The sequence below is a fragment of the Lutra lutra genome, chromosome 14, assembly GCF_902655055.1.
Source record: "Lutra lutra chromosome 14, mLutLut1.2, whole genome shotgun sequence".
Taxonomy (NCBI): Eukaryota; Metazoa; Chordata; class Mammalia; order Carnivora; family Mustelidae; genus Lutra; species Lutra lutra.
Window position 1 is genome coordinate 32,669,956 of NC_062291.1, and position 245,457 is coordinate 32,915,412.

General features: G+C 52.7%; 3 protein-coding genes and 1 long non-coding RNA gene across 16 annotated transcripts; 2 read left to right on the plus strand and 2 right to left on the minus strand.

Annotated features, from left to right (window-relative positions):
* The first annotated feature begins 4,250 nt into the window (after positions 1–4,250).
* PALD1 (phosphatase domain containing paladin 1) lies at positions 4,251–91,784 on the plus strand. 5 transcript variants are annotated; one of them, XM_047702637.1, is made up of 20 exons: positions 4,251–4,412; positions 57,854–58,067; positions 60,629–60,731; positions 61,917–62,096; positions 63,183–63,347; positions 64,196–64,356; positions 64,585–64,660; positions 65,377–65,528; positions 65,881–65,980; positions 66,173–66,277; positions 68,379–68,474; positions 68,919–69,047; positions 69,544–69,660; positions 69,755–69,910; positions 70,236–70,418; positions 71,569–71,709; positions 71,952–72,023; positions 74,205–74,345; positions 87,974–88,129; positions 90,091–91,784. In XM_047702637.1, the coding sequence occupies exons 2-20, from the start codon at positions 57,883–57,885 to the stop codon at positions 90,241–90,243; spliced, it is 2,571 nt and encodes an 856-aa protein (XP_047558593.1). In that variant the 5' UTR covers positions 4,251–4,412; positions 57,854–57,882; the 3' UTR covers positions 90,244–91,784. The 5 variants fall into 5 exon arrangements, with proteins under 5 accessions (XP_047558593.1, XP_047558594.1, XP_047558592.1 ...); XM_047702638.1 differs by lacking the exon at positions 4,251–4,412 and adding an exon at positions 5,063–5,166; XM_047702636.1 differs by lacking the exon at positions 4,251–4,412 and adding an exon at positions 22,193–22,595.
* On the minus strand, positions 17,947–23,437 carry LOC125084811 (uncharacterized). The gene is made up of 3 exons (XR_007122706.1): positions 23,224–23,437; positions 18,364–18,433; positions 17,947–18,156 (listed from the first exon to the last, which is right to left on the minus strand). It is a non-coding gene; the product is annotated as an uncharacterized LOC125084811 (long non-coding RNA).
* Positions 91,785–109,583: 17,799 nt separating the features above from the next.
* On the minus strand, positions 109,584–114,181 carry PRF1 (perforin 1). Of its 3 annotated transcripts, none has more exons than XM_047702213.1 (3): positions 114,056–114,181; positions 112,049–112,625; positions 109,584–110,903 (listed from the first exon to the last, which is right to left on the minus strand). In XM_047702213.1, exons 1-3 carry the CDS (start codon positions 114,156–114,158, stop codon positions 109,775–109,777), a joined length of 1,809 nt encoding a protein of 602 aa, XP_047558169.1. In that variant the 5' UTR covers positions 114,159–114,181; the 3' UTR covers positions 109,584–109,774. The 3 variants fall into 3 exon arrangements, with proteins under 3 accessions (XP_047558169.1, XP_047558170.1, XP_047558167.1); XM_047702214.1 differs by having other exon boundaries at positions 112,049–112,654; positions 114,056–114,161; XM_047702211.1 differs by having other exon boundaries at positions 112,049–112,661; positions 114,056–114,158.
* Positions 114,118–230,940, plus strand: ADAMTS14 (ADAM metallopeptidase with thrombospondin type 1 motif 14). 7 transcript variants are annotated; one of them, XM_047702204.1, is made up of 23 exons: positions 114,118–114,371; positions 149,124–149,299; positions 153,588–154,030; positions 173,553–173,709; positions 185,995–186,185; positions 199,919–200,002; positions 200,728–200,875; positions 201,461–201,566; positions 203,336–203,479; positions 203,925–204,057; positions 205,383–205,496; positions 207,739–207,887; positions 209,848–210,023; positions 211,442–211,575; positions 211,944–212,067; positions 213,033–213,113; positions 218,640–218,803; positions 220,178–220,346; positions 220,817–220,949; positions 222,679–222,886; positions 225,656–225,785; positions 225,906–226,016; positions 228,278–230,940. In XM_047702204.1, the coding sequence occupies exons 1-23, from the start codon at positions 114,118–114,120 to the stop codon at positions 228,769–228,771; spliced, it is 4,023 nt and encodes a 1,340-aa protein (XP_047558160.1). In that variant the 3' UTR covers positions 228,772–230,940. The 7 variants fall into 7 exon arrangements, with proteins under 7 accessions (XP_047558160.1, XP_047558161.1, XP_047558163.1 ...); XM_047702205.1 differs by having other exon boundaries at positions 228,281–230,940; XM_047702207.1 differs by lacking the exon at positions 228,278–230,940 and adding an exon at positions 227,931–228,271.
* Positions 230,941–245,457: the final 14,517 nt, after the last annotated feature.

A 245,457-nucleotide genomic window follows, 5' to 3' on the forward strand; every position in this document is an offset into this window, starting at 1 on the left:
AAGTGTTCAGTACCTATTTATTGAGTGAATTGCTTTGACCCAGTCCCTGGACTGGGGGACACAGAGGTGAGAAGACAAGGAGTGGGAGATCCAGGGGCCGCCAAAAGGATGTAAGCACCACAGGTCACCAGTTTCCTCTGGTTTCAAGTTCTTCTACTTCCCTCTCCTGAGCACATGGCTGGCAGGTACACAGTAGATGCTCAGTAAATGGTTAGTACACCTGTCTTAGCATGCTGATGTCTTAACACCAGCAAGAGAATGCCTCCTGAGTGCTCCTGGCTCCGTCTGACCGTGATTCATGTAAGGGAGCCATCTCTGCCACATTCTAGGAGCTCTGTGCCCTGAGCAGGGCTGCCGTCAGCCTTGGAGAGGGGGATTAACCTCAGATGGTAGAGCCGGTAGGGGCCAGGCCTGTCTGACTTGGAGTCCGGTGCTCCCTCCGGTCAGGACTCTCCTTCGCAACCCCTCCTGGTTAGAGCCCAGGCTCCACTTGTGCTTCCCACAGGGTCAGGAGGTGAAGGCTCAGCCTGCCCTGGGAAACAAACAAAGAGACCACCGGGAGAATCCCTCTCCTCCCACTGGGAAGCTTCTCAGAGATTCTCACAGCCCCGCCAGCCACCTCCTGCTTCCCACCTCCCCATCTCCTTCCAGGGAGACTCTCTGGTGCTGAAGGTGGGCTGGGGCTTGATGATACAAGAGAGCCGGGGGTCGGAGAGCCTCCATGTATGCGTGTGCGTGCGCGTGAGCGTGCATGTGTGTGCATGTGTGCGTGAGTGGGGGGCAGGGAAAAGAATGAGAACTATGGGCAAACATTCGAAGGACAATAAGGAGAGCTTAGGGAGTGTCACCCCTGTGCCAGGTCCTGGCTATGCCAAAAGATTTACATGCACCGTGACTTGGTGACTCCCAAAACTGTGTGACCACAGTAATCCCCAGGAGGCACTTCTTAAAGATAAAGGGAGCCCCCAAAGTCTGGGTGCACTTTTAGCGCCCTTTGAAATGTTAATAATTTGGCAAGTACCAAGGATAGAAACTTACAAAAACCACCCTTTGACAGTACAATTATAGAAATTCCTTTTGTACTAGTTTGTGAATTTTTAATGCCATTTTTAATTAAAATTTTTTTGTTCCAGTCGACCTTTGCTGTCTTCCAGAAATTACTAAATGAAAATTTCATTGTTTGAAATTCGAAACAACCCGAGCACCCACTAGTGGGTGACTGGACACACAGACTGTAGTGTACCTGTATGTGGGAACGCTGGTTGGCAATTAACTGTTGATAACACACAGCGAGGATGGACCTCAAAAAATGATGCTGAATTCAGGAAACCAGACAAAAGATAGGATATACCATATGATTCTATTCCTATCAAATTTTAGAAAATGCAAACTAATGATTGTGGATACACAGGGCAGGATGTGGCTCAGTGGTTGTCATGGAGGAGAGGGAAATGTTACAGTGGGGCACAAGGTGAGTTATAGTATAGTATGTATAGTATGTCATACTGTATAGTATGTCAAAGCTTACCGAAACACACGCTTCAGGTATTCTGAATTATTATACCTAACTAAAGCTGTAACAATTGGGGCACCTGGCTGGCTCAGTTGGTAGAGTGTGGGACCCTTGATCTCAGGGTTGTAAATTCAAGTCCCACGTTAGGTAGAGCGACTACTTAAAAAAAAAAAGATCTAAAAAAAAAAAAAGAAAATAAATTTGTCACAATGAATATAACCATAATAGACCTTCAAAAATATAAAAATCATCATTCGAAATCCACAAAACTAAATAGGCATAAAAGAAAATTAGAGGGGCGCCTGGGTGGCTCAGCTGGTTAAGTGTCCGAGTCTTGATTTCAGCTCAGGTCATGATCTTTGGGTTGTGGAATCGAGCCCTACATCGGGCTCCGAGCTCAGGGGTGAGTCTGCTTGAGATTCTCTCCATCTCCCTCTGCCCCTCCCAGCTCTCTCTAAAATAAATAAGTCATTCTTAAAAAAAAAAAAAAGATATTTAGATAATTAAGCTTCAATGTTCTTTGTAAATTTGTAGCATTCTAGAAGAAGTATTTAAAAGCATTTAGCAAATAGAAGCCCATTTAATGGACTATACTCCAGCTAAAGCTTCAAAATGCACTAAAACTTGGAATACCAAAGCCTTCTAGGTCTGTTGGACTCACTGGAGGAGTCTTATTAAGTATGATGAAAAAGGGCATCATCTCTTTTTTTCCCTCTCTTCTGTCTTTCCACAACCCACGACGTAGCTGCTTTTCTCAGCTTTGTTCTACAGCTGAGGGGTTCGAGGCTCAGAGGGGCTGGGTGAATTGTCCCAGCTCACGCAGGCAGTTAAAAGCAGTGCTGGAGGGGTGCCTGGGTGGCTCATTCCTTAAGCGTCTGCCTTCGGCTCAGCTCATGATCCCAGGGTTCTGGGATCGAGCTTGGCATCAGGGTCCGTGCTCCACGGGAAGCCCACTTTCCCTCTCCCGCTCCCCCTGCTTGGGTTCCTGCTCTCTCTGTCTCTCTCTCTGTGTCAACTAAATCAATAAAATCTTAAAAAAAAAAAAAAAAAAGCAGTGCTGGAATCGGGGCCCCAGGCAGTCTGACTCCAAAGCCTGCACTTGGGGTAACTCAGGCAGGGTGAGGGGACCTGAATTTCCAAACTCTACCAAGCTCTGTGCTCTGTTAGCTCCTGACCACAAGGCTGGCAGGATCCCAGGCTGGTGCATTCCCCACCCACATCAAAGGGCCCCAGGCTTCAAAGGCAGGTTAAAGGGAGATGCACATAGCTGGCTGGGTATGCAGGAAAGGCCCAGGAGAGCTAATACGATTAACCAGAGACCTGATGGGGCAGGAAGAGTCTTCATGGAGCGGATAATTCAGTGGAAGGACCTTGAATACGTTCTTGCCCACCCCCCACCCCCAGCATCTTTCATTCTGTGGCTGTGAACAGACACCGTAGACCCCTGGGAGTTGGCGGGGGAGGTGAGAGCTGTTTGAAAAACATGTTGAAAACCAGTTGTTACCAGTTTTGTGCCAGGCATAGTGCTGACTGCTTTGGACACAGGCCTCACGCCCAACTCCCTTCACAGTGTAGTCTATAGATAAACTTATTCCCATTTTACTGATGAGAAAGCTGAGGCTTGGATTGCTTAAATACTCGCGCAAGGTCACACTGGTACTAAGCAGTTGAGTCGGAATTGGGGCCAAGGTCTGTTTCGACTCTAACCCTCTATCCTATCATTTGGAAAGGGACAAACAGTTAAGACCCCCGGGTGTTCTTTTGGTCTTTTCTTCACTCTGGTGGGAGGGTGGCAGGCACAGGGGGTGGAGGCCCTGTGCCTCATTGCCTGCTTTCTACGTTCGCATCTTTGGGGGACAGGGACTGGGTAATCCAGTGCTGAGATCATGTCCCATGGATTTGAGATGTTATAGATCTACAAAACCACCCCACGCTCCCACTTTATCCTGCAGCTTCCATATCCATCCCCCACACCCCAGTCACTCCCCTGACAAGCTGAGACTCAGAGCCAGGGGACCAGGGTTAGGAGGTATGAGAAAGGCTACACTGGCTTCCCTGCAGGGAGACCCTGACCCAGCTCCTACTCCTGGCACGCAGCACCCTTTCCCTCCCTTCTACCACCTCATCCCTTAGCTCCCCTTTTCCGTCCTTCCCATGGGCTGTACCCTCAGAACGAAACTAACAGGGCCCTGCCCTGCTGGGGCATCCATCTTGCTCAGGTCAGGGGAGCCAGGAGCGGGGGACAGTATTGGTTTAAATTAGTACCAATTAGACTTGCAGTATGTTGGGGGGAGGTGAAGGAAGTTGGGACACCTAGGATCTCCTTTCAGCTCAATCCAGACCAGCATGTGACCTTGGCTAGGGCACATGGCCTTAGGGAGCCTGTTTCTGCATTTGGCATGGTTCCAGGGCCTTTACGTCATGCCCCCTATGACCTACCTCCTCTTGGACTATGAGTTTCCAGAGGGACAGAAGTCGCCTTTTGACCCCTGCACTCAGTACCCTGTGTACAGTAGCTGCTAATAAATGAGGCCCCAAAGGGTACTTTTCTTATCAGACAGCTTGCTTTCCCCCCGCAGGTTGGTTGCTGTCACAGGGGGTGGCCAAGGCCAAGGAAGGGAGCACCGGCTGGCCCAGTAGTCGAACCCGTGCCCTTCAGCATGTGTGCCTGCCTCTGGTTCGCTTCCTTGTTTGTGGAGGAGGGTCTTAAAGGGATGTGAGGGGGCGGTGCCCAGCCAGGCTGGTGCGCCAGGCCCTGCCCTTGGCACAGCCCAGGCGTCTGGAGCCTGCAGACCCCGTGGGACCGAGCTGAGTGGGTACAGCGCCTCGCAGGCCCTGTCTCCGTTGGAAAGCAGGCAGAGCGGCTGCGGTGCGCCGGGACAGGAAGCCCGAGGCAGCGGTGAGTGTCCCCAGGGCCGCCCCCTCCCTGGGCCGCCCCCACCCCGAGCCCTGGCCTGAGGGCGCTGTGGAGTCGCCCCAGTTCTGTCTGTGGCTCCTGTGTCCTGGCACCGTCCTGCAGGCATCTCTCCAACCCTATGGGTCGCGCCACTACCGCGGGGTCCTAGACTTGAGCCCTGCCAAAGGGGGAACTCCCAGGTGAGCCCTGGATGGGGCAGCAGGGTATTCAGGGCTCCCTGGGGGCGGCTGGATGTGTCCCCCTTCCCCCTGCCCCATCCCCAATGTGGGTCTCTGTCCAGTAGCCTAACTGTTGCTGGCTCGCCTCAAGGGGTGGCAGGTGCCTGCTCTGTAAACCAGGGGACCTGAGGATAAAGTCATAGTTCAGGGCCATCTGCAGAGCCCCCAGGAGGTACCAGGGTAGCTCTGGGAAAGGGATATGACAGGAGACGTGGGTCATACACACACTGCCACCCCCCTTTGTCCTCCTCAGTGTTTCCTGCCCCCAGGAGTTGCTGCCGTCCCTGGGCGCACTGAGAGCAGGGGTCCCCACACCCCCCAGCCTCAGGGGTCCCGGGCTACACTAGCTGCCACCGCAGTCTGCCACAGTGCACCCGGACCCGAGCCAGACCCGCGGGAGCGCTGTGCACACTTGTCTCATTTGGTGCTCACAGCTCACAGAGTGGGCGCTGAGAGGTCCCATCACTTGCTTGAGGTCATGGCAACCACAGGTGGAGTTTCCCTGAAGCTAATGACGTGTAAGCTTCAGACCCTTCCAAGGCCCCCCACCCTATTGTGTATTAGTATATTTGTATTTTCTTTTAACAGCTCCTTTGCTCAACAATATGAGGCTCAAGTCCCACAACAAGTCATTTCTCTGGGGTACTTTCTCTGTCTGCTGTCCTCTGCCACACTGCCCAGGGGTGTGTGTGTGTGCGTGTGTGTGTGTGTAGGCCTGGCAGGGAGAGAAGGGCACTCAGACCTGGTCAGTGGGCTCCCATGACCACATTCTTGTCTTCCCAGGACTCCCAACAGCCTGGCAAACCTCCCCGCCGTCCCCATCACCCACCCCCTTTGTCTGCTATGGAAGGAGCCAGCTTGGGCAGAGCCCTGGAGTGACCTGGAGCCCCTCTATGGGCTCAATTTCCCTCATTAGAGGAAGGGGTTGTCATTACAGGAGGGACTGCTGAATCCAGGGGGAAGGGGATGGAGCAGAAGGGGCTCTGGAAAGCTGCTGGGTCCTGCAGCCTGGCCAGTGTCCTCTATTTGCCTCCATGTCCCTAATCCCATCAGCACACCACCACGGTGCCCTGACACCCCAACTTTACAGCTGCTCACCCCAGTTCCCTTCCAGCTGCGGCATCTTCTCCTCCCAACCAAGTTGTTGATGAGTTCTGCTCCCCACAATCCTTGCTCCCCGCCACCCAGGGTCACTCTTCACCCCTAAGAGTGCCTCCCGCTGTCCCCAACCACCTGGGTTGTGGGACCCTGCTGCCAAGTTGGTTCTAGGCCGACTTGACCTCACACCAGCCTTTGACACAGTTGAAACCCTTCCCTACCCCTTGGATTTCATCCCACTCAGCTTCCCTTCCACCTCCCTGAATGTTCCTGCTCAGTCCCTGTCCTCAGCCTCTTTCCTCTTTGCTTCCCCCCACCCCACCCCTACTCAGCTCTGATGGCTCTCCTGTCCTCCCACGACTCACTTCTCCTGGAGACTTTAAACTCCACCTGATTCCCGTGATGCCCTGCCTTTCTCTAGCCCAGACCACTCCTTGGAGCTCAGGACTCTGATCCACTGTCCATCCCTGGGCTCCCTTGGGAGGATCTTGACCCCCCCCCACCCCATTCAAGATCGAACTCTGTGTTCCTTACCTGCTGTTCCCACTTCACTCGAGCCCCTCTGTCGACCCAGTTACTCGACCCTGGTTCCCTCAACACCCCAACATCCAATCCAAAACCAGCTCCGTTGATTTTGCTTTCAAAATCATTCTCTAGAACCTGTCTGCTCCTCTCCATCTTCCCTGTCACCACCCTGGTCCCAGCCACTGCCATCTCTTGCCTGGGCAGTTGCAGTGGCTTCTTGCTGGTCTTCCCCCTCCTCCCCCTATAATCCAGTTCTCTGGGGAGCTGCTGTCAGATAGGACAGCAGCCCTTCCCTCAGGAAGACCCTTCAGAGCCTTCCACTGCCTTTAGGATCAAATACGAGCTCCTGAAGCCCACCCCGCTCACCCCCCCAACCCCGTCCCCTGTGGGCCCCACTGCTCTCTGGCTACACCAGCCTTCTCTCAGTTCCTGGGCTTTGACGAGCCTCTTCCCACCTCAGGGCCTTTGACCCTGCTGTCCCTCTGCCCAGAATGCCCTTTTCCCCATGCTGCCTGGCAGACACCTCTTCGACCTTCAAGTCTTTGCTTAAATATGATCTCCTTAACGAGGCTTCCCCCTGCCATCCTGTCCAAAGAGGACCCCCAGCCCCACACTCCCTCCAAACACCCTGTATTTTCCCTTCAGAGCACTTGTCAGCTCTAGTTTCGGCTTTGCTCGTGGGGCTCTTGGTTTATGCCGGCCTCTGTTACCTGACTGTAAGCGCCCCCCCAGAGCTATTGATGTTACCCTCTGTGTTGTTCTGCATTTCCACACTTAGTACGGTGCTGAGCCCCCATGAGCTCCCTGGCCTGAGGGAGGGGAGGGGAGGCTGGCTGCCCAGGCTGTCCTGTTGCCATCTGGCCAGCAGATGTCCTCCCAGGGCAGAACTTCATCAGGCCTCCCATTCCTGGACTGCTCACCGTGTCCCAGGGCACCCCCCAGCTGGAGATCTAAAAGGCCGGTGTGGGAGGCAGTCTTCCCCTACACTTCTTTGAAACTTGCGTCTCCGCATTGTGGCTATATATATATATTTTTAAAAGATTATTTATTTGAGAGAGAGAGAGAGAGAGAGAGAGTTGGGGGAGAGGGGCAGAGGGAGAGAGAGAGAATGTCAAGCAGACTCCGTGCTGAGCCAGGAGCCCCACATCAGCCCATCTCATGACCCTGAGATCATGACCCAAGCCGAGATCAAGACAGGGGCGCCCAACCTACTGAAACATCCAGGCACGCCCTCCCCCCGTTTTTAAGTATTGCATCGTGGTTATTTTGGCCCACATCTCCTGCAGAGGTCTAGACTGGCTCTAACCCATTTCCCCCCTTGGTGACAGTGCAGAGCTCCAGAACTAATGACTAGCGGAAATAAGGTCCTGTGGTGAGGCCGTCCTCCTGGTGGTCAGTGCAAAGGCTTTGGAGCCCAGTTGCCTGGGTTCTCATCCTGGCCCTATTGCTGACTCCTTGTGAGATCTGGGGCCAGTCACTTAACCAATCTGTGGCTGCTTTTCTGTAAAAGTGAGACTAGCACTTGCCTCCTCGGGTCACTATGACACCAGACTGAGGAAATCCGTGGAAAGTATTCAGAACGGGGCTTGGTGTGGAAGGAAGCCTCAGTGAAGGACAGCAAAATGGAACCATTCTTGACCCCCCCGCCAGAACCCCCAATCGCAGGTGTGAGAGAGACTGCCCCAGTGCAGCCTCCCATATGCGTGTGCACGGCGCACACATGCACACCAGGGAAAGTACGGGAACAGCACGCAGCACTCCTAGCCACAGCTCCGGCGGGCTGAGGTGCCCTCCATGCCAGGACGGGGGAGCCCAGCAGATGCCCTGTCACCCTCCTGGCAATGTGCCCCCTGAGCTCGGGACCACTTGACAGGTTGCCACGGTAGTGAGGCCTGGACAGTGGCTGGCCTTGGCCGAGCTCTCTGGCTTTTTAGAAGGAGCAGGCTTCCTGCCGAAGCACAGGCCTTCCTGCTGCCCAGACGTTCAGCTGGCTCGGGCAGCCATGGCCATACTCAGAGCCCCCTCCAGTTTCCCTGCTCTGGAGACTGGGAGGCTGAGCCAGCCCCAGGCACATGCTCCTTTGGCCCATTCCTCACCTTCTCCTAGAAAGGTCTGGTATAGGCCTTTCTCCTCTGCCCCATGGTGAACCCCCCTGGAGTTTGGGTCGCACCCAGCACACAGTGGCTGGTCTGGCATGTGTGTACGGTGGCTGAACACACAAAAAAATGAATTCCTTCTCCCCACCTTGAAGAGAGTGACATTGTGAGGCATAATCTGACCTGCCCTAGAGATGGCCTGCTCATCCCATGAAGACTTATTAAGTGGCTGCTACTGTACAGCCAGGCTTTGCTCTGCATGGAGTCCAGATGCGAGCCCAGAGGGATGTGTCTCTGCTCTCATGGAGCTGACATCCTTGGGGGATGGGGGTGGGGGGAGACATAAACATCTGATGGTGATGGGGGCCATGCCGGGAGTTATGCAGGGCTTGGCAACAGTGAGGGAATGAGCGGGGGCTTCAGGTAGGGCGGCAGGGAAGGCCACTCCAAGGAGGCCGCATTTGAGCAAAGGTCTAAGCAGAAGGAAGGAAGAAGGCCTGGAGGAAGAGCATTCTAGGAAGAGGGACCAGCCAGTGCAAAGGCCCTGAGGAGGTCCTGTGGTTGGCCCATTGGGGGAACTCAAACAAGTTAGGCTGGAACTCCGTGGGTGAAGGGGCTGAGGGAGAGGACACAGTCCCAAGCTGATGGGCCTTTCTTTTTTTTCCTTTTTAACATATAATGTGTTATTTGTTTCAAGCTGATGGGCTTTCACAGATGTGTGCCTCCCTGTAGCCCCTACCTGGAGCAACACGTGGAATGTGCCCAGTGCCCCAGAAGGTTCCCTCAGGAACCCCCTCCCCAGTCAGTGTCACCCCTCCCCCAGGGGTCACCACTCTCTGACCTCAGTGGTCACAGCCTAGTGTGGCCTGTCCTAGGACCTCGGTTCAGTGGAGGACATCTTCTGCCACCTTCTCATCTCTACCTGGCTTCTCTCGCTCATGGAGTCTGTGGGACTCACCCAGGATACTGTACGGGGAGTTTGTTCATTTTAGTTGCTGGGGGTATTCCATTATGAGAGGACACCATGATTTGTCTACTCTCCCCTTGGTGGATATTTGAGTTGTTCCCCAACTTGCTCAGTTGGGGTTGGGACTGGGGGGCTGCTGGCCTTCATTGGCCTGACAGGTGTTCCGCGCTCCAGGGCTGCTACCAGGGAAAACAGAGGGGAAAGGGGTCCCCCCTCCCTTTAGGTTCTGTGTGGGGCTGTGCGGGTTCTTTGCTTCCCACACCCTAGTCTTGCCTCCTCAGAGCTGGACCTTGAGACCTTGGGGAGGCATTTGGTGTGGGTGTGGATGTGGTGACTGTTTTCTCCATTCTGTGGGTTGTCCTTCCTAAAAAGCTGTGGTAAAATACACATAATAAAACATGGATCATAATATAACATGGATCAACAGCGGCAGCAAGGACACCCACATTGTGCAATCGTCACCGCCGTCCATCTCCAGAACTTTCTCATTATCCCCCAGTGGAGCTCTCTACCCATTACACCCTGACTCTCGGAGGCTTTTGGAATAGTGGTTTTTGGGGAGGAGGCAGGAGGTAGCTCTCCCTAGGAATCTGGGGGAAGCCGAGGGGAAGTGGAGGAAGGTGGAACAAAGGGAACTGTGGGCAACCAGGGCTCGTGAGTGGAACATTCCCCATGCTCACCTCCAAGACTTGCTGGGGTTTTCCAGACTCCCGGCACTGGGCTCTTTATTTCCTTCCTGCCCCCATCCTGGCGGCTCCCACTCTCCCCCCACTGGCATGGAGGATGTTTTAACCCCTTTACTGCCTTGGGCCAGCGGCAGCTCAGCACTGCACCCTCCACAGGCTGGGAGGTGGCCGATGGCCCCACCAGGAGATTTGTCTAGAGGTTTCTAAATGTCGAATGTCAGCTAGGTGTGAGGTCAGAGCTGGGAGACCAGCTTCTTGGGGGGTAGGAGGCATGCTGAGTGGTGAGAGAAAGAGAGGTTTCATTCTCCTCTCAACCCCCTTGCGAAGGAACCTCTTGGGGGAGTCCGAAGGTGCAATAATTGTTAAGGTTACTTCTGGTTCTGGAGGTTCCCACCAGCTTTGAAGGCCCTGGGGTGTTAACAGCTGGAGACATCTGGGGCTGGGGGATGGGATGGGTGTTTCTCAAATATTGAAAGAAAGATGTGCTCAGTGCAACGTGATCTGGTCCTGCCACAGGGTGGGGGGGAAAGGACTTGTTGAGGACTGAGGGGAGTGTCTGGGAAGTGGGTGTCAGTTTTGTGTTAGGAAAAAGAAGAAAGACCTCCTCATGCCAGTCACAGCTCAGCAGGGAAGGCTCCCTAGGGAGTGAGTTGGCTGTCCCTGGGAGGATTACAGCTGGGCGGCCATTTACTGGCTGGATGCAGGGCACTGGAGTCAGAGAGGTCTGGGGGCCACTGGGTGAGTTCTTCAACCTCTCTGTGCCTCTGTTTCTTCATAAAATAGGGATAATCATGGGATAGACGTTCTAAAGTGAGGAATGAGGTTGTGGATGTGAAGCCTAACACGGTGTGGATCTAAGTACCCCGCGAAGGAGAGGGCGCTTGTGGGAGCGTTCTTGGGTGAGGTGTGGGGTTCCATTAAGTCCTCGTCAAGGATCCTTCAACTCTGATGTTCATGGAAGGGGAAACGCGGGGCTCATTCTGACAGAGTTCAGAGAAGTCTGAGTTTGTCGCCCACTGCCAGATGGGCAGCCTGTCTACTACCCGCCACAGATGGGGTGTGAGGAGGGTACCTTGTGTTTCTGTGTAAGATAAGAATTGTTGAGTCCATTTGACAGATGAGGCCACAGAGGTCCCTTGAGTTGCCCAGTGTGGACATGGTGAGGCAGGCGCTGGGTTAGGGGCTTGGGTCTCCAGAAGCCTGGTCAGGGCCCTGAACACCCGACCTGTCTGGGCAGGGCCCCTTGATTTTCCGCTGAGCTAGAGGGGTCGCCTGACTGTCTCGCTGGGAATAAGGCTGGGTGAGGGGCACCAGGCAAGGTTTTGAAGGAAGCTTCTTTCAGGAAGTTCTTGTCTTTGTCCCAGGAGGAGCCCCTGCCCAGGGCCTCCTGCCGTCATGGACAGAGCATGGCAGGGTTTGGACTCAGGAGAGCCCTCCTCAGATGAGTGACATCACCATCTGAGCCTCCTTGCTTTGGGATGTGGGAGTGGCAGCTACGTCCCAGTTTGGTATGTACCAGTTTGGTATGTACCCAGTTTGGTACGTCCCAGCATGGTGCATTTGAGAAAGCGCTTTGTATGAGACTTGAAAAGCATTTTCTTCCTTCCTTCCTTCCTTCTTTCCTTTTTCTTTCTTTCTTTCTTTCTTTCTTTCTTTCTTTCTTTCTTTCTTTCTTTCTATTTTTTAAAGGGTTTTATTCATTTATTTGACACACACACACAGAGTAGGCAGAGAGGCAGGCAGACAGAGAGGAGGAAGCAGGCTCCCTGCTGAGCAGAGAGCCCGATGTGGGGCTCGATCCCAGGACCCTGAGATCATGACCTGAGCCGAAGGCAGAGGCTTAACCCACTGAGCCACCCAGGTGCCCCCCGAAAAGCATTTTCTAGGCCTTGGGCCCAAGCTTGCTGCTCTGAGCTCCCTTCCAGAGAACTGGCTGCTCCCAGTGGCCACACCTTCGGGGTCCACTGCTGCATTCACATGCAGGCCACAATCTGCCAGGGTTGCTCCCAGACAGTGGCTGAGCCCAGGTGAGACACTGGCTGGGCCACTCTTTCCAGAAGCAGGACAGATTTACTGGGCAGGCTTTGCTCTGGTTGCCCCTTGGCCTGGCCACGATGCATTCAGGCCTGTGCCAGGTCTCGGGCTCTTCCTTGTAACCTCCCCTTCCCCACCGCTTTCACAGTGTCAGGCTTGGAGGGCGCTCTGAATGCTCTCCCTCCTACTACTGTCTCTCCACGCAGTCTTTCACATGCATTCCCCCAGTAAGCCTCTGGCATGGCTAACTTTGCCTCGCCGTCTGCTTTCCAGTGTGTCATTTCTAATATCCGATAAAATGTGGTACCTTCACTTTGGGTGACAGGCCAGAGGGGACCTCAGATGTCTTACTCGGATTGCTGGAACGTGGGGGCTGCCAAGTGTTGTGGGTAGAGAAAGGTGAGCTCTGAAAATGCCTGGTGAGGATCCCCGCTCTGCCTCTTACCAGCTGTGTCCCCTAGGAAGGTTAGTTCACCTCCCCGAGCCTCAGTTTCTTCTTTTGCTAAAGGAGATGACTCCTGCCTTGTGGGATAGAAGCAAGACTTCAGTGAGTGAATGCACATGAACTGTGACACAGAGGGAACGCTCAGTCTGTCCTTCCCCGTAGGAGGGAAGATGGTGAAAGGAGGGAGCAAGATGCCATCTCTGAATCTGCCGTGTCTGGCTCCAGGAAGCGCCCTGGATTTGGTGTAGGGTGGGGGCTGCAGGTGCCCCTCTGAGCCTTGGCCTGCATGCTTTTTTTTTTCTTTTAAGATTTTATTTATTTATTTGAGAGAGAGCAAGAGAGAAAGAGAGAGCACATGAGTAGAGGCAAAGGGAGAAGCAAACTCCCAGCAGAGCAGGGAGCCCGATGTGGGGCTCGAACCCAGAACCCTGAGATCATGACCTGAGCTGAAGGCAGACGCTTTACCAACTGAGCCCCCCAGGCGCCCCTGGCCAGCGCACTCTTAAGAGGAGTTGGCAGCCCCCTCCCCCCTGCACCCTATAAGCTGCAGGTGGGGGTGTTTCATCCATGCTGATGGGTGGGGGAGGCTGGAGTCTTAGCGTAAGGGCAGGCGGCCAGGAGCTGGAATGGCTGATTGCAGCTGGAAGAGCGCCTTAGGGTTATTGGCCCTGTGGTTCCCCAAATACCAGCACAAGTACAGCCTTCAAACCAGCCAGGGGTCTTTCCCAGTCTCCTGCCCTGGAGATCTGAGCTTATGAGGCCTGGAGTGGAGCCTAGGGGTCTGAGGCTGGAACTTTCTTGCTGGAGATTCAAATGCGCACACAGGCAGGCTGGGGAACAGCTATCCAGTCCTGGCCCGAGGTCTACCCCTGACTGCCAGGACAGTGAATGCCTGTCTCAGATCTCGCCACAATGCAGGGGCCTCTGGTTTCTGTGAACATGCGTGGTGTGCCTTTATGCTTCTAAGTTTGCTTTGGAGAGGAACAGCCCTTGATGAGCGGGCCTGTTTCGCTGTGGCTTTGAGCTGACCGGGTCCACCGCTGGGCGCCTCCAAGACAGTAAAGAGTGAGTGGGGTGGTGTCTGTCCTTTCTGAGAAGCTTACTTCTAGGCCATTAAGGACAAAGAAGGAGACTGGGTCAGGCAGTGAGTTCCTGTTCTCTGGGAACAGTCAAGTGGAGGCAGGGACCACTACCTTTGGGGATTTCATACAGGGAATCCTTCCATGTCCGGCAAGGTACACTGATTCCTTCCTCAGCCTTTGTTCCTTTCAGCTGCTTTTACGACGTCCTTGCGATCCTGATGCAGGGTGGGTGTCGAGGGGTGGCCTTAAAATCCTCCAGCAAGAAAACCGAAAGAGAAAAAAAGACAATAGGAGATGAAGCAGGGACGGCCAAATTGTGATGGTTGTTTTAATCAAATGATGGGGACATAGAATCAAGCATACTCGTCTGTTTTGGTACGTATACAAAATGTTCAAAATAAAAACTAAAAATGACTTAGTTATCCGAATGTGTCCTAGATGCACGGGGTAAAAAAGGACAGTGAGTAGAAGGCACGTCGGTTGACCTTCCTCGGGTCCCATTTCCCCTGCGAGGGCTGAGTCCCCTTTCTAGCATCTTCTGCAGCCAGCAGACACTGTGCATGGGTACACAATTCTATGAGCTCACTTTAAAAAAAAATGTTTAAAAATAGATAGCATATCCATGTGGAACAAAATTCAAATGCACGAGAAGGTATGCAGCAAAACCTTCCCTTCCGTTGGAGGCTCTAGCCACCCAATTTTCTGGAGGCAACTAAAGTTACTGGTTTCTCAGGTGTCCTTCAGAGACATTCAATGTGTGTGTGTGTGTGTGTGTGTGTGTGTGTGTGTGTGTGTGAGAGAGAGAGAGAGAGAAATATATATTTATATATATTCAGATATATATTCAGATATGTATGTTCATATATATCCTATATATAGAGAGAACATATATAGAATATCTATATTGATATCTATATCGCTATCTATAGATATATATAGGTATATATAGATATATGTTATATGTTATCTTTTATCTATATATAGAAAAAATAGATATGTATTATTATATATTATTTATATTTATTTATATTTATGTATGTTCATACCCTTTTTGCAGCCCCTCAAGCGTTAAACATTGGAGAGTCTGTCCTGTACTTTCTTCCCCTTGCCTCCCCTCGCTCCTGTCTTCACTCAGCTGCAGAGTTGAATGGATGATTTCCCTGAACCCACAGCACCTTCTCATCATTGAGACATGTGAAGCTTTTCTCTGGTGTTGTTCTCTTTGGTTTCTTTTCCCTTCATCTCATTCCTTTTTCTCATAAGCACCCAGGGTAGTGTGTTTGACAAATGTTTTCACATAATGTACACATCCTCACTCTTGTGTTTTTCTGGGTATAAGTCTTGTTACTTTCCATCTATGGTATTATGTGGCCCGTTGTGCTCTGTTACTTTCTTTTTTCTTTTTAAAGATTTTAAAAAAAATTATTTATTTATTTGACAGAGATCACAAATAGGCAGAGAGGCAGGCAGAGAGAGAGAGAGGAGGAAGCAGGCTCCCTGCTGAGCAGAGAGCCTGATGCAGGGCTCGATCCCAGGACCCTGAGATCATGAGCTAAGCCAAAGGCAGAGGCTTTAACCCACTGAGCCACCCAGGTGCCCCTGAGCTCTGTTTCTTAGTTTATCCCAGAATATTGCATTTTCACACTCGCTCTGCACTTCCTTGTGTACCCCTGGATTGTTGGGTGTAACTTGCACAGGATTCCGTGGTTGAAATCCATGTGACTTACCCATTCCTCTGAGGCTGACTCCAGCCCCGCACTGTCACGGACAGCCCTGCCTTGACCGTCGTGTCCACGTCCACGTGTGGACCTTACTCCGGGCTCTAGGCATCCTTTCCCATCAGCCCACATACACCCACCTCATATTTTAAGACATCGGCATGGTAGTTCCTGTTTCTGGAAGCTGCAGTCTAGCTAGCCGTCAGCTCTCTGTCCACGGATGTTTTGTTTGTTCCCATTCTTTCACCATGGCGAAGCATGCGCACCCCTGTCCATGTGTCCGTTTGTGCGTGTGTGCAAGTATAGGTGGAACTCCCGGAGGTGCAGCCACCAAAGCAGTCTGTACGGTTGTCATTTGGATAGATGTCATTGGAAGGTGTGAACAGTGCCCCTTCTCTACCCCACCCCCCACTGCCAGAAGCTGTCTTCTAGCACTAAGGTTCTTTGAGGCTCTGAGAGGGTAAGTGACTGGGCTGGGACGACACAGCTAGTGAGTACTGATGCTGAGACTAGAGCCCAGGAGGCTGAACCTGAGCTAGCGAACTTGCCAAGGCGTTCAGCTGGCTCCTGTGTGTCCTGAGCTGCTCGGAGCCTGAGACCTTCCCTGTAAGTCTGGGGGCCTCCGTCTCTTCCGGAAAGGGTCTGGTAAGCCAGCCTTGCCCACTGGCGTGCTGAAGGGGCAGCCCAGGAGCTTGCGGCTGGGAGGTCCTGGGAAGACGTTGTGTCCTGTGTCGGGCCTCTGTAGCTCCCTTCACCCCCGCCCTGCCCCCCACCTCCCCTACGCATCTTCTTAAAGGACTCTGTCAGAGAGAGGCATCCTTGGGAGCCCAAGTGACGTTGCTTGGAGACAACTGGGCAACAGATCTGGGTTATTTAAAGGAAAGAGAGGGAGGGAGGGAAGGGGTGACAGCCTGTTTATTCAGGAGTAGATGATCTCCTTGCCGCAGGGTTTGGCAGACCCCCTCTCACGCTCCCTCCACCTCCTGCCTCATTATTCCCAGTGTCCAGGGCCTGGGATTGTGCTGTGAGACCCAGCACAAGGCCACTGGGAGCTCCCTCCTGATAGCAGTGGGGGCAGGGGTTTCCCTGAATGTTCTAGGGAGGCACCAAGCAAGCGTTGGCTAGGGAAGGCCTTGGAACAAGGCCTCGGAGGAATCTTCTGATGGTGACAGTAGCCACAACTGCTGGTAGGTACTGAGCTTCTTCTCCAACTACTCATTTTTAAGAGCTTTAAAAACTCTGTCAAGGTAGATGTGACTATTCCCATTTTATAGATGTGGAAACAGAGGCTCAGAGGGGTTTAGAGACTTCCCTGAGGTCACACAGCTAACAAGGGGCAGAAAGTGAATTAAAAGTCAGGTCTGTCTGATGCCAAATTGCACACAGGAACGAATTGCTGTACGTGGCTGGAGTTGGCAGGGCCCTGGCAGGGCACTCATTGCACCCCGAGCTGACCTGGAAAGTCATGCTGAGTGCCCCCGTCCCTGCTCCCCCAGCACCCGGATCCCACGGCCTCCCGCAGGAAATACGGCACTGATGATCAATTTCCTTGTCTGTCTCTGCCACAGGTTGGTGAGCACCTAGGGTGGGTGGGATCCTGCTTATCTCTGTGCCCCGAGCCCAGGGTCAGGTGTCTTGTAGGTACTTAAAGAACATTGTCACACAGAGCTCGGATGTATGAGACAGGGTCCTCCCTGTCACCTGCAGATCCCAAAGGACAGTGTCCTCCCCCAGAGCCGTCTCTGCCCTAGCTGGACAGACCTGGGCCCTGCAGCATTCCCTGGGGCTGGTTTCCCATCTGCACCCTCTTGCTGTCTTGTGGGATCCAGCACCCGGGTTCGTGGGCAGACGAGGTCTGATCAGCTGGGAGCACTTCAAAGCACAGGGTCTGGTGGTGAAAGCCGCTAGGTGTGGGGGCACAGGGTACCACGCCCTGGGTGGTCTGGGACACCCCACCAGAAGACAGTTAGCTCTCCAGTGTTTAGCATTTAGAGAGAGGATAGCTCAGACTGAGCCAGACTGAGTTCTGGTAGGCAGGGTGGGAGTGGAGAGGCGGGGGTAGAATGGGGAAAGGCAGGTCCATATATGAGTGTGGGTCCCTGGCTTGTGCTGTAGTTGTCATTGTCCCCTCATCCTCCTCTGGACCCCACGGCAATGCTGCATGCAGCTGATCACGACCTGCCTTCAAACCAGGCCTTGCTATTTCCTCTGATAATGGGGGTTGCACAGGCCACTCTGTGCAGGGCGGCGAATTCATCTCCCCACGTGAGGCCCACAGCCACCGGCTCAGGTAATTGTCACTGTTGTCCTTTTATAGATGGCCACCAGAGGCTCGGAGGCCTCCGTCATTTATAAGGCAGCCCTGCAGTACCCTCCTCTAGACCGATCTCTTGTGCTATTTTCTTCATAGTGTGAGTCCCTCCAAAATGATATTTCTTCTTTTTTTGTTTACTTGTTCACTGTATCCCTCACCCTCATCTTACAGAAACGTCAACCCCATGAAGGCAGAACCTTGTCTGCCTCTTTCCCTGCTCAGGGCCGACCACAGGGGTTGGCACAGAGAAGGTATATGGTAAATGTTTGTTGACTGACTGACCGACCAATCAACTGAATGAATAAATGAATGAAATATTTGTTTAATGAAAGAGCCAGGATTTCTTCTCCCCTTTCTTTCTTCTTCTGATGGAGCACTCTTTCTGTCATTCTTGAGGAATGTTCTGGAGACAGAATGAGCTTCCTCTCATATGTCCTGGGCAGTTTTCAGTCAGGCACTGAAGTCAGGGAGGGAGGAGAGGTCTCCCTGCCCTTGGGGACAGCATTTTCACACATAGGTCACAGGTGAAATCAGTTTTGTGTACTGCAGTGGGAAAAACCAAAAACCAAGTAAACAGGATAGACTAGACATCACACACAGAAGGTTAAGCATTTTGTTGTGACCCACACACGTTTTCATGGCTCTTTTGTAGGTGGTAGTCCCTACGTAAAATGCATTTCTTTTTTCTTTTTTCTTCCAAGATTTTATTTAAATTCAAGTTAGTTAACATATGTAAAATGTATTTCTTACTTCAAGTGTCGGTCACAAAAGTTGGAGCCCAGTGTGTGAATTTCAGTCATGGGAGATGTCATCCTTGAACCTAAAAGAGTACAAGCAACGAAATTAATGATCCCGCTGGTAACTATGATGCCAATTACTGAACACGGGTTCAGTGTCAAGTGGGGGTGCTTAGGTCCAGGGCCCTGCACAGAGGCAAGGGGGAAAGAGTCCAGAGCAGAGAGTGATCCTGTCAGCAGGGAAGACTGCCTGGAGGAGGTAGAATGCGAACTCAGCCTTGAAGAACCCCTCTACCCTGGCAGGTTCAGGGCTGGGTCAGAGCGCAAACCTCGGTGGCACTAATCACAATGCTATCAAGAGGTGCTTTCGGTGAGCTCTGGCTGCGTACCAGGCACCCCCTCATTCCTCCAGACACTCCTGGGAGGCAGGAACCACTCACATCATTTTGCAAATGAAGACAATGAGACTTGAAAAATGTGGGGACTTTTAGGGTAGAGAACATTACCGAGGCTGGATCCAGGGCACGTCTGCCCTGCTTGAAGACCAGGTCTGTAAGGCCTGGGCCGTATATGGAACAGGATTGAACAGAAGAGGGCTGCCACATCCTGGAGATGGGGCGGTGGGCCTAGAAGGCCAGGGCAGGTGGAAACTGGTCTATGCTGGGACTCAGACAGTAGATGTCTGATTACCTGAGCCTCAGAGGCCTCCTGGCTCAGGGGGAAGACTGCAGGCTCTATGACACCCCCAGCCTCGCGGGCCCATGTAGGTCCCAGGTTGAGACCAAAGCAGTGCCCTGGGGAGCGAGGCTAGGTTTGCTCCCCGCCCTGACTCTGTCCTTGCCTCGGCCCCAGCCTCCTGCGGCCTGTGGTGGGCTTGGTAGGGAGCGAAGAGCAGAGCAGAGAGAGGCCTGTGTCTCATCTTTCGTCTAGTCTCATCTTTGCTGGTTTGAACTCAGCTCCTCTGCCTCCCGGCAAGTCATTTGAGCTTGTCAGGGAATAACTCTTGGCTTGAGAGTTCCCATGAGGGAACTGGGGTTCCCACAGCCTATGTTTCTGTGCAGGGACTGGATGTGGGAGCTCTCCTCCGACAGCACCAGCACCGGCTGGCTTGGGCAGAGGGACTTTGGAGACTACAGACAGTTTTGGAAGTGTGAATAGTGGGGTTCCTGGCTATTCTTTGTAGCTTTGGGCTGCGGTAGGTTGGTTTGTGTGTGTGCTACACATACTTACCTACACAGACATGCTTACTTGCATGTCCACACTCATGCCCATTGGACACTTGTGCACACATATACCCTTATTCACATCTCTGCAGACGTGAGCTTACACATGAACAACACAAGCACATACGTATGCACACACAAGTACACACACTTGTACAGGGCCGTCGGTGGGGCCCTGGCATTCTTTAAGTCATGGGGTGATGTCTTAGGTGCTGGTGCGTGGGGAATGTGGGGTAGTCATAGCGCTGGGGGCGGGGTGTGCCAGCAGAGTGGGTGTAGGTCCTGAGCCCTTTAGTTTTTGAGGTCCTTTTCTAGGACCATCGATCCTTTCCCAGGGACTTTTGGGCTTCTGCTCTGAGCGTCTGGATCTCTCAGGAAGCTTCTGGGGCCTTTTGGGCTGAAAGACTTTGCACAAAGGATTCTTCCCTCCTGCTTTGGGCTGGGAGAGAATAGAGTGTCTTCTCTAGTTCATACTTAGGGCTGCTCTATGTCCCTTCCTTCTTCTCTCCTTCAGTATTCAGCCCTCTCTTCCTCCCAGGCCCAGGGTGGGGCCTATCTGGTCCTGAGCCTTTCTTGTGGGTGGGGGGACCCCCAGCCTCATGACCAGCAGGGACTTGGCGGAACCTCAGGGGTTGGGGGTGGGCTAGTGAGACGGGGCACTGTGGCCCGGTGGACTCCCTGGTGTGACCCTGAAACACCTTCAGGCCTCCAGCCCTTTCCTTCTGGGATCTACCAGCTGAGCCTCTGGGCTGTCTGTTGGACCTAGAAGGGCTGCGATGGCTGGCTATCCTGGGGACACCTCTGCCCTGGGGTTTTCTGCTTGATTCAACAAGAACACCTACTGTGTGCATGGTGGATACAAATGGAGAAGTTCGGCACTGTGCTGGGGACCAGTCAGAATTTTGTCTTCCGGGAGCTCAGTCTAGAGGAATAAACACAGACACAGCCCCCGGCCTCTGCTGGACAGTGAGGGAGGGCGAGCAGCATGTATGCACGCTTGTGTATTTATGTGCACATGCATGCAGGCGCATGCGTGTGTGTGTTTCTGTGTGCGTTCATGCTAGTGCGGGGGTAAGCACCCTTACTTTAGCCCCAGCCTCTAGGGACAAGTATCCAGGAACGCGGCACCCTCGGGATGGCAGGTAGGGGTATCAGGCATCAGTGGGGGATTGGGCAGCGGGTGGGGTATTATGGGGTTGTGGCAAGAGGAGGAAGGAAAGGAATGGTGCCCAAGAATGGAGCGTACCATGTGCAACTTGCTAGCCATAGACACCTCCTTGAAGGCAGACAGGCCTGCTTAGGGGGGAGGAACGTGGGGAAAAAGAGCTTAAGTCACGTTTCCCACACCACATAGCCAGTAGACTGTGAGCCCATCTGAGCCTAGCTTGGACTCTCAAGGTGGTTAAGAGGCTTCTCTGGCCCTCCTGGACTTCCTCTTCCCTTCTTTTGGCATATCTTGGGTGCAGCAGAGGCAGGCCTGCAGTAGAAGGCAAGTCTTCTCTGGGCCTCAGTTTCCCCATCCACTACAATAGGGGTGATATTAAGTCACAGTACTTATTTCATAAAATCATCTAGGTGAATGTAGCATTTGAAACCTGGGTGCTGGAGGCCGGATAAGAGAACCACAAACCACAACCATTCCTTTTGTTCTCATTCATTCCCAGGGCTGACCTGGGGGGCTGCGTGCCTCTCTTCCAGCCCAGCGCCCTCTGGCCTGACTCTGGAAAGAGGTGAGGGCAGCGCTGCGTTTGTCCTGGGTAGATCCGGCTCCCCCACCTCCTGCTCCTGCCCTGAGTGGGGGCCAGACAGGTAGTGACAGGTGAGGAAGAAGGATTTCCTGAGTGTGGAGAGAGGGAGGAAGTGACTCACTAACCACAACAAAGCCAATCTCCGGGAGGGAAGCCGCGGGGAGAGAGTGAACGCACGTGGGTGCCGGCGGAGGCGTGCCATCCACGGGCCTGCGTGGGCGTCTGGGGCGTGGGGAGTGAGAATCCGGCACCTAAGGGGCGGGAATAGTGGGAGTCACCGCCCCCCACTCATGGGGATGGGGGCGGAGGGTCCCCTCCCCTTCCGAAGTTTCTGCCCCCCTCATCCCTTTAAGCCTCGGGTCTGAGGGGCGTCCAGGGCTTGGGAGAAGCCCACGGCTGAGCGGACAGTCTGCTCTACGGCCGCTGACCCTGGAGTGGCTGAGGCCCGGACACGGCGATCGTCTCGCTCAGGTTCTCAGCACAGTGAGGCATTTATTCAGGCTCCCGGATGCTCATCGGAGTACCGCCGAGGCATGGCCGGCCGGGCTTTAAACAGCAGAGAAGGGCGAGGGAAGCTCCAGCCCGCCGATCGCCGGGGAGAGCTGGAGTCTGGGAGGGGGTGTGGCGCCGAGAGCATTCGCTTCTCTCTCCAGCCGGGGAGGCTGCATGGAGGGTTTGGGCATCTTCCAGCAGGAGCCGAACTAATGACAAGGGAAGAGGAACTGGCTTCTCAGGCAGTCTCCCCCGCCCCAAACTTTTCCTCCCAGCGCGGGGTGGGCGGGCAGAGAGAGGAAGCGGGGCGGGAGAAGGTGGGGCCAGCCGTTCCCTCTCCGCCCCCGAGCCGCGGCTCTGGGATGCCAATCCCGACGCGGCTTGGGTGAGTGTGTCTTTAAATCCGAGCCCCCCGCCTCCGCGGCGGCTGGGGCGGGGGCTCGGGCTGGCCGGGGGCCGGAGCGGTGATTGGCGGCCGGGCCGGGTCCGCCTCTCGGCCGGGGGGCGCGGGGCGCGGGAAGCCGAGCTGCGCGCTGGGGTTGGGACGCGCATCTTCCAGCACCAGCGAGCGCGGGCTGAGGTTCTCCTGGCCTCTCCTCGTTGCGCCCGGCCTGCCCGCCTCCGGAGCCGCCTCTGCCCACGGATGGGCTGGGGAAGTTGGGAGGAGCGAGCCGGAGCCCGCGCGGGGCGCGCCCAGCCGCTGCCTGTCTTGGCGCCTGCAGTCTGGGCGCTGCGCACCAGCCACAGGAGCGCGGATGCTCCCCGGAGCCGCGGGCTGGCAGGTATCCACGCGTCCGGACCCGGGGCTGGCGATGGGAGGGCAGATCCGGAGTCCCCCGGGGACCCCCTTTCCTGGGGCGGCTCAGCCCACCCACTCGCCATCCCCCGGCTGTGCACGCCTCCTTGGCTCCCGGAGAGGAGAGGCTCTGGGCTCCCATCCAAACCCGCACGGTATTGGTGCCTGGGAGAGAAGTGGGGACCTCAATAAAGAGTGGGCGGTTATTAGGTTGTTTGCCGGGCGCTGGGTTATCTCTCTCCTCCGCCAAGGTTTCCACCCCTCTTGGGGGCAAGGCCTGGGGCACGGTCCCCGAGCAACCTCACTGCGCAGTTGGGAGGAGGGAAGCAGGGAAGCCGACTCTCAATCCATGCATAGGGTCCCTGGACACATCTTTAAGGGGCTTGAGGCCCACGGAAATGGTTAAAGTTATGAGGTCCCAGTGGGCTCAAGCTTTGATTCTGAGCCCCTCCCGCCCTGTCCCTCTGCAGGCCTGGGTCTCCCGGGAGAATCCCTTTTCATCTTCAGAGTTTTTTTCCTGAAGAGTCAGTGACTTGTCAGAAAGCAGAGTGGAGTGTGGGAGAGCTGTTGCACCTGACTCAAAAGTGGCCAGGATGGTTGGAACCTGTTCTTACCTCTTGGGGAATCGGAGATGGAAGAAAGTGTCCTGGCCTCAGGAAGCTTCTGGCACTCTTTACTCTCCCAACCAAAGGTCTAGGCACCAAGTCCTTGGCTTCCGCGTCCAGCGGCTGGACTCAGTGACTGAGCACCTCTTACATGCCAGGCCCCTGGCTCTGCTGGGGAGAATGGGAGTGTGGGAGGACTCAGGGTGCTGTCCTCAGGTGGCTAGGCCCTATGGGGAATGCAAGACAAATAGAAAGTTTGCTGATACAGACTTTCCATACCAGTCCCGGACTAATAATAGCGGAAATGCCAAGAGGCTCTGCATGATTAATTGCTAAATAAGTGATGTAGGCTGCCAGTGCTGGGGTGGGGGATGGGGTGGGTGCTGGGATCCCATTCTCAGGCAATCATATGCATATGTTTAAATCTGTTTAAAATGTTCTAGCACCATAGCCCTCTCCTCCCTGTTATCATGCTCCTTGTGAGGACGTCTCCACCCCTGTGCACAGGGAGCAGAAAGGGGTTCCAGAGATTTCCTTGCCTGTATGTGTCCCCAGCCCCACTCTCAGGTTTTTTCCCGCTGGTAGATTTCTGAAGAAACCCTTTTGGTTTTTGGAGTTAGGCCAAGCATGGGACTCCCCCAGCTTCCCTGGGGCCTCTGAGGTTTGAGGTCTAGGTCTAGCCTTATGGGAGGGAGGCTCAGAGGCCGGGAGGGAGGAAGTCCGCACTTCATTTCTGAAGAGCTTCTATTGCGGGGGGCTGCGGATGAGGTTGGAAGGCCGGAGGCCCTGAGCCAGGGTTTCCTATGAGCACAGACAGGCTGTCTGTCTTTGCTGGCCATCAGGTATTGAAGTTGGGGTGATGGAGGTGTGTGGGGGGTGGGTAGGACAGGGCTGGCTTGATGTGGGTGGTCCCAGGGCAGTGCTGACCTCACTCTGAGGTTCTGCTCTGTCTGGGGGCTCTGCCCCCTCCCCCATCGTCCCTGGCAGGTTTCTGCTTTTCTGGAACGGTTTGCGGAGGTGGCATTGTGCTCATGGCCTTGAGCACTGTTCCGGGAGAGGGTGTTGCTCACCCCACGGCCCGTGGCTGGGATTGTGAGCACTTGTGTGAATACACCCACCCACCTCCAAGCCGTCGGCACACACAGGTCACCCAGGCCCGGGTGGGGGACACTGGTGTGCCCAGAGATGTGAGTGTGCTTGGGTCTACAGCGATGTGGGCAGAGACTGAGGGGAAGCGGATGCAGATGTGAATGAAGATGGACACAGGAAGGTGACAGAGGTGGGCAAGCAACCTAGGGATACAGATGTGGGCCGGGGACACATAAACGTGGACCGCACATGGGCCACAGACACTGTGTAAGCAGATTAGGTCTCCCAGGGCAGGGGGCCCTGGAACCTTCTCACATGAGCGGCACATGTGTGATGGGTGGGCATATGGATGATGGGCACGGACGTGAGCTGACATTCAGACACTAGACATGGAGTCCCAAGGATGTGGCTTGAGTACCTGGCAGACTGGGAGTTGGCTAAGGGCTCCTGGGGAAATGGACACATATACCTGCTGAGTCACCCGACAAGAAGGCCTAGACAAGGACAGAGGTGGGTTCCGGGATGTAGCCTGAGGAGTGCACTGCTCGGTTATCCCTTTGATTCTGTGTGGCAGCAGGAAATTGTCCCGTTTCAGGTGGTGGTGGTGTAGGTGATCTGCGGTGTGGCTGTGTTTCTAGGTCCCCACTGGGGTTTGAAGCCCTCAAAGGGCTTGGTGTTTTCTCTTGTACTCTGGGAGTCATTTGACCTCCCCACTCCCTAGGTTACAGGGCTAGGTGCATGCCGTAAGCACCAGTAAGGGCTCCTTGAACCTTTAAATCTCATCTTCCTTGGGTTTCCAGAAGTTTCCTGAAATGAGGTTATGTGGTTTGTGTAGGGAAGGAACCTGGCTGGGGGCTCTTCTTTTGAGCCCATACCCGAGTGAGGGTCTCTGGCAGGGAAGGGACCATTCTTTTTTTTTTTTTTTTTTTTTTTTTTTAACTAATCTCTACACCCAAAGTGGGACTCGAACTAATGACACTCAGATTGAAAGTCATGGGCTGTACTGACTGAGCCAGCGAGGTGCCCAGGAAGGGACCGTTCTTATGGAAAAGAAAAGGCAGACAGTGTGGGGGAGTTGAGATGAGACTGTTGCCCTCAGGTGTTCCCTTCCCTAAACCCTGGGCTTGGCCAGGGAAGGGGGCCCCCACTTTCTGGCTGTCATCACTTCTGTTCTGCCCAACCTGGAGACTGGGAGCCAGCATGACGTCTAGACCCAGTTTGAAACTAACTCACTGCACAGCCCTGGGCAAGTTACTTAATTTGTCTGAATTAATTTACCTTTAGCCCCAAACTCCTCATCTTTAAAATGGGGCCAGTGACCCCCTAGCCCTTGAGGGTGTTTTGAGGGTTAAATGGGAGAAAATCAGTAGAAGGCCTGTGGCCCAGGATATGGCACAGAGGGAGTACTGTCAGTGGAGCTTTGATACGAGCCTTCCCCCATGGCCAGGACCCCGCAGAGCTGCGTTGGAAGCCAGGTGGCGGGCCGTGGGAAGCTAGGCAGGCAGGCGCCCTTCACTGGAAAGCTGGGGGCTTTGTCCTCAACTCTTGCCCACCAGCCACTCCTCAGTCCTATGGACCGTCCACACGCAGGGTCAGGAAATGGCAGGCAGGGCGTATGGAGGCTTGGGCCTGCTGCCTGCCAGGCCTCTGGGAGGGCAGCCAGTGGTTTGCTAAGAATAGGCCCAGATCATGGGTCTGCCTCCCAGTGGGGAGCCGTGTGCCTCCCCAGTATGGGCCAAGGTGCTTGCCGGCCCTTTTATGTTTCTTGCAGCTGGCTCTCCCCACAGGAGCGGGCCTGGGAGCAGCAGCAGCCTCTTCTTGGGTTTTTGGCTGGGACATGGGGAAAGAGAAGGCCTGGGAAGCACTAACCATTCAAATCTCCAAGTTCCTCTTCCACTCAGAGATTGTCACCAGCTCCCTGATCGTCTTCCTACCTGCCAGTGGATCTGCAGTGGCTAAGAACACAGGTTCTGGAACCATACCACTAGGGTGTGAATTTCGGGTCCCACACACATTAGCTGTGCGCCCCTGGCAGCTCACTTACCTTCTCTGTGCCTGATTTCCTTGTGTAGCAGGGTTAATGCTAGTAACTCGCTTAGAGGGATGTCGCAAGGATGAAAGGAGGTGGTACCTGGAGAGTCTGTGGGGTCACGTGCAGCTCCTAGTAAGTGCTCCGTGAACATCGGGGGGCTACTGTGATTACCGTGATTACTGCTTTCTCCGCAGAGGGGGAGATGGGTGAGGCCAGGCTGGCTTGCACGGTGCCTCCTGGTCAGAAGGCACCAGTATGCAAGCTTCTCGATGGGGGTTCCTGGCCCTGGGTTCAGTATGAGGTACAGGGGACCACAGGTGAGAGAGACCGAGTCCCTGCTGGGTGATGGAGGCACATGCATACATTATACCATACCTGACGGGCACCTTCCCAGGGCCTGTACTAGCTGTGATGGGAGCTGGAGGGAGGGAATGACCTGCCTGGGGGTGGGGTGATGCATTAGGCGGGCTTCGAAGGATGGATAAGAGTTTGCAAAGGTGAGGGAAGGCTTCCCAAGCAGAAAAAGCAGCCTGTGCAGAGGGGTGACAGCTTGGTGTGTTTAGGAACGTGAGCAGATCCATGCGCCTAGGGAGGGGACCCACACTTAGCCTCTCGCCCTGTCACGAAAGCCCTTGTATGCTGGGACCTTCTGTCCCTCCCACTCTGGGCTCAGAGGCAGCCCTGGTTTCCCTGTTCGGACACAAGCTGGAGGCCCACCAGAATTCTGTGCCTCTCACTTCCCTTTTAGGAGTCACATTTGCTGTCCCCTCATTCTCCAGAGACCCTCCTGCCGCTTAGAAATGCCTGCCAGCCCTCCCTGGGGGCCCTTGTTTTTGAGCTGGGGCTCCAGACTGCTCCTGCCCCAGGAACATGCCTATTTTTGCTCTTAGTTAAGATACCCAGGGGTTAATAGGTCCCCCAACTTGGGAATGAACTGAAGCCGTTGAAAACTCCTTAGCTTTTCCTACGGATTGAATGTCTAATGGTGGAATTCTGGGACCTTGTTAACGTGTTCTGTATGTTTCCTCTAACTGGCGTATGGACTGGCTTTATCTCCGAGGGGTGCCCCTTCTTGGCTGGGGTCCTCCGACGAGTGAGACACAGGGCATCTGGGGTTACCTACATGCCCAAGGCAGGCAGCAGGGAACATCTGGGAACTGGGTGTGTCATGCTGACCCTGTGGGCTCCCAGGGAGGTAGGGCTTTTAGAAATTCCAGAAGGGAGGGTGTGGTGCTGGGAGCACTGTGGGTCCACCGTTCAGCCTCCCGCCCTCGCCCATGAGGAACAGCCCCATTGCCAAGAGTCTGGGTTGGCCCCATGCAGGAGGAGAGAGGTAGGTGCCCTTGGGTGACCTTGGCCTTGCCAGCCTCGGCTCCCTGCTGAACCTCAGGGCCTGTCTGCCTGCAGGCTGTGTGGCCTCTGTCCAGTCCTTCCTCAGAGTGGAGGACAGGGACGCTTGGATGTTTTGAAGATTGTTGATGTTTAGAAAGCACAGAAGGGAGTTTCCCTCCTCTTTTCCTTTCCTTTTCCGGGAACTGTAGACCCCATGGCAACGTTAACCCTCTCCTGCTGGTCACAGAGTGATGGCTGGATGTGTCCCCTTTAACTGCTACCCTGTAGTTACCGAGTCCTTCCTCCTGGGGTCCCTGAAGTGGGTGCTGACCTGTTCAAGTCTCCAGGGCAGCCCTCCATTAGAGCCCCAGGGCCCTGGTTGGCAGGGCCTACGAGACCTCATCCAGGCTGGGTCTGATGCTGGCCCCTCCCCGCCCATATCCTGGCCCAGCAGCTCTTCAGCCTCAGTTTGACCCCTGCTCCGTGGGTGTGTGCCTGCTACCTTGCCTTTGGATGGAGCCTCATGGGCTATAGAGGTCTCTGGCAGGGGCTGTGCCACTGGCTCACTCCAAGGCCTACTGGGAAGCTCTGGTTTCCAGATGTCTCAGAGAGAAGGGCCTTCCCTGGAGATTGGGCCCCTGAGGTGCAGAGCCCTTGAGGGAGCTGCGGTGCAACTCTCTACTGGGCCCTGAGCTGGGCCTGGGGCGGATAAGCCCTGGACTAGATTTCACAGCTGCCTTGGAGCCCAATTTCCCATCTGCAAAATGGGCATAATAATTTTTTCCCTCCCTCCCTACCTAAAAAAAAAAAAATTTTTTTTTAATTGAGGTGATCTTCACTTGACATAAAGTTAATTATTTTCAAGTGTACATTTCAGTGAACTGTCCATTCACAGTGTCGTTTGATCACCGGCTCTGTCAAGTTCCAACATGTATTCCTTACCCCAAAGGAAAACCTGGCCCCACGGAGCAGCTAATTCCCATTCTCGCATTCTCACCTCTGCCTTACTTTAAAAAATTAAAAAAAAAAAAGATTTTATTTATTTATTTGAGAGAGAGAGAGTGTGTGTGTGTGGGGGTGGGTAGGGCAGAGGGAGAGGAAGAAAGAACCAGGCTCCCCACAGAGCAAGGAGCCCAATGCGGGGCTCGATTCCAGGACCCTGAGATCATAACCTGAGCCAAAGTCCGACGCTCAGACGACTGAGCCACCCAGGCGTCCCGAAAAAGCCTTACGGAGGTGTATGTGCCACAAAGGTCATGGATTCTAAGTGCACAGCCGCATGAGTGCTGGCAACTGCTGGGAATGTGCAGCCAACACCTCAGTCAAGTCTGAGAGCCCTTCACCACTGGAAGGTTCCTCGAGCCCTGATGCAGCCAGTCACCACTCCCACCCCTGGCCTGGGCCCACTTAGGTCCTTTCTGTCCCTCTGGTTTTGCTTTTCTTAGATTGTCGCATAAATGGACTCAGAGCATGGCTCGTCTCCTGTCCGGCTTCCCTGCTCCACGTGCCCTTGAGATGTGCCCACATTGCTGGACACTTCGGCCATGCCTTCCTTTTTGACTGCTGAGTAGTATTCCAGGCTGTGTGTGGGTGGGGTGGGGGGGACTGCTTATCGCTTATCAGGTTCCCAGGAGATGCCTGCCCACTCTGCTTTTGAAAATGTCAATGAAAAAAGAATATAAAGTAGTTATGTTCATGAAAGATTCAAGTAGTAGCTTCGCACAGAGAGTACGATGGGAATCTCCCCCGCCCCTCGCCCCTGTCTTGTCTTCACTGGAGAGAACACCGCCCACAGTTTGCTGAGTATCCCTCAGCATTTCTTCTGTGCCTCTGGTGAATTTGTGTAGTTTTGATTTGGGGCTGTCAATTACACCAGGGCCATGGCCCTGGGGCTGCTTTTTCCCTTATTAGCCATTGGTCTTAGGGAGGGTCCCAGCACTGCCGCTGGAGCCATATCCTTGGGAGCCGCTGGGCCAGAGATGGGGTTCTGGGTCCGACAGGCAGGTGTCTGTCTCCCCCTGGCTCTGAGCTGGGGCTCTGCCAGGCTTTGGGGAGATAGAATGAAGGCTTCCTAGAGGTGGGCCATTTGGATCAGGTTTCTGGAGGAGGGAGGCACTGGAACACAAGAGATCAGACCGTCCTCGGGGTGGGCGAGGGGATAGCAGGGCATCTGGGTGGATGTGCATTCCTGCTTCCATCACTTCTGCCTCCCATTGGCAGCTGGCTGCAGGGGCTTCCTCTTCTGGGCTCCATAACATGTCGCTGGAAGGAATAGGCCCAGGAGCGGGGATTTGTTGGATGACTAAAGGCCGACCCTGGAGGCCTCTCTTCTCGTTGCAGTGAAATTGCACCTTGTCGAGGTGATAGGACCCCTGTCTTGGGTGTGCAGGTGGGGATGTCCGTGGCCCTCCCGAGGAAGAGGGCCCTCCTGGCTCAGGTTTGCACATGCCTGGCTCTACCTGACCCCAGCTGATGGGGTTACGGAGGCTCTGCATCTGTATTGTCATGCTTCTTTCCCTGACCATGGCCATGCACGTGTAAAGGATTCACATTCTGGGCATACTTACTAACATCGGTTGTTTTCATTGTTTTCAAGTGTTTCCTAGTGTAGTAATCAGAATAGTGTCTTACTGTTGTATGATGTGAGTTTTGTGAGATGGTAATCCTGAGTTGTGTTTCGGGATGAGCTTGTTTGTGGCTTTGGGTTTCCTGTGAGCCTCTTTCTTTGAGCCCTTGGGGACGGTTTAAGGGGAGGGAGAGGGGAGTGAGCCTAGGAAGGAAGCTAGCAACAGGTGGGTTTGCTGATTTCCCAGTGATTTCTCTAGCTTAGTGCTGCTCAAACCTGGGTAACATGTGGACCCTTCCCCTTTTAAAAATAGCGTAAGTGTCTGCCTTCAGCTCAGGTCATGATCTCAGGGTCCTGGGACTGAGTCCTGCGTCAGGCTCCCCGCTCAGTGGGGAGTTTGTTTCTCCCTCTCCCTCTCCCCCCAGTTTGTGCTGTCTTGCTCTCTCTCTCAAATGAATAAATAAAATCTTAAAAAGAATACAAAATAAAAATAGTGTTTTGAGATGGAATTCATATGCCATACAGTTCACCAATTTAAAGCACACAATTCAGGGTGCCTCGATGGCTCAGTCGTTAAGCATCTGCCTCTGGCTCAGGTCATGATCCCAGGGTCCTGGGATCAAGTCCCACATTGGGATCCCTGCTCAGCAAGGAGTCTGCTCCTCCCTCTAACCCTCCTGCCTGCTTGTGCTTTCTCTCACGTTCTTTCAAATAAAATCTTTAAAAAAATAAAAAAAAATCCAGCCAAATAAAACTGCCCTAAAACCTCATACCTCCTTCAAGCTTTTGCTCCTCCTTCAGCCAAACATTACAAAAGATTTGGTCTGTGCTCTGTCTTTATGTCTTTCGTTCTTATTTCCCTTTCTTTTTAAAGATCCTTCTTGGGGCGCCTGGGTGGCTCAGTCTTTAAGCATCTGCCTTCGGCTCAGGTCATGATCCCAGGGTCCTGGGATCAAGTCCCTTATTGGCTTTCTGCTCAGTGGGGAGTCTGCTTCTCCCTCTCCCTCTCTGTTTGCTCTCTCTCTCTGTCTCTATCTCTCGCTCGCTCTCAAATAAATAAAACCTTTAAAAACGTAAGAGAATAAAAACCTTACTTGTTGATTTGTTTCCTTACTAGAATAATAACTTAAATGTGTACAAATACAAAACTAGACGCAAAGGCCTCACATTTACATAGTTTCTCCATAACCGTGAAATACCAATAAAACTAGAAAGCCAACCCGTTGCAAAGGAACAACGTTAATGTATTGGAAGGATGTAAGCTGCGCCTAAATTGCCAGTGTTGGGTTCATAGTAGAAGGCTGAGTCTCCTCTGTTTCCCCTGCCCCTGTCACCTGAACTTGCTGTACAGAGTGGCATTAATGATGTTGGCTAGTTGGCTGGTTTGAGGGCAATCCTGATCACTCCCATTAGAAAGCCCAGACTGCCAATGAGTAATCCCCAAATGTTTGTCTCAGTAGTGCACCACTTGGGATCTGGGAAGCTGGCTTGTTTGATTGAAGATAAAGGCGAAATAGTGGTGTTTTTGAAATCTGCATATATTGGCTTGTAACCCCACTTCCTGTGGGAATCGGGCATTTGACATAAACAGAGGTGGACTTTGCTCAGTTCACACAGATGCCGTTGACATGAATATTGTCCCTGCTCCCAAGAGGCAGGCCTTTGAACAGGCTGCCATGGGCTCTGTATGGGGTGGCTCAGTTCTCTACCCCACCCCCCTGCCTGAACCACCCCCTTTGTTTGTACCATGTGCAATGATGAGATTTGGCCTTTAAAAAAAAAGGAAAATTGATTATAAACATGGGCCGACTTCAGCACCAAATTGCACAGTGGTGCTTGCTAATGAGGTCATTGAGATGACCCAAGGGGTGCGCTCATTACTTTTTTTTTTTTTAACAAATTGAGGTGAAATTCACATGACACATAATTAACTGTTTCAAAGTGCCTGGTTAATTTAGCGGTATTAAGTACATTCACAGCCTTGTGCAAGTAACCATCACCTCCATGTCATTCCAAAACATTTCTTAAAATTTTATTTTATTGTGGTGAGAATACTTAATATGTGATCCACCTTCTTAATAAAATTTTAAGCGTACAATACACGATGACTATAGACATGTTGTTCAGCAGATCTCTAGAATGCTTTCATATTGCTACACTGAAACTTCATGCCACAAGATTACTAGCCCCCATTTCCCCTCCCTCTGGCCCCTGGCAGCCACCATTCCACTCTGTGAGTGTATGAATTAGACCACTTTAGTTACCTCATGTAGATGGAATCTACAGTATTTGTCTTCCTGCGACTGGCTTATTTTACTTAGCATAACGTCCTCAAGGCTCATCTACGCTGTGGCAATATTGCAGAATTCCCTTCTTTCTTACGACTGAACACTATTCTGTTGTACGTCTAGACCGCATCTTCTTCTTTTTTTTTTTTTTTTTAAGATGTTATTTATTTATTTGACAGAGAGATCACAGGTAGGCAGAGAGAGGGGGGAAGCAGGCTCCCCACCAAGCAGACAGTCTGATGTGGGGCTCGATCCCACGACCCTGAGACCATGACCTGAGCCGAAGGCAGAGGCTTAACCCACTGAGCCACCCAGGTGACTCTAGACCGCATCTTCTTTATCCATTCATCTGGCAGTGGGCATTCGGGCTGCTTTCTCCTCTTGGCCACAGCGAACACGAGTGTGCTAATATTAACATCTCTTTGGGATCCTGATTTTAAGTCTTTAGGGTAAATATCCCTAGAAGGGCGACTGCGGGATCCTATGGTAATACTATTTTAAACTTTTTGAGGAACTTTGGTACTATTTCCCAGAGCGTTTGCACCATTTTATGTTCCTGCCAGTGGCATGCAAGGATTCCTTTTTCTCGACAGCCTTGCTAACACATTTTTTTTTTTTTTAATAGCTGAATAAGAAAACCATTGCACGGAGAGACCTCATTTTGTTTATCTGTATGTCAGCTCAGGAACACTTGGAGTGTTTCCACCCTTAGGCTCTTGTGAATGGTGCTGCTGTGAACACGGGTGTCCAAGCATTTGTTCGAATACCTACTTCTCTTGGGTATCTATCTAGGAATGGCATTTCTGGGTCACATGGTAACCTTGCATTCAACTTTTTTGGGTTTGATATTTTGCAGTTAGATAGTGGTGATGGTTGCACAGCATTGGGAATCTCTGAATTGCTGCTGAATTATATTTTAAAAGGGTGAATATTATGGTACGCGGATTAAATCCCAATTAAAAAAAAAAAGAGGGGCGCCTGGGTGGCTCAGTGGGTTAAGCCTCTGCCTTCGGCTCAGGTCATGATCTCAGGGTCCTGGGATCAATCCCCGAATCGGGCTCTCTGCTCAGTGGGGAGCCTCCTTCCCCCTCTCTCTGTCTGCCTCTCTGCCTTGTGATCTCTCTCTCTGTCAAATAAATAAATAAATAATCTTAAAAAAAAAAAAAAGAGAGAGAGAGAGGGCTCTTGGACCCCAGAGCAGACATCCGTGGAGTGTGGATTGAGCCGTATTGTCAGCACTGGAAAAGCCACTGTCCCGCATTGCCTCGTGGAGTCCTGTGGATTTCCTGAGTGGTGGGGACGCTGGGCCTCCGCCCTGTGGTCCTTGTTTGGTGTGGTAGGTAGGAGCTATAGGAACCAAATGGGCCAGCTTCCTGCCCACCCACCTCCTGGGCTCATTCAGTGGCTTTCTGGCTTCTAAATGGCAGGTGTTCATTGTAGAACCCAGTTTCCTCTGTTTCCCCACCTGCGAGCAGCCAGCCTTGGCTGTGGCCTGGACTTGGTGGGCAGAGACGCCTGTAGACGTGGCCCACTGACTTCTCTGGATCCGCTTTGTCCCTCTCTACCTTTCATACAGCTCATCGCAGGGGGCTTGTGACACATTTGTCCTTCTTTGCAGGCCTCCAAGGCCTGCTGCTTGCTTCTGAGGTTGTAGCGGGGTGAGGGAGGACCACACCGGGGCTCTCCTGTTCAGGCCTCACTGCACACTTGCCTCCCCAGTCTGTCTCATCTCACTTGGTTCGGCCAGAGTCGTCCATGGTTCCTCTCGTTCTCTCCTGCTTCTGGAACCACATGTGAGCAGACCCCGTGGGCCTCACCCTCACAGCAGATCTGGGGTGAATCTTTTCCCCTGACCTTCCCCACACCACTGCCCTGGCCCCCAGTGGCACTGGGACTCCCACGGGAGACTCCACACAGGTCTGTGGGCTTCGTTTCCCCCTCATTCCCCATTGCAGCAGCCAGGGTGACTGTGTTAGAATGTGAATGTCAGATCAAGGCATTTCTGTGTCCCAGGGCCCCAATGGTGCCCCAGTGACTCATAGTGAGGGCCAGTATCCTTACCATAGCCTCTAGGATACCCCCATTTAATACCCACCACCTTGCTCACACTGACCTATCCACACTGCCTCAGGGCTCCTTCAGCACACTGGGAATACCTCACCTCAGGGCCTTTGCACTGGCTGTCACCTAGATCTGGGATGCTTTTCCTCCAGAGAGCCATATAGCTTGCCCTGTTATTTCCTTCAGATCTTTACTCAAATGTGAAGCCTCTCTTAGATACCCTGTCTAAAATTTTGTGCCTCAGCTCCATATCACTATCTCCTCCCCATACATTTTACTAATTTATGGAGCGTATTTCTGTGGCTCCAGCTAGCATGTATAAGGTGGGATTTTTGTCCTATGCTGTCAGCTCCTAGAACAAGTCCTCCCACCTAGTAGGTGCCCCGGGAACATTCATAGAATGCATGCATGAAGAGGGAATGAATCGGCCCACTTTATAGACGAGGAAGCTGAGTTACAGGTTGGCCTGAACCTAGTCTCTTGACTCCCACCCAGTTCACTGCTCTTGTGCTGAGCCGTGATTTCTATCTCCTTCTCTCTCTGTCCCTGCTTCCAGGGAACTCCGTGCTCTACTGTGTGGGTTTGAATCTTCAGACCTCCCCTTAGGGAGTTCACCTGGTCAGTATGGTAATAACAAGAGACAGGTGTATCTCCTTGCATTTGTGCAGAAATGATGGTAACAGGCTGTCCCCGTTTGTTGAGTGCCCACTCTGTACAAGGTGCTGGGTGGGGTAGCAGATTAGATGAATTTATTTCTCAGTTAAATCTCACAGCATCCTGAGGGGAGGAACTGTCATTGACCCCGCTCTACAGACAAGGAAGTGGAGAGATTCCATATGGGGCAGAGAGGACAAAGATCAGTAATTTCTTGAACCAGTGAAGATGCGAGGAAACTGGCCCTCTTAAGCAACGCTGGTTGCTGGGCAAAATGCTACTGCCTTTTGGCAAAATAAGATGGCAGAACCTACCATAGTTTTAAATGCACATGCCTTTGTATCTCAGCAGTGTGAGTTTTGGTATCCTGCTCTGAAGATGGAAACTGTCAGGATGGAAGGCTGTGTGCAATGGGATTTTGCGGCAGGGTGCTGGAGACCACGCTGTCTCCTTTCAGTTCTGTGTTCTTCCCCACCCCAGGGCATTTGCATGTGCCATTCCCTCTGCCTGCATGCTTTCTCACATGGCTGAAACCTTCTGTCTTCAGATATCAGCATAGACCTTCTGTGACCATGGTCCTTTCCCTACCTCCCTCATTTTCTCTCTGAGTTTCTCAGTCCCTTGGAGCCCATATTCCAATGTGTACAATGTGTCATTATTATATTTCTTTGTTGACTCCCTTGTCCCTCCGTCTCTCTCTCTCTCTCTCATTCTCTTTTCTCTCTCTTGTTGGAATGCCTGTTCCACAGAGGGGCAAGACTGTTCCCCTCTGGTTGACATGGTCAGTCCTTAATAGCTGTTAGTTGGATGAGTAGTACCTCAATGAAATGGCCTGCCATCAGTAAACAGACGGGGTGGGGGGTCTGTGTCTGAACAGGAGGGGTGTTTGTGTTGTCTAGTTAAGGGAAAAAAACTCTTGCTGGAGAAGGAGTTTCTTTTTTTTTTTTTTTTAAAGATTTTATTTACTTGACAGTGAGAGATGCAGAGAGAGAGGGAACACAAGCAGGGGTAGTGGGAGAGTGAGAGGCAGACTCCCTACTGAGCAGGGAGCTCGATGCAGGGCTTGATCCCAGGATCCAGGGATCATGACCTGAGCTGAAGGCAGATGCTTAACGAATGAGCCACCCAGGCGCCTCAAGAGGGAAGTTTTTAAGAGGTGGGCTTTGAGTATGGTGGGAAGGACATAAACCTTTTCTTTATACACCTTCATCTCATTTGGACTGTAGGTACAAATACTTATGTAATAAAAAAATCTGGCCAACAATGACAAGAAATCAACAAAGGGAAAAAAATGGACCCAGTCAGAGGGAGCATCAGGATTTGAACCCTGGTCCTTCTGGCTCGCAGCCTACGTTCTCACCACACCCAGCCCTTTCCAATGCAGACTCCCAGCAGAGCCTCACGGCGGTCCTCAGAGGAAGACAGAGCAGGAGCTCTTGGCTCTTTGTCTTTTATTCTGTGAACTGAGGTCTCATTTACAGACAGTAAAGCAGGGGACAGTCTGAGGGATTGCTGCACACGTCTCACCCAGACCAAGCAGAGAACATTTTCAGGGCCCTGGAAGGTTCCCTGGGGCCTCTTCCGGGCCATTAACCTGGCCCCTGCTCTCAGGAGCCCGTGCTTTGGAGTGCCTTCCCCAGGGGTTAGTCCCTGCTCTTGAACTTTTTGTAAATTCGGTGTGAGTGGAATTATAGCACAGGAGCTGTTTCTCTCTGGATTCTTCTGGCTTCTTTGAGCATCAATGGTTCGGTTCATCTGTGAGGCCAGAGGCCTCAGCAGGCTCTTCCTTTTCATTGCTCTATAGTATTCCATTATAGCAGGGTGCCACCACGCGTCGGTTTCTCCCTATGGATGGACTTGGGGCTCGTGTCCAGCTTTTGGTGATGGTGAGAAGAGCTGCTCAGCACTCCTGCTTGTCTTCTGGTGGACACACGCACTTACGACTGTAGGATGCCCCCCCGCTGGGTGGTGGGGTAGAAGGCTCATTTTACCAAGAAAGAAGCTAAGGAGTCTTCAGAAGACCCAGAAGGGAAAATGACTTGCCCAGGGTCACACAGCGACTCATGGGGGAGCTCAGCCAATCTAGCCCACCTCTGGCCCTCTCCCCCACTTCCTACCCACCTCCCCCTCCCACAATGTGGCCTGCTTCTCACCCTAGCCCTGTGGGTAGGGTGGTCAGGCAGAGGTCAGGGGGCATAAGGAGGGCCGTATTTCCAGGTCTCCTTACACTGGGCAGTGCCACTGAGTGGTTCTTGCTTGCACACCTCCTTCTCCGTCCCTGGCCCTGGGCACGGTGGGCAGGCCGCAGTTTGCCTTCCTTGGCGGTAGGTGCTGGGACTCATGGGGAGCCGTTGTTATTTATTGGCTGTTGGGGCCTGGGCTGGCCAGGCACAGACTAGGGCTGGCGTGTGAGGGCTGCCCTGGGGCCTTTAGCTTGGGAGTATGTGTATGTGTGCGTGCGTGCGTGGGCACGAGGTGTGAGTGTCCTGCATCTCTCACGCTCGCTGTGCTCCCGGTGGGTGCAGGAGGGTGGGGCTGCCTGGCTCAGACCCCTTGTTGTGCTGGAAGGAGCCTGGCAGAGTGGCTTGTTCTGAGTTGGTGTCCCCCTACTCCCCACCCCGGCTCTGGGGCTGCCTCCTCCCAGCCCGGCTGGGCCCAGTCTGCCTCTTTCCTTGGCACCCACCACCCAGGTCTCCAACGGGGGAGGCCGTGCCTTCAGCAATTTCCATGCCCGTCCCGCCTTTTGGCCCGGAACTATCCAAAGGCAGGTACAAAAATTAATATGGGCATCCAAAACCACTTTTTTTGAATGAACCTTTTTTAAAAAAATTGAGATAAATTATACATACCATAAAATGTACCTGTTTAACCATTTTTAGTTGTACAGATCACTAGCGTGACGTACATTCACACTGTTGTGTAACCATCGCCAACATGTCCAGAGCTTTCTCCTCTTCTGAAACCGAAGATTATGCCCATTGAACACTAACCCCACATCACCCTCCCTCCCCCGGCCCCTGGCAGCCATCCTTCTCCTTCCTGTCTCTGTGACTTTGACTACTCTAGGTCCCTCGTGTCAGTGGAATCATACAGTGTTTGTCCTTTCATGTCTGGCTCATTTAAACATTTAGCCTAATACCTTCAAGGTTCATCTATGCTGTAGCTTTTGTCAGAATTTCATTCCTTTTTTGAAGTTGTAATTGTTCTTTTGAGCTTATTTTATTTTTATTTATTTTATTTTATTTGTTAAAAAATAATTTTATTTGAGTGAGAGAGATCATGAGCTTCAGGGAGGGGATGTGGGACTCGATCCCAGAACCCTGGGATCATGACCTGAGCTGAAGGCAGACAGTTAACGTACTGAGTCACCCAGGCGCCCCTGAGATTATTTTAAATGTACCTCAGATCTTCAGGATTGAGTGAGGGTGTTAACTTGATGGTGGGAGTGGGAAATAGAGAATGTTTATTCACATTTACTAGGAGAACAGTCCTTTCCCTGTGTTGTCTCATGTAATCCTCACCACATCCTTATGAAGTAGGTTCCAATATTATCCTCATTTTACAGATAAAGGGATTCTGCTCAGAGAAGTTCAGTGACTAGACCAAGGTCACACAGCAAGTCATCGGTCCGCCAGAATTGGCCGTCAGTCTGTGCTGCACAGTCCGTGCTCCTCAGTCCCACCCCTATTTGCAGTGTCCAGGCCAGGCTCAGAATTTTTCCTTGAATCCTTGTCTGTCACCTCTTCCCAGCTGAGTGTGGAGATGATTGGTGCTGGCTGGTGCCGAGGAGACAGTGGCAGGCGGCCCCTCCTCCCTGGCTGGGTCCCCGTTCCTGTGCCCCAGCTTCTGTTGAAAGCCCCTTTATGAAGCAGCCTCCCTGGGCTTGGCAGTGATCTTCAGGGATGGGGTCCTCAGTGCCTCCGGCCCATGGCTGGCAGAGGCCTCTGGGTCCAGGGTGGCTGACGGCAGGATGTCACTCTTGGCAGAACTTTCCCTGAACAAACAGCTACCAGGAGCTTCTGGATCAAGAGGATAGATAAACAGGAAGAGGGAGAAACTTCAAAATATTTTTCTTCCCCTGCTGTGCCCTGGTGTTTTCTCCCTGCCCTTCCCTTGGTCACCCGAGGTTTGAGGTGGTGGATCTTTTCCCTGGCCAGAAGCTGCCCAGAGGCCTGGAGAGTCACAGCAGGCATGTTTTAGGTTTTCAAGTTTAGTTTTGCCTGATGGGCTGGGATCAGCCTGGGCGTCCAATGTGTACCTTGGCACTCTTGGTACTACGGATTTCTTTCCTTCTCTGTTACAGAGAAACCCAAAGTAGTTGGAGATGCTGGGTGGCGGTGGTGGTGGGGGTGAGGTCTCCTGAGCTTTGGGCCCCAGAGTAATAGTCTTTGATCAAGTGGTCCCTCCATGTGTTGCCTCTTCCATGCAGCCCTCTTTGGTTAACACAGGGCATCATCATACAGCTCTGCTATTGCTGCAGTCTATGCAATAGTCACCCCACAAAGCAACATCCTGACTCTTTGGCACAGTTCCCGAGACAGCTGGGGTTCAGCCCAACCCCACCCTGTCCTGTATTCTGGCCTCACAAGTACCTTACTACTTCTAGAAGCCTCTGTACAGTGCCATGCATTTCTTTTTCCATGCTGTATCCTCCATGCGGGATGCCTTTCTTGTCTCTCAAATGTTCCTCCTCTTTTAAGGCCCAGTTCAGTGGTCTCCTCTTCCAGGAAGCCTTCCCTGAGTTCCTGACCCTGAATTACCATTTGTGCAGCTCAGTGTAGAGGAAAAGGTCCTGGAGTCCTTGCCTTGTGGTCAGCCCTCTGAGCCTTGGTTTACTTATCTGTGGATTGGGGATAATAGGAGTGGGGAGAGGAGAAAGCCTGATTCTCTTGCCCTGGCTTTTGTGGAGTTGGCTAGAGCCCAGGGGAGAATGGCCCTCTCAGGGTTAACTCCCAGCCATGCTAGGGACGGAAGCAAGGGCGACAGAGTGTGAAATGAAGTCACTTCCCTGCTGGGGGGTCTGCCATGTGCCTGGCCTTCTGCAATAAATCCTGTTTCCTCCTTTGGCCTCCCTGTGCCCACCCACTCCTGGCTCCCATGACCCTGAAGGTCCCCAGCAGGTGGGGCTCCCTGTGGAATGTTGGCATGTCCTTCATCCGGTGAGGTCACTTCCTGTCTGGATCAGCCACCCACCTTTCCTGCCTTGGCCTTCCACGTGGAGGTTTCATGGGGATGATGGGTGTGGGTTTCAAGGGAGGCTACCTGAGGTCAAGTCCAGTGTCCAGCCTGCGCTGTACGCTGGGAGCACGGATGGCCAGAAGGGCTCTGTGTGTGTCCCCGGGGCTGTCACTCGGCCTCCTGGGCCCCCATTTCTTCCTCTGTGGAACCTGGGGGAGCCTGTATATTTCATACGCTCTGGGCACTGACTAGGTCAGACTAGGGCATCCATGACCTCATTTAACCCTTTCTCCGCCACAGGGAAACTGAAGCCCAGGAGCTAACCCAGGCCTCTCTGTTTGTGGGGGGCAGGACTGGGGTCTACCCAAGTCTTGCTGTTTCTGAGATCCTAATGATTTCCACGGGAAGGTGTTTAGCTTTCCATCACTGGCAACTCAGGAACACCCCGTCCTCCGAGCTTTCCCTGTGGGGTCAGGCGCTCTTTGGGCCATAAGGTGGTTAAAGAGCCAGCGTTGTTGCTGGGAGCGGCCGGACTGGTTCTGTGGTTTTTACCCTCTGTTTTCTATCAATCGCTATGTTCGTCACAGCAATGTCAGAGAGCGCCTCTGGGGTGGCGCATTGGGTTAAGCGTCCAACTCTTGGTCTCGGCTCAAGTCATGATCTCAGGGTCTTGGGATCGGGCCCCGTGTCCGGCTCCCTGCTCAATAGGGAGTCTGACTCTCTCTCTCTCTCTCTGTCCCTCCCCATCAGGGTGTGCGCCTGCTCGCTCTCTCTCTCTCTCTCTCTCTCTCTCTCTCAAATAAATAAATCTTAAAAAAAGGGAAATATCAGAGAACACAAAGATACACAGGAAGATTAGAAGAGCCATCTGTGACCCCACTTTCCAGTGATAACCACACTTCACATGCATGTTTTGAGATTTATTCTTCCAGAAGCTTTTCCTATGTGTATGTATGTGTGCGCCCACGTGTATATATACTGTGTCTTTTTTTGGTAACTAAACACACAATAGATATTTTCCTATATGAGTCAATAAACTGTTACTTCTTGCTTTTGAAACTTTTAAGTTGGAGTTTCACGGGGTTGGGGAGGGCAGAAAAGCCAGCACATCACAGGTACACACCCTGATGATTAATTATTCAAAATGAGCACAGCCTTCATGGCCTCCCCCAGGCCAAGGAACGGAAGGGCTCCAGCACCCCAGATCCCTGCACTTGTCACTGTCCCCTCCTTCCTGCTCCAAATGGGACGTCTTGTCCGACTTCTACCACCACGGATTAGTTTGGCCTGTGTTTGAGTTTTAGAGGAACGGAGTCAGACAGACTGTGTTTCTGTTGGCTTCTTTCCCTCCATGTTCTGTTAAGTGACAGTCATCTGACACTCTGACCATTTTAATGACCACACAATGACGTCCGCCACACAGCGGACTTTGACCACGTTTGATGTGAAAGATGTTTTCAGGCTTTGGCTAAACTAAGCTAAGCTATGTTGAACATTTTTGCGGCCATATCTCTGATGATTTCCTTTGAATCAACTGATAGGAAAACTGTAGGATCAAAGGGTTGCGTGTTGTTAAGGTATTTAAGAATTATTGCCAGATTGGCCTCTAGGGAGTTGTGCAAGGTGCATCCTGCCAGGTGTTTTGGGGGGAGCCTGTCCCTGGCACCCACGTGGACGCTGGGTGTTTTCATGCTCTTGTATCTGTGATGCCATGAGAGGCAAGGTGGGGCATTTCATACTTTCCAGTTTTTATTTTTATTTTTTTAGATTTTTAAAAAATTCATTGGACAGAGAGAGACACAGCGAGAGAGGAAACACAAGCAGGGGGTGTGGGAGAGCAAAGAGCTCGATGTGGGGCTTGGTCCCAGGGTCCTGGGATCATGACATGAGCCAAAGGCAGACACTGAATGACTGAGCCACCCAGGTACCCTGCTTTCCAGTTTTTAAAATACAAGTTAGGTTGAGTGTCTTTTTCTCACATTTATTGTCCATTTGTATTTCTTGGTTGGGTTTTTTGGGTTTTTTTGGGTGTGTTATACTCTCAAGGTATACTTGTTTTTCTGCTTGAGAAGAGCTGTATTGAATATGATTAATAATAACAAAAATATCTTCATCCAGTTTACCATTTGCCTTTTAGGGGTGTGTGTGTGTGTGTGTGTGTGTTGGTTAAAAGCTGACCATTTTTTTTAATGTAGTCTGATCTACTGATGTTGAACTGTATGTCTTCCTAGCATTTTGTATAGGAAGTTCTTTTCTGTCCCGAATTCTCTTCTGTCACTAATGTGGTATCCTTTCTAGTATGTCATTGTTCATCCTTTGGCACTCCCTTCAGGAGCATGATGTTAGAGGAGGATGATATGCCCTTGGAAGCTTTCTGCCACCTGCGTGCCCTTGGGCGGTTACCCAGACTCTCTGTGCCTCAGGATCTGTACCTGCAAGGTGGGACAGATGCTAGTACATGTTAACCAAGGGTTTGTGGTGTTAAATCACAGCTATTTGCAAACTTTTTAGCTTCAGACCTCCTTCTTTTATAGTCTTAAAAATTAAAGACTCCAAAGAACTTCTGTTTATGTGGGTTGTATACAGAAATTGATATTTACTATATGAGAAATTAAAACTGAATATATTTAAAAACATACATGTATAAGTTTATTTAAAAATAATAACAAACCCATTATATGTTAACATAGATAAGGTGTTTTTAATTTTTTTCCCCTGAAACCTGAACTGTGTTTTCCAAAACAAAATACAATGCGAAGAGTGACATTGCACTCTTTTGCAGTTTGTAAATCACTTTAAAGATTAAAAATTTTTTTTTAAGTAATCTGTACACTCAACGTGGGGCTCAAACTCATGACCCGAGATCAAGGGTCGCATGCTCTACTGACTGAGCCAGCCAGACCCCCTCTGCAGATCACTTTCTTGTCTGGTTTAGTAACAGACATGGATTCTCATATCTGCTCCTGTATTCAGCTCTTGTGATATGTTGTTTTGATTGATGCGTATGAAGAAAATCCAGCCTCACACAGATAAGTGGTTGGAAAAGGGAAAGATATTTTATTAGCCTCTGGATATTTTCTTCTGAGACCCCATTAAAATTCAACATGTGATAGTTTCTTAAAGGTCATTTGAAATGTAGAATCTGCAACCCTGTTAATGAATTTTTCATATTTTGTTATGCTAAGATCCATTGGATTGTCTTGAGAATGGATTTTTGACACAGGTATGATTGTGTCACATCACATATTGGTCATTGGGAAAATACTGGCTCACGGAGTTATACAGATCTTCTCAATGTGGACACATTTCATTTCAGTGACGTCCGCAAATTATGTATGTTAGTATCATCCCCTGTAGCATTGCGAAGTCTTTGTGTTTTGGGATGCTGTCAGACTCATGATGGCTGATGCAAGTTTTCCAAAATTCAGTTGTTTCCCTTAAAGCTCCAACTTGATCCTTGGCAACAATGATCCTTGAAAGGGCAGGCTCACTTTGTTCAGTTTTGAGACAATCTTTGCCAGATACCCAATTGTGAGTGGCCGGCGTTTGTCTGTCTGTTGGCCGTTCTTTCTGTGAACGCAGAGGCTGGTTAGGCTGACCGCTCGGACAGGCTCACAGGTACCTCTCCCCCAGACACCCGTTGTGTCCCCACAGCAGCCCAGGTACACATTCTGTCATCACACAGAATAGTAAACAGTTGTATATGTACTTAAGCCCTGGGCTTCAGTGAAATTAGTTTTACTGCTTCATTAGACTTTTAAAAAAAAAAATATTTTATTTTTGAGTAAACTCTACACCCAGCGTGGGGCTCGAACCCATAATCCCAAGATCAAGAGTTGCATGCTCCATTCATTCATTGAGCCAGCCAGGTGCCCCTCATCAATGACCTTCTTAGGTGACACGGGCATATTTTGTCACTGTGACTGACGGGTGGCCTGGTTGGGGGCCAGCACTATCCCTCCTGCTGAGTCTCACCCTTGGCTTCTGCACCATCAGCGTCCTCACTCATGGTGAGAAGGCGATGGTACTTGGTACTGTCCTGAGACTAGTCTTGACCTTGCGGGCACCCGGAAGGCATTGGGGACTCGGGCTCTCCAGAGCATGCGGTGGGAGCTGTGGGTAAGGTGGCAAGGGAATGGCCTCCGCGCAGGGCCTGGGATTCTCTTGGGCTTCAGGCCGTCTTGCCCGCTGCCACAGTTATCCTCCCCCCCCGCCCCCGCTAACAATCCGCAGAGCGCACCTTGGGGTGGGGGGTGGGGATGTAAGCCACTGGGCGTAGTTCATCACTTGTGATTTCACATCCTGCTGAAGCTGCTGATGTGTTCAGTCCTTGGGAGTGGGTGAGGAGTCCAGGGGACGCTTAGGTGCCCCCTTCTTCTTGTTCCTCTGGGAGGCAAGGAGAGCGTGAGTCAACAGGAGAGACGCAGGGGTCTCAGCCCGGCAGTTCTCCTGCAGGGGTGGGGTCTGTTTCTCAGATGGGCTCTCAGAGTCAACCTCCCCCGTTCCTGGCCTGAAGGGGCCTCCACAGCCTCTGACCTTCATGTTCCTTCCTTATTAACCTTCTCTGCCATGTGGGACGCAGGAGTCCTCGTCCTTCCCCAGGCTCCATTTTCTTATGCTGGTTCAAACAGGCATGCATTTACAGAGCGCCTGCTGTGTGCTGGGCCCTGGGCTAAAACCCACCTGTGCTGTCTCATTTGTGCTCAAAATATGCCTCCTACGGAGCTGATCTTTCTTTGTTGTTCTTTAGAAATCTGTCCAGTTTTGTTCATTTAAGTGGCTGCTTTGTGCCAGGCACTGGGGTACTGTCGAAGGCCAGCCCCGACCCGGCCTGGTGGGCTCCTGGAGGCCACGGCCATGTGGGACATGGCTTGGGGGACATGAAGGAGGGTCCCTGGATCAGGGGCTGGGGGTCAGCTAGGCAGGGGGAGCAGGTGGGGCAGGAAGCTACGGTGTGAATGAGCATGAGGCAGGTGCGTAGCTTTCAACCTCGTTTGCCCCTCAGCCCAACCCGCTGGTGTGTGTGCCATCGCTCAGAGGATAAGTGGGTGGCATTGGCGTCTTGGAGAGCTGGCCTCGCCATGGGTTATAGTACGAATTTCCAGGGGCATAGTTTCTACCTTACGTAGATTCTAGAACACCCCGGCCCAACCCCCACTCCAATAAGATGCACCTCGGCTTTCTTATTAGTTTTGATTATGTTAATTATTTGCAAAGCCCCGTTGACATGTCTGTGCCAGGGACTGTAAGAATATCACTTTGGCTAGAGTTTGGAGAACAAGGCTGGGAGCTGGGGGCACGAGGCTGGAAGGGGAGGCTGGGTCTGCCTGGTGGAAGTTGTGGATTGCTGTGTAGTTCCTCCTCGAGTCTGAACTGAAGTCTTGTAGGCTGCTGATCTGTCTCCTCCGCTTGGCATGCTTCCTACTGTGGGGCAGGAGAGCTCCTCCTGGTCAAGGTCTTTCCCAGCCCTGGATGGACGTGCTTGGGGAGGCAGGTGGGCAGGTGAGGGGTCAGAGATGCCCCGGGGCCTCACCCTGCTGTCCACTGTCTCTGTGACTGTGGCCGGTTGTCTGGCCCACTCTGGACCTCAGTGTCCTCTTCTATAAAATGAGAGGAACAGAATGGGGACTTGAAGGTGCGTCTGACTCTGACTCTGAGATCCGTGTTGGTGTACAAGGTGGATTTACACTCTGTGTGTTTGTATGTGTCTGTTAGGAGCAACAAGGCCCCTGCCCTCAGTGCAGACCTGAGGGTTTTGCCCTCCCCTCCCCCGCCCCCAGCTGTCCCCAGCCCCATGCTAGGGGACCCTGCAGCATGGTGACTTCCGTCACGTTTGTTCTGCCGCCCAGGCAGATGTTTCCGGCAGCTGGCCACTCACCCTCCTGCCCTATTTTTAGCTCCATTGTTACCCGCCCCAGGCATCTGGCTGCCTGGGGTGCACATGACAGGCCCTGGCCCTGGAAGGGGTCCTCTTCTCTGGGTCCAGCTTGTTCCCTGCCTTCCAAGGGGTCCCTGGTTTAAGTTTCCCATTGTCTCCTGGGAAAGTGAGGGTGGCATCAGGGGAAATGGGAGAGGGTGGGAGGATGATGCGGTGAAAAGAGCCCCAGCTGTGGAATCAGAGGCCTGGTTCTGTTGTTTTGTCGTGTAGTGAATCTGAGGCCTCAGTATTCCCATCTGCTGAATGGCACAGTGGCCGGCGCATCTGCCTTTCTCAGAGGATTGTTCTGAAGTGGAAATGAGGTTGTGAATGTGAAATTTATTTAGGAAAATCATCTTTGGAACCAACAGCTGTGGTGGGTTCGGCTTTGTAGGGGCCCTGGAGGAGCACTGGATCCAGAGCGGGGAGATGGGGCATGTGTTTACTAGACACCAGGGTGGGGAGCTCAGCCTGGGTCGCATGGTACTCAGGCTGCACTCTGGAAGGAAGAGGGGGCATTGCCACCGGGCGTTGGTGGAAGGCGTGAGGGGATGTGGGTGCAGATGTCTGAGGACAGGCGCGTGGGGGCAGGGAAGGGCTGGATGTGTCCTGGGAGGCCCAAGAGGGAGGGGGCTTGGAGCATCTCTGGCCCTGTAGGTCTGGACCTCTTCCTCCCTAGAGAAGCTGTGTGGTGGGGTTGGGGACGGGAGGTTCTGTATTGCCCTTCCTGAGCTGGCCACTAGCTTAGTGGTGTATTGCACAGTGAGCTGTGTTGCACACTGGACTTTCATCAAGGACTGAAAGGGCTCAGCTGCTAAAAGCTGGAAAGCCTTCCATCCCGCCCAGCCCCCTCACTTTGCAGATGGCAATGAAATGTGGCCCAGAGAGGGCTGTGCTTAACTTGAGACCTCTTGGAAAGTCCGGGCTGGAGAGGAACGTCTCCTGGGGCTTTTGCTGCCCTATACCATAGAGACCGGGGTTTGCCAGGAAGGTTGGGGATGTGGAGGGTAATAGGGGGTGCTGAGGGTGGGAAGGGAGGGGTCTTGAATGCTGGGCAAGAGAGTCTAGACTGAAAGCCACAGAAGTAGAAGGATGGGGACAGACCCCAGAATTGGGTCATGGATTTTCACAGTTCCTTAAAAGCAGGCCTCAGGCCCCCATGATGTTACTGGAGGTCAGAAGTGGGGGTCCATCCTGAGGTCTCACTGGCCGCTTGGGCCCAGTCCCTGGAAGTGGCCAGGCAAGTATCAGCAGGCCCAGAGACCTGGGTGGGGTCCTAGGAAACTCTAGATTTCTACTGACCCTGAGATGCCCAGATGGCCAGCTGCTCGGAGCTCAGCCGGTGAGCATGTCCTCCTTAACCCTGTTCTCCCCAGGGTCTTTCCCACTGGGGTTTTGCCTCTCCTTTCCCCCAATCCCCGGTGCATGGAACCTGGACACGGTCGGTGCCTCAGTCTCTTCCAGGAGCAGGATGACTGCCCTCCCAGAGCCTACTGGGTCCCCCCATAGGGAGTATGACGTCCCCCTCCTCTCACTCCTTCCTGAAAAATCCAACAGGCAGGGACCCTCCCATCCAGATAACACCTTCCTTTTTTCCAGAACAGCCCAGGAGGGCCACAGAGAGACTGCAGATGGAGAGACACCTGTAGTCTCTCTCTGCCTTTTCGGAGTAATGGTGGCCAAGCCTCCATCTATAGCATGGAACAAACATTTAGCTGCTTGGAACTTTCCAGATCTCTGTGGCTGACTTGGGGAGAGCTGCTGCCCCGCACTGTCTGGCAGTCATTGGTGCTCTGATGGTCTTTCGTGTGTGTTTCCTCAGTGACCCTGGGGGCCCTGGTGGCCAGAGACAATGTCTTCTGTATCCTGTAAACCCCCATGCCCCAGCACTGGCTGGGTTCACAGGATCTTGGTGTTGCTCTACCTGACTGTCACAAGCCAGGAAACTTGACATTCTCCTGTGAGAGGGGAAAGAAGTACGTTCTGTCTTGTTGCATGTGGCGTGTGGTCACTGAGGGTCAAACCTAAAAATACTGGAGCGAATTAGTCAGGATTAGGTTTGGCTGCGAGTAACAGGACAAGCCACATAACAGTGGTTTACACAAGATGGAAGTTTATTTCTATGTCCTGTCCAAACCCAGAGCTTTGCAGCCCACCCCTGGGGTGGCAGTTCCAGGCCGTGGATTCCTTGGGAAACTTGACCGCTCCCATTCCGAGGGTGTGGCTTCACGTGCTCGTGGTTCAGGATGGCTGGGAAATGTCAGGCATCGCATCTGTGTTCCAGACAGCAGGATGGAGGAAGAGAGGAAAAGGGGCCCTAGGGAAGATTCTGGAACTTGCCGCATGACACGGCCTCTAGTGTTCCATTAACTGGGACTGGTCATGGGTACCTGCAGGGGACATGGGGAGTGGGCTCCTGCCCGTCATCTGGCTTGTTTAATGGGTGGAGGCATTGTGGGTATTTTGGTCAAGCCTGAGGATGCCACCAGGCTGAGAAGTGGGATCAGGACTTCCGGGGCTGTGGAGTCTCCCCCAGGGACATTCCCCACAGGGAGGTCAGTCTTGGGACCAGAAAGCCCCATGCCCCAGGGCCAGCAAGAGGGAGCAGAGATGCTCTCTGGGGGTCAGAGGCAGCCCAGTAGGAACGGTCAGAACAAAGGATGTGGGCCAGCCTCTCCTGAGGGGGTCAGAGTCTGCCCGGGAAGTGTGGCCTGTGTCTGGGCTGCTGGGACCCGAGGCAGAGGACAAGCTCCCTCACAGGTTGGTGGCCAGGAGGCCAGGGGACTCACAGACTTGGACTCATGGAGGGGCTGCAGGAGCTGTGACAGAGGTGGACGGGATGCCACAAACGCAGGGCTCCCCCAGGGAGCAGGCTGGGAGGTCAGGGAGGGCTCCAGGGCCCTGTACCTGCACCCCACTTCAAGAGAAACCAGAGATCTACACTTCTGTTCAAAACCCCTTGATTTCCAAGTACTGGCAGCTAATTAGAGTGGAAAATTGCAAACCCGCAGGGATCAAGCCAGTGGCACACAGGACTGCTTTCTGCCTGCGGACGACGACCTCTACCCTCTAGACCAGATGCTTCCTGAGTCTTCAAGGGGGAGGACTTGGGGGGATGTGTGGAAGACTCGCTTCTTGTGAGACAGCTTGACTTTTTAAAAATTTCATTTAAAAAATGTTTTCATCCCCAGTTTTGTATTTGGAAAACTTTTAAGCCTACAAAAGGGAGGGGAGTACTGTTAGTGAGTTAGTGTCTGTCCTCGCTGTGGCTGATGTTTGCTCTGTTTGCTTGTGCTCTCTGTCTCTGTCTCTGTCTCTCTATCTCTGTCTCTCAGCCACCTAAAAGTGACAGACACCAAGGTGCTTCATCTCTGGACCCTTCAGCCTGGGTCTCCCGGGAGCACAATATCCACAATATCATCACACCTAAGGAATTAACTTATTTATTCCAACATGCCATCCATATTCAAAATTTCCCATTTGTCCGCAGAATGTTCCTTATAATCTTTCCCCCTTCTAATCCAGGTTCCTGTAGAGACAGAGCTTTATGTCAGGCAGAGTTGACCTACAGGGGAGGTTCAGAGGTGGGAGGGCTCCCCAGGCTAAGAGGCAGGAGGCTAGGGGTGCCAAAAAGGACCCTTTTCCTTTCCGAGGGTCCCAGATTCCTCAGAGCTGACGGGAGACCGTTCTCCGTCCGCTGGCTGTTAGGGGAGCCAGGAGGGAGGCTAGCCCTCCCCCTGCAGTGTCTCCCAGCTTGGGCGCTCTCTTGGCAGTGGGACCTGCTGTCATTTGCGGGTCTCCCACTGGCCACAGCTCCTCAGCTACTCAGTCACTCTGCCCAGTCTGCCCACTCCTGGCTCCAAGCCCACCCCATACTGTCATCTCAGGGGGTGACAAGGTTGATTCCTCCCTGCCGGAACTGGGACCCTTGAAGGCTAGCCTGGAACTCCAGGCCCATCCCGCAGCGGCTGTCCACTTGCTGCATACTGGGGAATGTTTCCAAACATTCTTCCACCTCTGGTTTTAACTTGTAGATCTTTTTTTTTTTCCAGTTTAGAAAAAAGTGGAAACATTTCAGAAACATACAGTGTAGCAGATGAGGGAGGTCTCCTGCCATCCCAGACCCCTGGTAGCTTTGCTTTATATGCTGATCTGCTGGTTTTCAAAAGAAGGAGGCTGAGGGCTGGAGGTGGTGGAGGGTTAGGTCTGGGTGACGCTCAGAGACGTGAGGCCATGTCCCACACAGCCGAAGCCACGTGACTCTGCCTCCCCTGAGCTGCGGAGCCTGGGGAAATTCCTGTTGTTGGCCTGCTTCCCTGTGGCCTCTTCTGTAAAGTGGGGGAGTCACAAACTCTCTGTCTCACCTGGTTTTGAGGTGGTTGACATTAGCAAAGCCAAAAAACTCACAAAGATATGAAAAATCCCACCAGGCTGTATGAGTGCTGTGATTATTATGGGAACGTGGATGGCAAGGGGCAGTGGCCACTGGAGGTGGCGGGGGGACAAAGACACAGAGCTGGGGGAGCACAGTGGGTGGTGCAGGGGCACCCATGTGAGGAGCCGTGACCTTTGTCCCACTCTGAACCATTACAAATAATTATACTTTAATTCCACGTTCCCAAAGTAATCCTGTTCGTCCTCGGAAATTGAGAAGGGATGGATAAGCCAAAGGAAAGTAGATAACGTCACGTGGTGCCCCACTCAGGAGTAAGTAAACATCCTTCCTATCTTTTGTGCCTCCTTGTTGTGGGGTGCCGCCCTTGTTCCCATCAGCTCGAGCCAGGCAGGGTGGGGAGATAACGAGATGGAGCCGATTTGTTCCGTCATTATGTGTGCAGCCCCTCCCCTGAGCCAGGCAGCAGACGGAGCCAGGAAGGACGCAGGATGGCCCCTGCCAGGAAGAGCGTGCTGTGGAAGGGAATGGAGTGTTCCATCTTGCAATGATCACAATGGGCTGCGGGTGTTGAGAGGTGGGGTGGAGGGGTGGGTGGTGGGTGTGTCATCAGGGAGGGCTTCCTGGAGGCACTGGGCTTTAACCTCAAGGGGTGGGTGGAATGTGGGAGGGTGGGGGGAGGAGGGCAGTCCAGGTAAGAGCAGGATGGTGTGGGAGCGGCTTCTTCCTCACGCTCTTGAGAAGGACTGAGACCTGCTCCTTGGTGCCAGCTGCCCGCTCCTCTGAAGCCTAGAAGCTTCAGGTGCCTGATGCTGGTCATATGCTCATCTCATAAATATTTCCTGAGCATCTGCCGGGTGCTGTCCTGGTGCTAGGGCTGCGATGTGGACCAGTCAGGCACTGTCCCGGCTTGGAGAGGGACGGGAGGAGGCTGAGGGGTTCCCATAACCCTATCAGTGAGGCAACTGGGAAATAAAAGGGCTTGTGGATGGACAGAGACTGGTGTGGGGTGCTGTGGGCAGACAGCGTCCCCAGAGGCTCAGAGAGGCCTCCCTGAGGAGGGACATTTGAGCCACAAGCACAGGAATGGGTGGCCATGTGAACAAGCTGAAGAACGTTCCAGGCAGAGGGTGCTAGGTGTGCACCCTCATGAGGAGGAGTGGGCTGGGGGTGCTGGAAGAAGGAGGGGCCTGTGGCCAGGACCAGCGGTGAGTGAGGTCAGAGGGGCGGGGCTGGATGTCCCAGTGTGACCAGATTCAGGGTTTTACAGGATCCTCTGGCTGCTGCACGGAGGATGGATTGTTGGGGGACAGGAGCAGAGGACAGGAGCTGGTGGTCTGGACTGGGTGGTGGCAGAGGTGGAAGGGAGCGGGAGGGGGCAAACCTGTTCTTCTGTGGGGAGAGTCCCAGAGTGGGCAGAGGACTTGCCCAAGGTCATGCAGAGCAGGGCTCTCTGGGTTCGTGGTGATGGCCAGGAGCAGATGGGAACCTCCCTAAGTGAGCTGCTGGATCGAATGGAAGGGGAAGTTAGACCTGTGTGTTATACCCGCTCTGCCCTGTCACTGGCTTGGGATGGGAGCCAGCGGACTGCTGAGCCCACCGATTCCTTCCAACCATTCCTTTCATAGGCCTTGTCTGTGTGAGGCCCCTGGCCCCATGAGGGAGGTTCCGATCCAGCAGTGGCCAGGAGGGGATGGGGGAAGGGGTGGTGGAGAGAGAAGTGCATGAGGTTGGGGCCCTCGGGAGGGGAAAGGGACTGTAGACTCCCCCCGCCCCCCAAATGCAGGGTGACCACACACCCTGATTTGGCTAGTTACACACTCATGCGTTATCTGCTCAACACCATCTCCTGTGCTCCTGACACAGTCTTCCCCTTTGCTCAGGCTGGAGGGAGCCATGGCTCAGCCAGGGAGCCTGGGCATGGGAGGCAGGAGCTCTGGCTTTCAGTTCTGTCCTTATGACTTGGAGCACCCCGAGTTCCCTCACTGGGCCTCTGTTTCTTCATCTGTGGAGAGAGAGGGTTGGATTAGCTGACCTCTGGGGGCATAGCCTGCTCTGAAGCTGCTTTTGGGAGCCTTTGGTGACAGCTGGTTGTGTGGTTCTGGTAGTCACATCTTTCCTTGAGGTGGGATTAGGGATTTTGTAAGAGGGTCTGGGTCCATCCCAGTAGGCAGGGAGGGAGGACAAAGGAACGGGCTGGGGTCAGTAGCTGACGTGCAGCTTTCCACTTCAGTGCCAAACTCTGCTTTGGAAAAGCCTGCAGGGTTTGCCAAACCTGGAGGTCATGGCTGCTGCATTGGGACAGGGACAAAGAAGGTGAGGACTTGTGAGCTTTGGGTTGCAGACGGGGAAACTGAGACCAGAGTGGGGACGATTCAGTTCTACCGAGAACCAAATGAAAAGAAACAGACTTAAACTCATGTTGGTGTTTTGGGCTGAGGCCTGAAAAGTCTGCACTTGAACCTCTTGCCTGGCCTCCCTGCTTCAGCACTTCCTTGGCTTGAATGCTGCCATTGACGAGAATCTCATCACTCTGCAGCCTGGGCATTTGTACTGTAACATCAGGCAGTTAGTTGATGAGCTGGAGCTCATGTTCCAGCTCCTAACATTGAGTTGTTCCTGGGAAAACAAGGTCACCTCTCTGCCACGGATTCCAGAGGGCGGTTTCTTTTCTCTCCGGAATGACTGCGTGTGGAGGCAGGCGGATGCATGTCCTCGTGGGGGAATTCCTCAGACACCGTGAGAGCTGTGGTCCAGATGATTCTGTGGCTTCTTAGTCGCTGAGGGCTTCTGTGGGTGAAAGGGGGCCTGGAGTCCTCAATCCCACTGTGGGGAATTGTGTACCTCTCTCCCTCTCTGGGAGGCTGTGTCTGGGGTGCTGTGGCAGAGAATGGAGTGGATGAGTGGGGGTCCAAGAGGGAGGGAGGGAGGGTGTGGGGCATGCTCCAGCTCTCAGGGTCAGCTGTGAGGAGGCAGGAAGGCAAACTGGGAGGAGTGGCTGACAACTGCTGCTGTCCGCCATCCTCCTCTGAAAATGGACACAGTAAGGCCAGGACCTTTGGGCTTGTTGGATGCCACCCGCTCTGTCGGTGCTTTGAAGTGTTAACAAGTAGATGCAAAGGAGAAGGTGAAAGGGGACCTATGTTTGATGGAGAATATCCTTTTTTTTTTTTTTAAAGATTTATTTTATTTGGGGCGCCTGGGTGGCTCAGTGGGTTAAGCGTCTGCCTTTGGCTCAGGTCATGATCTCAGGGTCTTGGGATCGAGTTCTGCATCGGGCTCTCTGCTCAGCAGGAAGTCTGCTTCCCCTCTCTCTCTGCCTGCCTCTCTGCCTGCCTACTTGTGATCTCTCTCTGTCAAATAAATAAATAAATAATCTTTAAAAGAAAGATTTATTTTATTTATTTGAGAGCGAGAGAGAGAGCATGAGCAGGAGGAGGGGCAGAGGGAGAGGGAGAAGCAGGCTCGCCGCTGAGCAGGGAGCCCGGCGCAGGACTCAGTCCCAGGACCCTAAGACCATGACCTGAGCCGAAGGCAGACGCTTAACCCACTAAGCCACCCAGGCGCCCCTGGCAGAGAATATTCTTCCTTCAAATGAGGGTTTTCTTTCTTTCTTTCTTTCTTTCTTTTTTTTTTTTTTTTTTGGCCAAGAGCCCCTCTAGCAAGCTGGCAGAAACTCATGGACCCCCTTTCCAGAATGTTTTCAAGTGCACAGACTGTACGGGCTTACAGAGGAAGTAAGTTGTAGTCAGAGAGCTATGGAAACACTAGAAAACAAATCAGCGATGTAGTAATACACGCCATCCGTTATTGTTTTGTGAACTAGATCACCGATGAAGTAAAGTAAGGGAAACTTTTATTTTGTGAAGACACATCCGTGACCAGGCTGTTGTCGCTTAGCTCGGGTGGGGATGTTAAGTTAGAGTGTGCCTTGATGGGCACACATCTGCGTGGCAGACACCCAAGTCAGTGTGATTGTCCTTTCGGTCTCAGGCATTGAGAACCTGTTTGCAGATGGCACGGCTGCATCTTTTGGGCTTGCTGGGCATGGTGAGGATAGGTTTCATGCTGGGGTCCTCGGGAATCACCTGCTCGTAAGGTCACTTGTGAGAACCAGGGGGCTTAAGACTACCAGGCACACATTTGCCCAGAGTTGGCAAGTCAGGGCACTCCAGCACCTGTGGGCGGGGCCCAGGGTCCCTGTGGCTTTAAAGGAGGGATGATCGCGCGCTGAGTTTCCAGACACCTGCACTGTGCGGTGGGGTATAAACTGCCCGTGAGTTCCATGGCAACCACGTCCCAGGCTCTGTCACACAGTGGGGACAGCAGCCTTCACTCCTGATGGGATGAAGTTCTGGACTAGCATAATTGTTTATAAACCATCCAGGCTCCATGGAGCGGGTCTTTCAGTCCGCCCACACCCTGTCCTGCCCTCTGTTCTCCCCCCAGGCAAAAGTTTGAGCACTAGGGACCTCACTAACACACCCCCTGCCTTGCTGACCCCCTTCTCTGGTAGTGGGCAGTCGTGGCATGACCACTAGGACCACCAGTCATAGAAGCTAAATCCGTTTGGATCTGGAAAAGGCTTTTGGACCATGCCATCCCTGCTGTCGTTTTAGGGCTGGGGACATGAGGAAGTTACTTGGGGCCCTGCAGCCTAAGACCAGCAGGAGGAGGCCCCTGGGCTGGTGAGGTTCACTCCAGGCAGGGTGGAAAGAGGTTTCAGGAGGAGTTTTGCAGAGTGGGAGGCCTGGAGATCTGGGGCTTCACCCTCCTCTAGACGGTTTGGAAGCCAGTCAACTTTCAAAGGGTATTGTCCGTCCCCCAGCCCTGGAGCCTACAGCTGTGCACATGGATATTGTCTCCCCACGGCTCTGACGGGTCTCCAGCTGGGGCCTGTTGTCGCCTGTGGAGCCCATGAGAAAGGGGGGTGGTGGCTGGAGCTGGAGCTGTGGGGGTGTCAGCCACAGCTCGGCCCAGAGCGGGTAGCTGTGGGCACCTGCTGCCTCCTATAGGTCCTTCCCATGTACTGTCCCTCATGCCCTTGTCTGCGACAGCTACCTGTGCTCCTGTTCCTGGGGGAGACTCTTCCCAGCCATGCCTTCTCGGCCCAGGCTGCTGAGAAGGTCTGGAGAACTTCGGTGAGTGGCGTTGCCAAAGCAAGTGAAGTGGAAAGAACTTTCTGGCTCTCCTTTCGGCGGGCTGGGGCGCACTGCGGAGCCCCTCTTGCTCTCTGAGCAGCCTGTGCTTCTGTTTAGGAACAGAGAGGCTCATTCCGTCCACCTTTGGCAGAGATGGAGAGAGAGGGAAAGTGGGAGGGGGAAATCGGGCGGGGTGTGGTGGGGCTCTGACAAACACAAGGTGTGTGTGTTGACAGCCATGTCACACGGCTGCTGGGAGTTTTCAAGGATGACAGGGCAGGGCCGGAGGGAGAGAGGGAGCCCTTCCCAGACTGGAGAGGGACAGGACAGGTGGTGGTTTGGGAAGGTTTGAGGACGGGTGGATGAGTCTAGTCACTGTCTAGGCAGCTCTGGGGAGGGGGAGCCTGAGTGTTCAGGGCCTGGGGATGCTCAGCCTTCCCACTGACCTGCTGAGCCCCTGCCTCCGCCAACCACTTCCCCGAGGTGCTGCTGCTGGTTTCCAGAGGCCGGGGTGGGGGGAAACGTGGCTGGCTCCAGCAGACTGTCTGTACCATGTGGAGCAGCTCATCCGGGCTGAGGGGCTGACTGTGGGTGAGGGAGTCTGGCGTCTAGGGACCGCTTCCCGCGCCCTCCAGCAGCTCCTCGCCCATCTCTGGCCATTTCCCCAGACATTCTCTGATTTGTTCTCAGTATGCTTTAACTTTATTACCTAGTGTTCAGAGGAGAAAAAGCAAAAGGAGATTATACAAACGAACTCTCATCCCACTTGGTGATAACTTACATGAGCATCTTGACGTGTACCTGCCGGGGTTTTCTACTGATACATTTTCGTGAAGTAAACGGGATAGCAGCCTGTCCTCGCCTTACAACCCGCTCCTTCTGTGCCTGTGTCCTCGATGCCTTTCCAGTCCATCAGTGTGATATTTTCAATGGCTGTTGAACCTTTCACCTTTGAGATGCCTCTACTTTATTCAGCAGAGCTGCTGTTGTTGGCTGGAGGGGGTTCCCGGGGTTTGGCCATTGTAAGTGACACTTCCAGGAGCAACACATCCCGGAAGCCTGGTTTTTGTGGACATCCTTAAGTATTTCTCTGAGAGGAACCCCCCCTCCCCCTGGGAATCACCGCATCTAGCAGGGCGCCCAGCCTGCCTCGTGCACGTGCAGGGTGGAAGCTTTGGCTGTGATGGTGATACTGACGATGGCGTCAAGTTCAGGGGCCTGGCACTTTCACTGAACCCTGGGGTGTCCCCAGCCTCATTTTGTGATATTCATGATTAAACTGTCCTCCTGCATCCTGTTTGCATCCACATTCTCTCCCCCTCTTTTTTAAAGATCTATTTATTTTAGAGAGCGCACACGAGTGAGCGAGCGAGAGCATGAGCAGGGGCAGAGGCAGAGGGAGAGGAGAGAGAATCTCAAGCAGACTCCTGGTTGAGCACATAGCCCGACGCTGGGTTCAATCTCATGATCCTGAGATCATGACCTGAGCCGAAATCAAGGTGGACTCTTAATGGACTGAGTGCCCCCCCCCCGCCTATCTGCATTCTTCAGAGCCAAGCCTGACTTCCCTCTGCACCTGCCCCTGGTCTTCCCACTTCTCCCCACTCTGGGAGCCTGGCCTCCATGTGGCCTGACCCAGTCACTTAGAGCCCTAAGTCGTGACCTGGTGTGGAAGGTTAATTAACCCCTTCCTGATAGCCATCTTTTCGCCAGAGGAGTATAACCATAAGGGGTCAGGGACTGTGTCTTTATGTCCCTTTATGTCCATTACCCTCCCAGACCAGTAGTCAAGGGACAGGTACACAGTAGGCACTCAGTGAACAGGTGGGAGATAGCACACCTACCTTCTGTTTCCAGCTACAGGTTGAGTTGGCTCTTTCTGGGCCTCAGACTTGGGATCTGGGCAGTGGGGGTAGAGGAGGGCTAGGTCCCGGCCTGCCGTGAATTTTCTCACCCCTTCTGCTGCCACATGCCTTCTCATCCTGCAGGTCTGGGCTCCTGAGGCTGCCAGCAGACTATGGGCACCACAGCCAGCACAGCCCAGCAGACAGTTTCGGCGGGCGCCCCCTTTGAGGGTCTCCAGGGCGGCGGCACAATGGACGGTCAGCACTCGCTCAGTGTCCACTCCTTCCAGACCACGGGCATGCACAACAGTAAGGCCAAGTCCATCATCCCCAACAAAGTGGCCCCCGTCGTGATCACGTGAGTGGCGGCGGGATGGGGGTATGTGTGACTGTATCCCTGGAAGACATGGTTGGGGCAGATGCCCAGAGGAGTGGTGGCATAAAGCACTTAGTCTACAAACTGCTTTCACAGATGAAGATACTGAGACCCAGAGAGGTTAAGCAGTTTGTCTGGAGTAACACAGCAATCAAGTGGCTGAATGGGTCTCTGTTGTGGGTCTCTTAGCTCATGGCCACAGGGCAAGGAAGCATGGAGAAGGAGGAGTGGCTGGCGGGGGGACACCTTTTTGAAAATCATTTTTGGCCGAATATTTTCAAAGGGAGCTTACAGACTGAGATGAATAAAATTTAGATTTTTATTTTTCACACCTAGTAATTATGGTTCGAAACTGGGCTTAATACCAGGTTGTGAAAGAGCTGTGGGCTCGAAAAGCTGGAAGCTCTTGGTCACTTCTCTTAATTAGGTCCTTGAGGGGTTTTCCTGGAGGAGGCCTTGAGTGGGTTCTGGTACCATGTTTTGAGACACAAGGATACACCACTTGCATCCAGAGGAAGAGGATCCAGAAGGGGGCTCTGTGACCCTGTCTGCCCAGTGGCGTCAGTGAAGGAGTGGGTGCTGGGAGCCAGAGGACAGGAGGACAAGAGAGGCATGGGCTCTGTCTCCTGGTGAATTGGGAAGCCTCGGCTTCTGTTGAATCTGCCTCTGGGCCCCTCCAGCATGCGAGATATAGGACATAGTGAGCTAAGAATGAACTATGTTCCACACATAGAAGTTTGGCAGAGACCTAGCAGGTGGGACTTTCTGTGTAAGGAGATCTAAGGGGTGGGAATGGTAAATTGGCCTGCTGGCTTTGGGTCCTGACAGGAAAATTAGGATCCTAATCCACTACTGTGCTTGCGATAAGGGGAAGAGAAGAGACATTACAGACGAGAGACTTGATACGTAGTCTCTCTGCCGGAGGTGACACATGGAGGTTTGGCCCTTGAGGGCCGTGTTGGAGACACATGTCCTGGGCCTTGCTCTGTGACCTCGGGAAAATCCTTTTCCCTCTCTGGGTCTTGTTTTTCTTATCCGATCACATGGGGATGACGAGCAAAATACTTAACGAAGTGGTGTGGCTCAGAACAGTCTTGGGCCTGCCAGAGTGGGACTGTGTGCGCCTCCTGGATCCAGCATGAGCCCAACACCCCTGGGGTTGTAGTGTGTTTAGGGGGAAGGGACCTTAAAGATCACCCAACACAGGGCCTGGCAAACTGTATCCTGTGGGCCAAATGCCACCTAGCATCTGTTTTTGTAAATAAAATTTTATTGGAACACCGTCACTCCTATTCATTTACATACTGTCCGTGGACGCTTAACACTCGAATAGCAGAGTTGTAGTTGCAACAGAAACTATGGCTCGCAGGTCAAAATTATTTACTGTCCAGTTCTTGATATAAAAGGTTTGCTGACTCCTGATCTAATATGTTTTAGAGCAGGTGTGAAACTGGATCTAAATACATAAACCAAGCTTCTGGGGGTAGAGGGATTTGTTCACCACGTGGTGAGATGGAGGCCGAGCTGGGAGCAGGACCCTAAGTCTCTCGACTCCTCGAATAGTGCTCCCCTGCCCCACTCAGTCCCCTGCCCTGCCTTTCCTGGACGCAGTTCTTTAGTAAAGAGGAGCAGTGTCTTATTCACTGTTACAACCAGCACGGAAGCTTCTTGTATCTTGAGCAGACAGATCCATCCCAGCAGAAATCTGGTTTTATACCCGTGGGTTTTGCTTGAAACGGTCCCATGTAGAGGTAGCTCTGTGACTGGTAAAAATGATTATTTTAATAAACCCTTATTGTGCCCAAGGCTCTTGGCTGAGCACTTCCATTCAGCAGTGACTTGAGTTCTCACAGCGGCCCCAGAAGGTGAGAGTTACTGGAAAGGGAGCCACAGAGAGAGTGAGTAACTCCAAAACCACAACGTTGCTGAGCTGGGTTCATGCCCAGGTCATGCAACCCCAAAGCCTGTGTCCTGAGCCCCCTCACTGTGCCATGGGGTTGTTCTCAGAGACAATCTGATGGAAGGGTCCCCGGGGACCCAAGCAACCCTTGAATGGGAGGCCTTAAATAAGACCAGAGCTTCTCTCTGCATGAGAGTCCAGGACGCACGCCAGGCTGGAAATGGCCGCTCTGGGATCAGCCAGGCCCCTTCTCTCGTTTCCCCACCATCATCAGCACCTACTTCTCGCCATCACCTCTGAAGAGAAAGTAGAAGGCACCCACCTTCCCTTTAAGGGAATGGCCAGAAGTTGTTTGCATTACCACTTCTTCCCATATCCCATTGGTCGAAACTTAATCACATGACCATCCTATAGCTCCAAAGGAGGCTGGGAAATGTAGTTCTCTGCCGAATAATGGCCCAGTCAGAATTCCAGGGTTCTGTTGCTGAGGAAGAAGGGGAGAGTGGATACTGGGGACAGCAGGCTCTCTCTGGCACAGGTGGGTAGCTGCGTGGGTAGGCTGGCCCTGTTGTGGGGTCTGGTGAGGGTGGAGGCTACCTTGATCGCAAAGGTTTCCTACTTGGGCTCCATTGTGCCCTGACAGGTACAACTGCAAGGAAGAGTTCCAGATCCATGATGAACTGCTCAAGGCCCATTACACGCTGGGCCGGCTCTCAGACGCCACCCCTGAGCACTACCTGGTGCAGGTGAGGGCAGCCTGGCCCCTCCCTCCCCCTTGAGCCTCCCTCAGCCCCCTCTGGTCCTCCTTCCTCATGGGGTCCCTCCTCCTACTTTCCCCACTGACCCCTTCTCTGCTTCATGTCCTCACCCTGTCCTCTGGGGTCCTCACCCACTTCCTCTCACCCCCTGGTCTCCTGGGGCCGCACCCCCTGCCCTGTGGAGATCTCTGCTCGTCTCTTCTGGCAGGTCCCTTCCTGGCCCCAGCCTGCACACACCCTACCTTTGGAGCAGGAGGGAGAACAGAGTCAGGGGGGATCCTGAGCTGGGGGAATCTTCATTCCGTTCTCCACATTCCAGAACTTCTCTGGCTTAGCCGTCTTTCCCTTCCCATATCCTCTAGAAAGCCCCACATGCCCAGGTGACTTTCATTTTTCTTGTTCCCTGCTGTAGCCCCCTGCCCTAGAACAGTGCTCAGGCACCGTGCAGGTGCTCATGCTGATTAAACCGTGTTTGTTGAAAGAGTAGCTGGGATTTCCCGGTGTCTGGAAGAGCTGGTTCCATTTCTAATCTGTCAGGCAATGTGTGGGTCTTGTTGGAGGGGCATGGCCAGATGATGTCCGAGCTCCGTCGTGCCCAGGATTGAACTCGCCCGGTGCCTCTTGCTCTCACCCTTCTTTACCCTCATTGCATCCATTCATCCCCAGCTGCAGGGGAGAGAGCCCCGTCCATCCTCAGAGCTTCAGGACCTCAGGAAGGGCCTAGTGCACTTTTCCTCTAGCTGACTCCTGGGGCCCCAGCTGTGACTTCCTGCTTGAGCCCCTGCTCCAAGTCCTTCCTCAGGCCAAGGGAGACATTCGGCTTTTCCTGGAGAGCTTTGGGCCCCACCCTAAAGCCAAATCCTGCCCCTGGAGTGTTCTCTCTGTGTTCTCTTTCCTTAAGGCCTAGGTCCAATGCCGCCTCCTTCATGAAACTTTCTATGATTCCTCATCAGGAGGAGTTGTTTTTCCCTTTCCCATGCTAAAAGACACCCTCCTTGGGATCACAGATGGCCACATATTTTGTTTGTTTTTTCTAAAAACCTGCAGACAACTGGAAGACCCTGTCCCCTGCCCCTTCTATCTGCTCCCTGTCCTCTGGGGCCTGGGACAGAGCTCCAATAGAAGATGTCCCTGAGCCATCTGAGTAACCCCCTGTGGCTCTTCCCCTGCCAGGGACGCTACTTCCTGGTGCGGGATATTGCTGAGAAGATGGATGTCCTGGGCACTGCACGGAGCTGTGGGGCCCCCAACTTCCGGCAAGTGCGGGGTGGGCTCACCGTGTTTGGCATGGGACAGCCCAGCCTCTCTGGATTCAGGCGGGTCCTCCAGAAACTCCAGAAGGATGGACACAAGGTAAATGGGGCTGCTTCTGGACAGAGTCTTGCCCCCAACATCTGGCAAAGGGGCTCCTGGGAGGGGCCTGGACCCCTGATGGGGAGGGTGGCTAGGGACCCAGACCAGGCTCTGCTAGGCCTTGAATGCCATGGTGATCACTGTGGTCAGCATGGTTGGGAAATTCTGGGTCAATATTTATTGCCTTGTCATGTGTGGACCTGGGGGCCCTGAGGTCGGAATACCCTTATACACCTCACGTTGAGAACCTTGGAGAATGAGAAAGGTGACAGGGTGATAAGAGGGTCCAGGTCATAACAAGAGAGGCACAGCTTGGTGACCACAGTGGACACAGGTCCTTCTATGAAGGCAGGGCAGTTACTCCCATTTCACAGAGGAGGAAACCGAGGCCCAGAGAGGATAAGTGCTGCAGCTTAGGAGTGGTGTCCTGAGACCCAAACCAGCCATCTGGATCCTAAATGACTCCTCTTTTCCTGCCTGATGCTGAGGCGGGGTTTTGCGTGCCTGAGGGTCCCCTGTGATTTCAGGCTCCGTGTGGGCAACCCGTGTCTGGTGTGACCAGGGTTTAGCAGGAGAGTCCCCAAGTGAACCAGAGTGGGATGGGCTATTAGCTCTGGGCGGATCCTGTCCTGTTCCCCAGGGAAGGGTCTGCCCACCTCTCTCTCCTCTGTACAAGGTGCTCAGTGAATGAATGATTGAACGGTGGTGGCGGGCATTCATTTCTCCCCGCAGTGTTCATCAAGCACTTGATTTATCTGCCATTTCGTGCTCCGAAGAGTGGGGAAGTGAAAATGATCAGGATACGGTTCTCCCTGTAAGGAACCTATAGTCCACGAAGGGAGACGTATTCACTGATCATGTGAGGATGAAGCAGGAATTCACACCAGGAGCTTCAGGCAAAGGGCTTTGGGCCCTGAGAAGAGGGACAGTCAGGAGCGGGCGACACTGGGACTGAGCAGGCACAGGGTGGGGTGACAGGCGCTCAAAGAGGAGGGACCGGTCTGTGCAAAGGCACAGAGGTGAGGCAGAAGGTCGGGCCCCCGTGCTGGGTAGCGGTGACACTCTTCCTCCTTTGGCCCCTGGTAGGAGTGTGTGGTCTTCTGTGTGCGGGAGGAGCCCGTGCTGTTTCTGCGGGCCGATGACGACTTCGTGCCTTACACACCTCGAGATAAGCAGAATCTTCATGAGAACCTCCAGGGCCTGGGACCTGGGATCCAGGCAGAGAGCTTAGAGCTGGCCATCCGGAAAGAGGTGCGGGTCCCTGGTGTGGGTGGAGGGCCCTCTCCCTGGCAGGCCGCAGGCATCTGTGTTGGGACCCTGCCTCCCAGTCTCACTTTGCTCTCACCGGCCCGTGCTCACCCACTCTTTGGCCCTGCTCGGGCGAGTCACTGGCTGCAGGACCTGCTTACGGGCAGCCGGAGGAGGGACGTTTCCTATTTCCGGCTCCCTTTGCTTCTGCCCCTTTCCCACCCTGCGCACCTCCTCCGGGCTCAGCACCCGTATTTAGCAGGGGCCTGGTGGCGTGGAAGGAGTGTTAGACTAGGAGCCCCAACATGGAGGGTCAGCCCTCCGGGAGCTGTGAGGCCCAGGTGAGTCACTTCTCTCGATGGGCCTCTGGCTGTCTCTGATGTGCCCCTGTTCTCCTGCACACCCTGGAGGCCTGTCAAGGATTTTGATGTCGAGGTGTGTGCCTGGGGTCGGTGGCTACAGTGCCCCCAGAGGCTCCCACGGGCATGAACCCGTGGTCTCCCATCTCCCTCAGGGGGCCTCATCTCCTCTGGCACCCGGCTGACTGAGATTCCCCTGTCCTTGATTCTGATGGCTTAGCTGAGTCCTGCTGCCTATAGGACATGGCAGGGCACTTGCTCCCTGGCCCCAGCGTGGGCCATGTCATCTTGTGCACAGGTTGCTGCCCTTGGGCCACTGGCCACCACCGTCCCAACAGGCCTCCCAGGGCGCAGAGCACCTGGATCCCCCCTGGAGGAAGAGCAGCCTGTCCGTGGCCTCTGTGCGGTCTCCTCGCTCTAGAGCTCGGCCAGGAAGGACAGGAGGGGCCTGCGGGTCCATCATGGCCCTCTGGCCCCCACTCTGCCACGCAGATCCACGACTTCGCCCAGCTGAGCGAGAACACATACCACGTCTACCACAACATCGAGGACCTGCTGGGGGAGCCTCACGCTGTGACCATCCGGGGTGAGGACGATGTGCATGTGACCGAGGAGGTGTACAAGCGGCCCCTCTTCCTGCAGCCTGCCTACAGGTACCGAGTGACAGGCCTTCCCGATGTCAGCAGAGGGTTCGGGCTGCACGGATGCCTGCGTGCTGGGCAGTGGAGCTCCCTGGCCCTGCTCCCCAGCTGTGGCCTCGCTTTCACTATCTGCAGGCTGGGCCGAGCTCCCCCCAGCCATCTCTCCCATAGGAATGCAGGGGTGGGGGGCTGCCCGGGCTGTGTGGCCTATCTGACGGGTCTCTCCCCGTCACCTGGCAGGTACCACCGCCTGCCCCTGCCAGAGCAAGGGGCCCCCCTGGAAGCCCAGTTTGATGCCTTTGTGAATGTTCTCCGGGTAAGTCAGGGCAGGAGGGGGCAGGGGGTGGTGGAAGCACAGAGTAGGGACAGGAACCTGGACAGCGGGTCTGGGTCTAGGCCCTGTCTCCATTGTGATGCTCAGGGTGAGTATGGCCTCTGGCTTTCCTCAGAGGAAGGCTTCCTTCTGTGTTGTGTAGGAGGTAGAATGTGTGTGTGTGGCTGTGTATATTTGTGCATTCTCTAATGACAGAGCCCAGCACTGACAGTCTGAAGGCCTGGACGCTGGACAGACTCAGTTGCTAACTTGGCTGTGTGATCTTGGACAAATCACCTGACTTCTCTGGACATCAAGTTATTGGGGCTCAGAGATTCTCATCTGTGGCCTCTTGAGCTGGTGTTTCCTGAGTACTGGCGTTGTTTCTTTCCCAGCCCCTGCGGGAGGTCACCTTATTTAATTTGCATCTCATGGGGATGTCAAATATAGGCCTGTCACCTCTGAGCAGTCTCACTCCCAGGCCCAGTTGGCTGAGCTCCCCCAGGGCCGGGGCAGGAGGCAGGGCCGTACTCCTCGGGGCAGGTGGAATAGATTAGGCTTAGAAGTTTGCCAGAAGCAGCTGAACCCCCTGTCTAGGCACCCCTTGCCAAAGACTGTGGGGCATAGATGGGCCGATGTCATGACCCCCTCTCCCCGGACTTGGTCCTGGCAGAGGGTTTCCAGGTCATGCTGTTGCTGACAGTCGTGGTCTTTCCCAGGAAACCCCCAGCCTGCTGCCGCTCCGTGATGCCCACGGGCCTCCCCCTGCTCTCCTCTTCAGCTGTCAGACAGGCGTGGGCAGGACCAACCTGGGAATGACCCTGGGGTCCCTCGTCCTGTTTCACCACAGTGGGGCTGCCTCGAGGCCAGAGTGAGTGTCCCAGGGCGCCGCAGGGATGAGGAGAGGAGGGCACAGGGCTGCCAGAGTGCTGGGGCCGCGTCAGAAGCCCAGGGCCAAAGCCGGAGGTGGGGAACGTGGGGATCATTCCCTGGGTTGCCACAGACTTGCTGAGTAATGTGGAAAAAGTCATTTGACCTTTCTGGGCCTCAGTTTCCCCACTGGGGAAAATACTCCTTGCATCCCCCAGCCTGAATGGGAAGGAAGACTCGGAACCTGTAGTCCAGGGCCCCTCAGCAGCCATGTGAATGGAAGCGTCAAGAGCGGGAGCGGGGGTAGAAGACTTTGGGGGTACCGCCTCTGCTACTGACCCCTTCCTCGTTAGGGCTGTCCCCCTGCAGGCCAAGCCGCTGCCCCTGGGGCAGCTTCAGCTGATCCAGAGCTTTCTCCATGTGGTGCCTCAGGGGAGGAAGATAGTGGACGAGGTGAGCTGGGCGCTGGGGGCCGGGGCCGTGGAGGGGTGGGCCCTTCTCCGCTGGTGGGGTTTCTTCCTCCCCTGCACTGCCCCCTTCTTGGCAAACCATTCTTTCCCTTTCTCTCCCCTTCCATCTCCGCTGTCTTTCTCCGGCCCCGCTGCCCACCTACCACCCCTTCCCTGCTCCGTTCGCGGGCCCCAGGTGGACAGAGCCATCGCCGCCTGTGCCGAGCTGCACGACCTGAAGGAGGTGGTCTTGGGACACCAGAGGAAGCTGGAAGGCGCCCGGCCTGAGAGCCCAGCCCAGGTGAGGCCTGGAGAGGGCCTGCTTTTGCCCGAGTCCCGTGACCTCATTTTGTGAAACCTGTGAACCGGCTTCTTTGCGACTGACTTTTCCTGGTGGCTGCTTCTCCCAGAGAAGAGAGGTGCTCAGAGGAAGGGCAGATGGAGTTGCTGGGCCGGCAGGAAGGACGGACAAGGAAGCGGGGAAGTTTACTTTCCCTGGCCAGGTCCCCTCGCTGCATAATAAACAGGACGGAGGAAGGGGCCGCTGGCGGGGGTGCCGGCGGCCTCTGGAGCCAGACACTTCCCAGACTGCTCCTGGGTCCCCCCTCCAGTCAGTCCCTTGCTGTTTCCTTGGGTAGGCTGGGGTTTGGTCCAGCCTGCTGCTTCTGGAAGAGCGATCGGCTCTGGGCTATCTCAGCAGCTCTGTCCCTCCCTCTGGGGAGAGGCCGTTGTCTTGACAGTGTTTGTGCATAGCACGTGGAAGGAATCTAAGGCCTGTGGAGACTTTCTTCTTTGACACTTTAAAAAAATATCTTTCGAAAGCAATAGTAGAGTATGGAAAATCGAGAAATCGGAGCAGGCAGAAAGTCACCCATCATGCCAGCACGGCTGCCGGGAGCATTTCAGGCCACTTTCCTCCCCATGTGCTTTGTTTGTGACATTCTTGGTTCGGTTCAGGTGCCTCCCGGATGCATTTATGCATGCTTGTAGCCCTTCTCAGCACCCCCCATGCCATCCCTCCTTTCGTCATTGTGGTTCTTGCCGGCTGTGTGACTTCAGCCATCCTTGGCCAGCTAGGTTAAGAGCGTGGCCTCTGGCCTGACCACGTGGGGTCCGGTCCTGGCTCTGCCATTACAGGTGTGTGGACGTGGGCCGGTGCCTCAGTTTCCCCGCTTGTAAAAAGGGAGCCATGAATGATAACCACCCTATAGAGTTGTTACCAGCTGAGATAAGCTGAGATAAGAGCCATGACGCCCTTAGAAGGGAGCCCGTTGCAGAGCATGCGTCCCTGGGATGTCGCTGTCGTGATTTACTAACCACGCCCCTCTGGTTGGACTGTTGAGTTGTTTCCAGTTCCTCACCAGTGTAAATTCCTTTGCAACAAGATAACTTCACGAAAATGAAGCTGTTGTGTATTTAGGATTTTTTCCCCCTTAGTCTAGATTAGAGGTTAGCAAATGGTGACTTAGGGGCCAAATCCAACCCGCTACCTCGTTTATGTGAATAAGTTTTATTGGAACATGGACTTGTCCATTCAGTTCCACACTGTCTGTGGCTCTTTCATGCTGCCAAGATGGGCAGGTAAAGCAGAGACCCTAGAATATTTACTGCCTTTCATTGAAGTAGATGTTTGCCAACCTCTGGCCTAGATTCCCAAAGATGGGGTTCAGTGTAATCAAAGGGCATGACCTTTCTTGTGGGCCTCTCTCGATCTCACTTGCCCTCCAGAAGGTGGTACTGACCCAGCCAGTGAACTCTGAGATCCTAAGGTGGAGAAAGGGACTTTGGGATTCTCTCTCACAGCTCATTACCCCCGGCCCAGGCTGGGCTGTGGTTACAACCTTTGGGGATCCAACTCTCCTTGCCATCAGTGGCATGATTGAGCAAGTCAGCTCATTTCTCAGAACCTCTGTAAAGTAAGGGAAAAAATTGTGGCTCCCTTGGAGCACTGTTATGAGGGTCTTTTTGTTTTCTTGTGGAGTGGGTCACCGTTCTTAAGGGAGGGCCTCTGGCTTAGAGAAGGGTATTTCTATCCTTGCTTCCTCAACATGATTGGGCACGGCCCTGCATGTGCATGACTTGGTGCAAAGATGGTGTGGGGGGAAGGGAGGGTGCCAGCCTGTCTCTGCGCACAGAACTGGTAGGCTAGGTGGTCCCTGTGTTGACAGCTGGGGTAGTCACCAAGAGCTTCCCCTGGGCCACAGACTAATTGCAGCAAACGGGAGAGTGTTAGATGCTTGGAAGAATTTCCAGCCCAGCAGAACTGTGTTATAATGGGAGGGGTAGATTGTGTCCTGGGGATTTCTGAGGCTTAACTCCTGCCCTTCGAGGGATGGGGACAGGGTGGCTCCGGGAGCCCTGTTTTTACCACCTGGCCCCCCTTCCGGGTCACCTTCTCTCAGGAAAGTTGCAGCCAGCACGGTGTCCGACAGAGGGCGCTGCAGAGCCTGGAGCGATACTTCTACCTGATCCTGTTTAACTACTATCTCCATGAGCAGGTGGGCAGGGGGATCAGTGGACTCACAACCCCTCCTCCTGGGGTCCCTCCAGCCCTGTCCCCTACAGCAACTGGCATGGGGTTGTTGAGGACCCCTGTGGAGCTGGGGAAGAGAATGGGGACATATTCATTGGTCCCAGAGGAAGATGGGTGTGGGAGGCCTGGAGAGACCCTGATAGAGTGGTCGTCCCAGAGCAGGTCAGGCAAAGGGAGGGCCCACCTCTCTCTGTCCTGGGCCCCCGTCTCTGTACCCTTAACCGAGGCATCGGGGCCTGGAAGGATCTTGCTTTGGACCTTCTGGTCCTCTTGGATCCCCTCCTCCCTGCCCTGGACCATGATGGAAGTCTCTTGGGGCTCCGCCCCCTCCCCCCGACAGGGTCAGCTGGGAGAGTTTGGGATGGCCTCGTGCCCCTGAACTCCCATCTCTCTCTGCCTCGGGCTGCAGTACCCGCTGGCCTTTGCCCTCAGTTTCAGCCGCTGGCTATGTGCCCACCCCGAGCTGTACCGCCTGCCTGTGACCCTGAGCTCAGCAGGGCCTGTGGCCCCTGGGGACCTCATTACTAAGGGCTCTCTGGTGAGTGTGGCTGGCTGGCTGGGGCAGTGGGAATGGGTGCGGGCTGTCCCCGGGGCTGGTAGGCCCTTGATTCCTGATGGCTTGGATTAAACATCGCCCTCCTTCCCAGGAGACAAAGAGGCGATGGCCTTTGGGGCGGCAGACTTCCTGGGAGTAATGTGGGGTTGATCTCAGGCCCCAAGAAGCTTTTGCAGCTTTGGCCACTGCTGTTTTTCCCTCTCATCATTCTTGAACCCACGTGCTGCAGGCGAGGAGGCAGGAGGCCTGGTTTGGATGTCTTTGTCACCGGCCTCTCATTGTAGAGCCTTACGGTCCTCCTCTGGAGGGTGGGCACTATCGCCTTTCTCCCTGCCGGGGTGGTGTTGAAGCGCCCAGTGTGCAAACGGGCTTCGTGGACTGTAAAGTGCTGGTGTCTGCCCTCCCCTGCCCCACCTTGGGCCAGGCTCTGAAGCTCAGTCAGCTGCTGGGGGTCCCAGGCTTGCTGCTCTCCCCACAGGGGGCAGACGACCTCATCTCCCCAGACGCTCTCAGCACCGTCAGAGAGATGGACGTGGCCAACTTCCGCCGGGTACCCCGCATGCCCATCTATGGCACGGCGCAGCCCAGTGCCAAGGTGACCACCCCAGGGGCCCCAGGTCTACTCGTGGGGTCAAGGGGGATAATGGTTGAGCCCTTTCACTGATGGCCCACTGATGGTCTCCCCCCAGGCCCTGGGGAGCATCCTGGCCTACCTAACCGATGCCAAGAGGAAGCTCCGGCATGTTGTGTGGGTCAACCTGAGGGAGGAGGCCGTGCTGGAGTGTGACGGGCACACCCACAGCCTGCGGTGGCCTGGGCCCCCCATGGCCTCCGACCAGCTTGAGGTGAGGCCCTCCTGCCCTCTGCACACCCCCACCTTGGAGGCCTTCTGGGAAATTGGCCCTGGAGAATCTTCAGAAGGTCCCAGGCTCCTCTTGTAAATGGAGAAACTGAGGCCCCAGGAGGAGCAGACTCAGGGAGTGGCTGATTCGGGACTCCCACTTTGGTCATCTCCCTGGCTCTGGGTCTGGCTCTGACCCCTGAGGCTCAGGAAGGGGCAGGGGTCCACCCAAAAGCCAGGACCTGTCCTGGCCATGGCAGGCTCTGGCCTTCCGGGGGGGCCCGGAGGCTGCCTCAGTGGCCTGAGCCCTCTGTCCCACCTTCCTCTAGAACCTGGAGTCCCAGCTGAAGGCCCACCTGAGTATGCCTCTCCCAGGCCCAGGGGGTCCAGCGACCCGCAGGTTCCAGACATGCCACACCTCGCAGGAGGTCTTCGCCCAGCACCGCGGGGCCTACCCTGGCCTCACTTACCACCGCGTCCCCTTGCCGGACTTCTGTGCCCCCTGCGAGCAGGTGAGGGGGCTGTGCGGGCTGGGTCCTTAGGGAGCCAGAGCAGGCCCTCTCCCACCCCTGCTCTGGCCTGGGCCGTGGCTGTGGGCACAGATCCCCCCAGGGACTGAGAGCTTGTTCCACGAGCCTCCAGTGGCTTACTCACTCCTTTCCAAGGTTCGAGTCCGGGGGCGTGTATGCATGTCTGTGTTTATTCTGTGTCTCAGGTGTGTGTGTGTGGGAAGTGTATCCACGGTGTCTGTAGCGAATGTACGTCTGTGGGGGAAGCGTGTATGGAGTGTGTGTGGGTGTCCTGTGGAGTGTGTACATGTATGTGGTGGGTGGGTTGGTCTGGAATCCGACGGACATCTTGTCTTTCCTGGGGGGTATGTGGCAGGCGTCTCTGGGGAACTGTGTGGTGTGGTGTGTGTGTGTAGTGGGGTTGTGGGGTTCTTGTGTGTGTCCAAGGTTGTGTGCTGTGTGTGTGATCTCTGTAGGATTGTGTCTTTGTGTAGTGTGTGTTTTAAGGTCCGTGGGTACGTCTGTGGTGCGTGTGGCCAGCCCTTACTGCATGCGGGTCGCTGTGATACGTCCGTTGTTCGGGTGGTGTGTCTGTGCGGGGTGTGGTTCCGGGCTGGGTGCCTGTGGGGACAGGTGACAGCAGCCTGGAAGGGGCGGCCTCAGGGGCTGGTAGGTCCTGCCTCTGTGGGTCTGGTTGCCCGTTGTTTGTCGCCCCCTGGTGGACCCATGCTGCGGGGATCCGCTGAGGTCAGGCCCCTGCCCCCAGGCTGGGACCTGGGTGGGGTCCCTCTCAGGCAAGTAGTGGGGTGGGGGTGGGGTGGGGGGGGTGTTCCTGCGCAGCCCTGGGGGATGGAGCACGTGGGCGTGACATACACATCTTTTGTGTCCTGCCTGGTGGAGGGTGTCTGTGTGTGTGTGTGTGTGTGTGTGTGTGTGTGTGTGTGTGGTGGGGGTGGATGGGTGGGTGCCTGGGGGAAGAGGGGATGACACGCCCAGGGCAAGGGGTGGGGGTGGCTGTTTATAAGCATGCCATCTTGTACCTGGCTGTCCCACAACGTCTGCTTTGGGATTGCCTCTTGGAGGGGTGGGCCACATCTGGAGTCTGCCTCCTGCAGCACTGCCTGCCTGACTCGGACCCTGGTCTCCCACGCAGGATTTCGACCGGCTGCTCGAAGTTGTACGGGCTGCCCTTGCGAAGGACCCGGGCACTGGCTTCGTGTTCAGCTGTCTCAGTGGCCAGGGCCGGACCACGACTGCCATGGTGGTGGCTGTGCTCGCCTTCTGGCACATCCAGGTACGTGTGGCTTGTCCTGTCCTGCCTGCACAGGGCTGGGTGCTGCTTGGCCCCTGGGACCCTGGCTGTGGCAGGAGCATGTGGGGGACAGGGATGGTGCACAGCATGGTCCCAGAGCCTGTCCCATCAGTCCTGGGCAGAGGGCTTTGGGGCTGGCAGACCCCTGGCAAGGGGTTCCTCACGTTGGGGAGGGGGCCACCTGGACGGACGTGCTCCCTGTCCCAGCAGCTGTCCTCCCTCAGGGCTTCCCCGAGGTGGGCGAGGAGGAGCTCGTGAGCGTGCCTGATGCCAAGTTCACCAAGGGCGAGTTTGAGGTGAGCACACCCCACAGGGCCCCGTGGGGACCCCTGGGTGAGGGAAGAGGGCTGACAGTTCTGGGGGATCTTCAGAGCTCCTCTTAATTACATCACCTTCTCCCATGTCATCATCTCTGTGCTCCCCTGCTCCCATTTCACAGATGAGAAAACCAGAGCACAGGTCAGCTTGGCTCTTGAAGAAGAGGGGACTAGGCTGATTCCCCCCCCCCCCCCCCCGCCACTTGGCTCTGCCACTGAGCTGCTCTGTGCCCTAGGGGAGGCCTTGGCCACATTTTGTCTGGATGGCACTAACGACTGCCTCACAGGCTCTGGGGCCCCAGCTGTGGCTGGTAACCTTGATGCCGGGCCGTGGCCTGTCCCACCTCACCCCTGTTTCAGTCCAGGGCACTGGGTGGACAACTGCTCACATTTCTGATTTAGTCACCCCTGTATTGTGCACCTGCCACATGTCATCACTGCAGACACCCTGCAAGCAGGCAGCGGGATCCCTATCTTATGGGGGTGCTCAGAGCTGGCACGGGTCTCTCTGGTGTTGGTGCTGTGGCCATCTGGCCACACAGCATTCCCCTCCCTCACTGTCCCTGCTGTCTATCACCGTGGCCTTTGTGTGCTCCCTCAAACTTGCCAAACTCCCTCAGCTTCTCGGCCTTTGTGTCTGCTCTTCCCTCTCCTGAAACTCCCCTCTTCCTTCTCACTGATTCATTGATTCTTAGATTTTTACTTTTTCATTGTGGTAAAATGTACATACCATATAATTGACCATTTTAAGTGTCTTTAAGCGTATAGTTCTGTGGCATTGAGTACATTCACTTTGTCGTGCAACCATTATCACCATCCATCTCCAGAACTTTCTCTTCATCGCAAACCGACCATACCCATGAAACAGGAACTCCCCGTTGCTCCCTCTGCAGCTGCTAGTGACTACTGTTCTACTTTGTGTCTCTGTGGATTTGATTGTTCCCCGTGCCTCATACAAGTAATATCACCCAGTATTTGTCCCTTTGTGTCTGGTCTATGTCATTTAGCATCATGTCCTCCATGTTGAGTGTCTTTTCGCTTTCACTCCTTTTCAAGGCTGAGTAGTATTCCCTTGTATGTATGGACCATGTTTTGTTTATCCACTCATCTGGTGGTGGACACTTGTGTTATTGTCACCCTCTGGCGACTGTGAGTCATGCTCCTGTGAACATGGAAGCCCAAATACCTGTCTGGATATCTGTTTGCAGTTTCAGAGGTGGAATTGCTGGATTGTACAGTAACCTGCTTGATTTTTAAATGGCAGCCATATTGTCGTTTGTGGCAGTGGCGCCATTTTACGTACCCACCAGCAAAGCACAAGAGGTTGAGTTTCTCTATGTTTTTCCCAACACTTGTTGTCTTCTGTTCTGATAGTAGCTGTCCTGGTGGATGTGAGGTGATACCTCATGGTTTTGAGTCGTATTCCCCTGATGACGAGTGATGCTGAGCATCTTTCTAGATGCTCGTTGGCTGCCTGCATGTCTTCTGTGAGGAAATGTCTGTTCACGTTCTTTGCCCATTTCTGATTTGGTTTGTTTTGTTGCTGAGTTACAGAAATTTTAAATATATTCTGGATATCAATCCCTCAGTAGGTACACGATTTGCAAATATTTCCTTTCATTCTGTCAGTTGCCTTTTTATGGTGTTGATGGTGTCCTTTCTTTGGTTGCCTGTACGTCTGATGGCCTGTCCAAGAAGTCACTGCCACATGTGATATCATGGAGTTTTTCTCTGCATTTTCTTCTGCCAGTTCTATGGTTTTAGCCCTGGTTTAGGTCTTTGATCCTTCTTAAGTTAAATCTGTATGTGAGGGGTGCCTGGGTGGCTCAGTAGGTTAAAGCCTCTGCCTTCGGCTCAGGTCATGATACCAGGGTCCTGGGATCGAGCCCCGCATCAGGCTCTCTGCTCAGCGGGAAGCCTGCTTCCCTCTCTCTCTATGCCTGCCTCTCTGCCTACTTGTGATCTCTGTCAAATAAATAAATAAAATGTTTTTTAAAAATTGTTTAAAAAAATCGGCATGTGAATATCCAGTTTTCTCAGCACCACTTGTGGAGTGGGCCTTGAGGGGGCCCTTTGTGTGGGGTGAGCCTGTTGCTGGGGCTGGAGGCCCCACCTACCTCCCCCCGTCCCTTAGTTTTCTCTGTGCTCTCCTGGCCCCAGGTAGTGATGAAGGTGGTGCAGCTGCTGCCTGACGGGCACCGTGTGAAGAAGGAGGTAGATGCAGCCCTGGACACGGTCAGTGAGACCATGACGCCCATGCACTATCACCTTCGGGAAATCATCATCTGCACCTACCGCCAGGTGAGCCTCGCCCTGACCTGGGTGCTCAGCGAGCTTGGGGCTGACTGGACGTGAGGCAGCTAGGGCTCCCGTGGGACCCTCATCAGTTCTGTTATTCCTTCACCTTCTGGAAGTGACCTGTGAAATGGAAACACGCCCAGCCCCGGCTCACCCTGGCGTGATTCAGGGAGTTCTTGGTGAGGTATGTGTGTGTCAGGGATGATCAGAGCGTTTGACACCTGTGGCAGCCCTGGAACTGGTCAGGGATGTGGCCAGTCAGAACCAGCACCCCATCCTGACCCCTGTGGTGCCAGGTGTTAACCCTTCAGGTTCTGGGTCGTGGGGGGTGCTGAGGGTCCCAGGCAGGAGTCAGGTAGCTAGATGGGGCCACTCCAGGGCTTGGCACGTGGCCATCTAATGACCAGCAGGGCACCCATTCAGTGTTTTAACGGCTGATGCCGTGTGACTGCTCAGGACCTATGTATGTCTGCACTACCCGGGAGCTGGGGCTGGCTCCCAGATTGACCTCCTCCGTTAAAAATTGTGTTTGGGTGACTCATTAAATGATAGCAATGAAAATGTTTCCATAAATTTACAAACTTTCTGTAAAAGCCCAGAGTTTCAGCCTATTTAGAAAAAAGTGTGTCGTTCCCTTAGCTATCGGTGGGGCTCTGTCATACATAGCTCTCCTGGCTCAGTCAGATGATTTGACATTACCTTCTGGTAACCATGTTCACCCACTCCCATTCCAGAGGCCAGGCTTCTGCTGACCTCAGCAGTGGGAGGATAGGGATCCCTGAACCCCATGCAGGGCTCCCTGGTGCAGGGGTGATGGGGTGGGGTGGGGGTGGAACAGAAGGACGATATAGAGTCATTCCCCAGTATAGCCGCTAGGTAGCCTTAGTAAGCTGAGCCTGGGTCAAATTCTCAAAGAGGCTGAAGAGCAGAAGGCCTTCATTCTCTTATCTGGTCCTTTTCACCCTGGTGACACACTTGTTTCACACGGGAGCTTTAAAACATTCCCATGCCTGAGTTCCATCCATAAAGTCTAACTTACTAGGTCTCCTTGGGGGGCCAGGGTGTGGGTGTTTGTAATGCATAGTCAAGGTTGAGAACCATCTCATCTAAGCGGGAGTCCCCAGCTGCGGTGAGTTTCAAGATCACTTGGGGGGCCTGTTCTGGGCTGGGCTCCAGTTCTGAGTTTCTGATTCTGTAGGTCTGTAAAGCTCTTAGATGATGCTATGCTCCTGGTTGGGGGCCCCTTCTGGGGGATTTGCTGCAGCCAAGTCTCACCCTTTTGCTGTCTTCTAAATGACAGCTTTATGGAGATAGAATTCACGTACCATACAAAACAATTATTTAAAGTATAATTCCCTGGTTTTTAGTACATTCCGAGAGCTATGTAGCCATCATCACAGCCAGATAGAGAACATTTTCATCGCCCCATTTCATCCTCCCCCAACCCTAGGCAGCCGTGAATCTACTTTCTGCCTCTATGGATTTGCCTATCCTGGACATTTCATAAAAATGGAATCACGCACCATGTGGTCCTCATGACCATCTTCTTTCACTTAGCACAATGTGTTCAAGTTTCATCTGTGTTCTAACCAGGATCATGGCTTCATTCCTTTTTGTGACTAATATTCTATTGTATGGATATATCACATTCTGTTTTTGGTGTCATGCCTAATCTAAGCTCGTGAGAATTCACCTCTAAGAGGTAAGTAGTTTTCTTCTAAGAGTTTTGTAGTTGTAGCTCTTACATTTAGTCTTTGATTCATCTTGAGTTAATTTTTATATATGGTGTGAGGTAGAGATCCAGCTTCATTCTCTTGTATGTAGAGATCCAGTTGTCCTCGCACATGTGTTGAAAAGACAGTTCTTTCCCCCACTGAATTATTTTGGCGCCTCTAAAAAAAATCCATTGACTGTAAATATGAGGGCTTATTTCTGAGCTTTTAATCCTGTTCCATTGATCTGTTTGTGTGTTCTATGCCAGTACTATACTGTCTTGATTACCATAGTATTGTAGTGAGTTTTGAAATTAGGAAATGAGGGACGCCTGGGTGGCTCAGTTGGTTAAGCGGCTGCCTTCGGCTCAGGTCATGATCCCAGCGTCCTGGGATCGAGTCCCGCATCGGGCTCCTTGCTCAGCAGGAGCCTGCTTCTCCCTCTGCCTCTGCCTGCCATTCTGTCTGCCTGTGCTCGCTCTCTCTCTCTCTGACAAATAAATAAAATCTTAAAAAAAAAAAAAAACATGTCATGAAATTAGGAAATGAATTCTCCAAGTATGACTTCTTTTTCAGAACTCTTTTGGCTATTCTGGGTCCCTTGTATTTCCATATGAATAGAAATTAGGATTAGCTTGCTAATTTCTGAACAACAACAAAAAAGCCAATTGAGATTTTGATAGGGATTTCGATACAGATCAATTTGGGGAGTATTACCATCTTAACAATAGTTCTTCTTTTGATGCATGAACATGAAATGTCTTTCCATTCACATAGGGTTTCTTTGCTTTTTTACAAGATATTTTATAGTTCCAGAGTGTGAGTTTTACACTTCTTATATTAAATTGATTCATAAGTAACTTACTGCTTTTGTGCTATTGTAAATGGAGTTAATTTCTCAATTTCATTTTTTTAGTTTGTTCATGGTTACTATATAGAGATACAATTGACATTTGTATATTGATCTTCTATCTTGCAGCCTTACTGAACTAATTCATTAGTTTTCATACTTAGTGAATTTTTTAGGATTTTCTATTTAAAAGATCATGTCATATGCAAATAGAGATAGTTTTGCTTCTTCCTTTCTAATTTGGGTACCTTTTATTTAATTTTCTTGCTTAATTGCCCTGGCTAGATCCTCCAGTGGAATGTTAAGCAAAGTTAGCTAGCAGAGACAACCCCCCTCTAGTTCCTGATCTTAGTGGGAAAGCTTTCAGCCTTTCACATTAAATATGATTTTAACTGGCTTTTTCTTTTCTTTCTTTCTTTCTTTTTTTTTTTTTTTTAAGGATTTTATTTATTTATTTGGCAGACAGAGATCACAAGTAGGCAGAGAGGCAGGCAGAGAGAGAGAGGGAAGCAGGCTCCCTGCTGAGCAGAGAACCAGATGCGGGGCTCGATCCCAGGACCCTGGGATCATGACCTGAGCCAAAGGCAGAGGCTTTAACCCACTGAGCCACCCAGGTGCCCTAACTGACTTTTTCATAGATACTCTTTGTCAGCTTGAGAAAGTTCCCTTCCATTTTCAGTTTATTGAGTCTGTTTTTTTCTTTTAATGAGGAGATGTTGACTATTGTTAAATGCTTTTCCATATCTATTGAGATGATTATCATGGTTTTTGCCCTTTATTCTATTGATATAGTATGTTATTTTAATTGAACTTTAGGTGTTAAACCAACCTTGCATTCTGGGATAAATCCTACTCAGTCATGGTGTGTATCTTTTTATGTTGTTAGATTTAGTTTGTTGAGGATTTTTGTGTCAGATTCATAAGAGATCTCAGTCTCTTTTGTCTTTGTTCAGTTTGGCATTAGGGTCCTGCTGGCCTCACAGAATGTGACTGTCTCAATTTTGCAGATGAGACCGAAACCTCAAGAAGGGAGAGGCCATCATACGTGCATTAGTCAGCTCGGGCTGCCACAATGAAATACCACAACCACATGGCTTAAACAACAGAAATTTATTTTCTCACATTGCGGAGACTGGAAATTCCAAGATGAAGGTTCTGACCGATTTGTTTCCAGAGAGCACTCTCACTGTACTTGTGCACGGCGACCTTCTCTCTGTGTCCTCCCACGGCCTTTCCTGGCTGCCTGGATATGGACAGATGGTGGGATGGGAGAGAGAGAGAGGGAAGGGGCTGTCCTTTTCTTATAAGGACACTAATCTTAGAGATCCTAGAACAAAGAAAGAGCTAAAAGCAGCCTCAATCCCAGTAGCTGGCCAGTTTAAAACAGGGAAGGACCTTTCTAGGGTTGCCAGTATATAACCTTGCTAAATGTGTCCATTTTAAAGAAAGGAGAGATGGAAGGAAAGAAAGAAGCAACTATTTAAAAACCTAACTACGATATACACGGTTGACATTTCATTTAAAAAAGGATATTTTAGTACCAGAAAGGTAGAATGGACGTGATCTGGGAGTAGAATAGACATGATCTCAGAGTAGAGTCCTTGAACAGATTTATGTTTCTAAGTTCCTGTGGACCCATGCAACTGGTTATGGACCCAGATTTAGGAATCACAGCTTTTGGTGACCAGGCCCCTATATCCTTTAGAGAGAAAAGGCAGAATGTCTTTCCTCCAAAGTCACCCTGCACTTGACCTGGCCTGGCTAGACCCAAAGCGTATGTCCTGCTAAGGTCAGGATGGCCTGAGCTGCCCCAGCTGCCTTGAGATTAGAAGGGGCCTCTGGCCTGCTCTGTGCATGCCTATGTGTGGACTCTGGAATGGCTGGATTGTTCTGGGCTGATGGGCAGAAGGAATGTGGGTGTGGGAGTTGGAGGAGCCTGGGTTTCAACAGCCATCTTCATCCTCTCTGACCGCCTGTGTCCCCATCTGACAGGCAGGACCGATACTGCTTCCTGGCAGGGCTGTGTGTGAAAAGGACATAAGGGACCAGAAGTACAGGGCTGACACACAATAAGTGTTCGACTAATGGGAGGGCTCTGAGGATCCCTGTAGGGCCAGAGTGTCCTGTGATGTCCTGTAGCTTCAGAATCCCCACAGAGATCCTCAGGTTTCAGCACTAAAGAACTTACAGAGCATTTGTCCCCTCTGCTGACAGATGAGCTAGAGAGCAGTTTTCTAGGGTCCTATGTGCGTTGCTCTCAGAGCGGGGCTGAGAGGCGAAGAGCCTCGCTCCCAGACCCCAAGCCTCTAAAAGTTACTCCAAACCGCCCCAGCACCTGGTCCATGTTTAGATTTTCTCAGTGGTCTCCCAGAGTCTTTTTGCGGTTGGATCAGGATCCAGATCAGAACCACAGATCACATGTGGCTGATGTGGCCTGTGGAGCCCAGGGCTGCTCTTCTCCCTCTCCTTCCCCTGAAGTGTAACCCCAGAGGGAAACAGGTTGCTTATTAGACACCTGTGGTCTGGACCTGGCTGGTTGCACCCCGAGCTCTAACTAATCACAAGTGATGCCATGGGCTTCCACAGGGGTATGAAGGTCCTGTGGTGTCTCTTGGGACCGGGCAACTGCTGGAGGTCGTCCCCTGGATTCTTTATTTCACTGAGGGTTTGCAAAATGCTGATACGCTGGCACTCTCATTCCCCCTCCGTTAGCTAATTCAATCATTCCAGAAAGATACTCCCCGCCAAGGTGTAGCGGAGGCAGAAAGGCAGGGCCCAAGCTTGGTTTTTCACTGGACTTGCTCGTGTTAAAGGAGGTTTGCAAGGTAAGCTTCTCTAAAGCCGAGGGGAAGGATGTTGGGTTTGGGGAGCCTCTATTCTTCCAGACTCGGACTTGGAGCCTGTGATGTGGGTCTGGGTGACTGGGGTGGTCTCGGAGAAGGAAGATGGAGGGGCTCCTGAGGGGAGGCTGGGAGTTGCCAGAGGCCAGGGCTGGAGGCCGGGAGACCCAGCCTCCACATGTCCCGACTCAGAAACAGTGTGGGAGGTGCCCCCACGAGGCTCACTGAGCATCTGGCTCAGTGCTCACTTGTATCTGTGCCTAAGGAAGGGGAGGCTATACCTCACAGCCATGTGTGCATTTGAGGAAGGGAGGCCCTGGGCTTGCCCAGGAACCCATAGCTGGTGGATGGCAGGAGGAGAGCAAGACCCCAGACCCTGACTTCCAGGTCGGGCCCTCTCCGCTCTGCCGCCCAAGATGGAGGACAGTTTCAGCTCCTTCCCACCTCAAGCCCTGCTGCTTCCAGGGTTGGGGGAAGCAGAACTAGAAGCCATAATCCGTGCTCTTGGCCTGAGGTGGCCAGAGGACAAGAGCACATCGCAGACTTGGGTCATAAACACAGAGGGAGGGATGGGACTACAGCTGCACACACGTTTTCCACAGAGACAGGCCTTCCCTTGTATGACAGTCTTGGCCCCCCTCTCTGCCTAGGCTCATCCCTGGCAGCCCAGCAATGTGTCCTCCACTCTCTAGAGTGCAGTGAGACTGGGCCGGGGCCTAATCTGGCTTATGTGTGTGAGGGGGCCAGAATGCTCAGGGCATTTTAAAAACCACCTCAAAAAGAAAAAAGAAAGAAAGCTCTTTGAACTAAGCCACTCTGTGAGGTGGCGATAGAGGTAACAAGGCTGGGCCCCAGCCCACAGTGGGACACCATCTGGTGAATTAGTTGTTTCCTGCTGGGCCTAGAAAGGGAAAAATATTTGTGACAGAAACTCAGGTCAGGGCTCCTGGAGGAATTCCTGCTAGAATCATTAATGCCAGCGGCCTTTTCCTTAGCTTTGGCTGGTGACCTTTGGCTGGTGACTGTTTAGAACAGTCTAATGTGTCTCCCTTCTGTCCCTTCAGAAGGAGTTTGAAGAAAAACTGAGATAAAAGTAGCCACACAGAGAGGAATAAAATGTCCTTTGGTCTTGAAGTGAGATTTCGTCTATAAATCTCTAACTTTGAACAGTGCTTTTTGAGTTTTCTAAGAACTTACTCTTTTGTCTCCCTTGGTACTCGGGGTGGCTGGTAAGGAGGTGATGGTAGGTTTTACTAGACCATTTTCCTGAAGAGGACACTGAGGCCTAACGACACCATGATCAGCTCGAAGCAGGACCAGAACCCATCTCCCAACACCTCAGCCCATGTTCCTTCCCTCCCCAACAGCCATGACCCAGGGGGCAGTCTTATTGTGGTGGAAAAAGGAAGGGGCCAGTAAGGGAGCCACCAGGGCCTACCACACGCGCTGCCCTGGGTTGGTGCCAAGTTGCCAAAACGTCAGAGGTTTAGCTGGGTGCCCGCAAAGACAAAGGGTGTTATCTTCAGATGACTTTCAGCCAAAGTCGTTCCCTGAAGACCTCATTCCAGTAGGCAATGTGTCTCCAGGGCCTGGGCTGTGCAATTAGAGTGGCCTTGGAATGCTGTAAGCTGTCACAGAAAATATGATGGAAGGAAGAGTTGCTCGGGTGGACGAGCGGCTGCTCGAACAGTGTGTGCGTGTGTGCGTGTGCGTGTGTGTGCGTGCGTGTGTGTGTGTGTGTGTGTGTGTGTGTGTAGGGCACGGTTCTCAGACCTGAGACCTCTCTTGCTTTCCCCTCCTTCCCATGGTCTGGCTGAGCCGGAACGATCTTCCCCCTCCAGGGCGACCTCCTGCTTTAACCCTGCTGCAGCCATGCCCTGCCCACCTGCCCTGAACCAGGCTTGGCCCTAAGTGTGCCCCTGGAGGCTTGGAGCTCTCTGTGGTTCGGGAGGGGTCTCCGTCTCAGCCCATACATACACTCCCCAAGGAGACCCGCCTTTGTGCTCACTGCTGCCCCTGTTAGCCTTCTGGTTGTCCCCCCGGGGGTGCTTCTTTCTGCTGCTCATCTCTCTTCTACTGGGCCAGGGCTCATCTCTGACCCCTTGACCCCCAGATCCCGCCTGGGGCAAGTAGGGCTCCACAGATGTCTGGCCAGTGAGCAGACCAGTGAGCCGAAGGCTGAATAAGTCACGGTGTGATTAAATAGGAAAACTGACTCCTACCCTTCCTTGTACTTTTTTGTTCTTTGTCCACATTGTTGGTCTGCCAGGAGAGGGCGCTCTTCTCTAGCTGCCCAAAATGCTGAGTCTGGGTGGGAAGCCCCAAGTTCTGGCCGGGGCTCTGCTAGGAGCTCCCTGCACAGCCCTGGGTGGATTGCTTTGGCCTGTCTGGGCCTTTCCTTTCCCATCTGTCACCTGGAGTCACTGTTGCTTCTCCAGCTGCCTATAAGGGTGGCAGTGAGCACAGCTTGCTTCCAAGGTCAAGTGAGAGTGGGGTGTGTAGGGTGCAGTGGGCAGGGGGGCTGGGACACCTGGCCAGCTCACTAGCTTACGTACAGGGCAGTGGGCTCCCGAGGGCTGTCTTGGCACCGCATCCCAGAGCCTGGCCTAGGAGTAAATGACGTTTGTCGAATGAAGGGCGCACAGAGAAGCCTGCGTTGCCAGGTTTAGTCCCTTCCTACTTTGAAAGTACTGAATAAAATGTGTTCTTTGGGGGCGCCTGGTTGGCTCAGTTAATTAAGCATCTGCCTTCGGCTCAGGTCATGACCCCAGGGTCCTGGGATCGAGCCCCACATCAGGCTCCTTGCTCAGTGGGGAGCCTGCTTCTCCCTCTGTCTCTCCCCCGCTTGTGCTCTCTCTCATGCTCATGCGCGCGCTCTCTCTCTCTCAAATAAATAAATAAATCTTTAAAAAAATGTTTTGTTTTGTTTGGAAAACTGGCTACTTGTCTATAGGCCAAGGGCCATTTTCTCTCTTTTGGGGATGAGGTGTAGAAAGCATCCTTGTGCTCGAGGCCCTGGGACAGGCCCGAGGATGGAGTTTGCAGGGACTCCTAGAAAGCCTCTGGAAGCGGGTGGCACTGATTGCTTGAGAGCCAGTGTCTGACAGGGAGAGGGTGGCACGGGGCTTTGAGAAGGATGGGGGGTTGGCGCTCTGGGACCTCGCCCCTTAGAGACTAGCCGTCTTCAAGGGCTGCCCGCCGCCTGCCCAGCTGGACAGCAGAGGCCACCAGGCCATCTGTGCTCATTGCTATGAGTGGGTCAGGGAAAGGACAGCAGGCAGACTCCAGGAACAAAGGTGTCTTCCGGTTGGGACTGACTCAGGCCCTGAGCCTGGCCTTGCTTGCCCTTCTTGTTTCTCTCCTTGGGCTCTGGTTTTCCCATGGCCTGGGCTGCGTCCAGCCCTCCATGCGATCGGCAGGTCAGCTCATCTCTTTTACCTCGGCTGCCCCTTCTGGAAAGCAGAAGGGTTGATGTAGGTAAGCCCGGGCTGTCTGTGATGCAGGGCTTGATAAAAATGGGAGATCGAAGTATTCAACAGACATTTCTGGTAGGCCTCCTGAGTGCCAGGCACTGCGCTAGTTCCAGAGATGCCTCATGGACAGCCTAGGGAAGTTCCTGCTTGTGTGGAACCCACACTCCAGGGAGGGAGACACACGAGGAACAAGACACAAGTCAAAGTCACGTTGTGTCTGGTTGGGATGCGTCTGTGAGGTTAAGGGGATTGCAGTTTTAATGGGGTCTGGGTCAGGAAGGGGCTTGATGAAAAGGTGCCGTTTGAACACAGACCTGAGGAAGTGAGGGAGATCCATGCCGACATCTGGACAGAGGGATATGGCAGGTGCAAAGGCCCTGAGGTGGGGGCTTCCTGGTATGTTTGAGGAGCAGGAGAGGAGGTCAGAGGTTACAGGGGCAGGGGGCAGGCAGAATGGGGCCTGGTCTGGGATTGCACAGACGATTACACAGATGTCGGCTTCTATTCTGAGCACCAGTGGGGGCTTGTGGAGTGGGTTGAGCAGAGGAGCAAACGTAAGGTTCTAGCCGGCTTACTCTGGGGCTGTGTTGGGAATAGTCTGTAGGAGTGGGGTGAGGGGGACCAGGAAGGCCAGTCAGGGACTGTCACTGAGGTGACCCAGCTTGGGCTGAGGTGATAAAGAGGCGAGCAGCAGCTGGGAGTGTTCAAAGCAGTTGACGAGATGCCCTGACTGGTGGGCTGTGGGGCTGAGAAAGGGCAAAGTTAGGGCGGAAGACCAGGTTTTGGCCTGAGCAGTGTGAAGAATGGACGTTAAGATGGGCAGACTGTCCAGCAGGTTTTGGGAAAGCTCAGGAGGTTCACCTGGGACATGTTTTGTGAGTGTCGGAAATTGGTTTGATATCTACCTAGAGCTCTTCAGCGTGGCGGTGCGCTCAGATTCTCCATTCAGCCTGGAGTCTGGATTCCCGGAGGCGGAGGTGCACGTGTGGGGTCCCCAGTGTCCTGTCTGAACTCTAGGTTCCAGAGGGCACTGGAAACATGAGAGTGGCTGAGCTGGCTGGGGAGTCTGTGCTTATCCACCAGCTGGATGCCTGCTGCCTGCCTGGTCTGTGTCCTGACACTGGCATTCAGGGTATTGGGGAGGACGGAAGTTGTAAACCTCATTATAATCTGATGCCTGTCTCCAGGATTGTTTTCAAGACTGACCATTCCTTGGGGAGCAGAGGAGACCGAGAAGAGGTTGGAGCACTCAGAGCAGGCTTCAGGAGAGCAGGGGCTCGGCCTGCGCCTGGAGCGCTGAGTGGAGCAAGGCCAGGCCTGGTGGAAGGGAAGGGCTTTCCAGGCAGAGGGAAGGCAGGGGGTCAAGGTACAGAAGCAAGAGTGAGGCGGGCGTGGTTGAGCTTGATGCCCACAGGGCCCAGAGGGGTCAGAGAGCTGGGCATTTGGAATTTGTGTCCCAGCTGGGAACTCTGACGTTGGGTGCTTACTTAGCCTTGCCCAGCCTCATCTGCAAAATGGGTGTCCCTCTAGGAGACGTTTTAGGATCTAACACTCCGTTCTGGGTGTGACAGGCTCAGCCTGGCACGTGGCATGCTGTAGACCCTTGACACACCTGGGGAGGGGGATCAGCCCTGCCTTGGTGGATCTCTTCCGCGTGGCCCAGCAAAGGGCAAGAGCTTCAAGAGAGCCACGACTGTAGACACTGGGCCTATGTGGATGCCGGCCGACCGCAGGCCCGAGAGAGCCGAAACGCCCAGCACCCTTGGCCACCTTTCCTGAGCCTCTTCTTTTTTAGGGCTCGGTCCCAGTGGATGCGGAAGCCTTGTCCAGCGCCACCACAGCTAATGACAGCCTGGCCTACCAGGCCATTTAAAAACAGTTCTGCTATTTTTATCAACAGGAGGAGGTTGACCTATCCTTGTCCCCAGACAGTGCCCACATCGGGTTTTAAGGAATTTTAAGGAAATCGGGCGTTGATAGTAAGATGGGTCATTGTCTCAAATCACAGACTATGATTGCTCTCAGGAAGTGCCCACAGAACCTTCTGGGGGGGTGTCAGGTGTCACCTTTACTTACGGTCTGAATTTAGAGATAATTCTACCCTACCTTGCCTGTAGGGCTCAGAGTCACCCAGCCTCTCCACCCTGAGTTTTGCTCAGAGGCAGCCCTCTCTGGTGTATCTGGGAGCAGCTGGCCCCTGTCCCCATGGGAGTGAGGGCTTGGGGAAGACAGGTCTGGGTACCTGTGCCCATGGGCCAGCCCTGGAGCCGTGGGCTTCTCATGCCCATGGGATGTTTCCTTAGTGCTAATTGAAAGTAGTTTCAAACGGGTCCTGTCCTGTGGAACTGTGGGTGATTTTCCTTCCTTCAGTAAGCTGCAGGGATGGAGATGGTGAAGGCAGCAGGAAGGATGGGGCGGGGAGTGGCCCGTGCCGGACAGAAAGGCCCTCCTTAGGGAGAGTGGGGTGGTGGTGGATTGGCCATACTTTGTCTCTAGGTAAATTTTGTTTTGGGGGGTCCACTACCTAATTTCTAAACAAAATTGCTTTTTTTTTGAGCACCTGGTGGGTTGATCTTTAAAACAAGAGGCACTCTGCCCTACCCTGCTGCGGTCACCTCAGGCAGCAGCCCTGGGGCCATTTCCACCCTCACCCTCTCCAGAAGCACTCCATGGCCCCTTTGTCTGTAGGATCAGGGCCTGGCTGGCCTTCCACATCCTATTCTTGTCTCGCCTCATTGCTTCTTTCTCTGTGCCGCCTCCCCTGTCAGTCTGCCTTGGACACCCCTCACTCTCTGGCCCCTTCCTCCTCTTCTCAGGGCACCTTTCTGCCTGCCCCTTTTCCTAACCCACCTCAGATACCACCACCTCCTTGATGCCCTCCCTGGTCCGGCTCCCCTCCCTGTCTCAGTCCCCTGACCCATCTGCTCTGGTTGCCCTGGGACTGTCCTCAGCCACCCAGCCAGCCCCTGAGGGTCGCTGCAGGCGGGGCCTGTGCACGCATCATCCTCGTGTAGCTGCTCTCTCGCAGCTGTGTCTCGCAGGGAGCCAGAGCAGTGGCTGTGGGCCCCTTTCCCCTCCAGGGCCCCCTCCACTGCCCACCTCCCACCCTTCCCTGTCCCCAGTGCCCCAGAGCTCCTTCTTACTATGTCCTTGCTCCACCCTGAGGGACGCTGTTACCTGAGGCAGAAGTGAGAGGTGGGGAACCACAGGCCCTGCAGACAGCCCCACTCCAGCTCCGGGTTCTTGAGGCTGTGGGTCTCGTCATGTCTGGGGCAGGGTCCCCCCCGCCGCCCCCGCAAAGCCTTCCTGCAGCTGGGCTGAGGTGTGCCTGTGCTGGAAGGCTTCTGGCAACGGGCCTGCTATGGGGAGGCGGCCCTTCCTGGTTCCTGGGTCTCTGGTTTCTAGTTCCTTGCTGTGCCCTTGAGGAGGCTCCTGGCACCTGAGGAAACAGGCCCCAGGCTAGCCTTCCTAGAGCACAGGGAGCTGCGGTGGGTGGATGGAGGCCTGGAGGGTGTGGGGTGTGGTGTGGTGTTCCCTCTCCTGGGCTCCGCATCTAGGGCGGGCTGCACGTCTGTGGTGGGACAAAGGAGCACCTCAGGCATGGCGGCAGGGACACCGTGCCATGGGGACGCCGACTCTGTATGCCTTGGGGTGCCCACTGATGCCCACACCGAGGAAGCCTCCAGAGCACCCCACTTAAGTTCCCTTTCTCCTGAGCACAAGCCTCCTGGGAGTCTTCCGGTCAGAGGTCACTCCTACCCCTATACCTTCAGTGACTCCCCTGAGCTAAAGCCATGGGGCTCTATCCCGTCTGCAGAGTCCCCCGGGAGCTTCTCAGGATGCTGACCTGTACCCCGTGTCTCGCAGGCTTTCCTCTGACGGGTCTGAGCTGGGGCCCCGGTGTCTGCATGCCAGGGTGGGGAGCTGGGCTAGAGTAGAGCTCGGGCTTCCACAGTCGGCTGCCAGCCCAGTTCCCTGTCTTGTCCCTTCACACCCTCGTTCCAGCCAGGCCAGCGCCTTCTGGGTCCCGCCTGCTGGGTGCTGTCTGCGCACCATCTGCACCGCCCCACGGGCTGCTTGCTCTCTCCACCCCGACCCCAGCCGGCCTGCACTGCCCAGCCACATCCCATGCTCTCTCCCTAGTCATGTGGCGGTCCCCTCTCTCCTGGCATGTCGCCTGATGCCGTCCTAGAGGGGGCTGGGGATGGCTTGTTAAAAACACTGATGCCCCCTGACCTAACACACACCTCTTTCTTCCCTCAGCCGCCTTATCTTTGGTCACTCTCCAGCCCTGGTGGCCTTTCTAGGATCTATTCCAGCCTTGGGGAGGGTAGGGCCAGGGCCAGGGGGCTGGATTCACCCCGCTTCTGCCCCTGATCCTGAGCCATTTGAGAAACGGGCAAGAAAGTCCATTAAGGACCTGTCCAGGCCAAGGCCAAGGCGGGGGCCGCCCTCCCAGGCAGAGACACACGCACTAGCCTGGGAGCCACGGGAGGCCGTAGAGCTCAGGCCCCAGGGGCCGAGGGGAGGCCGTGCTGCGTCCAAGGTCAGAGCCCCCATGGCTCAGCCTTGCTCTCCTTTGGCCTCCCTGGAACCTGAGCCGGGGCCATGCCCTGGGCCTCCCTGTCCGAGTACCTTCCTCCTGTCTAGTCCCGGAGCTATGTCTGTGTGTGTGTGTGTGTGTGTGTGTGTATCCGTGCGTGGGGTGTGGCGATGGGCCCCGCGGCGACTCCCACTCACTGCCCTCGTCCTCCAGGCGAAAGCAGCCAAGTTGGAGCCGGAGGCGGGGCGGCTGCAGCTGCGGAGCCTACAGTTCCTGGAACGTTACGTGTACCTGATGCTCTTCAATGCTTACCTCCACCTGGAGAAGCCCGACTCCTGGCAGAGGCCTTTCCGCTCCTGGATGCGGCAGGTGAGAGGCTGCCCTGCGCCGCCCCCGCCGGCCCTGCTGTCATTTGGCTCCGCGGGAAGCTTCCATGATATGGGACCGTGTCTCTATCATCAGCATTGGGCGTCCAGGCTGGTCTCTGCTTGTGGCAGAGGCCACGACGTGGGAGGCGTCGGAAGCGGGAATCAGTGTTGGGGGAGATGAGGGACACGGGGAAGAGTACAGGGCAATGTGCCCGGCCCTGCCCTGCTCTGGCATCCCAGAGCTGAAGTGACCTGGGTGCTTCGTGCCTGCTCTCTTGTTCATGCCTGCGGGCAGGACGGCATGGTGGCCCCCTTCCGGCCCTGATCTGGGACAGGTGGGCCCTTCCCTCTAGCTGTCCTTGGCACAAAGGTGGGATCGTCTCGGTGCTGTCCCTGCCACTTGAGAATGCCGTGGTGGGGATTCCATGAAATAGATCAGGTGCTGTGTGCCAGGCCCCGTGTCAGGTCTGCCTTTCGTGGTGGCTATGCTCTCCCGTGGCATAGGGGAGGAGACTGAGCACAGACAGGGGAAGTACTCATTCACGGTCAGCGGGCGGGGCTGCTTGGCTGGCTCCAGAGCCCACAGTGTCTGGCCCGAGACGCCTCCTTCTCGTTGTACCTTTGCTGTCCCTCTCTCTGCTTGGCCTCCTGGATCCTCTAGTTCTTCCTCGGCTTGGCTGGTTTTAGGGGCAGAGCAGAGCTCCTGCCTTGGTACCTCTAGGTCTGGAGAAAGGCCTCCATCCTCCTCCTGGCACAGTGGCCTGTAATTGTCTCTCCACCGGGATACTGGCCTCTCCTGGCCTTGTCAGCCTGTCCTGATGACTCTCATCTGGACTGGAGACTGGACTTAGCTTCCATGGGGCAGGTGGGCAGGTGAATGGGTGGCGACCCCGGCCAGAGTGGACATAGGAAGAGCACTGAGGCTTAGGCAGGTGTGCAGCTGGGGTCGGAGCTGCCAGGGAATAGAGGTGGGGGGCCACGGCCGGGCCTGGCAGCTGCTGGGGCCTTGTGCTGAAGACAGCTTTAAGGGTTGCCCTTGGGAGGATGAGTGTTGAGTCAGGGGACCCAAGCCCACACTGGGGCTGTCCTCTTGAGCAGGCCTGGACTTGGCTTCCTCTTTGGACCCCTGGGTCGTGGGGGACTTTGGACACTTCTGCTTGGGTTCTGCTTGGGGAGTGGACATGGGGGGAACCAGGAGCTGGGCAGGAGCTTGGTCCCCTCCCCAGCTGAACCTAGGTGCTGTGTATTGGGGGCTGTCAAGGAAGGAGAGAGTCTGGGAATGGGGGCTCCAGCCTCAGTCCCTCCCTTCTGGGGATGCATGGAGGGCGGGGTGAAGGTTGCCTCAGGGACTCTGGTCCGAGTGGAGCCTGTATCCTCCCCATCTCCTAGGATGGTGGGGGGCTGGTCATTTAATGGTTTGCCTGGGCCGCTGGGCCATGGGCCTGCATGGAGCATGTCCAGGAAGGCCCCTGCCTGCCCACCTGAGGGGAGGCCTGGGGTAGGCCTGACTGGTCCACATCTGGAACACACAGTCCCAGGGCTCCGGCTGGCTCCTGCGCCCACACTGCTTTCTCCAGCCCTCTGTGGGGATCCTGGCTGTAATACCCTGAGCAGCCAGGCCCGTGACCCCGAGCGTCTCAGTGGGCACATTAGGGCTGCATGGGCACAGGATACTTGGCTTCCTGCGCTGCTGTCCTCTGCCTTGCTATCTGCTGGGTACTTTCTGTGCTTCCGGATCCCCCGGCATCGTCCTGGATGGTAGAGGATGAGGAAGCTGAAGTTCATGGTAGTCAAAACGCAAGCTTGGTCAGGGCCTGATCTGGTGGAAGGCAGCGCTGGGCCCCAGCCTCACCTGTGTGATCTGGAGCCCAGCAGGGGGAGGGGCGGGGGGGGAGGGCGTGGTGACGTAGAGGGGGCCTCTCCCCCTGGGACTACCGCCCCCATCTCTGCTGTCTTCCCCAGGTGGCATCGAAGGCGGGAGTTTACGAGATCCTCAACCAGCTGGGCTTCCCCGAGCTCGAGAGTGCGTGGGACCAGCCCTTCTCCAGGCTTCGCTGCCGGTGGCAGGAGCAGAGCCGCAGCCCTGAGCCCTCCACCCTTGGGGACTTCCTGTAAGATGTGCCCCCCCACCCCTGCCCACCCCCACCCCCCCACGGCTTCATGCAGGCTGGGGGTGCTCCAGGTGCTCTCCACGGGGAGTGCTCTCAAGGAATCTGTGTCCCAGCTTCCCGGAGACACTGGGGCGGGGTTGGGACCCTTTTTCAAAAAGAGCTTTTTATAGGACAAATAGTGCACAGTTATGCTTGTGAACAGCAGGCGCGTGCGCCTTGCAGACTGCAGACGGCTTCCGAGGAGCTCAGTCCCCAAGTAGCTGAGCAAAGCTCCTCGCCATGGCCACGTGTGCGCCCTCCTCTCTCACCCCACAGTGGTCCCAACAGCCTGGGGTGCTGGGCTGCTTTCCCTCTCTTGCTGCCCTCCCTGCTTGGTTCCTGGTCCCCCGGGAGTAGACAGGGCTCTGGTGGACTTGTTACCTTAAGGCAGCTTCCCACCCAGTGTCCTTGCCTCTCGTGCCCCATCTCCAGCCTGGAGACCTCAAGAGCGAGACCCCATGGCCTGCTGGGTCTGGCAGAGGCTCTGCCTCTCCTTCCTTCCCCGCCCTGTCCCCTGAGGCTGGCAGGACTGCAGAGGTCCTCCAGCTGGAAGGGCAGAGTCCCTCTCAGGAGGCAGGAGCTTCTAGAAGGTGGTTGCAGCTCTATAAAAGAGGCCTGCCCTGCTTTCCAGGGAGCCAGGGTGGGCAGTGCTGAGGAAGCCCAAGCACCTCTCACTTCTTCCCTGCCCTGGCTGCCCAGATGGCCCCAGATCCCCTCCAGCTGCAGCAGGAGCCCCGAGGATGGCTGGGTGACCCCGAGTGAACAGCAGAGTATGCGAGTAGGCTGAAGGGTGTTCCAGGCCATCCCAGCTGAGGACCCCTGAGATTTCCCTCCAGAGGGAGCAGAGGGGCTGAGGGTTGGGGAGCAGGAGGACTTGGGAGCAGCTGTCCCCACGGTGGGAAGGCTGCGGGGAGTGGTTGGCCCTGTGGAGGTGAGTCGTGCAGCTCTTCATCTGGGGACCACTGTCTGCTGACGCCCTGGGTCTGGTGGTGCGGAGGCTGCCCCTTAGGCCTGGCTCGTGGCAGCCTGGGAGCCCTCCCCGGTTGAACGCATGCACTTCTGCAGAAAAACAGCAGAGACATCTCTGGTCCTGGGAGGAGAGGCCAGAGTTGTTCACATCCACCTAGTAGTGGAAAATATTTGGCCATTTTGGCTGAAATCTTTTGCAAAACTACTGTATGTTTGTTCATTACCTTTTCAGATTTGTTTTTTTGTTTTTAGTTTTGCATGTATTAAAAAGTTTTCATTTCTTTGCAGACAAGGTCTAGATGAGGGGTCACAGATCAGGCTGAACTGGGAGGGATCCTCTGTGTTCTCACGGTTGGCCCTGACTTTCAGCTGTGTTGGGACCACGGGCTGGTCACTTTGCCTCTCTGCCTCAGTTTCCCCATTTGTAAAATGGGAGAATAATACTTGCCTACCTACCTCACAGGGGTGTTGTGAGGACTCATTTGTGACTTTTTTTTTGTACAGAGCTTTTGAGCATTAAAAATGGCTAAATGTGAATTGTGCCTGCCTGCTGATATGTCCATAGTATGTTCTAGAACGGATGCGAGCTGTGGTCCTGGCTCCTTCAGAGTAATGGTGGGGGGGCAAGGTGAGTTGAAAGCACCGACTCTCTGAGAAGGTAGGTTTGTCCAGACATCCCTCTCCTTCCTTCACTTTCTTCATGTGTGACTCTCTCACTCTGGATGCCTGGGGCTGTCATGCTAAGCCCCTCCTTGAAGAACATGGTAAAATAGGCAAATTCATGCTAAAGTGTGAAGGACTGTTGTGTTTGGACATGGAGCAAAATGGAATTTCAGGGGCTATGATGGAGGATGGACCTTAGCCTCTCCTCCCTCCTCTCACTTCTGTAGGCTTTGGTTGGCCCCTTCCAGCCCCTAAATACTTGGACACAACGGCATTGAGAGGTTGGCATGTAAAGAGGCAGTGAGGAGAGTGAGGCAGAGGGCACAGATCCCAGATCTCCCAGCATTAAGGGAATGAGACCTTCTGGGTTATATTTCAGAGGTCAGCTGGGGGTGGTCAGAATGGAACCCAGAGCCCCATGGGTTAAGGATGATGATCTGCCCAGCCTTTGGGGAGGGTCTCCTGGGGTTATTGCCCTGCACGGCCCAGTCCAAGAGGCTCCCTCTGCCTTCTGAATGTGAATGCAGAGACATGCGTCATCGTCATGTGTGTGTGTCCCCTCCAGCTCCCTGGGCCATCCCACCTGTGGGAGGGCATCGGGCCGGTACGTGGACGGTACCAGCTCCCATGTCAGGAGCCCTTCTAGGACAAGACACCCAAAGACTGTTCAATAAGTGAAGACACGTGAAACCTTTGAACAGCCCCTGATGCATCGTAAGTATGCGGTCAGTTTTAGCCAACTTGGCAGAATCAGTCCTTTTGGGGTGCTCAGGAGCAGTCTCCTCACTTATCCCGTGTGTGGTCATCACTGTGGGGGCTTCCCTGCGCCTTCCAGAACTTTAGACATCACAGAGCTCTGACCCGCTCAAGTGCCCAGGCTGGGAGGTGTCACTGGGGACAGGGCCTGGGGTCTGTGTTTACTTGCAGTCGAGGAGCCCGACGAGGTCTCTTGGGTGAGCTGCCACACTCCCCTCCTGCTGCCCCCCGGGGCTGGACACCTAGGCCAGCTCCCTTCATGTGCCCGGCTCCCACGACCTTACCCTGGGTTCTGTCGCACAGGCTCCTGGGCCTTATGGGGGTCCTGCCACACCAGTTTGCCCCTGTGTACAGACCAGATGGGCCTTCACTGGGACCCTGCCTGCCTTAGGGATGCATCCGTGGGTGCTAATGAGCACTTGCCGGCTTCTGTGTCTAAGGGTGGGTGTGGAAAGTGAAGATGCCTGTATGGGGGCTGTGGTCAGCAAGTCAACAGTCACACACAGGGCTGTGACAGGGACAGCCCCACCTTCCAGAGCCTGTGGTATTTCCGGGAAGAGAGTGAACGAGTCATTTGCACTGGGGATGGCGAGGACTGGGATGCCGCGGGCTGCCTGTAGATAGGAGCAGTGAGGTCGGGTACAACGTCCAGAGTTCTGCCTGGGGCCCCAGCTTCCATTGCTCCCTTCTGATGGAGCTTAAGAATAAGGAAACACTGAGGGTGTGGACCCTGGGGGCATGGACCCCAGAGACAGGCTGGGCCCAGAGTCAGGCCCCCTCACCCTAGGACCCCCAGGGCTCAAATGATCTGAGTTATTTCTGACCCTACTTACCCTCCCAGCCTTGACCAGACTCAAGAATTGGCCATAGTCTGTGGAAGGGGGACCCCCAGAGTGCCTTTGGCTTCTCTGCTCGTCCCAAGAACCAGTCTAGGATGAACCGGAAAAATGGCACCCACCCAGATGTTGCCTGACAGATCTCCCCTGCCGTGTCCAGTCCAGGGGCCCCCAGCTTCCCCCGCAGACTCAGCCCTGTTAGGTCTCTACCTTGGTTTTACCTTGAGAAAGGCTGTTTATCTTTCATTCCCATAAGTAAGGCATGAGCAGCAGCTCGCTAGGAAAATTCAACCAGTATCTTCATCCCCCCTAGCTTACCCCCCCCCGCGCCTGTGGCTAAATAAGGCAACTGGCGCTGTCCCTGGCTGTGGCGTCCCCCGCCCCTGTGTCTGGCCATAGCAGAGACGCAGCCATCTCTGCTCCGGCATCAAGAGTGATTTCAGCATGCCTACCCTGGCCTTTGAGATCTCGGGTGACTCACCTTGTCTCTCCTAGTCTCCAGTTCCTCAACTGTAAAGGAGATTAAAATACTTGCTTTGTCCGGAAAGATCAAAGTGAATGTAGGGCGTCCTAGTGCCTTGTCTTAACACTCCGCAGGAATTCCTGCAGGAATCATCTTTGTTCGAATGAGTTTGTTATTCTAAGACCCTGAGCAAAGGAGTCCGGGCGAGGTGGTGACAGGGACAGTGGCGGAGGTGGTGACCTGGAAGTCAGGGAAGCTTGAGCCAGTAGGTGAGTGATGGCAGGGAGTCAGAGGCTAGTGGGTGCCTCCAGCTGTCTGGGAGGCAGAGCTCCGTCTGTGTGTCCTTCCCTCCTGGAGGAGTCCATCGAGGGGATGAAGGGACGCCCCGTTGTCTCATGCAGCTCTTCTCTTAGGAAGGCTCTGCGGACTTCTCTCTGGTTAGAACAGGTGCGGGGCCCGGGGAAGGGCAGACTTGGCCATGTCCTACAGGAAGCCAGCAGGGGGGAGCTCTGGGGGAGCTGACTGGAGAGTGTTTCTTAAGTTTGTTGTGGTTGGATTAGGGCAGACAGCCCAGCTTCCAGAATATTTCCCTGTCTCTGGGTGGCCCAGGAGAGAGCAGCATTGGGCCAGGAAGCTCCAGGGGCCATTAGAGCTAGGCAGTTTCTGCCCACTGCAATGTCTCTCCCAACTGGCCACCTAGCTTGGGTCTTCTGCAGTGCTCAGCCCTACAGCTCCTGGCCATGAGGGGACCCTTTCTTCCCTCTCTCCTTCCCCAGCTGTCAGACCCTCCTAGCCTTCTGCTGCCTCCGCTTCATCCTTCATGGGGGGGGGGGTTCCCCCAAATAAACCTCTCATACATCTAATCCCATCTTGGTGTCCGTCACTCTGAGGACCTGAACAGCACCCCGTCCCTCTTGTCTTGGCCTCTCTGAGCAGCTACTTTGTCTGCTTCATGGGGAAGGTCAACCTTCTCTGGCACTGCTCAGGGAACATGACCTGTTTCCGTCTTCATCTGTTCTTCATTGCCCTGCCGTCCCATCTCCAGGGAGGGCCCGCTGGTCCTGCAGGTGGGGACCAGGACACCGTTGCTCAGGCTTCCCTGTGGCTAGAGGGATGGAGAAGAGAGGAGGACAGAAGGAGTTGATACCCCCAGATCTGCATATGGCGGTGCAAGCCTCTGATTATTTTCTAAATAAAGGCAATGCTCATTTTAGCGGTTTTGGAGCCGCACCCCCAGTGTGTGCTTCAGAAACGTCCTCCTTGCCCTTCCGAAGAGTAAGTGTACTCTTCGCCTTGCCAGCACTGCCTGTTACTTTTTTTTTAAAGATTTTATTTATTTATTTGACAGAGATCACAAGCGGGCAGAGAGGCAGGCAGAGAGAGGGGGAAGCAGGCTCCCCGCTGAGCAGAGAGCCTGATTCGAGGCTCGATCCCAGGACCCTGGATTTTCTCTTATGAATTATCTGTGTGTCCTTTGTTGACATCTTTGGGGTGTTTGTCTTTCCCTTCTTGGTTTGTAAAGATGGCAATGCTTCTTTTCCCATGTATGTTGCGTTATTTAGCTTGAAAATGTCATCAGACACACACGTTCCATTAGAGCCTGTCCTCTCCGTCCTTCTGTGCCCTCAGTCCACACTGTAGCCAAATGGTTCTCAGATCACTGACCCGTGCTTCTTTTGTTATGTTCTGTAGGGGAGTACTTACTTTGTCAGGCACAATATTTGGCTTTGTTTATAGTCCTCATCTCATTCAGCACTCCAGCAATACCACAAGATAGTAGTGCTCCCCCCATTTTGCAGGCAGGGACACTGAGGCCCGGAGAGTGTGTGATTCCAGGCCCTCGCTCAATTCAGAGGCAAGTGTTGGAGCCAACAATGTCGGGATTCTCTTTGCTACTGGAATCCTCTTTGGCATTTTCAAGGATTGGAATCTTTCTGGAAGACTGCCCCAGCTCTTCGTGCTTGGGTGGTGGAGGGGTTGAGGGGGACAGAATTTCTTTGAAAACCCTCCCTCAAGGTCTTGTGGTTCTCGGACTCGATGCTGTTCAAACCCCTACGTGCTTTCAAGAGGTTCCCCTCAACACCCACAAGAAATGCTTGTTTCCTATGAGTCATAGTGACAGATTTCTAAGACCCGAGCCTTTTAATTTTGACTTCAAACCTCCTCTCAGTGGATTCTTCCTTTTTCTTACCGTCTGCTCACGTCACCCAGGCACAAAGCCTATGGGACAGCACGTCTACACTCTCCCAGAGTAACTGTCATTCTTGTCGTTCTTTCTTTGAACTAAGTGAGGCCATCTTCTGGGCTGAATGAAACCCCAGTGGTTTATAACAATACACGCTTTCCCCTTCCCACTCTGACATTTGAGGTCCCCAGTCTTTTAAACTTTTGCCAATCTGATATGGAAAAAAAAAGTAGTCTTATTTTTATCTTAATTTGACTTTTCTAATTACTACTGAGATGGAACATTTTTCATGTGTTTATTGACCCTTTGGATTTATTCTCCTATGGGTTTTTCTACCACGTTGCCTTTCTTACGTAAATAGGCATAAATGTTTCATACAATCTGTTTCATTCTTAGATAGGTAGCTAGATATACAACCAATTCTTTCACTCAGTCTCTCTGGTCTTAGACCATTTTATTTTATTTACTTTAAGAGTATTTTATTTACTTATTTGAGAGTGAGAGAGAGAGAGGGAGAGAGCACATTTTAAATGTATGAGATTTCCAGTTTATTCTTTTCTGGGTTGAATAAGCCTCATCTCTCCGAAGATCTTATTTGAGTGCTGGTTTGGTTAGCTCTTTTGGTTAGTTCTTTAGTGAGTGGAGAACTTGTCTTTCATGTTGTTGGTTTTCCTCTGTGGCTGGTGAATTTCGGTTGTGCACTCATCTTTTTTTTTTTTTTAAGATTATTTATTCATTTATTTGACAGAGAGATAGAGGAAGAGCACAAGTAGGCAGAGCAACAGGCAGAGGGAGAGGGAGAAGCAGGCTCCCTTCTGAGCAGGGAACCCGATGCGGGACTCGATCCCAGGACCCTGGGATTGTGACCCGAGCAGAAAGCAACTGCTTAGCCACTGAGCCGCCTAGGCGCCCTGGTTGTGCACTCATCTTTGTCTTGAGATTTCAGACTGACCTCTTTATAAGATCTGTGCCTACTGAGCCCAGCCTGGGCCAGCAGCTCCAGGGGAGGGAGGGGCTGTGCTGATGCCCACGTGGGCCAGTGGCTGCCCTGCTGGTAGAGGTGCCCCCTTGTGTCAGGTGTGTATCTGGCCCAGGCTGCTGCCGGAAGTGCCCCACTCCCTGCTGCTACCTAGGGCCCCTCCACTGCTACCTTGACTTGACCCAGTCCACTTAGGGGGCCCAGGGAGAGTCAGACTCTCCAGCTGCCTCTATTAGAATGCTCTAAGCCACGCCACGATGGGGGCCCAGGCTTCATCCTCCTCCCTGGCTTGGCATCTCTGAGCCGGAAGCTTCCTTACAGGGGGTTCCTCCTCTCCCAGAGGCGTTCACCTGCGCGGCGTGTGGGCTGCTCTCCCCCCGCCTGGCCCATCCTATCGGTCTCCTGATTTTCAGGGACTCCTCACAGTTTCTGACCTCTTCTTACTTCAGAACTGGCATAGAATTTTAAAACTGTACACTTATTATGGTATTTTTAAGGACTTTGGATTGGAAAAGGGAGATAAGAGTGTATCTTTAATCTTAATTTTTAAGATTTTTAAAAATTTATTTGGAGGCGGGAGTACAAGTAGGGGAAAAGGCAGAGGGAGAGGAGGAAACAGACTTCCCGCTGAGCAAGGAGCCCGATTGGGGGCTCGATCCCAGGACACTGAGATCATGACCTGAGCCGAAGGCAGATGCTCAACCGCTCAATTGACAGAGCCACCCGGACGCCCCATCTTAATTTTCAAATACAAATAGTTTATGCTGTGTGCCGGGCCCTGTGGCAGTCAGGGTCCCGGCAGAGAAAGAATGACAGGCTTAGCTCGGATCATGATGACAGCTGAACGCAAGGACCATTTGCAGAGGCATGGGCAGGGTGGAGGGGACCAGCCAGGACTGGTGAGGTCCCCAGGAGCTAGTATAGGGGCGAATGATCAGGTCCCCAGGGACCTGAAGGATCAAGGGCAGCACAGCATTCCGTGGAGCACGTGTCTTCAGTGGACGCTGGGGACCATCGCCAGGAACTGAGTTGTTGGGGAACAACCATGGCCCGAGCAGGGCTAGTGGAGGTAGGGGAGTGACCCGATCTCTCTCTCCTCATCTGCTGATCTGTCAGTGCCTCCCTCTGACCGGAAAAGTTCCCAGCACCATGGTCTGGGGGACCAGGGTCCAGAGACGGGGAGTGGGGAGAGGGAGGAGCAGAGAACAACCAGCACAGTCTCTTCCAGCCCCTGGGTGAGCACCATCCCTCCAGAGATGCCACTGGTATTTTAATCAGGATGGCGTTCGAAGTATAGCTTGCTCGGGGCAACATAGACATTTTAACGACATTTATTCTTCCGATCCATGAGCATGGAATGTTTTTCCATCTTTTTGTGTCTTCTTCAGTTTCTTTCACGAATGTTCTGTGGTTCCTCGAGTACAGATCCTTTACCTCTGGTTAGCTTTATTCCAAGGTATCTTATGGGTTTTGGTGCTATTGTAAGTGGAATGGATTCCCTAATTTCTCTTTCTGCAGTTACGTTGTTAGTGTATAAGAAAGCAACTGGTTTCTGTGCATTGATTTTGTATCTTGCCACATTACTGACTTGCTGTATGAGTTCTAGTGATTTGGGGGTGGTGTCTTTTGGGTTTTCCATAGGAAGTATCATGTCCTCTGAGAAGAGAGAGACAGATTTTTCTAGGGAAGGTTTGCTGAGGAGGAAATTAGGCCCCTTGGGAGCGAGTCTCTGGGAGGAGTGGGGAGGGGAAAGGAGAGCCATGGGTTGTGGACCTGGGTCCTCATGTGTCCATAAGTGGGGGGACTCTCCATGAGTGAGTCCTGAGCCAGTGGTTACTATTGGGCACGAATATGTACCTGATACATTGCTCCAATGGCCCCGGTCTCTGTTTGTGCATCTCTAAAATGGAGCAGACGACGTTCCCCTGCCCCAGATACCCTCTTTGAGCTCGGGCAAGACTCCCCAGCTGTCTGTGGAATCAACAGCAGGACAGGCCTCCACCCACAAGCAGGGCCCCTTTCCGAAGCTGCTGTACCTGCCACGTTTGTCACTGCTCCCTCTCGAGGTCCTTTCCTGCAGAAGCACACGTGTGAGTGAGCTGTCAGTCTGTCCAGGGGATGCAGGAGGTGCTGGCTACTTACTGAAGAAGCCTGCTGCTCAAGTCACTTAGCAAGTCAGGACAGAGCCCACCACACACACCTGGTCTGGGAGGGCTTGGGGATGTTCTTCCCTCCCGATGCTACCGATAAGGTCCCTTTGGTCCAGTTTCGTTGGTACAACAAAGACAATAAACAAACAAATGTTTTTTAGAAATAGTTGGGGGGAGGGCACGCCTGGGTGGCTCAGTCATTAAGCGCCTGTCTTCGGCTCAGGTCATGATCCTGGGGACCCGGGATCGAGCCCCACATTGGGCTCCCTGCTTGTCGGGAAGCCTGCTTCTCCCTCTGCCACTCCCTCTGCTTGTGTTCCCTCTCCCGCTGTGTTTCTCTCTGTCAAATAAATAAATAAAATCTGAAAAAAAAAAGAAAAGAAATAGTTGGGGGACATAATTAGGAAAGAAATGACCAGATTGTCACTGAACCATTTCAAGGAAAGCCCTTGTGTTATTTTCAGATAGGCTACGGATGCTAACCAAGACTGAGCTGCTATGTGTGCCCGGGCTGGGGTCCCTGCGGCTCCTGCTTCTCCAGCGGGTACCAGATCAAAGTCAAAAGTCGTTGCTCGGGGCGCCTGGGTGGCTCAGTGGGTTAGAGCCTCTGCCTTCTGCTTGGGTCATGATCTCAGGGTCCTGGGATTGAGTCCCGAGTCGGGCTCTCTGCTCAGCAGGGAGCCTGCTTCCTCCTCTCTCTCTGCCTCCCTCTTTGCCTACTTGTGATCTTCCTCTATCAAATAAATAAATAAAATCTTAAAAAAGAATTAAAAAAAAAACTTAAAAAAAAAAGTCGTTTGCTCAGAGTTTATAAGCAAATTTGCACGGTTTGCTTAATAAGCACATTTGCCCAGTTTAAATGGTTTCCAAAGGACTTGAAAGAACTTTGGGTTCTTAACAAAATCATAGAATTCCCTGCCATCTCATTTGCCCTGTGAATTGGTTCTGCAAACCATGTTTTTGTTTTGTTTTTGAAATCACGATCAGATGTTTATGTTTAGACTGCTGGCTCCAGTTAAAGAGAGGCTTTTCGACTTCTCTGCCCAGCATTGCTCTGTCGGGGGTGGGAAGGGGGGTTCTGGCCAGACTGGAGCCCTTTTCCCGGGGCCCTCCCCTGAGCTGCCTCCAGCGACTGGCTGCTCCCTTTACAGTCTACTCTGGGGGAGGGGGCGGCCTTCTGGAAGGAAGGGAGTGGACTTCCTGGGCCAGTCTGCAAGGCCTCAAACTAGCCCTCTTCTTGTCCTGCCTGCGGGGTCCTGGCCTACTGGCTGAGGAGGTTAGATAGGGAGAGAAGGAGGGTCTGCAGGCCCAGCACTGTGCCCCACCCACACAGACGTTTAGCAAATGTGTGTTTCCTGCTTTTCCTTCAAGCTTCCCAGAATTCCCAATCCAGGCTTCCCTACCCTCTTCCGGTCCAGAGGGTATGGCTCAGTGTGTGCCCCTAGTTCCAGCTCCCGGAGAGCGCTGTGCAGCTGGTGGGACTCACTTCCAAATGCCAAGGAGAGCAGAGGGCGTGGCGAGGGTCTCAGAGAACCTTGCAGTGCAGAACTGACCAGGGCAGAGGGACCCAGAGGGAAAGGGGGGATCTCCCCATGGGAGGATAGGAGAGATTTAGGGGGATGGGTACCACCTCAGGTCTGGGTCTGCGGCAGCCAAGGGGCTTGTACCCAGGGAAGGCAGACTGGGAGGGGAGGCCTGGGGGCCAGTGCAGGACTTGTACTCTGGACCACTGGTAGGCCAGCCCCTGGTTCGAATCTTACCCTTCCCAACATTGTGGACAAGTTACCACACCTTCCTTAGCCTCAGTTTGCTTATCTGTGAAGTGGGGCTCCTGGGAAAGCAAAACTAAATAATGCATGTTTACAGGGGCCTGCCCCATCGTGGGTGCTTGAGTCGTGGTGGATGAAGGTGAAAACAAACAGAAACCCCTAGAGTCCCAGACTCACCCTGGTGTTTACTAGGTGTTTGCACCCCTGGTTCCCCTATGCCTAAGGCCAGGGGCCGCTTGGCCGGCTCTGGGGGGTCCCTTTCTTCAAGTATATCAGTTTCCCACACCATCGCGGGGCAGTGGGGAGCCTGCTTCTCTACCAGGGGAAGCCCTAGCAGGCGAAGGTGGAGGAAGGTTTGGCTTTCTCTCCAACCAGCCCAGCCACAGCATTCCTTACCTGCTTTCTCAGGAGCTGGGCTCCAGGGCTCCTGTCTCAGGCACCCCCGGCTTGTAGTCCTTTAGGGGCAGAGATGCATGTCAACATGTGTCCACTCCCTAGTGTTTATTGAGTAACTACTATATATGCCAGGTGCATATGAGGGGCTATGAAACCAGTTAGGATAAGACAGAGCGACTTGGCACAGTAGGCCAGGGAATTTCGCCACTGAGGAACGGGTGCTCACCCACCCAGCTTTCTGCCCCTGCCCCTGCCCAGTGGGGCCCCATGCTCTATAGGGCGAAGGCAGAGTGGTGGGCAGAGCTGGGCCTGGAAAAGCTTGGTGTGGCCATGGTCCTGCCATGAGTGTGAGGATGGTCTCCCCATGGCTGGACAGCGGAGCTGGCTCTTGGCTCAAGTCCTGGTTTGAACAAAGGAAGGTCAAAGACGATGGCGAAGAAGCTAGTGGCACGCTGTGGAGACAATTTGGCAACCATGTGACAACCATAGGACCCAGCAATTCCACTCCTCAGTAAACATTAAAAGAAGTGAAAAACAGGGACTCATACAGATACTTGCACCCCAACGTCATAGCAGCATTGTTCACAGCAGTCAAAAAGCGGAAATGACCCAAGTGTCTGTGGACAGACGGCCAGATAAACAAAGTGAGATGCACATAGGATGGAAAATTGTTCAGCTGCAAGAGGAGCTACAAGAGGTGTCCAACAGGCACCGTAATGTGGATGGATGTGGGAAACATCGCGCTTAGCGAGAGAAGCCAGGCACAGAGGACAAACTCTGTATGATCCCATTTGCGGGAGGCACCCAGAACAGGCAAATTCACAGTCAGAAAATTGATTAGGGGTTACAGAGGCTGGGAGGAGGGCAGAGGGGGAGTTACTGCTCCCTGGGCACTGAGTTTTTGCTGGAGATACTGGAAAAGTTCCAAGCATAAATAGGAGTGAGGCTTATGGACACTGGGAATGTATTTAAAGCCATGGAACTGGGGCACCTGGGTGGCTCAGTGAGTTAAGTCTCTGCCTCGGGCTCAGGTCATGATCCCAGGGTCCTGGGATGGAGCCCTGGGTTGGGCTTTCTGCTCACCAGGGAGCTTGCTTCTCCCTCTCCCTCTGCCCCCTCCCCCAGCTCGCACGCGCACGCGCGCGCGCGTGTGTGTGCGCCCTTTCTCTCCTGTTTCTCTCTCAAATAACTAAAGAAATAACATCTTTATAAAAAATAAAGCCACAGAACTATGCACTTACAAATGGTTAAAGTGTTAATACTATGCTACGTATATTTTATGACCTTTCTAAAGAGCCAGCGGCAGCATAGAGAGATTCCTCCCGCTGCGAGGACCACCCCCAATGTGGGTCCCCTTCAGCCGCTCGAGGCATGGAGATGGTCCTGAAGACTAGGAGGGGGCCATAGTGCAGACTGTGCTCTCGGCATCTCAGGAGTCAGACAGGGGCATGAGCGGAGAAGGTCTGGATCGGAGTGGGGGAGGGCCCTCAGCTTTCTGGGAGATGTCATTTCTAAAATGGGGGTAAGTCCACCCCTCACCTGGGTTGCTGGCAGATTAAATGCACCAACACGTGTCTGGTCCTTTGGACACTACAGTAAGTGGCCCAGAAATGTTGTCTGTTAGCATTTCATTTGTGGCATTGATGGGGGAAAAGAATGGAAGGGGGGAGGCAAGGAGAGGCAGCGAATCTCTCAATGCCTCCGGCTGGGAAAATGCTTCGCAGAGTGAAATCACATCCAGTCCTCCATTCCCGCAGGAGAGGGGTAGGCCTGGATGGCACAATGTCCCCGCTGTCTCACTGCCTTGGGCAAAGGTCCTCTGTCCTAGAGGGGCTGATTACTGCGAATACAGACAAAAGGCAGGGGTGGGGTGCCAAAGACGTGTCCCGGGGTTGGGGGGGAGGTCAGTCTCATGGCAGGATGGTTGAGTCTCACGGGGAGTCTGGGTTTCCCAGGGGAAAAGCCGGTGTCCTGCCAGGGAGCTGACGTCACTGCCTTTTTAAGAGGAAGCTGGGAACCAGCTGTTGTGCAGATTCACTGTGAGCCCAGATGTGCCGTGGGAGCCCCGCAGCACATAGATTCCGACACAACCCGCAAAACACTAGCAGCTGCTGTGAGTCTGGCCGGCCAGGCTGTGTGTCTGGGCCTTTAGAAAGAGGAAGGCAAGCCTGGTGGGGCTCCTTCCAAGCATGGGGAGGTGCTTGTGCTCAAGGGACACTCCCCGGGCACTGGGGGTGTTGGGCCAATCCGGCCACGCCCACTGAGGGCCAGGGCCCAGCCCCTCCCAGCTGGAAAGCGGGGCAGAAATCAGTGTTCTAGTCCCTGTTTTGTAGCTGGGAATCATGGGATCCCGCAGGGGAGGGGGTTGTGTGATTGCAGTGAACTACGGAGAGCTCACCGAGGTTGAGACTCGATCTTGGCTCAAAATCAAGGTTCATACGATACGTCTCTGGCTAGTCTGGGTGAATGTGTGGCTGGGCTCAATTCATTTGTGGCCTGGCTTGGCTGGCAGTCCGTGGCTCTCAAGGGTCCTGTCTGTGATAGGGGTTGATTGCTTCTTTGTGGGTGACACTAACCCTAACCACCTGGTGAGAATCTCAGCGGCGCCAGACCCATTCCCCACCCCATCCTGCATGGCATGAGGCTGGGCAGCTGCTCAGTCTAGTCCTGCCTGTGTGTGTGTGTGCTCGGGCTACGGAAGCCTTAGCTGGAAAAGGCCTCATCAGGCAGCAGGGTTGGGGCATGGGGAGGGATCCCCGGAGCAGGTTAAGGGGGCGGGCCTGCCCTCCTGGGGTCACAACTTTCCTAGGCCAAGTGGTTACCTGTTGAGCCCAGAGGAAGAGCTGTCCCCCAGTTGGAACTGCCTCATTCGTGCCTGGGCCATTGATAAGTGAGAGGTCAGGACCATCGGTCCCCGTCCCCATCCACAAAAGGCTCCCATTTCTATTGACAGTAATAGAGAGGCAGCGGCCGGGCCAGTCCCTCCACCCAGCCCTGTGTGCTTCCTCTGTGGCACTCTCCCAGAGGGAGGTGTGAGGGACAGCTGTGACCGGCACTGGAGTCAGCCTGGTGGTCTTTCTGCCCAACCCAGTGGCGGACAGGACCAGAGATTTAGATACACAGAGGCCCTGATCTGCTGGTAGGGCTGCACGCTCTGGGAAGGCAGGTTCCGGTGTCACCTGATGGCTCAAGGTGAGAGCCCATCACAGACAGAACAGCTACCTCTCAAGATAAGGAGCCCCCTGCCTGTGGGAGAGTTGGGGAACAGGCTGGAAAGAGTCTTCGGTGGGTTCCATTTATTCATTTATCCGTTACCCCTCTAATCACTCATCCAGCATTTTTCTTTCTTTCTTTTTTTAAAGATTTTATTTATTTATTTGAGAGAAAGAGAGAGACAGAGAAATGGAGCACAGGCAGGTGGAAGGGCAGAGGGAGAGGGAGAAGCAAACTCCCCATTGACCAGGGAGCTGGATGACATGGGACTTGATTCCAGGATCCTGGGACCATGACCCGAGCTGAAGGCAGGTGCTCAACCGACTGAGCCACCCTGATGACCCTCATCCAATATTTTTCAAGCAGCGAACTTATGCCAGGGGCTGGACTATTGATTCCACTCTGACTAAGACAGAAGTGGCCCTTGGCCTGACAGTGGGTCGTGAGCTCGACTGGGAAACCAGGGAAGGCTTCCTGGAGGAAGCTATCTTGGAAACTGAGGCCTGAAGGCTGAGGAGGACTTATAGAGTGGTGGAGAAAAGTTGCAGAAAGAGGAGGAGACATGTGGGAAGGGCAAGAGAGACTGTGACCAGCAGAGGAGCCAGTAAGCTCGGTGAGGCAGGGTTTGGTGAGGTGCAGAGCTGAGTGCGAGGTCAGCACGTGGGTCACATTAGGGGGTCTGAGCATTATCCCAGAAGCCATAAGAAACCAGTAAAGAGTTTTAAGCAATGACATAGTCAGTTGTGCGTCTTAGCTGATTTCTCCAGAGATAAAGGTTCACAAGCAGGTAGTTTTTGTGGGGCTTGTTTCCAGAAAACACCAATGAGGGAATGAGACCAGAAAGGAGGCCAGCCAAGAGAGCACGTGTGGTCAAGCAAGTCACTCCTATGGGCACGCGAACTTCACCCTGCTGGGGAACCCTGGGTGTCAGGGTTGAATATATATGTCTGAGTTATTCCCCGATGGGAGGGACCTGGAGGTTTTATGCGCCACTCGCCTCCCTTCGGCCATTGGGTGAAGGCTGTCCAGGATGGGTGGGGCATGGACACTACGGCCTGGCTCTCCTGGCTTCCCGTGGGGGCAGGCAGAGCAGGCCTAGTTCAGGTCCCCAGGCAGTGATGTGGGGGCCGGCTCGGAGTGGGCCAAGGGAAGGTGGGCTGGAGAGGCACAGAGAAGCAGACAGGTGCCCCGGGATCCAAGAAGAGCCCACGGGAAGACATGTCTGGGAGATGTTGCTGTCCCAGGGAGGCTGTGGTTATGAGCAGAAGGGGACAAATTTGGGGTACGGAAATGCCCGGGCTGGATGATGGATGCAGGGGAATGAGGAGCACTGTGGAGAGCATGCAGAGCCCCCCCAAAGCTACAAGGGCCTCTTTGCTCCCCAGAGAGCTCTCCCCGCTCCCACACTGCCTGTTCTCCAGCAGGTCCCCCTCTGCAGCCTCTGGGACAGTGGGGCCACACCCCAGGGATTGCTCAGTGTGTTTGAAGGCAGATGAAGGTGCGTGAAAAGGAACTGTGCAGTGCTGGCCCCAGGTCTGAGGAGAGAGCATCTGGACCTAGGACAGCGGTAAGAGAAAGGCAATGCAGCCGAGACTCCCCCATCCTGAATGCCCGACCCCCCAACCTTATTCCCAGGGGGAGGCTGCCAGAGGGCAGGTGCTTATAACCATCTGGTATACAGCAGGTGCTTATAACCATCTGTTCAAGGATGGAAGCTGTGAATGGTCCCAGTCATTCTGTGTTCCGTGCACCTGGGAAGGGGGGGGCTGCTGGGCATAAGTGAGCAGTGCTTCTAAGGACAGATGGGGGTGGGAGGACGGTTGGGAAAGGGGACAGAGTGTTGAAGTAGGGAGGGAGAAGGTGGGACGGTGTCATCAAGCCAGGGTTTTTATTTGCCAGAAAGAGAAGGCAAGTCTGGATCAAATCAGTTGAAAAAGAATGTAGCTCTAACCAGGGACCAATAGGAGGGGCCATACTGGCACCCAGCTCCCTCCAGGCTGAGCTGGGGTAACTCTGAGGTACCAGTACTGTGTTCTTTGCTGGCTCTGGGGGCCCCCCATGGCAACTTGCTGAATGGCGGGCCACTGTCCCTTCCCTGTCTCACTGGTCCTCTCCCCTGATGGACTTTCTGGGATTGCCTCTCACATAAATCACCTGTCCTTGAACCTTGGGCTCACCTGTGCTCCAGAACAGACCCCATACCGAGGGCAGGTGCCTCCTGTGGATAGAGCCTGGCACATGTCCTTTCCTAGTCTCAGGGAAGGATGAGGAAGCAAGAGTCAGGGCATTTTCAGCTGCTGGGGTGGGGGGCATGGGGGTGTGTGGCTCTGCTTTCCACTGGGACTCAGGTGGTGTTGTCATGGGACCCCATCATTCCTTTGGGGCTATTATAACAAAATACCACAGACTGGGTGGCTTACACACCAGAGAAATACATTCCTCTCCGTTTTGGAGGCAGGAAGTCCCAGGTCAAGGTGTCGGTGGATTCAGGGGCCTGTTTTCTGTTTGTAGAGCGCACCTTCCCGTGGGTCCTCCTATGGTGGGAGGGGCCTGGGATCTGTCTGGAGCCTCTTGCATGACGGGGCTAATTCCGCTCACGAGCCCTCCCACAGCACCCTCTCCTAAGGCGATCGCCTTGGGGGTTATGATTCCAGCCTATGAATTTGGAGGGGACACAAACATCCAGGCCATATCAGAAGCCAATGGCGTATTCAAATTGTAATAATTTTGGGAAGGGTTGTTTATAAAGGGCCTGTGTGCAAAGGTGTGGGGGGGGCTATGGAGAAACACAGGGGGAACGCGGTAACTCGGGATTAGTACAGCGAAGCTGCTACCGTCCACGGGTCTGAAGGGGTGAGAGAGGGGGCAGTTGCCTGGAGAGAGACAGGTAGAGCGCCCTGGGGAGGAGTGGTGACCCAGCTAGACACGGCCACCTCACTGAGAGACCAGAGGGGAGCAAACACTCTATCTCTGAAACTGCCCCCCACCCCCATCTCCTGCCTCCTGACAGAGGGGGGCAGACAGGTCAGCACCCCAGGCCAGAGCAGGGTGAGGATGGAACCCGAGGAGGGCCACTAGAGGCGATCTGGCCCAGGAGGGAGCTCCCCGAGCAAACAAGGGGCCTCGGGCTGACAGTCTTCCAATGTCTGTGTGGGGTGGAAGGGAAAATGTCACACTGGGTCTCGACTTAGGGCTGAGGGCGAACTGCCCCTCAGCAGCATTGGCCCGTTCCTCCTCCTCCTTGATCATCCCACGCCTTTTCATCCAAGGGCCCTTTTCTCTAGAATCCTGTTGGTCTCTCCAGCTCCGGGGCTTGGAGCGGCGTGCCCAGGACTCAGAAACCTGGCTCTGCCAGAAACTTCTGCAACCACAGTTACATCCTCTGGGTCCCGGCTTCCCTAGGTGGAGCACCAGGTGGGATAACAAGATGACTTTCAGTACCTTTTATGGAGCACTGACCTTCTAGAAAGCCTTGTGGCCCCCTTCCAAACAGTCCCGAGAAGGGAGAAAAACGAAGAGTATCCTTTTGGGGAAACCAAGGCCCAGGAAACAAGGCGGTTGCTGGAGGTCACTGATCGTGTGGGCCCTTAAACAAGGGTCCCCTCTTTGGTCAGAGTGGCCCCCTGAGCCAGGCCTGCTTTCCCAGAGGGGTATGGCCCACACCCATGTTTATTTTCAATTAGTGCAGCAGCCAGCGTGATCTTTCAAGAATTTTCTTGTGCTCTTGTTTGTGCCCGTGGCTGTGAAGGGAAAGGTGTAAGAACATTGGCTTCAACCGGCCTTTTAGAGCCAGCCAGTCCTTCCTGTCCCCCCCTCCCACCTTGGGGATTTGGGGTCAGTGTAATATGACTCCTGGGCTTTGAGAGTATGGGTCCACACAAACCTCTAAGGCCTTAATTTGCAGGGACTTTCAAAGGGAGTCAGGAAGCCAGGCCAGCAACCCTCTGACTTGGCAACCCCTCATCAATCCTGCCAGTTGGAGGAGGCTGCCTGGATCTTGCCGCCCAACCCCGTGAGCCTGTGTCCCAAACATATGAAACAAGGACCATTTCATTTGACCACAGAACCCAAAGCCAGGAAGCCTCAGATACCCCCTTGTTGGAGCCACTGCCTTCCCTCCTCCAACTGTGGGGGACAGGGGATAGCCCTTCAGCACGTCGCATGGGTTTTGTTGAAATGACAGCTTCCCAGCCGTTGGCTGTGGATTGATTATGGCCTGTGCACACCTTCTCTTGACTTGCACATAGGTTTATTTTTACAAAGTGAACTGCCTTGCCAACAATTAGAGAAGTTAATTTGGGGTTTCTAGCTACTTCCAGAAATTCTGAGCCCCGCCAGCCCTCCTGCCTGGGAATGCTTGGCAGGAGCAGAGCTGCAGCCCCCCTCCCCCGGTCCCCCCCATCACGCGCCCTTCAGCTCCCCATAGTCCTCACCATTCCCTGTGGCCACACGGCTGGGAGCTGAAAGTCTGTTGCCTTTGGTCCCCGCGTTGGTGCTGCTGGGTGTTGAATCAAGAGTTACGAGGGAAGTAAAATATTTTGGGTCCCCACGTTTCCAACGAAAGTAGAAAGCCAGTTTGTTGATTCCTGGCCCACTCCGGGGTGAGCCGCGGGTCCTACTGGGTAGGGTTGCTGATGTAGATGTCGGTCTCTAGGGCGGTGTTTGGTCCCGGCCCTCTCCACGGCCACAACCACCACCATGACGGTCACCATCACAGCCCACGTATCAGTCCTCTGTCAGGCTGGGCACCCACGAGGCCGATCCAGACGGTCCCTGATTTGGCTGAGGGGCAAAGCTGGGCAAAGAAGAGAGAGCAAGCAGAGCAGCTGGGACAGGCAGGGTTGGACCCAACGGGGTGAAGAAGTCCCTGTGCTGGTAAAGGCTGCAAGGAAAGCCGCTTGTTTCCAGGGCTTGAGAGGCTCAGAGAGCTACGGCAGTTTGGACAGTAGACCCAGGGCTGGCCTATAAATTCAGCTACTTCATTGGAAAAAAAAAAAAAAAAGTAAGCCTCAGTTTTCCATCTGTCTAATGGGAATATGAAGATAGGCCCTGGGTCCCTCTGTGAGAACCCCATTCATTCCGGGTTCCCTAGTCCTCTCGAGCAAGGCCCACCACGCTTACCACACTGGCCCGCTCCGGTTCCCCGGAGGCGCCCCCAGAAGGCCGTGGGGGGCGTACTGCAGGCAGGTGGCCCCCTCCAGGTGAGGCAAGCACTTGGCGTGGTAGGAGAACCTCAGGCGGCCGTGGTTCAGGTTGCACTTCACCTCGTGTGAGCCAGACTGCGCTTTCTGGTCACAGGTGCCGAGGAGGTTGTCATCCCAGCCATGGTCTTCGTCCCACACCTGCACCCTCAGGGGCCCCCCCGTGGACAGGAGCACGTCCCCAAAGTCCAGCCGCACAGCCCACTTGGGGTGGTTGCTGTTCCACACCGTGCTGGTTCTCAGCTCCTGGCCTCCGAAGAAGACCTTCAGGTAGGCGTCCGTGGCTGTGATGTAGTCTCCCCACAGGCCTGTCGCCTGGAAGTTCATCACCTCCAAGTGGGCCAGGCCCCTCTGCCGGGGACAGCAGTCCTGGTTGGTGACCGCTGAGCTGTGGCACACACACTGGCATGGGTTGTGGGGGCTCTTGTGCTGCCCCGGGGGGCAGGGCCTTCCGCAGTCCTTCCACCGGGCCTTGTCCATCACGTACTTGCTCACGGCCTGCCTCAGCGCCTCCCGCCGCGGGTCCCGGCTCTCCACCAGCACGTGCAGAGGCTCCAAGGTGTAGTCCACCAGGCCGGGCCTGTCCAGCAGGGAGTTCATCCAGGCGGAGAACTGCTCCGGCCTGGCCCCGTCCCCAAATAGCAGGTCGCCCACCGCGGTGTGGTGACCACCGACTATCTGGGAAAAGCGTTCCCGGTAGGACTGGTGGAAGGAGTCCTCCATCTTGTGCTGCTTCTTCTTCTCCTCACACTCCTTGAATTTTGAGGAAAGGCTAGCTTGGCTGTTGATGCTGACCTGGGCCTCGACGTTCAGGCAGTCCTCTACCTCGTTGGCCGTGAGCCCGTTCAGGGCCAGCTCACAGGTGCGCAGGGCAGTGAGGGCCGAGACCCGGCCGCCCAGCTCCATGGACCGGATGAAGTGGGTGCCGTAGTTGGAGATGAGCCTGACGTACTCGGCCTCTGTAGAGGTGTTGAAGTTGGGGGGCAGGTCGCTGAGGACCTTTTGGAAGTTGGGGTGGAGTGGGGGAGAGTGTACCACATGAAAACTGAAAGGGGAGAGAAACATCAGATGGGCCGGCCGTGGTCGGTTTTCCTCATTCAGCCTATCCCTCAGGGTTGACCAAGGTCACATGTAAGTGATAGAGAACTTGAACCCAGGTGGCCTGGCTCCAAGCCCAAAGCTCTGACCTACTGGGGAAACCCATTCTGTCTGTTGCTCCTTGGTGAACTAAGCATGATGAATTTCTGCTTTTCCTTTGCAAAGTATTTTCTTTTCTTCCTTCCTTCCTTCCCATTCTCCTTCCCTCCCTCCCTCCTTCCTTCCTTCCTTCCTCTCTCTCTCTCTCTTTCTTTTAAAGATTTTATTTATTTACTTGACAGAGAGAGAGAGACAGTGAGAGAGGGAACACAAGCAGGGGGAGTAGGATAGGGAGAAGCAGGCTTTCTACTCAGCAGTGACCCTGATGTGGGGCTCGATCCCAGGACCCTGGGATCATGACCTGAGCTGAAGGCAGACACTTAATGACTGAGCCACCCAGGGGCCCCTCCTTTTTATTTTCTAATTATAAAAGTGATGATACGACATAGATAGTGACCATCTTGCTTTGGAACCCAGTCCCGTGGCCTTGTCTGTCTGTCTCCTAGATTGGGCTCCTACAGCTCTGGCCACAAGGCAGGAAGCACCCTGTCTCACTGAGGGGGATGTCAGGGTGGGTGACTTGGGTCCTCCGTGGAGACCATGTGTTTCTGGGGTGTGGGACTCAGGTCCCTGAGGAGAGGGGGTGTGGCTGCTGCTGTCTAGCTCTGTAGCCCTAATTCCTAGCACAGAGCCTGCTACATGACGGACATGATCGTGGTCGGATGTGTGAACGAGGCCCAGTGATGGGAAGTCTCCTGCCCATAGGACAGGGGGACTGGGCCCTCAGTAGATCGAAATGGCACCATGTCGGGGTTCTCAGCACAACCTTGATCATTTCTCCTCTACCTGTTCTCTCCTGGGGCTCTTCCTTTTCAGGGGCCCCGGGGAGGAGGCCTGAGGGCACTGTACCACCCAGCCTGTGAGAACCAGTGTTGTGTATCCTCCCGGTGGACTCAGCCTCCAAGTCCCCGCCCTGCCATCTCAGTGCTCCTGACCACGCCAAGTTTCCCAGCCCTTTTTCTGAGCTCTTCCACTCCGACCCGCGGTGCTCACCTGTAGAAGCGACACTCCACCAAGTCAGTGCTGAAGCTGTACTGGTCCTGGTGGGTTTTTTGGGCAGCAAAGTTGGCCATCTTGGAGTGCGAGCCGGCCATGGTCACATGCACCTCGGCGCCTGGTCTGGGAGACACATCCAGTCCCACCTGCCAGTCGTTGCGGATGTGGCTGGCTGCCTCCCTGGCCACGCCCTCAGTGGATGTGGCCTTGGCTCTGACCACTTGGCGCTGGCAGCCTGAGCCCTGGGCGCGCCAGTGGGTCAGTGCCAGGGGCAGACGCTGGAGGGCGCCCTCCTGCAGGGCGTTCTGGCAGAGGGTGCAGGTGCCGTCTGGCCGCAGGTAGCTCTCTATGTCCACAGGGAAGGAGCCCGAGCGCTTGAGGCTGGTCACGTCCACGCCCTCCCCCGCTAGTGCTGCGCCAGGCACGAACCCTTGGTTGCGCCGGCACTCATTGCGGGTGCCTGTGCGGCAGGGGGCTGGGGTGGGCGTGGGCAGCAGCAGCAGCAGGAGGCCCAGGAGGAACAGGTGGGCACCCATGGAGCTGCGGAGGCACGGGGGCGTCTGGGCTCCGGAAGCTGTGGGCAGAGGTACGGAGGATGAACCATTGTGGCATACGGAATAGAGCGGCAGTGGCCTTTACAAATCCGGCCCATCCCCCCACCTGTACAAATGGGCCCAAGGATGGGAAGTGACTCGCCCAGGGTCACACAGCCAGGAGGAGCCCCTTGCTAGGATTTCACTATTTGTTTGTTTACTTATTTTTTAAAGATTTTATTTATTTGTTTGACAGAGAGAAACACAGTGAGAGAGGGAACACAAGCAGGGGGAGTGGGAGAGGGAGAAGCAGGCTTCCCGCTGAGCAAGGAGCCCAGTGCAGGGCTCAATCCCAGGACCCTGGGATCATGACCTGAGCTGAAGGCAGATGCTTAATGACTGAGCCACCCAGGTGCCCCTAAGATTTCATTATTTAAGGCCTAATGGGGATCCAGACTGATGGCTTTGAACCCAGGACCATGGCTGCTACTGGTGGGGAAGGGGCTCTGCATACAGAAGAGGAGACAGAGTGCACATAGAGCAAATTTGGGAAGGGGTCTGGGACTCTAGAGAAGCCTGGATTCTAGGGAATTATCATTTTGGGCCTCAGAACAAGCCAGGCTTTTCCCAGCCCACCTCTCTCATTCTGTATCTGTCTGGCCGTCTCCCATGAAGCCCTTAACAGAATTGGGAAAGAAATAACTTATTGCCCTTATGGTCCCCACCTTCCCGTTGGGCCCGCTCTCTGAGCCTCATGGGAGAACAGCCCGAATTCCAAACTCGAAGCTGCACACTTGCCTCTGCCCTTACACCCTGTGTGGGGAGGGCTTTAGGTCCCCTCTCGGGATTTCCCGATGCCCACGCCTGCTCTGCCATCCTCTGCCGTGCTTTGCAGAATTCCAGCAGCGCCATGAGCTACCTGTTGCCTGCTGTTGGGCAACCATGGGCTAGAAATTTCTTTCCTGTTTTGAGGTGGCTTCAAAACAGGGACCTGTTTAGAATCTGGAGTCTCCACACTCTCCCCCTATCCGAAGTGGACTTCTTGGAGGCTTGTCCCTTCCAGCATCTGCCAGCGGCCACAGCCTCTCTGGAGAAAAGCCCGTGGGTCCTCCTACTCGGGAGGCCAGCACAGCTGATAACATTAAACCACAGAGCTCCATCTCTATCCTGGGCCTCATTAGGCTCCCTGAGCTCCCAAGGAGCCCATTTCCAGTTTTCTTAAAGCTTTCCCTGTCAGCATCTGAAGGGGCCTTACAGACGATGCCCTATAAGGTTTCCCCTTTCTCTATGAGGACGTTGAGGCGTAGAGCGGGCATGAGGCCACCCAGTGAGTCAGTGACAGAGCATTCTCACAGGTCACAGCACTTCCTGTTCCATCAGGCTCTTCCCTGGATGGAGCAGCCCCGCTCCCAGGCCTTCCTGTCCCCACCCGGGGGCTCACAGCCTCCCCGACGCCCGCCTTCCTCCCTACCTGGAGTCCTTTGCGCAGATGCTCTACACAGACATTCTCTCCCCACAGGAGACGCTCCTGAAATGGTGCTGTCAGCCCCCAGCAGGCTCACCACACAGCTCATCACCCCAGCCACTGTTCACATCACTTCTGCTTCCTGTCCCGCCCCTCCAGCTGTGGTCATGGGTCCCCTCGGCTCTCCCCCTCCCACCAGCACCCATCCTGTCCTCACCTCCTCATCCGGGCCTTCTGACAGCCCTCCAGGAAGCAAAGCTGTGAGGGCCAGCGTCTCATCCCCCAGCAGAGGTGCCTGGGGTGCGGGGGCCCAGGCTGACAGGTGAGGCTTGGTGTGGAGCACACCCAGGGGCCTGGGGACTTTGGGATTCAACTCTGGGGTTGAGGAGTGGGCCAGCAAGGGGAATCCCCCTGCTTCAGATCTACAGCGTCACGTGTTTGGGACCTAAGAGGGGGCACAGCATAGGAGCTCACCACAGGGGCTCTGGCTGTGTGACCTGGCAAGCTTCTTTAGCCTCTCTGGGCCTCAGTTTCCTCAGTTAAAAAGGGTGATAATAATAGTTGGACCCTACAGGTTGTGAAGAATGGGAGAGTCACTATGTGTGAAGTGCTTAGAACAGTGTCTGGTTCTCAGCACATGTGAACTCCCGTGACCATTCCCCCACCTCCCCAGGCAGTGGGGAGAAATTACCCTCCTGGCCCTCTCCCTACCCACACCTGCTTCCCAACCCGGCCCAGGCTCTAGACCCCAAATGACATACCCCAGGACACACTTACCTGTTCCCCCTTTTGTGAGGAGAACCACTGGAGCAGCCACACTGGTCCCCAGCGCCCCCCCCCCCCCCCAACCCTGGCCTGAGGTCGCAGCCACGGAGTGGGGGGGTGGACAAAGTGGGAGAGAGATGTGGGTGGGACCAGAGGCCTAGGGTCTTCATCCTTTATCTTACCTGAGGTCAGGGTGGGGTGAGGTTTCCATGGGTTGAGTGACTCATGGGGTGACTTCTGGGGGCCAAAATCACACTGGTTTGAGGTGAGGACAGCTGGGTAAGTGGGGGGCTGTTTTCAAGAGTTCACACTCCAACTGGTGTACGTGACGGGAACAAATAGCCACAGGCCCCAGACCACGTGTGACACCATGGGGTGGCTCATCCCTTGAGTCTGTGGGTCCCCCCTCCGTGAGGGCCTTGCTGTTACGGGAACAGGGGCTTAGGCTGCCTTCTGGGAAGCTGGATGCAATCTTCTCCCCGCGGTGCCACCCCCCCTCACCGCTTCTATATGTCTGTGCCTAGTTTTGTCACATGGGCATAAACAAGAGTTGGGTCATTGTTTGGATGGTAGCATGATGATGTATATTAAGATCTTTGGAACTTTCCAGAGACTGTTACCAGGTAAGTGCTCTGTGTGCATTCGTATTTCTGGAGTGGCATTCAGAGAAATTTGTTTCATTTTTACAAGATTTACAAGGGAACCTGATTAAAATAGGTCAATACATCTCTACACCAGCTTTTCGAAATGAAATTCAGTTTAAACAGGGAGGAAAAGGCCCTACATGTCCAACAGTGTTGGTACCATCACATGAATAAAATTACGTCTCTGTGTTTAAGGAGAGGGTAGGGACACGCCGTGTTCCCTTTGGGAACAGAAAACATATTTAGAATCTAGTCTGATTCAAAATGTATCTGTTGAATGCCCATGTTACTGCTGCTGTCACCTTTAAACATAAAAATCATCTGTAAATAACTAAAAGGAAAAAAGAGGTCAGGTGGCCGAGGCTGTGAGTTTAGTTCTGGAGGAAGGGACAGGTGAGGGAGAGGGAACAGGCTGTAGACTCAGCTTGTGGGAAACTTACTGAGTTTGAACCATTCCCAGGCTAGTTTGCTCATTCCTAACATCCAATGAAGGACTTTGGGACTTCTAACAGTCCTTGGATTCTTTTTTTAAAAAGATTTATTTATTTATTTATTTGTTTGTTTGTTTGACAGACAGAGATCACAAGTAGGCAGAGAGGCAGGCAAAGAGAGAGGGGGAAGCAGGCTCCCTGCTGAGCAGAGAGCCTGACGTGGGGCTCAATCCCAGGACCCTGGGATCATGACCTGAGCCGAAGGCAGAGGCTTTAACCCACTGAGCCACCCCGGCGCCCCAGTCTTGGATTCTTGAGGAAATGTGCATTTAACACTTTCCAAGTGTCATGTGAAGTCGCTACCATCCAAGGGATCCTGGGGGTGGGGGGTGTGACCCATTAAAGAGCGAGGATGACATCGAGGTCTACGACGACCTTTTTTGACCCTTGTGCCTATGACAGCTGTTCTCTCTGGGTGGCATTTAGCACTTCAGAAGAGAGTTACACACACCTTTTCGTCTGAGATGTAAGATCCCAGGGTCCTGGGATGGAGACCCGCATTGGGCTCCCTGCTCAGCAGGAGTCTGCTTCTTCCTCCGCCTCTCCCCCTGCATTTAGTGTCTCTCTTGCTCACTCTCTCTCTCAAAAAAATTAGAGTGTACAGTTCAGTGGTTTTTAGTAAATTCACAGAGTTGCGTACCCACCACCATGATCAATTTTCAAACGTGTTCATCAGTCTGAAAAAGAAAGCCCATATCCATCAGTGGTCACTGTTCTTTTCACTAGACACTGATCTACTTTCCGTCTGTATGGATGGAAGACAGAAAGTGGAGGACATTTCGTATCAATGGAGTCATGCAAGAGGTGACCTATGTGGTTAGCTTATTTCATGTAACATCATATTTTCAAGGTTTATCCAAGTTGTACCCTGTACCAGTCCTTTGTTCCTTTTCCTGGCTGGAGCACAGTCCCTTGTATGGAGTCACCACATTTTTTTCATTCATTCATTGTGGTCATTGAGTTGTTTCCACTTTGGGGCTGTTAGGAGGAATGCTGCTATGAACATTTGTGTACAAGTTTTTGCGTGGACCTGGGTTTTCATTTCTCTTGGATATATATCTAATCCTGGAATTGCTGGGTCATAGGGTAACTCTACATTTAACTTTCCAGGAATTGTTTTCCTATGGGGTAGCACCATTTTACTTTCCCACCAGCAGTGTAGGAGGGTTCTAACTTCTCCACATTGTTGTTGTTATTGGATGTTTTAATTACAGCCATTCTCATGGATGTGAAGTGGTATCTCAGGGTGATTTTTTTTTAATTTTTTTTAATTTTTTTCAGCATAACAGTATTCATTATTTTTGCACCACACCCAGTGCTCCATGCAATCCGTGCCCTCTACAATACCCACCACCTGGTGCCCCCAACCTCCCACCCCCCACCCCTTCAAAATTCTCAGATCGTTTTTCAGAGTCCATAGTCTCTCATGGTTCACCTCCCCTTCCAATTTCCCTCAACTCCCTTCTCCTCTCCAACTCCCCTTGTCCTCCATGCTATTTGTTATGCTCCACAAATAAGTGAAACCATATAATAATTGACTCTCTCTGCTTGACTTATTTCACTCAGCATAATCTCTTCCAGTCCCGTCCATGTTGCTACAAAACTTGGGGATTCATCCTTTCTTTCTTTTTTTTTTTTTTTTTTTTTTTACAGCTTTATAAACATATATTTTTATCCCCAGGGGTACAGGTCTGCGAATCGCCAGGTTTACACACTTCACAACACTCACCATAGCACATACCCTCCCCGATATCCATAACCCCACCCCCTCTCCCAACACCCTCCCCCCATCAACCCTCAGTTTGTTTTGTGAGATTAAGAGTCACTTATGGTTTGTCTCCCTCCCAATCCCATCTTGTTTCATTTACTCTTCTCCTACCCCCTTGACCCCCCATGTTGCATCTCCTCTCCCTCATATCAAGGAGATCATATGATAGTTGTCTTTCTCCGATTGACTTATTTCGCTAAGCATGATACCCTCTAGTTCCATCCACGTCGTCGCAAATGGCAAGATTTCATTTCTTTTGATGGCTGCATAGTATTCCATTGTGTATATATACCACATCTTCTTTATCCATTCGTCTGTTGATGGACATCTAGGTTCTTTCCATAGTTTGGCTATTGTAGACGTTGCTGCTATAAACATTCGGGTGCACGTGCCCCTTCGGATCACTACGTTTGTATCTTTAGGGTAAATACCCAGCAGTGCAATTGCAGGGTCATAGGGTAGTTCTATTTTCAACATTTTGAGGAACCTCCATGCTGTTTTCCAGAGTGGTTGCACCAGCTTGCATTCCCACCAACAGTGTAGGAGGGTTCCCCTTTCTCCGCATCCTCGCCAGCATCTGTCATTTCCTGACTTGTTCATTTTAGCCATTCTGACTGGTGTGAGGTGATATCTCATGGTGGTTTTGATTTGTATTTCCCTGATGCCGAGTGATATGGAGCACTTTTTCATGTGTCTGTTGGCCATCTGGATGTCTTCTTTGCAGAAATGTCTGTTCATGTCCTCTGCCCATTTCTTGATTGGATTATTTGTTCTTTGGGTGTTGAGTTTGCTAAGTTCTTTATAGATTTTGGACACTAGCCCTTTATCTGATATGTCGTTTGCAAATATCTTCTCCCATTCTGTCAGTTGTCTTTTGGTTTTGTTGACTGTTTCCTTTGCTGTGCAAAAGCTTTTGATCTTGATAAAATCCCAAAAGTTCATTTTTGCCCTTGCTTCCCTTGCCTTTGGTGATGTTCCTAGGAAGATGTTGCTGCGGCTGACGTCGAAGAGGTTGCTGCCTGTGTTTTCCTCGAGGATTTTGATGGATTCCTTTCTCACATTGAGATCCTTTATCCATTTTGAGTCTATTTTCGTGTGTGGTGTAAGGAAATGATCCAATTTCATTTTTCTGCATGGCTGTCCAATTTTCCCAACACCATTTATTGAAGAGGCTGTCTTTGTTCCATTGGACATTCTTTCCTGCTTTGTCGAAGATGAGTTGACCATAGAGTTGAGGGTCCATTTCTGGGCTCTCTATTCTGTTCCATTGATCTATGTGTCTGTTTTTGTGCCAGTACCATGCTGTCTTGATGATGACAGCTTTGTAATAGAGCTTGAAGTCCGGAATTGTGATGCCACCAACTTTGGCTTTCTTTTTCAATATTCCTTTGGCTATTCGAGGTCTTTTCTGGTTCCATATAAATTTTAGGATTATTTGTTCCATTTCTTTGAAAAAAATGGATGGTACTTTGATAGGAATTGCATTAAATGTGTAGATTGCTTTAGGTAGCATAGACATTTTCACAATATTTATTCTTCCAATCCAGGAGCATGGAACATTTTTCCATTTCTTTGTGTCTTCCTCAATTTCTTTCATGAGTACTTTATAGTTTTCTGAGTATAGATTCTTAGTCTCTTTGGTTAGGTTTATTCCTAGGTATCTTATAGTTTTGGGTGCAATTGTAAATGGGATGGACTCCTTAATTTCTCTTTCTTCTGTCTTGTTGTTGGTGTAGAGAAGTGCAACTGATTTCTGTGCATTGATTTTATATCCTGACACTTTACTGAATTCCTGTACAAGTTCTAGCAGTTTTGGAGTGGAGTCTTTCGGGTTTTCCACATAGAGTATCATATCATCTGCGAAGAGTGATAGTTTGACTTCTTCTTTGCCGATTTGGATGCCTTTAATTTCCTTTTGTTGTCTGATTGCTGAGGCTAGGACTTCTAGTACTATGTTGAATAGCAGTGGTGATAACGGACATCCCTGCCGTGTTCCTGACCTTAGCGGAAAAGCTTTCAGTTTTTCTCCATTGAGAATGATATTTGCGGTGGGTTTTTCATAGATGGCTTTGATAATATTGAGGTATGTGCCGTCTATCCCTACACTTTGAAGAGTTTTGATCAGGAAGGGATGCTGTACTTTGTCAAATGCTTTTTCAGCATCTATGGAGAGTATCATATGGTTCTTGTTCTTTCTTTTATTAATGTGTTGTATCACATTGATTGATTTGCGGATGTTGAACCAGCCTTGCAGCCCTGGAATAAATCCCACTTGGTCGTGGTGAATAATCCTTTTAATGTACTGTTGAATCCTATTGGCTAGTATTTTGGCGAGAATTTTTGCATCTGTGTTCATCAAGGATATTGGTCTGTAGTTCTCTTTTTTGTTGGGATCCTTGTCTGGTTTTGGGATCAAGGTGATGCTGGCCTCATAAAATGAGTTTGGAAGTTTTCCTTCTATTGCTATTTTTTGGAACAGTTTCAGGAGAATAGGAATTAGTTCTTCTTTAAATGTTTGGTAGAATTCCCCCGGGAAGCCGTCTGGCCCTGGGCTTTTGTTTGTTTGGAGATTTTTGATGACTGTTTCAATCTCCTTACTGGTTATGGGTCTGTTGAGGCTTTCTATTTCTTCCTGGTTCAGTTGTGGTAGTTTATATGTCTCTAGGAATGCATCCATTTCTTCCAGATTGTCAAATTTGTTGGCGTAGAGTTGCTCATAGTATGTTCTTATAATTGTCTGTATTTCTTTGGTGTTCGTTGTGATCTCTCCTCTTTCATTCATGATTTTATTTATTTGGGTCCTTTCTCTTTTCTTTTTGATAAGTCTGGACAGGGGTTTATCAATCTTATTCTTTCAAAGAACCAGCTCCTAGTTTCGTTGATTTGTTCTATTGTTTTTTTGGTTTCTATTTCATTGATTTCTGCTCTGATCTTCATGATTTCTCTTCTCCTGCTGGGTTTAGGGTTTCTTTCTTGTTCTTTCTCCAGCTCCTTTAGGTGTAGGGTTAGGTTGTGTACCTGAGACCTTTCTTGTTTCTTGAGAAAGGCTTGTACCGCTATATATTTTCCTCTCAGGACTGCCTTTCTTGTGTCCCACAGATTCTGAACTGTTGTGTTTTCATTATCATTTGTTTCCATAATTTTTTTCAATTCTTCTTTGATTTCCTGGTTGACCCATTCATTCTTTAGAAGGATGCTGTTTAGTCTCCATGTATTTGGGTTCTTTCCAAATTTCCTCTTGTTATTGAGTTCTAGCTTTAGAGCATTGTGGTCTGAAAATATGCAGGGAATGATCCCAATCTTTTGATACCGGTTGAGACTTGATTTAGGACCAAGAATGTGATCTATTCTGGAGAACGTTCCATGTGCACTAGAGAAGAATGTGTATTCTGTTGCTTTGGGATGAAATGTTCTGAATATATCTGTGATGTCCATCTGGTCCAGTGTGTCATTTAAGGCCTTGATTTCCTTGTTGATCTTTTGCTTGGATGATCTGTCCATTTCAGTGAGGGGAGTGTTAAAATCCCCTACTATTATTGTATTCTTGTCGATGTGTTTCTTTGATTTTGTTATTAATTGGTTTATATAGTTGGCTGCTCCCACGTTAGGGGCATAGATATTATTAAAATTGTTAGATCTTCTAGTTGGACAGTTCCTTTGAGTATGATATAGTGTCCTTCCTCATCTCTTATTATAATCTTTGGCTTAAAATCTAATTGATCTGATATAAGGATTGCCACTCCTGCTTTCTTCTGATGTCCATTAGCATGGTAAATTCTTTTCCACCCCCTCACTTTAAACCTGGAGGTGTCTTCGGGTGTAAGATGAGTTTCTTGTAGGCAACATATAGATGGTTTTTGTTTTTTTATCCATTCTGATACCCTGTGTCTTTTGATTGGGGCATTTAGCCCATTAACATTCAGGGTAAGTATTGAGAGATATGAATTTAGTGCCATTGTATTGCCTGTAAGGTGACTGTTATTGTATATTGTCTCTGTTTCTTTCTGATCTACTACTTTGAGGGTCTCTCTTTGCTTAGAGGACCCCTTTCAATATTTCCTGTAGAGCTGGTTTGGTATTTGCAAATTCTTTCAGTTTTTGTTTGTCCTGGAAGCTTTTAATCTCTCCTTCTATTTTCAATGATAGCCTAGCTGGATATAGTATTCTTGGCTGCATGTTTTTCTCATTTAGTACTCTGAATATATCATGCCAGCTCTTTCTGGCCTGCCAGGTCTCTGTGGATAAGTCTGCTGCCAATCTAATATTTTTACCATTGTACGTTACAGACTTCTTTTCCCGGGCTGCTTTCAGGATCTTTTCTTTGTCACTAAGACTTGTCAATTTTACTATTAGGTGACGGGGTGTAGACCTATTCTTATTGATTTTGAGGGGGGTTCTCTGAACCTCCTGGATTTTGATGCTTGTTCCCTTTGCCATATTGGGGAAATTCTCTCCAATAATTCTCTCCAACATACCTTCTGCTCCCCTCTCTGTTTCCTCTTCTTCTGGAATCCCAATTATTCTAATGTTGTTTCGTCTTATGGTGTCACTTATCTCTCGAATTCTCCCCTCGTGGTCCAGTAGCTGTTTGTCCCTCTTTTGCTCAGCTTCTTTATTCTCTGTCATTTGGTCTTCTATATCGCTAATTCTTTCTTCTGCCTCATTTATCCTAGCAGTGAGAGCCTCCATTTTTGATTGCACCTCATTAATAGCTTTTTTGATTTCAACTTGGTTAGATTTTAGTTCTTTTATTTCTCCAGAAAGGGCTTTTATATCTCCCGAGAGGGTTGCTTTAATATCTTCCATGCCTTTTTCAAGTCCGGCTAGAACCTTGAGAATCATCATTCTGAACTCTATATCTGACATATTACCAATGTCTGTATTGATTAGGTCCCTAGCCTTTGGTATTGCCTCTTGTTCTTTTTTTTGTTGTGAATTTTTCCGCCTTGTCATTTTGTCCAGATAAGAGTTTATGAAGGAGCAAGTAAAATACTAAAAGGGTGGCAACAACCCCAGGAAAATATGCTTTAGCCAAATCAGAAGAGATCCTGAATTGTGAGGGGGGAGAAAGGGGATAAAAAGGGGTTCAGAAAGAAAGAAAAAAAAAACTATTAAAAAAAAGAGAGCCGATAAAAAAAAAATATAAAAAGAGGAAAATATATATATATATTAGATAAACTATTTAAAAAACGTTAAAAAAAAGAAAACGGTAAAAGTTAAAAAAAATTTAGCAGAAGAAGAGAAAAAGAAAAAAAATTGAAAAAGAAAAAAAAAATTAAATTAACTGCAAGGCTAAAAAATCATGGGGAGAAAGCCATGAGTTCCGTGCTTTGCTTTCTTCTCCTCTGGAATTCCGCCGTTCTCCTTGGTAGGTGAACTTGGTCCTGGCTGGGTTTCCCGTAGATCTTCTGGGGGAGGGGCCCGTTGTAGTGATTCTCAAGCGTCTTTGCCCCAGGCGGAGTTGCACCGCCCTTACCCGGGGCCGCGCTGAGTCATCCGCTCGGGTTCGCTTTCGGGAGCTTTTGTTCCCTGAGCGCTTTCCGTAGAGTCCGGAGGACGGGAATAAAGATGGCGGCCTCCCGGTCTCCGGCCCGGAGGAGCCGAGAGCCCGGGGCCCCACTCCTCAGTGCGCTCTCAGAGAACAGCGCCAAATGACGCCCGCCACCCTGGCCTCCGGCCGCGCTCCGAGCTGACCGAGCCTGCGACCGGTTCAAGGCAACCCTGAGCTGAGAGTCACTCCTCGGCTCTGTCTCTGCAGCCGGCTTCCCCGTTCTAATACCCGTAAGCTCTGCAACACTGAGACACCCCCGATCCTTCTGCGACCCTGCAGGACCTGAGGCCGCGCTGACCCCGCCTGGGCTTCACCCCAGTTAAGCCTCTGGAGCGATGTCCCTCAGCAGAACAGACTTTTAAAAGTCCTGATTTTGCTCCGTTGCTCCGCCGCTCGCCGGGAGCCCGCCCCTCCCCCCGCGGTCTATCTTCCCGTCACTTTGGATTCACTTCTCCGCCAGTCCTACCTTTCAGATAGTGGTTGATTTTCTGTTTCTAGAATTGCTGTTCTTCTTCTCTTCAATCTCCTGTTGGATTTGTAGGTGTTTGCAATCTTTAGATAAGCTATTTAGCTGATCTCCCGCTACCCGAAGTAGTCTCAGCCTGCTACTTCTCCGCCATCTTGACTCCTCCCCTCAGGGTGATTTTGATTTGGATTTCCCCATTGGCTAAGGATGGTGAGCTTCTTCTCATTTGCTTATAGGTCATTTGTGTATGTTCTTTGGAGAAATGTCAGTTCAAGTCCTTTGCCAATTTTTGAATAGGGTTATTTGTCTTTCTGTTGTTGATTTGTAATAGCTCTTTATATATTTTGGATTTGAGACCCTTTTCAGATAGATGACATAAACATTTTCTCCTATTCTGGGTTATCTTTTCACTTTTTTCTTTTTTAAGATTTTTATTTATTTATTTGAGAGAGGGACAGTGAGAGAGAGCATGAGAGGGGGAAGGTCAGAGGGAGAGGCAGACTCCCCTTGGAGCTGGGAGCCTGATGAGGGACTCAATCCCGAAATCCCAGGATCATGACCTGAGCTGAAGGCAGTTGCTTAACCAACTGAGCCACCCAGGTGCCCATGTTTTCACTTCTTAAGGTTGTCCTAGGAAGCCTAAAATGTTTTAAACTTTAATGTAGTCCAAAGTATTTGTTTGTCACTTTGTTGCTTATATATATTTTAATGTCATACTTGAGAGGTCTTTGCCTAACCCAAGATCATGAAGATTTACTCCTGTACTTTCTTCTAAGAGTCTCCTAGTTCTATCTCTTACATTTAGGTATGCTCCACCTAGAGTTAATTTTTGTGTTCGGAAAGGGGTCCAACTTCATTCTTTGGCGTGTGGATATGGTTTTGATGTCTGTTTTCCTAAGGTTACTACATATTTACCCTTGACAGAAAAGCTCCAAGGATACTCCACGCAGTATGCATGAAGAAACTCTGGGTCCTGATTTCATCTGCTTACATAAACTCTCCCTACTCTATGTGCTACACATCTGAACCATAATCAGAGAGGTGCTTCAACAAAACAGACCTGTAGATTGCAATTGTGTCTATTTTGAAAATACCTAAGACAGTCACAGTAGCATTCCTTTTATCCTGTGATTTTTCTTGGTTCTCTCTTTCTCTGGGGTTCTTCATGGAAAGACCCAGGGAGTCTTTCCTCTTTTTCCATTCTATGGGACGCCGGCACCCAGTTTTTATACTCAGATTTTTAACACTGGACCTATATCTTCAGCAGTGATGGCTCTATTCAGATTTTCTGGCCTTTTTTTTTTTTCTGGTATCAGTTTTGGCAAGTTACATTTTTCTAGGAAAATTTCCAATCTGTCTGAAATTTCACTGTTGCGACCATGAAGTTATGTATAGCAGTCTCTCTTTCTCTCTCTCCTGCTCTTAGAAAAAATATCTTTCTGAATCCATTAGCAATGCCCTCTTTTTGATCACAGGTTTTTATCATTGTTTCTCTCTCTTTTTTTTAGATCAGTCTCACTAAAGATTTTTCTATTTTTAATTTTTTTTCAAAGAACCTGTTCTTGGCTTTATTAATCCTTTCTACTGAATCATTATTTCCTATTTGATCAATTTCATTCTTACCTTTTTATTTCCTTCCCTTTTCCTGTATTCTTTGGGCTCCTATTGTACTTCTACTAACTTTTTATTTTTAATTTTTTAATTTTTAAATTTTTTAAAACATTTTATTTATTTGTTTGACAGACAGATCACAAGTAGGAAGAGAGGCAGGCAGAGAGAGAGGAGGAAGCAGGTCCCTGCTGAGCAGAGAGCCCGATGTGGGGCTTGATCCCAGGACCTTGGGATCATGACCTGAGCCGAAGACAGAGGCTTTAACCCACTGAGCCACCCTGGTGCCCCTCTACTAACTTTTTAATAAAAGATTTTATTTATCTTTTAGAGACAGTGTGAGCAGGGGAAGGGGCAGGGGGAGAGAAAGTCTAAAGAAGACTCCATGTTGAGCATGGAGGCCCACACAGGGCTCGATCCCAAGACCGTGAGATCATGACCTGAACGGAAACCAAGGGCCACCCAGGTGGCCTTACTAACTTCTTACTTACTTCTAACTTCTTACTAACGCCCTTACTAACTTCTTAAGTTAAGCCCTTAGCTCGTTAATTTTCATTTCCCTTCCTTTTTTTTTTTTTTTTAAAGATTTTATTTATTTATTTATTTGTCAGAGAGAGAGAGAGAGCGCGAGCACACACAGGCAGACCGAGTGGCAGGCAGAGGCAGAGGGAGAAGCAGGTTCCCTGCTGAGCAAGGAGCCCGATGTGGGACTCGATTCCAGGACCTTGGGATCATGACCTGAGCCGAAGGCAGCCGCTTAACCAACTGAGCCACCCAGGTGTCCCTCCCTTCCTTTTTAATGTAAACACTTAAGGCTCTACATTGCCCTAAAAATCTTTTAAACTGCCTCTCTATAGTTTTGGTAGGAAGTCTTTCTTCATTACTCCCTGGTTTCTTAACACTTTCCAAATGTCCTGATGATTGTTTCCTTAACCTGTGAATTATTTAAAAGGATACTTTTTACATTTTCAAGAAAATGTTTTTTTTTTTAAATTTTATTTATTTATTTATTTTTTAAAAAAATATTTATTTATTTATTTGACCGAGAGAGATCACAAGTAGACAGAGAGGTAGGCAGAGAGAGAGAGAGAGAGAGAAGCAGGTTCCCTGCTGAGCAGAGAGCCTGATGTGGGACTCGATCCCAGGATCCTGAGATCATGACCCGAGCCGAAGGCAGCGGCTTAACCCACTGAGCTACCCAGGCGCCCCGAAAATGGGGTTTTAAATACCATCACTCGGCTAGTGATTTCTAATATAGTCACACTGTAGCAGGACATGTCTGGATGAAAGCCATTCTTCGATGCTAGTTGAAATTTTCTCTGTGGTTTACTAAATGATTTCATAAATGTTCCTGTGTATGTGAGAAGAATACTTGTTGGCTGATTTTTTTTTTTTTTTTTGGATGCAAGGTACTGTGTTCAAACCTATAGTCTCGTGATATATTAACTACTAAGGAAATCATGTTAAAGTCTCACACTGGGAAGACAGATTGTTCAAGACCTATAGATTTTCTCCTGCAATGAGAGTTCTGTCAACTTTGGCTTTGTATGTTTAAGGCTATTTTATTAAACAAGTTAAGCATCATTTTGTCTTCCTGGTGAATTAAATTCTTTAAATCTTCCCAAAGGATGCGTCTCCCCACAAAGATCAATTTAGTCTGATATTAATAGAGCTATTCCAATTTTCTTTTTTAATATAATTATTTTTGGTTGTGGTAAAATACACATAATGTGAGGTTTACCATCTAGACCATTGTCTGTCTGCCAACCTTCTTTTGATTAGTCCTCACGGGAGATCTTCCATCTTCCTTTTAAATTCCCTTTGTTTTTGTGTTACAGGTGGGTCTCTGTTAAACATAGTGCATTGAGTTTTGTGATGTCTCCCAGTCTGGGTAGCTGGCAGTGTATCCCTAAATTAGGTCCATTTACATTTACTGTTCTGTGAGAGTTTATTTCTACTGGGATGTGTTTGATCAATTTCCTGCTTTCCATGCTTTCTCCCCTCTTTTCCTGCCTTTTTCTTCTAAGATTTTATCTATGTATTGAGAGAGAGCATGCAAAAGCAGGGGAGAGTGGCAGAGGGAGAGGGCGAAGCAGGCTCCCCGCTGAGCAGGGGGACCCATGCGGGGCTTGATCCCAGGACTCTGGGATCATGACCTGAGCTGAAGGCAGATGCTGAACCGACTGAGCCACCCAGGCGCCCCTTCTCCTGCCTTCTTTTAGATTGACCAGACTTTTAAAAAGTCACATTCTTTTCTCTGTGCTGGTTGACTCTCAGAGCCTTTCTGATTCTTCAATGGTTGCCCATGAAAACGCTACCATGCGTTCATAGCAAGGTTGAAGTTTTCTCGTTGTTCTCCCTTCTAGGGATTTCCTGACCTTAGAATGCCTTCAACTAAAATCACCCTTTCTCATCCTCAGGGGTATTGTCATCTGGGACTTTTGTTCGCTCTTCCTTTTCCTGTACGGACTTAGTCACGGGTGCCATCCCTGGATGCCGTCAACATTTGCTTATATTTATTCACACATTTGTCAATTTCTTTGCTCCTTAGTCTTTCATCTCTGAGCTTCCTGGGATTTTTTTCCCCCCTTTTAAAGTGCTATGCACTAGAAGTGCCTCTGGCAGCACCCACTCTCAGTTTCTGTTTGCTTGAAACATCTTTATTGGTTTTGAATAATAATTTAAGCGAGTTGACACTTTGAAGTCCCTGATGGTTGACACCTCTCGGCATTTTGAGGTCATTTCGCTGTTCCTGGCTTTTGTCGTGGCTGTTGTTTACCTGTTATTCTGTGTAGCAAATTCATCTATGGGTGGGGGGGAGGAAGGACCGTTTCTAAAATCTTCTCATTTTTGATTTTTTGAAAGCTTACTACACAGTATGGATCTAGATATGACTTTCTTCTTAATTTATCCTCTTCGGGGTTTGTTCTTCCTAAATCTGAAGACTCACATCTTTCCTCGTTCTGGGAAGCATCTTTCTAGATGCATATCCCGTCGCCCTGGCTCTCTCTAGTTTTGCCTTGTGGTCCGCCCAGCAGGAATGCAACAAGACCCCCTCACTCTCTCCTCCTTGTCTGTTACGCTCTTTTTCTTGCTTCCTACTTTTTGTGTGTCTCTATGGTGTGCTCCTTGGTTTTTCTCCACTTCTTTGTTCCAGTTCCCTAATGCTTGTTTTCTCTGTCTTGAATCTGTGATTTAATCCATCCATGGAGTTTTTAGATGAGCTCAAGCATCTAACAAGATGCAAACATCCAAACAATGTAAAAACGTAGTAAATAACTTCCTTCCTGGGGCACCTGGGTGGTTCAGTGGGTTAAGCTTCTGCCTTTGGCTCAGGTCATGATCTCAGGGTCCTGGGATTGAGCCCTGCATTGGGCGCTCTGCTCAGCAGGGAGCCTGCTTCCCTGCCCGAACCCCCCCCCCCCCCGCCTGTCTCTCTGCCTACTTGTGATCTTTCTCTCTGTCAAATAAATAAATAACATCTTAAAAAAAATAACCTCCCTCCTGTCCCCTTCCAACCTACCTCCACAGGTGCCACTTTTTTCTTTTTCTTTTTTAGTTTCTTTGGTGTCTTCTCAGAGTTATTCCCCCCATAAAAATATAAGTAAATACTAGTAAAAATATTTTATTTTCTCCCTTCCTTATATAAAAAGAAGAATGTTATACATCTTGCTTTGTGCTTTATTTTGTTTTAATATGGTATACTTTGGAGATATTTCCTTATCAAAATTAGGGAGTTTCCTCATTCTCTTATTTTTTAAGTGGTTGCATAGTACTTCTTTCTTTTTTTTTTTTTAATTAACATATAATGTGTTATTTGTTTCAGGGGTACAGGTCTGTGATTCATCAGTCTAGTGTTTCGTTCACAGAAGAAACATAATGTATTTGACCAGTCTCCCACTGACATCCCTTTGAGTTATTTACAGTCTTTTGCTCTTAAAAACAATGTTGCAGTTGAATAACTCATACATAAGCCATTTGCTGGATCAGGACATTATGAGTGTTCAATTTTGTTGTGCATAAGGCATATAAAAGTTCACACACACAGGGGCACTTGGGTGGCTCAGTTGGTTAAGCGTCTGACTCTTGATCTCAGCTCAGGTCTTGATCTCAGGGTCATGAGTTCAAGCCCCACGTTGAGCTGCATGCTGGTTGCAAAGCCTACATAAAAATATATACTCTCACACACACACAATTTACATATATATACACATACACATGCGTATCTATACATACTTTATACATACACATACCTAGTGTAAATATACACGCATATCTAAGAGTGTCTCTGTCCATACACACACACAAAACAAACACTCTCCATGGGGCTGGCATTCAGTTTTCACTCTACCAGCAGTTCATGAGTGAGTTGGTTTTCCCTCCATCTTACCTACAGAATGTGTGGTCTTCTAGATTTTTCTTCAGTTAATTTTGACTTACAGTGATGTATTTTTTATTCATAAGATCTCTGTTTCACTCAGTTCCACATTGGTGACTCTGTTTTCATTCTGTTCTCAATTCTGTGATTGTATGTCATGATTATACTCTTTAAAAAGTTTTAAAACATTCAAACACACTTATTGAAAATTTTACGTCTAGGCATGCCAATATCCAAAAACTTTGGTGCATCTGATTTTTATCTTGTTGTATCAGTGGACTCTGCTCTCCTAGTGGTTTGTATCCCTGGGTGTTTTACCTGGAGTTTGGGCTGCGTGCTCCTGTGTGGCTGCTCTTTATCTGTGGGAATCCTGCAAAGCTGGGGCTAAGAATATTCTTTTAAAGCAGGTTTGGACTTGCTCTTTGAGACACCTCCCAGCTTTCTCCACTGACCTAGTTATGTTTATTTGTTGGCGTGGCATAGTTTGTCCTATACCAGCAGTGTAAATTTGAGCCACAAATGTAGGAAAGGGAGGTCTGTGGTTATTAGAGTTTAAGAGAGTCTCTGTCCTCCTACTCAGATTTGCGACTGACACAAATAAATGTCTTCCTTGATTCCTTTTCCTAGTAAATAGATCTTTTTTTCTAGTCTATGCTTTCATTGACATTATTAGCCCATGGAGAATTTATTTAAGTTTTATGTGGGGTGATCTCAGCTCCCATTGCCCTCCCCCTTCCCCAAGACATTATTGCCTTTTCCTTCTGTGGTCATTATAACCTGGGATCTGGTTTCCCTGGGTTGGCGTGTGTCTCAGGATATCCACGGCTGGTCAGCCTGCTTTCCTCTCTAGTTCTTATTTCTTCAGTTTTTGACCCCTTGGGATAGTTCTTACTTATTTTCAATTTCATCTGTGCTTTTGGATATGTGTCATACTTACCTCAGCCTTTCTAGGTGTTTCCGCAGTAGGGTAGATTTTAGGAAGAATTATTCTCTAATATTTGATCTCACAAAATATTATTTATTCAATAAATATTTCATTCAATAATCTTGAATAAAATAAATGTCTATTAATCACCTACTATGTGCTAGACAAACTATTCTATTCTATTTCATTCCAAAAGATTCAGAACACTGGTAGGTATAGCAGCTACCAGTAAATTCACACACCATTAGATGAAGGGGAAATTTCTTCCTGTTTTAACAAAGAAGTCTTTAACCCATGGTGGATGATGGCTATAAGCCACGTAGTGGTTACATGCTGACATTAAAAAAAAAAGATTTATTTGAGAGAGAGGGAGTGAAAGAGAATGCGTGAGCAATTTTTTTTTTATTTTATTTTCATTTAGATGGGGAGAAGGGCAGAGGAAGAGAATCTCAAGCAGATTCTCCACTGAGCACGGAGCCCCATGCTGGGCTCCATCTTACAATCCTGAGATCAATACCAGAGTCAAAAACAAAGGTTGATTGCTTAAGTGACTGTGCCACCCAGGCACCCTGACATTTTTATGTGAGATTGACCCTACTTAAGTGACACTAAGAGGGCATTGGTCATTCTCTTGGTTTGCGGTGTATCCCACCACATTAATCTCTGTTGACTAATAGAACAAGACTCTAGATTACTAATGTACATGTCATGGAAATGAGTAGCAGGAGTCAAATCTCTTGCTTTTTAAAAAATCAATTAAAATAATGAGGTTGCTATAAGGGGAACCTACTGTGGAAATCTCCCAGTGCCCGCATTCTGGGAAAGACATCAAGCTCCTCCCTCCTCCTGTCCATTCTGTATTTCTCTTTCAGATGACATTGCATTCCTCTCCTTTTCTCTCTCTGCTCCATTCTTCCCTTTTACCAGGCTGCCTTCTTGGCTTACTCATCAGCTTCAATGGTCCCATCATGGCTGTTGAAAAATGGCAGTGCAGCCTTTCCAATGGGCTCCTATGGCTTACCCTCGTGACTTTGTATGGCACAGACTTTTTAGCTTACAAAGACCTTCACATGCATTATTTTGTCTATGCCTAACAATGTTGTGATATGAGCAGAATGTTGTTACCCCTGAAACACACCCCTGATTATTTTTTTAAATGAAAAAAACAGAGAACCCACAAGAAGGGTTACTTGCCCAACATTACATAGCCAACAAGTGGCAGAGGAGGGACCAAACCCTGGTTTTCTGGCTCAAGGCCAGTGCTTTCTAAGGAGCCCAGCTTACATACAGCTTCCTAGTAAATCCACATCCAAATGAAATTCCAACGTCTGGAAAAATTGGGTTTCTAACTCATCAGCGAGCATTCAATTTTCTGATATTTCTATTAAAGAACAGTTGGTCTGGGATTTCTCTGTGAGAGTGGTGGCTTCAGATAACAGAGCTCAGAAAGCTGGTGTGACTTCCGTGAATGTTCTCAAGGCTGTGCCTGGCCATGTCTGGGAGTTTTGCGATGAGTTATTAGTGGCCAAGGGTTTGTGAAAACATAAACATCTCACTGAGTTCAAACCTGAATGGAAAAAAGAAAAAAAAAAAAGAAATTCTGAGTAAGAGTCTGACTAATGACTTTTTGGAAGAAATTGAGCAGTGTCTGAGACTTTTCCATCTGCCTTTCAGCTAGAAAAGTTTCTTCCTAAAACCCCACAGCCTTGTGCATTTACGCAGCACAGTGTACAATGCACATTCACCTACTGTGGTCAACAATGAAGTCTTTGCTGAGCACCTACTGTGTGCCAGGTGCTTCTGGGAACTGATGATTTACAAAGGCATATAAGCCAGGACTCCATCCTTAATGGAGACTACAATCCATAAAGTTGTAACACCGTGATCATCTTATCGTCTTGGGCATCAGAAAGTCTGGTCAAAACACCTGCTTTAGCACAACCAACAATCAACCTTGGGATAAGTATCTAATCTCTTTCAACCCCTGTGTCCATATATGTAAAAAAAGGCCAATAATTTATCTACCCAATTAGGCCTATAATCAGGGTTTTGCTGTGGTGATTAAGAGGTATTACATGTGGTGTCGAATAAAAAATCTAAATGAAAGTTAGGGCATTGGCATAAAATCTTAGACGAGGTTTGGGATGTGTGGCTTAGAAATGAGGAGCTGCTGTGGTCCAGAGTGGGAGCAGGGTCCAGATAACCCACTCCTATAACCAGAATAGGATGCTCTGGAAGAATTGACAGGTGACTGGGATTGTGCAGAAGTTTTTCAGAGAAAGGAATAACAGGAGCAGAGGCATGGAAGCAAGAAAGAGAGTGTGTTTAGGGGTAGGACTAGTATGTATGGTGCAAGGGGGTAGGCATTAATAATTGTAACTATTATAAATATCCTATGTCTAATACCATCTGCCAGGCACCCTGGGGAGTGCTTTACAATCATGATGTAAATTAGTCCTCCCAAGAGCACATGCCATGCCCTTATGAAATGTTGAAACTCATCAGCCAAATATCTCTTCTAGAACAAAGCCCTACACTGAGGGGAAATGGCTGGAAGTAAACAACAAGACAGGGCAGAGCCAAGTAGGGAGAAGATCCAGATAAAGTAGGAGACCCCAGTTTCTGTGAACACCTGCATGTACAATGCACACACACACACACACACACACACACACACACACACACAGTAGGGGAGAGTAACAAAGGAAACAGTTCTCAAGCTCCTCTGAAGCCCGTATCAAAGACATTTTTCAGTACAACAGAAGATGGAGCCCTAGAGTCATGAATCTTGGCCAAGAAATCCTCTCCCATTCTCCCCACTTAAGAGTACAAGGAAGCCTATCTCACTTAAACATGAGCAACAGAACAGGATTGCAGAGAAGGAACCCAGCTCCATTCAGAGTTCTTATAAGAAAAGAGATGATGAGCATAATAACAGGCCGTCAGATCATGATGGCCCCTAGAAAGATTTGCTCACAAAACAAATGAAAATTTTAATTTAATATTTCAAAATGAGCTAAAAGAATTTTTTTAATGATGGAAGCTATGAAATCAAAGCTTAACTCGGGATTATAAAAATTCATAAATGAGGTGATTGAACAGAAAGAAGACTTGAAAAGAGCTCACATATAATTAAGAAAGACAATCTTTCTTTTCTAAAAAGAAAAACCATTTCAGAAATGAAAAAAAAATTAGAGTAAATACAGGAGTAAAAAAATAACACAAATAATATCATAAGAGAAGTAGATGAAAAGGAGGAAAATTAAAAAGCAATAAAAATAAACTGGGAAGTGAAAAAGAAAAGATATGGGAGAAAGTGATAGATATGGAAGACAGAGAAGATCCAACCTCCATGTAAAAGAGAACCTAAAGAAGAAAACTGAAGAAGTGGGACAGAGTAAATACACAATCACAGTGAAAAACTTTACCCTCCATCTCTCTGTGACTGATGAAGTAAGTATACAATAAAATCCATATTGATATAGAAGATTTGAACAGCACGATTGCTAAGCATGACCTATTGAGGTGTATAGAGCATTGCATCCATGTGCTAAAGAAATACATCTTCTTTTCCAGTGCACATTAAGTATTTCTCTAAATTGGCCGTATAATGGGCCATAAAATAAATCTAGAAAATGAATTCAATTTCAAAAGGTTGAAATTTTATAGTCATTATTCTATGACTCAGTGGATTAAGCTAGAATCAATTCTATGAACAAAAAACAAAAGAAAATTCCCAAATGTTTGGGAATTAAATTCTTTTAAAATAACCCCAACTCAAGGAATAAATTGAAAAATACTTTCAACTGGATGATAATAATAACAGGACATACCAAAATATATGGGATGCAGTTAACATCATGCTTAGAGGAAAATTTATAGCCATAAATGCATACATAAAAAAGGAGAGAAATATTTACTATCAATAATCAAAATAACCATTTCCAGGTGTTAAAAAGGACAACAGATTAAATCCAAACAGTGTGAGAAGAAAATAATGAAGAGAAGAAATTAATGAAACTGAAAGAAAATATACAATAAGAAAACCAATAGTCATAGCTTGGTTTTTAAAATGATAAATAAAATTTATGAACCCTTAGCAAGGCTAATATAGACAAAGACAGGGAAAAGGCACAACTCGATGACATCAGGAATGAAAAAGTGCTATCGGTACAGAGCCTAACATACATTAAAACAATCATAAGTTATTATGAATAATTGTATACCAATAAATTTGACAATATAAATAAAATCAATACATTTCCTTAAAGTAATAGCTTACCAAAATTAACATGGAAAGAAATAAAATGTCTGAATAATCCCAAACCTAGAAAAAAATGTTTTTCCTTTTATTGTTGTTGTTGTATAAAATATTGTCTTTATATAGAAATCAACTGTTTTATTCCAGGTCATTGTCTCCAATGTTATGCCTTCCTGAGAGATTTTAAAGAATAATTTGGATTATAAATCAATTTAACTCTACATAACAGCTGTAAATCTGTTTTTGATTTTTTTTAAATTAAGATATACAAATCATAAAAGTCACTTTTTTAAAGTGTAAAATTTAGTAGTCTTAAGTACATGCACTATGTTGTGCAACCATCAGCACTATCTTGTGTCAGAACATTTTCATTACCCCAGAAAGAAACTTCATATCCATTAACAGTCATTCCCCATTCTCTCCTCCCTTCCCTGTGCCAGTCCCTGGCAACAACCGATCCACTTTCCCTCTCTATGGGTTTGCCTATTCTGGAAATTTCATGCAAATGGAATCATATGACAAGTATTTGTATTCTTGTATGTCCCGGGACATTTAATTAGCACAGGCTTTCAAAGTTTGTCCATGTAGTAACACTTATTAGTACTGTAATCTTTCTATATCTAAATAATATTCCACTGTATAGTTATACCACATTTTGTTCATTTAATTGTCAGTTGATCAATTGTTTCCACTTTTTGACTACTATGAACAATGGAGCTATCAGCATTCCTGTACAAGTTTTTGTGTGGATCTACATTTTCGCTCCCTGTGGGTGTGGAATTGCTGGGTCATATGGTAACTCCAGGTTTAACTTTTTGAGGAATTGCCCAACCATTTTCCAAAGTAGTTGCACCATTTTACATTCCCGCCAACACTATATGAATGTTGCAATTTCTCTACAACCTAGTCAACATTTGTAGTCATTTGTCATTTTGGTAATACCATTCTAGTGCATGTGAAATGGCCTCTCATTGTGGTTTTGATTTGCATTTTCCTAAGGTCCAATGATGTTGAACATTTTTTCATGTGATTATTGGTCATTGTGTATACTTTCTTGTCTATTCAAGTACTTTGCCTCTTTAAAAAGTAAGTTATTTTTCTTATTGTTGGGTTGTGAAAGTTGTTTATATATTCTGGATAATAGACCCACTTTAGGTATATGAAAAGCACTTCTTGCAATTTAATATCCATTCTTTTTTTTTTTTTAGATTTTATTTATTTATTTGACAGACAGAGATCACAAATATGCAGAGAGGCAGGCAGAGAGAGGGAGAAGCAGGCTCCCTGCTGAGCAGAGAGCCCGATGTGGGGCTCGATCCCAGGACCCTGAGATCATGACCTGAGCTGAAGGCAGAGGCTTTAACCCACTGGGCCACCCAGGCACCCCTTTAATACCCATTCATGATAAAAACTCTTAATAATCTAAAAATAGATGAGATATACACCTATCATCATACTTAATGGTGACATAGTAAAAGCTTTTCCTTGGAAAATGGGAACAAGACAAGTGTGTTTCCTTTCACAAATTTTGTTCAGCATTATATTGGAGGTAGTAGTTAGTACTGTAAGCAAGGAAAGGAAATAAAGGCATATGGTTGGAAAGAAAGAAAAAATTATCACTTTATGAAAATGATGTATTGAGTACATTGAATATTGAAAAGAATCTAATCATAAAATATTGGATTAACAATAAATTAGCAATATCCCTGGATTCCAAGTCAGCGTACCTGCAATGATTATAAAATAAATTTTTAAAAAATGATTCAATTTAACATAACATCATAGTACATCAAATTCCTAGGAAAAAGTTTAATGAAGTACAAAAAAATCTTCAGAAATGGTACTGAGGTAAATAATGTAATGGAGGGATATACCATGTTCATGAATTAGAAGAGTCAAGGTTGTAGAGGAGTCATTGCTTCCCAGTTTGATCTATAGATAAAATGCAATTCTACAAAATCCTGTTTTAATATGGAAATTTATGGGCCAATTCTAAAATCTATATGGAAATGCAAAAGGCCAAGGAGAGTCAACAATATATAGAGGAAGAACAAAGCTGGAATGGAAAACTTTTACCACCAAATATAAAGTCTTACTGTAAAGCTATAGTAATGGAGTCAATAAGGTGTTGTCATACATACAGAAAAATAGACCAATGGACAGAACAAGGTCCAGAAACAGACACACATATATGATCACCAGTTTCTGAGAAATGTGTCACTGAAATACAGTGAAAGAATGTTTTTCTCAATAAATGATATATGAAATTTGAATACCCATGTAGGAAAGACATGCATGTTGAATCTTACTATACCTCATGTAAAAATAAATTCTAGATGTAGGTAGAATTAAATGAAAAAAATAGTAAAGCTGCAAAAAGACAACATAAGATATTATCTGTAAGACCTTGGTGAGGGAAAGATTTATTAAATAGGATTTAAAAAGGTTTACTAAAGGAAAAATGGATAAATTAGAGTTTATGAAAATGAAGAATTTCTGTTCATGAAGAGATATGAAGAGAGTAAAGAGCAAGAGACAGTAAAGCAGGAGAAATCCCCCCCCCTTTTTTTTAAAGTAGGTTCCAAGCCCAGCATGGAGTCCAACATGGGGCTTGAATTCACAACCCTGAGATCAAGACCTGAGCTGAAATCAAGAGTCAGACACTCAACCAACTGAGCCACCCAGGTGCCACAGAAGAAACCTTTTTTTTTTTTTTTTAAGATTTTATTTATTTATTTGAGAGAGAGAAAGAGAGAGAGAGAGAGCAAGCATGAGAAGAGGGAGGGTCAGAGGGAGAAGCAGACTCCCCACCAAGCAGGGAGCCTGATGCAGGACTTGATCCCAAGACTCCAGGATATGACCTGAGCTGAAGGCAGTTGCTTAACCAACTGAGCCACCCAGGCGCCCCAGAAGAAACCATTTTTAATAGACAGGTCCAACAAAGGATTAAAATTCAGAATATAAATAAGCTTCTACAAATCCATGAGAAAAAGGCAGATGACCCATGGTCAAACCATTCAGATGACAATATAGAAGTATCTTTTAAAGATTAACATACATATATCCCATGGTGAGGTAATCCCGATCCTGGGAACATACTCCCCAGAAACGATTGCTCTGTCCAACCAAAGCTGCGTACAAGAATGGTCATAGCAATGCTATTTCTAACAGTCCAGATGGAAACCACTCCAGTGTCTACTAATAATAGGATGGCTGAATGAATGGTAGTATGTGGAATTCTACACAGCAACAAAATGGAGCCAACAACCAATATAGGAAACACTGATGGGTGACTCGTGTGTGTAAAATGTTGAGTGAAGGAAACCAGACACAACAGAATATGAACTGTACTATTCCATATATATCAAGTTTAAAATAGGGAAAACTAATCTCCCGTGGCAGAGGTCCGAATGGTGGTGATTTTGTGAAGGGTTAAGGAGGGGAAGACTATGGGGGGGTCATCTGGGGAGCTCACGGTGCTTTATTGCTTGGTCTGGGAAGTACTTACATGAGGTAAGGGTATATATTTCTCTCTCTTTTTAAAAAGATTTTATTTATTTATTTGACAGACAGAGATCACAAGTAGGCAGAGAGGCAGGCGGGGTGGCAGGGAGAAGCATGCTCCCTGCTCAACAGAGAGCCCTATGTGGGACGCGATCCCAGAACTCTGAGATCACGACCTGAGCCAAAGGCAGAGGCTTAACCCACTGAGCCACCCAGGCGCCCCAGGGGTATATATTTCTCATATTTCTTGAGCCTGTGCTCTTTGTGCACTTTTCAGTATACATATATTACCCTTCAAAAAGAAATTTACGTTCTTTAAAGAGGTCTTATATTTTAGAGATACACACTGAACACTTTGTAATTTTCCTCAGTATAATCCAGCGAGGATGGAGCGTGTGTGTGTGTGTGTGTGTGTGTGTGTGTGTGTGTGTATTGGGAGAATGAATGTGATTCGAGGATGAGTTAAGTCCCTGTCACACAGGGCCTGGGGAGTTACGTACAGAAGGGGTTGAAATCAATCCTGTTCAGTAAGACAGTCAGCGAATTGCCCAGGAGTGAGAAAACTCTCTCTGAGGACAAGACCTCAGCTGCTAGGAGTCCATGTTGTTTTCATTCCAGCAACAAGCCTCTCTTCCGACTGCGCTCACCCCAGAGTCAGCCCAGCACCCCCCATGGCTTCCGCTGCCACCCAGAGGCTGATGATTCTCAGATCTCTCCTCGCCCAGGAATGCCAGGCATGGGTGCTCACTGCATGCCGGGCGTGGGCCCCCCTTGGTTGTCCCAGAAACTTCAAACTCACTTTTGTGAGTTTGTTCCAAAGGAGCTCTTCCCCCTCCCTCCTGATCTTCCCTTCTCCATTTCAGGGGATGCTTCCCACCCACCCCCAGTCACTGGGGTCGTCTTTATGTGCTTCCCCTTCTCCTCCTAGCCTCTCCCCCCACTGCTGGGGACTGTCTAACAGATTCGCCCAGCTTCTTCTCAGAGAAGCTGCCCTTTACTAACCTGTGGCCAGCATCCTGGGCCAGACTCGCCCTATCTCTCCCATGGCCTGCCACACAGCCCCTGTCCAACCACTGTCCATGCCTAAGTGATAAATGTCCAATTTGGGAAGGGCGCCAATTAGGAGCTATGCATCTAGAAGGTACGGAATCATGGGGGCCAGGGAGCCGGGAGTGAGGGGAGGCTGCCTACTGTAGATATTGGGGGATGAAAGGTCAGATTAAAAACTACTGTCCTGAGCATCTAACAGGGACAGACATGGCATTAAGCACTCAGTCTGCCCCCGCCAGCCATCCATCAGGCCTCTCCCTTATGCCTGACAGCCTATAGATGTGAGACACCACCAAGTTTGCGTTGAAGTTGTACTGGTCCTGGCATGTCTTCAGGGCCTCAAGGTTGGCTGCCTTGGAGTGGGGCCAGCTATGGCCATGGTCCCATGGAGCCAGGGCACCTGGGCTGTGTCCAGCTGGGCCTGCCAATCATTATGGATGCTTGCAGCCAAATCCTGGGCCACTTCCTCACGACAGCTGGGTGTGGCCCTGGCCAGGTAATGCTGGCAGCTGGGGAGGGCCAGGGGCAGGTGCTGAAGGGCACCTTGTTCCAAGGGGTTGTAGCAGAGGACACAGGGGACATCAGGGTGCTGGAAGCACCGTGTGTCCCCCGGGAAGGAGCCCAAGCACTGGTGGCTGGTCACATCCTTGCTCTCCCCCACCAGGGAGTAGGGCAGGCTGCAGGAGGCCAATGTCTAGGAGAAGCATGGATCTGCAGAGATGGGGGTGCGGGGAGGGGGAACACTAGCTCATGGAAAGTGGAGCCTGTAAAGGGAGCGGAAGGGATAGATCCTTATAGCTTCTCCCTCTCAACCTCCCCACTGCTGACTGGGCCACATGGTCCCTCCTAGTGCATGGGGAGGTCTCCTAGACAACGGTGGAGCTAGGGTGGGGTGCAGAGCAGGAGCGGAGAATGGCTCCATTGAGGCCACCCAGGGGTGCTCTGGAAGGGAATACGCCCCATCTGAAGCCAGTGGGTCTGGGTCACAAGCGTGTGACCCACCATCCCAGTGTGCCCAGAGAAGCTGGGCCAACCAGGACGAGCTGGTGACCCCTGCCACGCACCCAGACCGCGCTTACCCCGAGCTGTGAGCAGTCGGCCAGAGGCCCTCTAGGTCTTGCCGAGCCAACGAGGGCCCCTGCCCCTGGGGGGACCTAGGGTGCTCTGCTGGCTGGGTTCCAGTTCCGGACCCATGAAACCATGGCCCAGAGCCTTTTCTCACCTCTATAAATAGGACGGACCCCCACTTGCCCGGCAGATCATATGGGGTCATGGTGAGTGTGAGAGAGTGCGTTGGGGGCCTCCATCAGACGGCTGCGCATGTTGTGGTCATCTCACTCCGGTGATGGACCCCGGAGGGACCCCAGAGAGCTGAGCCCAGCCGGTGCTCGCCGTGTCCTTCCCGGTTGTGGCACTGTGCACTCACTCTGCTTCCAGGCCTTTCTGACAGAAACACGTGGGTGAGCCACGTCATCATTGTCAGCACCCCCCACCCCCACCCCAGGTCTCATTTGGAGCACAGAATCCGCAAAGCTCCCAGAACGGGTGGCTTCTTTTAGGATAATAACCCTAAATGCAGTCAGAAGAACAGCTGACTTACCATGTGCCAGGCACTGAGTACATGCGCACAGAGTATGTAAGTACTCTGGTTAGAGCAATCCTCACCACAGTCCCATAAACCAGCTCGGTGATTTTCCCATTTTTGTAGATGGGGAAACTGAGGCTCAAAGGGGGTTAAGAAATGTTCCGCAAGTCACAAGCATTGCAGACTTTCCTGAAGCCCTCTGGGCTGTGCATTTGATGGGATGAACCAGGGACAGTGTGTGGAATCCCCTTGGCGAGGCGTCGACCACCCAGGGTGGAGGGTGCCAGGCGGCCGAGGTGGGAGACAAGGGGTGGAAGGAGGGAGGTGGGGCTGGTGGATCGGGCAGCCCCAGTCGGTGTGGGAGTCCTGGGAGGGAGGCTGGGGTACCTGGGTCGGAATACCACAGCTTACATTCTCTTGCTGTGGGACCTTGGCTGGTCCATCTCCACTTTCTGCCTTTAGTTTTCCCTCTAGAACAATGGCTGGGGGACCAGCGGTCACCATTCATGGTGCTGCCGCTCCGTGATAGCTTAGCACTTGCCATGGATTGGTGGGTTAATCTTTACAAGATCTCTCATGAGTAGGTACCTCTAGTCTTTCAATTTTACATAGAAGGAAAGCAAGGCACTTGGGAGGTGAGGTGTCTTGCTCTGGGTCTGCGGCAACACTGGCCTTGAACCTGGAGCCGTTCTGACACCTGGGCCTTTAACCTCTGGGCTAAATTTGGAGCCCTGGGCTTCCTACTGGCTGGATGAGCTCTGGATTCCCAGGGGTCTTCTCTATTGCTAGGATCAAGGAGTGAAGGAAGTCTCAAGGGTAGGGGTCCTTCGGGGGTGGACACAAACAGGTCACCTAAGTCACAAGCTGGACTCCTGGGCTCCCCTTATCACTTCGATGTCCGTTCTGCAGCCTCCTTCCTTCTCTTGGACCCCGGGCACCTGGTTCCCCCACCAGCCTTCCCCTGGGTGTCTCAGACCCAGCTTCTCACTGCTCTGGTCTGAGGCAGGGCTCAGCCAAGGGAGAAAAGGATGTAGCTCTGCGCTGCCCCTGCACTTAAGGAGGCAGGTGGCCTCCTCCTGCTCAGCTCACACATGTGCATCATCTCCACCGTATCTGTTGGGACGTGATTCTAGGCAGTCTCTGTTCGTCTCCTGAATAGCTTTGGTTCTGGGCCACATTTTTGAAGACTTTTGCAGAGCAGATGGCCCTGGAAGGTATTGACTGTGCCTCTCTCCAGGGCAGGGGCGTTTGCTAACACCTCCCTTAGAAGACAGGCATTTCCTAAGCGTGGGTTTCCTCAGCTGTGACACCAACCCACCGTGGGCCCAGCAGCCTCCAACTTGGCCCCGTGAGACTCGGCGTGAGGGAACGAGAATCGCTCAGCCCGTCACACCATGAACAACAGAGTCTTTGGTCTCTGACCCGGGCGTTTGACCCTCCAGGAAAGAGGGTGAGCCTACAAGGAGGGCCACATCTCAGACCTTTGTGACTCTTTACGGTTCTGGTGATGAGAGTGGGTGCTACAGAGACGTGCCTTTCTGGGAGAGGGAAGAGCGAGAGCCCCGTGGGGGCCATGACGAGGGATGCAACACCCCATGGATACCGCTCCCCTCGGTGGCGGCAGAGGGCTGAGGAGAAGGGGTCCCTCCTTGTCCTTCTGAGGCTGTGGGGCTGGAGGTCAGAGGGGAGCAAGCAGCCTGAGTGTCTCCTTGCTGTCGCTCACGCTCCTATAGCGAGGTGGAGGAGGAAGGACCGACGAGTCCCTGGAACTGGCAGCTGATGGCTCTGGGAGAATCCAGTCTGACCCAGGCTGCCACAGGGCTGCTCGACCCCCAAGCTCATGAGGGGCAGCAACTCCTGACATGTCTCCTGGTGACCGATAAACCCATGTAGACTTGGAGCTAATCTGTGGCTTGTGTTTGGCTTTCTGGGTCATTTCCCTTCTGATAGGGGTGTCCCTTCGAAAGCCACTCGCCAGGGACTGATGGAGGGCCCAGCCTTCTGCGTCCTCCTGGCGCTCAGGGCTCAGTGGTGAGCTTTGAGATCACAGGGTCTGGCTGCCTCCCGGGAGGGCTCATCTCTTAGCTGCTGTGCTCTCTAGGCCACGGGGCTGGAGACGTACATGGACCTCTTTGGAACATTCGGCGGAGGTCAGTTGCGGCCGGGTGGGAGGAAGCTTTCTCTGGGCCAGCTGGAGGGGACTCGGGAGAGCACCCAGCTTGTAACATGCAATCTATGGCTTTTTTTAGCCCGCTCCGGATCTGGGTCTTCACCCTGTGCTTTAAATGCCCCATGCACTTTGCTCTCTCCACGACCTGGTCTTCCCACAGCTCTTGGCACCCCCTCTGCCCAAGGCTGGGCTCCGCTGGCCCGAAGTAGCTATTTGGTGGCTGGGAGGGATTTCTGACCTGGTTCCCACCCCACAAACCTCCTAACTTCTCAGCCCTGGCTTGGCTAATTGATCTGGAGGCCTTGCCAAAAATCACCTCCGGGAGGCCTGTAGACCATAAATGCGGGGGCAGGTGGAGGGCCCGCTGGCCTCAGCTGCCTGAAGTTATAAAAAGAACAGAAGTGCCTGTGTCGGGTGGGTGAGTAATGGTGACCGCAAGGTCTCATCGTCAGCTGTTGGGTGAGATGATGTGTTTCAAGCCTCCTTCAGTTCCCAAGGCCTGAGTGTCTCTGGAGGCTTCTGCCGTTTTTCACCTCGCAGCCTTCATGGGGAGGGGTTCAAACCATCCGAAGTATAACAGCCCTCTGCAGAGTGTGCTCACCCAGTGTGGAGGACTAAAGGAGGGGACTTCGATGCTGTGCAATTCAGCATGCTTTTATTGAGCACCTACTGTGTGCCAAGTCTTGGCAAGAGGGCACCCAAGCCCTGCCCTTAAGAAAATTGATAAGACGGGTGCCTGGGGGCTCAGTCATTAAGGGTCTGCCTTCGGCTCAGGTCATGGGCCCAGGGTCCTGGGATGGGGCCCCACATTGGGCTATCTGCTCACCAGGAAGCCTGCTTCTCCTTCTCCTACTCCCCCTGCTTGTGTTCCCTCTGTTACTGTGTCTCTCTCTGTCAAATAAATAAATAAAATCTTTTTAAAAATTTGATAAGAAATGCTTCACCAAGAAGTATGTGTCATAATGGGTTTAGGGAGGAGGTGTGTGCTGACAAAGGATCTGGAGGAGTCATAGCTTGCCAGGAGGAGGTGGGGGAAAAGGCATCCCAGCTCAGGAAAGAGTCTGTGTGCAAAGCCCTGGGGGCTGAGTCATGGGGGGGGGTTGGGGAGCTCAGAGGCTCATCCATGTGTTTACAGTGCAGGGCTAGAAGGCACTGCCCAGAGCTCCCCAGCCCATTAACAGCAGAGTCGTGACCAGACCCCAACCTCCCAACTTCCCATCTGAGGTTTTCCTCTTGCCAGCAAATACTAGTCATTGTCCAGAAGATCACTTTCGGCCCTGGAATCAAAAGCAGGCATACCTCCAGGTCACCTAAACTGAGTTCAAAGTTTATACACAGAGAGCAGAGCTGGAGGAGGGGACGTTTTCTGGGACCTGGGCAGTGCTTTCCACAGTACCCAGTACACAGTTGGTGCTCAATAAAGGCCTCTTCCTCTTTTGGGGGACACAGAGGACAACTATTGACTCATGACGATTTTGAAGCTAGGGCTTGTGAAAGCTCTGTGCCAATGGAAGGTGGGAATTCCGTAGGCAAAGTGTGGGTGCCCGTGTGCCCCCTCGACCCTGTCCCCATTTGAAAGAGGGTGGGTCATCCTGGAAATGAGCAAATGTACCTTCACCTCCAATCTTTGAGTGGCAGACGGCGATGCCTTTCAGTCTGAATGCTCAGAGCATTCAGTTTTAAGGGCTAAGGAGGAAGCAAATTGCCAATAATATTTTGGCTCCTCTGCCCCAGCTCTTAATGGACTTCCAGATATATGGCTGGGCTTCTCCATCCTTGATGGGAGACAGGTATTTCTAGTCTCCTTTTCCAGATTTAAAAGCCAGCTCCAAGACGAGCCATAGACCAGAGCCATCTATTGGAGCAAAGGTGGCTTTGGGTGAAGAGGAAAAAGGTGCTACCCCGTGGTGTCATTCCAGAAGCTCAGTTTCATGATTAGAATGCCACCCTGCTGTGACGCTGAGCTCACCCATGACGCTGAGAATACAGACATACAAGAGTATTCTGTCTCCCTGAAATCTGTCAGATGTATATCCAGATAGATATCTTTATATTTTACATTGATATATAATTTAATAACTCTATAATATATAATTTTTTATTAAATATGTAATAAATTATGTAGTTTATACATCATGATATAAGTATATACTTTATAGTATGTAATATATAATGTGTACATTGTACATTATTTTTTACTTTTAATTTTTTATTTAAATGCTAATTAACATACAGTAGATTATTAGGCTCAGAGGTAGAGTTCAGTGATTCATCAGTCGTATATAACACCCAGTGCCCATTACATCCCATGCCCTCCTTAATGCCGTCACTGAGTTACCCCATCCCACCACCCCCTCTGCTCCAGAAACCCTGTTTGTTCATAAATTGTACATTAAAATAGAGATTATATAATACAAAATACAAAGATATTTCTATTAAAATATATATATATATATTTGACATGTTTTGAAAAGACAAAATACTATTATAAGCACCCCTTATGCTGTATCCTAACGCCTTCACTCCCTGGGCTCTAATCACCCCAGTGAACAGCCATGATTGATTCATGCCTCAGTGTGAGTGGGGAATTTGGTAGCATTTTCTTTCTCAAGCCTGACGCTGATCCCAGCCCCTCAAAGAAGCTTCCAGGGGTTGCTGAGAGCGTTCTGGATGGACAAGATCCCTTAACAGGGCTTTTCAGCCCCTGAGAGGTAGGATCCTGCCCCACTCTCCCCACTGGCTCTTGGGCACCTACCCCGACTGCGCAAACGTGGGTCTGGCATCCCTTCTCCGGGCTCTCACAGCACCTGTGCCTCCTCCCTTCCCAGGCACACCCCTGCTGAGCTCAGGGGGTGTGCCGTAGCCCCCTCTGGATCACTGGTGTCAGGCACAGAACAAGGAGAGGGGCCGTGCCAAGGGTTTGTTAGATGCTGACTGGGAGTTGGTAGACGGAGCAAGGAGAATCTGTGTCCTGGGGGCATTGGGGCACCCTGACTGGTTAAAGCCAGCTGAGGGAAACTCACACCACTCCGGCATTTTGCCGAGTTGGCCCATTTTGGAAGGTTGGGCTCATCATCCTTGGTTTCCGTCCTAACCATTCACTCCCCTCCCACCTTACTGATTAGAAACCCAATTTCTTTCATTCCGTGAGCAGCCATGTGCTTCTGAGGAGGGCCTCAGCCCTCATCAGGGACTGGCTGTGGGGAATTCTGGGTATGGGGACTTGAGAGGCTACAGTGCTGTAGGCAGGCTCTGGAAGCTTCTACCTGGCTCCTCAAAGGGGACACCAGAAAATGCAGAATTCTGTAGGAGAAAAGTCCTCCTTTCTTCAACCTAAAAAATGGAGAGGAGAAAAAGAAAGACAAGGGAAATTATTTAGATTCAGGGTCATTAAACCTTTTCTGTAAAGGCCAAGTAATAAATATTTCAGTCTTGATGGCTCATCCTGGCACTGTGGAAATGACTCCCACTCTGCTTTGGGGCATGAGATGAAGCCGAGAAAGTGTAAAGGTGGTAGGACCTGTGTACAGAAGCAGGCCGTGGACTGGGTTTGGCCCCACGTGTCCGCTAACGCGTGGTCTAGATTAAAGGAGTCTTCTGAGACACACCAGCCAAACGCATTGCATGGATGTTGTTTGGACTCCGATTTGAACAAACCAAATCTTCAAAACAAAACTAAAGAAAACAAATTTCTGTGACCTAGAAATTCAAATTATGAGCGGATATAAGAAGATTTTAAGGAATTGTGAATAATTTTGTTAGATGTGACAAAGAAATGTCTTTTGGTTGTTGACGTTGTTTTCTTTTTTTTCTTTGAAGAAGAGAGAGTCTTTATCAGCTACTGATACGAAATGGGAGATGATGTCTGAGATTTGCTTTAAAATAACCCAGGATGTATGGAGGGGAGGGGCAACGATGAAGTAAGACCCATCTTGGGCTAATAATGATAGAAGCTGGGTTGTGAGAAAATGCAGAAGGTGTTGGGTGGGTGGGTAGTGGCTTCATACTACTCTGTCTTCTTTTGTGTATGTTTGAAAATTTGTGTAATAGAATTTTTAAAAAGAGGGGACAAGGAAGAACTCTCTTTTCCATTGCCTTGGTCACCGTTGCATTTAGTGAACATGTGCTTTAGGCTGGCACTAATGCAGCCATTTTGTGACTAAGAGGGGGACAAGCCTGAGGACTAGACTAACCACAAACATGGCAGAGTGGAAGGAGGAAAGATATGGGTTGTCGGATAATTCTGCTGGGCTTCCAAATTAACCAGGCAGGCAGAGGCATGTTTCAGTATTCCATATTATGTGGAGTAATAAATTAAGTCATATTTATTTATTTATTTGGTTACTTGTAACACACCTCACTGGAGAAAGGACCAGAATGGAGGCCTGGCCCATCTTTGCTGCAGGATGTCACCATGATTTGAAGAAAGGCTTGTGAGCAGTGAGTCCTTGCCAAATCTCTCTGAGACTTTCTATCACAACCAAGGGACTCCCGGAAATAGGAGAGGGTCTCTGCTTTCTGCCTGCCTCTCTTGAGCCCCAGGGGGCCAATGCCAGGACCTGCACTGGATTTTGGTTTGCAATTATAAACTTACAGTTTCTGGAAAGGAAATGGCAGACACGAATTCCTGAAGGACAGCTGGCCTTTCTGGCATCCCTCCTTACAAGGACATGGAGACCTCCTCTCCCTGAACCCCTCAACATGCAGTAACCACAACCATATAGTGTCTATATACAGGGCACAAACAGCATTGTTTCTAACTGATCTCATGGTTCAGCCGGTCTCGGGGGTGTCAGCTGTTCCATAATGTATGACAAATCACTGTGGTTAACTTAACCCGTCCGGGTCTCCTAGATACAGTCACTAGACAATTGCCAAGAAATGTGCAAAGGGAATGCTGGGGGGAGGGGTGGGGGTTGGAGAAGGGTGATGTGGAGAAGGACCACGAGGCATCGTTTCTGGTTGCTCTAGATGCATCTGGAACTCTGTCCAGACCCAGACTTCAGATAGAGCTCAAGGCCAGGCTTGAGGGACTGGCCTAGGAGGTGAGCGTGGTAACCCTGAATGAGAAGCGGGTCACAGATCCTCAGTGAGCTTGTTCTCATCCTAATTTGGCCCTTGTTTGCAAGGCTTTGCTTAGAATAGTGATTCTTACATTTGAGCATGGTTAGAATCCTGGGAAGGTTTGCTAAAGCCTGGTTGCTGGGCCCCGCCCCCCTGAGATTCTTATTGAACAGGTCTGGGGAGGGGCCTGAGAATTCAAATTGATAGCAAATACCTAAGTGATACTGCTTCTGCTGGTCCATGGGACCCTGACTAAAAACTACTGACCTGGAACTTCTTAGTGGGACCGTGGGTCTCAGATATCAGGAAGAAGAGCTCCAAACCTTTCTTCTTCCCTTAGGAATGAGATTAAAACCAATGATGAGTAGCCAAAGGGCCGAGGTCCTGGGCGGGAGGGACGAACAGGGTGATGCTCTAGGATCATCTGACCAGGAGCTGGGAGTCTTGGGTTGTTATCCTGCCCCTGAACCAGCCCACTGTGTGGCCTCGGGGAAGTCGCCTCTGTTTTCTGGGCCTCAGTTTACCCTGTGTAGAAAACGAGCAGAGAGCACTCTTCTGTGTGCCTTCTAGTTTTCACAACAGAAAGAGTTTTAAAAAGAAAAAAGGAAGACAAGCTGACCCACGTGACCTCTCAGGGAAGCCTGTGGGCTTTGGCTTGGACCCAGGTCTTCTACTAAACTTGTCAGGAACCCCTTCCTTTCTGGAATCACTGTAGCCCTCACTGGTGACTCTGCTCCAAGGTGGGTTTTGCCCACCTTGGCCTGTGGAGGGGTTTCTGGTGCCAGAAGTGGAGGATATTTTATTGAACGCCTACTATCTCTTTCCCATCTTACTTGGTTTTCAGGCGTTCTCATTCACCTGTCGTGTCTTCCAGTTGGCTGCTGACTGCACGCCGTGCCAGCTGTTTGCATTTCCCCCTCCTCTGCCGGGGTCTTAGACAGAAGGAGCGTTGGATAAAAGCTGGAGGGCTATCAGCACGAGAAACATCCAAGCCGTACTCTACTGGGCAAGGATCCCAAGGTAAGAGACAGGGAACCCAGAACTTGCCTTCCTAGGAGTGTCCCCAGCTGATGCCTATAGATTTTTTTGCTTTGGCCCTGTGGACCTCTAGAAATGGGGCCTGCCCCTCAGCCATTTCCTCTACCTTCCGCCCAGACTCTGAATTATGCTCTCCTGTCCTTTCTTCCTAACAAAGGCTTCCTCAGTAGAAAAGAGCTTGGACATACAATACTTGCCAACAAAAGCAACTGTTGTAGCCCCAGGGAAGGGGGTGGGGGTAGAGAACCAGGGTGAGGTTTTGCTCTCTGCTTGCCAGGATGGACTCCGGGGAAGGCCCCAGCCCATTGCTCGTGAGTCAGGCTGCTGGGGTCCCTCTTGACTTCCCAAGTTTAAGGCATGAAGAATGGGGTGGGGTTCAGGGAGGGGGCTAGGCGAGCTTTTGGGATGGCAAGGGGGAAAATCAGCGATCACTTTTCTGTCTCCACAAGGCCCCCACTCTTCAGCTGGGAAAACTGAGACCCCGAGAAGGGAGGTCATTTTATCCTGAGGTCATCTAGTGGATTTGTGGAGGGCCAGATGGAGACAGTTCCAGCCTGATCATCTCACAGCCTCTCCTCCAAGTTCCCACTGACACACACACACACACACTCAAACCCCTCACATTCTTGCTCCATCTGCCCTCACACACAAAACCACAGTCTGGCTCTTGACTTCACAGCTCTTAAAGAACCAGAAAGAGGAGAAAAAGGAACTCTCTTTTGTCTGAACTTCATATAGATCAGTTTGGTGGTGCCATTTTCAAATAACTGGATGGTCTTGGTATTACTTGGAACAGAATACGCTCTGCATTTTTACAGGACCTCAGAGGTCGCCTGCGAGCCCTGTGAGCCTCCTGGTTTCTTCCCTTTGACAGATGAGGTTCTGCAGCCCAAAAAGAAAGAGACTTGCCCTTGGTCACACAGACTATACTTGGCAAAGCTCAGCCTAGGGTAGTCTACTGACCCCCGGTCTTGTCTCTTTTTCCAGCTCAGTACCAGACTCTGGATTCTGATCCCAGCTCTGCGGCAGACACGCTGTGTGACCCGGGACACTGCTTCAGCTCTCTGAACCTGCCTTCATGAATGCGCTGCCCCTCCAAAGCCTCCTCACTCTAGAAGCACTTCCTCTCAGGAGGCCCTGTGCCAAGGCCTGGGGCCACGGGGAGGAGGAATCCAGCTCTCTGCCCACAGGACAGGAGACTATTTGGAACCTAGCAAGGGTGCAGACCGGAAGGCCTCACGTCGTCATGGGCGGAAGAGTGCAGGAAGCCAAGGCCTCTCTCTCAGGGGATCCAGAGTTTCCCAAGAGAAGTCTGGTTAGGGAATTTCCACCCACAAGCTGGTCTCCTTTTAAGAAGGCCCCACAACAAAATGTCTGGCCTCAAAAGTGGAAAGATTAGGGGTCTTTATACTCTTTATACAAAGATTCTTTATTCCACAGTTCCTTAAACACACACACACACACACACACACACACACACAACTCCTTTCTCCAATTCCCACCTCTGGCTTGCTTGAAATACAGTTCATTCGCAAACTGTTAGGAACACCTTTATACAGTCAAGCAGCCTCTGGGCTATTTGCCCTGACACTGCAAAACCAGCAATCCACTCTCATCCCTGACTCTTGGTTTTGCCCACCTTGGCCTGTGGAAGGGGTTATTGGTGCAGGAAGTGGAGGATATTTTATTGAACACCTACTATGTGCTACCGTTCACACTCCAAGGGAGGCTCAGTGCTGGGACTTCTATCAGGGCCGTCTGAGCATAAAGCCCGGGCTCTCTCTCTTCCCCCTTTTCAGCACCGTTTCTTGACTAGGACACAAGTTGCTCACTGCAACTGTGGGCACAGAGAGCTATAGTCTGCGAAATGGGTAGATCCAAGGGGTCAAAGGTTAGTGTTGGCGTCAAGGTAATGAAGAGAGAAAGAAGGAGACACCCTCTCTTAGGGAGGAGAGTGCTCACTGTCTCCCCACCCAAACGTAGTTGGACATCCCCTTCGACCCTGTGGCTCTGGAGAGTGGGCCCTGTGGTCAAGTTAGGGGAGCCGAGGGGACAAGGAAAGCGGCTACTCTGGGGGTAGCCCAGGCGCCTGGCTCCGCGTGGCACTTCCGATCCGGCTGGGCCGCATGCAGTTGCTCTCTCCGCCCCGGCCGCGCGGCGCCCCCAGTCCGACCCGCGCCCGGCCCCGCCCCGCCCCGCCAGCGTGCCCACCCCCGGCCCGGCCCGCCCCGCCGCCCCCTTGGCCGGTTCCTGCCGCGTCCGGGAGCGTCACGGCGCGGGCGGACTGAGCGGCTCGCTGCAGTTTGGCACGGCGGGTGCTGGCGCGTCGGCCGCTCCGCTCCCCCGCCGGCAGCCTCGGGCGCGTGGAGCCAGCGGTCCAGGCGGTGGCGCGGGGGGCCGGGAGCGGGCCGGCGGCGGCGGCGGAGCAGGCAGAGGCCGGCTGGCCCGCGCTGGGCAGTCCGGGGCGCGCTCCAGCCTCGCCGGCAGCCAGGAGCTGGGGGCTCGGGCCCCCTCCGGCCCGCGTCCGCGCGCGGCCACATGGCTCGGCTCCGCGCGCTGCTGACCTGCCTGCTGCCCCTGCACTATGCGCTCTGCGCCTCCGCGGGCAGCCGGACCCCAGGTGCGTGCAGGTCGGGCGCGCGGGGGCGCGAGGGGTCCCGGGTGCCCGAGAGTCGGGCTGGTGCCTGGGGACCGGAGGAGCCCGGGCAGCATTCGACCGAGTGGGAGTGGGAGGCGTTGCGCGTCCGGGGCTTGAGCTCATTTCTTCCCCTAGGTCCCCAGCGCTGACCCGCGATTGCTCTTCTTTTCTGGCACAAGAGGCAGAGAGAGACCCTGGGAGAGGTTTTGGGAATTTGGAGTCTCTTCTTCGGGGGTGTATATTGGTCTTTGTCTCTGTATTTCACAGTGTATTTCTCTAGTTTTCATCCCCCCCCCCCCCCCACACACAATTGGTCTGTGTCTGTCCTGTGTGTCTTTCACTTCAGTGTCTTCTCCCTCTCCAACTTGTGTGCGTGTGTCTGTCTCATCCTTATGGAATTAGGCTGGCAGGTGGTCGCCCCACCCGCCAGGGAGCACCTGGCACTCACACTCCTGCTTGGAAACACACTCCCAGCCCTCACCTCCAGCATTCTCGGGCTCTGTGCAGACACCCTCCTTCTCACACACAGACCAAACACCCTGCACCCTCACCTGCTGTGGCTCTGAGCGTGGGGAAGGGGCTCTGGTCATTTCCAGACAGGCTCCCTGCTTGTCTGTGAACTGAAGTGGATTCTCTCTAGCAGAAATCTTGGGGGTCTTAATGGGTAAAACCAGAAGAGACTTCCCCCACTGGAAGTGCCTTAGGCATGGGAGGTTTCAGGAGACCTCGTTTTCTAGGCTTCATCAGTAGTGTGAAGGGGCCCAGGGAGGCAAGAGATAGAGAGCCATGTGGAAATGAAAATCCCTCCAAACTCCAGTCCTGAATCACCAAGCCTGGAAGCCAGCGAGCTGTCATTCCTGCTGGGCCTGGCTGGGCTCGGGGAGAGCTGTGCGAGGACCTCGCTGCTGGCATGCAGCCTAGAGCGTGGGGCCATGACCTCACACTTACTTCAGTCCGAGTGGGCAGGTCACCCCGTGCGTCTCCTTTTATTTTTGAAGATCTATATTTACCGGGCTTGGTGCTGGGCCATGTAGAAATCTCAGCAGCCTCTGTTGACTTTAAAAAGTTTTCTTTCTAAACTTGGAAAAATATAGAGCCTGTATTCCCTCCCTTCCCTCTCCAGCTCCTCCTTCCCCTGACACGTGCCCAGGATCCCCTGGGTTTCTAGGTGTGTTCGTTTTGCCAGCTGTGTTCAGAGAGCTTGGCGAGGAGGAGGGGCCTACCCCAGGCTGGGCGGGTGACTTCAGTGCAGGGGGTGGGGGGAGTTGGGGCAGATCCTGCCATCCCTCACTTTGCCCTGGGGGCTTTCGGGGAATCTCAGCCCATTCCTCGGCAGTGCCCCAAATTGGAAGCCTCGTTGCTAGAGTGACAGACAGGACTCTGGCATCATTCTTTTCTTCTGTTAAGTTTAACAGGGCCTTGGGGACTACAGGAGCAAGTTAAGTCCACAGAGTACTTGAACGCCGCTCAGTCCAAGTGCAGAGATCCAGAGGCTCAGGAAGCCCTGGATGAGTCTTGGATGAACTTGGACTAAGGGGTCCCTCCAAGTGACGCTCAGGGTTGCAGTGGGATTGCCGGTCTCCCTTTACCTTTGCACAGAATACGTTTATATAACTCTGTTTGTTCCAGCAGAAATGCGTCTCTCTGGAAAGCTCCGTGACTATGGTGTGACAGTGCCATGCAGCACAGATTTTCGGGGACGCTTCCTCTCCCACGTGCTGTCTGGGCCAGCAGCAGCCTCCGCCGGGAACACCGTAGCGGAGGGGCCCCCTGCACCACAGTCACACTCTGGTCCCCTCCGGGTGACCCGCAGCCTCCCACACCCAGAAGGAGCCACCCTGCAGCCTGGCCGGGTGGGGCGCCCCTCCCTCTACTTCAATGTCACGGTTTTTGGGGAGGAACTGCATCTGCGCCTGCGGCCCAACCAACGGCTGGTGGTGCCCGGAGCCTCGGTGGAGTGGCAGGAGGATTTTCGGGAGCTCTTCCGACAGCCCCTTCGGCGGGAGTGTGTCTTCACTGGGGATGTCATGGGCATGCCTGGGGCTGCTGTTGCCATCAGCAACTGCGATGGATTGGTAAGGACAAGCCTTTCATCAAGTCACTTTTTGCCCCTGACCCAGGCCATCTGAGCCTGACACCGTTTCCTCCTTGGCTCCTCTGTGTTTGGGACTCCTATGGGCACAGTGTATGGTTTGGGCCATGTCCCGGGCTTCCCTGCCTTCGGAGAGCTCTGCATTTGCCCCGCTGGCCGCCAGGTTGCCGCTCTAGTGGGTGTGCAAGGCCTGGTGTGGATGGTGTCTTGTTCATTCCCTCATGGTCCGTGGATACACGGGATGCCAGCTTGCCTAGCCCAGACATGTGCAGGGGTGAGGAAGGTAGGCTTGGCTGGGATTGAGTCCTGGCTGGGCCACTCACCTTCTCTGTGCTACTTTCCCTTATACGTGAAGTGAGGCTTTATTCATAATGCACATATTTACCGTGTGTGTCCCTTGTGCCCAGCACCGTTCAGGCTCCTGGGGGTACGTCAGGGCCTGGGGCACATGTGGTCCTTACCCTCACGGAGCAGACGTGGTAGCGATGATGATGGGATCTCCCTTACCGGGCAGCGTGGTTGGGGGTCAGCACCCACCTGGCATGGGGTCAAGGCTCTGGCAACATTAGCGGCTGTTAGGATTCTTACTGTTAGGTCCTCACTCATCCCCTGATGTCTTTGGTCCTAAAGTCTGTCTGCTCTTTCCCAGGGCCCTGCTCTGGGAGCTCCCTTTCTCAGGACCTATTCCCTCCTCCCAGGCTTGGAAGGCCCTGCTAGTTGGCTCACTATGGCAAACCAGAAAGCCACAGGTGGCTCCTGTCTGAGGCTTGACTCGTGTTGAGGTTCAAGTCCATCCGCAGGCCCAGGGCCCTGGTGGAGGTTCTTTCTGTGGCCTCTGTGTTGTCAGGTAGGAGCTGATGTGTCCCATGAAAGGACCCCCTTGCTTTGCCCTTTCACTTGAAGTGAGGGATGAGTCAGGTTTGGGGGGATGGGAAAGGGGGTGTTTCTTCCCTAGCAGGGCTGAGAGCACCCCTCACACTCCTTCCCTTGCGAAGCGTCATCCTGCTGATTGTCACATGACCTGTGTTTGGGCTGGTGCGTCTCGATCTTTCTTTTTCATTATCAGCCCCCTTCAAGTGTCTTTTTAGCCATTTTTTCCTCCAGATCCCCTCTTGAAATTTTAAGACCACAGATGGACTGCACATATGTTTGTAAATTGTATGTGTATCTGTGGGTCATATATATATATATAAAAAGAATACATTTTCTGCCTTCCAAAGAATGAGTTTTTGTCCACATTGGAGGTGATGGCGCCCTCCCCGCCCCCCCGCCGGAGAGGCATGGTCTGGGCAGTGGTTGGCTCTCAAGGTTGAGCGTATGCTGGAATCACCTTGCATGCAAGTGTTCTGTGAGGCCGACTTTGAGAAGCCCAGGTTGTGAGCACGCTGCAGAAGGCTGAGGCCTTGTCCTGGGCGAGCCTTGGCTGCCACCCACCCTGGACCAGCAGGTTTATGCAGAAGCCCGTTGGCCAGAGGTGTGCCGTGGCCACAGTTTGGCTTGAAAATCCGAAGGGATGCTTGCGGTCGCCCAGGGACGCAGTGTCTTTGCAAACGGAGAGACGGAACATGCGAGAGCAGACCGGCGGTTTAACTGCATTGCACGACCCCTACAGCCCTCGGCTGCAGAGGCTGCTGGCCGTCTTGGGACTGGTCTATGTCTCCCACTTCTTTCGCTACCCCTGTTAAAGTACCCTGGGCCTGACAGAGGTGTCAGTGGGTGATTAACACTGTCCCTGAGTGACTGTCCATGGTCTTTGCTTGCCACTGGGGCACCGCTTCTGCTGTTGGCTGTAGCCAGTCCCCGGCCACAGCCCAGCACAGAGTCCTCCCCAGGGCAGGGGTTTCCGTGTTTCCAGCCCATTCCAGAAAGCTACCCTGTGTCCCCTGAGAGCAAGGGGCTCTTTGCAGTGACCTAGCTGAGCCACCTTTGGACGCCAAGGCCACAGGGCGGCATCTCTGATAAGATTTAACTCTGCATCTGTATGTGGTCTTTGGCTCTTAATTCCATCCTCCTTGGCATTGCGCGTCCCGAAGTCATTCCTTCCAAAAAATGATGCACACATAGAATGTCTCTATGCACACATAGAGACACACAGAATAGTAGCAGCCGGGAGTCCTTCCTGCAGCCCAGACCGGATGCCCGCGTTTGTTAACTTCGCTCATTGTGTAGCCGAGGAAACAGCCTTAGCGGGGAGAGCTGACGATCATGCAGACAGCTTCTGTTCACACAGGACCGAAGAGTTGATAGAGCCCTTCAGTCGTGTGTGGTGTATATGGGATGTTGTCATCACCCTGCTTTGCAGAGAGTCCCATCCCTGCCCTCAAGGAACTTGGGTGCCAAGCAGGAGAAACCTCTCTAGTGGTTTCATCATTCTCTTGTTGGTTTTCCGGAGCCTGGAGGGGACGGTACTCAGTCGGTGGGAGTGACTGTTGTCTTTGGTGCTGGGAAGGTGATATCGGAACTGGGCCTTGAAGGATGAGTAGAAGTTTGCTGGGGCCAGAGGAGGGTTGGGAGGGTGTTCTGGGCAGAGGGAAGAGTGAGTGATGGCACTGGATGGATCTGGGGAGGGGTTGCCAGGAGACACAGTGGGAAGGTGGGCTTTGGCCTGACCTTGAAGGAAGGCAGGATAGGAGAGAGGGCCGCAGTGGGGATGGGGCAGCCTAGTATCTGGGAATTGGAGACACAGGCTGTGTGTCCCTGAGCAAGCTGCTTTCCTTCTCTGGGCTCCACTTGCCTCTTAGGTACATCTCCGAGGCTAGAATGGGAGGGCTCAGAGCCCCTTCCAGCTTCAACATTGGCGCTTTGTGACATGGAGCAGGCCTTGCTGAAGGAGTTTGAAGCCAGACCTCTCTAAACCTGTAGTTAACCCCTCCCTCCCTAGCTGGTCCTAGGATCTGCTTTGTGCCGGATGGGGCTGCTTTGGAGGTATAGGGAGGAAAGACTCTAGCCCTGAGCTTGACCCTCATGGCCAAGCAAAACTTCCAATTGTGAGAAGGTCTTGAACAAAGACCCCTTTGTGTGGACAGACTGCAGCCATTTGGATCTTAGCTGCTCTGGTGAGAGGCACCATGTGTAAACTGGTGGCCTGACCCTCATTTCCAACTGGACCCTGTAGTTGGGGGCAGCAGGTATCACTGCCTTTCCGTCTCCCGCCATCCCATAGAGTGCCATGGGATGGAAACTGGGAGCATTCCCTGCGCTGTGGTTAATTCCTGCTAAAACTGAGGAATGAGTGCTTTCCCTCACTTCCCACCTGCTCTTCTGGAGGGTTTGGTGTGGCACAGTAGTGCAGAGGGGTCAGGAAGGACCTAGGAATGAGGAAGCCAGGACCTCTACCCTGGATGAATTTGCAGGGTAACGGGGACCCAGACATAAAAGCAGACAAATGACAGTCTTGTGTGATGCAGCAGCGGAAGGACTGATTTTTGGTTAGGGAATCTAGGAAGGCTCCCTGAAGGAGGTGGCTTTGGCTCAAGACTGATTGAACATTGTAAAGATGAGAGACAGTGCTGGGCCTCTGGCCAGCAGAGAGAATGACTGACCCAGGGCAGGCTTGAGAATGTTTGGCAGAAGGGAAGAAGGGATGTGGGGAGGCCACGTTCTATCTGCAGAGTTTCCTCTGGGGCCTGGGGCAGCTGTCAGATCCTGGGGTCCCTGCCCGGGAATGTACCCAGGCAGCAGCTGCAACCTGATGGTCCACCGTCCAGGCCCTTTTTCGGGGAACCCAGCCAGTCAGTGCAATGGTTCTCCTGACATTCCTGTGACCCCAGCCTCTGAGGGCCTCTGGGCTGGGAGGGCCTGTGTCACCTTAGGACCCCTCCAGCTGGAGGCCAAGTGCGGAACAGACCCCCTATTAGCGATTATGGCTCTGAATTCCTGGGAGGAACATGGAGGCCTGGGTTCAGAACCAGTTCTTGGTGGGTCCAGGAGGGATTGTGGGGTATAGGAATAGGGTCAGCAGAGTGGGGGACCCTACATATCATCTAGTACTCAGACCAAAAGTCCCCCCCCCCCACCACCATGTCATCTCTGCCTCTCTGGTCCTGGGCCTCGCTGCCCCTGCGTTGGGGCGACAGCGACTTGGTTGTGCTGTTCATCCCCCCTTTGCCTCCAGGACTCTGTGAGTCACCGGCCTGGTGTGGAAGCAAGGCACGTGTAAGCTTTGTCACCATCTGGTTCCATTTACCACCCTCTGCAGCTCATGCATATTCAATGGATTACAGAGCAGACCCCTGGCAGGAGGTGGGAGGAGGAGTGCAGGGAGGGGGCGGGTGGGGATGGATGGTGACAAGGTCCAGGGTTTTGGGGTTTCATTAGGCGGTAATGATGAAATGTTCCAAAACAGACCACGGTGGTGATCCCATGACTCGGTGCGTACACTAAATACCATTAAATTCTACACTTTAAATGGGGGACCTATTTGGTAGATGAATTCCAGTTCAATAAAGCAGTTAGAAAATGTGGCTGGCCAGCAGTAAGGCCTGAGAAAGGTGGTGTCCTTAATTATGGGGAGACAGTCTAGGGTGGTGGAAAGTGTGGGGTCTCTTTGCTCGGGCCCAGACTAGCTGTGTGACCTTGGGTGAGTTTCTAAATTCCTCTGTGCTTAGACTCCTCATCTTTAAGGAGTGGGGATGGGGGGGGGGGCGGGGAGCAACCACCTGTAGGATTGTTCAGAGGATTAAATAAGATAATGTAAAAAAAAAAAAGTGCCTTCTCTGGTATAGGCTGGGATCTTAAAAGGGGAGCTTATTTCAGTGATTCTTGGTAGTCACGCTTCTTACTTCTCTATAGTAATTGCTACTGTCATTACAGTTATTAGGAATAGCGGAAAACACTGTAAATATGGTTAGAGTCCATTGTATTGCAACAATATATAGATTAGCGGGGTTCTCTGGGGGGCGGGTCTGAGGCTATCTCTAGTCCCCCGGGGCTGGCCAAGCCCTGCCTTCCCTCTGCTTTGGCAGTCTTCTCTGTCCGATCAGCCGACTGGCGCTTGCTCGAGGCGTGGAAGTGCGAGCCTCCCGGCCCATCTGCGATAACCCCACATGCCCTCCAGGACAGGGATACTGAGAGGCTCAGAGGAACCCTGTGCTGACAATCCTCGGGCCCCTGGCCAGAACCCAGCCCTTGACTAGGTCCTGGGGGTGCAGGGATGAAACTCGACCTCGGCTCTCCTCCCAGAAGCCCACAGCTGAAAGAGAAGGCAGATGTGTGCCGTGGACACTGTGAAACAAGACAGACCGTCCTGAACCTGACCTTGTGGGAATGCAAGAAAGCAGAATGCCCTCGGTGGGTGGCCTGGAGGTGAACGTTGCCAAGGAGAGGTGCTCAAGGAGGGCTTCCCAGGGAAGAGGACATTTGGGCCACATTGTAAAGCCACGGTAGGAGTTCTCAAAGCTGAGAGGTAGAAACTGTAGGCATTCTGCAGGGAAGGAAATCTTGTGTCTTCCCAGGATTCAGGACATGGTGAGTCATCCCAGCTCTCCATGGGAGAGGGAGAGCAGTGAAAATGTGGGCTGGAAAATCTTTGCCTCCCCTTGGAGCTTAGACTTGTCCCTCTGGCCATAGGGAGCCACTGAAGGTTTGTAAGCTAGAGTTACCTTCGTGCTGGGGTAAGATGCTGATGCAACGCTGGAGATTTGCCTGTGGCTCACTGGTGCTCCTGTCAGCACCTGTTCTTCCCCCGGGGACTGCTCCTTGCTGGCTGGGGAGTGGGCTGACCTAGCAGCTCCTTGCAAAGCCCCCTTCTCTGCCCTGCCATCCACCCCTGCCCTGGGGATGAGGAATGTGAGGCCTAGAGTTCCAGAGGGACCCTCGTCCTGCCACCCAGCTGGCCTGTATCTGTACGTCGTGGTCTGTGGGCCACCTGCCCTCACCCCAGTGTGCTGACAACCCTGGGGGAGATGGAAGGGGTCTGGCCTCATCTCCTTGCTCCCAGCCTGGAGAGTGGCTTCTGCCCTGCAGACCCCCACCCCCACCCCAGCTGAGCTGATGTGTTCACACCTTGCTCTGCAGCCCCCCACCTTTGCTCATGCCGTTCCTACCTCCCACAGTGCCTTTCCCTTCCCTCCGCCTGATACCTCCATCTCAGTCACCCGGTTTTTAGGAACCGGAGACTGGCTTACACCTTCATTTATCTCAGCACGGAGCATAGGCTGGGCTCACGCAACCCAGGAGGCCGTGGAGCAGGGAGGCACAGGAGAAAGAGAGAGGGCCAGGTATAGTAGGGGAGGTGGGACTGTGCCCTGTTTAAAGGGAGCGTGGTCTGGCTTTGTGAGACCTTTGAGTACTTGAAGTAGAAATGAGCAATAACGGTTTTTAAGCAAGGTGTTCTATTTGGTAAGACGGTGTGTGGGCCCAGCACAGCAGGGCAATTAGCTAGAGGCCTCGGATCGCCAGCGGGGCAGCTCGTGAGGCGACGGGAGCATGGCCCCTGCAACTGGATCACCTGGGTTGACATCCCAGCTCCGGCTTTTACGTGCTGTGTGGCCTTAGACAATTCCTGAGCCTCTCTGTGCCTCGGTGGCCTCGTCCATGAAGTGGGGATTATGATAGAAGTCACTTAGCCGAGTTATCCTGCATGCAAGGGGGTTATGAGCTTGGTACCCGTTCGCTGTTCGCTGTTGCTGTGGAAGGGTGTGAGCTTACGAGGTGAGGCTGCTGGGTTGGAGGGGCTGGGTGGTGGGAAAGAAGAGAAGTCAAGAGCATCTCATTAGTCTGCTTGACAACTCTGTGTCCTGGCCCAGAGGTCTCCGGGCTTTCAGCTGGGCAGCCAGAGCCCATCCCCTTCCTGACCCCACCAGGCCTGTTAGTTTTTCTCAGGCCGCACCCCGCTCCTGGCCCGGTTTGCCTTCTCACCGGACAGTCCCACTGGGTTCGCAAAGGGTGGGGTCTGAGCTTAGTTACTGGTGTGTCCTTAGGACGCTGGTGCCCAGCCTGCCTCGAGGTGGGTTCTTGGTGGCCGCTGGCTGAGCTGACCCCAGGAGAGAAGGTGGCGGATTCGCTCCAAGGGCGGATTCGCTCCAAGGGGGCATAAAGCTTATGTTTGCATCTCCTCAGCTCATGAGATGAGGAGGGACAGCGTGTCTGTCACTCTCTCTGTGGCTGACTCTCCATCTGTCCCAGGCGGGCGGTGACAGATGTGGTACATGCGCCATCATTTGTCCTCCTGCACCCCTGGCCGACATACCGGTCTCCTGGGGCACCCTGTCCCCCAAGCCCGTGTCCCCAGCGTGTGGGCCTCACAGCCGCGCCCAGGGTGGGGGCCTGAGTGGGTGTGTGAGCTGAGACCTGTCTGACCCCTGCTCTCCGTGGCCCCCTCCTCTTTTGTCTCCAGAGCTCATGCCCCTCCCAGGGGTACCACCTGCTTTACTGTGCCTGCTCTTCTGGGGAGAACCCTGGGTCTGCTCCTCAGAACTGAGGTCTGCAGAATGAAAGCAGGACACGGTCTCTTGGGTGGGAGAGGGCTCTCCTCATGACGCCCCTCACCAGGCCGACCGCGGATCGCCAGCTGGGAAGTGGCCCTGCCTGGACCTCAGCCGCATCCCAGGAGGCAGGCAGCCCAGGTGTTGCTGGGGAAACCGAGGGGCTGGACCAGTTACCCATGACTGTGTGAGAAGCTGGCCTAGAATGGACGTACTCACGGTGACCACACGTTCTTTCTCACCGCTCCAGTTGGCCAGGCTCTTCTGCTGCTGCTTGCTCCGGGCTCCCCTGTGGCTGCTCGCAGCTGGAGGGTGGGCTGGCCTGGAAGGCCCGAGTGGACCTCATTCCCACATCCAGCGTCAGCGCTGGCCGGGCAGCGCTGCTCCCTCTATCCGGTGGGCACGACAGGCCTCCTGCACGCTGTGTTAGGGGACACTCCGGGACAGCGCGGTCACAAGCTGCAGGGCCTCTCAGGGCCTAGTCTGCCAAGTTTCCTGACGTGGCTTTGGTGTGTTCTGTGGGTCAAAGTGAGCCACCAGGCCAGACTAGATTTTCCGACAGGGGGGAATGGATGCTGCCTCTGGAGGGCAGGGGCAGCAGAGTCTCACTGCAAACAGGCGTGTGAACAGGGCCAGGAGGACGGCAGCCATCTTCGCAGGCGTTCTCGCATACTGTGGGCAAGTCACCTGACCCCTCTGAGCCTCAGTTTCCACATCTGTAAAGTGGGTGTCTACCTTGTAGTTTTATTCATTAGAAATCCAGCATGCCGTCATAGTGTCAGAATCATAAATGGTAGCTTTATCATGATCATCGATCTCCTGGGATAAATATGGAGACTGAGGCAGGATCCACAGCAGGTTTGTTTCTGGACCTCTGGTCACCCGTTCCAGTGCTCTTCCTGCTTCCCAGAAGGCCCTGTCCCATCAGGGCCTCTGTCTGTCCGAGCAGATGTGCAGGGTCTGGGTCCTGGGTAGTTTTCTTGTCTGGAAGGTGGTCTGGTCTTGCAGAATTTCACCTCCCTAGTCTCCCCCACAGCTGGGCTGTGCTGTCTGCCCTGGATTAATAACTTATTTATGATATGGACTAAAAGCCAGACATCACCTCACTGCTGCTTCTCCTGCGCAGAGCCAGTGAGGGCTGGAACGGGGGCTGGTATTATTTGCCTTCCCCGGCATCTTCAGGCTGGCTGGTGGGAGGGCAGCCTCGGGGCCGCTGAGTGTGGTGGGGGCTGTGCTTGCCTTCCCTCTGCCTCCCATGCTCAGTGGCTTAGAGGCCAGGGAGTGGGCTTTTGGAGGGGATCCAGGGCATTTGTGCCACGGGACGTTTCCAAGCCATCTGCCAGGCCTGGCATTCTGTTTTCAGCAGGTGGGCCTTGCCCTGCCTTCAGAGCCTGCTTAACAACAACAATGACCCGGACCACAACAGTAACAGTAATCCTTGCAGGCTGCCTCAGCTCTGGCAGCCGAGTTCCCTGTTAGCGCAAATAATCTTTGTGTTGTGAAAACCTCCGGTGATGAGTTCAGCTCAGCATCATTTGCCCAGATGACCTTGACTTTGGCCCAAGTGCAGACAGCTGTGGCCAAAGGAGGCTTTCAGGGCCTCTTGGTCCCCTCTTAGTTTTCTAGATGAGGAAGCTGAGGCTCAGGAAGGGGAAAAGACTCACCCAGGGTCACACAGCAACTGTCAGGACCCTTTGCTCCCTGTCCAGTGCTTCCCCACAATCCCACTCTTGGCCTCTCCTGAGTCAGTGGGCAAGGACTGAGTAAATTCAGGTCGTCAGCCCTGTGTGGGCCAGAGATGCACCAGCCATGGCTACGGCTTCAGAGCCCAAATGCTAAAGCGATGGGTCCCGCTGTTGCCCTCTGGGGTGCGTCCCGGCAGTCCTCCCGCCTGGGTCCCACCGTGAGGTCAGGACGCTGAACTTCTGCATGTCCTTGTTTCCCCGAAAACTGGGAAGCCAACTAAGAAACACAGTGTCAGCTGCCCGCTTAGCAGGATCTGAAGGTCGAACAGAACCTTGTGGTGTTTCTTGGCCCTAAGTCGGCATTGCCACTGTTTTAGCCATTTTCAAAATACGGGAGGGCAGTGGGGCTGCTAGTTCGCACACTTCACTTGTCAGAGAATATCAGACAGCCTGCAGGCTCCTTTTCTTCTGCTTTCCCTAACACGGCTGAGGGGTGGGTAGAACAGGCTCCTTTCAGAAAAATGTTTGATTTGAAGGTGGGAGTGTTTGTGGGGACACAGTTGGTCTGAATGCAAACCCTGTTCCCAGCAGGTTGTCTGAAGCCTTTTGTCAGCCTTTGCTTTTAAGCTGACCAAATATTTATAACTTGGATCTGTCCAGAAAATGACCATACCCCCTAACCCCTCCCCCCGCTCCCTCTGCCCCACCCCACAGTAGAGGTTCATTCTGCTCCAGGAGGCTAGCAGGAGCTCGAACTCTGAATGAGCAACTCTAGCCCAAGGAGGCCTTGTGTTCTGTAGCCCGACCTGCCACTGGCCTGGGTGCGTTGAAAGCTTGCTTTGTCACCTCATAATTCATCGCCCCTAGTGGGGAGACTCTAGGTAAAACACGTTGTTCCCTCAGCCATGTCGACATTGTATGGGGAGCGGGTCCCTCATGAAGGCCCATATGCCCGAGGGAGTTCGTTAAGGTGGCTTGGCCCGAAGGATGCTTATTGAAGGAGGTTTGGTCCCAAAGTTGGGCCCCTGGTATGTCTCAGTATTTGTCCTCCTGAAGCTCACATTTCGAAGAGCAATAGAGAGGAATATCCCCTTGGTGGGGACAGAGCATGGCCACGAGCCATGTCCCCCTCCGGGGACACGGAGGAAGGAATGATGACGGGGTGACATCTGAGCTGGGCTGGAGGGGCAGTCCTGGCAGAGCTCACAGCAGCCACGAAGGTATGGAGGGCCACGTGTGAGCACGTGTGGTTCCAGGTGTGGAAGAGGGCCCGTGTGGCTGCCGTGGGAGGGGAGATTTTTGTTGCCAATAATTCCCAAAGGGAAACAAATGGCTTGATAGGAAAAACAAGTTGTGGGGGAGGTCCAGATGCCACCCCTCTCTGGGGCGACAGTTGTGGCCTCCCTAACCGATCTCCTTGCCTCTATCCCTGCCCCTGTCTTCCATCACCACCAGCAGCCAGAGCAGTCTTGCTCAAGCCCAGCGCTCCCGTGACGCTCCTGTGGGGGGACCCAAGTAGGCTGGGGCTGTGGTCCCCCCTCCTCGTCCTCCTGGGACCCCTCCTCCCATAGTGCTCCCCTGACTGCCCTTGTCTGGAGCCCTCCTTCTCCCCTCATCTCCCTCAGGTGTTTGCTCAAATGTCATCTTCTGCATAACCTCTTTCCTGACTCCATTCCTCATCCCATTTCTCTCCTCTGTTTAAGTACCTCCCAACCCCCGCCCTGGCTCCTTTCATCTGGTATGCCATGGTTTTACTGATTGCCTGTCTCACCGCGTAGAATGTAAGCTTGAGGTGAGGAAGGGGTTTGGGGCTGTGACCCCAGCATCTAGAATGGGGCCTGCTCAGTACGCAGCTCAGGAATGACAGGGAAACCGTACCAGACAGAGGTTTAGGAAAAGGGCAAATGCAGAGACGTACAGGACTCGGGTGCCTGGCGAGTGGCCCACGCGGCTGGGGTGTGAGCACTTGCGTTGCTAGTAACTGACAGGGCTTTGCACAGACAAGTTTTGGTGACCTGTCAGAGTTCTGAGAATTCTAGAGAAACATGTTCATGGTGCCAGGCATAGGTCAGGAGCAAGGGCAGTAACGTGCCCCAGCTAATTGGGCTTCCTCTCCACGGAGGGCAGTGAGGGCATGTGTGGTCAGGGGCAGCTTGTGGCTGGAGCTTGGCCCTGCACGGGAATCCCCATGACAAAGCCAACTCCTACTTCCATCCTGCCATGCCTACCCGCCTTGCGTAGGGAACCTTCCCTGCCACCGCCGCATCCCTCATTTATCACCCGCTGCGGTCCTGCTGTGTATCGGTCTCAGTGGTAAACATTTTACATGCATGACCTCATTGTGGGGAGCATGGCTGAAAACCAGGTCGGCGTCCCTCTTGTTGTCGGATGGACCAGAGGGGAGGTCTGGCTGGGACAAGTGAGCTGAGGGGGGCTGGCCCTCAGCTCTAGGCAGGGGGGTGGACTGGCTCACCTCTTCTGGGAGCCACCCTGCAGTCAGCTGCCTTGCTTCTGAGCTGTGGGGCTCCGACTGCAGGGCCCTCAGTGCAGGGAGGCCCTCCTCGGCTCAGGGCCTGGCAGCCGCACTCCCTCCTGACAGCTCTCCCACTGCTTCCTGTCTCCTTGTCCCGAAGCTGCTGCCACCGCCAGGACTCAGGGCCAAGCAAGGGGCGGCCAGGTAGAGCTCCCAGCCTGAGCTTGGTGTGCTCTGGTAGTGATGGGGGGACACTTTGGAGCCACATGGCTTCTGGGTACAGGGAATGGAAAGTGGGGGTGGCTACCAGCCTGGCAAGGGCTGCCTTGAACTCTGGCTGGGCTCCAGGGTGGGGGTTTGCTGCAGACGGGGACTCTGAGCACCTGCACCTGTGAGGCCCTGTCCTGTCCCTGGGTCGGGACCTCTACTGCGGGGGGGGGGGGGGCAGTGTCGTAAAAAGTGACACTGTTCCTTTAAGAATATTTACCAAGGGACGCCTGGGTGGCTCAGTTGGTTAAGCAGCTGCCTTCGGCTCGGGTCATGATCCCAGCGTCCTGGGATCGAGTCCCGCATCGGGCTCCTTGCTCGGCGGGGAGCCTGCTTCTCCCTCTGCCTCTGCCTGCCATTCTGTCTGCCTGTGCTCACTCTCGCTTCTCTCTCTATGACAAATAAATAAATAAAATCTTAAAAAAAAAAAAAAAAAAGAATATTTACCAAGCTTTTGAAGGCCTAAGCAACTGCTGTCCACGGTGCCAGAGGACAGAATCAATCATCACCTTCGTCATCATCACAGAGGCCCTGCTACTAATTTTCTCACCCTCCTCACTGTGTAATTCCCAGCTTGGGTGGCCGTGACATCATTGGCTTGCCACTGGCCACCCAGCAGATCACATCCCCCCCTCGCCCCCCGCCCCCCTCCCCCCAGCTCAGGGCAAACTTGGTGAATTATCCTTCACTCCCAGTGGAGTCACCCCTGGAGGGAAGGAGCTGGTTAGGTTCTTAGACCAGATAGATGCCATGTGGACCATCCTTGGTCAGGTTCAGCCCAGGGACAGGCTCACGACCTGAGGCATGCAGTAATGTGGCTGCCCACACCCCCTGCCCAGCCCCCTTCTCGTTCACAGCCCGTTCTCATTGTCCTCTCCTTCCCTCTCTGTCTTGCCCATTTCCTGCATATTACAGCAAATGGATTCTGGTTGGACGACTACAGTTTATAATACTCTGTGAAACTCCCATGATCCCTTAAACATTCCATTGTCCGGAAGCTTCCGGAGTCTAGATCAGTGGTTGCCAGCCCTGGCGGCACAGGACAGTCACCTGGGCAGCTCAGAGAACCTCCTGATGCCTGGGCTGTACCCACTGAGATTTGATCTGTTGGCCTGGGGTGTGGTCTCAGCGCTGGAAATTCTGCAAATGCCCCTGGGGATTCAAATGGGCATCTGGCGGGGCCGCCCACTGCTATGTGCTTCTGGAAAAGTCTACTGTGTGTTTGGTGGAAAAGTCGGGGTCAGGTCGGGGGTTTCAGGAGGGCCAGCCGAGAGAAGGACAGAACGGAAGAGGCTGCCCCCCTGCTGTGGGCCACGCCTCAGAAGGACCTTGGCACGTCGTGGCTTCAGCCCATCCTGCCAGTAACCCTTTGGTTTTACATGGGGACTCTGAGACTTGGGGAGGGTCTGATTCCCAGCTGCAGCCTCTACACCACTGGCAGGGAAGTTGGGGGACAGAAATGGAGGGCTTCATGGGATTGGTTTCCTTTTTTTAAACTGTGTTTTAAATGCTTCTCATATAATGATGCCTCACTCGTTGCAGCGGACCGACATTCCGTGCAGAACCGATGTCCCTTTTCAGATGGGCAATAGTAGAAAAGTCAGAAAACACCTCAGAGTTTAAAGAGAAGGATGTTGCCGCAACTTTGCCACCCAGAGACAGGTCTCTCGCAGCTGGGTGTGTTCCACCAACCTGGTGCGTCCTTTGTCATCTTCAAAATTACCCTGCACCGGCGCAGCCACTTCTTGGGAAGGAAGTTTCCCCTCAAGGATGCTCAACCCATGGTATCTTTTTCCTCTGGGATTTCTTCCCGTGTGTGGACAGGGATCTGAGTGGGGCAAAGCCAGGTCACAGTGGGACCCAGAGTTTGAGGCTAACCATCCCATGGTTCCAGAATGCAGCTCCTGGAGCCATCTGCTCCCTTCCTGAGCCACGGGGACTCCCAGGCACATGGTGAATGAGGTAGATGATAATCCTGGCAGCCAGTGGGAACACGGGCATAGCCCTCGCCGTGCGCCTGGACCCTACTAGCCGCTCTGTGCACGTTCCTCAGCGCAAGACCCCAGGATCGGTGCTGGTATAATCCGGAGACACGGGGATGTGGGAGCAACTTGTCCAAGACCACAGGGCGTGAGAGTGGCAGCGCCCAGGGATGCTGGGTGGCTCCCTGCATTGACCCACCACACCTACCACAGCCCTTCTCCCTCGAGAAGGATCCCAGCTGCAGATGGCCTGGGAAGCCTGTCCCCTAGCGCCTCCCAGGGTGTGGGGCCTGCAGAGGTCCTGAGTTCAGCTGAACACCTCCAGCTGGTGGAGGCGGTCGGCTCCCTGGTGTTTCTTCTGAGACTCTGGCCTGTTCTGGGAGTTCTCCGGCTGCACATGTGGGGCAGGCAGGGCCAGGCACACCGGCTGAGGACGAGCCCTTCAGCTCTCGCTCCGGCCTCCGAGGGCTCCTTCCTCCCTCCTGTCCCCAGAGTGGCAGCTCAGGAAGAATCAGCTTTCAGACTCGCCTTGGCCGGGGTCCAGGCCCTGGCAGCAGAGCTCCTGCGGCCTGGAGCTCTCACAGCAGGTTTGAATTACCCAGGATCGCAGCCTCCTCGGGCCTTGGTCCCAGCCGCGCTGACTCACACTTCTGTGGCCCCGCGAGGCGCGAGGCTCGTGTGCGAGTGTCCTCGGCGTGCGTGCGTGCGTGTGTGTCTGCCGGCATGCGGCAGGCGCCATCCCTTGAGTGGCCTCGCGGTGCGTGTGTGGCCCTGTGGTACGCCTGTGTGTGGTCTCTCATTTCCGTAAATGCCTGTTTAATAGGTTTATTGAGATACAGGTCCCGTACTGTAAAGTGTAAAGTGTACAATGTAGTGAATTTTTATGATGTGCGTGGATTTGGGTAATTATTGCCACATTCAGTTTGAGACCGTTTTTACTATCCCAGAAAGAAGACTTGTGCCCTTTTGCAGTCACCCTTTACCTCCCCTCGCCCCCCAATCCATGACCCCAGCCCTTGGCAACTGCTCATCTTTCTCTGTCTGTATCTGTCTATAGACTTTTCTCCATTCTGGATGTTTCCTATGGATGGAGTCATATACTGTGTGGCCTGTCGTGCCTGGCTTCTTTGACTCAGCAGGACATGTTCGAGATTCATCTGTGTTTCGGCATGCATCAGTTTTTTGCTTTTGTTTTTCTGTTCATCCATTCATCTGTTGGAGTGGAATTGTGGGGTCCTGTGGTCACCGTTTCATATTTTGTGGGGCTGCTAGAGTGCTGTCCAGAGTGGCCACATCACCAGCTGTGTCCGGTGTGGAGGGGAGCAGAGACTCTGGCAGTAGCCGGCCAGGGCTGGTAAGGGGAGGGAGTTTCCCAGGTGGGGCATCCCCGAGGGCATGCGCTTGCCAGCAAGAATGTTCCAAGAGAGCCTGAGCATGGTGATGCCGGAAAGAGGGGTGCTAATTTCAGGAGAGGGAGAGAGGGAGGGGAGCCGGAGATGAGCAGGGGCACAGCTGGAGGAAGTTCGTAGGGTGGTGGGTGGCAGGGTAGGGAAGAGCCTGCCTGATGGTGCCTGTTTCTCTTTGAAAATAGGACAAGAAGAGCTGGGGACAGTGGTAGGTGTCTCAGCCATCGGGAGAGCTGGGATGCAGATGTCGCAGGGAAATGCAGCCGCTGATTCCAAGTGAGATCAGTGGGCACTGCGTGTGTTTCTCTCTCGGTATGCAGACCTGGAGAGGGTGGTCAGGTGGGTCGAACCAGGGCAGTGGGAAGGAAGGAAAGGCAGGGAGAGAGAGGTATGGGTGTTCACAGAAGTATTATGCATCTAGACTGAGAAGTCCAAGGTAGGAGGAAGGGACGCGAGGACGTGGCAGGGGCGGGTGGTGATGGTGGAGGTATGGACAGTGATGGAGCAGTGAGGTCACGTCATGCGCTGGAGGTCTTGGTGATGCTTGGTGACAGCTGGAGCCAGAGTGCAGGCGTTGGGTGAGTAGGACAGTGGTGGGAGGGAAGTGGACACCTGCAGTGGGGGCTTTTGAGTTCTGGCCGGTGATGTGGTCTAGGCCGGGGATAGAGGCAGGTTGCTGGGTTGGGGTGGGGAGTGGGGGGACCGGAGGGAAGCCATTTCAGGTTCTCTTACTGCTCCCAGCTATGTGCATCTCCCCCCACCCCCACCGGCTTCCCCTTGCTAGGCTTCCTTTCGTTTCCTACAGTGGAAGAGTTTTAAGCTGGGTTTGCTGGAAGCCTGGAACCTGAGGCAGCATAGCCGGCAGTAAAACCTTGGTAATGGAATTTCCAGAACACGTTTGGGCCCAAGAATGTGCTCTCCTTGGGAGGTGGTGGGATGGTTGGATGGGTTGGAGGCCTGCTCTGCTCCTTTATCCTCTGGGGAGGCCCTGCATGGGCTCACCTTGGAAGAAGCAGCAGGAGGGGACCTGGCTTACCCCTCACCTGGCTTCATTGGGGCTGTCATCTTGAAATAGGTCCTCCTGGGCATTCTGCAAAGGTTAGTGAATCTGAGGGCACAGCAAGGGGGTTCTGGGTTACACTTTGCTAGAGAGAGGGTATATGGCTGTCCTCTCAGAGTTCCGCCACTTACCAGTGCCTGGACCCCAGGCCAAGTCCTTGCTCACTGTCTCTGCACTTGACCTTGCACAGACGGAGCGCTTTCCTGTCTCAGCCCAGACTTCAGCACCTGCAGGGACACATATGTCAGTCTTTGAGGGTCTCTTCTAGGAGAAGTGTTGCCTTATCGTACCCTTGCCTCACAGTTTATGTGCAAATACATGCAATGTCAGAATAAACACGTTTATATATACACATGTACACAGATGTCTAACTAATTCTAAAATAACATGGCTTCAGTTACCTGCTGAAATATGTGGGACCTCATCCTGATGGTAGACAGCTACCAATGACCAGCTGAACTTGCTCAATTATGACCTGTGGTAGGAGACAAGGATAAGCCAGTGCCTGTGTCCTCCAACACCACATGACCCCGTCTCCTTCAGGTGCCCTAGACTTGCCCTCTGGACCTGGGGGCTTCCCCTGCAGGGAGGCTGGGCTGAGGCCTCTGGATGAAGACACAGCAGAAGGCATTACCTTTGCAACTGACATGATGTCATGATGCCATATTGGAGAAGTCAGACAGGTCCCCTTTGGCCACTCACCTCCCAAGAAAGGCCTCTCAATAGAAGCCATAGGAAAGGGGTCCAGAGCCTGGCTGCTTGTGGCCAGGCCTGTGCCTTGGAGAGTTTCCATTTGGAGAAATGGCCTATGGGCCTGCCTAGTATGTGGCTCAGCGGGCTCTAAGCAGCTGTGTGTTGTTGCTGTCTGCTGCATGAAGACCCTTTCTCATGCATATTTCCATGGAGTTACTATTTCTACGAGAAGGTACCGGTGAAAACGGATAGGGCCGACCTTTATTTTCCAGAAACTTAAGTTCCCCGTTTTCTGGATGTCTTATGCAGAAATTTGATTTGATTTGAGTCCTTTAAAATTAGCCACCACTTTTCAGAAATATAAACATCTCGTAAATTGAGAGACGGGAGTAATTTGGCAGGGAGGCAGAGAGCCAGAATGTTCCTGTTGCCAGTCTGTCTGCCCCAAGTGGTGCCTGGTTTCCTGGCCAGGGCAGAGCAGGAGATGGTCCGCCAAACCTCTCACGATGCAGATGGGGAAACCGAAGGCCATGGGGGAGGGACCTGCCCAGTCTACCCCCTGATCGTGGCCGAGCCTGCCCACCCATGCCCTCTCTAGGAGGAGGGTCTCAGAGGTTGAGGTCTGTCAAGGCCAGACGCAATGCCCAAAATGGACCAGGAACATTGCTGGCAAGTTCTGTCCTTGACCCCAGGGGTCTGGTGGGATCGATAGTCACAGAGAGGTTTGAAACTTCTTTCCCAGATTGTGTATTACAGGGCTTGGGTCTTTGCCCTCCCCAGTTAACCGGGATAGGGGAAATAGGGGTTCACTAACTCTTCCCTGGGGAGAGGCCTGTGCTGTTACTTACTTACTGGGTGACTGGGCAGGTTTCTTAACCATCCCAATGGAGCCTGCTTCCTGATCTGTGAAATGGGTCTAATATTTGCTTCTGTCTTCTAAGGCTGTTGTAAAGGTGAAATGAGATATGTAAACAAAGTGGCAGATAGTGTTGTTACCATCCCTGATAAGAAGGCTGTTTACAAAGGGTGGAGTGTAGGGAAGTGTGTTGCAGCTCAGTAAAACCTTACCAGTGTCCCTGCACAGAACAGGTTACATCTTGAAGGAGGGAGCTCTGTGTTGCTGGAGGCATCCAAACAAAAGTGAAGAACTCCCCTGAGTAGGGAGGTGGTTGATGGATAGATTGAAGCTTCAGACTGGGGCACACATGGCGATCTTGAAAGGTCCATGATTGTGGGCAGAAGGGGTAAGCCGGACAGCAGTGCCTTGCAGCCCAGCCTGCTGCCGTGCGGATCATTCCAGAGCCTGCGTCCCTCATGGGAGGCCCTGAGATCTGGTGGCCACGTGGGGCAGGGGATGCCAGAATTTGAGGAGCTGCGGTAGCTGTGGCTGGAAGAGGACTGATGGCGGCCGACGCATGTGCTCAGGAGGTCTTAGAGGACGTCTCTCAGAACAGGCTGCGGTAGGGATATTGGTGGCATTTGGCTGCGTAAAGTCACAGCTGCTTTAAAAAGAGTCTCTTCGATTCAAGTGGAGAAGGTCTGATGGTTTGGTAAGAATGGTTTCTTCACACGCTGCCTGGTGTTCACAGCTGCATTCCCAGTGTCTGGAGCGGTGCTGGTATACAGCAGGCACTTAATAGGTAGCTGTTGAATGAGTGAAGGAATTCGACAAATGTATATTCCTTTAGAACTGCCTAATGTTTTTCAGGGACTGTGGTGGGTGGGCTTGTCTGACTGCTTTCTAGAGCTGGCGAGGGTGGGAGGATGGGGGAGATGAAGGAGGGTGGGGGGTGGGGGAGGTGAGGGGTGGTGGGGGGAGGGCAGGAGCTTGTGCAACCCAACCCATGTCTTCACACACATCACATTACAAGTCTTGTTGGCCCCCATGATTATTGCCTTCATTGGGGGCTAATAACACGCTTGCCGGCCTTGGCCAAGGTTATATTTTTAATGTTGTCATTTCCAAGGCCAATACCTGATTATTTTTATAGGCATATCTTGATGCAGGCGAAAAATTAGATTAAAAACAGGGCACGCATTCCTGTGCCCTACCCTGGCTCTTTCATTGTCGGCGAACATTAGTGGCTGTCCCGGGTGTAGACGTACACGTGCTTTAAATCTGAAATAATAGCCCTTTGTATGGGAGTGGGGGAGCAAGCACCCATGTGAGGCATAATTAACCCTTACCAGTAGGACTCCCCCCGCCCCCGCCCGCCGTCTGCCCTGTAGGTAAAGGCAGATCTTCGGGATGGCGCTTTGGGAGTGGAATTCTGCGCACTCATGGGGTTCCACAGCACAGGAAAAGTGGGTCCGCTCTGCTCAAAATGGGCATGCCCCCCCCACCCCTTCCTCGGCGTCCCCCCACCGACTCGCCCCTCCCCGCTCTCAAGGAGGGGTCTGCACGCGGGGAGTCACACACGTGTGTGTTCCCAAATGCTTGCCTGTTGTGTGCGGTGTATTCACACTCCTTCTCTCTCCCCCTTTGCTCCTCCGGCTGGCTGCGGGCCTGGTTCAGGCGGGCCTCATCCGCACGGACAGCAGCGACTACTTCATAGAGCCCCTGGAGTGGGGGCAGCAAGAGCAGGAGGCCAGCGGGAGGACGCACGTGGTGTACCGCCGGGAGCTCCGCCGGCAGGAGTGGGCCGAGCCCGGCGGGGACCTTCACAATGAAGGTAGGCAATGGGCAGGTCCCTGAGCTCCACCTCGGCCTGGACCTGCAGTATTTCTAGGTCACTTTAGACCTTAACCTCTGGAGCCTTGGCCTCAGTCTTCTCATCTGTAAAGTGGGACTGGAGCACATATACCAGCAGAGAAACCCAGGGGGTTTTAGAGGCTACTACAGCTGGCTGGAGTTGGGGGCCAGGCGAGTGACTCGGGTCCCCTGAACTGAGGCCCTGGGGACTCCAGAGGTCTCTGCGCAGCCCTACATTGCTTTGGAAGGCGATTTCCCGGCCTAGCACAAGGTGCAATGGTTCCAGTTAGCTCTTTCCCCCCTTAAAAATCAGCTCAGTCCTTGGGAATCAGAGGAGGGAAGGTCTTAGGGCACTCATAGGGGAAACTGCCAGGTATCAGGGCATTGGGGTCCACTTTGGGTCCAACAGACCCATTTTTATTTTATTTATTTATTTATTTTTATAAACATATATTTTTATCCCCAGGGGTACAGGTCTGCGAATCGCCAGGTTTACACACTTCACAGCACTCACCATAGCACATACCCTCCCCAATATCCATAACCCCACCCCCCTCTCCCAAACCCCCTCCCCCCATCAACCCTCAGTTTGTTTTGTGAGATTAAGAGTCACTTATGGTTTGTCTCCCTCCCAATCCCATCTTGTTTCATTTACTCTTCTCCTACCCCCTCAACCCCCCATGTTGCATCTCCTCTCCCTCATATCAGGGAGATCATATGATAGTTGTCTTTCTCCGATTGACTTATTTCGCTAAGCATGATACCCTCTAGTTCCATCCACGTCGTTGCAAATGGCAAGATTTCATTTCTTTTGATGGCTGCATAGTATTCCATTGTGTATATATACCACATCTTCTTTATCCATTCGTCTGTTGATGGACATCTAGCTTCTTTCCATATTTGGCTATTGTAGACATTGCTGCTATAAACATTCGGGTGCACGTGCCCCTTCGGATCACTATGTTTGTATCTTTAGGGTAAATACCCAGCAGTGCAATTGCAGGGTCATAGGGTAGTTCTATTTTCAACATTTTGAGGAACCTCCATGCTGTTTTCCAGAGTGGTTGCACCAGCTTGCATTCCCACCAACAGTGTAGGAGGGTTCCCCTTTCTCCGCATCCTCGCCAGCATCTGTCATTTCCTGACTTGTTAATTTTAGCCATTCTGACTGGTGTGAGGTGATATCTCATGGTGGTTTTGATTTGTATTTCCCTGATGCCGAGTGATATGGAGCACTTTTTCATGTGTCTGTTGGCCATCTGGATGTCTTCTTTGCAGAAATGTCTGTTCATGTCCTCTGCCCATTTCTTGATTGGATTATTTGTTCTTTGGGTGTTGAGTTTGCTAAGTTCTTTATAGATTTTGGACACTAGCCCTTTATCTGATATGTCGTTTGCAAATATCTTCTCCCATTCTGTCAGTTGTCTTTTGGTTTTGTGAACTGTTTCCTTTGCTGTGCAAAAGCTTTTGATCTTGATAAAATCCCAAAAGTTCATTTTTGCCCTTGCTTCCCTTGCCTTTGGTGATGTTCCTAGGAAGATGTTGCTGCGGCTGAGGTCGAAGAGGTTGCTGCCTATGTTCTCCTCAAGGATTTTGATGGATTCCTTTCTCACATTGAGATCCTTCATCCATTTTGAGTCTATTTTCGTGTGTGGTGTAAGGAAATGATCCAATTTCATTTTTCTGCATGTGGCTGTCCAATTTTCCCAACACCATTTATTGAAGAGGCTGTCTTTTTTCCATTGGACATTCTTTCCTGCTTTGTCGAAGATGAGTTGACCATAGAGTTGAGGGTCTATTTCTGAGCTCTCTATTCTGTTCCATTGATCTATGTGTCTGTTTTTGTGCCAGTACCATGCTGTCTTGATGATGACAGCTTTGTAATAGAGCTTGAAGTCCGGAATTGTGATGCCACCAACTGTGGCTTTCTTTTTCAATATTCCTTTGGCTATTCGAGGTCTTTTCTGGTTCCATATAAATTTTAGGATTATTTGTTCCATTTCTTTGAAAAAAATGGATGGTACTTTGATTGGAATTGCATTAAATGTGTAGATTGCTTTAGGTAGCATAGACATTTTCACAATATTTATTCTTCCAATCCAGGAGCATGGAACATTTTTCCATTTCTTTGTGTCTTCCTCAATTTCTTTCATGAGTACTTTATAGTTTTCTGTGTATAGATTCTTAGTCTCTTTGGTTAGGTTTATTCCTAGGTATCTTATAGTTTTGGGTGCAATTGTAAATGGGATGGACTCCTTAATTTCTCTTTCTTCTGTCTTGTTGTTGGTGTAGAGAAATGCAACTGATTTCTGTGCTTTGATTTTATATCCTGACACTTGACTGAATTCCTGTACAAGTTCTAGCAGTTTTGGAGTGGAGTCTTTTGGGTTTTCCACATATAGTATCATATCATCTGCAAAGAGTGATAGTTTGACTTCTTCTTTGCCGATTTGGATGCCTTTAATTTCCTTTTGTTGTCTGATTGCTGAGGCTAGGACTTCTAGTACTATGTTGAATAGCAGTGGTGATAACGGACATCCCTGCTGTGTTCCTGACCTTAGCGGAAAAGCTTTCAGTTTTTCTCCATTGAGAATGATATTTGCGGTGGGTTTTTCATAGATGGCTTTGATAATATTGAGGTATGTGCCGTCTATCCCTACACTTTGAAGAGTTTTGATCAGGAAGGGATGCTGTACTTTGTCAAATGCTTTTTCAGCATCTATGGAGAGTATCATATGGTTCTTGTTCTTTCTTTTATTAATGTGTTGTATCACATTGATTGATTTGTGGATGTTGAACCAACCTTGCAGCCCTGGAATAAATCCCACTTGGTCGTGGTGAATAATCCTTTTAATGTACTGTTGAATCCTATTGGCTAGTATTTTGGCGAGAATTTTTGCATCTGTGTTCATCAAGGATATTGGTCTGTAGTTCTCTTTTTTGATGGGATCTTTGTCTGGTTTTGGGATCAAGGTGATGCTGGCCTCATAAAATGAGTTTGGAAGTTTTCCTTCTATTGCTATTTTTTGGAACAGTTTCAGGAGAATAGGAATTAGTTCTTCTTTAAATGTTTGGTAGAATTCCCCCGGGAAGCCGTCTGGCCCTGGGCTTTTGTTTGTTTGGAGATTTTTGATGACTGTTTCAATCTCCTTACTGGTTATGGGTCTGTTGAGGCTTTCTATTTCTTCCTGGTTCAGTTGTGGTAGTTTATATGTCTCTAGGAATGCATCCATTTCTTCCAGATTGTCAAATTTGTTGGCGTAGAGTTGCTCATAGTATGTTCTTATAATTGTCTGTATTTCTTTGGTGTTCGTTGTGATCTCTCCTCTTTCATTCATGATTTTATTTATTTGGGTCCTTTCTCTTTTCTTTTTGATAAGTCTGGACAGGGGTTTATCAATCTTATTAATTCTTTCAAAGAACCAGCTCCTAGTTTCGTTGATTTGTTCTATTGTTTTTTTGGTTTCTATTTCATTGATTTCTGCTCTGATCTTTATGATTTCTCTTCTCCTGCTGGGTTTAGGGTTTCTTTCTTGTTCTTTCTCCAGCTCCTTTAGGTGTAGGGTTAGGTTGTGTACCTGAGACCTTTCTTGTTTCTTGAGAAAGGCTTGTACCGCTATATATTTTCCTCTCAGGACTGCCTTTCTTGTGTCCCACAGATTTTGAACCGTTGTGTTTTCATTATCATTTGTTTCCATGAATTTTTTCAATTCTTCTTTAATTTCCTGGTTGACCCATTCATTCTTTAGAAGGATGCTGTTTAGTCTCCATGTATTTGGGTTCTTTCCAAATTTCCTCTTGTTATTGAGTTCTAGCTTCAGAGCATTGTGGTCTGAAAATATGCAGGGAATGATCCCAATCTTTTGATACCGGTTGAGACTTGATTTAGGACCAAGAATGTGATCTATTCTGGAGAATGTTCCATGTGCACTAGAGAAGAATGTGTATTCTGTTGCTTTGGGATGAAAAGTTCTGAATATATCTGTGATGTCCATCTGGTCCAGTGTGTCATTTAAGGCCTTGATTTCCTTGTTGATCTTTTGCTTGGATGATCTGTCCATTTCAGTGAGGGGAGTGTTAAAATCCCCTACTATTATTGTATTCTTGTCGATGTGTTTCTTTGATTTTGTTATTAATTGGTTTATATAGTTGGCTGCTCCCACGTTAGGGGCATAGATATTTAAAATTGTTAGATCTTCTTGTTGGACAGTTCCTTTGAGTATGATATAGTGTCCTTCCTCATCTCTTATTATAGTCTTTGGCTTCAAATCTAATTGATCTGATATAAGGATTGCCACTCCTGCTTTCTTCTGATGTCCATTAGCATGGTAAATTCTTTTCCACCCCCTCACTTTAAACCTGGAGGTGTCTTCGGGTTTAAGATGAGTTTCTTGTAGGCAACATATAGATGTGTTTTGTTTTTTTATCCATTCTGATACCTTGTGTCTTTTGATAGGGGCATTTAGCCCATTAACATTCAGGGTAAGTATTGAGAGATATGAATTTAGTGCCATTGTATTGCCTGTAAGGTGACTGTTATTGTATATTGTCTCTGTTTCTCTCTGATCTGCTACTTTTAGGGTCTCTCTTTGCTTAGAGGACCCCTTTCAATATTTCCTGTAGAGCTGGTTTGGTATTTGCAAATTCTTTCAGTTTTTGTTTGTCCTGGAAGCTTTTAATCTCTCCTTCTATTTTCAATGATAGCTTAGCTGGATATAGTATTCTTGGCTGCATGTTTTTCTCATTTAGTACTCTGAATATATCATGCCAGCTCTTTCTGGCCTGCCAGGTCTCTGTGGATAAGTCTGCTGCCAATCTAATATTTTTACCATTGTACGTTACAGACTTCTTTTCCCGGGCTGCTTTCAGGATCTTTTCTTTGTCACTAAGACTTGTCAATTTGACTATTAGGTGACGGGGTGTGGACCTATTCTTATTGATTTTGAGGGGGGTTCTCTGAACCTCCTGGATTTTGATGCTTGTTCCTTTTGCCATATTGGGGAAATTCTCTCCAATAATTCTCTCCAACATACCTTCTGCTCCCCTCTCTGTTTCCTCTTCTTCTGGAATCCCAATTATTCTAATGTTGTTTCGTCTTATGGTGTCACTTATCTCTCGAATTCTCTCCTCGTGGTCCAGTAGCTGTTCGTCCCTCTTTTGCTCAGCTTCTTTATTCTCTGTCATTTGGTCTTCTATATCGCTAATTCTTTCTTCTGCCTCATTTATCCTAGCAGTGAGAGCCTCCATTTTTGATTGCACCTCATTAATAGCTTTTTTGATTTCAACTTGGTTAGATTTTAGTTCTTTTATTTCTCCAGAAAGGGCTTTTATATCTCCCGAGAGGGTTGCTTTAATATCTTCCATGCCTTTTTCAAGCCCGGCTAGAACCTTGAGAATCGTCATTCTGAACTCTAGATCTGACATATTACCAATGTCTGTATTGATTAGGTCCCTAGCCTTTGGTACTGCCTCTTGTTCTTTTTTTTTGTTGTGAATTTTTCTGCCTTGTCATTTTGTCCAGATAAGAGTATATGAAGGAGCAAGTAAAATACTAAAAGGGTGGCAACAACCCCAGGAAAATATGCTTTAGCCAAATCAGAAGAGATCCCAAATCGTGAGGGGGGAGAAAGGGGATAAAAAGGGGTTCAGAAAGAAAAAAGAGAAGAAAAAAAAAAGAAACTATTAAAAAAAGAAAGCCAATAAAGAAAAAATATAAAAAGAAGAAAATATATATATATATATATATATATTAGATAAACTATTTAAAAAACGTTAAAAAAGAAAATGGTAAAAGTTAAAAAAATTTAGCAGAAGAGAAAAAAAAATTGAAAAAGAAAAAAAAATTAAATTAACTGCAAGGCTAAAGAATCATGGGAAGAAAGCCATGAGTTCCTTGCTTTGCTTTCTTCTCCTCTGGAATTCTGCCGCTCTCCTTGGTATTGAAACTGCACTCCTTGGTAGGTGAACTTGGTCCTGGCTGGGTTTCCCGTTGATCTTCTGGGGGAGGGGCCTGTTGTAGTGATTCTCAAGCGTCTTTGCCCCAGGCGGAGTTGCACCGCCCTTACCCGGGGCCGCGCTGAGTAATCTGCTCGGGTTTGCTGGGTTCGCTTTCGGGAGCTTTTGTTCCCTGAGCGCTCTCCGTAGAGTTCTGGAAGACAGGAATGAAGATGGCGGCCTCCCGGTCTCCGGCCCGGAGGAGCCGAGAGCCCGGGGTCCCACTCCTCAGTGCGCCCTCAGAGAACAGCGCCCAACGACTCCCGCCACCCCGGCCTCCGGCCGCGCTCGAGCTGACCGAGCCTGCGACTGGTTCAAGGCAACCCCGAGCTGAGAGTCACTCCTCGGCTCTGTCTCTGCAGCCGGCTTCCCCGTTCTAATACCGGTAAGCTCTGCGACACTCAGACACCCCGATCCTTCTGCGACCCTGCGGGACCTGAGGCCGCGCTGACCCCGCCCGGGCTTCACCCCAGTTAAGCCTCTGGAGCGATGTCCCTCAGCGGAACAGACTTTTAAAAGTCCTGATTTTGCTCCGTTGCTCCGCTGCTTGTCGGGAGCCGGCCCCTCCCCCCGCGGTCTATCTTCCAGTCGCTTTGGATTCACTTCTCTGCCAGTCCTACCTTTCAGATAGTGGTTGATTTTCTGTTTCTAGAATTGCTGTTCTTCTCTTCGATCTCCCGTTGGATTTGTAGGTGTTTGCAATCTTTAGATAAGCTATCTAGCTGATCTCCCGCTACCTGAAGTAGTCTCAGCCTGCTACTTCTCTGCCATCTTGACTCCTCCCCAACAGACCCATTTTTAAATCCTATGCCCAACACTGTCGGCTGTGAGACCCTAACCAAGTTACTTAACATCTCTGAACCTCGTTTTCTAATCTGTAAGGTGGGGGCAACCGTGGCTGTCTCTGACCATGTGTATTAGTGATAGTCCATATAAAACTCCCAGTGTGGGGCTTGGCACATAGCAGGTGTTTGATAAATGATTTGCTCTTACTCCAGTATTGTTATTAGGGTAAGTACTGAGCAGTTAGGCGAGAGCCCCCAGGGAGCAGGGGTAGGTTTACAGCCTGGGGATGGGCACAGGAGCCCTCACACCAGCAGCCCTTAGGACCCATGCTCGGAGTGAAGGGGGGAGGCAGCGTGTGCTGGTCCCAGGCCCATGGCCAGACACACTGTCCAACTTAGCTTTGCCATGAAGCCCCTTGGGCCAAGAGGACACGAGGAGGCCTTGGGTAGAATCTGGCCTTGAATGGACCGCACCCTCCTGCCAGGTCCCTGGTGGGGTGGGGCAGAGTGAGAGGGAATGCTTGGAAACCAGTTGTCCCCACACACGAGGCCTCCTTTGAGGCTCCAGCGGCTGTCCCAGTGTTGCTCATAGGAGAGGCCGAGCTGGGTGGTGGAGGGCTCTGCAGGCCTGGGATGGGGGGGGTCAGGGACTCGTGGAGCATCGGGGGGTGTTGGGGGGAGCTGGGGTGGATTTCAGGGATAGCCTAGGACAGCACCATGACTTCCACTGTGGCTGGGAAGAAGAACGTGTCTCCCTGGGCTCCATTTTATCTGAGGCCAGTTCTGAACAAAAGACCATCAATATCCCTTTTTGGGTAGACCCTGGGGAAGTTCTGCTCCCTGGCTGTGAGCCTGGAACCAACCACATTGCTTACCGTCACAGTCAGTGGCTAGGAAGCCACTGAGCTCACAGAGTTGGCACTCAGGCTGGGGAAGGCTGGTGGGGCTCCCCGTCATTGGGGGAGCCCTAGGCCTGTGGGGGATGCCATGCTCTGGGCCCACCTGTGTCTCTCCTTAGAAAGACAAGCGGTGGTGGAGGGCTTTCTTGGAAACCTTTCGACATTCACTGTTACTTTAAGACCACTGGTGGATCTGGGCCCAGGGAGCTCAGATTAGCATTTCTGGGTGTGCCTGTCTCTGCTTATCATTCCTTTTTTAAAAAATTAATTAATTAATTAATTTATTTGTCTGCTTATCATTCTTGATAAAGTCAAAAGGTTTCACCTCACGTCTGTGGGTATACCTCTTAGCCCTCAGAGAAATGCCTCAGAGGCCTAGGCTAGAGTTTGCTTAGTTGCCAATAAATGGGCTTTTGAGAAATCTGCCTCAGCCTGAGCTCCTTTCTCCATCTCTGTCTGCCCCCATGGCCCATGCTGCCCAAGTGTCAGCCCAGCTCAAGGGTCCCCTTTCCTGGATCACTGAGCCCTCTGGATTTCACCTGGGACCGTCTTCTTGTCCCAGATAGGCTGGGGGGTTCCTGGAGAACAGATACTACGTCTTCATGATCTTTCTTCCTTACATGGCCTCTACCACCCCACAGGGTCTGGCTTTCCTCGAGGAAGGAGAGGAGGCATCAGAAGACCCATCAGATTGATTTTCTAGCTGAGCTGTGGCCTGTGAAGGGGCCTCAGCCCCCTGGGTGCCACTGTAGGAGTATCTGACATGCACCGATGAACTTGGGGACAGAGGGGACTCTTCTTGGCACTCAGGGTGTCGTCTTGACAGCTGCTTCCGGAAGAGCATGCGTGTCCCCACAGACTCACCCACTCATACAGAGCTCACACTCACACATGCACACTCACACACCTCACACACTCATCCACTCATACGTAACACACTGCATTCGGAGTCTGGAGGTAGAAATTCCCCTGGCCAGACCGCCACAGGGACTGCCCTGTGGACCCTGCTTGGCCTCAGGGCCTGTGTCCCAGACACAGCCATGCTCCTAAGGCTGCGCTTTCCCTCCTCACCCCACAGCCCCGCTCTCATGAATTAACGACCAGTCCTCCTTTGCCCCCTCCCCAGCCCCCGGGCAGCCACCCATCTACCTCCTCTTTCCATGGATATGCCTATTCTGGGCGTTTTATGTAAAAGGAATCAGGCAACATGTGGCCTTTTGTGACTGGCTTCTGTCACTCAGCCTGTGCGTTCCATCCTTGTAGCATGTGTCAGCCCTTCCCTGCGTGTGGCCGGTGATACTCCAATTGCATGAACAGACCACGTTTTCTTTATCTCGCCATCTGTGGATGGACATTTGGGTTGTTTCCATTTTTTGGTTATGACGATAACACCGCTACGAGCGTTCACGTACAAGTTTTTGTGTGGACGTATGTTTTCAATTCTTTTGGGTATAGAGCTTGGAGTGGAATTGCTGCATCCTATGTAACATGTATTTAACTTCCGGGGCAACTGTCAGGCTGTTTTTCAGAGCAGCCGCACCATGTCATACTCTCAGGGGGCTTCTTGGGTGGGCTCCTGGAAAGCTTCCCAGGAGCCCTGCTCCCCCCACCCTCCCCACTTGGAAGGTTACCTAGGTCTGGCCCAAAGAATGAGAGACGGAAGAGGGTGTGGGTGGCACCTCCCCAGGGCCTGTGGTGACATCAGCAGGTCCTCCCCACAGCCCCTTGCTATCTTTGCTGTGAGGGAAGTCGGGGTGGGCCCTGAGAAGGTGTGACCACAGAGGATCTGGAGCCCTGGGTTTGCTTTTGTTCTGGGCTTTGGCCGTTAACCTGCTGTGTGACCTGGGAGGCATCCGGCAGCCTCTCTGAGCCTCCCTTTGACAGACCTGACTGGGAGAACTGTCAAGGTTCCAGCTGCACATTTCACTCGCAGTTGGTAGATCTACGGGCCCTGCTAACATGTTGTGTTGGGAGTGACTGTCGTTTAATGTCCCCACTCCAGGGGGAGAATGCCTGCCCCCTCTCCTCCCCTCCTCTCTCCTAGACATTTATCTCTGGGCTGCTATACTCACCCCTGGGCTCAGGTGCCGGGTCGAGTGAGGGCGACAGCAGCCGGAGCCCCGCTTTCCAGCCTGTGCGTCACTTAGTGGGCTGGCCGCATGCTTCTGCTTTCCCCATGGGTCAGTGGGCACGTTTTTCCAACGCTTTAGTCCAGTGCTTTCCTTCCTTTGCGCTTGCGGGCCGCTAACCGGAGGGAAGAGAAAGAGAAACAGCAGAGTCCCATGGTTCCCCCTGTTGTCCTGTCCTCAGATTTCAGGTCCTCAATTGCCCGTGTCCATAGAAGCTGAGAGGCAGGACTTGCGTCTCTGCCGAGGCACCGGTGGAACCCTCCACAAGGGTTACCCACACTGTGGCCGGCGTCACCCCATACTTGCTCACAGTGGATTTTGCCAGTGTCCTTCCCTCTGCTCAGGATCCTCCGTTCCCTAAACTCTAGCAGGTTTCTCCTATTCCCGGTCTGGCCCAGCTTTGATGTCCTCTCCTCTAGAAGCTTCTGTCAGTTCCCCAGTTCTGGCTTGGGTCTCCGGTGTGGCAGCCTTCCCTAGTCTGTCCTCCTGTAGGCCTTGAAGTTATTGTAATACTACCTTCTGGTTCCTTCTCTGTCACCTGGGGCAGGCATTGGGGCTCGAGAGGAGGGGACCCTGCCTTCATCACCTACCCAGTGTCCACCCACCTCCTAAGTTTGGGTCCCTCCTTTAGCCACACACCTTGATACATGCTGGGCGTGCACTGGTGGCATTTTTCTATCCTTGGCCTCTGTCCCACTCTTTGGGAGATTCTCACATAACTGGATATTCACAGAAATCAGTGGTACAAGGATCAGAACTTCAGGGTAGGATGGTGGGGAAATCATGAAATGTTAAGGCTTTGGAGCCTTCTCAAGAGACCCCAGGTTCCTATCTTGCTTCCTTAGTGTGGGGGAGGAGAAATAAATTACCCTTTACCCTTCTAGGTTCTTGGCTGAGGCACCCTGTAATAAAAGATAAGCAAGAATAAAGCAAACAGAGATTTAACGACATGCATACCTCCTGTATACATGGGAGAGCCCCAGGGAGACTGAGTAACCCCCCAAATGGTCAAAGCCACCACCTTAACATCTCCAGCTAAAGACAATAGAAGATGTTGGTGGGTGGAGAGGAGGAGCGGGTTATGGGACGTTACCAAGGAAAGCTTAGTAAACAAGGGGAAGGTTATGTGGATCTAGGTCATTTCCTTCTTTATTGATAAGTTTCCCGAGATTTAAAGTCATCCTCCTTTTCCTGGTAGAGACAGGGAGACACCCTTACAAATGGGGATTTTCCTTCTACATGAAAACGTCTCTTGAGAAAAGGCTCACTTCTACACAATTTCCAGAACTTTCCCTGTGTCTGCTGTTTCTTAAAAATAATCTGTCTAAAATAACCCTCATGCCACAGAGACATATTTTGGGGCGGCAAATGGTGCCCCCCTTCATTAGTTTTTCCCACAGCGTCCTCAGGAACCCTTAACTTGACTGCCCCAAGCAATGTTGCTCTGGTCTATTCAGACTAGGATGTAGATGACTGATATCTGCTTTGGGTGCTACCTTCTCGGTAGTAGCCCCCATGGTGACTTTCCAAGCCCACTCTCTTGATTGGGACAGACCTGGACAAGCTTCTCTGGACCTCAGTATGTTGACCTGTTGGAGCAGTGACCATATTGGAGCAGTGACCTGAGAGTTGTAAGGATTGGATTGGACTCAGTTAGGCTGGGGGTTTGTAAACTAAGACCCACCACGTATTTCTGGAATTTAAGTTTTATTGGGACAGACATACTTGTCTGCTTATATATTGTCTATGGGCACTTGTATGCCAGATTGAATCGCTGAGACAGAGATGGTATGACTCACAAAGCCAGAAATACTTACTATATGGTCCTCTACAGAAAATGTTTGACAACTCCTAGATTACATCATACAAGTTCATGATCCTAGTTAAATAAATATTTTTGCTTTTTGCCAAAAAGGCAAAGCGGTGGTGATGACATTTTGGGTTGCTAGCAGTGACCTGGAGGGAAGGATCTCAGGGGGTGGGGAGACATACTCCAGGGGTTCCTGCATAGGCTTGCACCATGATTTTTTCTCTTTATCAAGATGTTTCTATCCACTGCCCCCTTTGATTTTTATAGCGAGGTCCTGGGTAAGAGATCAAGGATGGTTCATCCCCACGTCACAGGAGGGGAAAGGGGGGCTTGGATGGGTGAATGGGCCAGGCTAGGGCACACAGGGAGGTAGCACTGCATGAGAACTGGGGACCTAGGCTCAGGATTCCCAGCCAGATCCCCCTTCTCTGCTGCTCATCGCCTCAAAGATGGAGCCATAGCATGGTGCTCGGCAAAGGGCTTGTGCCCCCGAATTCCGCCGTGTGGAAGGAACCGTCATGCTAAGCTGGCTTCCAGAGGCAGGAAGAGGGCCCATGCGATGGGGCTGGGTGGGCCGGTGGGCGGCATCCGAGCCACAGTCGCTCCCATGGGTCTGACCTCTGTCCGTCTTCCCGTCCTGGTTGGCAGCCTTCGGCCTGGGTGACCTCCCCAACCTGCTGGGCCTGGTGGGGCAGCCGCTGGGCGACGGGGAGCGGAAGCGGCGGCACGCGAAGGCGGGGAGTTACAGCATCGAGGTGCTGCTGGTGGTCGATGACTCGGTGGTGCGTTTCCATGGCAAGGAGCACGTGCAGAACTACGTCCTCACCCTCATGAACATTGTGAGTGTCCCCGCATCCCGGGGTGTCGGGGTCGGGGGGCGCCACCGGTCTTGGTCCTAGCAGCCCATTTCTCTCTGGCCCGGTGTTTCCCGGTGGAGTTTTCCCAGCAGTGGGACAGGCCTGAGCAGACCTGTTGTTCACTCCAGGCCAAGGCTGGTCTCCACTGTGCACGCCTGTGCCAAGGGGTCCCTGGCCATCAGCGCCAGCCCCTGGCAAGCTGGCATTCCGGGGACAGTGGCTTTAGGGTGGGGACACATTCAGAGCCCCAGGCAGCGGTGGTGGTGGTGGTGGGAGCAGCTCACGAGGCTTGGAGTTGCAGACTTCTTCGCTGAGACGCCCATCTGCAGAAAATGCCCGATCCCAGGAGGAAAGGCTGGCCAGCTAGTTGTGAGTCGGCCCTGGGGTGGGGATGGGGGCGAATCCCAGGCCTGGAAGGTGGGCCTTTGATGTTCCCTGAGAACAAAAACACTCTTCTGCAGATTTAGGTCTTTGGCTCCATTGGTAAGAGTTTCCAGAGCTTGAAGCATCCCCTTCTGGTACTGCTGGGGAGACACGCTTACAAATACAGTTCCCTTACACCTGTCAATGTCTCCTACAAAAGGGTAGCTTCCACTGGGGTTGGCAGGGCTTCTCATATGTCCGGAATTTCTTAAAAATAACCAGCTTAAAACAATCAGTATGCCAAAGAGACATCTTTTGGGGGTGACAAAACCTTCCATCCTTCCTTGTTCTTACAGCTCTGTTGTCTATGTGCGTATATAAGTACTCCCTTGTCTAAGCCCCTGAAGCTGGGGTCCTGAGGTGGGGGCTTTGTCTTATACTTTTTTTGATGCCCCAAGTGCATGGCGCACAGTATCCAACCCCCACTAGGTGATCTGGAAGCAAGCGGCGTCTATGGGAGAGGCAGGGGGCCAGCATCCGCTGAGAGGGAGCAGGAAGGCAGCAGATTTGTGTCTGCAATGCAGGTGTAAGGAAAAGTGGGGTTAGAAATCCGATCCAATTACAAGGAGCCTCAGGGGAGAGGTGGGGTGCCCGAAAGTATCTCCCCCCTCCCTGCCTCTTTGTTTGGATATTAATTCTTCCATCCCTTAAGGAACCTGCGCTTTGGGACTCAAGGAGCAAAGGCTACCAATTGGGGCTGTTCATAAGGGAGGGGGGATAACTATGAATATGGACCACCCACCCCGGCTCTAGAGATTGCTAGCCTAACCTCAGGCACACAGCCCAGTACTAATCCCATCAGTGCGAGAGCAGGGTTAGTCAGAGCCTGCAGGCAGGTGGAGAATGGGAGTGGTGGGGCGGGGACAGGAGGCCCTCAGATGCTGGGACCCTGGGTCCTGGGTCCAGACCGAGGGCTGCAGACCCCAGGAGGGTTACCCTGTGAGCCAGACCCTATTCAGTCCCAGAGTCCTTCAGTTTGTTAAAGGACAATTTTCAGGAAAAGGTAAAATCAGGGCTCTCGTACAGAAATAAAAGCAGCTAAGTGTTATAGGTTTTGTTTCACTCACTAATCAATGAGAGGACCAGGCAAATATGATAACGCTTTCAAAAGAGAACTCCAAGAATGGAAACATTTATAATCAGGCATTTTGAAACAAAGGTGCAAACAGAGAGCAGAATTGGCTGTCTCCCACGGCGGAGGACAAGACCGAATTTGTGCACCCGTGGACAAGAACCGTGCGTTGTTGTCAAGCGTCGAGAGCTCTCAGTCGTAAAGCAGCTTCCGTGGAATTGGGTTCAGATGAGGCTGAAAGGTGTGCTGTGGACAAGGCCGTTTCCATCAAAGCGCCTGTTAAAATTATTCTCACAGTTTGAGGCCTGATCAGGGTCTCCGGTAGAGAGCCTGTCCCGGGGACGTCAGGGAGTCTGGTGGCCCATCTGATGTACCGGCTGTGTCCCTGTCCCTGGAGTTGGGAGGGTAGCAGTCTCGCTCAGGACACACCCCCGGGTGCTGGCTGTGTGACCATCCAAGCGACTGAGTGGTCGAGGTCTTTGATGAAGCGTATAAGGAAGTACTGTCTTCTGTAGAGCAAAGTATACTTTTGGAACTGTTTTCTAAAGGCTTGCCCAGATGGAGATGGGATTCCTTCAGAAGGGTCTCGTTAAATCTCTGGGATCTGAAGCTGTGTGGAGGGCGGAGGCCAGTGCGTGGGAAGTGCCACCAAGGTCTTGGTGTTCCCGACGTGGAGGCCAGTCGCCTAGTAGTCCTCCTTCCCTGGCGTCCCTCCCCATGTCCTCTGAACTTTACTGGGGACCTTTATTGGAGAAAAGTAAGCCTGTGTCCCGCTCAGGCTCTCTTGACCTCGGACCCATGACTCAGCCTTGGACAGGGAGCACCTCTGCTTCGCCCTCACCAAACACTGTGCCCCCGGGGCCTGCCTTGGAGACTATTATTTCTAGAGGCTTGGTTCCACGTTCCTTCTCCTTACAGCCTACCGGAAAGTGGGTGGGGAGAGTAAATGTCTTCCAGAGGTTCCCGAAAGGCTGCTTAAGTCTGATTCTTCTGCTTACTGCTGGCTTGCCCTATGGGATGTGGAAACAGAAGGGGAAGTTGAGGCAGAGCTTCTCCACCCCGCGAGGGGCCTGTTCCTCTGGGGAAGGGAGGCTCGCCATGCTGAGGAGATGTTGTGTGTGGACCTACAGCTGCCTCAGGGGGTCTGTGAGCGGTGGGCTCCTGACTTCCTAGCTGCAGGGTTCTGGCCACCTTTCCTCCCAGAGGACCCACAGCTCAGCCCATGCATTGTGTGGGGAGTTTATCTGGCTGGGATGCTGGAAACTCTAATTTCCTGTGGGATTTCATGAAGCCGGTAAGAAGGGTGTCCCTGTGCTGTCCCCTTGGAGCGCCTGCCTGCCTGCCTGTGACCATTTCTGATCTTGATTTGCGGGGCCAGGCCTGTCCTGGTGAGATCAGGGAGGGATCCTGTTCCCAGGATGTATGGACCCTTTGTGCTAACCCTGGAGGAGGGGCCAAAGCCATCAGTGAAATGCTCCAAACCATCTGATCAGGCCCAGCTCTCAGGCTGAGCTCAGGGCATCCTGCCTCTCACTTTCCTCTTGCATTACCCTGGGGATGTGCTGTACGTATTCACGAAGCTGCAGCTGGTGGCCTGACTCCCTCCTCTCTCTTCCTGACATGCTGCGTGGGCCCCTGATGGACTTCATTTGCCTGTGCCTCGGTTTACCCATCCGAACCAGGCCACTTTCCTTAAAGCATTTTCAAATCTCAGGACTGGGGAACCATTTTGAGAGCTTGGAAACAGAAGGAGCAGTTGTGTTCAGCAGGTAGTGAGTGCCTGGTGTATGCCTAGGATGACAGACAGGCTCACATTCTAGAAGCTTCGGTCTGACTGCAAAGATAAGCCTCGGCCCATGGAATTATTTGGGGGCGGTGCTGAAGTTGCTTAGAGGAGGCAGCCCTCCCTGTGGACTTGGGGGGAGAGGATGTCTGGAGTGGTTTGGAGCTGAGGCTGCCTCAGGCTGGGGGTGGAGGGGTTTGGTGATATGGAGCATGCGGGCCCGGTGAGCATGCTACCATGCACAGCAGAGTTGCAAATGCAGGAATGAGGGGACAGCCAGGCTGGCAGAGGTCCCCGAGGCAGTAGCTGGGCCCTGGCACAGACAGGAGTGGCAAACAGTGCCTGACAGGGGCACCAGCATAGATTTGAAGGAGGAGAGGATGGGCCCCAGAGCCAGCTGAGGCTGTGACGGGCCCACAGGAAGACTCCGAGGACAGGGACTCTGCACTTTCTCAAATACCACAGTATCATTCCAGTACCTACCACATGTCAGGCACAGGGCTGAGAACCTCAGAGACAGGCGCCGTGAATCCTTACTGTGGCCTCAGGCCAGCGGCATTCCTTTGACAGCTGTGGCTCCCAGAAGCCAACTGACTTGGCTCAGACTAATAAGTGGCTGAGTTAGGATTCAAACCCAGATCTGTCTGATCCTGAAGTTCGTGCTTTCCCCCCACTGCTGCTGTGGTAGAACAGCTCTGAGCTGTTCCCCCCACAGCTGCTGCTGTGGAGCAGCTCTGAGGAGGAGGTGGGGGAGGATCCCAGCCCCCTGGCCTGGGAGGTAGGGACGGTGCTGCCTGTCCCCCCAGATGGATCTCTGTATCCGAGTCAGGATTCTGAGGCTTCATCCCTAGGCTGGCTTCCTCCTCTTGGCTCCTAGCCGTGGCCAGATGCGCCGGCCAGGGCCGTGGAGAGAGGCAGGCACTGTCAGGGGCCCTCTCCTTGCCTGGGGCGACACACCCAACCTCTGGGGCAAGGACTTCCTTGGACAAGGGGTTCCTCCGAGGGCAGAGCAGAGGGAGGGCGAGGAGATACAGAAGCCCTTCTGTTGGTCCTCACCGAGCTGGACTATAGTGGGACCCTTCTCGGCAGCCCACGCGGGGTGGCAGGCTCGTTGCCTACCTTGCTCTCCACCCTGCGGGCCATGCTGCCGCCACAAAGGTGTTGGACGTGGTTGCTGGAGAGACATTGCCTGGTGTCTCTGAGTGGGTCCCCCCGCTCTGACCTGCTTTGGGGCCCCTTCCTGAGGCCTCCCAGAGGCCCTGCTGGAAAAGCGGGGTCCAGATGGCTGTCAGACCAGGGCCTTGGTAGCCTCAGCCCGGGAGGGTGGCATTCTCTTGGCACATCACTGTGTTAAATATTCATTATAAAGTCCGGTTTGGAGCACCACGGAAACACCGTTTTTGTGCCGAGAGAGCGTTGTTTCGCCAGCCCTCCTCCATTTGGGGATACGCCAGCCTCCGGAGCAGTTGTCCTTCCTGCTCACTAGAAGGATGCGAATCCTTCCCCTCCCTCTCTTGTGGATTCTTTCTCTTCTCTCGTCTCTCTCTCCAAAAAGCTTTCCACTGCTCCTTCAGGGCACTCGGAGACCCCCCAAAACAGAAAGCAAAAATCTTCTTACTTTAAGGTCATGGTTCTCCGTGGGGGCAGTGTTGCCTCCCAGGGGATGCTTGGGAGGGTTTGGAGATATTTTTTGGTTATCCCAGCCGGAGGGGATGGGAGGCGTCTGACATCCCCGAGGAGCCCGTGTGCTGGCTGTTTAATGTCCTAACATGCATGGGACACCCCCAACCTGAGTGGCCCTGGGGCCCAGGGGGCCAGCCCAGAGGTATTAGTGCCAGTTCCCACTTGCTGGCATTCGCTTTTCCAGAGTAGGCCCCCGGGGCAGAGAACGGTGCTTCGCACAGAAGCACCAATGCTGGGGTTCTGAGCCCTAATTACCATGAGCATCCCTCACAGTGGGGAGAGCTTTGTTGTTGACAGCCTGGCATCTCAGCTGCTGGAGGGGAGGTCACACGCCTGAAATCCCCTTCCCGGGCCTGCCTGATGGACCTGTCCTCACCTCCCAAAGCGGGAAGCGGAGGTTCTAAACCGACCGAGAGATGCCACTGATTGACCAAGTTCTAGGCGCTGTCCCAGAAGCTTGACGTTGGCTTCAGCGTCTGTTCTCCGGGGCTTCTCTGCAAGGTTGGTTTGTCTACCCTCGGGTGAGAGAGTCGGGCTCGGCGGGGTGAGGTCATGGGCACTTTGGGTCTTTCCAGGTCTCCACAGTGCCTCTCTTCACTTTCCAGGAGGCTGACCTGGGACAGAGAGCCTGCTGTGTTTTGGAGACAGGTCGTTGGGGGTACGTGCTGAGCACTGAGGACCTATGAAAGGGGCTTTGCGGGGCTGGGTGGTCCGTCCCCATGCGCCCTGGAGCCCTCCTGCCCGGGCAGCAAGCCTGTGAGGTGGGCTGAGTGGCTGAGTGGCTCAGGCCAGCCTGCAGACCCTGGGAGCCTCAGCCTCCAAGATCTCACTGGGGACCTCTGAGGCAGGGCCTGCCCACGGGGTATGGGAGTGAGCGCAGTGCACTGGCCGGAACTCAGCATCCCAGCCCCGGGGGAAACCGGGGCCCACTCTGGCCACCGCCTGGGTCAGCCTGTGCTGGGGGCGCTGGGTAGCAGGGATCCTGGGCTGCAGGCCTCGGAGGATTACTGATGCACAGCCCCGCATGGTGCACACCCTGCAGAGAGAAGGCTTGTTTCCATGCATGCGTGTGTGCAGGTGCCCACATCTGGTCACCTGTGTGTTTAACACGGATGTGTATGTATGTGTAGATACGTGTACCAAATCACGTGAGCACACACATAGGAGTCCACACATCACGTGTGGGGCACGTACTTGCCATATTTCATCAAAATTGAACACATCGATTGTCAGATGCTCTTGTTATTCTATGTAGTTAAGAAACAGAAGAAGTGGGGCACCTGGGTGGCTCGGTTCCTTAAGCATCTGTCTTCGGCTCAGGTCATGAACTCGGGGTCCTGGGATTGAGTCCTATGTCGGACTCTGTGCTTGGCAGGGCGTCTGCTTCCGGATTGTCTCTCCCTCTACCCCTCTCCCTGCTCACATGCGCTCACTCCCTCTCTAAAATAAATTAACTAATTAAAAAAAAAAGTACTACCTATTAAACTCTGATAAAGATGTTTCCTTATCACTTAGAATGTTTATTTGCACATTTTGGAAGAGCCCTTTTAACTTGATCGAGACTTAGGTGTTTATCACGTATTACTTGTGTACACACATAGACGTGACACGTGGGAGAGTAAGGTGTTCCCTTCGCTTCCTCCATTCGGAGCATTCCTTGTCCAAGTCCCTTTCCGCATGGAGCCATCCAAGTGTGTGCTTCCCCGCACAGCATCTCCTGGTGCCATCAGGAGTGTCAGTGAGGCTGCAGGTGCGCCCCACACTTATCTTTGGGATTTCCTCCAAGCTGGAACCTGTTCTAAACCCCTGTTTGAAACGGGGATGCCTTCTTGATTTTACTAGAAGGTGGCGGTGGAGGTTTTCAGTCAGCCAGGACCCCCATTCCTTCCTCAGATTGCCCCTAAACGGTCCACTGCCGGCAACGGCAAGGGGTCACGGTGTCCAGGGAAATCCCCGGGAGTGACATGAGTTTCTTGCTCATGGGGGCAGTGCCAAGACGATCTAAGTGCCTCCGACCCTCCGTGATGAGGAATGGAACAAGAAGAGCGTCTGAGACACATGCGGTGGACAGAGTTGCTGCATCCTCTCTTGTTGGAAGGGTCGGGACTGGGGGATGGAGGGCCGGTCCTGGGGCCTGAGGCTGAGGAAAGGTCGGGACAGATGACTGTGGCCCGCCTGTCTTCCCAGCAGGGCTGCGCCCACTCTGTTCAGGTTCACAGCCATAAGTGACCCGGGAAGGCACGTGAGCAGAGGCTGGACGTGAACTCCGACAGCAGCAGCTGTGCTCGGGCGGGCTCCGCCATTGCTACAGGCCTGCTCTTCTCTGGTCAGAGCGGGGTAACGGGCCACGCTCCTTGGAGCTCCTGCGAGGAATGGCTGACCCTTAGAACCGGAGCAGAGAGTGTCCAAGATGAGCACCCCGTAGTCCCAGAAAGGAAGTGCTCAGCAAACACCACCCAAACACCCCAGAACTGACAGCGGGGGTGTGTTAAAGGGACATAGGAGCCAACTGAGAGAGCTCCCGGGGGCCAAAGCTGGGATAATTGGTGCAACAAAATCAATAATGTAGCACTGAATTATAACCCACAGTGTGAAATCCATATTCATGGGTTCATACTGATAAATAAAGGACAGAATAAATAGACAGATGGGAGGAGAAGAATTCCAAATAATTGATGGAGATACTGCGTCCCCAGGAAGGTGGATTTGAACTCCCACTCCTGCAGCAGGGGCCATGCACAGTGACTTTGTCCTGAAGAGCACAGCATGGGGGTGGCCACTGTCCCAGCAGGCAGTGGAGGTCAGCCTTGCCAGGCACCAGGGGCCCTGACATCACGTGGGGAAGGGGGCACTTCAGCTCTGTGGTCTTCCTCTCCTCGGCCCGTGCCCCCCATCTAACTGTGAGACAGACATCAGATGTGCCCACGTTGACGGACCATCTGCTCAACGCCTCACCGGAGGGAGTGGGAATTCACCGGAATTCCTCGAAGCCGTTGGGGTCATCAAAACCCAGGGAAGTCTGAGGAACAATCAGGAGGAACAGTCTGGAGCAGCCCATGGGGGTGTGGTGACAAAATGTAACCTGGGGTCCTAGATGTGGTCTCAGAGCAGAAACAAAGGACATTAGGGGGAAACCAGGGAAATCTGAAACAAACATGGGCTTCGTTACCAATAACGTGTCCTGTCCGTTCAGTCGTTGTGGCAAAGGTCCTGTGGTCATGGCTGACGTTAATCACAGGGGAGTCAGGGCCTGGGGCCCTTGGAAGCTCTCTGGACTCTGCTGGCAGCTTTTCTGGAAATCTAAAGCTGTTCTAAAATCAAAAGTATACTAATTAGAAAGAAAAGAAGGGATAGTGCTTCCTTCAGAGAAGGTGGCTGGGAGGAACCCGTGAGGTAGGCAGGGGCTGTGGTCCATCAGCCCTTCCGTGGTAGTTCATGTCCTCTCCTGTCTGAGCAGGGGGTGGGCTTGAGACCTCGGGGTTGCGCTGTCCCATCACGGCCACTCCCATCTGGGACCTGGCAGCACCTGGCTGACCAGCAGGTAGACATGCCTCCCCAGAGCTCCTTGGGAACCACATTCCCTAGCAATGTGGGTACTCGGGGCTGGCCAGGGACCATTCTGCCCTGGACCCCGTCTCTGCACAGATAAGGAGAAGCCCATCTTGGCCTAGTCCAGAAGGGAAGGCTGCCAGCTGCCCTCCGGTGGGCTCTCCGGGGGCCTAGCTCTCCCTTCCAGCCCTAGACAGAGGCCTAGGCATTTCTGCTGGAGCCACCCAGAGTCTGTCCCTCCCTTTGGACAGGAAAACAGATGCAGCGCTCCCACCCCAATTAGACCCTCTTTTGCTTCTTCTTTCTCCCTGGGCTTGACCACAAAGCTCCTCCCCACCCCCCAACTCCGGGAGGCCTGTCCATGCTTACAGGGGAACAGGGAAGGGGCTCTTGCTGCCACTCCCTGCCTAACTGTGTTGCTGTTTACTGGGTGTGGAAACCCACTTTCCCATCTCCTCTCCCAGGCCAGAGAAAGCCCACTCCAGCCGGCCTCCACAGGGACTGGTTCTGGAAAGCAGCTGGGTTTTAGTGGCAAGAGTCACAAAGATCTGAGCGTAAATCTGAGCCTTCCCAGCTGGGTGGAGTTACTTAGTTGGAGTTACTGGGTTACTGGAGTACTGGAGTTACTGGAGTTACTCAGTTACTCTGGAGTTTCTGGGTGGAGCCATGGGCGAGTTTCTCAGCCTCTCTGAGCCCCGGCTTTATCACCTGTGAAAAGGGAACAATTCCTCTCTCCATAAGGTTGGTATGAGGTTGTATGCAAGCCCTCAGCATGGCGCCTGACACATAGTAGGTGTTCAATGAACAGCAGCTCTTCCTGTAAGCCTGGTGGTTTCTGGCTTCTGCTATGTTATCGCATAGCTTCTCCCTTCTTCTCTTTTGTCTCCCCTTGGCCACAGAGAGTCCTGACCTTTGCCTGTTTTTCTAATATATACCCAGGCACTGTCCTAAGCCAATACATGAAGTGGAACCCTAACCCCGGGGGTCTTGGCACGTTGAACTTGGCTGAGGTGGGGAAGCAAGGAGATCAGACACAGGGTTCTTTTCTGCCCTGTGGGTGTGTCTGGCTGCTGTCACATGGGGGCCCACCACCAGGGGAAGCGGTTCCTGGTCTCCCAGGAGCTGGCACGCTGGCTTGACTGCTGCCATTTGGGAGGCAGCCGTCCGTGGAGGGCAGAGGCTGACAGAGCTAGTTCTTGATCGCCCAGCTGGACCAGAGCCTGTCAGGGAGCTGCCTGTGGGTGTGAGCCAGTGGTCCTGGGCCTCTCAGGTAGCTGTGCCTCTCCTGGCTGTGGTCCCAGCATCCACTGGCTCACGGCTGTGGCTGGGACCCGCGTGCCAGGCGGCTTCTGTGGTTCTGGGTGGACATGGCAGCTCCGTCCGGCCGCCTCCTCGGCCTGTGCAAGCAGTCAGGACAGCTTCAGCTGAATCCAAGCCCTAAGGTCCTGCTCAAGGGCTGGGGCTGATCAGGGCGTGTGCAAATGAGCGTGCTGGGCCCCAGAGACGGACCAGACCAGGGGATGTGGAATGGCAGGGCTAACCCCACCTTTTTTTTTTTTTTTGTAAAATAGAATGACTTTATTTTCAGCACCCTTATGTAGTGCGGGGAAAGACGAGACTATCCTTCACGGCTGAATCGTGCTTCTTTACCCCCTTCAGAGCTATTTGTCCATTCTTGCGCCTCAGGCCACCTTTTGGAGATCGCTTTCCATCTTCCTTTGCTGCAGACCCCTCAATGGGGTCTGTGTAACTGTCCCGGCTTCTGTTTCCTTGATAATGTCTTCTTTCATCATGGTTCTTAAAAGCTGGTTTCCGGCGCCCAGGACCATGGGCGGGCGGGTTCTTTTATTTTGGTGCTTTGACGGTATTACTTCAGCGTCTCCCCTTGTCGTTGTTGAAAACCTACTCCTAACCAGATAGCCCTTCCTTGGCAAGTGGCCCGTCCTCTCTCTTCTTGGCTTCCAGAAGGTTTTGTCTGTGACTGACGTGAGCACGGGGGGTTGGCCCCCAGAGACCATGGCCACCGTCTCTCCCCAGGAAGAGAGCGGGTATGGTCAGTGGGACTTCCAGAGAGAGACTTGAGGCCGGTGGGGGAGGCTGAATGGGGCCCATGGCACCCAGAATTTTCCAAAGGGCTAGCACATGCATTGCCGAAAGTGTGCCAGCATGAGCTGGGAAGAAATTCTCCATCCCGGCTGGGGCTGGCCTCAGCTTTCTCCATCACCACTGGCCTCAGGGCTCTCTTGCTGGCTCCATAGGATTCCTGCTTTTCTCTCTCCTGCACCAAACCTCGGCCCATCTTCTCCAAAGGGCCACAGCCTTCTTGGGCGAGGCTCTTTCTGGGTTCTCCAGCAAGCCCTCCCCGCCCCCTCCAGCCCATGTATACCCCATCTCCTTTTCTCCCAACTCCCGGGATCTGGGTCCACCCGTCGCCTGAAACATTTGGTCGCTAGATTATTTCAGAACGCTGTGCTGTGCCGAGCAAGGTCTTTCTGGATGGAGAGACCTTGTCTCTGTCTCTTTCTGCTCGCTCAGTATTGCATTTAGGCCAGTTACCCCTGAGTGGGAGGTGGCATCACGAGGCCCCACTCAGTCTCCACCAGTGTTGGACACTCGGGCTCTGATTCTACCTCCCTTTCAGAGAGGTGGCAGCCTCCTCCCCCTTTGCACGTGAGGACCTCACAGTGTCTTGGGCTGGAGATGCTAGTCACAGGAGCAGAAGTCACTGGAGGCTTTGATGGGTGGGTTTTATCCTGCCAAGTGTGGGGACAGCGGTGAAGGATATGGCCAGATCCTGGCAGGGATCTGCCTGGCCCGCTTTGGAGCGAGACGGAGCAGGAAGACAATGGCCCTGAGAATTTCCAAATGCCCAGAGGCCTTACAGATGCCTCCACCCAAGCATTCCAGGGACTGCTTTCTTTTCCGGCCCGGGGCAACGGTGGGTTTACACGTGTCCATGTGGGGCGCAGATGCGTCTTTGGTCTACGTGCTTACAGAGCATGTCAGGGGGTCTGAGACGCTGACTGCACCCCGTGTAGGAGAAAAGCCACGTTCCGAGTTGGAGGGGCTGAGATGTGAAGTTTTGGGTAAGAGTTATCCTGTGGCAGGTTGAGGATGATTTCAGCAGAAGAGCAAAGAATTCTTAGGTTGGAATTCTGTTAGGGAGGAAATGTACGTGTGGCCGATGGCCCCTCCCCCCATGGAACCCCCCTCTACCACACAGTTCTCCTAGGGTAAGTCAGGGTCACATGGTTGAGAAGGACGTTGTCTCTTTCTGCATTTGGACACTCTGCCCCTGAGATGTGTGCTGGGGAGCGGAGGAGGGTGGAAGGGAACGCCGCTGCCCAGTGGATTTTCCGGCATTCCCTATGCTGGGGTATCGGGGTGGGTGGGGGCTGTGTTCCCCGGCAGGCACTGGTGTTTGTTCTCAGTTGGGTCCAGACATGGGTGCCAGCTAGGCCCGGTGGAAGGAAGCCAGACATAGCCTGCTCTGAAGTCCCCATGCTCCCGAGTTGGGGCAGCTTCCCGTTCTGGGGGAGCAGTGTGTGGCACACCTGGCTTCGGCTGCCAGAGACCTGTTCTGTCTTTGGCTGGCCCTGGAACAGGCCTCCCATCGCCTCCTGGCTTTCCCCTCCCTGCGGGACTCTCACATACAGTTTGGCAGCGCTGTTCCTCTCCATTGGGCAGACAGTAGTCCCTTTGTGGGTTGTAGGCTGGTTCCCTTGCTCATGGGTGGAAGTGGGGAGAACAGGGCCATGTATGAAACGTCCTCCAGCTCCTGGGAAGACGTCCTGGCAGGAGTCGAAGGCTGGGACCCACTTCTGCCTCTCTCTGTGTGTGGCCCACTCATTGTTCCCAGATGTGTTGTTGGCATGAGAGGTTCATATGCCAGCCCTAGGACGGTCATTCTACACTCTACAGAAACAGAAACAAGTCCTAAGAAGTTGCCTGATGTGCCCTGAGCCTCCCAGCGTCCAGGGCAGAGGTAGGATTTGAACCCAGGACTCCGGCCCCAGTAGCGGCATTGCTTTACCAGTGCTGTGTGCCGACACTGACTTTGTGAGCAAGTCACTCCTCCCCCTGGGGTTGCGTCTAACGAGGCGATCAGTTCCGTAAGTCGTGGCCCATCACACACAGACATCGGGGATGATGCTTTTAGATACGCGGAATAATGTTTCATGAAAGAAGCGACATATAAGCAGTATATTCAGGATGATTACGATTTTGTAAAATGAGCCCACGCGTGCGCACGTACACACGTGCACACACACACACACGTGTGCACATGGCGAGAAGCGCGATAACTGTGGTTATCCTCAATCTATCTGGCCGATGGTTGATTTTCTTTCACCATTTTTGTACTTTTCAAAGTTCATAGGGCAAAGTGTCTTCAGAAAAAAAAGTTAAAATAGCTGGAATTGTTCAAGGGGCATCCTCAGGAGATGGACCTTCAGGAGAGAGGGGGCTTCCTGTCCTTGGGGGTGGACAGGCTGAGGCTTGTCCATCTGTCGTGGACACTGTATCGGGGGTGTCCTGATTAGGGGAGTGGGAGGGACGGCACTCTTTGGTGGATAGTGCCTGGCACAGCCCCACGGCTCCTTGGGGCTGTGGGAGAAGGGAGTTTCCGGATGCCGTGCTTCTCGACGTGAACGTGGCAGAGAATCCCTGGGGATTGTGGTTGTATCGCAGGCTCTGACTTGGGAGGCAGGCCTGAGACTCTGCATTTCCAAGAGTTTCCCTTGGATCTGCTCTGGAAAAGTTCCCCGGGCCTTGCAGAACAGACGATTCCAGTGGCGACTAGAGGGGTACACTGGCCTGTGAGGATGAGCAACCTGGCCCAGGTGACATTTGTGGAAGGACCCTTCCCAGCCGTGGAAAGATGAGTGTTTTTCAGAGGGCTGAGTGAGACTGGGGGCCCCCCTCACACTTGGCTTCATGGGGAGAGAGTGCTCAGGTGGAACCAGGAGGGCCGGGATCTGAATCCCAGCTGCTGTTCCTTAGCTGTGTGTCCTGGGGAAGGCCGTTTTGCCTCTCTCTGCCTCAGTTTCTCCATCGGTACAGTAGGGCTAAGAATGCTGCCTCGAAGGCCGTGGTAAGGATGGGTTGGGATGGCGTGGGTCAGGTACCCGGCTCAGGACCCGCTCTGTGGTTGGCTCTTAACCCACGCTTGATCCCCTCAGATTACCCGCTCGCTTCTCCTGGCAGGTGGATGAGATTTACCATGACGAGTCCCTGGGAGCCCACATAAACATTGCACTGGTCCGCTTGATCATGGTTGGCTACCGACAGGTAAGCCCCCCGACCAACAGTCAGGGTCTTGGGGGAGAAGGGGTGTGGGGCCAGTGCATCGGCCTGGTGGCTCTGGGGTGGGGCAGCGTTGGTCAGTGTCTAGGAAGCATTTTGTTTCCAGAATCAGAACCCTGAGACCATTAGAACTGTAGCTTTGGAACCAGGGGCATTTGGGGGTGTTATACAGGGATTGAGGGATTCCCTCCAAACTCCTAAATGGACAGTCCTACAGCCTCATAGCTGGAGAGCCCTCTTCCCAAGGAATCGATGTGGAGATGGGCTCAGAGCCGGGCAGTGACCGAGACAGGGCCTGCTCTGGTTGATCACTGGGGCCCTGGGCTCTACAGTCTTAGACTCTCTCATTCTCCCCTGAACAGGGGGTAGCAACAGAACTTTCCTCCAGGGGCTGTGGTCAGGATAAAATGAGACCGTGAACGTAAAGTCTGGAAGAAGTGCTCAGCTCAGCACCTGCCTTGCGAGCCGGTTGAGGGATGAGAGAGCATGTGTGTTGAGTTCTTGGCGGACAGGCGGCCCAGCACAAGGCCTGAAGTGGGAGGGAGGGCTGTGCGCCAGCGGCTGGAGTTGGGGCTCCTGGTGACCCGGAACCTGCTCTGCGGTCCTATGGGCCTCAGTGTCCTCTACCGGTGGGAGAGGAGCGACGGGTGCTCCCTGCGTTCTGGGGGCTACGGCGATCACCCCTCTGCTGACGCTCTTGGCCCCTGCAGTCTCTGAGCCTGATTGAGCGTGGGAACCCATCTCGCAGCCTGGAGCAGGTGTGTCGCTGGGCGCACTCTCAGCAGCGCCAGGACCCCAGCCACTCGGAGCACCATGACCATGTGGTCTTCCTCACCCGGCAGGACTTCGGGCCCTCAGGTACGTAGGTGCGGTATTAGCTGCAGCCGGGTGTGCGCAGCCGTAGGGCCGAGGCCCGGGGCCAGGCGCTCTGGAGCCACCCCAAGGTGGTTCGAGGGGCCAGGCTCCCTGTCGACAGAGAGAGTCCTGGGACTCTGGAGATAGGACCTGGCCGGACAGGTGGGTAAGCTTGAAGGGGTTTCCTGGAGATCAGGGAAGTGAATGGGTCCCCATTCTGGTCCCTGCGGTCTTGGCTGAGCCTGCTGGTGGCTCAGCCGCAGGTGTTTGTTGACTGACCAACTGACTGGCTCACGTGGAAGTCGGGTGTGTGCAGGCTTGGGGCATCTGGAAATCTCATTGCCTCGATCAGAGGAGGGGATGACAGAGGCCTGGAAGCTGCAGGGGGGCTGTACAGCTTCATGATGTGGGAGCATTATGATGTTGAGAGGGAGGGGATGGACTTTGCAAAGATCTTTCGTCCTCTAGGCACTCTTTGGCAGCGACCACGTCACATGTCCCTATAGTGGCTGGCTGGGCCCAGACCTCGCTGAGTCCTGCCTCGATTTCCTGTGACTTCCCTCTGCCCCCTCTCCCTCTCCCCGGCAGGGTATGCGCCTGTCACCGGCATGTGCCACCCCCTGAGAAGCTGTACCCTCAACCACGAGGACGGCTTCTCCTCAGCCTTCGTGGTGGCCCATGAGACTGGCCACGTGTAAGTGTGCGTAAGCGGCACTGGGAAGGCGGGCTGCGCCGTGAGCACTGAGGAGTTCTGTGGGGGTGGGTGGCTTGATCTCAGATGGGGCTCCCATCCCAGGGTCCTGGGAGAGGCCAGGGAAGATGCCCATGTGTTGAGGCCCAGCCGTGATGGCCGGGGACCTGGGGGCCCCGATGGCCATTCTGGGCCTGCCTTGGGACCGGCCCTCAAATCCCAGGGCCATGGAAAACCAGATGTGGCCCCGCCTTTGGGCAGGTCAACGCCGTGTCCCATCCTAGGCAATGGTCTGTTCTCTGGATGGTCTCTATCACTCATCCCGTCCATAACTCGAGGCCCTTCTGACGGCTGTCCCGGCCCACACTGCTGCTCAGCGAACACTGCAGGGCTCGCCTGAGCCCATCATAAACAGGCACTCAGAGCCTCAGGCCCCGGGCCAGGCTGGCAGCCGGCTCTCTTGGTCTCTGGACCTGGCTTTTGTTTAGAGCATAGCCATTCATGCCTTCGACCAGTATTTCTCTAGCACGCTCTGTGTGTCAAGCCCTGTGATAGGACTGGATTGCCGCGGAGAATAGGATGGAGAAGCTCCATTCTGGGAGAAAGCAAATCTGCCACTGTCATCCAGGTTTTCCTGTGGTAACTTGCACCTGCGTAGTCGTGCCTTCTGGCCTCGTCTGCCTGCTGGGCAGAACTGAGGGACGCACCCCGGCCCTTCTGTAGCACACGCGTGTGGAGTGAGGGCTCCTTCCTGCCGGGGGAAGGACCTGGGCAGGAGTGGGGTGCTGGGCCATCCCGGAGAGGGTCTGCCCCTGCTGTCTCCCACACCCTCTCCATGCCAACCCTGTCAGCCTGGGAGGCCCATGGGGACTCCATGCCAGCTCCGCCCCTCACTGAGGCCCCAGCTTCCTCCTCTCCCGTGTGGAGGCTGACACACAGGAATCCTCAGGGTCCCCTTGTGCCCTGGAAGCCCATGGGTCCACATATTTTAGAGCTGGGAGTTTGTCCTCCTGTGTGTGGGAGGTGTGGGGGGTGGTCCACTCTTCGTGGAGCAGAGCCTCTCCCTGTGGAGAGACGAGGACAGCCTTAGTAGTCCATGTGTCTGTCTGGTGGTCAAGGCCAGACGTCGCCACCTGGGAGTATTTGAGAATTTAGAGCCTCTGGGCTTTGGCATTCAATAGTAATGATAAAAAAACAGACTTTACAATTTAAACTATCACTATGGTAGGTGCGTACCATGTATAAAGCTCTGTGCTCTGTACTCTGGGGTCTTGGAGAAGCTTAAGAGATGGTGTGGAGACACTCAGGAAATGAAGTTGAGCTGAACCAAATGCTTGAGACCTGGTCTTTGCACCTTGCAGGCCTTGGGTCTGGTGGGGAGACGTGGAGGGCATGCAAATTGCTAGTGGCAGGACAGCTGGCTCCTGCTGTGGGAGGTCGACCCTCGGGCAGGGTGGCCAGGGAGCACGTCCCCAATAGGAGTGGGGCTTGAGCTGACCTCGGAACCCATGAGGATGTGGCTGGAGTCTGAGGAGAATGCAGGAGGGCAGAATGAGCCCAGCCCCATTGGGGAGCAGGCTGGGGCTTCAACTTCCATCCAGAGGGGTGGTCCTCGCCCCTGCATGGTGGGGAAACTGAGGCCAGGAGGAACAGTCTGAAGCCTGGCCAGGGGGTGCTGTCCTATTGCTGGCCTGCCTGCCTGTCTTCACAGGTGTGAAGTGCCCTGGTGTGTGACTCGGGGCTCCTTTCTGTACCCCACCCCCGCCCTCCAGGCTCGGCATGGAGCATGACGGTCAGGGGAACGGCTGTGCCGACGAGACCAGCCTGGGCAGCGTCATGGCACCCCTGGTGCAGGCTGCCTTCCACCGCTTCCACTGGTCCCGCTGCAGCAAAGTGGAACTCAGCCGCTACCTCCCGTAGGTCGCCGCCACCTCCCGGCTGGGGACAGGGGAGCTTGCAGCCTGCCGCCTTACCTCCCCCTGCCCCCAGCATCTCTATCTCCTTACCACCCTGACCCTGACATGTGTGCTGGATTCCCAGCCTTGCTGCTCAGCTCCTGGGCCTCCAGGGACGTTGAGGCCAAGGCCAAGCTTTAGATATAGGAGCTCCAGGCCGGGCGGGGCAGGTGTGGGTCGAGCTGCTGTCTGTAACCTCATGCGGCAGCTGGCCAGGGTCCTGAGTAATGTGGGGCAGGCTGCCTTTCCTTCCCTTTCCTTCCCTCCATGCAGTGAGCCCTCTGATTGCCCAGGAACTGGCCCTTCCTCCCAGGAAGACACAGCACCTAGCACAGGGCAGCCGGGGCCGGTTCCTGCAGGCCGTGTTTGCTCCTTAAAGCCTTCACCTCCTTGTCTCCACTGGCAGCTCCTACGACTGCCTCCTCGATGACCCGTTTGTGCCCACCTGGCCCCGGCCCCAGGAGCTGCCAGGTGTCGACTACTCAATGGACGAGCAATGCCGCTTTGACTTTGGCTCTGGATACCACACCTGCTCTGCGGTGAGTTCCTGCCGGCCTCTCCCTGCTGGAGGGCCCAGGCCATGTCCTCTAGTGACCCTGACTGGGCCTCCACAGGGCACCTTCCTTCCAGCTGGCCGGGTGGCCTAGTGAGCCCGCAGGCTTGGTGCTACCTGCCACAGTGGGGGGGTGGTGCAGGGGGATCAGGGCCCGGCCCTGACTCCTTCTGCCACGTACCTGCCCCACCCAGTCCTACCTTTGGAGGCCGGTGTGTGCTGTGGCTAGAGGATGCTTTAGTCCTGGGAAAGATGGAACAGAGTAGAACAGAGAGAGCAGGTGGCTGATGGGGTCCTGGCTCTGCGGGTTCCAGGGGAGCACATCTGCAGGACAGTCCCTCTGTCAGATCAGGCACTGGGCTCTGGCCTGCTGGAGGACTAGCTGCCTCTGTCTTACCTTCTAGGGATTTGATAGGATGTTTTGGGCCAATTTGTTACCCTAGTGCAAATCTCCTGTGTCCCCACATAATCTCTCTCCAGGGGGTCAGTAGCATGTTCCCCCTCCCCACCTCATGTTTAGGAGATTGATACAAGGGAGCATAGCCTTTCCTTAACCTGCAGGACAGGGCAGGGGGAGCCTGTCCCTGGGGAGCCCCCTGGGGAGAATCGAACAGCCACTGGCCAGAGCCCGGGCAGAGGCTCACATCCTGCAGGACCAGGAGTCAAGGAGTATGGTCACCTTCCTATTGCTCAGGCCACATGGGGACACAGGGTCTCTGAGCTGGGCGGGGAGAAAGCCTGGGATGTGAGATTTCAGGGCTTGGAAGGGCTGTATCTGTAGGACACTGCTCTGGCTGGCCAGAGACCCGGGGGTCTCCTGGACAGCATGAAACAGGAGATCACCAACATCTGGCACAGCCTGGTGAGACCAGACCGGGATGGGTGGGAGTCATGACCATGCCTGGGTGCCTAGGGCTCTGGGCTAGACCGGAAGCCCCTTGAAACCCCGATGTGCACTGGGTTCACAGGGCTCGGTAGGCCCAGGCGTTCCAGAGCTTCAAACCCTGGTCCCGGCCCAGTGGCTTGGCGGCTTCTGCAAAGGCAGGGAGGGAGGCCTGGGGAGACAACAAGGGAATTATGGGCTGTGGCCTGCCCCGTTTCGGCACCCCGGCGGAGAGAGGAGGGGTCTCTCGAGGCCATGGGAGTGGGGTCCAGTTCAGGGACGTGGACCCTCCTGCCTCCCTGACCATATTTTGGCCCCAGCGTCCACCACAGCCCTCCCCTCTCTCTGTTACTCCTCTTGGCCGCCTGCCAGACAGCTTGGAGCCTAAGTGCCGGTGTGGCGGGTGGCCGCTCTCCCCTTCCACGCAGTTCCAGACCTTTGAGCCCTGTAAGCAGCTATGGTGCAGCCGCCCCGACAACCCGTACTTCTGCAAGACAAAGAAAGGGCCCCCCCTGGACGGGACCGAGTGTGCGCCTGGCCAGGTACGTGGGGCCCCGGGGCTGTGGCAGGACTGTTCGGGTCCCTGGGAGCCCCTACCCACCCCAGCATGTGTGCTCAGGAGGTATGCATGAAGCCCCCCTCCCTTGGCCTGTAAACTCCTATGTTCACACTCTCCCTCCCATACCAGTCGCCTGCTTCCTCCGTGTGCAGAGCTTGGCATTCTCTTCCTGCTCTTCCGGCAGGAAGGCTTACTCCCATTTTACGGTTGAGAAGAATGAGGAACGGGCGGGCAGGCAAAGGAACTTGGGAAGTCAAAGAAGGTGTGAGGGAAGATTCCAGGTGTCCTGCCTGCCCTCCCCAGCCCCCCACACTGTTTTTCCCACACACGTTTTGCCTCCCCTGCCCCAGAACCCCCCCTTTCACATACATGCTGGTGTGTGTTTCCCCCCCTTGAGCATGTTCGCGTGTCAAGGCTTCATTTGTCCTGGAGGGCCTTGTGGCCGGGTCTGAGGGCCTTGACCTGGGGTTTGAAACCCACCTCTGCTCTCTCGCTGGCTCTGAGCCAGATCTCTGTGCTGCCCATGGGCCATTTGTGGCACTTCTCTGGGTCCTGCTGACCCCAATCAAGTGGCCTTTCCATGCCTCAGGTAGTTCTGAGGTCAGCATGAGAGTCAAGGGCAAAAGCAGGGCGCTGAGAGAGGCTCCAGGCTTATTCAGCATCAGCTGGGAGCCGAGCCACAGACCTGCCCCCTAGCCAGCCCTCTGCCCTCTGCCCTGTGCCCTCGCCAGGCTCTACCCACCCAGCACAGGTGGTGGTTGGGGTCCGCCCTTCACAGATGGATGGGGCTTCCTATGGCCTTGCACAGGCCCAGCAGGCTCCATGTCTTTGGGCTTTTATCTTGGAGACTTGGTGGACCTGCTCCAGGGGTTTCCAGAGTTCCAGGTCTTTCTGTCACCATTTCACATGACGGTTAATCCATGGCTCTCAGTTTGTGCTGCATATTGGAACCATCTAGGGAGCTTTCCAAGTCCCCATCCCCCAGGATAGGGAGAGACTGCAGATGGGCACGAGAGAGCTCTCTGGGTGATGGAAATGTTCTAGAATTGGATGTGGTGACAGTTGTACAAGGCTGTAAGTTATGAAAACTTACTGACTTGTACCCTTGACCTGAGCGATTTTTATGACACATGAGATATCTGCTGCGTCTTTTAAAAAATCCCGACCCCTTGGAGCGCCTAGTGGTTCAGTCGTTAAGTGTCTGCCTTCAGCTCAGGTCGTGATCTTAGGGTCCTGGGATCGAGCCCTGCATCGGGCCCCCTGCTCAGTGGGGAGCCTTCTTCTCCCCTCTCCCACTCCCCCTGCTGCGTTCCCTCTTTTGCTGTGTCTCTCTCTGTCAAATAAATAAATAAAATCTTTAAAAAAATCCCTACCCCTAGAGATCCTGATCAGTTGGTCTGGGATGGAGTTTTAGAAGTTGCCCAGGTAACTCTGAGGCTGAGAACCACTCTGTTATCTCTTGAAAAAGATCCAGGGAGATTTGCTGTTTTCTCACATGTCCTGTGGGAGAAGGGAAGGGAGTCACTTCGGTTGAGTACACCTTCATGCCTGGCCCTGAGCTAGGTGTTCTTGCTTTCAGTGGTTAGAACAGTCCCATTTAGCAGGTGAGCACACTGAGGCTCAGCAAGGGGGAAGTTATGCCAAAGCCCCACACAGCTAGTAATGGCTGAGCTGGGATTCAAACCTAGGCCTCTTGGACTCGATTCATATACTCCCTCCATTTGTGCATTTGTAGACCTCCCCCGTGGGGCTGGCTTGCCTCCCACAAGCACACCTGCCTGCAGTCCTTGTAAGGGGATTTCAAGATATAGAGTCAAGATCAACTCTAGATGGCATGGAAAGATTGTGTCTTCTATCCCTGATTAGCTCTTTTTTTCCTCCAGGAGTGGTTATCTTCCTTAAGAATACTGCTTGCCATTTTTGGAGGGCCGTGTGTGCCAGGCATGGTCTTCTTGAAGGCTCCCTGCAGCCCTGTGGGTGTGTGCTGTTACCCACGCTGTACAGTGGAGGGATAGGCTCAGAAAGGGGAGCCCTTTGCTGAAGGTCACTCGGCTGATGGTAGAGGTGGGATTCTGTGCAGTCCTGAGGCTCGTGCTCTCAATGTCCCTTTCTCTGGTCTCACCTGGGTGCCTCCCAGCTGTGCCACGTGTGCCGTCGGGCACTCTCCATCATGGGCTGGGCAGCCGTGGCCCCAGGGTAACCTCGTTCCCTCTGTTCCCTCCCAGTGGTGCTTTAAAGGTCACTGCATCTGGAAGTCGCTGGAGCAGACTTACGGCCAGGATGGAGGCTGGAGCTCCTGGACCAAGTTCGGGTCATGTTCGAGGTCATGTGGGGGCGGGGTTCGATCCCGCAGCCGGAGCTGTAACAATCCCCCGTGAGTGCTCTTGGCTGAGGTGGGCAGGGCAGGGGACACCCTCTCCCCCCAGGGCTGAGGGGCTGGGAGAAGAAGGCACACGGGGAGGGATGGGGGCAGGACACTAGAGAGAAGGACCCCTGCAGGTGGTTTGTATTCTGTTGGTGGGAACCCAAAAATGTTGGTGGGGGTGGGGCTGGATCTCTTCCACCCGGGCCTGGCATCTCCCATCAGGTGTGGCATCTGAGAATTGATCCGAACCAGTGATTCTCAAACTCCGGTGTGCGGAAGATTCTGAGTCGGGTCAGGACTCTTGATCCTCTGGCTAAGCTTTGAGAAGACACTGATCTAAATGCTCAGGAGCCATGTTTGCTTTCTTGTCCCATGAAGCAGAACTTCCATGATTTTTTCTTAGCTTACCTTTTTTTGTCATCAAATCCTGCCTTGCACTACCCCAAGTTCCAGGAGTCTGGGGGAACAGTCATGTGTCTCCCCCTTTTATTCTCTCTGTCAGGGGTCCCTCTCATTGTTTTTCAGCTTTTGAGTGCTAGCTGGCTCTGGCTTCCCTGTCCCAGGCTGAAGCCACCTGGTCAGAATGGCCTAGATGGGGGCCGGCTGGGGGGCGGCATGTGGGTCAGCGGGCTCCAGGAACCAGGGGTATCCAGCCTCTGCAGAACAGCAGTGCCCTTGGCTGCTGTGGCTGGGTAGTGGCCATCTTCCCTCGCATCCTCAGGAGGGGTCCTTTGTACTCTGCTCTTTACCTCCAGGGATGGGAGGCTCCCTGTTGCCTGGAGTAGCCTATTCCCGTGTCTGCTGGCTGTGCTCTCCTTTTACAAATATGAGCCCAAACAAATGGCCCTGTAACTTCCACCTGTTGGGGGTGTGAAAGCCCGGGTTGTCAGAGCAGGACCCAGTGGGGCCCACTCTGAGTAAACCACCTTCCAGTGAAGACGGATGGTTATCCCCTGGATCAAAGCCGCCATCTAGCGAACTCCTCTGTAATCGTAACTCTTTCTATTGTCTGAGGCTTAAGTGACAGAACATGGGTGCTCTCATGAGGATTAAGTGCTAACGAACGGCAGCTGGGATGCTGAGCACACACCCATGTGATGCCCCCGGCTCTGTGAGCACTGTACCAGGAGCCTATGTTTGGAGGCTTTGCATCGATTAATCCTACCCAATCTTCTTCACGTAACAGAGAAGAGAATATAGATTGCTTTAAACACCTTTTCTTATTTATTCTTCACAGACACACCAGGAGGTGGGCAAGAGAAGCTGTACCCCAGTCCCACCTTTAAAGAGGGTATTAAGGAGGGCACGTGTTGTGATGAGCACTGGGTGTCGTATGTCATTAATGATCATTGAATGTGACACCAAAAACCAATGATGTACTTATACGGTGGCTAACCGAACGTAATAAAAAATAAATAAAAAGAAAAAAAGAGGAAATCGTGGTGCAGCAAGGCTGGGTGACTCGGCCGAGATTTGCATGGGTGGGAGTGGGGGTTCGATCTAGCCGCAGCCTTCTGGTTCCAGACCCATGTCTCTCTCTACTGCTCCTTAGTTTATCATGAGGTGGAGCGGAAGCGGGTGCGAGCTGGAATTGTGGAGGCATGCTTTGAGTGCCGACTGTGTACCAGGCCTTGTGCAATGGTTGAAAGATGAGTACAAAGATGAGTAAGGCTGGTTTGTTTCCCAGCCGGTCGGCGAGTCAGTCGTCCCTGTCCCCGCCCCGTTTCTCAGCTCACCATGCCCCACCCCCCCCCCCCAACAGTGGAACAGGGATGCACGTGCCCCAGGGGTGAGGCAAGAGGAATCTGGGAGGGCTCTGAGCCCAGCAGCCCCCGCTGTTGCCCCCTCTCTAGTTGCTAAGTTACCAGTGTTCCTCTCAAAGCCCGAGCTGCCAGCAGTGGCCATGTGGGAAGCCTGGCCCTCCACAGCCTTCCAGCAAGGTCACCTGGTCCTTCTGTGCCTGCTGCAGCCCAGCCTACGGAGGCCGCCTGTGTTCAGGGCCCGAGTTCCAGTACCAGATATGCAACAGCGAGGAGTGCCCTGGGCCCTATGAGGACTTCCGGGCCCAGCAGTGTGCCAAGCGCAACTCCTACTACATCCACCAGAACGCCAAGCACAGCTGGCTCCCCTACGAGCCTGAGGACGGTGAGTGAGCCTCTCCCCCAACCCTCTCGTGTCCTTGGGTGTCTGCTGGGTCACTGTCTTCCTGGGGGCGGAGGCCTCCCATGCCTGGGGCTGCCAGTGGAGGTCGAGGGACAGTCGGGGCACCATAAGGGACATGCAGTAGGCAGGCCCTTGTGCTGTGTGCCTTGGGGCCAGCAGTCCTCATTAAAGCCATCCCTGATTGATGCATTTTTTTTATTTTTTATTTTATTTTAATTTTTTTAAAAGATTTTATTTATTTATTTGACAGACAGAGATCACAAGTTGACAGAGAGGCAGGCAGAGAGAAAGGAGGAAGCAGGCTCCCCGCCGAGCAGAGAGCCCGATGTGGGGCTTGATCCCAGGACCCTGAGATCATGACCTGAGCCGAAGGCAGAGGATTTAACCCACTGAGCCACCCAGGCGCCCCCTGATTGGTGCATTTATGCTGACTGTTCTCTGGCAGGGAAAACCCCCCGAACCATGGACCCTTCACCCCGAGGTGCCGTTGAGGCAGGCGGCAGTGTTGGCCGTTGGGTTGGTGCCCCTGACATGGGTCCGTATGTGTACAAGAAGGCACTCTACGGGTGCAGGTGCCCTGGCTTTTCGTGACCACCGTCCCTAGAGGCTCTGCCCTAGTACCTACTGTGTTTCTAGGTTCTACTGACCGTGCTACTGTTCGAGCAGTTAACGAAGAGGATTTGAAAGGCAGGCAAACATGTTGACAAATGTTAAGATACACCATCATACATGTGGCTGGGGAAGTGTAGGGAGCGGTCAGTTTGGGACTCAAGCCAGACTGCTTAGGTTAGAATCCTGGCTCTTCTATTTAGCATGTGGCTGTGTGGCCTTGAGCAAATTTCTTAGCCTCTCTTGTCCTTGGTTTCCTCCTCTGTAGTGCTAGAATTTTCTTCCTTGGGATATTGCAAAACTTAAATGAGTTCATTCACAAAAGACATTTGAAGTTTTATATCCAGAGTGTGTAGGAGCACCTGGCTAGCTTGGTCAGTAGAGCACGTGACTAGTTCAATCCCCACCTTGGGCATGGAGCCTACTTACAAATAAAAAAAGAAAAGAAAAGAAAATAGTGTGTGAAGGTTTTTGGAAGCATCTGGCACATAGTAAGCATTCACTAAGTGTTGGTTTATTATTATTACTATTATTTTATCACTTGATTTTCTTTAACATCCTGTGTGGCATTTTACTGAACAGGGATAAGGAACTGAGGCTCAGAGATGTCTGATAATTTGCCCAGGGTCACTACGCAGGGATTTTAAGTCCCAGCTCCACCCCCAGGGATCCCCCCCAGCGCCCCAGAGCTGGCCAGGGAGCTTCCTGCTTGGGACAGGTGCTGGCGTCCTCCTGGGCCAGCCTACTTTCTCTGATCGAGACTGGGAATTCAGCATGGTCTCTGTCCACAGATGCCCAGAAGTGTGAGCTAATCTGCCGGTCGGAAGACACAGGGGATGTGGTCTTCATGAACCAGGTGGTCCACGACGGGACGCGCTGCAGCTACCGGGACCCATATAGCGTCTGTGCCCGTGGCGAGTGTGTGGTAGGTGTCCTGCTCCCGGCCCCCCACCTTCTGGCTTCCCTGGGGAGACTGGAGGGCTGCACTACCTGCCCCTCTTCCTGCTCCCTGGGGAGATCAGCCTCTCCTCGCCTGCCCCACCCATGACACACTTGGTCCTCAGCATAATCCTGGATGCTGAAAAGGGATTATGTCCCCAGCCCCATTAAAGGGAATAAGATCTGTGCGTGTCACATGGCGAGTTTGTGGCAGAGACCTGTCCAGGAGTGCCTCTTGGTCCCTGGTCAACTTGTGGGGCCTCGGGATTGGGGAGGGAGTCAGGGGCTGCTAGCATGGGGATGGTAGCAGGGGGAATGGAAGCCTTCCCCTGCTGACCCCACCTCTGGCCTCAGCCCGTCGGCTGTGACAAGGAGGTGGGATCCATGAAGGCAGATGACAAGTGTGGGGTCTGTGGCGGCGACAACTCTCACTGCAGGACTGTGAAGGGGACACTGGGCAAGGCCTCCAAGCAGGCAGGTGAGCAGCCTGAGGCTGGGGAGATGACCAGGAGTGGCTGGGGTTCTGGCCTGGCCATGTGGGCCCTCCTTCCTCTGCTGGGCCACAGTTCAGGCTCGGGTGGGGTGGAGTGGGGGAGGCACCTGGAGCCTGCCTCGGGCTTCCCAGGCTGCCCCGGGCTGCTGAGTTCAGAGCTACAGCTGGCAGCCCCCTCTTCCAGGGTGTGCTGCCTGCATTTGGGCCCAGGAGCTCAGAAGCATTTTTCTGCCATCTAGTGTGGGATGATAGAAGCTCAGCCATCTCTTTGACCCCAGGACTGCTGGGGGGAGTGAGAGCTCAGACAGGTCTGAAGAGGTAGCCCAGACTGGACTGGATTGCTTTTTCTCTTCCTCCCTCCCTTTTTTGGTAAACTTGTGGCACTTCCTGCTTTGAACTCCTGGTACCTTGAGTTCCTTGACTTCCCTCCCCATCTTCAGTCTGGCCACACCTGGCTGATGAAAAGGGCCAGGTATTAGTCCTTTACAGTTGAGGATGAATTAGTTCCATCTCCTCTTTGAGAGTGTCACAGCTTTGCCTCACCTCTCCTTGTGGGGGCAAGGTTGACAGCTTCGCGAGAGGTTTGTTTCCAGGGCTGGGATTGGGAGCAGAGAAGCTGTGCTGGGTCTTCATTTAAATCCCTTAAGGTGTGAGAAGAAAGCGGGAGGGACATCGGGAGAGAAAAGGAGGCTCAGGAAAGTGAGGAATAATAATACCTAACATGCATGCGTGCTTACCCACACACCAACCCCTCACACTCCACCCTTGGACTTGATAAAGCATTTAAGCAATAGGATCTCATTTGACCCTCCCAGCACCTGTGGACAAGGGCCCGTTGCTCTTTTACAGATGAGGAAACAGGTTCTTGGGTACGTGCTAGGGGCGGGGGGCAGACCGCTGGGCAGAGAGGCCACCAGTTCAAGATGCCCACAGATCCTTCTCTGTGGCAGGAGCTCTCAAACTGGTACAGATCCCAGCAGGTGCCCGGCACATCCAGATTGAGGAGCTGGAGAAGGTCCCCCACCACATTGGTGAGTGCCGGGGAGCTGGGAGAGGGGCCACCAGGCCCTGGGGTCTGCGCTGAGCTGTGGAGAAGCTGGGAGGGCAGAGGAAAGCATTCTAAAGCATGGGAGATTTCACAAATTTGAATGATGGCAGGGAACCCTTAATTTTTTTTTTTAACTTATGTTGAATAGACAACCTGTTCCATGGTTCAGATTTCGGAAGGTGTGAGAGGGTATCCCGTGCCCTCCCAGAGCAGTTTGTTTCCCCAGGGGGCAGCCACTGTTAATTAATTGTACATCTCTTTTGAAGGAAAACCATTTTTGTACAATGTATCAGTCCCCTTTTACTGTGTAACATACCATCCCCAGACTTTGTGATTTCAAACAAGTGTTTATATTAGCTTATGGTTCTGTGAGCCATCAGTCTGAGCTGGGCTCCTCTCATGTTGCTTCTGCTTCTCTGCCTGGACTCCCCCATGCAAAGGCAGCATCAGGTCAGTCCATTAGATACTGGTTGGTATTGGCAGTTAACCAGTGTGAGGGGGTGACAGGGCCATGTCCCCAGCTGGTTAGCCTGGGATTATTCACATGGTCCTCAGTGGGGGCAAGAGCAGGCAAGTGCTTGCCAGGTCTCTGCTGTGTCACGCTTGGTAATATCCTGTTGGCCCAAGCAGTCTCATGGCCAAGACTACCCTGGACTCAGCGGGTAGCAACAGACAATCTCTTGGTGGGAAGTATGGTAGAGTCATAGTGCAAGGAGGTGTGCACGCTGGCACAGGAGGAATTTGTAGCCATTTTTGCAGTCTGCCACATGGACCCTTAAATTATTCTTTTTTTAAAAAATATTTTATTTATTTATTTGACAGAGATCACAAGTAGGCAGAGAGGCAGGCAGAGAGAGAGAGGAGGAAGCAGGCTCCCTGCAGAGCAGAGAGCCCGAAGTGGGGCTCAGTCCCAGGACCCTGGGATCATGACCTGAGCCGAAGGCAGAGGCTTTAACCCACTGAGCCACCCAGGCGCCCCAATTATTCTTATTATAATGACACTTAAACATAATCACTAAATCACTCCTTATAATAGTTATACAACTACAAAACCAAGAGAGATAAAAAATTAGGGCCCCAAAATAAATCGACAAAGTTCAAATTGAGAACATTAATGTAACGGGAGAGATTTTTGTGTTCATTTGTTTGCTGTGTTCCGTTTGTGCTGAAACCAAGTTGGTGGCCAAACAAATGAATGTGTCCAGAACAGGCAAATCCAGAGAGACAGGAGGGCAGACTCGTGATACCCAGGGGCCAGTGGTGGAGGGCAAAGGAGGGTCTGCAAATGGGGGTGATGACGTGTCTTTAGGAATCGGATAGTGGTCAAATAGTCACTGAATTCCACACTTTAAAAGGCCAAGTGTGTGTTGGTGAATTAATGTCCATTTAAACCGCACAAGCATGGTTTGGAGCAGGGTCTCAATGAGCAAGCAGAGAAGCCTGCCACCCCAACACTGGGTAGTGGCTGGGCTCTCCCACACTTGTCTGTGTTCAGACCCCTCACAGAGGGCGTGCGAGCCATGATGTCGCTGGGCTTCAGCATATCCCAGAGGCCCCTCTTACTTCTTATGCCCACCTGGTCACATTTCTTGTCACTAGCTCTTCCTAAACATGAAAGCAAAACATAACGTCTCTGGGCAGGCTCATCTGTTACAGAAATGCTGATACTCCTATTTTTAGGTTATCACTAAAATAATAGAAAATGCTTTAGCATCCTGAGGAAATTGCACCCCTCAGGGAATACACCTGTGTTCACACAGCTGTAATAGAGCCGGGCTGCTCTGGAAGGCAACTGAGAGGGTGCAGTGCAAATAGGCAAGAGGCACAAGGGGAAACCGAGGCCCACAGTGGCTCATGGGCCCTCTGTGTTCCCCGACTCACCCACACAGTGAGCCAGTCTGGGCTGTCTGCCAGCCCAGTGCCCTTGCCTACCACGCTACTCTGCACTGGGAGTGAGAGTCTGGAGGGCTTGGCTTGGCTTGGCCAACTCCCTGCCCACCTGCCTGTCCAACTCTGGGGTATTTTGCGGGAACAGGGGCCAGGAGGGGGGAAGGGGGCAAGGAGGGAAGGGTCATTTACTCCAAGAAGAAGGTGGACCTTGCAGACAGTCCTCCTATCCCACCCCTCAGATGAGTCCATAATACCAGCAGCCCCTTGGGCCTCCTTGGCCTGCCCCTTCTGCCCGGCCACCCCCCACCCCCCACTGCTGCCCCGGCCCCCACCCCCGCCTGCAGAAGTATACTCCTCCCTCCTCCAGAGGTGAGGAGTGCTCTATGAGGGAGGCTGCACACAGACTCCTGTAGGGGTCCAGACAGAAGCTTCTAGAACCCAGGGCAGGTTCAGCTTGGGCAGTAAACACACCCAGTGTGTTTACTGGGTGAGTTCCCTGGAGGTCTAGAGCTCCACAGGAGCTGGGCAGGGAGGGGAGTGGAACTGAGACCTGACGTTGCCACGCACATCGTGTGATTACACACAGGTGAGGTCCACAGCGTGCCCCCAGTGAAAATGTGCAAGGTGTGTATGCATGAGTGAGTGAGTGTGTGCGTGTGTGCCTGCCTGTCGGGGCACGCGCTCTCTGGCGAAGTCCAGGACAGGTGGCAGTGTTGGCAGTGAAGGCCAAGGTCCTGCCCAAACTCATTGGAGTCTCCGAGAATCTGGGGACGTGGACTCTTTGAAAGGAAACGAGGGGAGGAGAAGCCTGCAGTTACTGTCTCCCCTGTGCTTGCCTCGAGCTGGGACTTTTCCTCTGGCACTGCCCATCAGCCTCGTGATGATCATGGAGGCTCCTCTCTAGCCATGAAAGGCCTCGATGGCATCTTTCAGGAGGAGACTGTCTTCATCTACACTGAAAAATCTCTTGTTGGGCTTAGCCACCTTCTTGAATGATCTCAGCCGGGTCTTCTGGATAACTCGCTGCAGCTTCTCCATCAGCACTGGCTGCCTTACCTTCCGCTTCTTTGTTACGGGGTCCCGCTTCTTAAACCTCAAGAACCAACCTCTTCTAGCTTCTAGCTTTTCTTCTACAGCTTCTTCCCCTCTCTCAGCCTTCACAGAATTGAAGAGCATTAGGGCCTTGCTCTGGGGTAGGCTCTGGCTTAAGGGAATGTTGTGGCTGGTTTGATCTTGCATTCAGACCATTTTCCCCATATTGGCAATAAGGCTGTTTCACTTTCTTATCATTCGTGTGTTCCCTGGAGAAACACGTTCCTTCAAGAACCTTTCCTTTGCCTTCACAAGTCTGACTGTTTAGTACAACATGCCTGGCTTTTGGCCCGTCTCGGCTTTGGACTTGCATTCTGTACCAAGCTTCATCATTTCCAGCTTTTTTTTTTTTTAAGATTTTTAAAAAATTTTATTTGACAGAGATCACAAGTAGGCAGAGAGGCAGGCAGAGAGAAAGGGGGAAGCAGGCTCCCCACTGAGCAGAGAGCCCGATGTGAGGCTCGATCCCAGGACCCTGAGATCATGACCCGAACCGAAGGCAGAGGCTTTAACCCACTGAGCCACCCAGGCGCCCCATTTCTAGCTTTTGATGTAAAGTGAGAGACAGTGACTCCTCCCTTCACTGGAACACTTAGTGACCATTGAAAGGTTATTTGTTCACCTGATTTACTATTGTCTCAGGGCATAAGCAGGCTTGAGGACAGGGACAGAGACAGGGGATAGGCCCGTCCATGGAGCAGTCAGGACATGCATGACATTGATCCTTGAAGTTCCCTGCACTATGTGGGCTCAGAGCTTGGTGCCCCAAAACAATTCCAGTAGGAACACCAGGTACCAATGACCACAGATCACCAGAACAAGTATCATACTGAAAATGTCTGAAATACTGCAAGAATTATCAAAATGGGAAACAGATGTGAAGTGAGCAACTGCTGTTGGAAAAATGTCACCGACAGACTTGCTTGAGGCCCGGTTGCCACAGATGTTCAGTTTGTGGAAGATGCAGTATCTGAAAAGCACAATGAAGCGAAGGTCAGTCAAACGAGGGATGCCTGTGGTGGCTCAGGGTACAGCGTGGGTCAGCAGTCGGGCTAGGACTCACAGGCGAGCGTGGGTGGTAACGTCCCCAAGAAGCCCAGCCCACTGCCCCTGGAATGAGGGGTGTACAGCCTGAGGAGGGGAGCGGCGACTGCCGAGAGGTGTTGGGGCAGACAGGGTGGTGGGAAGATTTGAGGCTGGGCCTGGTCCGAAGAGCTGCCTGGCTCCGGCTCCAGGTCTGGTGATTTCTGGGGGCTAAGAGAGATTGGGCAATGAGAAATGAGGGGTATCTCTCCTCCTCCTGCTTGCTAGGGAGGCTGGTGCCCTGGAGAGCTGGGCTACCAGCTCTCTGTGCGTCTGGGACAAGCCCTTGCCCCTCGGGGGCCTCTGACTCTCCATGTGGGCTCATGGTAGCACCAGCCTTGGGACATGTGTGAGGAGTCCACAGGGGCAGGTAGCAGAGTGACCGGTGTGTGGTTAATGCTCTGATCGTTGGCTCTCAGGTTGCATAATTACGCAGAATGGTTTTCTTCCTCACCAAGCGGGGACACGCCCAGGCTCTGGAGCCTTTGCTGTCCTACCTGCCTGGGAGGCTTGAGTCCCTGGCTGCAACCCTACCCCGACCTGCTGCTTCCAGGGTGGCCAAGCCTGTGACACCGGGGCCTTTCCCCGGGGGGTCTGCACCTGCATACCTCTCGCCCACCTGCCAGGCACTTTCAGGACCAAATTGCAAGTTACTCACTAATGGGACGTTAGAAGGTAGAAATATACAGATGTTTTTAAAACTCTCCCTCTAGGCCAGGCCCCAAGAACACCAAGATGAAGGTGACAGGCTGTGGGGGGGATGGGACATCTGTAAGGACAACAGTGCCAAGTATCAGGCCCTGTACTGATGATAATAATAACGCTTACCATTTATTGAGTGCCAGCAGCATACCACGCATGCCGCCTAGTACTTTATGCATATGAACTCTTTTAATTGTTGCAGGAGCCCCGTGGAGCATAGGTGGGGGTGGGGTACCGCAGTTATCCTCATGGGGCAGCAGGCCTATGAGCAAGGTATAGTTAGGATTCTCATTTTATGGATGGTGAAACCGAGACAACACAGGGAACCTAAGTAACTTCCCCAGATCTGTCTGACTCCAGAGCCTGTATTTTTAGCCTTAGGGTTCTCCGATAAAAGTCTTAGGGGGCGGGGAGGGGGGCAATTTCTTGAGGATGGAGCAATCAAAGAAGGCTTCCTGGAGGAGGGGAGAATTATGCTGAGACTTCCATATGAGTGCAGATTAGTCAGGCAGGAGGAAGGGAAGGGAGAACAGGGTGGGGTGTACCAGGGTCCAGAAGCAGGGAAGCTGTCTGCCGTCAGTGTGGTGACTCATCTGACTGCGGAGCCTCTGGTGGAAAGGAGTAACGGGTCACAGGGAGCCCCAAGGGGTTCACTAGGAAAGTCTTGGTGCCCCAGAGGAGGTCTGGCTAGTGCTCCTGTGAAGGGGAATAGAAATCTGTGTGACCCTCTCCCCATGGCCAGCGGTGAAGAACCAGGTCACAGGCAGCTTCATCCTCAACCCCAAGGGCAAGGAAGCAATGAGCCGGACCTTTACTGCAATGGGCCTGGAGTGGGAATACGTGGTGGAGGACGCCAAGGAGAGCCTCAAGAGCAGTGGGCCCCTGCCTGAAGCCATTGCTGTCCTGGTGAGCCCCCACCCTGCATGGTAGCCCCTGTCCACTCCCTTGGTACCCCAGCCCAGCCTCCCCTAGCTCACTGTATTCACTATTGAGCCAGCACCGACCTGTTGAAGTCCTCCTGTTGCAGTGTCTTCAGCAGCCTGGGCAAGGTCAAGGCCAAGGTACTCTCTCTGCTTAAAGGCAGGAAGGATGGCAAATGATGAAGGAGAAAGAAGTGGTTGTCTTCCTGTCAGAGGGAGTCTCCTTAATACAGGGTCAGAAATAGGGCCTAGGAATGAGCAGGAGGCCCCTGGGTTGGTTCCCCATGTTGTCCTGGCATCATCTGGTGTCTGCTGGCATTATGGCCTTGCCAACAAGTGACCGGGGGGTGCCGTCTCATGCTGCCAGCTTCCTGTAAAGGGGATGAGGTCACTGTCCTTGCTGGGGCCACCTCTGCCCACACCACCTCTTCCTAGACCATAGACCGGGGCTTATAGAGCAGGGACTGTTCATGCAGGACATCAGACCAGGAGGGGCTTTGTCTGCAGGCCCTTGGCACTAGCTGGTGGCAGGGATACTGGGGACAGGTTTTGTTCCTGGTGTTGCCCTCACTAGTCAGAAGGTCCAAGAGGGAAGGGTCTGAAGCCTGTTGGGGTCGGCATATTAATTCAATCTATGTGTATTTCTCTTCACCCTAATTTGCTGACTCCCCATACACCTATGGCCAGTGCTTTTTAGCGAGGGTACCAAGACCATTCAGTGGGCAAAGAATAATCTCTTCAACTAAAACGGTGCTGGGACAGCTGGATTATTCACATGTAAAAGAATGAAGTTGAATCCCTACCTCACACCATATACACAAAGGAGCTCCAAATAGATCAAATACCCAAGTACAAGAGCTAAAAACCTAGAACCCTTAGAGAAAACAGAGGGCTCAATCCCATGACCTTGGATCATAGTTGTGATACCCAAAGCATGAGCAACAGAAGGAAAATAGGTTAATTGGTCTTTGTGGAAACTGAGAACTTTTGTGTATCAGAAGACACGAGGACAGCCGTGAGAAGACAATCTGAACAGTATGGGAGAAACCATTGGCCATCCTATGTCTGATAAGAGTCTACCTTATAGACCATCTTCTGGAATCAGGTAGTGCATGGCTGCCCTAGTGAGGAGGACCAGTTGACAGACACGGTTCCTGCCCTCATTAGAACTGATGTCTGTGGGAGACAGGTGTGTAGCCCGAGTCTGCCGCACAGCTGCTGGTGTGAATGGCCTCCCAGGCCAGGTTGGGTGCTGAGCCCACATCCTTCCCTTTGACTCCTCCTCTCTGGCCCCCCTACTCTGTGCTGGTCTTGCTTCTCTGCTCTCCAGTCCTGTGCCACCTCTTCTGTCTGTCCTCAGGTGCTCCCCCCAGCTGAGGGGGGCCCCCGCAGCAGCCTGGCCTACAAATACGTCATCCATGAGGACCTGCTGCCTCTTATCGGGAGCAACAATGTGCTTCTGGAGGAGACGGACACCTACGAGTGGGCGCTCAAGAGCTGGGCCCCTTGCACCAAGTCCTGTGGAGGAGGTACCAGCCCGTCTGGCCGTCTGGTGGCCTCGTCAGGGCAGCCCAGGGCTTTTCAGGGGAGGAGCAGGAGTGTCTGGGGGCCAGCATTGTCTCCACTTGATCTGTCCCTAGCTTGTGCCTCACTGTCTCCTCAAAGATGTCTCAGGTGTGACATCCTGTCTGGGCAGGGCTGTGGGGATGGGGCTGGGATGCTGGAGTGGTGGTGAGGCTGGGCCTGTGCCCTTCGAGGGCTCCCCAGCTTGGCAGAGAGGCAGCCCTCCAGCCAGGTCCTCTCCTCCCTCACCCAGGGACATGGGAGATGGGCGGATCAGGGCTTCTTCAGAAAGCGACTGGGGCAGGAGGGGTGCAAAGGCACAGAGGGAGGGAGGCTTCGCCCTCCAGGCTCTCCACAGAGTTTGGCATTCCCTAGGCCCAGCAGAGCAGTGGGGGCCTGGCGGGACCAGGCCCAAGTCAGCCTGCCCTCCCCACAGGGATCCAGTTTACCAAATATGGCTGCCGGCGCCGCCGTGACCACCACATGGTCCAGCGGCACCTGTGCGACCACAGGAAGAGGCCCAAGCCCATCCGCCGGCGCTGCAACCAGCACCCGTGTGCCCAGCCCGCGTGAGTGTCCCCGAGGAGCGACTGCATTTCCAGGGGTGTTGCTGACCCTCCCTTGGCCAGGAGGGGGAGCTGCCGGACCCACTTCCTCTGGCCCCAGAGTGTGGAGGCATACCGCCCTTTGTCTCCGGCTCCCTGGGCAGAGCAGCCCACTGGGCAGACTCTGCCCGAGGCCCACACTGTCCTCCTTGCCCACCTGTCCCCTGTGAGGCTTCTGGGTTAACTTCCACTCCCGGAAGAAGGATGGTGCTCCCTTTGTTCTGCCTCTTCCAGCATTCTTTAACAGATGGGGAAACCAAGGCCCACTTTGGGGACATCGCTTTCCCTCAACTATCTGAGGGGTCTGTGAGAGGAGGTGGATTTCAGTGCTTGTAGGCTCTGGGCCATAGGCCGTAGCCGCAGCCGTGGTCTAGCCCCCGCTGGGTTCCCTGGCCTGAGGAGACGGGTTCATTTGAGCACAAGGTCGTATTCTTGGGGCTCTTTGGAGGGGGCTTTGTGGAGAGGAAGAGCTATGACTCGTCAGGGATTCAATGTCTGGCCTTGAGCCTGTCACAGAGGTGGCCCCAGCACCTCCTCGGCCCCCAGGCAGAGAGCTGAGGCCTTTCTCCAGCCTCCTCAGGAATCCTTGGGGGTCCGAGCAGTCTAACTTGGCCTTGCTGACTCACAGCAGCTCTGCTCCCTCAGGCTGAGGGAGCCTCGGGGCCGGGGGAGGGGGAGCTGGTGACTGGCACGGAGCCCACAGTGGCCTCCCTGTGCCAGGCCTGGGCCGGGATACTCTGCTCCCCAGCCCTCTGCACGTCCCTTTCACGCCATATGCAGACCGTTTTCCCGCCAACGTCCATGGCCACAGAGCACGTGGTGCTCACTCCACTGTGGTCATGGGCGGGTCACCCCACCTGGCTTCTCATCTGTAAACCGCCAAGTGAAGTTTGGGGCCTTTTTGTTTTTTGTCTTTTAAAGGAAGGGGTTGGCCGAAAGAGCCCTTATTCACTAAAAGATGTCTCAAGAAACACGGGAGTAGGGGTTTGGGGCTGCCTCCCACCCCGCCTACCCTCCCAACCCCCGTTTGGTCTTTGTCTAACTCAGCCAGCAGCGTCGTCTACTTCTCGTGTTCTTGGGGGCTGCTCTGGGCTGGAAGACATTGGAGACCACCAGCTTAGCCGATCAGCACCAAAACTCCGCAGGTGCTGATGGTGATAATATAATAGTATCTGCATATATTATGTGCCTACTGTGTGCACACACTCTGCCAAGTGCTCTAAGTTTACAAGTCCTTTTAATTGTCCCAGGAGGCTCAGGGGAGAGGCTTCAGTTCTACAAGCTGCCACTCTGTTTTGCGTCCCGCCGTAGCTCAGCACCTAGGACAGTACCTGCCCACGGGAGACACTTTGCTAGTTACCAGGTGTTGAAGGAATCCTGATGTGAAGATGAGGCAGCTGAGTTCAGAGGCGTTAATAGCTTGCCTGCAAACATGCAGGGTGCCAGATTTCAGGATGAGTTATACCCATTTTTCAGATGAGGAAACAGAGGAGAGAGTAAGTGACCTCCATAAGGGCACACAGCCTGGCAGCTGCAGACCCAGGCAGGTGGCTGTCTTGGCTCCCAAGCATTCTGAAACTCAAACCCACTCTCCAGCTCCTGCCTGCAGTGATTCAAGGGGTGGGAGTGACCCTGCGAGAAAGTGTCCCCCTAGTCCCTCCTCTCCTCCACCTTTTGCCTTGTCTGTCTCCAGGTGGGTGACGGAAGAGTGGGGTGCCTGCAGCCGGAGCTGTGGGAAGCTGGGGGTGCAGACCCGAGGGGTGCAGTGCCTGTTGCCCCTCTCCAACGGTACCCACAAGGCCATGCCGGCCAAGGCCTGCCCTGCGGACCGGCCCGAGGCCCGGCGGCCCTGCTTCCGTGTGCCCTGTCCAGCCCAGTGGCGCATGGGAGCCTGGTCCCAGGTGAGTTGTTCCCAGACGGTGGGAGGGGCTGGACCAGCGGGCACCTTCTCTGGGGAGTCCTAGAAAAGGTGGCTCTGGGTGAGGCATTGCTAAAAGGTGTGATGCTCCCTGCAGGCAGAGAGTCTCTGACTGCATTTCTTTCCCCCATCTGATCTGATCCCATCTGATCTTTCTCAAAACTAAGTCCAACAGCTCCCACGTCTGCTGGGCCAGGTTTCTAGGCTAGGCCTTTCTATTCATTCACTCTCCACTTTGACCTAGATCTGGGTCAGAATTAGGAGGCATGGGCTAATATCCTTGTGACACAGGTGGGCAAACAGAAGCACTTTCTTGCACTCAAGAAGTATTTACTGAGTGCCAACTACATGCCAGGCATACTGTACTAGGAATGTCTGGAATCCATCGTTGACTAGATGTGATTCTTGGCCTTGTGTAGCATCTAGTCCAGTAAGAAAGAAGGAAGAGATAAGTAAACCAATAACAAAAGCATTAACAGGTTGCAGCTGGAGCTGTGCGGAAGCGAATGGGGGTGATGTATCTGGGAGGGCTTCCTTGTGGAGGTGACATTTGAGCTGAGACATGATGGATAAGCCCCAAAAGGACCCTGTGGCAGGAACAACTTTGCTATGTTCCAGAAACCAAAAAGACAGTGGGACTGGAGCTGAATGGAAGGGACGGGGCCTACAGGATGATGGAGAGGCAGGCAGGGGTCAGTGCTATGGGGTCTTTGTGAGGAGTTAGAATGTATCCTAAGAGCAGTGAGAAACTCTTGAGGGGTTTTCATATGGGCGTTCCAAGCTCTGGTTCCAGGTGTAAAAGATCACCTAGCAGCTCTGAAGAAAGTTCGCTGTTGGAAGGCCAGGGTAGGAAAGGAGAGACCATAAGGAGTATTCAGTCCAAGTTCTCCTGGCTAAGCCCTTGAAGTGGCCACGGGGAAATTTTCTGCCTTTAGTTTTCTCTTAAAAGTTCATCTGATGCAAACCTTGAACGTGTTATGCTAAGGGAAACCAGCCAGACGTGAAGTGACAAATGCTGTGTGATTCCACTTACCCACATTCATAGAGAAGCCGAATAGGAGGGTGGGTACCCAGGGATAGGGGAGGGGGCGGGGGAGTTTGTGTTTAGAGGGGACAGGGTCTCAGTTTAGGAGGAAGGAGAAAGTTCTGGGCGTGGTGATAGAGATGGTCATACCACAATGAGAATGCCCTTGTCGCCACTGGACTGGACACTTACAAAGGGTTAAAATAGTAAATGTTATGGTATCTATGTCTTGCCATCATTTTAAAGACCTCATTTGGTCACAAGGATAAGCACAACAGTACTTATTGTAATAGCGGAATTTCAGGTGATACTCTAACTGCCCATCTGCAGGGGATTGGATCCTCAATCAGGGTCTGATCATACAGTAAAATAGCCCAGACAGAGAAAAATAAATAAGCTTGAACTGTACTTAAGTGAGATAGGTAAACCTCAGAACAGGCGTGAGAGGAAAGTGCAGGAGTACGGAGGACGATCACTTCCAATGGAATGGAGTGCATCTAAAGTTTAAGAAGGCACCACACAGTATTTGAAAACGTGCCCGAATGCTGATTTATGAAAGCTGGTGTTGGTATTTGAACAGGCTCTCGTGACCAACTTTCCAATACTTTAACGTACGCTGGAAACATTACATAATAAAGGGTATTTTTAAATAATCCCAAATCCCTACACGACTTATGCAGACTTTAGTTTCTTCTCCCTAACATATAGCTTTATTTGTTTTAATATAAAACAGACAGCTGGTCTAACAGAAGACGCTTTCGAGAAAACTGACAGTAGGGGGACGGCGGGTTGGGGAGGGGGCAGGGAGAGTGGAAGTTCATTGCCCTGGTAAGATTGACCCCTCAAGGGCTACTGTCATTCTGCAACCTGGGGGGGTGGGAATGAGATATGTCATCCCACAGTCTGTGTGGCCCTCTGTGCCCGTGTTTTCCTCAGGCCCCAACTGGAGAAGTACGCGTCTGTAAGGTCTTCCCCATCCCACTAGGAGAGGCGGGGAGCAGTCCTGACCAAGCCATGTGACCCGGTCACGTCAGGTGGCCTTGCTCTTTGGGAGCTGCTGCCACCAGTCTCCATCTCTCAGAGGAGATGAGGCCCCAGGAACTGAGGTGCACAGTGGCCCTTGGAGACTGTGCTCCCGTGCCTTGCCTTCTCCGGGAAGAAGACACTTCCGAGCCCGCCTCTGCCGGCTGAGTTTCAGTACACGGAGTCACAGAGTCTTTGAATGTCAGAGCTAGAGGGGTCCGGGGTGCCCGTGTCACCCAGCTCACTCAGCCAAGCAAGTGTCGCAATCCGGTTTCCTCCATCCTGTTACTAAGATACCATTGAGCGAGTGGACCTGCCCCAGGTGCCTCAGGCTGGTGGATTGCAACAAGGGGGTTGGCCAGAATGACACCCAAAGTATTTCAGGCCCCGGGAACACAGACTAGACATGGTGGGACCAGGCAGAAGGGCTGGAATGGGATCCCCGAGGTCCCCTGCTGAGCTGCTTAGGTGACACAAAGGGTCCGGGAGCTCCGAGCGGAAGAGTACTGATGTGAGCGTTCTGTCCTGGGGAGGCTCTTCACTGCTGTCCTCCCATGTCCCTCGGGTCACATAAAAACTCAGTGCCTTTGCACCTTTCTATCCTGGGCATTGGCTGGACTCTAGAGCTCACCACCCCCTCCCTCTTGTCTCTCCACCTGTCCCCCTGCCCCGGCTGCTGGGGCCTGGCCCGCCTTCCCGGCCCAGTGCTCTGCCACCTGTGGAGAAGGCATCCAGCAGCGACAAGTGGTGTGTCGGACCAATGCCAACAGTCTCGGGCAGTGTGAGGGGGACAAGCCGGACACCGTTCAGGTCTGCAGTCTGCCAGCCTGTGCAGGTGAGCTGGATAGGGTGGGGGCAGGCCCGGCTCCCCTGGCCGAGGCCTGAAACCCAGCCCGGCTGGCATCCTGGCCCCCTCGAAATCCCAAACCCTAGAGCTGCTTCTCCCCGCTCCCAGGAAATCTCCAGAACTCTACAGTGAACACTGACATTCAGGAACCTGTGACCCCAGAAGAAGAGTGGGTGCCACAGTCTGGGCCCCTACATCCCATTAACAAGATATCATCAAGTAAGTGTATCTCGGGACTTCACTTCCTCCCCAGACCTTCCTGTGGTTGTAATGTCACGAGCACGGGCTGTGGGTGGGGGTGGACAGCCCCAGCTTCCAGTCCACGTGACCTTAGCCTCCTGGAGCCTCTGATTCCTCAGCTGTGAGCTGCGGGTCTTGCCCATGCTCGTCCACAGACCCTTACCTGCACTGCCAAAATGTTGAGAGCTGCAAGTGTTTCCCTAAATTTGGTGCAAACTCACCAGGCCAGAATCTGGCCTGATGCAAGAGATCACTATTCTTTTGCTATAGAAACATTGCTGTAGTTACAAGGGGATGTCCCACTCCCCACTCGGGATTGTTCTGTAACATGAAGAATACTTCTCAAACTTCAGAAGTTCTGAATTATGAATCCAACTGGTTTCAAGATTTTGGATAAGCAATTACAGATCTGGACTGTCTTCATAGGGCTATTGAGAGAATTAAATGAGACAGTCATGCACTCCTGCCTAGCTGTCAGCTAACATCAAAAATAGTAATAATAGTGCTTTCTCTCTGCCTCATGATCAGGAGCTCATTAGTCCACCCTCCCATTTTTCCATCCATCCACCCATCCACCCACCTCTCCATCCATCCATCATCCATCCACCCACACATCTGCCCATCTACCCATCCATCCTTCATCCATCCATCATCCATCCACCCATTGATCCATCCACCAATCCATCAATTAATATTGACTGGACACCTGCCAAGAACCAGGGCCTGTGTTCTAAGCTTCCTTCCTAGAACTTTTTCCTTCACTTTTAGTTCCTCACCTTCTCAAGGACCAGAGTCTGATAAGACAAGTAGCAGAAAAATAGACCTTAATTTCTAGTGGAGGACCGGCTGACGGTGTGACCCTATGCAAATCCCTAAACCTCTTTGAACTCAATGGTCTCATTTGTAAAAAAAAAAAAAGAAAAAAAGAAAAAAAAAGAAAGAAAGAAAGGAAGAAAAGTGGGGGACTCACTAGATGTGCTCAGAGTATCTTCTAGCTCCCTCCTTACTGCTGTTCGGCACCCCCTTCCAGGCTGCTCAAGTGCCGCCCCCCCCCGCCCCTGTACAGATTGGGCTCCGGATTCTGGTCCTGGAATTCTGGCGCCATCTAGAGGCCACTGGCTTTCCATTTCCCCCCCAATCTATCGTGTTCCCCCAAACCAGCCCCCAGCCTCTTCCCCATCCCACCCCTGCAGCCTCCCCTCCATGCCCTGGGGCAAAAACTAGTAGAAAGCGGAGCTCCTGCCTTCACATGGTCTGGAGAGACCTACCTGAAATTATCACAGAAACACAAAAACATTTTTAGATGCTATTTGAACTGAAGCAAGTGAAACTAGTGTAGAGGGCAGCCCTGTGTGCCAGGAACTTCATAAAGGGTATTTGTCTTCATAAAGTTATTATTCACCAGCAGATGTATAGCGTTATTCCATTTTATAGGAGAAAAAACAGGGCTGGAGAGTTTAAATACCTTGCCCAAGGGCTCGTGGTTTTTAAGCAGCAGAGCCTCAGTTGGTCTCAGATCTGCTTTATTCTGGATTTATTGGTGGAGGTCTTCAGATGCCTGTTGACGGGTACCAGGACGTTTCATCTGCTTGTCCCACATGTGGGTTTGCCGGGCATCTGCCTGGCCCTGGCCCGAGGGGATCAATTCCTTTGGGTTGATGGAGAGGGGCCGAGGGTTCCCACTTCTTCAAGAGCAGAGTTCCCAAGCTTTGCTGCAGGTCACAACCCCCCCCAGTGCCCAGGCCACACTGACCGTCCGGTCTCCCTGGGCATGGCTCTTTGTCAAGCCCCCACCCCCACTGCGGGGGGTTCCACTTCTCAGCCAAGTCTGATGACTGGTGATGTAGGGCTTGTGATGCTCAGGTTTCTCGTTGCCTTGGAATCACCTCAAAGGTTTTGTTAAAATCCGGAGCTGGGCTCCACCCCCCAAATTTCTGATTCGGTCTGGCTGGATGGGGCCTGAGAATCAGCATTTCCAGTAAGCTTCCAGGTGATGTTGATGGTTCGTGTGTGGGGACCCTCCTTGGAGAACTGCTGCTCTAGGGAGTTTTAATTCCTCTTCCATAGAATAAAGGCTCTTACTCTGGCCAGTGTCTCCCTCAGGCAGCACTGTGGCACTCTCCGGCAAAGAGCTTTAGAGCAGGTCCAGCGAGGGCAGGAGCTGGAGGGCCTGCTGTTGCTGGGTGGAGTGGTGGGGGGGAGGCCTCCTCCCGGCATCGGTCCTTGTGCTGTGTGTGCAGCAGAGCCATGCACGGGGGACCGGTCCATCTTCTGCCGGATGGAAGTTCTCGATCGCTACTGCTCCATCCCTGGCTACCACCGGCTCTGCTGTGAGTCCTGTACCAAGAGGGCCGTGGGCCCCGACGCCAGCCTGGACCCGAGCCTGACCTCACCACCACCCTTCTCCACCCCTGGGAGTCCTCTGCCAGGACCCGAGGCCCCTCCAGATGCTGTGGAGCCCACCGTGGGGCCGACAGGAGCAGATGACCATCAGCATGGCCGGCCCACACAGCTCCCGAGGCCTCTGGGCACCAGCTCCCCAGTGACCCAGCACCACTCTCCTCCCCAGAATCTGAGTCCTCGGGCATCCTGGGGCACTTCCCCCAGCGCCCCTCGGGGACTGCCCTGGGGCTGGACCAGGGCACCTGTGCCCGTCTCCAAGGATAAAGGACAGCTCAGGGAAGCCCCGAAGCCCCCAGGCACCAGCCTCCCCACCACGTCCCTGGTCACATGAACCTCCCCTTGCCTCTCCCACCGGTCGAGTTTACAGTGTGTGCTGCCTCAGAGAGGACCGGGCTCGGAGGACACATAGCGGGACAGGGCAAACACAGACTGCCTTATACATTATTTGCCTTCTTGTTGTTCTAGTTTAGGGCTATGGTACTTCACCCCATGATGTGGGTGTGTGAGGACGAAAAAGATCAGGGAAAGCCCCTAACCGGAGACCCGGGGGCAACACAGCCGAATTTCTCAGGGGCTCCTGTCCGTCTCCTGGCGGGACTGAGGGTCGTCTGGCCCCTCTTCCTCACGGCCACACCTTGGGCCCCATGCTGGATCCCTCCAGCTGCCTGCCTTTGCCAGCACATGTGGGGACCACCGTGGAGGCCCATTCTGTCCAGGTGCCCTGCCCAGAGAGGCAAAGTGGGGCAGGGAAGGTGAGGAGGAGCGTTCTCAGGGCAGTCCATGGGGAAAGGGGCGCGGGTGCGTGTGGTCACGAGGCTCTGGCTCCAGGGCTGGGGTGGGGGTGGTCGGTGGGGAGGCAAGTTCATCTCAGGCCTGGCTCTTCTTAGCAAGAGCTCCACACAGCTCCTCCCGCCAAGGCCAAGAGCAGAGTCCAGCTCATCTCTGCTGGCTGGAAGGCAGAGTTGGCCACGTCTGCCCTTGCCGAGGGCATTTCCTGTTCCTTCTGGTGCTTCCCAACTTCACTCAGCCCAGTCCAGCCCAGAGAAGGGGGCTCTGGACTCTCTGGAATGTGTGTCCCCCTCATCCAGGGCCGGCTGGTGCTAGCCTGCTCGCTGAAGCCAGAGTGTCAACCTTGGCCGTCACGCTGGGGCATGAAGGGAGGCAGACGTGGAAGGTCACTTTGTGGGACACAGAAACAGGAGTTCTCAGGTCGTGCCCCAACAAGCCTTGGTCTCCGCCAAAGACCGCTCCTCCTGGAGTCAGGGGTCTTCTCCCGCATGGCTCGAGCTGGGCCAGAGGTTAGTGGTGCTAGGGCAAGGGGGTGTGGTCATGTCCCCAGGCTGAGGACCAGAGTCCCCCTCCAACAGGCCCAGTGGCCCCCGGCAGGATGTGAGCCTTGCTCCATGTTGGAGTGGGGAGTGGAGACGTGACCCACAGTGCTGTGGGACCTCAGCCACCCTCCGTGTTACCTCCAAAGACAGGTGACTTCTCTATACCTCTCAGGAAACCTCCTGGGTTCCCAGGAATTCTCCCAAGGGTTCTTACTCCCAGTCATGCAAGGGTCTCCCGGACTCCGCAACGGGTGCTAGAGGTACTTGCCAGGCTTCCTTCCCAGGGGCGGGGGTGGGGGGCTGTTCTGAGCAGGCTGGAGGACTAGGAGCAGTGGGTCCCTGTCTGCAACCCCTGGAGAATAGCGGCCCTGGAGGGGACCCCCTTGTGCCCTCTCCATCCGCTGCTGCCCCTCCCTGGGATGCTGGGACGCATGCTGAGTCATTCCTGTGAGCCCCAGCCTGCCCGCTTTAGGACACACATTCTTGTGCCTCTGAGATCCAGATATCTACATTTTTATGTATTTATTAACACTGTCCTTGGTGTTTTGTTTTGGACCCCAAAGTGTCGTGTTGTGTTTTTCTTGTTCTCTCTGTTCTAGAGGAAAAGGTCTGTGAAGCAACTTTCTTACGTGCTCTGCTGGGCAAGATAAGTAGGGGGAGGGAATGGACTGGGGGTCAGGCAGGGCCGTAGACCCTCAGCTCCCCGCCTTGGCCTCACTCGTTCTGGGGTTCCTCTGAGCACTAGCTCAGTGTGGAGACGCAAGAACAGCGCCACGGGCTGGGGATTCTTCCATCAGTAGTTCTGTGGCCTTGGGTAGGTCACCATCCAGAATCTGATCCAAAGGATAGACATGCCTGGGAGGTGGTTTCGGGGTGTGCTTAGGGAAGAATGTTCTAATTAGCGGAGCTGTTCAGACATGCAAAAGGTGGCTTCTGTAGACAGTGCAGGGGGGGTGCTGAGGACTCTCCCCAGAAAAGTCCAGGCAGAAAGAGAGTGCCAGACAGGAGGGAGAAGGAACGTGACCTGCCTGGGTGAGCAGGGAGAGCTGATGGAGCTTGTAGAGCTTAAAGCCGTCCCTCCGTGCCTCATACCTTGCTGGGTCACACATCGCTAATCCACCACCACACTTTGTATTTTTTAAGAGTGAGAGAGGTGTGGGGAGGGGCAGAGGGAGAGAGAGAATCTTAAGCCGGCTCCACAGCCAGTGTGGAACCCAAAGCAGGGCTCGATCTTATGACCCTGAGATCATGACCTGAGCTGAAATCAAGAGTTGGACGCTTAACCGACAGAGACACCCAGGCGCCGTGCCCCCCGTCCGCCTGACCATGGTCTTTTAATGGATATACCCCAGGCCCTTCCCTGCCAGTTGTGGAGCTCGGAATTGGGCACAGAGACCCTCTCCAGGCCTCACCTGCCTGTGTGCAGACAGTCTAGCCTGCAAGTCCGAACTCCCTTTATATCCATCTGCAGACAGCCTCCCCCTGAGAACCACCTGTTCTAAACATACTGTTGGAGGCTAGGGGTGCACACACAGTGACCTGTCACTCCTTAGGGGGGCCTAGGGAGAGGCCGGCTCAGGCCCTACAGCTGCTCTCATGACTGTTCAGACAGGGATTTCTGTGGGTCGAGGTACCCAGAGTGTCGTTTGAAAGAGCAGGATCCCGGGCCCTGGGTGGGCCTGTGTCTTTGGCTTGGGGGCAGAGGGGGCCACCCAAGAGCCCCAGCACTCCAGCTCTGGTAGTGGGCAGGTATTACACCTGGGCATGTGTGCAGAGGTGCCCCATTTGTGTGCCATGGCAGACACTGCCAGGCAGTGGCCGCACTGAGCCTGGGCTGCTGAAGGAATCCTTCCTAAAGTTGCCATCATCAGGACAAGGAGCAGTAATTTGAACACTGTCGGGAACCTGTATTCAGCCATCTCAGGCAGAAATGCCATATCTCAAAGCAGGTCTGCAGAGCTCCAGTCCGGGCAGAGCGACCCAGAAGCCAGCCCTGAGGAAACTCCACTGGTCTTTAGGGCCCCCACAGAGCCTAGCGCAGGGTGAGATCGCTCTAGAGAGCATTTGGGCCCTAAGATTCTGGGGGACATGACCCCTCTGCTTATCTCAAAAATGGCAGTGAAAGCATTTGCCCTGTCTACTAGTGAAAACAGCGGAAACAACCTGACCAGGAAATGCAAGGGACGATGGGGAGAGAGTCTCCCAGGGATGGCATTGACCCTGGAGAGTTCCTGCAATGGAGCTTAGGGGACCCGCTCCTCCTGGGGGATCAGATGAGCTGTTGACTGTGCCATAGGAGTGGGCCAGAGTCAGAGTCCAGGTTCCTGAAAAAGTCCCAGATGTCCACCTGAGGAGTCTTACCCCTTCTCCAGTCTCCCTATAGCCCTTCTGCCCATGAAAGTATTGGCCAGGGCCTGGAGAGCCTAAGCCACACTTTTTTTTTTTTTTCTTTTTAAGATTTTATTTATTTTAGAGGGGGGAAGAGCATAGGGAGAGGGAGAGAGAAACTCTAACAGACTCCGTTCTGAGTGCCTGGCTCAGCAGGAGGCTCGATCTCAAGACCCTGAGATCATGACCTGAGCCGGAACCAAGACTTGGATGCTTAACCGACTGAGCCCCCCAGGTGCCCCTTCAAAGTGGTAATTTCTTAGCTTCTCAGATGGTTGAGCTTGCATGGCAAGCAGATGAACTAAATTCCAGAGTGACAAGCCCTGATCAGCCGAGAGGGTGTAGGGAAAAAGTGGTCAACAGAGGGGCAGGTAAGAAAATACACCTGAAATTTAACAGATTTGTAAATGTCAGTGTGACAATTTAGAATCATTGGGTGCCCTGTGCACAAGGCAAGGGTTGGGGAGTGTAGCTCTCTATGTCCTCATCAGCTCTTGTCCATAGGCCTCTGCTGGATGTATGGGAGAAAGATCTAGGGCTCCAGCCAAGCTGGAGAATGCAAATGGAGGAGGCAGTCAATACACATCAAAATACCTCTCCACAGAAAACCATAAGAATATCTAACAATAGATTGTTTATGAATCACAAGGCTCAGTGTTGGTAAGATGTCAATTACTGGTGATTGACAATTACAGTCCCATAGTGATCTACAAATTTAATGGTATTTCAATCAAAATTTCAGCAGACTTTTTTGTTTCTTTTAGAATTGGAAAAAGTCATTACGTTTTTATGGAAATAAAGAGCATCTAGAATAGAATAGCCAAAACAATTCTGAAAAAGCACTGAGTGGTCCAACTTAAGCTACCCGATTTCACAACCGTGAAATCACAACCACACAACCATGGTGCTGAGATAATTCAATTAGGATAGGTGAGTCTTTTCGACAAATGATCCAAGAAATTGGAGACTCCAGATGAACAAAAATAAACCTCAACCCTCGTATCCTATACAGAGATTGACTCAGTCCAAATGGGCAATCCACTTAAAGGTATGAACCAAAGCAGTAACACTTCCAGAAGGAAACATAAAAAATACCTTTGTGACTTCAGGTGAGACAGAGATGACAAGGAAGGTATTCGCCACAAAAGAAAGAATGGACACATTGGACAGGTCAAAACGAAGAGCTTCAATTCCTCAAAAAGCAGTGGCAAGGAAGACAAAACACCAGAAAGTCTTTCTACATGTATATCTGGAATTGGACCCGCAACCGAAATACGTAATGAACTCTCCCACAATCCGATAAAAAATAGGCAAAGGGCTCGGACATTTTTCCAGAGATGTACAATGACTAGTTAAGCCCATGAAGAGGGCGCTCCCCATCATGAGTCATTAGTGAAATGCAAGTTCAAACCACAGAGGGATACTATCTCACACCTACAGGAAGCGTTAAAATGGAAAAGAAGGATCACATCCAGGGTCGGGACGTCATTAGGCAACTGGAACTCTTTACTTGGGGGTGGGGACACAAAATGGTACAACCACTTCGGAAAATAGTTTGACAGATTTTTATGAGGTTAAACACACTTATCCTCAACCTAGCAATGCCTCCCCTATGTTGTATCTACAAGAGGGAAAGGGAAACGTCTGCCCACAAAAGGACCTGTGTGCGAATGTCCACGGCAACTTTATTTGACGTCTCCTCCACCTGGAAACAACCCAGATGTACCACGTCTACCAAACAGTGAATGGAGAGATGAATTGTGCCATATCCATACAACAGAGTTGTACTCAACGATAAAAAGGCATAAGCCACTCATATATACATGCATACGTTGACCTGGCTGGATCGTGCTTCGTGAAAAAAAGCCAGGCCTCAAAGACTACACACTGGGCAGTTCCATTCATAGGATATTCTGATAAACTGTTAGGACAGAAAGCAGATCCCTCGTAACCAGGCTGGGGGTGGGAGAGAGGGTTGGCTGGGAGAGGGTACAAGGGAACTTCCTGGAGTGAGGGAGATGCTCTCACTCTTGATGGTGTTGGTGCTGCACATGACTGTCACACACTTTAAAATGGACTTTATTGTGCGCAAATCAAATCCCAGTTAGAAAAAAAAAATTGAGGGGCACCTGGGTGGCTCAGTGGGTTAAAGCCTCTGCCTTCAGCTCAGGTCATGATCCCAGGGTCCTGGGATCGAGCCCCGCATCGGGCTCTCTGCTCTGCGGGGAGCCTGCTTCCTCCTCTCTCTCTCTCTGACTGCCTCTCTGCCTATTTGTGATCTCTGTCTGTCAAATAAATAAATAAATCTTAAAAAAAAAAAAAGAAAAAATTTGAAATCGAGGCACCTGGGTGGCTCAGTCCGTTAAGCATCTGACTCTTGGTTTTGGAGTCTGCTTGAGATTCCTTCCCCCTCCCTCTCCTTCCTCCTCTGTGCCTCCCTCTGTTTGCACACACTCTCTCTTTCTTTCTCACTCTCTCAAAATAAATACATAAAATCTTTAAAAAACGTTTAAGTCATATAACCAAGGCAACGGGAGACACTCTGTCCACCCCGGATCGCTGAGATCACACTGCCCTGTGTCCCTAGTGGAAAACGTCTCCCCGCCCCTCATGGGACACAGATTCGTTTGATTCCCAGCCTCCCATTTGCGACCTGGATGGATTGGGAAAAGTCATTTTGCTTCTCTGAGACTTAGACCCTCTCCTCTGTAAAATGGGCACAATTCTTACCTATTGGATTGATGATCATTATGGAAGGTGCTGAGTGCTGTGTCTGGCACAGAATTATTACATTATAAGTAATAATTATTCCTTATCATTTTTAACATATTTGATTCAGCCTACCAAGGCTGTCAGCAGCCAGCTGGGAAGTTCTTCTTGTATTTCTATTTTTTTTTTCCTCCCTGCCCCTTGACCCCGCAAAGGCAGCAACAAGGACCCTGGGACTCCCTGCTTCTGTGGCCCTGGCCGGCACCGTGCAGGAGGAACTTGCAAGGACAGCCCGAGATGCTCAGACTGAGCCTTTGACTCCCAGGAGAAGGGCCTGTTCCTGCTGCCACGGACAGGGTGACCGCCCAGGGCTGGCCATGCCTCATCTTCCCCAGAGAGACAGAGGCAGGAGTCACTGGCTCCCGAAGCTCCGAGTCCCAGGACGAGTGTGAAGAGGCAGGGGGTGGCCATTCCGCCCTTGGCTCGGGGTCCCCGTGCAGCCCGCCCCACCACGCTCATGGCCCTGCCGGCCTCTGCTCCCTCATTTGCGAAACGGGGGTGTGGAGCTGTTCACAGGACTGATTTGGAGCGAAGGAAACCGCGTCTATGACTATGCTTAGTGGGTGAGGGTTATTACTGTTCCTAAAAATGTGACGATGAAGAATAAAGCCAAAGAATGATGCCAAGACAAAGCTGGGGAGACTGGCTTGGGGCTCGTTAAGTTCTGCCTCGTGGGGCCCTGGCCGAAAGCCATTCGGCAGCTTCAGTCCCCTTTGGGGAGAAGAGGCCCTGCTTGTCTTCCTTAGGCTGCCTTCCTCCAGCCTTGGCTTCCGAGCACTCGGTGCGCTCGTGAGGTGATGTCTGGTCACTGAAGAAGCCTGTCTGTCCTCCGGGCCACACACCCCTTCAGGGTGGCTCTTGTCTCGTGAATGCACTATTTACAGGGTAGATAAACAGCAGTGCCCAGAGATGGCGGGTTCTCTGCCTCCCTTCAAGGCCCCACAGGGCTCTCGTCTCCTCACTAGGCCCTCCCTGGGGGCCAGGCCCTGGAAACCCAGAGACAGCTGGAAGCCAGGGGAGGCGGGCCGCCCACTGGGTCTTGGAGCTGGTTTCAGTCCAGGAGACAGTGTCTTCCTTGCAGGAGCCTGTCGCTAGCTGGATCTGTAAGAGGGCACTTGACGCCTTCTGTTCATACAAGATTAACTGCAGGAGAATGTGCGGACAGGTCCGATCTCCTTGTGCAAGAAGGGAAACTGAGGCCCAGAGAAAACAAAAGATTCTTCCCAACCCAAATCTCGTGGTGGCAAGGTCCAGGCGGGAATTCAGGGCTCCGTCTCCAGTTCATAGATGTTTCTGTGACTCTGGGAACTCCGTGTCACAGGGCTTGTGGGAGGGAGGGCCTCAGGCTGCATGGTGTGCCCTGGTGCTGGGGGAGGAGCTGACGGCCTTGTAGACAGGACCGGTGGAGCACTGCCAGGATGATGTCGGGGACCGGTGGAGTCCTCCCTGTGAAGGAGAGCGAGGGAGAAGATGGTCCAGCCTGCAGGAGGGTCCACGTCCTGCCCCTGTGGGCAGAGAGAAGCCAGGCTTCAGGAAGTGGCCCCCTGAGCTCTCCAAGGGAGGCCCCACTTCCCCAAGACCTCTGCCTCCCTCCCAGTCTTGGTCCACCAGCCTCTCACGAGGTCTACTGATTTCCTCGGCAGTGTTGGCCTCCAGCATGCTCCCCCCGCCAACACACACCTGATTATCTCATCAGAAAAGATTCTGATATTCTGATTTGGCCTGTCCTTCCTTCCTGCACCTGGTCTGTCCCAGGCTGCTGCCAGGAGGAGCCTGGGAAAGCTGGCCAGCCTCTGCCCACCCCAGTCCCGCCCCCTGCAGTGCTATCCCTTCAGGGAGCCGTGCTAGTGGCAGGTAGAGTGTGGTCATTGGAGCTACCGCAGGGGCCACATCCCAGCCCACGATCTAGTTGCTGGAGCCCCTTCTCTGAGCCTCAGTCTCCCCCTTGTAGAGCTGAGAGGGACTCTGAATGAGCTCGGGCTTTGCAGGACTGGGAACAGTTAGCATTTCCCAGGCTTCTTCCTCTATAAAGCCCTCAAGGCCCCTCCTGAGCGCCCAGGAGGCCAGCCCGCCCTATGTGCTTTTCTCTCTCTCCCCCGGAGCCTGTACTTTTCTTTCTGAGCCCAGCACGAGCCCACCGTTAGAAGAGGGCAACAAGTTCTGCTAAATGTGTTTCTTCCCATCCCGGAGTTTCCTGGGAAAGAAGATGGAGGGTATTGTGGGCCAAAGTGAGGGCAGAAAGGCTACTCTTGCTTGAAGCCTGGTCTCGTTATTAACTCTTCCAGCCCCCATCACAGCTGCCTCAGCTGTCCCTTCTGTGTGCTCCTACAGCACCGAGGGCATCCGTCTTGGGTGTGATGCATCGGTCTCCAGCACTAACCCGAGAAGCCCCGAGAACCTGGCTGGCAGCTCCGAGCCTGGCACTCAGCAAGCACACATAGTAAACGCTTGTGGAATGGTGAGCGGATGTATGAAGCACATAGTGGGCCACTCTGGGAGAATTTCCATCAGACCCTGGTGTGGACCAAAGCGTCCTGGGGTTCCCCCTCTTCCCTGAAAGATGTCTCCCCCCCCCGCCCCCCACAGCGACAGACCCTGGTGTCTGGTGCACGGCGCTGGCCGACGCTGCCAAGGCCATGTCCAAGGCTGTGGGTGACCATGTCCAGCTGGGCTGTCAACTCAGCACCCCTGTGAAAGGCAGCCACAGAGAACAGGAAATATGTTTTTGGGGCCGCCCCAAAGGGGGACCTCTCTCATTTTGGGGCTCCTGCTCGCTCACATGGAATGATTATCCAGATCATCAGGGCCTCACCCTGTGCCTCAGCCAAGCATTTGCTGAGAGGAAGCCGGAAGAAATCCAGGAACCTCACCACCCATGTGGGGACAGGCTTGAGGAGAACCCATTCCTGTGGGGGCTCAGGACCTCCATCCCCAACCTCGGGCACCAGACTTGCCTGGGTTTTGGTTTTCAGTTTCTGTGCCCAGAGGCTCACGTGGACTTGACACATCTGGTGAAGGTGATTGTACGTTCATCATGGCCCTGCAGCACTCACTACAGTTGTAGGGGTGGGGGGCCTCAGGTGGTCCCCCCCTCCACAGGCCCGGGCTCATGCAGTTCCCCCACCTTTCCCTTACTCTTCTTTCAGGACTGGGCCCCAATGTCGCCTCCCCTGGGAAGCCAGGCGAGTTCACGATGCCCTCCTCCCATGTGCAGACTGAGCTGTCTCTACGGACCCTGCCTTCACATCCCTCCCTGTCTCGTGACTCATGTCCCCTCCTGGGCTGGGGCTCCTTGAGGGCAGGGGCCTGGTCTTCATTCAATCAGCATTTATTGAGTACCTACTGTGTGCAACAGGGCCACGCAGAGGTGGGCAAGACAGATGGGGTCCTTCCCTGCCTAGAGCTTATAGTTTGATGGGGAAGGCAGATGGCAAACACATTAAGAATGAAGTTGGGAAGGTCCTTACAGGTTGTTGAAGTTCTAGGAGGAAGAAACGGGTCATCTGTCCTTGAGGAGGATGAGCGGGGTGTCTTGGAGGGAGTGGTGACTATGCTGAGACCCAAGCATAAGAAGCAGCAGTAGGTGGGGCCCCTGGGTGGCTCAGTGGGTTAAAGCCTCTGCTTTCAGCTCAGGTCATGATCTTAGGGTCCTGGGATTAAGCCCCGCATCGGGCTCTCTGCTCGGCGGGGAGCCTGCGTGCCTCCCTCTCTCTGCATGTGTCTCTGCCTACTTGTGATCTCTCTCTCTCTCTGTCAAATAAATAAATAAAATTTTGAAAAAAAAAAAAAAAGAAGGAGCAGCAGGCAAGCGCCAGAAGAGCATCACCGCGGGCAGTGGGAATGACATGTGCGGGTGCTCTGCGGTGGGAACGGGACCATGGCTCCCCGACCATCAGGAGACGTGTGCGTCATTGGGGAGAGAACCAGAGGAGGCCCTCACAAAGAAATGGGATGATGGCCACAGCTGGGCCTATGGCTGGGGCAGAAACGATGGGATCTGGTTTGCATTTTCAAGTTGGCTTTGCAGGGAACAGGGAGGAAGACGGGAGCAAGGACGCTGCCATCAGCCCAGAAATGCTGCTGGCCTGGACCAGGTCACCTGCAGCGGAAGTGGGTCCGAGAGTCAGATGGTGGAGGTGTGAGTCAGATGGTGGAGATGGATTGGCTGTGGGGTCAAGGGGAACCCCCAGGTTGCTGAGCCTTTGGGTGAGTGAGGGGCCATGCTGGAAGAGCACTACCTGGCGGACATACAAGGTGTGAGGTACTGGGATCCCTAAAGTGGAGACATTGGAAAGCAGCAGCTCAGGGCAGAGGACAGGGCTGGCAGGCAGGTGTGAGGGCCCTCAGTTTATTGGAGTGTCTTATGAGGAAGCTGGAAGGATGGCCACCAGGGAGAGAGCCTTTGGGGGGGAGCAGATGACCCAGGCAGGAAACCGGTGGGGCTCTGACAGTTAAAAATTCAGGCACCTAAGTTATGTGTGCTGGCCCAGTGCAGGACACTGAGGGTCGTGAATCGAGAGCGAGGACGAGCTGGGCCTAGAAGACCTCACACGTGTGTTGTGGGTTGAATTGTGTCCCCCCATTCATACGTTGAACACCTAACCCCAGTAGCTCAGAAGGTGTCCTTATTTGGAAATAGCCTTGTTGTAGATGTAATTAGGTAACAGGAGGTCGTACCAGAGTAGGGGGGGCCTCTAATCCTCGTGACTGGGGTCCTTATAAAAAGAGGAAATTTGGATACAGAGACACACATATAGAGAAAGGCCATGTGAACATGAAGGCAGAGATCAGATGAGGCATCTTTAAGCCAAGGAATGCCAGAGATTGCATCGAACCACCAAAAGCGAGGGGAGCATCTGGAAGAGGCTGTCTCACGCAGCCCTCGGCAGGAACCCACCCACTGACACCTCGTTCTCAGACTTCTGGGCTCTAGAACGGGGAGACAATAAATTCCTGTTGTTGTACTCACCCAGCTTATGCGACTTGAGTTATGGCAGCCCTAGAAAAGTAACAAACTGGCCAAGGAATTCAGAAAAAAACAAAAAAAGTCACATGCCAACTATCCAGATAACTGACACGGAGCCCACAGTGTGACCTTGGGCAAATCACATAGCCTCTCTGTGCTGTTCCAACTGTGACACACTGATGAATGGCTATGAAGGAGCCATGTGCTGAGTGGAGGAAAGCCACCAAGGAAGAAGGAGCGCTGGGTAGATGGGGGAAGTCCAGGGAAAGAGGAAGGAGCCGGAAGGGAAAGCAGCAGATGCCGGGATCCAGAGCGAGACTGGGTGTTACAAGGTCAGTGACATGGCAGGTGTGGAACTTCTCCAAGGGCTCTGTGGCCCCAGCTGTCCCCCAGCTCTGCCCCTGGCTGTGTTCAGGGTGATGCAAGAGGAGGGGCTTAGCTCCGGAGAGGTGGCTGACCCTCTGAGCCATCAGGCCTGGGACGAGGTCACACTGTGGGGATAGAGAAGGTGGAAGGGGGTACAGGTCAGTAACAGAGGCTCTCAGCTCTGTAAGGATTCTGATGGGCCACACTTTGGGGGTGTCGAGGTCCTGGCCCAGCAGCAAATCCTAGGGAAAAGGAACCAGGGGGATTGCTTTGTCTCTCTGAGAATAAGATGGAGGGAGGGGCCTCTTAGGGACAGGTCTTGGTAATGCCACTTGGGGAGTCATGGATGCAAGGCCAGTATCACCCAGTACTAAGACTGCCAAAGGCTGGGAACTTCTGTTCCGGAGCAAGGGATAGTCTCTAAGGGCTCCTGCAGAGCTGATGGAGAGACAGCCATGGGGAGACCATGGTAGGAATGCTACCATAAGAATGCAAAACGCAGAGATCCCCTGCACACATTACGATTGGACTCCTCATTGCAATTTGTGTAGGAGCTAAATTCTGCATCTGGGTTAACACGAGGGACAAAGCAGGGGGTCCGAGATTCAGTCTGCAGGAGCCCCAGAAATCTGTAGACTATGGGAGTTGGGACAATTCAAGGATGTCTGCCCTGGAGTGCCATGCCTGCAGGACAGAGGGCCACAGAGCCACATGGGACTGAATGCTGGGTAGGGCCCTGGATCAGGAGTTTGGGATGCTGCTTTCTACCTCATGTATTAATACTGTCCATGGGTCTGACGCTGGCAGTTTGCCAGTTTGCAAGGTGCTTTCATGAAATAATTTCATTGTTATGTTTGCCTACTTTCTGTGTGTGGACACTGGTGGACTGAGAAGTAAAGCGACCTACCCCCAGGAAGGCATTCAGAGCTGGGACAGGAACCCAGGCATGGGTCTGGTCCCAGAGCATCTGGATCTTGTCCCTTGAAGACCAGGGGGTGAAAGGACTTGGCTAAGCCCCTGGACCAGAGACACGCAGGTGGTGGGCATTCTGCATCATCTGATCGAGACTCCCAAGGGATGTTCTGAGAAGTATCTGCTCCCTCCCTCACTTCAGGTGCTAGAGGGCTTGGGGGAAGGCAGAGGTGTGCCCCGGTTTGAGCGTATGGGGAAGAGAAGGGGGAGGCAGGGACCCAGCTCCTACTGTCTAGGAAATCCCAGGGCCTACACTTCAAGTCTTTTTCTTTAAAAAATTTACACAAGAAATTACAAACTTGTTATTGAAAACGAATCTAAAAACCTAATGAGAAAAGAAAATCCATTTTTCTACTTAGCAGTAGCCTCTGTTAACCGTTTAGTTATCCTTCTAGACATATGCAGATCTGTGCACAGATGTACACACTTGCACACGCACACACACCTGGGCGTTACAAATGCATGCCATCAGAAACTTGCTTTCCTCCCGCTCTGGCCCTGCAACAAAAGAAGAAGGTCATCTTGGGGCCCCTCATGGCTCAGGTGGTTAAGTGTCTGCCTTCAACTTAGGTCATGATCTCAGGGTCTTCGGATCGAGTCCCGCATCGGGCTCCCCGCTCAGTGGAGAGTCTGCTTCTCCCTGGCTTGTCTGTCTCTCAAATAAATAAATAAATAGAATCTTTAAAAAAGAAGAAGAAGGAGGAGGAAATGGAGGAGGAGGAGGAGGACATCTTTCCAACCTGAAATATGTAGAGATGTGTCTTCATTCTCAATCTACCCCATCTACCCCATCATATGGCTAGATAATCACCTATTTAATCATATCCTCTAGTACTGCAAATTGACATTGTTTCTAAATTTTGGTATCATAAAAAATGATGGAAGGTAAATCTATTTCGGCTTACCTGGTTTTTCTTAGGAAACTCCTGGTTTCCAGAAGTGCATCTGAGTGAAAAATGTACCAAAACCACATTCTGAGGGCCCTTGACGTACATTTCCCAATTAAGCCAACTGGGATAGGTTGATCCAGAAAGGTTGTTCAGGTTTTAGTCTTTTCCATGGTGTAATAGGATGACAACCCAAATATTCTAAATTTTGGTTTACACCATCTACTCTCAAAACACTTCAAAAAGTCTTAAGCATCCAAATGGATGACCCTACCAGAAATTTTTGACTTTGCTGTCTACTTGGCAAGGATCTGGCATTCCTAATGATGCTCCCAAGGGGCCTAGCACATTTGAGGGACCTTCTGGTATCATCTCAGCTGATTGTCTTGCTAATTGGTCAGGAGGATATAGGGGACAGAACACTGGTTTGGGAGGCAGAAGACACAGATTCTAGCCCAACCCTGCCATCTTTGTGTCTGACATGAGCGTTCTGTGGGTGGATGTGGTGAAGTTTGCACAGTGTGCATGTATGAGCAGGGAACTGGACTCTGACAATGGGTAAGGTGCTAAGTGTTATGTTAAAAATGCATACAAATCAACTGTAAGAAGTAATTTTAGGGACACATATAATAAGGAGGCATGGGGGACAGTCAGGGGCTGCAGGTATGACTGATGCTTTGTCCCCTTGGAATGATGATGACCAATGATGGCATCTTCGTAAAGGCCAATATTCCCCTCCCTCCACCTCAAGCCCAACGATTGGCCAAGTCCAAGGATTGGCCAAGTCCGAGTCTGTGATTGGCTCAGCTTGGGTCACATGCTTATCCTACCCCGGAACCAGTCACTGTGCCCAGGGATGGGGTGCTGTGATTTGGATGGAGCTAGGTTCAGGTCCACCCTGGAAGGAGGATGGGGGACATCCTGGACAACCCCAAACAATGGCTACCACAGTGCCTAAGGAGACTGGATCCCAAGAAGGACCCAGAGCCATCTGGGAGAAGATCGGAAGGAAAAATCTGTCCTCATGCTTCAGGCAGGCAGGCAGGCAGAAGGTAGGGAGAAATTTCAAGGTCTGGAGCCAGGAGAAACTTAAGAGTGACCTAGAGGTGGCCATGACGGCCAAATGGGTGTCCAGCCACTGCCACCAGGGGACGCTGCTAAGCAAAGCATAGAGACTGCACGGCCTTTAGGGGCCACAGCCGGGGAACCAGTCTGACCTCCAACCCACATAGGATCTGAGGGCCCAGGTGGCCTGGGGCAGGTGACGAGGAAGGCAGGCTGGACGCCACTCACATTTCCTGAGAAGGCCAGTGGCAACTCTGACCCGTGTACAGGTCTGGAACCTTCAAGTGCCCCCAGCTGGCTATCTCCCTGGGATTTAGCAATAATTCCCTTAAAACCTAGGAAGAGGATGGGGGCCTGATGAGGGGCTTTGAAGAGAGTCAGAGAGTGAGTGAGAGGAAACCCTGACATGCTCTCTGATCTGAGAGACGGGGGAAGAGAAAGCAGGAGGTGGGGAAGGGGGGTGAGTGGCTGGAAATGAGAGACAAGCAGGCTGAGGGTGGGGAGAGTGGCTGGTAAGGTGGCAGGGGAGCACTGACTGAGAAGCCCGACAGCCCTGGATTCGATCCACTGTTTACTGGCCATGTGAACTTCAACATGTTACTCTTCCTCTAAGCCTCGGATTTCCCACCTCTAAGATGTAGGCGAGGACACCTCCCTTACAGGTTATCGTGAGTGCTGAACGAGGTCAGGTCATCTGTGCAGGCCCAGCTCGACCGTCCACATGTCTGCACGATGGCAGGGTGCCATGGGTGTGTATCACAGAGCTTTTTTCCACACTGTCCTTATGTGTGCATGCTTCAGCTCATTCCCTTGCCTTTCTTCCTCCCGATAGACCACAGGGCTGTGAAGAAAGATCTGTTTGCCATCTCCCCTCAAAATATATGAGTAAGAAGCCAGGCCCAGAACACCCTGTCTTTAAGCGCACTGACAATGGGTGCAAAGGCCAGGCAGTAACACAAGCAGTTTGCAGGGAATTGCAAAAGTGAAATCAATCTATCTGCAGGGCTGGCTCAGCAGCCTTTGGAATAAACTGACAAGAAGCCGCAGCTGTAAATGTTAATGGGTCGGCCATACTTCCTGAGCAATTAAAGGGGATGTGGAAAGATGACCAGACGAGCCAAGTTTTTTTGTTTGTTTGTGCCAACAAGTATGGTTTATTCTAGAAGCAGATATCTTCCAGGATTTTTTACTGTGTGGATTGTTAAAAACCATTCCTTATGGAGGAGGGAGAGACTGTGCTAGCCACCACCGCAGCGGGTGGGGGTGGGGTGGGGGCCAGAGCTCAAGGACCATTCCATGAACAGACTTCTAGGTCAGCCCCTTGATGGGACTGGATAGGCCAACGTGGGGCTGGAGACTCTAGGAATGGGGCTTGAGGGGTTGGTGGGTCTGAAAAAAATATTAAATGTGAGAGGAAATTCCTACAACATGGATGAGACTTGAGGACATCCTACTCCATGAACAGAGCCAGTCTCAAAAGGACGAATATTTTGTGGCTCCACTGATATGGGGTGCCTGGAGCAGTCCTGTTAATAGGGACGGAGAGTAGAAAGGTGCTGATGGGGGCGGTGCGGTGGAGGAGGGGGAATGCTGTTCGCATTTAATGGGCATGAAGTTGAAGTTTTGCAAGATGCAGAGAGTTCTGTGGACAGATGGTGGCGATGTTTGCACAACAATGTATGAACTGTACGCTTGAAGCATGGTCAAAATGGTAAATTTTATGTTACGTGGATTTTACCACAATAAAAAAAAAATGAGGAAGAAGAAGAACACAATGCACGTGGGCTTTTGGGGGGGCAAACTGGGGGCAGTGGTGCGTACAGGGGAGGACAGCCAGCAAGATGACAAGGCGCGTGGCTGTTAGATGCTGCAGCCAGGGGAACATCCTCAGTGGGAGGCGGGTCTTGAAAAATACACAGCGGGGGCGCCTGGGTGGCTCAGTGGGTTAAGCCGCTGCCTTCGGCTCAGGTCATGATCCCAGGTCCTGGGTTCGAGCCCCGCATCCGGCTTTCTGCTCAGCAGGGAGCCTGCTTCCTCCTCTCTCTCTGCCTGCCTCTCTGCCTACTTGTGATTTCTCTCTGTCAAATAAATAAATAAAATCTTAAAAAAAAAAAGAAAAAAGAAAAATACACAGCGGTTTAATATTGACATGATGTTGTTGGCTGGATTCACAGTGAATCCCCATCTAGCCCCTGATCTGGGCTGAAGCCGGCTGCGGACACAGGTTTTGTGCAAATGGGGTCTTCTAGAAAACCCGGAGGGACCGAATCCAT

Coding starts and splice junctions, on each gene's coding strand:
- PALD1 (XM_047702637.1), top strand. CDS start 57,883: ATGGGCACCACAGCCAGCACAGCCCAGCAGACAGTTTCGGCGGGCGCC. Junction 65,529..65,880: donor GGGGCTGCCTCGAGGCCAGA/GTGAGTGTCCCA, acceptor CTTCCTCGTTAG/GGCTGTCCCCCTGCAGGCCA. Junction 71,710..71,951: donor TCGCCTTCTGGCACATCCAG/GTACGTGTGGCT, acceptor GTCCTCCCTCAG/GGCTTCCCCGAGGTGGGCGA.
- ADAMTS14 (XM_047702204.1), top strand. CDS start 114,118: ATGGTGCTGTCAGCCCCCAGCAGGCTCACCACACAGCTCATCACCCCA. Junction 200,003..200,727: donor TCATGGTTGGCTACCGACAG/GTAAGCCCCCCG, acceptor TGGCCCCTGCAG/TCTCTGAGCCTGATTGAGCG. Junction 200,876..201,460: donor GCAGGACTTCGGGCCCTCAG/GTACGTAGGTGC, acceptor TCTCCCCGGCAG/GGTATGCGCCTGTCACCGGC.
- PRF1 (XM_047702211.1), bottom strand. CDS start 114,158: ATGAGCTGTGTGGTGAGCCTGCTGGGGGCTGACAGCACCATTTCAGGA. Junction 112,662..114,055: donor ATCTGCGCAAAGGACTCCAG/GTAGGGAGGAAG, acceptor TCTATTCCGTAT/GCCACAATGGTTCATCCTCC. Junction 110,904..112,048: donor GTGGAGTGTCGCTTCTACAG/GTGAGCACCGCG, acceptor CTCCCCTTTCAG/TTTTCATGTGGTACACTCTC.